General features: G+C 43.5%; 1 protein-coding gene across 4 annotated transcripts; it reads left to right on the top strand.

Moving 5' to 3' along the window:
- Positions 1 to 15,518: 15,518 nt before the first annotated feature.
- Positions 15,519 to 169,364, top strand: DLG5 (discs large MAGUK scaffold protein 5). 4 transcript variants are annotated; one of them, XM_043983415.1, is made up of 34 exons: positions 15,519 to 16,230; positions 77,581 to 77,649; positions 90,934 to 91,102; positions 93,731 to 93,874; positions 95,272 to 95,455; positions 105,555 to 105,814; positions 108,272 to 108,584; positions 112,333 to 112,563; positions 117,140 to 117,324; positions 118,894 to 119,019; positions 125,565 to 125,697; positions 127,518 to 127,645; positions 128,224 to 128,399; positions 131,738 to 131,841; positions 132,452 to 132,544; positions 135,167 to 136,201; positions 138,898 to 139,030; positions 140,997 to 141,141; positions 142,703 to 142,824; positions 143,873 to 143,962; positions 144,585 to 144,753; positions 147,860 to 147,937; positions 148,751 to 148,913; positions 149,885 to 150,018; positions 152,421 to 152,585; positions 153,993 to 154,176; positions 155,700 to 155,848; positions 156,478 to 156,648; positions 158,834 to 159,027; positions 161,674 to 161,817; positions 162,209 to 162,336; positions 164,064 to 164,173; positions 164,756 to 164,865; positions 167,295 to 169,364. In XM_043983415.1, exons 1-34 carry the CDS (start codon positions 15,903 to 15,905, stop codon positions 167,396 to 167,398), a joined length of 6,171 nt encoding a protein of 2,056 aa, XP_043839350.1. In that variant the 5' UTR covers positions 15,519 to 15,902; the 3' UTR covers positions 167,399 to 169,364. The 4 variants fall into 4 exon arrangements, with proteins under 4 accessions (XP_043839350.1, XP_043839352.1, XP_043839351.1 ...); XM_043983417.1 differs by lacking the exon at positions 112,333 to 112,563; XM_043983416.1 differs by lacking the exon at positions 147,860 to 147,937 and having other exon boundaries at positions 15,520 to 16,230.
- The last annotated feature ends 62,827 nt before the right edge of the window (positions 169,365 to 232,191 follow it).

Genomic DNA, 232,191 nt, shown 5'->3' with positions numbered 1-232,191 from the left:
TTTGTCTAGATGTGGTTCACAGAGAAGCATGAATAGATATCTCTAGAAACTCCTCTGCCTACCTCTTTTTTTTTTCTTTTGTTCGGGGCAGTGAGGGTTAAGTGACTTGCCCAGGGTCACACAGCTAGTAAGCGTCAAGTGTCTGAGGTCACATTTGAACTCAGGTCCTCCTGAATCCAGGGCCAGTGCAGCACCTAGCTGCCCTTACCTACCTCTTTCCAACAGAGACTTTGATTCTGCCAGCTATGGAGTATCATTATCTACCAACATGGAAAGGCTTAAGCCCTGGAGTATATATCTTTTCTGAATTTGCATTATCTCTCTTCTCTTATAAATCAATCCTGGGAATACTCTCTCCTGGTCTGGAAGGTGCAAAGGCTGAGTAGGGGAAGGGGGGATGGTAATGAGGGGAGGTCGGTTGGGAAAGTGAAAGAAAGCACTGGGTATTAGGAATGGATAGCAGAAGATGGGCACAAGGTTACCAGGTAATTAGGCTTTTAGGACTGTAGATTTTTGATTTCAAAAATTCAAGCAGGGGCAGCTAGATGGCGCAGTGGATAGAGCATTGGCCCTGGAGTCAGGAGTACCTGAGTTCAAATCCGGCCTCAGACACTTAACACTTACTAGCTGTGTGACCCTGGGCAAGTCACTTAATCCCAATTGCCTCACTGAAAAGAAAAAAAAAGAAAGAAAAAAATTCAAGCAGGTAGGCTCAAAGGACTTTGGGTAAGGTCTAGGTAAATAGGTAAGGAGGCCAGAATCTTTCAATAGAGTATTTTTGTTTGTTTTGTTTTGTTTTTGAGGGGCAATGGGGGTTAAGTGACTTGCCCAGGGTCACACAGCAAGGAAGTGTCAAGTGTCTGAGGCTGGATTTGAACTCAGGTCCTCCTGACTCCAGGGCAGGTGCTTTATCCACTGTGCCACCTAGCTGCCCCCTCAATAGAGTATTAAAGATCTGAGAATTTGTACTGAGTGCAAGAGTCCTATGGTAAAAGGCAAGTTTCCAAGGACTAAGTCTGAGAGAAGACCTGGGGAAATGACTGGGTCTCTGAACCTCAGAACCAGGGAAGGATTCTGGGATCTTTTAAATAAAGAAAAGAGAATACAGAAAGTTGGTAACACATCATCACCGCTTTCAATGAGCTTATGTTCTAGTTTGGAAGACAGATGTACTCCAGTGGAAAGGTTACTAACAATACCAGATGTTGTGCAGTTGGTACGAAACAAGTTTGGTTGTCTGAAATTTAGGAGATCAAATGAGATCACTGTGGGCTGAGTGGTTCAGGAAGTTTTTGTGTAGGAGGTGCGCTTTCAAGGACCAGAAGACTAGCCTAGGTGAAGTCGAGGGCAGAAGAACATTCCAAGCAGTGAAACAATGTGAACAAAAGCACAAACAGGAAAGCAGAAGGTATATTTTGGAGCTCATTGAAGGAAGTTATTGAATTGTCTTGCGCATGGGACTGATATGGTGAAAATGATACTTGGGAAATACTAACCTGGAAGGGATGTGCATGAAACATTGGAGTGGGAAGAGGAAGACCCCATTGCTTGTCAGAGATCTCAGGCATGGCTGAACTTAGGAGCAGGAGGCTGCCTGCCTATATGTGATTTGAGTGCTTTCTGAAGACCTCCCTAAACCCCAGAATATCTACTTTATTAGTCTGTGGCTGATTCCTAAATCCTCCACTGGATTGTTATTTCACTTGATTACAGTTCCAGCTGTAGTATTTGTTTATGGATTATTGTTAATATTTCATGTGTTTTCTGTATCCTTTATATGCTCTTATTAGGCCTTATTATCTTACTGGCTATAAAATGCTCCAATGGCATGCATCTCAAATAGCCTCTGACAACCAAAGCCCAACTCCTGGCCTTCTCGTGGCAGAACTGTTTCCACTAACAGGAGAAGGGGCGAAGGTGAGTCACTGGTGCCTTAAAACCAGTCTCACTTTGGGCAGGTGGGGCTCATTAGCCTTGGCAGGCAACCCCCCTAGGGGAAGGAAACCCTGATTTTAAACCTCTGCTGCCTTGTGGCTATACCCATATATGGGAAAGGCTTTGGGAGTTAACCCCGAGGAAAAATCAGGAGTTGGAGTCCCTTAGGCAGTTGGATGTTGGACATTACATCCCTCTGGCAACTCCTGTGGTGGCATTGGTGCCAAACTGTATTGGCTCTGCCTCTCTTTTGGATCCACCATTGTCACAGAGAGGGAAAACCTGCTGCACGGGCAACAGCTTGTTTTCCATATTGATCCGCCCAGGCCAGCGCCCTGGAGAGGACACTCTAGCTACTCCTCATGGTGTAGATACAACACGGGATGTGGCAGTTACCGGTTATAAGTCACTCAGGAGCTGCAGCTCCCACATTGGACTGCACAGCCACACTGTGGCCTGTGGCTCTTCAAGTCACTGATCTGTGGTTGTCCTTGACTGGTGGAGGCCTACTACTACTAGGCCTCTCCATCTGCAGTTTTTGTGAGATTTAATAAAGACTGTCCTATACCCAATATGCATTTATTAACTTGAGTGCTTGTTGGGAACTGAAGATTTTATAGAAACTAAAACAAGCTATGCATAAACTATGTTTGTAGATTTTTTTTCCTCTGGGGGTGGTGGGGAGTAGGGAGTCAATGAGCCAAAAGAGGTACAACTCTTTTTAGCACTTCCCCTGAGAGTGGACCTGGTCTATGTGATCCCAGAGCTTGAGGAGCCTTAGGCCCCATGTTACATCAACAAGTGATCATTAAGGCCTCTTCCACTTCCAAAACATTCTGGAATTTTATATCAGAATGTTGCCCGCATGTTGCCCTACCTACAGGATTTTGGGAAAATTAATCAATTTATCTGGATTGACTTGTAAAAATGGGCTTTTTCCTAACCCATTGTTTTAAAGCTTCCCAAATTGGCTTCTAGGCAGCACTCCTCCAAACACAAAGACAAAAAAAAATATTTGTTTAGAAGAAAAATATGGCTAGGCATGGCGACAACACACCTCTAAGCCAAACAGCCAGGGGTGCTCTTGAGCTCTGATCAGGTGTCCATACTAAGTCTAGCACCACCACGGTGAGCCCCTCAGGAAGTGGGGGAGGGGAAAGAAAGGGGAGAAGGGACACTAGGAGAGTGAACCCAACTCCCGTGTTTATCAGAGTGGGATCAGTCTATGAGTGGTCCCTGTGCTTCCAGCCTGGTAAAGATAAAATTAGTCTTAAAAAAAAAAAAACCCAACTACCAAAAAGGACACCCTCTTCACCCAGCTGAGTTCTTCCACTTAAGTTCTCCTCCAGGGTTTTTCTGGGGCATGGAAATGAAAGTGGAGCCCTCAAAGGTTATGACAGTGGAGTGCCAACTCCAGAAGATCCTACCAAGCTTTGATTTCATTTTAATTTTAAGCCCAATGACCTATTTTTTTTTTTTGTCATCTGAAGACGGAGAAGGTGGGGAACAAGGGGATGAATATTAGTTTGGGCCACAGCAGCTCAGAGAGACCATCTTGTTCAGAGGTTGTAACCTATCATCTGCAGTGACAGGGAGATCATCCCCATTGATGAAAGCATAGACCTCTGGACATTTGAAGTGAAAGGACATAAGGGTCAGGCATGGGAAGCTACCATTTGCCAAGATTAGACTGAAAGTTCGCTGCTGTGGGATTGGCTTTTGAGTTTAAATGTACCTTAAAAGTTATGTATAGGGGCAGCTAGGTGGCGCAGTGGATAGAGCACCGACCCTGGAGTCAGGAGTACCTGAGTTCAAATCCGACCTCAGACACTTAACACTTACTAGCTGTGTGACCCCGGGCAAGTCACTTAACCCCAGTTGCCTCACCCAAAAAAAAAAAAAGTTATGTATAACAGTATCAACAACATTATGTGTCGATCAACTGTGATAGACTTGATTCTTCTCAGCAATACAATGGTCCAAGATAGTTCCAAAGAACTCATGCTGGAAAACGATCACCAAATCCAGAAAAAAAAAAAAGAATCGTGGAATCTAGATGCAGATTGAACCATACTATTTCTATTGTTTTTGTTGTTGTTTTTCTTTTTGGGGGGTTTTCCTTTTTGCTTTGATTCTTCTTTCACGGCATGACTAATGCAGAAATATGTTTAATGTGATTGTAGGGGGCTGCTAGGTGGCGCAGTGGATAAAGCACCGGCCTGGATTCAGGAGAACCTGAGTTCAAATTTGACCTCAGACACTTGACATTTACTAGCTGTGTGACCCTGGGCAAGTAATTTAACCCTCATTGCCCTGTACACCCCCCCCCCCTAAAAAGTTTGTGTAATGTGATTGTATATATATAACCTATATTAGATTACTTGCTCTCTTGGGGAGGGGGAAGGGAGGGGTGGGAGGGAGAAAAATTTGAAACTAGAAATCTTATAAAAACAGATTTTGAAAACTATTTCTACATGTAACTAGAAAATAATGAAATACTTTTATGTAAAAAAAAAGTTATGTATAAACTACACTTTTATAAATCAAAACCTATATTCAATGTCCTGGGGGAGGCGCAGGGAGGGGATAGGGAATCTCACAATTTTCAGGCAGGCACCCTTTTGATAATAAGTTTTGTTATATAAACCATCACCCCTTTAATGTACCTTTTTGCTAAGTGTGGATTTCATTTTGACTTTGCTCCAATTTAATTTGTCAAACATACATAGAGCTGTGATAGGTACTGCGTAAAAGAGTATTAATACGTTTCAACAATAATAATGATACTGTTTCATTTATTATAGGATTATAGATGGAATCATTAAACCCAGCACCTGCCTTTTATAGATGATGAAACTGAGGGCCAAAGAGGTTAAATTACTTGCCTTGGGTCATGCAGGTGATGGTGGGATTTATTTTTGTTTGTTTGTTTGTGGAGCAATGAGGGTTAAATGACTTGCCCAGGGTCACACAGCTAGTAAGTGTCAAGTGTCTGAGGCCAGATTTGAACTGCACCACCTAGCTGCCCCCGATGGTGGGATTTAAACCCAAGTCCAATACTCCAAGGCCAACCATCTACAGAACTTTACAGAGATAAAAACAGATTCCTGAACTCATGAAGTTTAGGGTCTTGTGTTACTTCTGTAAAATGGAGGTGCTAGACTAGATCTCTACGATCCGTTGGTTCTAATGATTTCTATCTCTCCTATTTACACTTGCCTGTTATAGTTTCCTTACTCCTTCTCCCCAGGGGACTTTACATTTTAAACTTGAGCTCACACTGTTTTCTATTGAAATAATTTCAGGAGTCACACAGGAAGGAGTGGGAGGAGTATTTCAGATGTAGAAGCTCTTCCAAGCACTCCCTACTTATGCCTTTCCAAGAAATTGGCCCTGAATGCTAGATTACCAAATCAATTTACCAAGGCTGACAAAGAGGAAGCAAAGAAGTCTGTCTTTGTCGTTTAAACAAGTAGATCTCTCTCCTTGTCCTCTCCTGTCAAAACCCTGTCTTCCTTTAGAACTGACGTTGGGGAAAAGAGCTGATAAACATGGAGGCCACCTGGTGTGGTAGAAGTAGCCCTAGGGGCAGCTAGGTGGTGCAGTGGATAGAGCACTGGCCCTGGAGTCAGGAGTACCTGAGTTCAAATCTGGCCTCAGACACTTAACACACACTTACTAGCTGTGTAACCCTGGACAAGTCACTTAACCCCAATTCCCTCACTTTAAAAAAAAAAAAAAGAAGTAGCCCTGATCCTGGCACCAGAAGACTGAGGTTCAAATCCCAGCTCTGATACTTACAAACTGTGTGACCTTGGGCAAGTCATTTGCTGGGTTTTGGTTTCCACAGGTGTGTGTGGGGGGAATGTTGCACTAGAGGGTCCTTGAGGCCCCCTCCAGATCTTTGAGTCCATATTCAGAGTAAGATGAAAATGATAGTGTTCCCTCTAACAAAAGGGATTTTTATAAGGATTTTTGTTCAGTCATTTTTCAGTTGTGTCCAACTCTGTGACCCCATTTGGGGTTTTCTTGACAAAGATACTTGCCATTTCCTTCTTCAGCTCATTTTATAGATGAGGAACTGAGGCAAATAGGGTTAAATGACTTACCCAGGGTCACATAGCTATTAAAGTGTCTGAGGCTGGATTTGAACTCAGGAAGATGAGTCTTCCTGACTCCAGGCCCAGCCCTCTATCCATTGTCACCTAGCTGTCCTACAGTACTCTAACCAAAAGAAATAAACCGTGTGTGTGTGTGTGTGTGTGTGTGTGTGTGTGTGTGTGTGTGTGTGTGTGTGTTTGCTTGGAGCAAGAGAACCTTCCCTGACATCACAGGTGGTGTACATCAGACAGGGCTGCTCATGTTGCCTGGTTTTTGTTTTTTTGTTGTTTTTTTTTTCCAGGCAATTTAAGAGGAAAGGTGAGAAGGGGTTGATAAGGTCCCAAGGTCTTCAGTATGTCCTCTTACTTCTTGAAACTTTCCCTGACAAGCCCCTGTATGTGGCCTTTGCACTGTTGAGGTTCCCCAAAACTCTTTGTTATTTTGCTTTTCAATGCACTGTTGGCTCTTATGATATAAGCAAAGTGATACAGAAAGTATCTGGAGTGTGTATAGGTGTGTCTGCATGTAACCTTCCTTTTTAGGGCTGTCAGCCCCTCTCGGACAAGGACCACCTCTGCTTGTCTTTGTGCTTTTCAAAGCTCTGAGGGTGCAGAAGAAGCTCACAGAAGTGCTCCAGACTAGCCCAATTGGGACTTTTCCCACCCATCTTGGTCTGGGCTAGACCTGCCCCCTTGTAGAGTTTGATGTTAATGTTCAATGTTCAATATTAAGCTTCTTTCCTCCCTCCCTCCCTTCCTTCCTTCCTCCCTCCCTCTCTCTTTCTTTTTCTTCTTTCCTTCTTTATTCCATCCTCCCTCCCTTTCTTCCTTCCTTCCTCTCTCTTTCTTTGATTTTCCTTCCTTCCTTCCTCTTTCTTTGATTTTCCTTCCTTCCTTCCTTCCTTCCTTCCTTCCTTCCTTCCTTCCTTCCTTCCTTCCTTCCTTCCTTCCTTCCTTCCTTCCTTCCTTCCTTCCTTCTTTCTTTCTTTCTTTCTTTCTTTCTTTCTTTCTTTCTTTCTTTCTTTCTTTCTTTCTTTCTTTCTTTCTTTCATCTCCTGCATTGAGAAGTTAAATGATTTGCCCAGGGTTACACAGACAAGATGTGTCAGAAGCAAAATCAGAACCAGAATTTCCTGACTTTGAGACTAGCTTTCCACCTACTATGCCACCCTACCTCTCCCATTTTTAATTAAAGCTCTAAGGTTACTTCCATCTCTAAATCCCATTTTTCTTCATTCACACATGTACTGGCACATATTCATATGCACATATTTTATATACTCTCATTCACACTTATATTTGTAACACACAGCTACAAACATACACACACAAACCCATTCAGAGACACACATACTTCATGTACTATGCAGATTTCTTCTTCGACATGCATGGGAATTAGGCACATGAGGCAGGAACCTCAGAGGGATCAGTTTCTTCAGATGAGCAGCAGGATATCAAGTTATTTTTTGGAACATGTCCTAGGCTGTGAGTCCCCAGCAGACTACCTCTCTATATGGCGTTTCCAAGACATTGGCTAATTAGAGCTTCTGGTCACGGATAAATAACCAACCAAGAGCTTTTAAGCATGGAATTTTTTTCTGTATTGAAGTATTTTTGGGTTGTTGGGTTGATAATCTCATTGACATGGTATCCTCTTCAAAGATGCTCATTGAAACACATTTATTCCTTCATACACTGACTCTTTCTTGTCCCATAAATCTACCTCATAAGGAGTCCAGCCAAGAGCCTGAGGACCTTTCTCTAGATTGAGTCCTTAATCTATTTTTGTGTGTTATGGAAACTCTTGGCTGTTTGGTGAGACCTATGGACCCATTCTGAGAATAATGCTTTTAAAGGCATAAAGTAAAATGCATAATGGCTAGCATTTGTTATAGTGCTTTAAGGTTTACAAAGCACTTTACAAATATCTCATTTCATTCTCACATTTCATTCTTGGGAAGTGGGTGCTACTATCATTCCCAATTTACAGATTAGGAAACTGAGGTAAACAGAATTTAATGATTTGCCCAAGGTCACACAACTAGTAAATGTCTAATATTGAATATTAATTTATCTATCTATCTATCTATTTATTTATTTATTTTTTGGGGGCAATGGGGGTTAAGTGACTTGCCCAGGGTCACACAGCTAGTAAGTGTCAAGTGTCTGAGGCTGAATTTGAACTCAGGTACTCCTGAATCCAGGGCCGGTGCTTTACCCACTATCCACCTTGTTGCCTACATAACATATGTAATATATAGGAATACATATATATATATATATATACATATATATAGAATTATAAAGGAAACCCGCTTTTGATAACTAGAATATAGTTATCAAAGTAGTAAAAAAAAATAAGATTGTGGCATAGTAATACACCCAGCAGTTCTAATAACCATAGTAATTTTGAGGTAGTAATGAGCATAAACCATATTTCTTGTGTTTTGTATGTATCTATCAGAGTAAGTGCTTAGTCAATGTGTTATTTAATTGAATATTTCTATCTGTACCAACTATAATTTGATGGATAATTGATATATTGCTTGCCTTCTCATTGGGTGGAGGGGGGGGAGGGAGGGAGGGAATTTGGAACTTAAAATGTTTTAAAAATGAATGAATGGGGGCAGCTAGGTGGCTCAGTGGATAAAGCACTGGTCCTGAATTCAGGAAAACCTGAGTTCAAATCCAGCCTCAGACACTTGACACTTACTAGCTGTGTGACACTTAACCCTCATTGCCCTGCCCCCCCCAAATGAATGAATAAAACCAGCTGCAATGTGATATAAAAATATACATGATTTTGACTGGTGACAAAGGTGTTGCTAATATGGCTGTGGGTTGTTGCCTGCACTGGTAATGGGAGGGAAGACTAAATTTCAGTGAGAGGATAGTGAAATTACAGATGTAATTTTCCCCCATCCAAGTTCAAGAGCCACAGAAATCTACTCTTGGACCTTTTAGTTGAGAATCTCTGCTCAAGGTTGATTTGGACAGTAGAAGAAGAGTATGGGGACCATCCATTGATTATTCTTCATTTTTTGCTATGTGTTACCTCTTTTGGTTATGCATTGTTCTGATGTGTGCATAGCATGGTACCTCAGTAGCTAAGTATGTGTCAGGGGCAGTTAGGTGGTGAAATGGATAGAACACTTGGTCTAGAGTCAGGAAGATCTGAGTTCAAATACGACCTCAGTTACTCCCTAGTTATATGATCCTGGACAAGTCATGTAACCTCTCTGTGCCTCAGTTTCCTCATCTGTTAAATACATGTAAAAAAAAAAAGCCCCAACTCCAAGGGTTGTTGTAAGAATCACATAACACAATAATTGTAAAACCTTTGGCATCGCACCTGGCACATACTAGGTGTAGTTGTTTAGTCCTTTCAGTCCTGTCCGACTCTCCATGACCCCATTTGAGGTTTTCTTGGCAAAGATGCTAGAGTGGTTTGCCATTTCCTTCTCCAGCTCATTTTACAGACGAGGAGATTGAGGCAAACAGGGTTAAGTGACTTGTCCAAGGTCGCATAGCTAGTAAATGTCTGAGGCAAGATTTGAACTCAGGAAGTCTGGAGTCTTCCTGACTCCAGGCCTGATGCTCTGTACACTATGGTGCCACCTAGCTGCTCTTACTGTTTGCCCAGGTGCTACATAGATGTTAATTATTATTATATGCTTTTTTTGGATTAAACTGAATGGATGGCAGCCTACCCACTGATTCTCTTTCAAATCCTGCAACCTACTCTTGTCTACAAAGCACCTTTCCACTGCTTTTTGGTGACTCTCATCTTTAATTTTTTTCCCCCTCATGTTTAATTCTTCAGAGGCAGCAACTAGGGGGCCAGAGGGAGTGGGAAGACGGGAGCTCAAAACCCAGGTCAGATACTTCCCAGTGGGGTGACCCTGGAAAAGTCACTTTTCTCAGCCTCAGTGTCCTCACCTTTAAAATGGGAATAATAATAATAGCAATCTACTTCTCAGAGTTGTTGAGAGGATCATTTAAGATTATGTAAAATACTGGGGGCAGCTAGGTGGTGCAGTGGATAAAGCACTCATTGCCCACCCCCCCAAAAAAGATAATGTAAAATACTTTGCCACTTTAAAGTGTGATAAAAATGCTGGCTGAACTTTTTTCTTTTCTTTTTTTTTTTGGTGAGGCAATTGGGGTTAAGTGACTTGCCCAGGGTCACACAGCTATTAAGTGTTAAGTGTCTGAGGCCAGATTTGAACTCAGGTCCTCCTGACTCCAGGGCCTGTGCTCTATCCACTGCACCACCTTGCTGCCCCACTTTTTTCTTTTTTAAAGCATAGCATAGAAAGGGAAACCTGTGTTTAAGGGTAGGTTCCACCTCAGAGGACGTCTTCCAACTGGGTTCCCCTTCCCCATGCCTGAAAAGATTCACTCCTTGCTTCTGCTGAGTGCAGTTCAGTCACAATCAGCCAGGAAAAAAAGCAAACTGAGCCAGGATGTCCAACTGTGAAGCAGGACCTGTAGCCCTCTCTTTTGAAGTTGCCTGGGGCCTGGGGCCAGATGGGCTAGGGCTAGCTAGGGGCAGCCATGTGCAAGTTTTTGGAACAGACTGTTATTTACATGATTTGACGGGTTATGCTTTAACTGAGGATGGACTGAAGGAGACAGTCTGTGCTGTTATCTGAGGAGGGTCATGGAGTTTAATTGATGCCCTCTTGCAGGTAGGTAGTTTGCTATACCCCGATACTTATCTTATGCCAGACACTTAAAGCCCACTCCCTAAAGTCATAACCAGGTGCTATGACAACTTGGAGGCATTAAGGGTAAAGATCTCGCTGGGCAGAGGGTAGGGAGGATGGGAGTTTCATTTCTCTGATTCTGATTGAGGCTTCTTCTGTGGTGACTGTACAGGGGAAGGCTCTGAAATCAGGGGACCTGGGTTCAAAATCTAACTCTACCGCTTAATACCCATGAGACCTTAAGGCAAATCATGTAACCTCAGGGTCCCACAATGCCTCATCTGCAAAATGAAAGACTAGATGACCGAGGTCCCTTCCAGCCCCACATTTATGATCCTGTGACCTATTTTGGAAATCTACACTGTATTTAATCTCTTGATTGCCATAAACAGTGACACTCTTAACCTGGAGCACCAGGGCAGCAGGGACGTTTTTTGTTGCATGAATCCTTAAGCCTGGCAAAATGGATAGAGTGCTAAGCTTGGAGTCAGGGAGATCTGTGTTTAAAATCTTGCCTCTTACACTTAACTAGCTATGTGACCTTGGGCAAGTCACCTAACCTTCGTTGGTTTTAGTTTCTTCATGTATAAAGTGAGCTGGTTGAACTTGAGAGCCATCTGTTCAGAACCCTTACAGAGTTAAATCTATGATCTTCTCTTAGTCATGTCCAACTTCTTGCTACCCCCTTTGGGGTTTGCTTGGTAAAGATACTGGAATGGTTTGCCATTTCCTTCTCTGACCTGAGTTCAAATCGGCCACTAATTTACTCTGTGTCCTTAATGGGTCAGTTAACATTTCTGTCTCAGTTTTCCCATACCCTATTTTCTTTTCTGAAATCATCGTTCCTCAATCCAACAAACATCTGATTGACTGCTATTTGCAAGGCTTAGGGGGTAGGTTTTGGGGAGGATATTCTAAGTCAGCGGTCTGTGGTTTCACTGTCCATGTGGGAACTCCTTACACCAATCAGATAAACAGGTCAAGTTACAATCCTTTATTTTAGAGAAGTCTTAGGGGGCCCAGGGACTTGAATTGGGTGGTTCAGAATTACACAAGAATAAATGTCAGGGTCTGGATTTGAACCTAGATCTTCCTCACTCTCCTGGCACTCCACCTGCTTCCTTTGTGCAGGATCCCTCAAAGATTTTTTTTTTTTTTGGTGAGGCAATTGGGGTTAAGTGACTTGCCCAGGGTCATACAGCTAGTGTTAAGTGTCTGAGGCTGGATTTAAACTCGGGTCCTCCTGAATCCAGGGCCGGTGCTGTATCTACTGCACCACCTAGCTGCTCCCCCCCTTCAAAGATTTTAATGGTAACAGTGAGAGACTTCTCTCTTTTGGGGGGGGGCAATGAGGGTTGCGGTTGTGTGACTTGCCCAGGATCACACAGCTTGTAAGTATCAAATGTCTGAGGCCAGATATGAACTCGGGTTCTCCTTAATCCAGGGATGGTGCTTTATCCACTGTGCTATTTATCTGCCCTGAGGATTTTTTTTCAAGGCTGGATATTTTACTTGTGTGTGGAGTAGCAATGTGGTGTAGTGGGAAGAGCTTTAGGGTACAACTCATTTTAAACATGTGGAAACTGAGGCCCAGACAGATTAACTGATTTGTCTGAGGTCACATGGGTAGTGCATGGCAAACCTGGAATTGGACCTCAGGTTCTCTTTACGAAGCCTTGGGCTCTGGACCTTTGCCACAGCTGTGTGACTGGGTAATCAATCAACCAATCAATCAGCATTTATTAAGTGTCTACTATATACCAGACACAACCAGTGGCAACAAATATAAGGATGAAATTATTTGTTCTTAAGGAGTTAACATTTTGATGGGGAGACAAACTCTTTTGTATGTATATACAGCATCAATATAAAGAGAATAAATACAAGATAGTTTGAGAAGGAGGGGCACTAGGAGCAGGGGACATCCAGAAAGTCTTCAAGTTGAAGGTAGTGCTTCTCGAGGGCAGAGACTGTTTTTTGCCTCTTTTTGTATCCTTAGCACTTTGCACATTGCTTGGCACATAGTAGGTGCTTATTGATTGAATGAATGAAAAGTATATTCTGCTAGGTGGAGGTGAAGAGGGAATGTACTCCAGGTGTGTAGGATAGATAGCCAGTACAAAATTTTCTTGGAGGCTGGAGATGAAGTGCACTGTGTGAGGGACACTTAGAGGGTCAGTTTGCCTGGGTTATAGAGTGTGGGAGAGAGAACGTAGGAGGCTTGGAAGATTGGCTGGGTTTAGGTTATGCAGGGTTTTAAAAGCAAGTGTACACAGGGCTTCCTTATCTATGAGTAAAGTGAATAGCTAGTCATTCCTTAATTTATATTTTGCATACTGATTTTTTTAAAGTACATTTATAGCTGGCAGAGACTCAGGACACTGTAATCTAACCCTAACCCTCCATTTTATAGATTAGGAAACTGAGACTAATGTCACACAGATCCTAAGAAAGACAGGATTTTGACCCAGCTCTTGTGACGACTTTATTCTCTCTACCCCTCCCCCACGTACCCCCCCCGCCCCGCCCCCAGTATCCCACACAGCTTGTCAGGTTGGATTAAAGTAGGGAATACCAGAACACGTAGTTGGGGGGGACCTGGGGGGGGGGAAGAAAAAGGACTCGTGCTGAAGAGAGCCTTTCCCATGCTTCCAGGTGGGTTCTGTCTGCCAAGAGAATGAATGTGAGCATCTGACAGAGAGCATGCTTTCTTCTGCCACCTTCTGTCTCGGTGGCACCTGTGAAGACTGGGACCTAGCTCACTTGTCGATTCGATTCAGAAAGCCAAGTTCCTCCAAACTCCACCCCCACCCCTTGCCAAGGTTCCCCAGTAATCACAGTGTTGTAACCCCGGATCAAAAAAGAAGGGAAGGTCGATCCTCGCCCAAATTAAATCTAGGGTCTTAGTCTGGATGCAGAACCGTGTTCCACGACTGTTGGGAGGGTAGCAGTCACCAGAAGGGGGACCCTAATTCCCGGACAAGGGAGGAACAGGTGTGAAACCGCCAGAAATGAGCCGTGGGGGTGGGGAGGAGGACAGGAAAAGGCATCAGCTTGAAGCGAGACACAGATGTATCGCGGCCACTCGGTAACACATCCCTTTCCCTTTGTTCCTTCCGCCACAATCCAGCCAAACCTTCCAGTTTATTTACATAAATTCTTTCTCCACTTTCCCCTGTAAATGAGGAAAACTAGTCTGTCTTCCAGTAATGGAAGAGACTCATCACTCTGGAAGTGTTTTGTGCAGAAGAAGGCATTGATTTGAAACGAGAGGCTCTGTATTTGAATCCCGAGACTAGTACTTAACCTCCGACCTCGTTGCCTCCACGTAAAACGAGGGAGTTGGAATAAGAGACGATTGAAGGTCCCTTACAGTTTTGGGGTCCATGATCTTTCTCCTACCCCTAAATCCCTCCTTCCCACCTTCCCAGCCCCGCTGCGTCAGAACCCCAAAGCCTTTAGCCTATGGGACAACCTGATTCCCAGGACCTCCCCATTCAACAATTTCTAGAAGAGGGTCAGTTTCTCCTCTTCCGATTTTACGGAAGAGGCAAGATTGAGAAAGGGGCAGCAGGAGCGGCAATGAGTGGAAAGACTTGCTACCTATGGTTGAAGCTGAGGTAGGAATTTAGGTTGGGCTGACCAGACCACTTGTGGATTTCGGGTATAAGGGGGTCTTGCACTGAGAAGCAGGGGACGTTCTTCATTCTTTTTTGGAAAGAAGAGACTCGGGCTGAGGAATTTCTGGATTAGAAAACGTTTAGCACGTAGTAGGAGTTAATAAATGCGTATGGCCCTTCCCCTTCCCAAGCCCAGTTTCGGGAAAAGTTTGATTTGATTAGGTGGGGGGTGGAATGCTTGGATTCCTGGATGCAAGAGTGGCAAGGCTGAGTTCTAGGCTGAAGGGATGGGAGGACTGGTTTTGGGATGAGGGGTTGAGAGGCTGGTTTCTGGGATGAAGGGGTGGGCTGAAGCTCCAGGACTCTTTCACCCCTCCCTCCCCCACAGCCCTAATCCCAGGCGGAATCCCGGCGGGACAGAGTGCGGCGCCCCGCCTTTGGGGGCGGGCCGGGGGCGGGGAGGCGGGGACCCCTCCTTTCGCCCCCGTACCCCTCCTCCCTCTCTTGCTCCCCCTCCCCCTCTCGGGAGTCGGCGGCCCCGGCGCTCTAGGCGTGGAGTGAGTGACGGGCGGCGGGAGGAGAGCGCAAAGGAGGAGAGGAGGAGAGCAGGGGAGGAGAGCAGAAGAGAGGGGAGGGACCGAGCTAGCGGGAGGCGGCGGCGGCGGCGGGGACCAGGCCGGGCCATGGCGGAGCTGGAGGCGGCGGTGGCGGCGGCGGCCGGGGCCAGGGCCGGAGCCAGGGCCGGGACCAGGGCCGGGGCTGCGGTGGCCGCAGGGCCTCAGTGAGCGCAGCGGGGGGCTCGGGGGGAGCCATGCCCCGGGGGCAGCGCCGAGGCTGCTGCAGCCGGGCCCGGGGCTGAGCGACTGTCGGGGGGCTCGCGGACCTCGCCGCGCACACTTGGGCTTCTTCATCCCACATTAGGGGCTTCTGCCTTTGCTTTTGTGCTTCTTGGCGGGCACGGTCGGAGAAGGCGGAGGTGAGTGGAGTGGGGGGTGGGGGGGCATGCCCGTCTGGAGCCCGGCCTCGGGGCGCGCCCCGGCCACGGCCGCCGCCCGCACCTCCTCCTCCTCCTCCTCCTCCTCCTCCTTTTCCTCCTCCTCCTCCTCCTCCTCCTCCTCCTCCTCCTCCTCCTCCTCCAGCCCTGCTGCAGCAGCAGCAGCCAACATGGCTGCGCTCTTGAGCCCGGGAGGCGGCAGCCGCTGAGCCCTGAGCCCCTCTCCACGGCCCCCGGCTCCAGTCCATGGCCCCCTGGGAGCCCCGGCTCCCGTCACACTAGGGCTGCAGCTAAGTCGCCCGCCCGCCCGCCTGCCCGCTCGCCCGCCCGCCTGGGGGGCGCCGGGAGCAGCAGCGGCGGCAGCAGCAGCCGCCACCGCCGCCAAGAGGTCCTTCGCCCAGCCCCGGGCAAGAGGGGTTTTATTGCCGACTCCCGGATTAGGGGAGCGCTTGAAGCCCCCCTCCTATAACGCTCTCCTGGCCGAAGGAGGCCTCTGAGGGAGGGGGGCGCGTGGAGAAGCCCACGGGGGAAGCTCCTTGGAGCCATGGAGCCAAAGCACCGGGAGCTGCTTGCTCATTGTCAGCAGAGCCTGGCTCAGGCCATGACTGAGGTGGAAGCCGTCCTGGGGCTGCTGGAGGCGGCCGGAGCCCTGAGTGCCGGGGACCGAAGGCAGCTGGAAGAGGAGACGGCCGCGGCTGGAGGGGCCGGCGGCCCCGGGGCCAAGGCGGAGCTGCTGCTCAAACTGCTGCTCTCCAAGGAGCGAGACCACTTCCAGGACCTTCGGGTAGCCCTGGAGAAGACCCAGCCTCACCTGCTCCCCATCCTTTACCTGAACGGAGTGGCAGGGGCGCCTCAGCCCTCGGAGGGTGCAGGTGAGTGCAGGATTCTCTCCTGCTCTGGGTCCCTCACCCGTCATTTGGGGAACTACGCCAAAGACTTTCTTTGTAACCAGAACTAATCACCTTCCCCTTTCTGAGTTTAATTCTTGAGGTGCCACAGCCTGCATTGGACATGCCCTCTTCCTCCCCCTCTCTATATGGGGACCCTGCCCTTCTCGGGGTAGATGGGATACCTGAAGATTTGTCTTCTCTTTGAAGACCCAAACCTATCCTGCATGTGCCTGGGGAACAGTGCCGGGGAAGCCTCTAGGTGTGTGTGGGGCTGCCATTGACTGCCTAGAATCCCCATTTAGAATCCCTCTGAACTGGGGGAGACCTCAGGAGGCCATCTGGTCCTGCTTCCTGCTTTCACTATTGACAGTGGATGCTGGTTAAGCCTATTTTTAAAGCTCTTTAGGGAGTTCCCTTGGGAGCCCTTCTGTACTTTTCATTTGGATAGTAGAAGTAACTAAGTACTCCTAGGCCCTGGTTGGAATCCCAGCCACTTCTGCCCCGATGTTGCTTCTCTTCTTCTTCTTGACTTTTTCCTCTCTCCTGGCCTCCCAAGATCCAGTTCTAGAGATTAATCCCTAAGGGGGAATAACCCCTGGGGTAGGGGGCAATGATGATAAGAGTAAGAGGACTCTAGGAAGAGATGGAGTGAGAGAAGTTGAGGACATTGCATCCTATTGGGGGAAAACTGGGCAAGCTGCTGCTGGGGTTCAGCTCTGACCCTGCATGTGCTTCCCAGAGGAGAGGACTGGATGGAGGTTTTAAGTATTTCCTCCCTTCTCTTCTGGTGCTGCTGGTTCCCTTGGCATGTGTGAGATTTGCACTTGGGTGGGGGATGGCTAGGAATTTCTGAGCAGGGGTCCAGCAGGGGAGAGGGTTGTTTTGGGGGAATTTGCCTATTGAACGTTAACAGAAACATCTTTTAGAAGGGGAAGCAAATGAGTGGGAGGAGGCACTTGCCCAGAGGTATCCAAAAAGTGATAAAATCCTTGCCTTCTTCCCTTGAGTTGTTTAAATGGCACCTGTTACTGTTTAGCACTTGGGGCATGGCAGGGGAGGAGTGGATGCTACCTTTTTAAAGAGCCAGACCTTCTTTTTAGGAGAGAGCTGGGAGAAAGGCCTGAGAAATATGCCCTCGGTGGTTGTGGGGAAACAGATCCAGACCTGTTCATTTGGCCATTAAAAGCCTTGCTTATTAAGACAATCATTTTTATTAGGTGTTCTCCATAACAAGCCGGTGAGGTGTGCACTGGGCTCCTCATCCTTGTTTGGAAAGCCAGAGGAGACTGTGGTTCTAGTGCCTTGGGTATGTAGGAAGCTTGTTCCAGGTCTAGGGCTCTGATGGGTCTTCCTGTCTACTTCATGTTTTATAAAGTAGTTCTGCAGATGGGCTCGAGAGGCAACTTGGTGGAGGGGAGGGGAGGCTGGCCCTGCAGTTGGTCGGCTTCTGACCCTAGCAGATCTGGGCCCGGCTAACCCTGGGCACCTTGTTTCCCTGTTCAGTGCCTCAGGCAGCTCTCTAGAATGGTAATTACAGTTAGTTTCATTCCAGTTGTCGATCTTCTTTGTTGGAGGGAGTTTTTTTACTGGGAGTTCCCTACATCCATGAAATCTCAGGTCTGGCTAAAAACAGAATTGGGGGAGGAGTGGATGGGCTTTTGAAGATGCAAGAATACCAAAATTTGTCCTAATTATGTGATATTTTGTGTGTCAGGTGGTAGGTGAGGATTGGCCGCTGACCCTTTGGATTGATCAAAGTTAAACTTATGGGGAAAGGTGTTTTTAAGCTTAACTATTTTTCCCCCAAGAATATAAATTCATGTTTTTAAAGACTTTACCATTAATGATCATACTAGCTTGCCTTCATATTTGGGGCTTTGTTATGAGAGGGTGGGTGGTGGAATAGAGAGCCAGCCTTGGAGTTAGGAAGTAAGGAAACAAATATTTATTAAGCACCTACTATGTGTCAGGCACTGGGCTAAGCATTTTTCTTTTACAAATATTAATCTTATTTGACCCTCACAATAACTCAGGGAGGTAGGTGTTATCATTATCCCCATTTTATGGCTGAGTAAACTGAGGCAAACGAGTTAAATGACCCACCCACAGTCACATAACTAGTTAATAATAGTTGTCATTTATAGATCACTGACTATGTGCTAGGCACTGTGCTGAGTGCTTTACAAACATTATCTTATTTTATTCTCACAACAACCCTTGGAGGTAGGTGCTGTTATTACCCTCATTTTACAAATGGGGAAACCAAGACATAGAGGTTAAGTAACTTGCCCTGGGTTACACTGCTATGGAGTGTCTGAGGCCAGATTTGAACTCAGATATCCCTTACTCTGGGTCCACTGCTTTATCTATTGCATCACTTAGATTCCTCTGTTCAAGGGCCGACTCTAAAACATACTAATTGTGTGACTGTGGACAAGTCAGCCGACTTCTCAGTATGCCAGGCAGCTCTTTAATGATGTATTTACAGATAGTTACTTATCTGCATTGAGTTTCCAGACTGGGAGTGCCCCACATGGATGAAATCACAGGTCTGGATCAACTTGTTCAAGGTAGGTGGTGCAGGTGTTCTTCCCCTCCCGCCATTTTCCAATTAAGGAAATGGGGGTGGGAGGGAGTTAGGGAGCTTGTGACTTACCCAAAGCTGCAGGGTGCCCTTTTCACCAGGCTCTACTGACCCTCAGTTGTTGAGATTGTAGCCTTGATTTTCAAAGGAAGACATAGTGAAAAGAGTGTGGGGTTTGGAATCAGGAGACCTGGCTTCAAGACCTGCATCCGTTACTGGGCTCTGTGACCTTGGCCAAGTCAGAAGTTTCTAGATTTAGAGAGTTAAGAGACCACTTGAAGTCATCTTTGCAAGTCCTTTCCTTAGAAGTGAAGTGACTTGGCCAAGGTCACATAGAGGTCATGATTAGCAGAGAGGTAGTGTAGCCTAGGTCCTGTGATTCTTTTTTTTTTTTTTTTTTGCGGGACAATGGGGGTTAAGTGACTTGCCCAGGGTCACACAGCTAGTATGTGTCAAGTGTCTGAGGTCAGATTTGAATTCAGGTCCTCCTGAATCCAGGGCCGGTGCTCTATCCACTGTGCCACCTAGCTGCCCCGGTGCCTAGTTTAAAATTATTTTTCAAAATGCTTCATTTTTATGCGTTTTATGGGCTGCTGTGGCCCAATAATCCATTCCCTAGGGGCTGACATCTTGGTGATAAGCCCCTCCCCCCACCTTTCCCACAAGTTAATTCAGATGGTCCTGTTTGAGTGGTTGGGCTGGGCTCAAAGCCTTCCCAGTGTGGTTGAACTTGACAGAGTTCATGTGCCACTTGGGAGGACCCTGGGCTGTCTTCACGGGCACTGGGTGAGGCCTCTGTTAGATAAATGTCCCATTTGTTTTCTATGTCTTGGTTAAAGGTACCTCTAGGAGATAGAAGTTGATCCAGAGATAGTATGGGGTTACAATATTTATTCTTGAGAGTAAGAGTTCTTGTGTGTGTGTGTGTGTGTGTGTGTGAGAGAGAGAGAGAGAGAGAGAGAGAGAGAGAGAGAGAGAGAGAGAGAGAGAGAGAGAGAGGCAATTGGGGTTAAGTGACTTGCCCAGGGTCACACAGCTAGTAAATGTTGTGTCTGAGGCCAGATTTGAACTCAAGTCCTGTGCTCTATCCACTGTACCACCTAGCTGCCCCGAGAGTAAGAGTTCTTAACATTTTGTGTGCGTGTGTGTGTGTGTGTGTGTGTTCATGTGTGTACCTCATTGGCTTTTGGAAGCCCATCTTGGAGTGCCATTTTTAAGTGCACAAAATGAAATCCATAGGATCACAAAGGAAAACAAAGATTAAAGAAAGTAAATATAAATTTTTTCCCACTTGAGTTCATAGAGTCCTTGGATTTTTTTATTCATGAACCTCAGGCTAAGGATCCTGGCTCTAGAACAATGATTCCCATCCCATGTTGTGTAACATTACAGTATGAGTGTGGTGCACTGGAAAAAAATGCTGGTCAGGGAGTCAGGGGACCAGGACCCTAATCCAGGCTCATCTGTTCACTTCCTGTGTGACCTTGAGCAAATCTGTTTCAGTTTCCTTATTTGTGGCTTGAGAGAGCTGAACTAGATGATTTCTGTGATGGATAACTCTCCGGGTATTGAAGGGGATCTGCTCAAGCTTCCCACTTTCTCCCTAAAACCCCTAAATGTCAAGACTAAAAGAACAATCAAATGACATCCATAGTATTTTGGGGAGAGAGGGGAGGTGTGTTATAAAGTGAAACAACAGAAGGCATTTCATTTTGGAAAAGTCTGAGAATGAATATTTAAAGGTTTCCAAGGCACTCATTGATAATTGGCTATTAAGAAAACAGGATTATTAGCCCTTAGAGGTTTCTCAGCACCTTCATTTTACAGATGAAGTAAATAAGGCTCAGAGAGGTTGTCATTTGCTTAAGGTCACACAGATAAGCAAGTGACAGAGTTGGAATTTCCACTTGGGTCCTTTAAATACAAGTCCAATGATTTTCCCCACAATGTCATGATAGTGAAGTAAAATTGTTCTCCCCTCCAGTTTTTGTCTTCTTTATCTGCCTTTAGTGGCTACTAGAACCGGGCAAGTTAGCAATTGTCAGATTGTCTTTCATTGTCAAGATCTGCACCTTCAGACAGGGCCTTTTTTGTATACTGTACTGTCCTAGGTCCTCGAGGAGTTTTAAAGATGAGTACAACATGGTTCCCTATCCTCATCAACTTCATAGTAGGGTAGGGGGCAAGTCAGCTAAGTGGTCAAGTGGTTAGAGCACTGGGCTTGGAATCAGGAAGACTCTTCTTCCTGGGTTCAAATCTGGCTGCAGACACTTATTAGCTGTGTGACCCTGGGCAAGTCACTGAACCTTGTTTGCCTCAATTTCCTCATCTGTAAAACGAGCCGGCAAAGGAAATGGCAAACAACTCCAGTATCTTTGCCAAGAAAACCTCAAATGGTTCAGAAACGACTAAAACAACTCAACAACAGGGTAGGGGGCTATGACACACACACACACACAACAAACCCTAATCCAAAATGATCCTTAATAAGATGGGCCACAGTCCAAATGCTATATGAGGGTTGTTGCTCACCGGGGTAGATCATAGGATCAGGGAAACTTTCATGGAGGATGTGGTATTGGGGTTAAGTTGTAAAGGATGGCTGGGATTTCAATAGACAGAAATGGGGTGGAGAGGAGCATTCTAAGTATAGAAAGCAATGTGGATGAGAGCATACTGGAGGATGACACTAGCAATGGCAATAAATCCAGTTAGAATAGAGTCTACCATCCAAGTCTAAGGGAATAGTGTGATATAAGTCTAGGAAGCTAGAGATGCACCAGATTGTAGAGGGCTTTGAATACCTTTAATTTTGTGCAGTAGGCAAAGGAGGTCCATTGGAGGCTTTTGAGTGATGGATGCAGCATGAATGCATAAGGATTAATTGGGCAGTGGTGTTAATAATGAAATATTAGGAGGGAAAGACTAGAGGTAGAAAAGACTATGAAGGAGGTTATTGCTGTAGACCAAAAGGATGATAAAGAGGGCCTATACTGGAGCTGTGACAGTGAAAATAAAGAGGGGATGTATCAATGAGATATCAGTGAGTGGCCAAAAAGCATTTAATTGAGGCATGCGATTCATCCAGTTTCCCATATTCATCGTTTCATAAATTTAGAGCTTAGAAGAAACCTCAGGGATCATCTAGTTCGACCCCTCATTTTAAAGTTGAAGAAATATAGGCCCAGGAGATTAAGTGAGAATATCCAAGGTGGGATTTGATTGCAAATCCTTTGTCTCCAAATCTAATGCTCTTTTCATTGTGCCCTGCTGTACCTGGCACAAGACAGACACTTGAGAAATGCTTGTTGAATGAGTGACAGTGGGTAGACCTGTCCAGCTGGGGAGGAGTGTCTGTGTTTGGGGAGTGGTGGGAAGTAAGGTTAGACAGATGCTCTTAAATTGTAGAGAGGCTTCAATGCTGAGACTTCTGGACTTTTACTAGGATGAGCAACTACAAAGAACAATCTTTATTTAATAAAAATCCAGAACTTAAAAACACCAAACAGAATGAACATTTCTATATTCAAAGTAGAATAGAAAAAGAGCATTGTAATGACATTGCAAATTGCTTAAGTATAGTTTTTCATTTTAAGAGTATAACAAATTCAATATGCCACTTTTTTTTCTTTTTTCTTTTTTTGGGCAGGGCAATGGGTGATTAAATGATTTGCCCAGGGTCACACAGCTAGTAAGTGTCAAGTGTCTGAGCTGGATTTGAACTCAGGTCCTCCTGAATCCAGGGCTGGTGCTTTATCTACTGTGCCACCTAGCTGCCCCTCAATATACCACTTTCAAAGCTGTCTTGTTTGTGTTTCCTTCCCACCTTTCTTCTGTTTTTGCCTGTGCATTTAAAAGATGCTTCAGTGACTTCCCCCCACCTCTTTTTTTTGTTTGTTTGGCAGTCCTACTTCCAGCCCCTCTTCTACCTCCCCCTTTCTACCCTTAAAAAATGCAAAACAAAACAAAACTCAAAACTTATGACTTATGCCTAGTCAAGCAAAAGAAATTCTCACATTGGTAGTACCAGAAAATGTATGTCTTATTCTGTCAGATAAGTCTATCACCTCCTCTGTGAGGAGGTCTGTTGTGGTATTGAGCAGAGTTCTTAAGTCTTTCAAAGTTGTTTTTACAATATTGGTTCTGTTCACTTCATTCTGCATCAGTTCATGCAAGTCTTCCCAGGTTTCCCAGAAACATACTAAGATGGAATAATCTTGACATATGTGTACACGTATACATAAAGCTCCATCTATTTTTGCATGTAATGATGCACTTTTTTTTTTTTACAGCAGGACTCTTACTTTATTTTTGAGTTGCTGATTTTTCAGTTTCTCTGTTATCCTGGATCTTCTGCTTCTCTGTTTGTTTTTTTACTTCTCCTTGCCCCTGAACAATGAATAGTTGGGGGAATTTAATTCCACAAGCTAAATTTGCTAAATGCCCCTTCTTGTGCTAGGTTCTCCTGGGGAGAGATAAAAGTTTAGATGACATGCTCCCTTGCCCTTTTTAATCTTTCATTTTAGTGGAGGATTATGACACACCAGTAACTAATGTAAAATAGTATGCAATAATGGCATAAATAACCAAATAGTACATGAGGTCTGAGGGAGAGCAGGGAGAGAAGACAGACCTCCATTCAGTTACTCTTTTCTTTCTGCTTTGTAGTCTGGTTTAACAAGAAAGGTTTGGAGGCAGAAGTGGAAAATGAATGGCCAACATGAGGTCTCTGAATGACGTCTGGATTACATTTATCCACAGTGACCTGCCCCCCCAACCCCCACTTACTACCAGGGCAGACTGATTGTACTGAATGAATAGTGTGACCCTTAGCAAGCCAAAGTCCTCTTCACGTCATCCAGGAAAATAATCTACACAGAGCCAGTATGGGGTAAATTAATACTTAGCTGAGAGCTGTGGGAAGTTGGGGGAGGGGGATGGGGAAGGCTTGCTTGTCGCTCATGGACATACACTCACCTCTTTAGTTCTTCCAGCACCCTCCTGATGGAAGCAGGTGGAAAGTTATCAGTCACTTGCCTGGCAAGGACTGAGACTAGTAAGGTCAAATCCACTGGGGCTGGGTTCCAGGATTCATGTGGAGGCAGAACATTGCCTTTCAGATGGCTATGAGTGCTCTTGTCATAGCAGTGGGGTCTGAAATAGATGGCCCGAGAATTTGGAGTCTTAGGTTTTTGCTCTTGTTCTGCCATAAGCTCTGGTCTTGGGGAAGCTCTGACCTTGGGAAAACGATCTAAACTTTTCTGGCTTTTAATCTCCTTGTCTTTAAAACAGAGAGAGGGGATACCTGGCTTGACCCGATCTGGAAGGAACTTTGTGAGGACAGGCAAAAGATAGCTGACATAAAGGCGAGATACACAGCGTACAAAGGATGTAGGGGATTATGAGAGTGGCTGCTTTCCAAGCTGTTTGACTCTGTTACTGGTCTGCAGAACAGCCGGAGATGGGCCATTGGAGAGATCTATATCTCTGCCTGTTTCCTTGGGGTCTTGGGTAAAGTAGCTCTTGTCGGGCCATAGATTTAGAGCTAGATATCCCCTTAGAGGCCATTGACTGCTACCCCTTTATTTTAAGATCTAGAATTGACTTTGTAACTTATAATTCATATATAATTGAGAGGGTGTGTGACTTGTCCATAGACACATGAACATAAGTGAGAAGCAGAATTTGTTCTTAGGTGCTAGTCAGTCCAGCCAGTATGTTGAGGAAAGAAGGAAGAATTTATTAAGCATCTCCTATGTGCCAAGCATTGTGCTAAATATTACAAATATCTCATTTGATCCTCATAACAACCCTGGGAGGTATGTACTGTTATCCCCATTTTATGGCTGAGGAAAGTGAGTTAGAGGATAAATGATTTGCCCAGGAGCTCACTGCTAGTAAGTGTCTGGAGCTGAATTTGAATTTGGATCTTCCTGATGCCAGGCCCACTGTGTCACCTAGCAGCCCCCTACCACCTGAAGTAGTAGGAAGGGGGTAGTTAGACTCAGAAAGTTTGTAGTGTCCAGATTTGGGGAGTCAGTCATCCTATCGTATCTTGTACTGGTCAGACCATGTCTGAAATGGTGTATCCAGATATGGGTTACATTTTTGAACATTTTCAAATTAGAATGAGTTGAGGAGGCAATAAGGATAGTGAGAAAGCCAGAAACCATATTGTGTGATGATCATTTAAAATAACTGGGGGCAGAGAGGAGACCAAGGGATTGGGAGGAAATGAGATCTGCTCTCTTCAAATGCTTGAAGGACTCTTTGTTTGGAAGATGTGGGCGTGTTTTTTGTAGTTCCATAGGGAAGAATTGGGACCGTTGGGCAGAAGTCGCAGAGAGGCAGATTTTCCACTTGACATAAAGATGAACTTCCAAAAAATTCATTTAGCTTTGGAAATGTGAGGTGGTTAGGTTCCCATCACCATTCAGAGGCTGACTGCCTTTCTTTCTGGAATACAATCAAGGGGATTCCTGTATGGGATAGGTTAGACTAGTGGACCACTAAGATCAGGAGCAGGTAGCTGAGAGAGGCAGAGAAACTGGAAACGGGTCCATTTCTCTTTTAGCCATTTTTTATTGATTTCATTTAAAATATCTTCCTTTCCCAGAGGACCTATTCCTCCCAGAGAGCCATCCCTTATTGCAAAGAATATAAAAGGGGAAAAAGAAAAGAGTTCATTAAAACCTACCAACTCATTGACCATGACTGACCATAGACGATGTTCCACACCCATAGAGCCCTACATATGAAAGGAAGGGAGGAAGGTGGAGCCTTTATTACCTGGACAGTTTCCTCTTTGGTTGCTGCCTTAGTTTTGACTTCTTCAGGATGGAAGATGCTCTTTAAAATTTGCCAATGAATAAGTCAGGTTTATTTCCTGTTTCATCCCTTCAGTGACTTAATGATAAGGAATCTCTAACAAAGGCTCAGTCAGGTGAAGTTTTCTCATACAATGCTGGTGCTAGCATCTGACACTTGGTTTTGAGGTCCTTTAGTTGTCCATTCTTACCTGACTCAATATTTTGCAAGATTGGATTCTGGGGTGAGGAATAGGATGGATGACGTGCCTCGTAGGCTTCATCATGTGTTCCTTTTCCTTGACTTAGTTCAACACATTCAACATATCCTGAGGATATGTTCACACAGGGTTGGATACACAAGGTTCACATATTCAGCTAAATTCAATGTAGAACACCATGGCATGAATGACTACAGAGTGGGCAAGGGGTACCTTTTTATTTTTTTTCCTATTTTTTTTTTTCTTGTGACAAAGCTAAAGCTACCAAGGTTTAACTGTTCTGACTAGTGGTTCCTTAGACAGCACAAAGTTGAGGTGGCTTGAGTTACAAAGACTCTTGTCTCATTGGTTGTTTCTCTGTGTGTCCATCTATGTCTGTCTGTCTGTGTCTCTCCCCCCCTTCTCTCTTTTCTTCCCTCTTTCTCTCTCATTTCTCCCCCTTCTCCCCTCTTCCTCTCCCCCTTTCTCCCTCCTTTCCCCCTCATTCCTGCCTCTCTCCTTGTCTCTCTTTTTCTCTTTCTCTCCTTCTCCCCCTTCTTCCTTCCCATCTCTCTTTGTCTTTATCTTTGTTTCTCATTTGTTTGCTATAATTGTGTGTGTATGGGAGGAAGACTTTTATAAATTTGAGGAGGAAAACAAGTTTGGGATACCTTGGACAACCACAAGACAACCTTGACTCAGATGATTTCCTTAAAAAAGAAAAAAAAAGGTAGGGAGTGCAACAAATAATGCCTGGTGAAAGATTAGAGGTCAGGGGCCCTTTGTAGGTTTACCCAGTCCTGTTAGAAATGAGTAATCATAGCAGTGTGTATTTATGGGGTATTTTGAAGAAGGCACTTGACAAAGCTGATGGCAGCACCATGAAGTAGGTAGTGAAAGTATTATTGTTCTCATTTTATAGATGAAGAAACTGAGGCTCAGAAGTTAAGTGACTTGCCTGTGGTTGCAGCTGGGGTTCAAACTCTAGGTTGAGGGCTTTTTCCATTGTTTTCTCTCATCAAATGGGTGAATGTGAATATTCCAGTAATAGATGAACACCAGGGGTGGCCCCAGCAGGTTACTGTGTCCTAGTCATGTCAGGGCTCTGATACAAGGTAGATTGGTGGATAAGGATAAAGTTGTTGGACAGAAATGAATCATCTCTGGGTTTCATTTGTCCAGTCTTGCCTTGGGTCCCATCATAGTGCAAAACAGCAGTTCTGTTTTCAAATGGAAAATAACCTTTTCTTCGTACACTCTCTTTAAGTACTTTCTTTGAATCAGTATACACTTTTTTTTCTCTTCTGAATTATAGTCATTTAGTGACTAGGCCTTTGTTTTAGGAAAATCACTTTCGTACTTGAATGGAGGTTGGATTAGAGTGGAGAGAGACTTGAGGCAGGCAAACCCACTGGTAGGCTGTTTCAGGAGACCAGGTGTGGGGTGATGAGGGCTCTGCACTAAGGCGGTAGCAGTGTCAGTGGAGAGAGGAGGGGATGTAGGAGGGGTGTGGCACAGGTGAAATCAACAAGCCTTGGAAACAGCTTGGAAATGGTGAGGTAAGAGATAGTGACAAATCAAGGATGCCTCCTTCCTTGTGAGTCTGAGGGACCAGGAGGATGGTACTGCTCTCTGTAGTAATAGAGAAGAGGGTGAGGGCTTTAGGGGGAAAGATAATGAGTTCTCTTTTGGATATATTGAGTTTAATATGTTCACTGGACATGTAGTTTAAGAGGTCTAATAGACATCTTGTAAGATTGGAGGTCAGCAGAGAAATTGGGGCAGGAAAAGCGGAATTGAGAATCATCAGCCTAGAGATGGTAATGAAATCCATGGAAGCTGATAGGAGAAGAGAGGAGGCCCAGGACAAACCCATGAGAAACTCCTGTGCTTAGAGGGTGTGATCTGGAGGGGGATCCAGCAAAGGAGACAGAGAAAGAGCAGTCAGATAGGTAGGAGGAAAACCAGGAGAGACTGGGATCCCAAAAACCTGGAGAGAAGAGATTATTTTGGCATATAAGGGGCTGGGGGGATCCTTCTTTCTTCCTATCTTTGGTTTCCTTTGGCTATGTGCTCAGTATTGGGATGGTTAGGTTGGAGTATTGACACTTTAGTCACTTTTAAAATTCCTGATTGTTTTCTAGAATGGTTGGACACCTTTGCCAACATTACATTAGTTCTGCACTTCCTGTTTTTCTTCCAATATTGATTATTTCAATCTTTTATCATCATCTTTGCCAATTTGACAGGTATCAGGGTAATCCCTCAGAAGTTTTAATTTGCATTTCTCTTATAATTAATGATAGAGGTTTTTTTCATATATACATACATATACTATATATCCATATAAATACACTAAACACACTCACATACAGACACACATGACTGGGTCTCCCTTTCTCTCTCAGGCTGAAAGTACAGTGGTCACTATGACCATGCCTGATCTGATTGTTGATTGGCAAAGAGGTTTTGACCTAAGTTGTTTCCAACCTGGGCCAGTTTGCCCTTCCTTAGGCAGCTCCCCACTCCTCACTGGGGTTCACCATATTGGTGCTTGCTTAAGTCTGGAGGCCTGAAAAGCTTTTACTTAACTGTAGCTTACTGTTGAGTTTGAGGTCCACCAGACTCAGCCTCTTCTGGAGCAGGAAATTATAGGTATGTGTCAGCACACCTGGCCATATTATATGGCTGTTGATAGATTGTGTTTTTTTTTAAACTTTTCATATGCTTTGACTATTTGTAGATTGGTGAATGGTTTTTGGTCTTAGGTGTGTATTAGTTCTCTATACATAGTATATGTCAGACTTTTATCAGATGTTTGATGCAAAGGTTTCCTCTCTCTTCTCCTGCCTCTTCTTATTTTAGGAGCATTGATGTTGTTCCTGCAGAAAGCCTTAAAATTTTATATCATTGAAGTTGTCTGTTTCGTCTCTTGGGATCTTCTGTGCCCCTGGCTAGGAATTCTCCATCTAGACATAGTTTCAAAGTGGGAGATCCCTTCTTCTTTGCTCCTCTAATCTTTTGATGAGGTGATGTTTTCTATGTAGTTAGTTCACTCATACATTTATAGCTTATTGTGTTGTATTGTGTAAGAGACTGGTGTGTATCTGTTTTCTGCTAAACTACTTCCCCAGGTTTCCCTGGAGTTTTCATTAGATAGGAAGCCCTGCCATCAATCTCTGTGTTCTCAGATTTACTGGACACTTGGTGATTGACGATTTCCAAAATGAATTATCCCGTAAAGTGCCTAATGTTACTTGTGTATTAATCAATTAACTGATTTATTGGGTGACTTCCTATGAAGGGAAAAGTGCCTTTCTTGTCTTTTAGGAACTTATAAGACAGTGCACATAGCTGGTGCTTAATCAATAAGTGTTGATTGGTTGACTGTACGACTTTGTACAGAAAGGCTAACTAGTACAGGGTGGAATTTGGTCAGTGCTAAAGAAGTCTTAGGAGCAGTAAGTTCAGAGGTGGCAAGATCTTTACCCTATGTTCTATAGGAAGCTTTTCCCATCAGTCAATAAACATTTATTAAACACCTACTGAGTACCAAGTACTATGTGAAGTGCTGGGGATACAGAAAGAAGCAAGAGCTCAAGGAGCTCAAATTCTTTTTGGGGGGGCAGCTGAGGTAATGAGGGTTAAGTGACTTGCTCAGGATCATATAGTATCAAGTGTCTAAGGCTGGATTTGAACTCAAATCCTCCTGACTCAGGGCCAGTGTTCCATCCACTGTGCCACCTAGCTGCCCCTAAAGAGCTTACATTCTAATGGGGACAACAACAAGCAAACAAATATGAACAAATAAGTTATAGACAGGATAAAAAGCAAATAATTAAGAGAGGGAATGCAGAATTAAGAGGGGTTCCTTATGTTATTTCCTATTTATCCTATCTATAGCTTGTTTTACACATTTGTTGGCTCATTGTCTCCCCATTAGACTGTGAGCTCCTTGAGCGACTGTCTTTTGCTTCTTTCTGTATCCCTAGCCCTTGGCACAGTGCCTGGTATATAGTAGGTGCTTAATAAATATTTACTGACTAACTGATTCACTGACTTTGGATCATTTAGGATCATAGATTTAGAACCAGAAGGGAGCTCAAGCAGGAACTAGCCCAACCTCTCATTTGATAGGTGAGGAAGTAGAAGCAGAGTCAGAGTTTGAACCTGTGTCCTCTGGAGTGATCAGGTTGGCTTTGAGGGCTGGGTGGGATGAGGACATGTGGAGAGGGCATCCCATATGAGGAAGAGTTACCTAGGCAGGTGTGTGGATGGAGGACACCCAGATGCATCATTCTAGCTGGAGTGGGAGAGTTTAAGTCAAGGAGCTGGGGAGAGAACACACTCTGTGAAGATCAGGAGTTTATAAGAGTCATTTTGTCCCTCCTGGGATGTTTTTTGGAAACGTTTATCTTTCAAGTCCAGGAAAATAAGCTCAGGCCTAATGAGAATCAGGCAGCAGCCCCAAGGAGAGACTGAATGGGTTAGGCCTCTGCTTTCAGTCATTCCCTTTGTGGTTGGCCCTTCCCCGGAGCCGGCTTGGGGAGGGAGGGCTGAGTGGGACTCTTTGAGTGTATGAGTCTAGGCTTATGTTGGTCCTTGAGCCCAGGGGTACAGGAAACAGTAGCCAGAGATGGAGATAGTGGGAGGAGCTGTGACTGGATCATGAATTCTGTTTGGGGCCAATGTGGATTTCTTAGGCAGGAGCAAAATTTTTGCTTGCTCTTGATTTGTTTTTTTGTTTGTTTGTTTTGTTTTTAAATTTCAGATATTGGTGTTTCTTTCTGAGATTGCAATTGTGTCTCAAGTTCAAAATCATTGGCATTTAATGGGGCAGAAACTGATTCTGTGGTCACAGTAGCACTTGTCATCCACCCTGGTAGGCTCAGGGAGAAATCACATCTTGAGTGGTAAACTGCCTACCGTTCCTCCCGCACATTCACACAGGCAGGAGGAGTGGTGCCATCTTTATTAGAAGGAACTACTGATAATTCTTGGTTCTCCTTGTTCTTTTCTACCAAAATGACACTGTACATTGTTTTGCTCTGTCTAAGACGAGGTGGTCCAGCTCAGACGGATTGTTCACACGCACACAAATAGTGAGATCATTATGGTTTTCCCTGTTGAGGGCCCTTTTATATTCCCTGTGCAAGGAGGAACAATCTTTGGTTAAAGGAAACAGTGACTTGGTAGAGGAACAAGTGTTTTCAAAAATCTTAAAGAAGCATCAGAGTCAATGAAGATTACCTACTTCAGCACTTATTTTTTTACTTATTTTTCAAATGAAAATCTGTCCTCACTCCCTTCCCTATCTCTCCTTGCAATGAGAAAGCAAGAAAAACAACTCTGCCTTTTAAAAAAAATGTATTGTCAGCAAAACAAATTCCCACGTTGGCCAAGTCCAAAAAGAAAAAAAACACTCTCAACCTGTGCTCTGAATTCATTGCCCTCTCTGTCAGCAGGTGGGTGGTGTGTTTCATTGTGAGTCCTCTGGAATTGTGGTTGTCCATTGTGTGGGTCAGAGTTTCTAAAGTCTCTAAAAAGACAGTTGATAGAGTGCTGCTCCTGGAGTCAGGAAGGACCTGAGTTAAAATCCAGCCTCAGATATTTACTAGCACTGTCATCCTTGGCGAATCACTTAACCTCTGTTTCCTCAGTTTCCTCAGTTGCAAAATGGGCATAATAATAGCACCTACCTTTCGGTGAGGACTAAATGAGATATTTGTAAAAAGTACAAAATTGGAAAGCTTGTATAAACAAAAGTTGAGAACTATCTTTACATGTAACGGGAAAAAAAATACTTTATTATCTTTTTTTTTTTTTTTTTGCGGGGCAATGGGGGTTAAGTGACTTGCCCAGGGTCACACAGCTAGTAAATGTCAAGTGTCTGAGGCCGGATTTGAACTCAGGTCCTCCTGAATCCAGGGCTGGTGCTTTATCCACTGAGCTACCTAGCCGCCCCAAAAATACTTTATTATAAAAAAAAAAAGTACAGTGCCTGAAACATAGGAGGTGCTTAATAAGTGCTTATTCCCTTCCATTTTCAGAGTTCTTTGTCTTTATTTTTGTCAGCCAATAAACATCTATTAAACACTTGTATTTATTTTATACATATATGTGTATATATCCGTGTATGTGTGTGTGTGTGTGTGTGTGTGTGTTTGGGTTGTACACAGAATCAGAATTGGAAGGGGAATCATCAGCAAACTAGTTCAACCAGTAGATGACTGAGAATCTCCCTCTACTATCATCAACAGCCAAGTGCTGGTCCAACCTTGGTTTGAAGTACTCAAGTAAGGGAGCCATCTGCCTATAAGGCAGCTTTTACTTGGGGATGGCTTTCATCGTAAGGAAGCTTTTCTCTACCTCAAGCCTCAGTCTGTTTCTTTGTAACTTCTACCTCGTTCCTTGCTCCAGCTCCTAGCTCTTCCACACTTTATACCTTTAGATATTAGAAGACATCTGTCAGTTATGGCTACATTTCCCTCCCCTAGTGTTGTTTTCTCCAGGCTAAATATACCGTTTTCTTAAACTGATCTCCCTATGGTAGTGAACTCAAGACTCTTTACCATCCTCTTGTGGATGCTCTCCAGTTTATTAGGTATCCTTCTTAAAATATGGTACCCAGGAGGGATATGTCTAAGCCTGAGTACTGCACGACTTCTATCTCCCCAAGCCTAGATGTTCTCGTGGATCAAATGAGGTAAGATTTATAAGGCTCTTAGCAGAGTTCCTGGTCCATAATATATGCATAATAAATGCCTCTTCCCTTCCACTCCCCCTCCCCATTCCTTTTCCCCTTTCTCTTTTCCCTTTCCCCTTCCCCTTCTTACCTTAGAAGAGCATTGAAGAAACTTGACATCTGATCTGAATTCTGCTTCTAACTCCCTCCCCTCTGTATAACCTTTGGCACTTTACTTCTGTGAGATTGTTTCCTTAACTGTAAAATGGGGTCTCTGAGAGTCAAGGGAGATAATGACTTTAAAAGTACTTTAGTGGATAGAGCACTGGCCTTGGAGTCGGGAGTACCTGAGTTCAAATCCAGCCTCAGACACTTAACACTTGCTAGCTGTGTGACCCTGGGCAAGTCACTTAACCCCAATTGCCTCACTAAAAAAAAAAAAAAGTAAAAAAAAAAGTACTTTGCAAAAATCAAAACACTTATGAAGGGGAAAAAATTATTAATATAGACTAGGTCTTCTTAACCTTTTTGTGTGTGTGTATGTGTATGTCATAGTCCCCTTTGACAGCCTTTGGGACCTCTTCTCAGAAAATATTTTTAAATGCATAAAATAAAACATCTAGGATTACAAAAGAAATTGCTTATTTTGAAATTAAGGCTATAGACAAGAAGACATCACAGTTTAAGGGTGGGTCTGTTAATTAGAGCAATTTGAAAGTGATAAACGAATGCTATTTTGAGATATCTGCAATAACTAATTTAATATGAAAATGCCTTTGATTTCCATTGGTGATTATTACTAATCTTACTATGGTTTGTTGCCTACATTTATAATCGAAAGAAATGTAAAATTTTAGTTAGACATGAATGAAAATAGATAATTTTTTTCCCCATGCAAGTTTACAGATCATCTGAAATCTTTGCAAGGACCCCAGTTTAAGAACCCTGGGTATAGGACTCCTGTTTACTCTAAAAGGACTATAATGGAAAGAAGATGGCCAGGTGAAGACCAATTTGTCAGTCAACAGGCATTTATTAAGCCCAGTGCTAGGCACTGTGGATAAAAAGTAAGGTAAAAGACAGTCTGCCCTTGCAGCAGCTAGGTGGCGCAGTGGATAAAACACCTGCCCTGGATTCAGGAGGACCTGAGTTCAAATCCAACCTCACACACTTGACACTTACTAGCTGTGTGACCCTGGGCAAGTCACTTAACCCTCATTGCCCTGCCCCCCCCCCCCCAAAAAATGCTCTGCCCTCGAGGAGTTCTCAGTCCAGTTGGGGAGAGAATGTACAAACAACTCAATACAAACACTAAGATTAAGGGTGATGGAGGAGGGCTTCTTGTAGAAGGTGGGCTTTTAGATGCAGTGTGAAGGAAGCCAGGGAGCTTTCTTTCACTTTGGTACTTGGGCAAGTCATCTTTTCTTCAGAACATGCAAATTTTCCTTGTCAGCATCCCCATGGGGTGCTTAATTATTCTTTGAATTTTTTCCTTGAAAAATAATTATTGACATCTTTGTTCTCAAACTGCTTTCATTCCCAAATATATCCATCCCTTCTCCCTTATCGAGCAAAGACATCCGTTGTAACAAAGACTCAAAGAGAATGAAAGCGATTCAGTAAAACACATGAACCTTATCTGACAATTTACATGTTATTCCACAACTATATTCCCTCACATCTATGTAAAGAAGCCTTCCTTGAGTTTTAAGACAAATCAGAAATCTATTTCTCTGGGGAAAATTTTTATTTTAAAATGACTTTTGGGCTAATTGCAAATTGGAGTATTTAGATAGATACTTCTGTTTTTTTTTTTCTTTTTTTGGGAGGGAGAAAATTTAATAATAATACTTAACCTTTGTTTAGTGGTGTATGTTCTGCAATGTATTTTCAGGCCCATTTGATCCTGTGAAATTAGGAGAGCAGGGATGATTCTTTCCATTTGCTAGATGAGGAAATCGAGACCCAGAGAGGTTGAAGTGACCTGCCTGAATTTATTCACTGAAATCAGTGGCAGAAGTGGGACCAGAAACCAGGTCACTGTTAGAGCGGTGCTTATCCTGGAAAGTTCATTTCCTGGAGAGTGGTTTTCTTCCACAGAAGGAGCTTACTTCCAGGCTTCCTTGGCATCTTACCCACCTGGCTGGCCCCCATAGGTAGAGCTGAAATTCTGGATACTGGGGCCAGTATAGGAGAGAGAACATAATGTGGGTTCCTTTCTTTTACAGAAAGTAGGCTCTCAGTTTTTCTCATTTTGTTGTTTGTTTGTTTTTGGTGGGCCAATGAGGGTTAAGTGACTTGCCCAAGGTCACACAGCTAGTTAAGTATCAAGTGTCTAAGGCTGGATTTGAACTCAGGTCCTCCTGAATCCAGGGCCGGGGCTTTATCCATTGCACCACCTAGCTGTCCCAGTTTTTCTCATTTTGACAAAGACCAATCCAAACCAAACCAAATGAATGGAGAGGTATGACTGTCTCCAATCTCGCTGGTAGAGATGATAGAACCTTTTGCTAATTCCAGATGTGAGATTGTCCTGTCCACCTCACATGTAGCCTGGGCAGATGAGTGACAAAGCCTAAGAAGAGGGAGTTGGTAGTCATTTTTTTTCTCTTCTTTGAATCTGAGACTCTTTAAAATAAGGCTTTTGCTTCATTGCCTGATAGCTGATTTTAGCATCCACAGATTTGGAATTCTCTTGGATTACTATTTGCTGGGATCTTGGGACAATCAAAAGGCATTTATTAAATGGCTACCTACCATGTACCAGGTGCTGAGTATACAAAGACAGTGATAAAATGGGTCTCTGGCCTCAGGGAGCTTACAGTTTGACAGGGTAGGTAACATTTGCATAAATAAGTACACACAGCTACATACAAGTTAAATTGGGGGGGGGGTAGGGGTATTAGCTGTAAAAGAGATCAGGAAAAACTCCATGAAAAAGGGAGCCGTTTTCTATCCTCAGTTTCTTTATACTATAAAGGGAGATAATTGTAGTTGGCATTATCTATCTCACAGGAGTATCCTGATGGGTAACATTTTATAAACATATAAATTGCTCTATCAATGTGAACTTATTGTTAGTAAGTACCTATTAGTATCATCATGAAGAGCTGGACTACATGGAAGAGAGGTTGCTACTTGTGGTCTCTGATCTCATTTCTCTAATGAGAAGCCAGGTATAATGATCAGGGGTCCCTAAAATAGGGACAGCATTCGCGGTGCTGAGGAAGGAGCTCTGAATTTGGGGTCAGAGGACCAGGTTAAAATCCTACGTCAGCCCTTAATCTGAGTGTGATCTTGGGGGAAATCAGTTCACCTCTCTTATTTCCTCTTGTATAAAATGGAGGTGTGGCACTAGGTGACCCCTGAGGACCCTTCTGGGACCCTGGGTTGGTCTGAAGTCATGTTGGAATGTCACATTCGAATGCTCCTGTACTTGGAGCCCTGGGCAGGATTTCAAACTAGACTTTAGGGAGACTTCTGGGAGAATTCATTCGTGAAGGAAATGCAGACTATGACTCAGAAGTCAGGTAATGTTTCTTTGCAGGGGGTTTTCTTCTGCTCTCTTTTCTGCGTCTTTTCCTGGGTGTGCTTTAAGCCCTAGCACTTGGGTGAAGGGCATGTGAAGCCTGGCCTCTGAATTTTCTTTGTTGTCTTCCTTTTGCTCTCCTTTTCAAAACTATTTTTGTTCTTTGGCATCGCTTCAGAAGGCTGCTGAGCTGTATTGTTGAAAATAACCCAGAGTTGGCAGTGTTTGGGTTGAGAAGCCAGAGTGCTGCTTGATAAAGGGAGGGAACGCTGTCAGGTTTTTACGTCAAGAACGCTTCCGATGGCAACTCTTGGTGAAGTGTTGCTCTCCTAGGATGCACGGGCATCTTTTTGGCTCTGAGCACCCTTGGGGGAATGCAGACTTCTCCCTTGTCTTCTGGGACACAGAACCATGATGTGCAGGACTCATCTTGCCTTAAGAGATTCCCTTACTACGTGGTGTCTTGGGAAAAACAAACATTGGGTGCAGGATTTGGGAACCTGTGTTTGTAAACTGGATGGACCTCAAAGGATGGGCAGGATTGGTCAGAGATGGAAGGGGAGGGAAAGCACTTGAATCAATTAATCAATCAACAGAGTAAAAAGCATTTATTGAGCACCTAGTATGTGCTGGGACTATAAAGGCAAAAATGAAACTTCCTGCCTTCAAGAAGCTTTCATTCTAACTGGAGAGACAGGGTGGACATATGTGAGCTTCAGTTTTCTCATGTGGAGGAAGGTAAGGAGGGACAGAGATGGAGAGATGCATAGAAAAGAGAGAGACAGATACACAGAGATACACGCTGAGAAAGAAGAGTTGGGGGGAGAGACTAACAAACCGACACAGGGAGAGATATACACAAAGAAGAGAAAGGAGATGGACAGAGACACAGAGATAGACAGTGACAGACATAGGGAGATAAACATAGGGACAGGAGAGATAGACACATACACACAGAAGAGAAAGACAGACAATACACAGAGAAGAGACAGAAAGGCACACAGACACAGGGAAGAGAGAGGAGAGAGAGGGAGGAAGGAAGAGATAGATACAGAAGAGAGGGAGGGAGGGAGGGGAAAACAGACAGACAGACACAGAGATAGGAGAGAAAAAACATGCAAAATGAAGGAAGCTGTTCTAGGAGGAGCAGAAGAACAGGGAGTGCACTCTAGGCATGGGGCACTGCCCACTGTAAAGGTAGGGAGAGGAGAAATGGAGTAGGTCTGTAGGCTTTGTGCTCCATGCTCAGCATGTAATAGGAGCTCAATAAATGCTGACTGACTGTAGGGTACATAGAGGGAAGTAATATGCAAGAAGACTGGAAAGGTAGAGAGGGGCTGATTTGGGAAAAGCTTTAAATGCCAATTCTTTTCCATTCAGTGGGTACCAGAGGGCGGCTAGGGGATACAGTGGATAGAGTCCCGGGCCTGGAGTCAGAAAGGCTCATCTTCTAGAGTTCAAGTCTGGCCTCAGACACTTATTAGCTGTGTGACCCTGGGCAAGTCACTTAACCCTGTTTGCCTCAGTTTCCTCACTTGTAAAATGACCTGGAGAGAGAAATGGCAAAACCATCCCATTATCTTATTTATTTTATTTTATTTTGTGAGGCACTTGGGGTTAAGTGACTTGCCTAGGGTCACACAGCTAGTAAGTGTTAAGTGTCTGAGGCTAGATTTGAACTCAGGTCGTCCTGAATCCAGGGCTTGTGCTCTATCCACTGCACCACCTAGCTGCCCTACTATTCCATTATCTTTGCCATGAAAACCCCCAGTAGGGTCACAAAGAGTCAGACATGGCTGAAAAACGACCGAATAACACTATGTGCGGGGCACTGTGCTAGGAGCCAGAGATACAGAAAGAGGCAATAGACAGTTGGAGTTTCTGTTTCATCCTTGAAATTATAGGGAGCCACCAGAGCAGGAGTCTTTGGCCTTTTTTTGGTGGGTCATGAATCTCTTTGGCAGCCTTGTGAAGCCTAGGGACCAAGCCCTTTGCAGCATAATGTTGTCAAATGCATTAGAGAGGATGGTAAAAGAGACTAATTATATTGAAAGATAGTTGTCACAGTATTGGAAAAATAAGTTCGTGGGCCCCAGGTGAAGAACTCCTGGGCTTTCTTGAGTTTATGGAATAGGGGATAACCAGAGACTGGCCTGTGCTTTATGAATATCTCTGAGGTAGCAATTGGGAGGTTAGAGGTGGGACTGGGCCTGATATCCTTCAGGGTTATACCCTGCCCTTGGCTGCCTTAGAAACCATGCCCAAGGGGAGGCTCTTTCTTACTAAATTTTGGTTGATTTGAGTTGTTATAGCTTCCTGGGGTCCCCGTCCTTAAAAATAACTACAACAATAACAATAATAACTAACATATATCACTTTATCACTTTAAGGTTTGCAGAATACTTTATATATGTTACTTCATTTGAGCTTCACAGTAACCCTGTAAGGTAAGTACTATTATTACTCCCATTTTACAGATGAGGATACTGAGGCAAACAGAGCTTAAATGACTTGCCCAGGATCACACAACCAGTAAGTGTCAAGTGTCTGAGGCCAGATTTGAACTCAGGTCCTCCTGAATCCAGGGCCAGTGTTTTATCCACTGTGCCACCTAGCTGGCCCCGAATGATTATGTCTTATTTTATTTTTTTGTTTTTTGTTTTTTTGGCAGGGCAATGAGGGTTAAGTGACTTGTCCAGGATCACACAGCTAGTAAGTGTCAAGTGTCTGAGGCCAGATTTGAATTCAGGTCCTCCTGAATCCAGGGCTGGTGCTTTATCCACTGCACCACCTAGCTGCCCCTTTTCCTGGTATTTTGACACTTGATTTTGGCTTTGGCGCCACTCTACTCAAATGCTTGGAACCTGGGCCAGAGAAAACTATAACTTGCTTTGGACAATCTTTCTGGGAATATGGGGGTAGGGGTTTAGAAAAGCTGTAAGTGTCCCCCTTGCTTCCCCTGTCCCTTCCCCCTTCCTAGTTCATAGTAGGGGTCAGGAAATCTTCTCATGGCTAATCTAATGGACAGTTCAATTCAGTCTGGATTACTTCATGGTCTCACCCAAACCCTGTACCCCCTCCCCCCCTTACACACACACACACACACAGTGGGGGAGGGTTTGTGTATGTGTTTATGAACAAATACTTGTGAACAGGAAATCCAACCCAGACTAATAAACATTTATTGTCTACTCTGAGCCTAGCACTGGGATACAACAGGCAAGAGGAAAAAGATATTTCTTCCCTCTACTGGTATGAGTAAGTAGAGGAGTGGATATAGCATATAAACAGATAAGTAATAAAAATTTGTTGAGGGAAAGAGTAGTAGTAATTCAATTCAGTAAACATTTATGAAGCTCTCCTGTGTGCCAGGCACTATGCTAAGTCCTAGGGATATATATATCTATATATCTATATCTGTATATATCAGAAAAAGGGGCAGCCCCTACCCTTGGGGAGCTTACAATTTAGTGTGAACAAGAAGTGCTCTGAATCTAGCTTGAGATTTTTTTTTTGGTGAGGCAATTGGGGTTAAGTGACTTACCCAAGGTCACACAGTGTCAAGTGTCTGAGGTTAGATTTGAACTCAGGTCCTCCTGACTCCAGGGCCTGCTTTATCCACTGTGCCACCTAGCTGCCCCAAATGTACATCTAGCTAGAGAATCTTAAGCAGCAGAGAGGAGGAGGATGGTTGGGAGTGTATTAAACACTGAGACGGTCTGTGCAAAAGCTGGAAGGCAGGTGGGAGATGGAATACCACATTAGGGGTCCTTTTGGTTTAAATACCTTTACCCATGATTCTTAGTTCTGTCCTCTGGGCACAAGCTGGTCTAGTCCAGTCCCTCTGCATGTTAGCTCTTGGTTCGCTTAAAAAGTGCTTATTAAGCACTTCCTGTGTACTAGTACTGGAAATAGAAATTGAGTCAGCTCGCATTGATTTATTAAGCACATTCTGTATTCCTAGTATTGTGCCGGACTCAGATATGAACACTCCCCAATTCTCTCTCTTCTGGGAGCTTTAGTCTAGCCGGCTGAGACAACCAAATACAAAATAGAAAAAAGGAAATGTTCGGTGCGGGGAAGGTAGTAGAGGAAGGGGCATTTGGAGGGGCTTCCTGTAGGCAAGTCAGCCTCCTTGTGCCTCAGTTTCCTCATTTAAGATCGGGTCATAAGAATAGATGCATCTGAGGTCCCACCAACTCTAGATCTGTGATGCTATCATTGCCCTAGAAAGAGGAACTTGATCTGAGCTTAGAAGGAAGACGTAGAGGTCGGGGGGACTTCATTCCACTCGTGGGGCAGCCCGTGCAGGATCAGCCAGAAGGCCAGTGTGGCTGGACTGTAGAATGGAGAATGAGCCTGGAAAGGCAGGCTGGGACCAGGGCTTTTTGTCACTCTAGGGACAATGGAACTTATTGAGTGAGGGAGTGTTTGGTCAAAGATGCACTTGGGGAAACTCACTTTGGCAGCTCTATGGAGGATGTCTCTGGAGTGGGGAGAAACTCGGGGCAGGAAAACTAATGAGAAGGTTGTTACCATAATCTAGGAGAGAAATGTCGGGCTTGAAGTAGGTTGGTGTCCGTGTGACTACTGAGAGATGGAGGGTAGAAATGAGATGTGCAGATTTGCTAGCTCATTAGATTTGTGGGTAATTGTGAAACACTGAGGATAACATTGAAGGGAAAAGGTGGGAGATTGGACAGATGGAGGTACCCTTAATGGAAATAGGAGAGTTCAGAAGAAGGGCAGATTTGGGGAGAAAGATAATGAATTCTCTTTTGAACGTTGTTGGGTCTGAGATGACTATGACACATCCTGTTCAAAATGTCTAGTTGAGAATGTTGGACTGGAGCTCTGGGGAGAGATGAGGGCTGGATATATACTTCTGAGTCATCTGTAGAGATGGTAATTGGACCCTTGGGAGCCTATGAGGTCACTAAGTGAAAGTGTGGAGAGAGAAAGAGAGAGAGAAGAGAGCCCAGTACTGATCCTTGGGGTACACACAGAGTTAGAGAGTGTGATATGGGTGATGAGCTAACAAGGAAGACTGAGCAATTAGATACTCATAAAAACCCAGAGAAGAGAGGATCCAGGAGGAGAGGGGAGTCAAAAATAACATACTAGAGAAAGATTGAGAAAGAGAAGGGTGGAAAAAAAAGCCATGAGGTTTGGTACTTAATAGATTGTTGGTAACTTTGGAGTTTCAGTTAAGAAATTAATTTGGAAGCCAGATGGTAAAGGGTTGAGAAACAAGGGAGGGGAGAGGAAGTCCAAGCAAGGAGTATAGATAGCTTTGTCCAGGAGGGGTCTGAAAGGACAGCTTAAGTGAATGTTCGAAGTTGGGCGTCTAGTGAGCAGTTTTTTTTGTTTTTTGTTTGTTTTTTTTTTTTGGCGGGGCAATGAGGGTTAAGTGACTTGCTGAGGGTCACACAGCTAGTGTCAAGTGTCTGAGGCTGGATTTGAACTCAGGCCCTCCTGAATCCAAGGCCAGTGCTTTATCCACTGCACCACCTAGCTGCCCCCGCATTTTTTTTTTTTAAAGAATAGAGAAGACTTGAATTTGTTTGTGGGCAATAAGAAAGAAAACAGGTAGGGAGAGATTGAACACTACAGAGAAAAGGAGTGATCATTGAGGGGTCAGGGGTTAGCCTTGGTGAAAGGAGGACTGATGATGAAAGAATAGAGGAAAAGAGGAGATAGTAAGGGATGAAGTCCTTATATGTGATAGTAAAGAGAGCTGGAGGGAGCTCTCAAGAGAATGGCCTTTATTTTCTCACAGTAAGGTATGAGGTCAGGTCTTCAGCTGAGGTATGACATTAGGCAAGTCACTTTAACCCTGTTTCCTCTGTTTCCTCATCTATAAAAATGACCTGTGTGGGGGCAGCTAGGTGGCGCAGTAGATAAAGCACCGACCCTGGATTCAGGAGGACCTGAATTCAAGTGCGGCCTCAGATACTTGACACTTAATAGCTGTGTGACCCTGGGCAAGTCACTTAACCCCATAGCCCCGCCTTCCCCCCCCCCCCCAAAATGAGCTGGAGAAGGAAATGGAAAACCACTCTAGAATCTTTGCCAAGAAAACCCCAAAATGGGGTCACGGAGAGTTGGATACGACTGAAATGATTGAATAACAACAACCTCAGCTGAGAGGATTGGGGGAATGGGAGGTGCTAGAACTTGGAGAAGGTCAAAGTGAGGAATGAGATAGAGAATGAATTCGGGGAAGTAAGAAGATGAAATTAAGTAACATAAATATGTGGTGGACCCCAGCAGCATGGCTATGTGACTTCTTCCAGTTGTGTTAAATAGTGCATGAGTGAGGAGAAGTAGAGGAGACTGACGAAGGGAGGAAGGCACTTTTTAAGCTTTTGAACACTACTCTGTCAACATGAACCATTATGATTATGTAAATAGAAGTAATTGATCATATTGACACGTGCATACTTGGGAGATGTGTGATTTTATTGACATGGATGCTCTGGCTGCTGATTGACATGACTGTCCTCTGTCCCCTGTCATTTAATGAATCATAGATAGGGTGATTGATTTACAGCTGGAAAGAACCTTAAAGGTCATCAGTTCCAACCCCCTCATTTTACAGATGAGGAGAATGAAGACTTTCCCAGGGTCACACAGGGACCAGGGTGGGAATTTGAAGTCAAGTCTTCCAGCCTTTGACACTATGCTGTGGTGCCTTGTTGGTTTTATGGCTGAAAAAATTCATAATTATATGGCCCCACCTGGTGAACCTCTCTTACTTTAGCTCAGTTTGTCCTCAGGCAACAAAATTGCAGTCCATCCTGGGCCTGTTTCACCCATGGTAGGCTCTCCCAGAGGTTGCATTCCACGGTCAGCCCTAGAGGACCCAACCCAAGGTCACCTTTGTGCAACTCACTGCAAAACTTTAGAGTGAGACTGCAGTGGGGGGCATTGATGATGATGATGACGACAATGAAGGTGATGATAATAGCTGGCATTTGCATGATGCTTTAAGGTGTCCAAAGCATTTCCCTCATGCCAACTCTTTAAGGGAAGGTCATACAAATGTTATTTTTATTTTACAGATGAAAAAGAGGCTCATACAGGAGAAGGGAACTGTTCAAGGTCATATAGCCAGGACTCATTCAAACTTAGGAGTTGACTTCCAGTTCAGGGCTGTTTTCACAGATCTTGGATAAGGGTCTGAAAGTCAAGCTACATAGACAACCAACAATTATATAAGATCAAAAGCTATCCCTCAAAGACAAATGGTCAAAGGATAAGAATAAATATTTCTCAAATGAATTATTATAAATCATTAATAACCACCTGAAAAAATTCTCAATCTCTAATAATAAGAGGAGTGAAAAAACAACCCTGAGTCACACCTAGGAAATTGGCAGTGAAATAATGGAGACAGTGAGGAGGCAGGCACACCAGTGCATTGTTGGTGGAGCTGTGAATTGATACAATTGTTCTGGAAAACAATTTGGAATTACTAACAGAAAAGGACTGAAATATCTAAACTTTCTGAACCAGAAATTACACTACTAGGTATATACCTCTTAGAAGTAAGTGCCAAAAAGAAAGGCTCTACATAAAAATATAGACTTGGAAATGAAGTAGATTCCCATAGATTGGCTAAATGAATTGTGGTATGTGAATGTAGTAGAATAGTATTATGCCATAAGAAATATTAATATGATAAAATGATAATATGAAAGATGTGCACCCCTTCTCTCCCCATCCCCTGTAAGGGGACCATGGGTGTGGGATACTGCATGTGAGCATGGGAAAACTTATATAGGCTATATAAACTGGTGCAAAGTGAAGCAGAGCCAAGCAAATGACATATTCAGTGATTGCAACAATGTAAGTGAGAGAAAAACAGCATAAGATTAGAGGTCGAAAGTTATGAAATTATAAGGACCGATGTTGTTTTTCAGTCATTTCAATTATGTCTGACTCTTGGCAAAGATACTGGAGTGGTAGGTCATTTCCTTCTCTAGCTCATTTTACAGATGAGGAAACTGAGGTAAACAGGGTTAAGTGACTGCCAAAGGTCACTCAGCTAGTGTATGAGGCTAGATTTGAACTCAGGTCTTTCAGGTCTGGCACTCCATTGTGCTACCTAGATGCCCATTATAAGGACCAAGGCTGCAGAGTCAAGAAAGATGTGCACCCCTTCTCTCCCCATCCCCTGTAAGGGGACCATGGGTGTGGGATACTGCATGTAATATCAGACTTTTTTGACTTGTTTGGTTTTGCCACACTTTTTTTTTTCTTTTTTAGTACTTTATTTTCATGAATGGCCAATGGAAGGGGAAGCAGGGAGGAACATGGTGGGAGAGGTGATATCAAAACAAAACACTTTTATTATTTTACTGGTTAACAGTCATTTTCTCTCTCAACTACTTTAGCCCCACCTCAATTAAACTTAATTGTTTAATTAAAAGAAAAACCCTCCTAACAAATAGGCACACATTTCTAAGTTGACCATGTTTCAAAGAGTATGTGTAATTTGATATTTGAAGTCCATCTCTCTGTCAAGAGGATGGAGGCGTGCTTCATTGCCCATCCTCTGGAATCATATTTTGTCATTTCATCGAACAGATTTATAAAATCTGTCAAAGTTTTTCAGTTTCCTTATCGTGTTATTGTATAAATTGTTCTGCTAGCTTGGCTCATTTCACTCCACATCTGTTCAAAATTTATTTTGAAAAAAGTTTGCAAAGGCATTTAATTTAAGTACTTTATGTCTCTTGAGTACCCTGTGTCTTTCGGAGGTCTTGTTTTTCCTCCCGTCTGATATATACTTGCATCCCTTCTCTACCATGTAGTAGGTGATATCTCTGCCCTTATAGTCTAGTTGAAGAAAGAAGAAATGTATGAGCATAACTAGTCAAATCAAGTTTTTCAAAGACCCTGAGAGAGCCTGGGGACACGATGGGATCTTGTTAGGGTTTGGTTTTGTCTTATTTTCTTGTTTGTTCTTTTAAAAGAATGAAGAAGGCCTTCTTGAGTTTGTTTGTGGGTAATTGGGAAGAAATCCTTAGATAAGGGAGAGATTGAAGACTAGAAAGAAAGGGGTTGTGATGGAGGCATCCAGGTATTTGAGGAGTTTGTGACATGCTTACATTTTTTTTTATTGAGGGGATTTGGGTGGACAGGATTAAGTAGGGTGTCTGCTGGCAGGGGAGGAGCAAGTGGAGAGAAAAATAACCATTACCTCTGATAGTTCAGACCAGATTTAGTGTCTACTGAATTTAAATTTAAAGTATTCATTTAGATGAAAAGAGGACTGGTTAAATTTTACTCTACCTGAAACTTTAAGACTAATTACTCATTCTGGGGTTGGGCCAATACATGATTTTTTTTTCTCTTTTGTTGGGGGGTGTCTGTGGGGGAGGTAGTAATAGGGTCTAAGAGTTTTGCCCAGGATTAGTGAGAGATGAAGACTTGTTTGTTTCATATGTAAATGCCTCTGGAAATGGGGCATGTGTGAAGGCGCTGGGTGCCAAGGTTTCTTATGGGTCACAGCCTAGTTAGAGAGACATGTAGCATGTCTCTGAACCAGTGGTGGATGTAATTTAATTAGTTGGTTGTCACATACGTTGTCCTGAATGAAGTCGTCAACATAGTCTTCCCTCAGTTCCCCAGATGTGGCTCTTCAGACTGGTGGTATAAGCTGTGCTTGTGGGATTGAGGCTCTTCACTTTCATCCCCGTACTGGTCAGCAGGGTGATGTCTTTGAAAGAGTTAAGAGGTCTTAGTTCTCATCTGGCCCTCCCCACTGGGCAGTTGGGTGAGCTCTGTGCTCGAGTTTGCCCATGTCCGAAAGAGGGAGCCTGCCATAGTTAATTTTAACCCAGTGCCCACTGTGGAGGTTAACATTAGACACAATAGGTGAGAAGGACTTTGTGCAAGTATGAAAAGCTTTCACAAAGATAAGAATATAAATATCAAAAGCATCAAATATAGTCATTCAAAATCAGGCAAGTAAGAATCAGATGCAAAAAAACTCCATTCTCTCCCTACGGTCTACACCTGGCCAGCCATCTTCTGGAGCAAAGCTTCTTAAACTCTGGGTCGGAACTGAATGTCGGGGTCTTGAAAAATTTGGCAACAGTAAAAGGTTAAGAAGCTTTGTTATAGGGGGCAGCTAGGTGGTGCAGTGGATAAAGCACTGACCCTGGATTCAGGAGGACCTGAGTTCAAATTCAGCCTCAGACAATTTACACTTACTAGCTGTGTGACTTGGGCAAGTCACTTAACCTCATTGCCCCACCCGGGATCTCATAAACATTTATTGGGGGGTGGGGGCAAGTTTAAGAAGCCCTGTTCTGGAGGGTCAGAGTACAGATGGCTTGGTGCAGATCCAGTCAATAAAAAGTCGGTCAATAACTATTTATGAAACACCTACTATATATACCAGGCACTGGGTTAGGTACCTGGCCATAATACAAGAGACAAGAGCCGTAATCTAATGGCGGAGAATTCACCCTCACTTCTTGAATGATGATGACACAAAGCCCTGCTAATAGTGGGCATTCATACCCTATTTGTTTTTACTGTCCTTCCTTGATCTCTGCCCCATCCCTATCACTCCTGTGATCTCATCTGATCTCATTCACTTTGTTGTTTTTGTTTTTTTTTACAGGGCAATGGGGGTTAAGTGACTTGCCCAGGGTCACACAGCAAGTAAGTGTCAAGTGTCTGAGGCCGGATTTGAACTCAGGAACTCCTGAATCCAGGGCTGGTGCTTTATCCACTGCGCCACCTAGCTGCCCCCATTCACTTTGGTTTAATGAGTATTCATCTACCTTACTGGGGCTGGAAAGACAAAGCCAAAATAACTGTTGTCCTTAAAAAACTTCCCTTTTACTGGAGGAAATATAAAACAGGAAGCTGCTTGGCACTGTACAGAGGGCAGAGTTAGGAGTTAGACAACTAGCATTAATTAGGTGCCACTGTTTGCCAACTACTGGGCCGAGCACTGGGAATATGCAGAAAGGCAATGAACAGTCACCTTTCCTCTGGAGGTCACTTCTAATGAGGGAGAGGACATGCATACAACACACCAGATATGGACAGGAGATAAATTGGACCTGACCTCAGTAGGGGGAGGACTGAGAAAGGCTCTGGGTGGGGGCAAGTGGGGGAGAGGGGAAAGGGAGTGGGAATAAGCATTAATTAAGTGCCTTCCTTCCTGGTGCTGTGCTAAATTCTTTACAAATATGTGCTCATTTGATTGCAGAAGGTGAGACCTTATCTGGGAATTGGAGGTAGTGAGGAAAGCTTAGAGATGAGACCTGAGAAAATGCTCAAAGCTGGACGTGGAGCGTCCCTGTCCAGGAGCAGCCAGGAGGCTGGTATCACTGGGTTAGAGTATGTGGAGGGGGAATAAGGTGTAAGGAGACCAGACAAGTCCGAAGGCATCAGCATCTGATGGGCTTGGAAAGCCAGAGGATTTGGTATTTCATTCTGGAGGGAAGAGGGATCCACAGCAGTTAATTGACTAGAGTGGGATGAGGTGTTCAGACCTGCACTTTGGGGAGGTCAGTTTGACAGTTGAATGGAGGATAGATTGGATCGTGGAGAGACTCCAGTCAGGAAGACCCACCGTTGGCCATTGCAATGGTTCAGGCTTGAGGTGATGAGGGTTGGCATCAGGGTGGTGCCAGTGTTGGGGGAGAGAAGGGATGGGTATGACAGATGTTAAATAGATAAAATTATAGCACGTGACTGTTGAGTAGATGTGGGGCAGGGAGATTGAGCAATGGAGGATGATGCTTAGGCTTTGAGCCTGGGTGACCAGGTCTGTATAGTGGTGTCCTCAGCAGTGATAGGGAAGCTAGAAAGAGTCAGATTTGGGCTCACTTTAGCTCTTTTGTGAAATCTTGGGTAATGCACGTCTAAGCCTCCTTTTCCTTAGTCAAATGAGGCTGAAATCAGTGACCTCTGAAATTCCTTTCAGCTCTAAGTCTTTGATCCTATAGTTAATAGCATTTTTCTCTATGTATGTACATATAGCAGTACAAAATAATTTTAGTTTTAAACTTTTCTTTTATAGCTTTTATTTTTATATCACCTTCATTTCTGAATTACATTTCCAGAGAGCAGTTCCTTTTTCTCCCTCCTTTCTCCTCCCGTCACCTCTCCCCCCAAAAAGAAAAGAAAAGCCGTTTAGAAAAAACTAATCTAATCTAGGCATCTTCTGAAGCTGCTGTTATCTCCACAGTGCCACACCCATAGTTCCATACCTCTGTAAAGAAGGGAGAGAAGTACATTTTCTTCTCTTCTTCTGGGACAAGTTTGGTCATTATAATTACACAACCTTCAAGGTTTTCTCCCCCCCCCTTTTTTTTTTTCTTCTTCCAGGTTCTTATTTTCATTTCTCTCATAGGTGCTGATACAAAGTAATTTCAAAAAGGGGAGGGTGCTAGCCACCCGGAAGGATTAGGAAAAGTATCTTCATAGATTTTAGTAGGAGACTGTCCCTAAGAAGGGCTTTATGGAAAGCCAGGGGATTCTCTTAAGTTCCAGGGTGAGGAAGAAGGGCATTCCCTTTGTTTAGTATAAAGTCTTGTTCAGAGGCAGAGGTTGGGAATGAAAATACTCAGAGGGAAACTAGTAGGTCTCTTGAGTTGAAATGGGGAATGGAAGGAGGAGAATTTTGTGAAATGATGTTCATATTTGTACAGTCTTTTGTTTAAACATCCCTGGTAGATGATAGGCTTCTTGTGGGCAAGGACTCTCTTATATATGTATCTATATCTAGCACCTTCTGATTTCATTGAGGGTGAGGCTCTCTATCAAGGCAGAACTGAATTTTCTTTGCCATGTCTAGTCTTAGAGAGTTCCCTTGGGTACTGGGCCCAGGGGCACACAATTGGCATGTGGCAGAATAGAGACCAGCTCTTGATTCATTGTCTCTTGATGTCCCTGCCCCCCTTTACCCCTTCTTGGAGAAAGCCTCTCCCTCCTCTTCTCCAACTACTGACCTTCCTGGCTTTCTTTAAGTCCCTAATTAAAATCCCACCTACTAGGAACCTACCCCAACCCTTCTTAATTCCAATACTTTCCCTTTGTTAATTTTTTCCTTTTTATAGCTTGCTTTGTATATATCTGTCCCCCATTAGATTGTAAGCTCCTTGTGGGCAGGGATTGATTGTCTTTTGCCTCTTTTTGTATCTCTAGAGCCCAGCACAGTGCTAGGCTTCTTATATAACAATGATCTAGATTTACAACAAAGGAAAAATTGGCGAGAGGATTCACAGTATAATTTCTCATTAGCATAAGTGAATTTAGTGTGGTTGGAAGGACTGAAAGCTGTCAGACTAAATTTCAGTTCACTTGAAAGTCTCCAGAATTTAGGTATGAAGGGCAAATCTGTTAGGAATGAATGAGTGTGTTGTAGTTCATTGTATTCCCGGGGAAACATCCAGGTTAGACTTTTTTTTTAATTTTATTTTTTTGGTTAAGAGGGAAGGTGGGGAAATGCAACAAGCATTTATTTAGTGCCTACTGTGTTAAGCATTGAGGATATTCTAATTGAGGAAGACTACACAAAAAAGAGCTTAAAGGGTGGTGGGAAGGATGGAAGGTAGCCGGGAAGGGACTTGGTTTTGAAGTCCAGAAAGTCAGAAGCACAACTGGGAAGGGAATGAAGGTTGGCTGGAGAGAGCCTGCTTATATAGTCAGGCTTATGTTGTCCATATCTGAATTTTGAATTTACATTTTTGAGTTAGGAAGGGGGGGCAGAATTAGGAGAGCCCGTGTATGGAGCAGCACATTGGTGGACTTATTCCTTGCTGTCTGAACCATGAGTCGTAGTTATTGGGCACTGTTATGTATTCTGAGTATTATAAAGATAGAGATGAATAAGGAATAGTCCCTGACTGCAAAGAGTTCATAATCTGTTTGGAGAAATTCAGAATACATGCTGGGGAAACCATTTATGACACAGGCCAGTATATAAAATACTAATTCGTGTGATACAGACTAAAGATGCCAAAGGGCACTTGAGAGCAAGAGTCTTTGGAAAAGGCTTTTAGAAGTGTTGGAAATGGAACTGAGTCTGGTTGATGAGAGGAGTTTTTGATGAGTGTGTCGTGTCCAGGTTTCGCTCATTCATTCATTCATTCATTCATTCATTCATTCATTCATTCATCAAGAGTCTATGATCAGGGGCGGCTAGGTGGTGCAGTGGATAAAGCACCGGCCCTGAAGTCAGGAGTACCTGAGTTCAAATCCGGCCTCAGACACTTAACACTTACTACCCGTGTAACCTTGGGCAAGTCACTTAACCCCAATTGCCTCACTAAAAAAAAAAAAAAAAGAGTCTATGATCAGGGGGCAGCTAGGTGTCGCAGTGGATAAAGCACTAGCCCTGGAGTCAGGAGGACTTGAGTTCAAATCCAGTCTCAGACACTTGACACTTACTAGCTGTGTGACCCTGGACAAGTCACTTAACCCCAATTGCCCCACGTACCGAGACTAGCACTGGGGATACAAATAAAGCCCCTGCCCTCATGGAGTTTACAATCTAATGTGGGGCTAGGGGTACAACACATAAAAAACTGAAAAGGGTGGAGTGAAGTTCTACAGCCGGATAGGAGATGATGAAAGGTCTGCCCTGGGCCCACTTGGAGAATCTGGGAGGAGCTTTCCATGTCTACTTTCTACCCTCTCCAATCAGAGCTGGGGAGGGGCCCTAGAAACTGGAGTTACTTTAAGAAGTTGAATTTCGGAGTAGACTTGCTCTTGTCACCTTGGGAGGAGACCGAACTTAGGAGTCCTTACAGAGCTTCTGGTCTTGCATATTTGTATCAGGTTAGATGGTCTTTTATAGGTTAACCTTTTTGTCTTGTTGGAGTTTTCTTGTCTCTGAAATATCGGGATGCCACCTCTTAAAAAGGGAAAACATGACCTTGGCTCCTTGGCTGCGGCTGTCCCATGGCATAAGTTTAAGTAAAAAGGAGAAAGATATCCTTGGGCCAGTTGAAACAAAATACTGCTTTTCTTTGGCCAGTGGGACCCTGGTCTTGTGATGTCTATTCATTTTAGGGATTGGTTCAAGGTTAGAACCATTGTATTCTCTATGAAGTCAGAATGAAGTCCACCGGCAATCACTGAGCTCCCCTGAGCTTCCCCACTCTAGTGCTGAGGACACAAAGACAAAAATGAAATAGTCCTTGCCCTCAAAGGGCTGATGCTCTAAAAAAGAAACTATGTATATACATAAGTAGACCTAAAATATATGCAAATGTCATATTTATTGATTTTTTTTTTTACTGGATTCCTCTTTGCTCCAAGCTGTGAAACACTTTTTCTGGGTGTTTTTTTCTTTCCATTGTTTTAAGAACTTTTTGGGGGGAGGGGATCGGGGTGGTAGTGGTTCATAATCAGCCATGTATCCAATCGGAATCCTTCCCTGGATTTGGGGAGCAGTGGAAATCAAATAGAACACTAGTGGGGAACCGTTTCTGTTGTTGGACCATTTTGCTTCCTTCTACCACTTTTCCCACTCTGCTCTGCACGCCATTGGTCTGGCAGATGACCCGCTGGGGTTCTGTAACTCTACACCACCTGCGGAGGCCACGGGGAGCCTTTGTCACTACAGGGACAGAGCCAGGCTACTGGGCCAACTGGTTGAGCCACTGTGCCGGCAGGCAGGCGGGCGGGCACTGATGGGGAACAACAAGCCTTTGTTGTGTACATTGCTGGCCAAAGTGCACTGTCAGCAGGGGGGCTAGCACCCACTTGCCTGGCTGTAGGGAGGGATGGGATGGATGGGGGTGGACCTTGGGGTGTCAGGCTGAATAACCCTGGGATTTACTTGGTGGTGGGGGCCACCTAACCCTAACCAAATTTTCTTTTTCCCTACATGGCTGGTTATTTTTTGAAAGCTTGATCTTTTCATGAAAATGCCCATCTTAATAGCATTGGGAAAAACCAAACCAAACTAAGCCAACCCCTGAAAACTTCCGGGTTTGCCTGTTAGGACCTGGGCCTGGAGATGACTCAGGCTCCCAGGTGAAGATTGTTAATGGGGTAGAACTAACTGCCCCTGGGCCACCTTACAGGTTTGCTGCTTGATACTCGCTGATACAGAAGTTTCCCCCATGTTTGGGGGAAAACAAGCCATTTTTGTGTTTCCAGTGTTGAAGTCTGGGCCCTTTTCCTGTGCTTTGAAGTCCCTCCTGTTTCCCACAGTGCCATCCTTAAGGATCTGTTGGAGAACACAGAATGTGGAGCTTGCACCTCCCCTCCTTGATTCCTTCACTTGGAATGTCGTTAGTTTTCCATGCTGCAGTTTAAAAAAATTTTTTAATAAAAGTATTTTATGGGCCATCTAGGTGGTGCAGTGGATAGAGCACCGGCCCTGGAATCAGGAGTACCTGAGTTCAAATCCGGCCTCAGATGCTTAACACTTACTAGCTGTGTGACCCTGGGCGAGTCACTTAACCCCAGTTCCCTCACTTTAAAAAAAAAAAGTATTTTATTATTTTCCAGTTACATGCAGTTTCTTTTTTTGTGAAGGACTCATGAAATGCTGGTGCTACCTTTGGCAAATTGGTTGACTCATTGGACAGAGCACTGAATTAGCTGTGGTTTGATAAGGGTGGACAAGGAGGGAGACTTTGGAAGAAGTGACCAAGAAGTGACTGGAAACTGTCCTTGGAGGAGACTGGAAGACCTAAATTCAAATCCTCCCTGGGGCATTTCTTGGTTGTGTGACCCTGGGCCAGTCAAGTTATCTCGCACTCAAGTTTCCTCATTTGCAAAATAATAGTCTCTACCTTGAAGGGTTGTAGTGAGGATCTAATTCCATAATTTAAAAGTGCTTTGCAAACCTTAAAAGTTCTATGCAAATGCAACCCATTGCCCCATTTCTAAACTACCCCTCCCTACCCTGGGCAGTTTATTTTAAGGCAGTTATCTTGTCATTTCTGTGCCTCCTCTTCCAAAGTCTCCGCCCTCCTCCATCTCCTCCTTTCCTTCATCTTTATGAAAGTCACTGCTAATCTGCTTGTATATAAACTTCATCTGATTCCCTTTGCCAACTTTCTCTCCTTCCCAACCTTCTAGAGCCAGAGGCAATCTATCAGTAAAAGGAATAAAGATGATCTGACCCAGTGTGTCTATTATGTTGCTTAGTGTACTGTATCCCTCACCTCACTACATTGTGCCGCAGGCATACTTTGAACTAGCACTACTCCGGTAGAGAAGGTCAGAATTGAAGGACGGGGCAGGGGTGAAGATAAAGAGAGAACCCAGGATCTAGGAGTGTGTTTTGAAACAGATCCGGCAAAGAGAATCTCTCTTTGGCTGACCTTCTAGCTCATTTCTTCCTCCTTATGAACACATCTTATTTCCTTTATTTTCAGCTTGGGTTTTTTTTTTTTTGGTCCTCTTGTTCCCCTCCTCTTCCTTTGTTCCAGGCCCCTAGACGGAAAGCTGAGAAAATGAAAGAAAAAGTATAGGACTTGCAAGGCTTGCCCCTGAACCTAAAACAAAAGAAACCAAACAAAAAGTGTGCTTGCACAAAATCTTGTTTGACAGTTTTCACTTTGGAGACATAGGTCTGATGGGCTCTAGGAAATCTTACATATGTGTGTGCTTGTATGTATACATGTACACATTTGTCCTTACATGTATGCATGTGCACATCCACACACGCTTTGCTGGGCTGGCAGTGTAACTGTATCTAAAAGCATAACTGAGCATCTGCTAGCCAACCTGGGGCCCAGTTCGAGATCTTAATTTGGGGGATTAAAATAGCTTGCTTCTTGGCCACAGGCCTTTGCGTATGAAAACTTGTGAATACGCGCCCTACTTCAAGAGGCTGCTTGCCTGTTCCTCAAGATCCCTTCCTTATTTATCTGAAATTCGATGACATGGAATGAGCTTTGACAAACGGAGATTTTCTGGAGATGTTTTTTGTGGGACAATAGGCCCCTTCGGTCTTATTTCTGCCCTGTGATTCCTGTGTCTTGTCTGACCAGCTCTGGCCAGAGTTGGCTGTCTTTTTTTGTTCTGTTGCCAAAGGAGCTCTTGCTAATGGCCCATTTGCACAAGGTACTGGGCTCTGTACCACTTAAACCATCACCAGGCATTGATTTTGCATCTGTTCCAGGGGTTCTTAATCCAGGGTCCCTTGAACTTGTGTTCTTTAACATTTTGATAATTGTATTTCAGGATAAATGGTTTAGGTTGTTGTGATCTCATATGTTTTACTTGATGCATTTCCAAGCATGATGCTGAGAAAAGATCTGTGGGTTTCCCCACGTATTGGCTGAGGGGATCAGGTACAAGAAAGGTGAAGAATCCTTGGCTCAGTACATGCTGAGCAGTCTAGGTGCCAAAAGGGGGCACTGGGGAAGTAACCTCATCCCAGGCTTTAAAATGTTACATATACGGGGACAGCTAGGTGGCGCGGTGGATAAAGCACCGGCCCTGGATTCAGCAGGAGTACCTGAGTTCAACTCCAGCCTCAGATACTTGACACTTAATAGCTGTGTGACCCTGGGCAAGTCACATATTTTATGGTGTATATATCTACCAGAATGTTATCCCATCCTTTTCCCATCCATCTTTGTATTGACTTTACATGGTCTGATTGGGAAAATGCAGTTTTGCAAAATAGCTAGAAAATAAAAACATACTGTAATAAGGATTTACTAGGCATATTGGGGATACAAAGGCAAAATAAAAGCCATTGGGGGCAGCTAGATGGTACAATGGATAAAGCACCAGCCCTGGATTCAGGAGGACCTGGGTTCAAATTTGGCTTCAGACATTTTGACATTAATTAGCTGTGTGAACCTGGGCAAGTCACCTAGGCCTCGTTGCCCCATGCCACTCCCTAAAACAAAGATTAGAAAAAAAGGACCCTCATGTACAAAAATATTTGTAGCTGCTCTTTTTGTGGTGGCAAGGAATTGGAAATTGAGGGGATGCCCATCAACTGGGGAATGGCTGAACAAGTAGTGTTATATGAATGTAATGGAATACTATTGTGCTGTAAGAAACAATGAGCAGGCGGATTTCAGAGAAACCTGGAAGGACTGGCATGAATTGATGAGTGAGATGAGCAGAACCAGGAGAACATTGTACACAGTATTAACAACATTGTGTGTTGATCAACTGTAATATACTTGACTCTTCTCAGCAATACGATGGTCCAAGATAGTTCCAAGGGACTCATGATGGAAAATGCTCTCCAAATCCAGAAAGAAACAAAAACTATGGAATCTGGATGCAGATTGAACCATACTATCCCTTTTTTTTGGTTATTTTTCTTTTTTGAGGTTTTTCCTTTTTGCTCCGATTCTTCTAGCACAGCATGACTAATGCATGAATATGTTTGGTGTGATTATACATATATAACCTATATCAGATTGCTTGCTGTCTTGAGGAGGGGGGAGGGAGGGAGAAAAAATTGAAACCAGAAATCTTTTTAAAACAAACGTTGCAAACTGTTCATGTAACTGGAAAATAACAAAATACTTTAATGAAAATATTTAAAAATTTAAAAAAAGATGGAATAGGAAGACACACAAATACATGTAAACACATGCACACATATACACAAAGATGAGGCAGAACAAGACATTTTTTAAGGGCTCATTCAATAAATGTTTTCTGTGCTTGTTCAGAGAAGGCCATAACATTAACAACTCAGCATTCCCCCTTCCCTCCCCTTCCCCTCTTTCTATGCCTTGTTTGGTAAGCTTTGTGGCTGTAAATTGAAGGTGGTTGAGTTTTTTGTTGTTGTTTTGTAAGCTATACAGAGCAGTGCAATCTCTGTTTTTTGTCCTTTTTGGTTAAGGTCAGCTTTCTCTTGTGGGTGCTTGTGTTTGAAAGATAACCCACTTTCCTTTGTGACTGATGCAATACTTCCCTGATAGCCTAACCACAGTTCTTGTGGTTGACTGGAAAGGATTTGGAGAAACTATGCATGAGACCAGATTCCCTTTTTTTTTTTCTTTCTTTTTTTTCCTTATAATGGGTATCTTTTTGTTGCTAGGGGAAAATGGAAATGAGGACCTGCTTTCTCCACATCAGACTGTGGAATCGTTTATCATCTAGAAACGAATGCAAATCTAAGCTTTGCACGACTAGAGAGCCAGGCTTCCGTGACAGAATATCAGAAAGTCATGCCTTGCAGCCTTCCTCATTGGTTTCAGTAAAGAGGATTTGTAGGGGTTTAAAAATGTTCTTTGTTGAAGGCAAATAGCCTGGAGACTATGTGCTACAGTATGTAGTGTGATTACATCAATACAAAGATGTATGGAAAGAAGGGATGGGATAATATTTTCGTGGCTACATGACAGAACTGTACCTTTTGAAGCTTCTCATGTCTGCTGTGGGTGTGATAATGGATAAGACTGGTTACTACACTGGTTTTGAAGGCCCCTAAAATTAATAATTTTGTGTTGCTTTCTGTTTTTACATCACAGTCATTTCTGAGTCTATATTTCTCCCTCTCAAAAAAAAAATAGGGGGCGGCTAGGTGGCGCAGTGGATAAGCACCAGCCCTGGATTCAGGAGGACCTGAGTTCAAATCCGGCCTCAGACACTTGACACTTACTAGCTGTGTGACCCTGGGCAAGTCACTTAACCCCCATTGCCCCGCTCCCCCCCCCCCCCAAATCCATTGAACCTTCCTTTGGAAGACAAAAAAACTTAAGAAATTTAAGCAAAGCCTCTTGAACGGGACTAGGCCTGATATGACATGCAACATTCTGCATCTTAAGTTCCCCGCATCTCGAAGGAGGGAGGGGAAGTGCATTTCTTTCCAAGAGTGAGCTTTATGATTATATGACTTTGGCCTTTGGTTTTTTTTCTCTTTTGTTGACACGAATGTAGTCGTGTCTATTGTTTTTCTGCATCCTCTTAATTCATTCTGCTTCATTTCATAAAAATTTGAAGGTTTCTAAAGATAATATGTTCATGCAAATGTTCTCTCTTTAAGATGACAAATTACCTTCATACTTTGTTTACAGTTTTGAAATTTTATATCTTTTGTTTTTCTAGTTCACCTCATTTTCAAATATATCCCTTCCCGTTCCCCCTACCCACTTGTTGACAATTACTTGGTAATTATATGTTAGATGGTTACTATGTGCTAGATGCTAAGAGCATTTGGGATACAAAGAAAGGAAAAAACCCCGGGGCCCTTGCCCTCAGGGAGCTTACATTCTAATGGGGTTGACCACATGCAAGCAACCACATAAAAACCAAATATATCCCTTATAAGAGAGAATTTCAAAAGGTGGGACTGTTCAGTAGGACTAAGACATCTCTGTTATATGGTACAGCCTGCCAGTTTAGGCATGTACCTTCTAGTTTTCTACCTCTGAAAAGAAGGGAAAGAAGTGAATTTTCTTTTTTTTTTTCCCTCCTTGGAACCAAGCTTTGACCAGATACTTAGTTGCTTCTGTTTTACCTTTCCATCTGTAAACTTGGAGCTTTGGAGTGGAAGCCTCTCCCTGCTTGCTTCTAAAATGATTCCTTTTCTTGAAGTTCCAGGTAAATGTGCTCTAGTGGGTCAGTCCATCAAGGTGTAAAATCAAAATCTTCCTTCTTGGCACTTTCCCAAGTTAGGGGGAGTGTGTGTGGGGTCAGTCTTTTATCAGCCTCTTCCCACCATAAAGCTATCTGCTTTTGTACCAAGTTGTCCCTGGCCACAGAACTTCCTTCCTTGTGCTATGTTTCTCAGATTCCAATGAACAGGATAAACAGAAAATGTGTAATTCCTTATTTTTATTCCATTTAGGATCCTTTTTGTATGAGTTATTTAAAGGACATGAAAGAAAAATCAAGGAATACTGCTTTGGTGTATAAGTCAGTGACTTTTGGGGAGCACTGAAATGGTGAATTAAGAGTCAGGAGGGACCTTAGACATGATTTTTAGGCCTCCTGAGGCCCAGATGTCAAGTGTTTTGTGTAATGTTATGACTAATGGAAGAATGAATAAATATAAGTTAATACAAAGTAGTTAAATACAGGGCAGTTTGGGAAGGGAAGGCACTAGCAATTGGAAAGACTTCACTGAGAAGACTTGTGTCTTAATCCCCTTTGGCAGTCTAGGGAAACCAATGGATATTTTCAGATGCATTAATAGAAAGGAAACCAACTATATTGAAGTAAAATGATGAAAATGTTTACCAAAAAAGTTCATAGACCTCTGGTGAAGAACTAGATAGACAACAAGTCCTGTCTGTGCTGATGACCAAGCTTTGTGGCTCAGCTGATTATATTTGTACCAGTCATTTCAATTCAAAGAATTGCTTCGAGGGTAGCCCTTCCCTGGACTTGTGCAGATCTGGGGTAGAAGATGTGCATATTTCCTGCACGTAGTTTCTTTTTGGATTTCTTGGTCTTTTGATCTGGTGCCAACTCTTTGGTTTTATTGATAATAGGTATATGGGAGTTTGGGTGGGCCTGTCTCCTTCAGGCAGCCATCTGTGGGAAGTCCCAACTCCTTTATTTTGCCAATGAGACCCAGTAAGGTCACTCAGGGAGTAAGTGGATGCTATAGATTGGCCTCCCCTGTGCATTAATGTGTGTCCTCATATGATCATGAATTGGAGAATTGGAGGGGATATGAGAGGCCATTTCTAAGACCAAATGAGATCCTGTACAAAAAGAGCTTTGTTTACTTTTGGGTGGCTCTAACTGTTGGCAGCTGGGTGGCACCATGGTGGATAGAACTCTGGACTTGGAATCAAGAAGACTCATCTTCATGACTTCAAATCTGGTCTCAGACCCTTAGTATCTGGGTGACCCCAGGCAAGTCACTTAACTATTTTCTGCCTCAGTTTCTTCATCTGTAGAATGGGGATAATAATAGCACCTATATATCCCAGGGTTATAAAAATAAAATGAGATATTTGTAAAGGTCATCTTATTACTATTATTCCTTTCCTCTTTCCTCCCTAGGCTGGAGCCTGATTGTAAAGGACTTCAAATGATGAGTTTGTATTTTATCCAAAAGACAGGGAGGTGCTATTGAAGATTGATTTACTTTCTTTTTTTAGTAGGTGAATGTAGTGGTCACAGATGCGTTGTAGGAATATTAATTTGGCAGTTGTGTAGAGGATAGATTGGAGAGGGGAAAGACTGGAAGCAGGGAGAATAGCTAGGAAACTCTTGTGATAGTCTAGGAGAAGGAAGGGTGATTGGGCATGGACCATGAGAGGGATGGTGGCACAGTGGAAGAATGCCGAATTTGGGACTCAGAACCTGCATTTGAAACTTGACTATGTCACAACTTGTATGACTTTGGACAAGTCATTTAACATCTCTTTACTCCACGTTTTCTGTTTGTCAAATGAAGGGGTTGGGTTATCAGTCAATCAACAAGCACTTGTTAAGTACCCACTATATATCAATCGTTGGGCTAGTCTGGGGATAAAGACAAATATAAACAGTATCTTCCTTCACAGAGCTTGTATTCTCTTGGACCAGATGATTTCTAATGTCACTTCTGTTAGAATTCCATGATCTTTCCATCTTAGAGCAGTGGCCATGTGAAAAGTGGACATATTTCAAAAATATAATGGAAAGTTGAAAAGATTTGGCAGTTGATGGTATTGAACTTTTTTTTAATGACCTTTGGTCAGTTTTCAATGTTTTTGATGAGATGGCCAAAACCAGTGAAGATGGACGACTCTGTCTGTCTACCCGCTTAAGTTCCATTGCTCCACTCCCTTGGGCAAGCAGATGTCTGCAAATCTCTGTTAGGCACCAGTGACCACATTGGGAGTCTGTGAACTGGCTGCATCTGGTTTTGCTTTTGCTTCTGTAAATGTCCTTGAAGGTAACACTGACTTTCTATTTTTCACATACCCTTGTGGTTTTGCATGGTGAGGAGTGTTGGTATGTGGAAAAAATTTTTTTAAAGTAGCTATTTATTACTGACAAGCTTTGACTCCATCCACTTATTGGTTGAAGGCTATTGCAGTCCAGGAAAGTGAGTCCCAAAGGCTTGTCAGTGTTTTGAAAAAGATGCTGTCCAATAGCCTAGAAAGGTTGGGTCTATATTAACTTTTTTTTTTTTTTTTGGGGTGGGGCAGTGAAGGTTGAGTGACTTGCTCGGGCTCACACAGTAAGTGTCAAGTGTCTGAGGCTGGATTTGAACTCGGGTCCTCCTGAATCCAGGGCCAGTGCTTTATCCACTGCACCACCTAGCTGCCCCATATTAATGTTTCTAATGCTAAAAAGCAATTAAAAATTACATAAAGTTGTTTGCTTAGTTTTTTGGCCTAGGATGAGATTATCTCTACCCCCTTTGGGTTCTTTTACTGAATAGTCACTTTTTGGATTTTTCACTTTCCTAGTTTACTATTGACCAGTTGAATTTAGCTAAGGGCATTGTGAGCCCTTCGTTCAGTTAACTCTTCCTCTGCTGAACCCTGTTACCCTCATGAAATTGAGATTACTGGGAAATTGATGTTTGGAGATGATTAAGTCCAGTTTTTCTGGTAATGAGTGTCTTGGGAAAGATATGGATCACATTTTGTAATCTCTTCTCCATGCCATCAGAATTCTGAAATCTTGGATAGGTTCCCAAGCTGATGAGCTGAAGTCCTATAAACCCATTCTTGAACTTATTGCTTTTTAACTCAGTTGGATTTTTGCTGCAAGCATTTTCAGGGTATCTCTTTCTATATGTGGCCATGGATGGTGACGAGAAAGTAGAGGAGGGAAGAATGCTCAGATGCTGATCTTCTCATTAGACTTTGGGTACCATGTATTTTTTTTTAACTGATTTTCACATTCAATTCAATTAATTAATTTTTTTGGTGAGGCAATTGGGGTTAAGTGACTTGCCCAGGGTCACACAGCTAGTGAGTGTCAAGTGTCTGAGGCTGGATTTGAACTCAGATCCTCCTGAATTCAGGGCCTGTGCTCTATCCACTGTACCACCTAAGCTGCCCCAAGACTTACTTTTAAATTTGCATATCTCCAACGATCAGATTGGGTTTTTTTTTGGGGGGGGCAGGGCATGGGGATATGACTGTTGATAGCTTGGATGTCTTTCCTTTAGAACTGCCTGTTCATGTATGTCTTTTTTTTTTTTAGTGAGGCGGTTGGGGTTAAGTGACTTGCCCAGGGTCACACAGCTAGTAAGTGTTAAGTATCTGAGGCTGGAGTACCCAGGTCCTCCTGACTCCAGGGCCGGTGCTCTATCCACTGCGCCACCTAGCTGCCCCCTCATGTATGTCTTTTGACCATTCTTCAATTGGGGAATGGTTTTTGTAATTTTTGAATTAATTCCTTATACATCTTGGAAATGCAACATTTTTCCAGAGAAATTTGTGACAGATGTACCCTCTCCCCCCACACCAAGTTAACTGTTTCTTCATTGCTTCCTTTCTTCCTCTCTTCCTCCCTCCCTCCCTTCCTTCTTTCCTGATGGTAAACCTTTTAAATTTTACATAATTTAAATTGGCTATTTTATCTTTTGTGACCCTCTCTATCCCTAGTTTGGTCATGAGCTCTTCCTCTAGCCATAGATCTGAAAAGAATTGATGATTAAATTCAAGACATTCATATTGGAGTCATAAGATACTTATTATTCCCCTGCCACCTATTGATAGTCTTCTTCTACCTTGTTCTCTTCCACATACTCAACTGTCCAGTGACACTGACCTCCTTTATCTCCCCACTCTGGGCATTCTCCTGCCTGAAATTCTCTCCCTCCTTGTGTCCACCTCTTGGTTTCATTGTTTTTGTTGAAGTCTCAGTTAAAATCCCATGTTCTACGAGAAGTCTTTCCTGATCCCCCTTAATACTAGTGCTTTCCCTCTGAGATTATCTATCGTTCATCCTTTATATATCCTTTTGTGCATAGTTGTTTCCACATTGGTTCCTCTATTAGACCATGACATCCTTGTGAGCAGAATTGTTTTTGCTTTTCTTTGGATTCTTATTACTCTGTTCCTTGCACACCAGAGACACATAATGCTTGTTGACTTGACTAGTTGACTGGCTTATATTTTGTTATCTCCATATATCTCAGCAGCTATTCTTTTTTTGTGTGTGTAGGGCAATGGGGGTTAAATGACTTGCCCAAGGTCACACAGCTAGTAAGTGCCAAGTGTCTGAGGCCCGATTTGAACTCAGGAATTCCTGAATCCAGGGCCGGTGCTTTATCCACTGCACCACTATTCTAAAGTTTCCTGAATCATTCATGTCTTTTGTGATTCATTTTCTGGGCTGGATTGAGAGCCTGTGATGTTTGCACTGACTGGAAAGCTGATTTTTAATTTTAGTGTTGCTCAAGATGGCGAGTTTAGAAACTGTCTCATTTAAGACCTGAGATTCTTGTTTCCTATGTGACCTTTGACAAATCACCTAATTTCCTTGGACCTTACTTTCCTTTATCAGAACAATGTGGGGTAGAATGAGACAAAAGTACCTGCAGCCAAAAGAAGTGGATTTATTTATGTTATTTCAGAGGGGTGATTTAGAGCCTTCTCACACTGTGGATGTCGATGTGTAACTGAATGTAGGGGGTCACCAAAAATTTGGCTCCAGTAAAAGGTTATGTATACCTATTTTATATACCTATATACCTGGGGTCTAGTAAAAATTTCTTGGGTGAAAAGGGGTCCAGAGTGGAAAAAGTTTAAGAAGCCCTGATCTAGTTCATTCTCCTTATTTAATAGATGAGGACAGTAAGATCTACAGGGGTTAGGTAATTTGCTTAAGGTGACAAAGCTAATAATTAGTGAAAACTGGGATTCGAACCCAAGTCCTCTATCTTATTAGAAAAATTTCCCCTCTATTGAGGAAAAAAAATCTACTTTTGAACCTGGTGCTCTTCCTCTACCCTCCCCCCCCCCAATTAATCTGGAGGCTAATTAAATTAGCCTCTTTTGAGACACAGTATGGTGCCTCAATATTTTTCCATTGTGAATAGACTTTCCTGCTACGTAGCTCCCTTGCCCCAGCCCCTACCTCTTATGTAGTGGGAGGAGTCCCCGGCAGTTTGCTTTTAAAGCAAAGGGGCAGTCTTCTAGGTCTGTATTAATGTACCTGCCTTCCACTGAAGTCAGAGGCTATTCAATGAGGAGGAATCTGACTTTTGAGAAATAAGGACCCTTTCCAAAGGGTCGGTTTTACCCTGAGCTATCCCTGATCTCTGTGACTGAAATGGAGTACTAATGTACAGGAAAAGTGAGGCTTGTGTTCAAAGGAGAGTAGCCCTCCATAGCCATTGAAGAGTCAGTGCTGGAAGCATATGGCATTGGAGAAGAAAAGTCAGTATGTGAAAACTCCCAGCCCGGGAAAGACTAGGGACTAATTAGCCCCCAGATGACTGGGAATGGGGGAGGAGCACCAAGTTCAAAGGTTGGTGTTTTTTTTTTTTTTCCTCAATAGAAAGAAGAATTTTTGAATAAGAACTTCCAAAAATGAAATGAACATTCTGGTTAGCTCATTGGCACAGGAAGTTTCCAGGAGAGATAGAGGACCATATTTCAGAGTGGTCATAGAAGCAGGTAAACTTGTTCTGAGTGAGATGAAGATTCTCCTCAGTGAGGACTTTTTCTTTCTTTGTAAAAAAAATTTCTATTGCTGTCTTTTGTTTTGCCGTCACTTTCATTTCCAAATATGTCTCTCCCACCTCTTTTATACAGAGAGCCTTTTTTAATAGTAGAAGGACTGAAATTTAAGAATACTTAAATACAGCTTGGTCGAGGTGATGCAATGCCTTTTTTTTTTTTTATTCCTAAGGCAAAGAAAATAGAGACAGTAGGATAAACATTTTTGTTTCAAAGTAAAACTATAATATTTTTCCTCAGTTGATTGTCTTGTCCTTTTGCTAACAAACAATAAAGGAGAAAGAAGGAAAAAAAAGTTTGGAAAAACCAGCACACATCAGCCAACTCTGCCAATACATGTAACCTTCCATACCCTTAGTTGTCCTTTCCCCAAAGAAAGTGGGGATCGGTGTTTTCACATTCATTCAGGGCAGAGTTTGCTGCTTGTGATTACTGTTCAGTTCTAATTGTTTTGTGGTTCTTTCCATGGACATTGTGTTAAATTGTGTGTACTGATACTGTTATGTGTATCTTTGCATCAATTCATATTATATTAGTCTCCCTCTGTATCTCTGCATAGTGGATTTTTCTTCATAGTATTCATTTCTAATAATGCAGAAAGTCATTTCATTGATGTACCTCAGTTTACTTAGCAAATCATTCCCTAATTGTTGTACACCTGCATTACTATGAATGTTTTGATGTATATGGGACATTTCTGTCCCGTCTTTGATCTCTTAAAGGCATATACATAGCCCATTTTCTTGGAAGCCTTTTCTAGCAGTAGACAGACTCACTGGGGGTAGGGGGTGAAGGGGGTTGTTAAGTCATTAGCCTGGGGTAATGCTATTGGTAAATGATAGGGAGGGGGTTTCAACCTTCCTCCCTTCCCGAACAAGTCCTTTTCCCATTGTACCACTTTGCTTTCCTTACCAGACTAGGTGGGGGCAGCTAGGTGGCACAGTGGATTAGAGCACTGGCCCTGAAGTTGGGAGGACCTGAATTCAAATTTGACCTCAGACTCTTACTAGCTGTGTGACCTTGGGCAAGCCACTTAACCCCAATTACCTTAAACATCCTTGTCCATCTCCAGTTGTCCTGGTGTGTATCTTGCCACCGGACCCAGATGTCTCTGGAGGAGAGAGTGAGGCTGGTGACCTTGCGCAGCCCTCCCTCACTTAAATCCAATTCACAGCAAGTCATTTCATCACCCCGATGTCGTGGTCCTCTTTGAGAGTGAAGAACAAGCAACAGGATAAGTTCTTAGGGTCTTTTTCAACTCTGAGTTCTGTAGGACTACTATACTAACTCGTCTTTGTTCACTGGGTTATTCAAAAGACTTGAAGGAGAATATGATGCTGTCTCATTGAGCTTTCTACCAGCCCTGGCAAGTGCAGGTCTCCACGCAGTGGTGTCCCCATTTGCTGATGACGGACTTTAGCCGGTGGTTACTAGCCAGTGAGCGACTGAGGCATCCACCCTCTCTCTACCTCTAAATCCAGTACCCTTTAGGTGCTACTATGCTGCCTGTATTAATAGATGTAAAACTACTTCACTGCACATTAAGCAGCACACTCCTGTTTATAAAAGCCAAAGTGTCCTTTTTACCTTCTCTCATACTGTCTCCTTCTCTCTTTTCTTCTCTATTATGCCCAGAATGCCCCGCCTCCTTCCCCTATGCCTCTTCAAAGGGCTTTCGTTTTTCCCCTTCAGGTGCCACCTTCTTCGTGAGGGCTTTCCTGATAGCCCAGCTACCTACTAATTAGTGCCTTCCTCATGCCCCCATTACCCTTACCTTTACTTTGTGTATAGTTTCATTCTATTTAGATGGATTGATATTGTCACTCTCCCATCTCCACCCACCCAAGGGCAAGGAATATTTCATTTTGTATCCCCAGCATCTAGCTCATTGCCTGAGACATATCTTGCACTTAACAAATGCTTGCTTGGTAGTAGTGTACCCATTTTATAGATGCCATACACTGAGTCCCAGAGCAGTGAGTGGCTTTAACCACAGCACCAGTAATGGAATCAGTTAGACTAATTGCTGTCTAGGGGAGCTATTCGTTGTACTTCACTTTTTCTAGACTATTTCATTAATCCAATCCCCTGAAATAGCATGTTCATCCAGGGGACTTGACAGGTGGAGGGATGTCTGGTTCATCTCACCTTTCTCAGCCAGGTTGGTGTTGTTTTATTCCAGCTCTCTGATGTGACTGGTTTCCCATGGCTTGTTAAGAAGGGGAGTTGAAGGGGATCAGCAGCCTGTGTGATATATGAAGTGAAGGTAGTATATCAGGAGATTGTGAGCAACCCCGAATTTTGGACAGAATTGTAAAGCAGGTGGACAAAACACATCTTTGGCACCCTCTCCCATACTTTGTCAGGGCCCTGTTTCTTCCTGCCATGCCTTTTCCCTCTCCATCCACTCACGTGCACAGCCCCCTCCCCTGTCTCATTCTTGTCCTCTGCTGCCTGGCAGCTAATCCATGCCAGGGTGTTAATTACAGCATTAGCAGAAGTGACCCCTCCTAGCCACATTTGCATTTTGAAAAATTCCTGTGGGTTCCTTCCCTCCCATCCACAAAGAGTGAAATTATGCACATTCCGAATCAACAAACGTTTATGGTACACCTGCTCTCCGAGGCACAGTGACATCTGTTATTCCATGTGATCTTCATTAGTGTCATGAAGGTTTGGCAAGTTGCCTTCGCCTGGCCGCCAATCCCAGCTCTAGGCCTATTGTTTTCTAGGCACCAGACTTGCCTTCAAACAGGGCTAGATGACGGACGGAATCACAGCATTCACCATTGGGAGGGACTTTAGTAGCCAGGTCATTTAACCTATTACAACAGGGATACCAAGATCACTTGACGGTCAAGTGTTTCAGGGTTCCATGAAGACCTTCAGAGAGGGGGAGTCTGAGGCAGGCCCTTCCACCTGTGGGCAGCTCTCATTGCTGGGAAGTTTTACTTGATGTCAAGCCTAAATTTGCCTCTCTTCATCTTCTACCTGTCATTCCTGGCCTGTTTGACATGCTGCCTAAAGCAGAGAAGAATCTAATCCAGGGTTTCCTGACCTGGGTCTGTGGATGCCCAATGGACTTGTGGGTAGATCTGAGAGGGTCCATGAACTTGGATGGAAAAAGAAATTATATCTTTATTTTCCCTAACCTTCAACTGCAATTGATCATTTCCTTCAGTTATAAATGTAGGCAACAAACCTTATTCTGAGATGGGGTCCATAGGCTTCACCAGACTGTCAGAGGGGTGGAGGGTGGGGGGGTGGGGTCTATGACAAAAAAGATTAAGGGCCCTTGATTCAATCTCAGCCCTTCAGATAATTGAGTGCAACTTTATTACAACCCCCCTCCCCCAATTTTTGGATAGGGATTAGATTTTCTGAAAGTCTTAAAAAATACATCAATTCAATTACATAAGCATAAATTAGATGCCTATTGCATACCAGGCACTATATTAGGTCCAAGAGATATAAAGACAAACAATTAGGAAGTTTCCTTTTAAGAAAGTGATATTAAATGAAGGGGAAGCAATATGCACACAGGTAAGTTAATACAAAAAATATGCAAAGTATAAACAAACTTTTTTTCAGTGGGATTAGAACACTAACTAATGGAGGGCATGGAAATCAGGAAAGGCTTGAGCTGAGCCTTGAACAAGAGCTAGAGATTACAAGAATTGGAGTGTATTCCTGGATACAGGGAGACTGGACTTCAAATCTGGCCTCAGACACTACTAGTGGTGTGACTTTGGGCAAGTCACTTAACTCAGCCCAGTTTCCACATCTGTAAAATGGGAATTGTAGTAGTGGTAGTGGTAACATAGTAACAATAGTAACAATAGCACTTATCTTCCAGGATTGTTGTGAGAATCAAATGAGATTTTTGTATTATATTTCGTAAAGCACTTAGAATAGTGCCTGACACATAGAAGGTACTTAATGAATTCCTTCCTTCCTTTTTCCCTTCCCTCCTCTTTCCTCCTTCCTGCCCTGTTTCTATGGAGCTGTAGGTTTAAATCTCCCCAGTCCAGTTATATGCTCTGAGGCTTCAGGGGAGGCATTTAACCCCTCTATGTGGCTTCAGTGTCCTCATCTTTAAAATTGAGCTAATACTATTTGCTTTAAGATTTATTTCCCCGGGGTTGTCCTGAGGGGGGAATAAACTTATAAAGTGCTGTATAAATGTGAGTTGTTATTAAGCGTAGCTATAAACATCAGAGTGAAGAGACTGCCTGTGTGGAAGAGGTGTGGCTTTTTAAGGTCCCAGAATTTAGGGCCTTACTTGGGGGAGGAAGTATTTATAATGGAGGTGAAGCTAAGTATGTCATATCGTTCATCTCTGTGTGACCCTGAGCAAGTCACTGTACCAGATGACCCCGGAGCACCCTTCCATTTCTAAATCTCTCTCTTCACTTCTCTAGAACTCACTTTTGATCTTTGTCCACTGCCTAGATGACTTTTGAGGACCCTTCTCACAGTCAGCCTATGAACTCAAAGATGAGCCCCCTGTATTTGCTGCACAGTCTGAAGATTTTTATTGTTAAGGAGTTGGAGAGACTTTCACTTACTTTATAATATTCTGGGAGAGAATTATCCCAGTCATATTTGAGAGGAAAAAACCCAAGAACTTGATTTCAATGCCATGAGATTATTAATTGACCTTTTGTTTTTTGTTTTTTTGTTTTTGGAGAGGGTGTGTTTCTTTTGAAATCACTCCGGGGATGTTTCAAAGGAAAAAAATAACAGGTACACCCCATCTAATGTTTCTGTTCCAGGAACATGTGATAGGCAGGCTGGTTCCTAAGGAAGTGTTTGTGTGTGTGTAGTAAACAGTATGGCCCTGCTAGGCAGGATTGCTCAAGCCAATTTAGGTGTGAAGGATTTGGGTAGAGGGGTTTGAAAATATATCAGTGACCTTAATTCAAAAGCCCTTGGTTGGGATGGTGTTATGTAAGGTATGCCTGTGCTCCCTGACACTTTCTGCTTTTTAAATCCCTCTCTCCTAATTTTATTTCTCTTGCTTAAGGAGCTTAATTTTAAAAAGTAAAAGTTCTTTGTACATTATTTCCCCTTTGTCCACTTTACTCTCTTTACAGATGAGGCTATTTATTATTCCCTGAATTTTATGGTCCATCCCTTGACCCTTGGCCACTGCTTGTCCCTCAGGCCTAGAATGTATTCCTTCCTCATACCTGCTTCTGGAATCCTTATCTTTCTCCCAGGTTCAGCCCATAGGCCATTACCCAGGGGAAGCCTCTCCAGATAACACCAGATGCTCTTGTTCTCTCTTTCTCCTCAAATTATCTTGTTTTGTTGTTTAGTTTTTTCGGTCTAGTCTGACTCTTTATGACCCCATTTGGGGTTTTCTTGGCAGAGATACTGGAGTGGTTTGCCATTTCCTTCTCCAGCTCATTTTTACAGATAGGAAACTGAGGCAAACAAGGTTACATGACCTTCCTAGGGTCACGCAGCTAGTAAGTCTGAGGCTGGATTTTAACTCAGGAAGATGGGTGTCTTCCTGACTCCAGGATGTTTTTATCTCCACTGCATCACCTAGCTACTGAATTATCTGGTATTGTACAAAATACAAGACAGCACGGTGCCTTGGCCTCAAAGTCAGGAAGACCCCGGGGTTCAAGTCTCTTAGGACACACACTGCCTGTGTGACCCTCTTCACGTTCCCAGAAAGCTTTCTGAAAGTTGTAGCCAAGCTGAAGCAGTTCCTCACCTAAGAGTTCTGTCTTCCAATGAAATCCCAGGCTCAGGCCCCATCCCTATACAGATCATTTTAGTGTATGTTGTATCTCCCCTCAGGAGATTATTATTATTTTTTTAGGAGATTATTAATTAACTTCTTTAGGTCAGGGTCTGTTTATCATTTTGTTTTTGTGTCTCGGCCTAGTACAGTGCCCTGCTACGAATCAACCAGTCAACAAGCTTTTAAGAAGCAGCTACTGTGTGCATACAAAGGCAAAAGGGAGAGTTCTTGTCCTCAGAGAGCTTCTATTCTGTGAAGAAGAGGTGAAGACATAATGTGTTTATCAGTCAACAAGGATCTATTCAGTGTTTACTCTGGACCTTACTGAAGAAGCCTAATGGAGATAAAGCTAAACTGGGATAGTCAAGATCAATTCATGGACATTGGGGCAGCTAGGTGGCGCAGTGGATAGATCATCAGCCCTGGATTCAAGAGGACCTGAGTTCAAATCCAGTCTCAGACACTTGACACTTACTAGCTATGTGACTCTGGGCAAGCCACTTAACCCTCATTGCCCTACAAAAACAAAAACAAATTCAAGGATGTTGTCTCTGGAGCAGAAAGACAGGAGCAGCATCATGTAGAAGGTGACTCTGACACTGGGTCCTTGCCTTTCTTTGTGTCCCCAGTACCTCCCCAGTGCTTGGTATACTCCAAGCTCTTTATACATGCACGTTCTCTGATACTTCGAATTGAGCTTTGTAGGTAACCAGAAGTTCCAAGAGGAGAGAGGGCACTCTGGGTATCCAGAGACGGGAGATGGGGCCTTCCTTTGAGAAGCAGCAAGGGGGCCGGTCTGACTGGGTGGTAGATGGTTTGCAGGGGATAATATGCAGGAAAATAGGCAGGAAAAATGAGTCAGAAAAGGGTTGTGACAGACTTTGAATACCTGATAGAGGAGTTTGTATTTGCTCTCAGAGGTAATAGAGTGTCACTGGAATTTACTGAGCAGGAGAAATGGTGTGGTCAGGCTTGTGTTTTAGGAAGACCATTTTGGAAGCTTGGTGCAAGATGAGCTGAAATAAACTTGATTAGGAGAGTAGTTCAACAGAAAGGGACTCAACTACACAGGGTGTGGGGGTGAAAAAGCGGGGACATGTGTGAGAGGTGTTCAGGAGGCGCACGTAGCTGATTGGCTATGGGGGGCGAATGAGCATGAAGAGTCAAGGATGACACTGAGGGTGCCAGCCTTGCAAACCTGTTCCTGGAAAGATGGGTGGTGCCCTTGATTTAGCCTTTTAATAAACGTTTGTTGGCTTGTGCCACTTTAAAAGCTTCAAATGGGACTTTAAAGGGAACTGAAGGCATGGTAGATTCTTCCACAAACTCCTGCAGGGTCTTGACTAGCTTTACTTTGAGTGACACAGTGAGAGACAAAGAAAAGGTACCAGATGGATAAAATTACGCACAGCAGCTCTTTTTGTGGTGGCAAAAACCCCAAATGAATGCCCATCACTTGAGGAACGGCTGAATAATTTGTGGTATATGAAGGTGATGGAATGCTGCTGTGCTCTAAGAAATGATGATTTGAGAGATGTAGAAAGACTATTAAGAACTGATGAAGGGGGGCAGCTAGGTGGATAAAGCATTGACCCTAGATTCAGGAGGACCTGAATTCAAATCCAGTCTCAGACACTTGACACTAGCTCTGTGACCTTGGGCAAGTCACTTAACCCTCATTGCCCCACAAAAACAAAAATGGAACTAGGAGTTCAATTTATATAATAAAATGACACTGCAAAGATAAACAATTTTTAACGAAATCATAATCAGTACACTATCTGTGATTCCAAAGGATTGATGATGAAATATACTATAATACCTTCTAACAGGTGACAGTGGTAAGGTACAGAGTAAGACATTGATTTTTTTTTTTTTGTATGTAGCCAGTGTTTGTTTTGCTTGACTATTATCTTTTTGCTTGATTATATCTATTACAAGGAGTTTATTTTTCTTTTTCCTTTCTTTGACTTTGAATTTTATGGGAAATATCAATCAATAAACATTAAGTGGGTTTTTTTTTTTACCATGTTTCAGTCTCTGTGCTAAGTAAGAGCGATGGACATTTCTGTGAATTTAATGCGAGGTGTGCCCCCATTTTAAGAAAAGCCGTCACCCTGGTGAGTGATCATTAGCACTACACCACAATAGGATTCTGGCTTGCCCAGCCCTAGTTTATTTCAAATAGAATTTGATTGGCAACACTTCAGTTTTCATACAGCTTTTCAGAGGGAGTGAATGGTTCTGACTTGAAGAGGAACCTGATTTCTATCCATGGTTCAGATATTGCTGGGAGCCTTCTTTCCTCAAAGCTATCATCTCAGTGTCAAATCCTCAAGGATATTTCATTCTGTTCTAGATTTCTGTAGCCCCAGGTGATTTTTTTATTTGGGTGGGACAATGAGGGTTAAGTGACTTGCCCAGGGTCACACAGCTAGTGTCAAGTGTCTGAGACTGGATTTGAACTCATGTCATCCTGACTCCAGGGCCAGTGCTCTATTCACTGTGCCACCTAGCTGCCCCAAGTGTTATATTCTCCTTGAACCATTCATTTCCCTTTCTGTAAAATGGGGTTAATGCCTTCCTCACTCTTGGATGGAATGGCCACTTTCCAAGACTTAGCATTATGCCTAGCACAAAGTTGGCAATTCATATACGCACCTATGGTGGAGGGTGGGGGGTGGGGGGAAAGAAGAGAAGAAGGTGTCTGTTGGAGAGACCAAAAAAGGACCTGGAGAAATGCAGTGGTGATAATGTAGAGCCAAGTTGAGTTGGGTCCAGTGGTAGGTGAGGTTATCTGTTAAAACTCTCTGTTCATTACTGAAGTTTTCATCTAGACAGGGAGATCTTCACCTTTTTTTGTATGTCATGAAATGTTTTCTAAGTCCAGTGAAGTCTTTTGTCCACTTCTTGGAGTGATACTTTTGCATTAAAAGAAAATATAAAGAGTTACAAAGGAAACCAATTATGTTGAAACATAGTTATCAAAATGGTTAAAAAAAGTTTTCATGGAACCTAGGTTAAATTCTAGAGAGGAGATTGGATTTCTCAAGTGGGAGTAGCACATTTTATGATCTAGCTTCAGTTTAAATCTGTTATTGGTCAAATCATCATCATTTCATCCTTCAAGGCCTAATATAGATATCACTTAAGAGCTGGATCTTAGAGATCAAGTACAGCTCCCTCCTTTTACAGATGAGGAAAGGAGTCAGTTGAAATGAAATTATTTGCCCAAGGTCACCAATCTCACTCTCTCCTCCAGAGCTATCTTGGTCCAGCAAAATATACATCAAGACAACTGGAGATGGCCCTGGATGTTTTTTTTGTTGTTGTTGTTGTTTTTGTGTGTGTGTGTGGCAATTAGGGTTAAGTGATTTGCCCAGGGTCTCACAGCTAGTGTCAAGTGTCTGAAGCTGGATTTGAACTCGGGTCCTCCAGTATCCAGGACCAGTGCTTTATCCACTTCGACAACCTAGCTGCCCCCCAGCCCTGGATATTTCAGGCAATTGGGGTCAAGTGACTTGTTCAGAGTCACACAGCTAGTAAGTGTCTGAGGTGAGATTTGAACTTAGCTCCTTCTGACTCCAGGGCCAGTGCTTTATCTACTGCTCCACCTGTGAGCACTAGCAACTGAGGAAAAGGAAGAATGGATTTGGGGCTGGAAGTGACCTTAGAGATCATGTAGTCCAGGGACTTCTGTGTGGGGGTGGGCTGTGGTCCCTGTGGCTGCATCTGGTGGAGGGTATGATCCCTTTCTCAGAATCATGTTTTTGAATGTGTAAAATAAGACCCATAGGATTACAAAGGAAGTCTATCATATTGAAACATAATTATCTAAATATTTAAAAAAACCCGAAAAACTTTATCCCAGATTAGGAACCTTTCATATAGGATAGCTCCCCTATTTTACATGAGGAGACTAGGTCCAAGAGAGGCTTAAGTGGTTTGTCCAGGGTCACACATCTTAGTTAGAAGTATAGTTGGACTTGGTAATTCCCAAGTCCACCATAACTAGTTTGCGGGGTGTCATGGAACAGACAACATTGGACTAGAAGTTGGGGCACCCAGGTTCAATCAGTCAATCAATAAACATTTAATCATTGCATAACTTTGGGCAAATCATTCAACCTTCTAAAATGAACATTTGTTGACTTGGCTTTTTAGGTGTCAGATTCTTTATTTGTAAAATAAGGATGTGAAACTAAAACTCTTTGAGTTTTCCTTGGACTCTCATGTTCTGTGATTCTAAGCCTTCAGCCATATTGAGCTTTGCAGAGTCCTTTGTGTTAGTTCAAGCCTGAACAGTTTCCCATTTACTTGTCCTCTTTCTCTTTCATGTAGGTTAGTTTGACTCTTTCTTACTTCTGGACTGTAAGTAAGCATCTTGTAGGCATGTCTTACCTTTCCATGGCCTAGAGCTGATGGGATCGTTTTGGTCTGATAAGGGAAGTAGAGCCACTGGTGCTTTGGTGGAAAGAACACTGCATTTGGAATTACAGGACCGGTTGGATTCAAAACCCCTCTGTGATACTATCTGGGTGACCCCCGGGAAGTCACGTAATTTCTTAGTTTTCTTCATCTGTAAAATAAGAATGGTAAAATCTCCTGGGAGGATCATGTGAAAAAAAATTTGGTATATGTGAAGCACTTTACCTGACAAGGCTACGTAACTGTAATCCATTATTATTGCTGCTTTATCAGCGCTTTCAGGTTTATTCAGGAAGTTGCAGATCTACAGTGTCTTTTGGAAAGAGTCTTCTAAAGGCCCTTCTGGCTTGAAATCTATAATCTTTTAATTCTGTAGAACATTAGGACGCATGCATTCACTTGATGGCTGCTATCTACTTTGCTTCCAGTTGTTGTAGCAAAAAATGCTGTGCGTGTGGGATGTTTCCCTCTGTCTTTGACTTCTTTGGGGTATGTGCCTAGTCATGGTATTGTTGGGTCCAAGTTAGCTTCAGTGACTTTGTTCCAAATTACTTTCTAGAATGGTTAGCTCCGGGTCCCTCCACCAGTGAATCAAGTGTGCCTGTCCTCCCACAGCAGGAGCTTCTATGCCATATTAACTTGTTCACATAGGGTTCCTAGTGGTCTTGGAAATGGATTGGAAAGACACCTGAGATGGAAAAAAACCCCAGCTTCTAGTCCCTGCTCTTCCCTCGCCCTTGGCTTTTGGGATGCCCTGTGACTTAGGAGAAGGAGTGACTCTTTCTCTTCCCATCAGACCTGACCACAGGACTTCTAAGAAAAGATTAGCTCTAGAGAGACAGCATGACAGAACACACACATGGCCTCCCTGGGCTGCTGTTCTCTTGATGTCTAAGGCACTGGGACATTGCAAAAAACTGGGGCCTTTTTTCATCATTCTCTATCCCCCTCCCTCTTCCCTCAAAGGGACCCCAGCCAGAAGACTGACTTTGGCTGGTTCACAGAAATTTATCAGGACAAGGAATGGTCACTCTGCCCTTTGGCCTGGGGGAGTTGGAAGAGCTTCTAGGTCTGAGAATGGGGGGCAGTACAGTGGTTATAAATTGAATCAGCCCTCTCCAGAGGGAGGGAAGGAGGCGGGAGGTGAGAGAGGGGTACTTGCCAAGTTTAATGAACACTGGAGTGAGGGGAGGGGAAAGAAGTGTTTTGGAAAGCTTGAAAGAGGTGGTTTACTGAAAGATGGGTGCTTTGTGTGTGTGAATAATGAGGAAAGTAGCAAGTCATTTGAAAAGTGAAGTTCATAGCCAGGTTCTTATCATGCCTTCCAATTTGTGCAGGCAAAATTTTGTTCACTCCAGAAGATGTTTTTGTGTGGTGTTTATTTCCATTTTTCCAAGTTAGGAGACTTTGGCCAACCAGCCAGCAAATGAACTCTCTCTCCCCTCCATTCAAGTTATACAGTCTGACATTTTTGGAATCAGAAAGACCCAGGTTCAGATCCAGCTTCTAACACATATTGACTGTCCTGCTCTCTGATCCTGGATGACCATTCACCTAATCCCCTAGAGTTTCGGGGTTTGTGATCTGTAAAATGGTGATAATATACCTGTAATTTACCTCCTCCTTCAAGCTTGTACGAAGCTCCAGATTAGGTAACGGATGTATCTCATGCTCTGAAAACATGAATGCTGATGACTGTGTTGCTTGAGAAGGTTTCTTGTTACCCCATGAATGCTTTAGCTTCATGTTTTAAAAGTGCCACATGAGAGGGGGCAGCTAGGTGGTGCAGTGGATAGGGCACCGGCCCTGGAGTCAAATCCAGCCTCAGACACTTAACACTTACTAGCTGTGTGACCCGGGGCAAGTTACTTAACCCCAATTGCCTCACTAAAAAAAAAAAAAATGTGCCACATGAGAACAGATTCAGAAAAGAGAGATGGCAGAATTATTTTAACTTTTGCCTTCTGAACTGTTTCGCAGAATGGTGGCAACAGTCTTACCTTGAAGAAAAAAAAAATCTCATAAAGGTAGGAGCCTTTTCATACGGATGGGTTTGTGTAAATTGCAACTGTGGTAGAAAGTGCAGAGAAGGGAATTAAAAACCCATAGTACTGACCTAGAGTTCTTGAAGGTAGTTTGGTTTCTTTGGGGGGTTGGAGGTAAGTTTCATTTTTGACATGGATTTATGGTGTTTGAGTTCTGGAAATTACCTTAAGAGATCACCCGGGGCAATACTGTCATTGTAGGAAGGAGACAAGCATTTTTTTTTTTAATTTAATTTAATTTTATTATTTTTTTTTGCGGGGCAATGGGGGTTAAGTGACTTGCCCAGGGTCACACAGCTAGTAAGTGTCAAGTGTCTGAGGCTGGATTTGAACTCAGGTACTCCTGAATCCAGGGCCGGTGCTTTATCCACCGCGCCACCTAGCCACCCCAGACAAACATTTTTTAAAATGACTTCCATGTGCCAGACATGGTGCTAAGTGCTTTATAATAATAATAATTATTATTATTATTTTTTTGGTTGGGCAGTGAGGGTTAAGTGACTTGCCCAAGGTCACACAGCTAGTAAGTGTCAAGTGTCTCAAATTACTAATTTATTTGATTCTTAAAACAATCTCGTGAGAGCAGGTTGTTATTATCCCCATTTTGTAGATCAGGAAATTGAGGCAGACAGTGGTGAAAGTACTTGCCCAGGGTCACACAACAAGGAAATGTTGGAGGCAGGATTTGAACTCAAGTTCTCAGTATTCTAGGCCCAGCGCTCCATTCACTGTGCCACCTAGCTGCTAAAAGTAGTGGATCAAAGGTAGTGTACCAGTGTTTTATGAGGCATTCCATCTGCTGCACTTCCTAGCTCCCTTTAAACTATTGAGGAAATTGGCACTGAGAGGTTCTTATCCTGAAGTCTGTGAATTTGTTTTATTAACATTTTGATATATTTATATGACTGGTTTTCTTTGTAATCCTGTATTTTTCTTTTATGCATTTAAATAAGTTATTCTGAGGAGTCCATGGGTTTCACCAGACATTGCCCAAAGGAGTCCATGGCATAAAAATGGTTTTAAGCACCTCTGCTCTAAGAGGTGGCTTGATCTGTTGGAGGTTGGGTAACCTAATTACCAGAGCTGGTCATAGAACCTGGGTCTCTTATTTCCATTGTCCTCCACTGCACTTCCTCCCACCAGGAGCTGCCTGGCTTGCACCTGGGCAGAGATAGGCCATAGAGAGGACTGCAGGTTGGTCCTCTGGCAGAAGGAAGAACCTGGATGACTTAGAGCTGGCCCTTGGAGCTTTGGGACTGGATGAGATTGCTAAGGGATAGAATGTGGGGTGAGAAGAGGAGCCAGGACAGAGCCTTCCACATCAAGGGGATGGAAAAAGGAAGTAGAGCCTAGAGGGGAAGGGATGGACAGTGGGGGACGAATAATCAGGTTAATTCTTTGTCTGGTAGGGCAGCAGAAGAGAGTGTCTTCAGGAGGAAGGTATTGTTAAATATTGAAGGGTCAAGGAAGACTGAGCAAAGGACTCTAGGTTTCTTGATCACGATTAGGAGATTTGATTGGTGACCTTGGAAAGAGAGCAGCTCCAGGGGAATGCCGGGAATGGAAGCCAGATTTTGAGGGGTTAAAGATTAAGGAGGTGGTAAGCAGGTGGAAGCAGTGGCTATCTGCTCTGATTGGTTATACCCTAGTCAACTGATGAGGGAGGCAAAAAGCCAGCAGGAGGAGGAGGGACAAATTAGGGTTCTAATAATTTGTCTCCCCTTTCATTCCCAGGATCCACTTACAGTGTCTTGTCCATCATGCCCTCGGACTCAGAGAGCAGCAGTTCCCTCAGTAGTGTGGGTGAGTACCACTCTGCCAATGTGTCAGCCCTTCAGAAAGTGCCAGAGGTCTGTGCCAACAGCCTGCCTGTCAGGAAAGGTGCCTGGTGACTGTGGAGCCACAGGGGCTGATGCCCCTAGCCAGGGTGTAGTTCAGAGTTGACCTGGACTATTCTGATTCTTTCACTGCATTCTCATTTGGCGGAATTTTCTCCAATAAGCAATATGGGGTCATCCTATAGCAGGAGGAAGAGGAAACCTGGCTGTAATGTTAAAATAGAAGGTGATTGTCGGGGACAATGGATGTTTTTCCATACCACTGCCTTGTAGAGCCTGTAATTCTTCTCTGCAAGAAAGCCTGTCTGCACAAGCCAAAGGCCTTTTTCATAGAATCAAGGAGTTTCAGAGTTTCAAGTTTCTTGAGTGGCTGTCTAGGCCACCCCATATCTGAGAAGTAAACCCTCTTACAACATAACCAAGCGACAGTCCTTATTCTTTTGCTCGACCGTCTGGGAAGAAAGAAATTCACTATCTCCAGAAGTAGCCCATTGCATTTTTGGACAGCTTTAATTATTAGAAAGTTATTTCTTTCCTTTTTTTTTTGTTTTTTGTTTTTGTTTTTTTGTGGGGCAATTGGGGTTAAGTGACTGGCCCAGGGTCACACAGCTAGTAAGTGTCAAGTGTCTGAGGCTGGATTTGAACTCAGGTACTCCTGAATCCAGGGCCAGTGCTTTATCCACTGCGCCATCTAGCTGCCCCAGAAAGTTATTTCTTAACATTAAGCTCAGATTTGCTTCTTTGCCAATTTGCATTGCTCCTTGTTCTTCCCTCTGGGTTCAAGCAGAATGAGACTAATTCTCTTTCTCCTGTTCCCCCCTTCCCCCTTCCTTTTTTAAAGGATAGTCCTTTAAAATCTTCAGGAGCTAGATGGTGTATATGCCTATGATCCCTGCTACTGGGGAAAACGGAGGCTGGAGGATCTCTTGGGCGCTGGAGTTCTGAGCTATAGTGAGCTAAGCTCAAAAAGTGTCCATACTAAGTCTGGCATTAATATGGTGAGCTTTCCAAGAGCAAGGGCCTACCAGGGAAGAGCGAGTCATCGCAGTTTGAAGGTGGAGCTGGGTCCAAGCTCCCATATCCATCAGAGGGTGATGGGGCCCTTGAGTGGGTGAAATAGGGAGACCCAGTCTTAAAAATAAAAATTCAGAGACATCCAGCATCTCCTTTTCCCCTTTTAGGCTCAACATCTCTAGCAAAATATAAGGAATGAGATCAGGCTTTTAGCCCTTAGCCCTACAATCTAGAAACCAGTAATAGGATGAGACATTTAGAATTGGAAAGGAGTTCAACCACTTCATTTGTAGATGAGGAAACCATGGTTGTTGTTGTTTTTTTTAAATAGGGGCTGCATTGTTGTGGTATAATGATTTTGGTGGCTACTCTCTGCTAAAGACCCCCTTTCTAAAACCTAGACCAGATGATAGAACTGGCCTAGCAGGCAGGGCTAAGAATATAAAACATTCCAGGTGGGAACACTTGTGTTTTGGGGATACTGATTTCAGATGTCTTAGGAGGTGAGGTCAACCATCTTTCCACTTTATTTGATAAGCGGTAGCAACAGTGATGGGCAGTCACTATGGGTGCTTCTTTGAAGCCCTGTGATTAAGAGACATCTTTTCCTGTCCAGTGCCTTGGACCTCTCTAGACCCAGCTGCTGTGAATTGTAGACTGTCTACTTTTGTTGTTTTCCTTGGACTTATCTGCACATAAATTGTGCAGAAAGAGGACACAGTAATAGGGTCAGTCAGTGGCAAAATTGTGAACGGGACAGTGAACATAAGGTCATAGGTTCTGAGCTGGAAGGGACCCCAGAGGTCATCTAGTTGGCTTTTTAGATGAGCAAACTGAATACCAGAGATTAAATGATGTGCTCAAAGCCCCATGGAGGTCAAGGCTTGCATTTGGACACAGACAGTACACTATGGTGTGATAGAAAAAATGCTGGATTTAGATTCATAGGACCTGGGTTTGAATCCTGGTTTTGGGGGGTGGTGTGAGTAGGTAGGGAGGAGGAGACAAGTTTATACAGATTTACAATAAGTATATGTAGAATACAGACAGTAAGTATGTATAGAATAAACTTAAAAGAGAATAAATACAAATAAACACAAGGTAGTTGTGGGGGGCAGGGCACTGCTGGTTGGGGGAGGGAATCAGGAAAGGTTCCATGGAGGAAGGTGGTACTCAGCTGAATCTTGAACAAAGTGAGATTCTCTGAGGATTCAGCGACGGCTCTTTATATCATGTTCGCTGCTTCCCAGCAGGGCCCAAGCCTCACAATGTTACCCTGGTTCCTCCTTGGAGGGGTTGGGAAAAGTGAGCTCATTCTCTCTAAAGGGCAGGTACTTGATAACTTTTTCCTGCCCAAGAAGATTTAAATTGTAAAAGAGGAAAGGATGATGTTTAAGCCAAAAGAAAATCATCAGTAGCTTTTCATTGTTGGGTCTCAGCTGGTGATGGGTTTTTAAGGCAGGGGGCCTTTCTGGAACCCCTCCCATTTGAGCCTGTCGGTGAGGTGACTTTTCCACTTACGTCAGGAGCAGGAGGTAGAGCCAAGACTCATCCTTTTTTGCTGTCACGGGCAGATGGGAAGCAGAGCTCACTTGTGATTCGAGGAACAGCATGAGCTGCTACGTGACCAGATTTTGACACTGACTTGGAGAGAGTGTGAAAGCTTGTACACACACACACACACACACACACACACACACACACACACGCTGATTAAGCCTCTCCTACATTCATTCAGAGCCAGGTCTCAGTTGTGCTTCTTTTCATTTCTAAAATTTTATAATAAGCTGTTTTTTATGCCCTTGGGGAAGGGCTGGGTTACTTAACTTACCCCACTAATAGGGTATTCCTGCCGTGAAGGTTTAAAACAAAACTAAGATATATGTGTATGTCCCTACATACATGCATTCACGTACCTTCTTTCTTACAAATCCTACCTGAACTGAACTGAATGGCCAAACTATATCCTTTAGTAGATTCTGTTGAACAGCTGTGCCTTGACATTGAATTCCACTGGATACTTTTTCCTTGTTTTGTTTTTTTTTAAGTAAAATAAAACAATTTAAAAATTAATATCTTGGGGTTTTTTTACCCACCTACATTTCCCTATGTTCTCTTCCCAGAGAACCATCCTTTATAATAAAGAATAAAACCAGAAAAGCATTTTTGAAAGGCTTCCTCTGTGCTAGATGACAAAGGAAATAGTTTCTTCCCTCAATGGGGGTGGGCCGTGGATGCAAATGTCATAGTATTAAGAAAATTGAGGGGGCAGCTAGGTGGCGCAGTGGATAAAGTACCGGCCTTGGATTCAGGAGGACCCGAGTTCAAATCTGGCCTCAGACACTTGACACTTATTAGCTGTGTGACCCTGGGCAAGTCACTTAACCCTCGTTGCCTGGCAAAACAAACAAACAAACAAACAAAAAAGAAAAAGAGAATTGAGAAGGACAGAGCACTTATAACTTGGGAGATCTGGGAAGGCTTCCTGAAAGCAATAGTACCTGAGATGAAACTTAAGGGAAGAGAAGGATTCTGAGGCAGAGACGAAGAGGGAGTAGAAAGCCTTCCAAGTGCAGGGGACAGCTGGTGTAAATGTAGGACAGGTCATGAAGAATTTAGAGGACAGCTTGTAGTTCAGTTTGACTGAATGTAGAGTTAATGAAATGTGGACATGGCTAGACCAAGGCAGCATTTGTCTCCTTATTTATTTTTTAAAAATTTAATTTTATTCAATTCATGAAAATATTTTCTCTTTTACTTCTTCCCCATAGGGGGGAGAGGAGTGGAGAAGGGAAGAGAAAAAAAGAAAAACAACCTTTGTAACAAATGCATAATTGAGCCAAACATATCCTTTCTCTCTTTCTTTCTTTCTTTCTTTCTTTCTTTCTTTCTTTCTTTCTTTCTTTCTTTCTTTCTTTCTTTCTTTCTTTCAGTGAGGCAATTGGGGTTAAGTGACTTGCTCAGGATCACACAGCTAGTAAAGTGTCAAGTGCCTGAGGCTGGATTTGAACTCAGGTCCTCCTGAATCCAGGGCCAGTGCTTTATCCACTGCGCCACCTTGCTGCCCCCAAACCTATTCTTGCAATGGCCATGTCCAGAAGTGTCTGTCTTGTCCTGAGGAGATGATGAGTCGTATGTCTTTCATCATTGTTCTCCTGGAATCATGGCTGGTTGATCAGAGTTCTTAATCTTTCAAAGCTGTTTTTGTATTCTACAGTTTTCTTGTTAATTGATAAATTGTTTTCCTGGTCCAGCTTATTTGACTCTGCATCAGTTCACAGGAGTTTTCTTAGGTTTCTCAGAAATAGTTTTTCATAACATCTCTTAGGGCAGGCTCTTTATGTCTCAACCCTTAAAAAGGATTCTTTTGGGGGCAGCTAGGTGGCGCAGTGGATTAAGCACTGGCCCTGGATTCAGGAGTACCTGAGTTCAAATCCGGCCTCAGACACTTGACACTTAATAGCTGTGTGACCCTGGCCAAATCACTTAACCCTCATTGCCCTGCCCCGCCTCCCCCCACCGCTCCCAAAAGGAGGAGGAGGGATGCCTTTTGTGGAGAATATCAGGGTATAGGTGGATTAGGAGAAAGCTATATTGGGTGAACTTTTGAATCTAGTGAGGCTTTGGTTAAACAAATAAACTGATGCAGTCAAGTTAGGTTTAGTTACCCCTGAGCTAGACTAATGCGATGTCTTCCTGCCATTAACCTTTCACACACATGTTCATGTAATTTTCCTAACACAAATTTTGTGTCACTGCCTTTCTACAAATCCTCCCCTGGCTTCCTTTTGGCTATAAGATAATATGTAGGGGCAGCTAGGTGGCACAGTGGATAAAGCACCGGCCCTGGATTCAGGAGGACCTGAGTACAAATCCGACCTCAGACACTTAACACTTACTAGTTGTGTGACCCTGGGCAAGTCACTTAACCCCAATTGCCTCACCAAAAAAAATAAAAAAGATAAAATGTAAACAAGCATCTTGGCTTGGCCCTTAAGTCACTTCTCACCATTAGGCTCCATTGCTGCTGTCCCTTTGTGTCTATGTGCCCCCTGCATTTCCCTCCTAACTGATCTTGTCTTCTCCCCTTCTGCCTCCCAGTATCCTTGGACACTTCCTCTACAGAACTGTGACTTGCTGAAAACTCCCTTTTCCTTCCATGCCCAGATGAGTCACCATCTCTTCCATGAAGCCTCTCTGCCCTTCCTCATACTTGTTTTTAGGATTTTGTCTGGATCCTTCCTTTGCCAGCACCACCTTATGGGTGGTTTTATGCACTTAGGAAACATTCGAATAGATTTTGACTTGTGTCATGCTTACTTGTGACCTGTCTTTATCCCTATTTATGCATAATAAGATAAAGAGTCTTAGTCTTGGCCAATATGGAAAGTGCTTTTGTTTGTTGTTCAGCCGTGTCTGACTCTTCCTGACCCCATTTTGGATTTTCTTGGCAAAGATACCAGAGTGGTTTGCCATTTCCTTCTCTAGTTCATTTTACAGTTGAGGAAATTGAGGCAAACAGGGTGAAGTGACTTGCCCAGGGTCACACAGCTATTAAGGGGACAGGAACTGTGTTTATGCCTCAATGCCTAGAGGAACATCATGGTGTTGTGAGTCTTGGAGCAAGAAAGACCAGTGTTGAAATACTGACTCTGACGCATACTATCTACAATGGTTGACACTGAGAAAGTGAGATTCCTAAATAGATCTGAAAGATTAAAGTTGGAAAAGAGTTTAGAAGTTATAGTCTAGTCCCTCTGTTGTACACATTAAAAAATGGTGGCCCAGAGAAGTTATAGCACCTATTCAAGGCCACCCAGGTAGAAAAGGGCCACCTTAGGTCAGTCATTCCGACCACTAGCATTTATTGAGGTTGAATTTGAAGCCAAGTCCTAAGGCTTCAAACAAAGGCTGTTTCTACTGTTTCTTATCCCCTTTCTTTGAGGGGCATGCTCAGTATTAAGGAGTTCTGTACTACTTGGAATTTTTTTTTTGTCTGTGGCCTCTTCCGTTAGAATGTATGCCTCTTGTGGGCAGGGATTGCTTCTGTTATTTCTTTGTATCCTTAGTACTCAGCGTAGAAGCTGGAATGTCATAAAGGCTGCCTGGTTGGTAGATAAGTGTAATGTGTTAAATGTTGACATTGTCATCATTTCCACTCTACACATATTGAAAATCTAATTAAGTTCCTTCAATTTATTTCTGTTTCTGGAAAAGGGTCGGGTGTGATGGAAAAGAATAATTCTTGGGTAGCATTTGCCACAGGGCCGCTAGGTGGTGGAGTGGATAGGACACCAGGCCGAGAGTTAGGAAGATTCATATTCCAGAGTTCAAATCTGTCCTCAGACACTTACTGTGTGATCTTGGGCAGGTCACTTAACCCTGTTTGCCTCAGTTTCCTCATCTGTAAAATGAGCTGGAGGAGGAAATGGCAAACCACTCCAGTACCTCTGCCAAGAAAACCCCAAATGGGATCATGAAGCATCAGACATAACTGAAAAAGGAACGAACAACAAAAGCACTTTCCACATTGGCCATGCCTGTGACTGTATGTCTTGTTGTGCATCTTGAGTCTTCTATCATCAGATGGGGTAGTCAGGCAACAAACATTTTTTAAGTGATTTTTAAAGATTTTTATTATTATTGTTATTATTATTTTGGTTGGGCAATGAGGGTTAAGTGACTTGCCCAGGGTCATGCAGCTAATGTCAAGTGTCTGAAACCGGATTTGAACTCAGGTCCTCCTGAATCCAGGACTGGTGCTTTATCTACTGTGCCACCTAGCTTCCCCCTTTTTAAGTGATTATTATGAGAACTAAGCTGGGAACATAAAGAAAAGCAAAAAAAAAAATAGTCCCTTGCCCTCAGGGAGTTTACTAATGGGGCGGCACCTTGGAAATAACTAGGTACATATAAGATAAGCAGAGTAGATGAAGATGGTCTAAGAGAGAAAGCCTTAGCATCAGGAGTGGAGGTGGGAGGGAGTCTGGGAAAAGCTTCTCCAGAAGATGGGACTTGAGCACAGCATTCCAGTGACAGGAGGGGGGAAAGGGTGGGGGGAGAAACAGAGAGAGAGAGAATCTGCAGAGTCACAGAAAGAAGTTGGGACATCATATTGATCCAACAACTTGGAAGTAGCTCTGTGTAGCTGAATGGTAGAGTACCTGGAGGGGATGAAGGTGTGAGAAGCCAGTAGCTCTTGGCAAATCACCCATAAACTACTGACCTTAAGTATCCGGGGCATTGTCTATTGCTGTTGGCCACTCACCTATGTCTTTGGATTAGAGCAGGACTCCTTTAACTCCTTGTATTTATTAGAACAAAAATAGGTGCTTTGGGGCAGCTAGGTGGCACAGTGGATAAAGCACTGGCCTTGGATTCAGGAGGACCTGAGTTCAAATCCAGCCTCAGACACTTGACACTTAACTAGTTGTGTGACCCTGTGCAAGTCACTTAACCCTCATCGCCCCACGGGGCGGGGGGGCAGAATAGGTGCTTTGCATTCGGGAAAGTTCCTCTCCCCAGACTTGCAATCATCATGAGCACCAGGCCCACATCTCTGCTAAGTGGGGTGTCCAGTTGTCAAGACACTTCTTACTGAGGAAGTTTCTCAGGGCAAATTCAGAGTGGGGGGATGGGAAGGGAGGGACTGAGCATGGATATAGTACCTGTTGTATGCCAAGCTCTGTGCTAAGCACTTTTTTTGGGAAAAGTGGATTTAGAAAGGAAACTAGGGTGGCCTTCAGGCCTTTCTTTGGATAACCTCAGGCTGCTGCTGCTGCTGCTGCTCAGGGGTCATCTTGCTCCTTGGCCCTAGTCCTAGCTGTTCCCCAAGGGTTGTATCCTTCTGAGAACAATTGGGCTTAGACTTCAGCTGTCCCCCTGGGATGGAAAGAAGGAGAACTGGTTTCCAGGGTGACGACCTGCAGCCGGGCTCACCTGATATGGACTATTGTCACTCGCAGCAGGTGATGTGGATAAAGTGTTCCTTCATTTCCCTCCCCATGGAGCTGATTCCAGTAAGGAAGGAGGCAGAAAAGGAATCTGGGAAGATAACATTAATGGCCAGAAAATGATTCTTCTTTTTGCTGGGCAATGGGGGTTAAGTGACTTGTCCAGGGTCACACAGCTAGTAAGTGTCAAGTGTCTGAGGCCGGATTTGAACTCAGGTCTTCCTGAATCCGGGGCCGGTGCTTTATCCACCGCGCCACCTAGCTGCCCCAGAGATTGCATTCTAATATTAGTAAATCAGCAAGTATTTATTACATGCTCATCCCAATGGAGGAGACAGTAAGCATGCATGTACATGCGGCATAAGTTTAAATTGAATAAATTTGAATATGTACAAAGTAGTTAAGCATGAGGTAGTGTGGGAGGAAGGAAGAGTAGTAGGTTGGAAGAAAATAGGAAAAGCTTTATGCAGAAGATCATTCAGTCAATAAACACTAATGTACTATGGATACAAAGGGAAAGCTAGGTAGTATAGTAGATAGAACACCAGGCCCTGATTCAGGAAGACCTGAGTTCAGATCTGGCCCCAGACCCTCACTTAACTAGCTGTGTGACCTTGGGCAAGTTCCTTAAGCCTGTTTGCCACAGTTTCCTCATCTGTAAAAAGAAGGAAATGACAAAGCACTACAGTATCTTTGCCAAGGCAAAAGACTGTCCTTGTCCTCAAGGAACTTGCAGTCTAAATGGGGGAAGACCACACCAAAAAGGTGGTTGACCTGGAAGCTAACGATGGGGAAGAGAGAGTATCTATCTGCATGATTAAAAAAAAAGAGTGAAGCCGAGGCTGGTGGGAAATAAATTGTCTACAGTGGGCACCCTTTCTGAAAAGAGGATGTGGGAGGAGCTCTCCACTGTCCAGTTTTCACCCTCTCCAATCAGAGGGAAAGAGGGGCCCCTGGGGCAGGGGCTACCGATGAGTTTCAGGCTTGATGTGGACTTGCAGGATGACTGAAATTCCACTAGGCTCATTGCAAGTCTGGAGGAGTTCAGCCAGGTAGGAAATGATGAGACGGCTGCCTTGGGCTCCCTCCTTAAATGAAAGCTGGGTGCATCTTAAAGAGGAGGATTCTGGTAAGGAGACATAGTGCATTCCAAGCATGTGGGACAGCCAGTGCAGAGACAAGGAGGTGGTGGGCGATGGAATGTCACGTGTGCGGAACTGAGAGAAATCTCGTTTGGCTAGATTGCAGAGAGAAGGTGGGGGAAAATAATGCCCATTGAGGCTAGAAGCTAGGTTGGGGAGGAGACAGCACAGGTGGGGAGGCCAGGGAAGGCTGTTCTGTTCTGGGGAGTCCCAGGGATGATGAGTGGAACAATGGTCCTGTGTATCCTTTTCCACTCCTACTGACAATCTAGGGAGCTTCTTCTCTGATGAATGATTTGGGGGCTGGTTAGCCGTTCCTTGTAGAATTGTTTATCTAGAGACCCCCTTGATGGTGGAGGCAGCTCTAACTCCAGGTAGGGAACGAGAACCTTTATCTATTGGAATAGGTTGTCCCACATAAGCCAGCTTTTTGATCACATCTTTTCCTAGTAGCTTCAGGTCCTTTGTTGGGATGCTCTGTCTCTCTGATCCTTGGTCTTCTCATCCTCAAAATAATGGGGTTGGATTATGTCAATGGCCCCTAATCTATTTTTGTCTCCAAGAGGTGAAAAGATGTACTTTGTTGCTCCTGACCCTTTGGAACCAAGGTGTCATTGAGGCATGGAGATTAGGGGAAGATCAGAAGGATTGGCATGAGAAATTGGTAGCTGGGATCTCTTTCTGGCAGGGTCTGAACATAGGAACAGTATGGGCAAGGCTGAGCATGGGAGTGTGGATTAGAAACCAAGACTTGCCCATATCTTCACCTGTTCAGCACCTGTTCTGCTCCTGGGGCATGTTTCCTTTGCTTTTAGGAAGGTTGAGGGGATTTGGGGAAAGAATGAAACTGAATTCAGTAGCCTGGCAGCAACCTAGTCCTTGATAGGTCCATAGCCTGCGGCTCCCCAGTTGGGAATGAAACCTGAGCTAGTGTGAGGCTCCAACAGCCACTTGAGCTTCTGGCAAAATCTAGTTTGTCTGGGAAAGGCAGGCAAGTTACTGGAAGGCAGGTTGGATGATTTAGGGGAACAGAGCTGGAGCTTTGAGCCAGAGTGTGCTGAAACACATTGAGTTGGTAGAAGAGCCAAAAGGGTAATGGGTTTGCCTCACAACCTTTAGTAGTAAATTACTCCTCTCCTTGGATCAGAGTTTCTTCATTTGTAAAACGAAGGGGTTGGCCTGGGTGATGGCCAAAGTTCTCTCTAGCTCCGATATGCTCTCAGGGGGAGAAGGGATACTTTGGGATCCAGGAGACCCGGGTTTGAATCTCAGCTCCAGTACTTTGTAGAATAATGGACGGGTCACTTGACCACTCTGCAAGCTTCAGTTTCTTCATCCTTAAAATGGGAAAACACTAACAACTACCGCCACTACCACCAAGAATAACAACAACAACAATAATAGCATCACATTTCATGGGGCTGATGTGAGGAAAAGGTTTTATAAAGTTTAAAACAGTGTATAAATATGATTTAGGATGATTTCAGAGGGAATGCGATCCTTGAGTTACTTGCCCTGGTCCCCCCCCTCCCTGTCTGCTGCTTCATGTTGCCAAATGGGTTTTTTGTTTAGTTGTTTTCAGTTGTGCCTGACTCTTTGTGATGCCATTTGGGGTTTTCTTGGCAAAGATACTGGAGTGCTTTGCCATTTTCTTCTCCAGCCCATTTTGCAGATGAAGAAAGTGAGGCAAACAGTTAAGTGACTTGTCCAGGTCACATATCTAGTAAGTGTCTGAGGCCAGATTTGAACTCGTGAAGATGGGTCTTCCTGATTCTTTCTAAGCCCAGTGCTTTAACCTGCGACACCTCGCTGCCCCTTGTATTTGCTGAACTCTCTGCTAGTTGCTAAGTCTACAGACTTAGCCTAAATGCCACCTTCCACTACAAGCTTTTCCTGATCCCTTTAAAGGCTGTGCCCCCCCCCCACTTACCTTGATTTAACTACCTTGTATTTGCATTTTTTCTGTACATTCTTATTTGTGCTCACATCATCTACCCCAATAGAATGGACACTTCTCGAGAGCTAGGATTGGCTTCCTTTCTGTCTTTGTATCTGCAGTGCCCAATCTAGTTCCTGGAACGTTACAGGTGCTTAATAAATAAATAAATAAATAAATAAATGATGGTTGCCCAAAGAGCATGAGCTATCATCCCTTTCTGCAGGAAGCTTTCAGTCCTAGTGGGGGATTGAAAACTCAAGAACCTCAGGATCATTATGTGCTTGAAGGGGCTAGGTTAATTTCCAAATGGAGGAGTTGGTTTGTTGATCCTAGAAGTTCTTGGGAACCATTGTAATGGTTCATTGAGAAAGGGAGAGATGTGGTCAGACTTTGGCTGTGGAGGAAGGATTTGAGATAAGAGAAATTTGAGAGAGGGAGGCAGTGGCCCAGGAGAAAGGTGATGAGGGCCTTTAATTAGGGTGGAAGCTCTGTGAATGGGGAGTAGAGAATGGATGGGTGAAGTGCTCTTGAAGTAGGACTGGCAAGATTTGGCAGTTGGTTTGGAAGTGTGTGGGTAAGTAAATAAGAAGGGGCTTCTAGGTGGTGCACTGGATAAAGCACCAGCCCTGGAGTCAGGAGGACCTGAGTTCAAAATCTGGCCTCAGACATTGACACTTACTAGCTGTGTGATCCTGGGCAAGTCACTTAACCCTCATTGCCCCCGCAAAAAACAAACAAACCAGTGAATAAGAAGTTCAAGGGTGATAATATAGGTGTGACTGAAAGGATGACTTTGCCCTTGAAAGACAAAGGGACATTTAGAGGAGTAATGGGAAAGGAAATGAGTTTTGCTTTGGGTATGTTGTGTTTGAGATGCTTATGGGCCATCAATCTAAATGTTCACTTGGTATTACAGGATTGGATCTCAGCAGTACATTTGTTCAATAATGAGTGTTGTTAGGTATTTATTAAGCACCTGGGGTGTACGGGGTGTTAGGAGGACTAGCACGTCTGGTGTGAGGGCTTACTGAGCCCTTTTCAGGGGCATCTTTGGTGTCCACATGTCCCCCAACTCTCACCTGTGGCTCCAAGAAACTGTAGCATGTTTGGTGGCCACCCCCTGGTAAACCCATCTCAGCAGATGGGCTAAATCAGGTTGAGGGTAACCAACAAACCTAGGTGAGCTAGGGGCATGTCTTCCTTGAGCCTATGAAGACTTCCCTTGGCAGAGTGGGCAGATGAGAACAGTTTGTTCCAACAGCCACGAGGGCAGCTGAAGCAGGTGCTTGGTCAGGCATCAGAGATCCCAACATCATCCTGGGCCGTGGCCATTTCATCCTGACTCTTGTCCTAACACTGGACTTGAATGACTCAGGAAGAGAGGGTGAGGCTGACGATTTTGTGCCACTTTGTGCTCCTCTGCCTCACTCAGATCCAATTCACGTGCAAATCATCACCCCATGATACCATTTGTCCTCTTCAAAAACAAAGGAGGAGCAACAACATCAGGCACCCATTATCTGCCGGGCTTTGTGCTAAGTAAGCACCGAGAATACAAAGAAAGGGGGAAGTCCTGGCTATCTATGGGGAGACAAGAAAACTCTTTACTATATGTTTGTGTGTTATGTAGCCATGTGTTCCATATAATTATGTGGAGTTATATAGTTACGTGCAACCATGTATGTTGTGGATTGGATTATGTGAAATATGATAAAAAGAGCTATGTGCAAACAAGCTGCAGACAGGAGGATTTGGAGAGCATTCTGTGTAAACATTGTGATGAGTCGGTCTGAATTGTCCACAGGGCTGTAGAAAGGCTCTGTGGTCCCACAGGTTGGACTAGATGAACCCCAAGATCTCGTCCAGCTCTGGGAATCTGCACCCTGGCCCTTGAGGGAGGTGGGCCGGGCTGTCCTTTGTCATGATTGGGTGATGGAAAGAGGGGGTAGTCTAGACCAGTGAACAGCAGGTGAGGCTGGATTGAAAGGTGGATTTGGAGAGAGGAAGACGAGTTCTAATCCCTCTTGAGGCTGTGTGACTGAACAAAATCCTCATCTCTCTCAGGCTGTTCTTTCTGAATGTTGAATCGCCTCAGTGCCCACCTCACAGGGTTGTTATGAAGCTTAATGTTCGTAGGACTCTGCTGCTTCCAAGGCCTCTGTTAAGGCCGCAGTTCTTACGGTCATCTGCTTTCTCTCCAGGCACGACTGGAAAGGCGTCCTCTCCTCCACCCCCCGGCACCGAGAGCAGGCAGGCGAATGAGAAAGTGGAGACCCTTTTGATTCAGCTGAGGCTGATCACCCGAGAGAGGGACGAGCTGAGGAAGCGTCTGGCTCTGTCATCTCCTGGTTCGACTTTCGACGACTGCAGGTCAGATCTCCTGCCTGCTTTGCCATTCTTACTTCATTCATCCCATTCATTCATCAGGCATCTTTTGCCATTCTGACTTCATTCATTCAATTCACTCATTCAGCAGGCACCTTGTTGTTTTAACTTCATCAAGCATCTAGTAAATGCATGCAGTGTATGAAGCTCGGTGCTTGGTGTTAGAGACACAGAGATAAGCTTGAAACCCTCCTTCTCTTCTAGAGAAACTTAAATTTTCAGCCACAGTTCTCTAGTAATATCCTATAGAAATGATCCCTGAAAGAGAAAGTTAAATTTTACTGTTCCAGTGGTTTACCTGCATTCAGCTGGCTGCTGTGTAAAGCACAGAGGCTTTGTAATCTTAAATTACTAGGAGGTCCCTGTACACGGCGGATCCACAGCAAATGGATCAGTCATTCAGCGAACAAACGTTCATTCATCATCTACTATGTGCCAGGTATTTTGCGAGGTGATACAAAGGAAGGCAAAAATGGTGCCTGCTCTCCAGGAGCTTACGTTTTAATGAAGGAGGTAGCAGGTATATAGCTAGGTACAAATACATCAAGTATCTGCCCTACTACAGGACTGGGAATATGGAAATAGAAATCATTCTGAAAGAGCTCACATTCTAAAGGGAGAAACAATATGTATGTCTTTGAGTCTATACAGGCTGAGTCAAAACTCTTAATGTGGTGGGGTGTTTTTTTTGAGGGGGGCTGTTTTTTGTTTTTGTTTTTGTTTATTTGCAGGGCAGTGAGGGTTAAGTGACTTGCCCAGGGTCACACAGCTAATAAGTGTCAAGTGTCTGAGGCTGGATTTGAACTCAGGTACTCCTGACTCCAGGGCCAGTGCTCTACCCACTGCGCCATCTAGCTGCCCCCTTTAATGTGGTTTTGTAAGCCATTAAAACTATTAATGCTCATTTAGTAGCTTATGTCAGCTGTTAAAGCTTTAACTTGCACTAAGACTTTTGGGACACCCCGTATACAAAATAAATACAAAGTTTTGGGAGGGAAAGCGAGCGACAAAAGGTTCCTTGTCCTATCTAACTTAATCCTGGAGATCCAGTCTTATAGGGACTATAGGATTCAGGGTGGGAGGGAACAGGATCCTGAGCCTGTCTGAAATGCTGGTGGTTTTTTCTCAGAGATCATCTAGAGCAACATTCTTAGCCCAGAGAGGCAAAAGCAAAGCCAGGAGCTGAGATTCAGATTTGAATCCCAGGATCCCCAAGTTTATTGTCCTTTGCATCTCCCCGTACTTCCTCGAGGAAGAAGGGATGAGCAATTAGGGAAAATAGATCAATTTGGGGGGTAACTCAAGCACTTTGTCTTCAGGGGTGTCGCTAGGTGGTGTACTAGATAAGAGTGTTAGATTCAGAGTCGAGAAGACCCGAGTTTGAATCTTTACTCAGACACTTGATAGCTGTGCAACCCTGAGCAAGTCACTTAATTACTGCCTACCTCAGTTTCCTCATCTGCAAAATAGCCTTAATAATAGCATCTACCTTTCAGGGTTCTTATGAGGATCAAATGACATAGCATTTGTAAAGCACTTTGTAAACCATAAAGCTTTATTTTTATGTGCTGTTGTCATCATCATCGTGATTTGTTTTTGTTTTTTTTTTTTTAGTGAGGCAATTGGGGTTAAGTGACTTGCCCAGGGTCACACAGCTAGTAAGTGTTAAGTGTTTGAGGCCGGATTTGAACTCAGGTCCTCCTGACTCCAGGGCCGGTGCTCTATCCACTGCGCCATCTAGCTGCTCCTTGATTTGTTTTTAAATGATGTAGTCCTTGGCCTCCCTCAGTTTTGCTTTGTTTTGATACTTGTAAGAGTCTTTCTGGGCTTAACAAGCTAATATTGGAGTATTCCAAGTGTGGTGACCTACTGATTCTCAGCCTGTTTCCCCTTCAGGGAAGGAGAAACTTTCCCATCTGATGGACATTCAGTGGACTGGCCACTGCCTCTTCTCCAAGAGGAACCAGTCACCAAGGTCTTTGTTAAGCACTGACTTTGTGCTAGGTCTTGTGGTAGGCATGGTGGGGGATACAAGGGAAGAGGAAAACACTGTTTCTACCCTCAGGGGTTATATAGTCCAGTTAGGTAGAAGAGGCTGACACAAATTAAACAATTAGAGGACAATTTTTGTGCTTCAGTCATTTTTCAGTTGTGTCCGACTCTTCATGCTCCCTGGCCCTGGGGTTTTCTTGGCAAAGATACAGGAGTGGTTTGCCATTTCCTTCTGCAGCTCATTTTAAAGATGAGGAAACTGAGGCACACAGGGTTAAGCAAACTGCCCAGGGTCATGCAGCTAGTAAGTGTCTGAGGCTAGATTTGAACTCATGAAAATGAGTCTTCCTGACTCCAGGCCCAGTGCTCTATCCACTGCACCACGTAGCTGTCCTATGGATAATACAGGATGCTAAGTAATAAAGTGTTCAATTGTTGGTTTCTGGCTGGTACAGGGAGACATGAGAGTGGGCTGTAGTAGGAAGGGGAAGGAGATCATGGAAGAGAATAGACCTAGAATTGTCTGTCTTGTTTCTCACTGTTGGCCCAAGAGGGTTGGGTGCTCATTGCCTTGTCTTGGTTGAGCTAATTTGTTTAATTTTTTTTCTTCCTCTCGGGCAGGCCGTACCACAAGCTGAACCCTGACTATGAGAGGCTCAAGATTCAGTGTATGAGGGCTATGTCAGACCTGCAGTCACTGCAGAACCAGCACACCAAGACCCTGAAGAGGTGTGAGGAGGTCGCCAAAGAGGCCGACTTTTACCAGTAAGTGGTATCCAGTTAGAGCAGTCGTCTGTGACCTCCTTACTGCCAGATTGTTTTCACCTTTCAAAGTTTAAAAATTATTTCAAAAGTAAAAGCAGTTATTTCTTTCTCCTTCTCAGCCCCCTCCATGAAAAAAATCAAAACCAAAACATAACCCCTAAAACAAGTGTGCATAGTTAAGCAAAACAAATTCCCAGGGACCGTGCCCCCCCAATTTGAGTCTCATTCTTCACTTTGCATGCATCACCTCTCTTTCCAGAGGTGGGTAAGATGCTTCTCATCTGTCCTCTGAAGACATGGTTGATCCCTATGTTGAACAGAGTTCTTCAGGGTCTTCTTTCTCTACAATATTGTTGTTATTTATTTCCCTGCTCACTTTATTCTGCATTGGTTTATACAGGTCTTCCCATGTCTCTGAAACCATTCCATTCATCATTTCTTTTTTTCTTTTTTTGGTGAGGCAGTTGGGGTTAAGTGACTTGCCCAGGGTCACACAGCTAGTAAGTGTTAAGTGTCTGAGGTCGGATTTGAACTCAGGTCCTCCTGACTTCAGGGCCGGTGCTCTATCCACTACGCTACCTAGCTGCCCCTCCTTGGGTACTTTTTTAGAATACTGCTCTTGAAGTCAGAAGTCCAGGTATGGGTTCAGGTCTTGGCTCACTCACCAGCTATTTCTGTGTATATTTCTGGGCTTCAGTTTCTTTATCTCTCGAATGGGGATACCTACTGCCTACATTTCTCCTAGGCCTGTTTCGATGGTCAGATGAATAACAGACAGAGATATAGTTTGGCTCTCTAGTTTTCAAGCTGGCATGGACCATTTAGGGCATCTCTTTTGTCAAGTGAGGAAACTGAGACCCAACAGCTGCCCATGATCACATGATAGTAACTGGCAGAATAGAGGTTGCTTTCTGTGGCACCATAATGTTAGGGCATTTATCTGAGCCTTTGGAGACTCCTCAGCCCATGGATGCTCTCCCTTTTTGCAGAAGGGGAAACTAGGAGAATTCCCCTCCAGGATTTTGACCACATCCCCCCTTCTTCTCTGAGCACCCATCTGGTACTATCTTGTGGTATCAGCCCAGGGCTCAGGTCTTAAATAGTCTTGTCTCTGGAGGGGTGGGGCTCTTTGATTTCCTTAGGTGTCATTTGGCTGTTACACTTTGTTTGCACTTTGTAAGAAGTAAGGAACCTCTGTGAATTTGGTGGGTTTTATGTGCCCGGCTCATTTCTTGCTTCTGGTGACCTGACTTTGGCCCGTCTCTTGGAAGCCTCCGTCTGTGCTTAGCCTATCCTCAATCCCATCTAGGTGGGGACTGCTGAAGGGAGCCTTTTAGTGGGATCAGGGCTGCAGGGGACAGGGTGTTGTGTGGCTCAGTGTGAAGGGTCTCTTTCAGCACTCTGCACAACCGACTCCTGAGTGACCAGGCACAGCTGAAGGAGGATGTGGACACACTGAGGCGGGAGAATGGACAGTTGCTGCGGGAACGGAACCACCTGCAGCAGTCCTGTGAAGACATGAGACGTCTTCGAGAGGAGGACCAGAAGGAGATCAGTGACCTCCGGACCCAGCAGCAGCAGGTGGGCCCTGTGGATGGCGAGGGGGGAGGAGAGGGGAAGGTCAGGGAGGCCCTGGGCTGGAGTGGGTGCAGCACACCTGACTCGGGGCTCCCCGTCCTGCCTGGCCCACAGGCTTATCCTGAAGGTCAAACGACGCACTTGGGCAAAGCTCAGAGCATCTCCCCTCTGTCTGGTGTCCCCCCTGCGGCTGTTGTTGGCTCCAGCTCGGGTCTCAGCAGCTGCGGCCATGTTGACTTAAAGGTGGGAGTAGCGAGTGCTCCTTGGGGTCTGGGTTTGAAGCCTGGTCGTGTTATGTAGTCGGGGAGGCCTGAGAATCCAGAGGCCTGGGCATGTTCCCTGGCTGGCTCTGTCACAGGCTCTCCCTGTGATCTTGGCTTGGCTTCCTCCTGTAAGAGGGGCTCGGTCCACACCACGGGCTCTTAACCTTTTTGTGTCCTAGCCTCTTGTGGCTGTCTGGGGAAGCCTTCTCAGATGAGCTTTTGTTGTTGTTGTTGTTGTTCAGTATTTTATTATTTTCCAGCTACATATAAGGATAGTTTTCAACATTTGTTTTCATAGGATTTTCAGTTCCAAATTTTTCTCCCACCCTCCCTTCCCTCCCTCCTCCCCAAAACAGAAAGCAGTCTAATACAGGTTGTATAGGTGCAATAACACCAAAAATATTTCTGCATTAGTCATATTGTGACAGAAGAGTCAGAGCACAAAGGAGCATTTTTCTTTTTTGTTTTTTTTTTTGCAGGGCAATGGGGGTTAAGTGACTTGCCCAGGGTCACACAGCTAGTAAGTGTCAAGTGTCTGAGGCAGGATTTGAACTCAGGTCTTCTTGAATCCAGGGCTGGTACTTTATCCACTGGGCCACCTAGCTGCCCCCACAAGGGAGCATTTTTTTTTCTTTTCTTTTCTTTTTTTTTTAGTGAGGCAATTGGGGTTAAGTGACTTGCCCGGGGTCACATGGCTAGTAAGTGATATGTGTCTGAGGTCAGATTTGAACTCAGGTCCTTCTGAATCCAGGGTCGGTGCTCTATCCACTGCGCCACCTGGCCGCCCACAAGGGAGCATTTTTAATGCATAAAACAGGGTTACAAGGAAACCAGTCCTATTGGAGTAAAGAGGTGACATTTTTTCCTACATTAATTCATAGATTCTCCCCTTCAATCTATCCACAGAGAGTTGATATTGTTGCCCAGCTAAGAACCCCTGGTATAGATGATCTCCAAGGAAGGCCCCTTCTGACTGTGAATTCTGTCTCAGTTTGTGCAGGGAAGCTTCACCTCTCTCTGCCTCACTTTCTCTGTAAAAATGGGACCAGAACACTTATTTATATACATTATCAAAAAATCCATTGCCTGTTTCTCTCTCTCTCTCTCTCTCTCTCTCTCTCTTTGTCCCTCCCTCCCTTTCTTCTTTTTCCTTCCTTCTTTCCAATTGGCCTTTCCTATTTTGCCCAGGCTGGAAGTGCAGTGGTCATTCATGGCCCAATCCCACGGCTGATTAGCATAAAAAATTTGACCTTGTTTCTGACCTGGGCTGCTTTACCCCCCTCCTTTGGCATCCTGGTATCTTATCACCTTGGTACCGTACTTCATGTGGGCACTCCATCTGCTTTAGCCCTGAACGCAAGTGACCCAAGAGCAGGGATCACAGGTGTCTGCAGTCATGCTCTGCTGCCTATTTTCTTGAAATGAGGGCTTCTCTGTATTTAGCATCAGATCTGACCTCTCTCTCCCCCTCCCCCGACACAAGATTGCACATGGCAGAAACACCGAACCTCAGCATGGGCAGAGACCTCAGAAGCCATCTGGTCTAACGCTGTACCTGAATAGGAAGTGCCTACGAGGCTCCTGACAAGTGGTCATCTAACCTTGGCTTACAGACCTCATGGGGGGGTGGGGTGCAAATTGGGGAGGAAGCCTCGCCCCCCCTCCCCACCCCAGTCCATTCTTTTGGGTTTCTTCATAGGAAGGAGGGTACCTCAGAAGTCATCTGATTTAGCCCATACTTGATTCAGTTCCCTCTATGACAGCTATTCAGACCTCCTCATTTGTGCTGCATCCATTCTGCTGATGGTGCTTCCATTTTATAGTTGAAGTGACTGAGGTGTGCATGCAGTCTAAGCAGCCTGCTCAGTCACTCAGTGGGCCAGTGTGAGGCCAAATTAGACCTCTTGAACTCAGAATTTCCAAGGCTGTTAGTGACTATGTACATGCACAAGGAGGTGTCTGCCTAAAAGAAATCAAATGAACCCCATAATGTTTTCCAAGGTCTTTTTTCTGAGGCGTCCTGGGGGCATGTCAAGTGTGTCAGGTTCTAGGGACATTTTCTTGTCTTTGGAGGAGGAGGAAGAATGAGGAGCTTGGGAGAAGAGAAGAGTCGGAGGGAGGCAAGACTGAGTGTAAGGATGATACAGGCTAGGGGAAAAGGTGGGTAATGTTAGAAAACCTGATTTCCGGTTTTGGTTTTACAGTTAATTGCTTTGCTCCTTGGGGTCCATAGTTTTCCCCATTTGTGATATAGGATTGTAGATTGAAAGCTGCAGGGATCCTCAGTGGTCAGCTAGGGGAGTTTTGTCATTTTGCAAATGAAGTTTGTAGAGAAGTCAAATTTCTTGCCTGTGGTCATCTAGGGACAGCTGGGTGGCTCAGTGGACAGGGCACTTGGCCTGGAGTCAGGAAGACCTGAGTTAAAATCAGACACTTCCTAGCTGTGTGACCCTGGGCAAGTCACTTCACACTGTTTGCCTCAGTTTCCTCATTCATGAAACGAGCTGGAGAAGGAAATGGCAAATTACTCCTGTATCTTTGCCAAGAAAACCCCAAATGAGGTCAAGAAGAGTCGGACAGGACTGAAATGACTGAACAAAATGTGGTCATACAGGTATTAAGTGGAAGAGCCAAGACTTAAACTTGGCTCTGAATGTGTGACTCTATTATTATGAAACCTTTCCTGAATTTCCACCCCTGTCCTCACCCCCCTTTTAATTCTAGTGCTTTCCCTCTGTTGATTACCTCCACTTAATCCTATTTGTAGTTTATTTGTACATAGTTGTTGGCATGTTTTCTCCCCCATTAGACTGTAAGTTCCTTGAGGGAAGGCATTGTCTTTTGCCTTTTTTGTATCATCAGGGTTTAGTAGCGCACTGTCAGAGGCAATTAAATGTTTACTAACTGATTGGCTGAATTTTATAAGTGAGGAAACTGAGGTTCAGAGAAAGAAATTAGGTACTTTGTCCATGGGCATACAGCTCCTAAGTACCATAGGCATGATTTCAATTCAGTGAGATTCCAGATCCCCTGCAGTCAGTCAACAGTCAGCAAACATTTATTTAGCACTATTGTGTACCAAGCATTGTGCTTCGTGCTTTGGATGGAAAGGCAGCTCACAGAGGAGCTGGGTCTTCTTATCTCCACCAGCTCCCTTTCATGAGAATATTCGAAGTACTTGACCAGATTGTCATGAACAGTTACTCCGAGGTCATCTTGATCAACCACTTCATTTTTATTGTTGTTAACTTTATTGTTGTTAATTCATTTTTCTGTTGTGTCTGACTCTCCCCATTTGGGGTTTTCTTGGCAAAGGTACTGGAATGGTTTACCATTTCCTTCTCCAGCTCATTTTACATATGAGGAAACTGAGGCCAGTAGAGTTAAATAACTTGTCCACTACTAAGCCTGGCATTTTATTTACTGTGCCACCTGTGGCCCCCCACTTCATTTTTCCTTTTTTTTTTTTTTTTTTTTGGTGAGGCAATTGGGGTTAAGCGACTTGCCCAGGGTCACATAGCTAGTAAGTGTTAAGTGTCTGAGGGCAGATTTGAACTCAGGTCCTCCTGAATCCAGGGCCGGTGTTCTATCCACTGAGCCACCTAGCTTTCCCCCTTGCCCCCCCACTTCATTTTACAGATGAGGAAGTTAAGGGGTATGCCCTATGTCTATTAGACAGTAGGTGGAAAAGGTGGGATTTCAATCCAGGTTGTTCATCTTTCATCTTTGGACTCTAGAGCCGATGTTCTTTTCACTGTACCAACTACCTCCTTAGATCGAGAGAAGGAATATGTAAAAACTCTTAAGAACATGTAGACTGCTGTACTCTCAAGGACTGACAAGTGGGCTTTGTGTAGGTCTTCCCGAAACACCTTGTGGGTATAGGATTTTCATCCATCTTGATAATGAACTTGTAAATCCCCTTGACTTCTGAGGACAATCTTATTTTTCCTCTAGAATATTGTCTCTAGGTCAGGATCTTTGGCCCCAAACTACTCAGTACTGAGTGGTTAAATGCTGATACCTCTTTCAGCTGATTTAGGACTGAAAGGGACTTTGAGATCACCCAATCCTAAATTCTCCTGTTTTATACATGAAGAAACCCAAGCCCAGAAAGGAGAAGAAAGGATTCCTTTCCCCCAACCCTTCTCCCAAGCCTGTTTTTGGTGCCTACTTAGTTCTCATTCTTTTTTTCCCCCAGAGCCTATCTTACTCATTCCCCCCCCCCCCCAACCCTGCCCACCTTGGTTTTCCTGACCATTTCCCAAGTAATCTTTACCTTATTCTGCTCTGAGCCTGAAACATGACTTTTTCTCTCTTAAATCACCTGCCGCCCCTACCCACTATTCAAATAAGGTAGACTCTCCCAAACTTTGACAGCCTTCAAATTCTATGCATAGTAAAAATATTCTTTTATTTATTTATTTTTTTGGGTGAGGCAGTTGGGGTTAAGTGACTTGCCCAGGGTCACACTGCTAGTGTCAAGTGTCTGAGGTTGGATTTGAACTCAGATCCTCCTGAATCCAGGGCCGGTGCTCTATCCACTGCACTAGCTAGTTGCCCCATAAAAATACTTTTAAAAACCTCCTTTCCCAAGGTATAAAGGTGGATATTTGTGGCCTCTCTTTGGAGACTGTTGTAGCTTAAAAAATTTTTTTGGGGGTGGGGCGGGGAAGGGTATCTTGGCAATTTTATAAGCAGAAAGTACATCCTGCCCTTGTTTACCTCCTTTCTCTCTTCTGCTCCCTTCACAGAAAGCCGAGGACCCTCCTTCCACCTGACCTCTCTTCCCAGTTCCTTGTCCCTATCCTCTTCTTCTAATAAGAGACACTTAAAGGTTGTGGGGGGTGGGGAGGAGAAGAAAGGTTGGTGTTTGAATAAACTTTGCCTATTTATGTTGCCAGAGTCTATTCAGATAGAACAAAGCCATGTGGTGATTAATGCCCTTAAGATTCACAAGAAAAGGAGAGCTTAGCCGAGGTGAAAGAATTGGACCCAACAAACGACTTTCACACCAGAGGGTTTTCTCCTCTCTTGCCTGGGCCCTGTGGGGGCAGTGGGGTTCCTGCATTATGGGCACTCTCATTGAGCTTGGTGGAGCAGGTATTTGGCCCTACTTCCCTAGCTGTGCTAGGTGTTAGTGGCTCCCTCCTCCGAGGACCTTGGCCAGGCTGGTTCCCTGACAAGGCCCACAGGGGAAAGGTCAGCCTGGTTCCACAAGGGTGGTTTTGTTGCCTGGATCCTCCCACGGGCTTGTAAACTCCAAGAGGCCCTGGCTGGCTAAAGGGGGCTGTTTGCCTTGTGTGTTTGCGGGAGGGATTTACCCATCTCTCCTGCCGGCTGGATGATTTATGGGTTAGAGGAAATGTCACTGCTCTGGGTGTGACGCTTGAAAGGATTTGGTTTCGTGTCTGAAAAGCCAGACCGGTGGCCCATCCAGCTCCCCAGATTTTCAGCTAAGCTCTTCCATCTTATAAGGGTGTCAGGGGTGACTTCCGTCTCCTTGGTGGATTTTGCTGCTCTCGTTCTATTCAGAGCTGAGGTTAGCCTTGGATTCCCAGGGAGACACACAGGAGAAATCCTCCATTGACCTGGATCTAAACGACTTCACTGTCCTTCCCTTTGTCTTGTCTTTCAGTTTCCATTTTCTAAAAAGGTAGAAAATCCACAGGATTATAGATCCTGAGCAGAAGGGGACCTCGGAGCTCTCTGGTCCAGCCCCTTTTCACAGGTGTGGCAACCAAAGCCAGAGAGGTGAAGCCCAGGGTTATACAGATGGGTAAATATCAGAGGTAGGATTTGAAATCAGTGCCTCTGATTCCAGGGCTGATGTTTCTATTTCATAGGGTGATGCCCTATGTCCGCTAGGATCTAAGCTTATCAAGGGTGAGAATGGTTTCACTTGTACCTCTCAAGCATCTACCACACAGTGCTTGACACATAGCGTATGTCTAATTAATGCTTGTTGAATTGAATTGAATTCCTTGGGGAGCTTCTTCTTAGATCCCCATTTAAGCCAGTAGGAAACTGGATGGGCTGAATCCTTTTCTGGATGAATTCTCAGACGGTGACTGAGGCTTGCTTTGGTTAGCGTGGGGCTAAATGCCTGGTCTTGGCTGTTCCCTTGCCTCAGAAGAGGCTAAATCCTGGGGGAATCTCATTTCTTCAGAGTGCTGTGGCTTACGGCAATGGAAACCACTCTGAGTCTAGAGTTTGAGGACTTGGGGTTGAGTCTTGTCTCTGCCACTTAATACCCGTGAAAAATCAGGCAAATCACTTAGGATCTTATACATGGACGTAAATGGGAACTTGCATCTAGTCCAACACCATCATTTTTTTGCAGATAAGGAACCGAGGTTCAAGGATGTGAAGAGACTTGCCCACGAGTAAATGAGCATAGCCAGGACTCAAACTCGACTCCAAATTGAGCGCTCTTATGGCATATTACAGTTAGCGTCTCTTGGCTTCACTTTCCTTATCTGCAGGATGAAGAGGTTTGGCTTCATATGACCTCCAAGGTCCTTGACAGTACCAGCTCTGTTCCCTTGTGATTTCTCAATAAATTTGTTTGTTTGCTTTGCAGGGCAATGAGGGTTAAGTGACTTGCTCAGGGTCACACAGCTTTTTCCTCAATAACTTTTAAAAATTATTATTTATCTATATGTAACTAGAAAATAACAAAATGCTTTTATGATAAAAAAATTATGTTTGGATGGAGAAGATTTTACATGGTCCTACTCACAGGTTCCACCTTGTGGGCATCACCAGAATGACAACAGCTGCCTTTCTGGTATAATAAAGCATAGTTGATTAAAACTGCAAGGTCTTGGGATTTGCAGGATTCATTCAAAAATGGCATAAGGAATTCTCATTTAATGAACTGTAAAAAATTTCCTCCTTTGTGAATTTTCATAGCTTTAGAGACAGACTGAGATGAAACGGCATCCTGCTTTGTTGTCAGGCATCGAGGATACACGTCTAAGCAAGCAAGACGGTCTCTGCCTTTAAAGAGATTATATTCTAATAGGGAAAGACAAGGTGTAAGGGAGCAAGAGTTGGAAGAGGGGCTATGGCAGAGGAGAAGTGATATGACTTGTCAGTCCTTCAGACCGGTGTACTTTAAGGTGAAAGCTTACCAATAGGAGCCCAGATTTCAGGGATCAGGATCTGATCCTTGATGGGATGGGGAGGAGAAATTGAGGAGGCTGGAATGGAGGTAGCATGGCTTGGAGATGGCCAGGAAGCAAAATTTCTTTCTTTCTTTCTTTTTTTTTTTTTTAAATTTCATTGACTGATTGCCAGGAAGCAATTTTAAAGGTCATCCAATCTAACCACTTACTTTCACAGATGAGAGAACAGATGAGACCCAGAGGGCTGAGGGGTGGTTTCCCTAAGATCCCTCTGAGGTCATTATTGCGGTTTTACATGTGAGAAAACTGAGGCAGGCAGAAGTTGGGTCACCCAGCTAGTAAGTATCTGAGGCTGCATTGGAATTCCAGACTCCATGCTCTGAGCACTATAGCTCCACCCAGAGGCCTCTGGGAAGGGGACAAAAGCCTCTTAAGTAGCCAAAATGTTAACAGCATCAAGTATGTGAATCACAGGGCAGCCTCACTTTCTTTCCTTTCAGCCCTAGTGATTCTTGGCTTATTCATAGAATTAGCCCCCAGCAGATTAGAAGTAAGGAGAGGAGCTGGTGTGGGGCAGGTACACTGACAGGACTGAGAATTAACCGCTGTCAGCCTGAAGGTGGTGCCGGAGACTGACGCCTATAAAAATGAGATCTGGTTCAAAAGCCTCAGCTGCAGGGGGTCCTGTCAGTTATCATGGGGAGAAAAGTCCCACGTACCCCAAAAGCACTGAGGAATTCCTGGGCTGGAATTCTCAACCCTTCAGTCATTCTGTTGTTTACAGTACATTTTAGATAGATTCTGTCCACATTTTAAAAAATGTTTTGTAAACTTTAATTATTTGGGAATTCACCTACGTATGATAGATAACTTAGGTGTTTATATAGAGCTTTGTGGTTTGCACAGTATTTTACATATATTATTTGGTGTTTCCAGAAGTGTCTGATGAGGTAAGTAGAGGCAGGAACAGTGATGAGAGTGCTAGATTTGGAATTGGGAAGACCTGAGCTCAAATTTTGCCCCAGACATTTTCTAGCTGTATGACCAACCCTTGGCTAACTTCTGTCTGCCTCAGTTTCCTTAACCTTATTATGAGGATAATAATAGTGCTTACCTCAGTGGGTTGTTGTAGCTAGTAAGCTCTCCCCCTCCCTCCCACATACACACATATGTATATATGTGCTCTATGTTTATATGTAGTTCATATATAGCACTACAATATAAATATATAAACGTATATATGTGCTATATTTCTATGTAGTTCATATATATGATACTAGTATATACATGTATATGTCATATTTATGTAGTTCATATATATGACACTATAATATATACACGTATGTATGTGCTCTATATATGTAGTTCATATATAGCACTACAATATAATATATACATGTATATATGTGCTATATTTATATGTAGTTCATATATATGGCACTATAATATACACACATATAGATGCATATACATGGCACTATAAACCAAACAAAAAAAATTTCTTAAATACCTCCTACTTGCTGAGCCCTGTGTCAGTTCTTAGAGATATCTTTTGGGGGTGGGGGGCAATGAGGGTTAAGTGACTTGCCCAGGGCCACACAGCTAGTAAGTGTCAAGTGTCTGAGGCCAGATTTGAACTCAGGTCCTCCTGAATCCAGGGCCGGTGCTTTATCCACTGCACCACCTAGCTGCCCCCAATTATCCTTATTCTTAAGGAGCCTTCCATCCTGTCAGGTGATAAAAGCACATCTATAAGTATGTACAGACTCAATCTAAAGAGAATAAATGCAAATAAATAGAAAATAGTGAAATACCGTAGGTTAGGTAGTTGGGGAGGGAGGGCATTAGCCTTTGAGGGAATCACGAAAAGGCTTGGAGGAGAAGGTGGGGCCTGACTGACTTGAAAAAAGAAGGGAATTCTCTGAGATGGAGGTGAGGAGGCAATGAATTCTAGGCATGGTGCATACAAAACAGGAAAGGTACAGTTTGAACCCAGGTCTCCTTCACTTGAGTTTCCACTACTACTGCACCATGCCACTTCCCTGCTTCATTCTTTAATGACGCTGGATATTCAAGTCATTTCATATCATGTGTACTTGGAAGTCATAATAGGGTTTTTAAATTCTGTAATTGATATTTTTTAAAAAATCGTGTCCTGGGGGTGGCTAGGTGGTGCAGTGGATAGAGCACCGGCCCTGGAGTCAGGAGGACCTGAGTTCAAATCCGGCCTCAGATACTTAACACTTACTAGCTGTGTGACCCTGGGCAAGTCACTTAACCCCAGTTCCACACCAAAAAAAAAAAAATCATGTCCTGTCCTTCCTAAGATAAATGAGGTTGGAGTATTCTTCAAGGAGATCTCAGTAAGTCACTTAAATCGCTGAGGTGATTTCATGGGATGTAATAATGCGTAGATAACCCAAGGGCCTCTATAAATGACCAGAATGGTGGTGACTTTAGAGATCTAGCCCAGCCATTTTACAGATGAAAAAGTGGGGCTTTAAAAATGGCCTCCAATCCTTGGTTTTCCTGCCTACCATTAACACCAGTTTCCTTCTTTATTTAACACCGAGATGAGGGTTCTATTGCCTTAGACTGTAAGCCTCTTTGAGGGCAGGCAAACCCTTCTGTCCCTCACCTAGGAGAGGGTTAGCAGCCTTTCCCCTTTGGCCCCAGAGCCCTTGGTAAATGCGTCACTTGTGTTTTTAGGTCTTGAAGGAGAATGGGTCGTCGGAGATCCTCAACGCGCTGTATGATGCAGCTGTGGGGAAGCTGGAGGGGCTGAAGAAGGAATACGATGGGCTGAGAAAGCGGTATAGTGAGAAGGTTGCCAATCACAACAGCGACCTGAGCCGGCTGGAGCAGACGGAGGAAGAAAACAGGCGCCTGCAGAAGCAGGCTGACAGCCTGGTGAAGCAGAGAGACGCATCCCTCCACTTCCAGCAGCAGTGCTCCTTGTCTCTCCGGCGGTAGGGATCAGGGGCCCAGGGGGCAGCCAGAGGGGTCTGGGTGGTGGCCGGGAGCCCCAGGAGGCGGCCAGAGGGGTCTGGGTGGTGGCTGGGCCACCCCAGGGGGCGGCCAGAGGGGTCCAGGGGAGACAGGGTCTTCAGCTTGTGCCCAGAGAGGAGTCTCTGGGAAGGTCCGGTTGAGACGATCCGTCTGGGTGACATGGCCCATGCAGCCATGGGACTGTTGATGGACAAGGCTGATCCCGGCTTTCATCCCCGACCCCCTGAAGTCCATGGAATGTGATCCCATTTCCATCTTCTCACCATCCTGAAGAAGAAGGGCAGGGAAGGGATTTTTTTGTTTCCATGAAGGGTTGGGAGAATAAAGCTTAGAGACTTGAAGGGTCTTCCTCAGGATGATACAGCTGATGAGTCGGGGAGTGGGAACTAGCACCCACTTCTCCTGATTTCTGACCCAGGGCTCTTTCTGGGAGTCAATGGAGGCAACTGGGAGCTGTCCTGGTCAGTTTGGGAGCGGTCTTGGTGTCTGTAGAGCTGAAGGACATCTTAGAGGCCTTCTTTTTTACAGATTAGTAAACTGAGGCCCTCAGAGGTTAAGTGCCTTGTTCAGTTTCACACAACTAGTAACAGTCTGAGGTAGGATTTGAACCCAGGTCTGCCTGACTCAGCTCTGTCCGCAGTACTATTCTTCCCGCTCATGTTCTGTTGAGGGGATTACAAAGCCACAACCAAGGACCATCTGGACATTTCCTTTGTGGCCCTTTAAATGAAACTGAAGGGGGAAAAATTGTGTCCAGTGAGAATCCTATTCATACTGTGATTGAAGATTAGTGATATTTCCTTTGAGAAACCTGTAATGGTTATTATATGGGGACACATGAATGAGCTCTAATGAGCCACCTGTAGATAAAAAGCATTTTTCATGGTTGTTTCATGAATTATGAGGATGTGGGGCAAGGGAGGGTGTGTGCACAGAGAAAAGAGGCATTGAAGTGGTACAATGGGTAGAGCACAAGTCCTGGAGTCAGAGACTTTAGTTCAAATGCAGTCTCAGACAGTGTGACCCTGGGCAAGTCATTTTACCTCGAATTGCCTCCAGGCAATTCTCTAAGACTTTAATTTGTAGAAAGTTATCCACCCTGCATGTGAGTGAACTTCTGGTTTTAAGAATGGCTTTCTTTATAAAGCAAGTTATAGGGCAGCTAGGTGGCACAGTGTGGGTAGAGCGCCGGCCCTGGATTCAGGAGGACCTGAGTTCAAATCTGGCCTCAGACACAACACTAGCTGTGTGACCCTGGGCAAATCACTTAACCCTCATTGCCCTGTGCAAAAAAAGAAAAAAAAGCAAGTTATGTATCCCTCAAATTATTACCTTTGCAAATGCCTCTTAGCTGTTCTCAAGGTACTGTGCTCCATATATGGTCCATACTAGTAAAAGCTATAGTCCTTTTTCTCTAGAAACTTCTATTTTAAAACCAAAGTGTAAACTTTGTGATTGAAGGGTCCCTACTGTAGGGCTCCATCCCCCCGTCCCTGACTTAGTGTCTGCCAGATGTGTATCAAGACATTTCAGGGTGATGAGAGGGTGTGAGATAATGGAGAGAGCCCTGATCTTGGAGTTTAAATGTTTGGGTTCAAGACCCAGCATGGCCACTGACCTTCTGTGTGACCTTGAATGATGGGCATGGCTTTTCTGAGCTGTCATTTGCTTTGTCAGATGAGAGTAATGCTTCTTTCTCTCTGCCCTGTGGAATGGTTGTGATAAAAAATTCCTTGTAAACTGGATGTGTTACATAGATATTAAGTCTTCATCACTTCTAGTGCCTTCTAGGTTGATCTGTCTGGGGGTGGAACAGACCTGACCATCTGAATGGGAGCTCAGGTGGGGTTGATAGGTGGCGTGATTCTGGGCAAGTCACTTTTCTGACTCTGGGCTTCACTTCCCTTGTTTGTAAAATGAAGAGGTTGGGTTAGATGATTCTGAATTCCTTTGGGCTCCAAAATTCTGTCATCTGGGTGGGTGGTTAGGGGAAAAAAATGGCCTGGAGTTGGGGCCGCTAGATGGATAAAGCACCGGCCCTGGATTCAGGAGGACCTGAGTTCAAATCCAGCCTCAGACACTTGACACTTACTAGCTGTGTGACCCTGGGCAAGTTACTTAACCCTCATTACCCTGGGGGCGGGGGTGGGGGGAGGCCTGGAGCTCAGCTCTAGGGTAGAAGAAGTAGGATGTACCTTTCATCTGGCAAAGGACTGTGAAAAATGTCTCTTTTAGGGGCATTGATGCTCTCTGACTTTCTGGTTGGGGAATAGGGGAGTTTCATTTGAAACTTCATGCTTTGTTACTCAGTGGCATTGATGGGATTAAAAAAAAAGGCAGTGGGTTGAGGGACCAAATTGGCCATCTCTCCATGGACTTGGCCCCATTCATTGCCCCCCTTCCCTTTTTCCCTGTAGGTTTGAGACGATGCAGCAGGACCTGAACAAAGCAATGGTCCAGAATAAGGAGCTTCAGCGGGAAATGGAGCGCCTGCAGTCAGAGGTGACCCGGCTGAGGGCCATGCAGCTGAAGGCCCTGAAGGATGCGGAGAAGTACAAGGAGGAGCGGGACTCTGTCTTCAATGAGTATCAGCTCATCATGAGTGAGAGGGACCAGGTCATCAAGGAGCTGGACAAACTTCAGACGGAGCTAGAGCTTGCGGAGTCCAAGCTGAAGAACACCACCTCTGAGAAAAGGGTGGCCAGTGAAGAGATGGAGGCGCTGAGACAGGTAGACGGATGGGAGCTTCCCCTTCAGGGGGGCATGGGCTGCCCACTAGCAGAGGAGGGAGGGGAGCTGGTACAAAAGGCAAAACCCAAGTGGAGATGTTCCTTGGAAGTCCCGTCTTCAAGGCTTCTTTAGTGAAGGTAACCCAGGACTTACATTCTTTGAATTTCTGCAGCAGATGTTTATCACGACCACTTTGTTCGGTTCTCTCTGAGGATGATAGTGAGAGTATACACAGCACTTTAAAGTTTGCAGAACATTTTACAAATATCCCATTAGATCCTCACAACAACCCTGGGATATAGATGTTATGATTTTCCCCATTTTATAGATGAGGAAACTGAGGTGCCAGGGTCACATATTTAGTAAGTGTCTAAGGCTGGATTTCAGGTTTTTCTGACTTGAGGTTCAGCTTTTTATCTACTGTTCCCTTGCTGCCTCTCTAGGAGCTCGGAGTTAATGGGTTTGGGGTTCAGAGGATAGGGGAAGAGAATGAGAACGAATGGAGTTAGAGGCAGCAAGACAGTACTGGAAAGAGTGTTGGACCGGAATTGGGAGTCAAGAGACCTGGGTTCAAATTCCTCCTCTTCACCATCGAGCCTCAGTTTTCTCATATATAAAATAGACATAGTAATCCCTGGAGCACCTACCTGAGCAGGTTGTTGGAAATGTTAAAAGGAATGATGCATGCAAATTGTTCTGCAAACTTCAGCGCCCCATATATGTCCATTGTCATTATTATTTCCATCCTGAAGAGCCTCACAGTTTAGAGTGGTTGGGAAGGTCGTACTGTTTGTTGCATGAAGAGTTTTATGCCAAGATGCATTCAGATGATATCCGGACTCCATGAATACATATGCCCCTTAAGGAATGAGCCCTTTGGACTAAGTTTTCCCTTAACAGCTAATTCACAGAATCTTGGTTGAAACTGGTGCCACAGGCCACACTGGGAGATGCCACTGGAGGTGTCTCTCTGCTTAGATGGTTTCTACCCCACCCTCAGCCTCCGTCTCCTAAGACCTGCTAAAGTGTTAAGGAAGGAGGAAGAGGGCTACTAACCTCTGAAACTTGGCTCTTGCCCCTGGGGTGTAGATCGTTGAAAGTCAGGGCAGCCTGAGTGTAGTCCATGGTTGCCCATAGCAACCACCACCTCTAGGGTTAGGCTTCTGGGCATGGATTTTCTCTCCTTTCTCCCTTCACTGGAGCAGGGTTAGACTTTTTTCCAATTGAAGCTGCGTCATCCAAGATTTTTTTCTCTATAGCAATGTTTGATGACGGATGGGAGAAGAAACAGGAGGAAAGGGGATGGGAGGAAGGTCATGTGGCATATCTTTGCCCATAGTGCTTGACTCATTCATCTCCCACTGCCTGGCCTCCCTGTTTCATGAGTCTGGCTATCCACCGTGACATGCAGAAGTGACTTTGACCCACCATGCCTAGCCCTGCTGCGTCCCACATTACTTTAAGTGTTTGACCTTTCCCTGGTCTTCCAGGTATCCTCCAGTGAATGGCAGGGTGTGTTTTTTTTTTTCCCTTGTCTGAACTGTTCTCTGCCCGTATGTCTTTGCTCTTCTGCCAGTCTGTGTGTGTGTGTGTGTGTGTGTGTGTGCGCGCGTGCGTGCATGCGTGCGCGTGCGTGTGTGTGGAGTGGGTAGCAGGTGTGGACTTCAGGCTCTTGTGTTGTCAGTCACACGACGGGAAGCCAACATCAAACATCAAGTGCCGGTCCTATGTGGTAAATCATTGACACAATATGGCCATGATGGGAATGTCCTAATATTTGCACTTTCATCACAGTCTCTAAAAGGTGCAACTGGGGAATGGATTCACCCATTAAGGAGTAACTGCATTAGCATTTTAGATGAGGGCAGATCCTCCCCAGCTTGAGTGACATGGGCAGAGGGGGTGGGATCTGGGGGTGATTTCTGGAAGCTGCCCCTTTAGCAGCCCAGGGGGGTGCTCGGCTGTTTTGGCCTCTGGTCATCTGCCTCATGATTTTCTTTGACTGTTTTCTTAGGGGACAAAGGGCAGGAGTTATAATAAGAAGCATAAGTTTATGCAACTTGACCTTGCTCAAAATCAAACCATTTTTGTGCTTAGCTAGCACCTTGGGTTCCAGGTTGGTAGCTCCCTTAGTCTTGTCAGGGTGAGGAAAAATTCCCTTCCTTGCATCTAATTTCTCCCTCCCCCAAATCTACCTCCCAGGGAGGGGAGTAAGAGAGTTGGCAATTTTTTTCCCCCTCTGTTAAAAAAGCTATGCCACGGTCACAGCTGGGCTTCCCAAAATGCTCTTTCTTGGGGGTTATTGGAGTGATCAGTAGCTCCTTTCCTAACCTTCATTAATGCCTCTTGGAAGCAGGTCTTTGCTGCTATGAGGGAGCCGATGAGCCTAGACGGTGGATGGGTATGATTCTCTCCAGCCCTGGCTCCAAGGCTGCCTGCCTGTCTGTCAGCCTGGAGCTGTGTACAAGGCTTTTTTGGCCTTGGGGAAGGGTTGTTTTCATCTCACATCCCTTGTGGACACTTGGTTGGCATTTTCCTGACATTGCTTTTTTTTTTTTTTTTCCACCTGTGCTGAATGATTCTAAGTGGATGCCTGACCTATCTGGCTGGAGGCTGTATTTCCCTCCCAAGTGGAAAATACTACCCTGGGTTCCCTAGGGATTTTTGGAGGACCTCTTATCTTTGATGAAAACAGAACATACTTTCATCTACCTCAGTCCTTCATACTGCCAATGCTGGTCCATGAGAAGGCAAAGAGCAATCTCTGTATGTCTCTCTGTCCCCTTGTTTCTGCTTCTTCTATACCCCATTCCCCCTTTCTTCCTTCTTCTGGCCTAGTGCATCTGTTAGGGGGAGTAGTCAATAGGGACTGAACCAGGAGCAGCCTCCTGCATCAAACAGTCTTCCAGCCAGCTGAGAATTTTCACATGGAGTCCTCCACTTAAGTCCTGCTCCTTCCCTTGGCACCCTGCCGCCATATATAGGGATTCTGTAATGTCTTCCTCCTCTGGAATTGGGCATTAGGGTCAGTGTGATGACCCCTCAGCCACGTGTTATGGAGTTCTCTGAAGGTCATGGAGTGAGTGTAACCCATCAGCTGACTGGGTCCTGTCCTGGCTCACTGCACTTACTAGGAGAGAGTGACCGCCCAGGGCAGCTTGAATGCCACCTCTCTGAGGACATGGAAGGGCACCATGCCAACATCTGCTTGCACTTATTGGAAACAACCACCTCAGGTTTCTGACCCCCCCTGCACACATTTCTCCAGCCTTCATGTTCAGTGGAGAAATTGATTACAGAACGATGTTGGCACATACCTTCTTAAGGGTAGACATACCCAAGTATCAGCCCATGCTCTGAAAAAGAGAAGCATAGGACTTTAAGGACCAACAAACATGATTTTCCTGGTCATCAAATAGGACGTTTTAACAATTGTCCTGGGTCACCTCTTTGGCCATAGCTGCACTGCCCATTGCCGGGTGCCCAGGCCCTTCTGGATCACCTTGGCTGAGAATCAATGCCTAAGGCTGGCCCTTCCAAAGTTCTCCCGTGCCAGCTTGGGTTAACCCAGTTCTTACTTTCTGCCCTGGTTCCTGAGCAAAGCTTTGGGGCTTGTTCTTGATAGAATGGGAACTTCCTGTGTAGAAAGTACCTTTGGTGTGTCCTTGGCCAGAGGGAAGGTGACAAATTTACTTTTGTTCTCTTTCTTCAATGTGACCTGTGTGCCAACGATGGGCTCTTGTTTTAGGAGCTGAACTCAGCTCTGGTGGAAAGAGATCGGGCAGTCTGTGAGAGGAATGAGTTACTGGAAAAATACTGCTACGAGGTGAAGGACAAGGCGGAAGCCCAAAAAGAGCTTGATCAAGCTTGCAAAGATATAGAGGCAGTGAAGGAGGAAAGAGATGTGGCCAGGAAGGAGAGGACAGAAGCTATCATCCAGAGAGACCATCTGCTCAGGGAATATTACCAAGCTCGCCAGGTACTGACCACCTCCCCTAGGTGGATTCCTCCCCAGCCCCCACCTCCCTTTATGTAGCCTGGGGAGTGAACCGCACTCCTACCAGGAGCCAGAACTGTGCTTGGGAATTTGGGGGTGTGGCCCATGCCTGAGTTGGTCGGGGAGAAGAAAGCCTTCTCAGCTCTCCAGAGACCACCCACGTGAGCCCAGTGAGGGAGGCAAAGGGGATAGATGGATCATCATTGGGCAATCGGTGACCTTTAGTGATTGGCTTTTCTGGATTAGAATAGCTGGTCAACGAACATATGTTAAGTGTTTATTGTATGACCGATATCATGCTCAGTGCGGGGGCCAGGATGTCCGAATCACAGTCCTTACCCTTAAAGGACAATAGAAGAGACAAGATGCAGACACTTATACTCAGTGTGAGTGGGGGCCACTTGTGTGTGCAGACACACAGTGTGAATGGAAGGCAATCTCAGAGGAGAAGATGCTAGCAGAAGAGAGGGACTGGGAAAGGACTCCTGTACAAAGCAGGCCTTGAGTGGAGTCTTGAAGAGGGGAGCAAAGGTAAGAAGGGAAGTGTTACAAGCACAGGAGATGGCCAGGGGAAAGGCACGGCCTCAAGCTGGAGTGTTGGGTTCAACAACTGGTTTGTAGAGTGAGTGGAGAGGAAGGTGTGAGAAGAAAGACCTTATATTGGATCCTGGAGGTGGTAGGGAGCCACTAGGGTTTGAGAGTGAGAGTAACATGGTCAGATCTGTACTCTAGGAAAACCTAATTGGCATTCGAATAGAGGTTTGGAGCCATGAGAGAATGGATGTGGAGAGACGAACCAGAGGACTATGGCAGTAAGTCTTGAAATTCCACCCAACCAGGGTTGTGTGGTATTGCAAAATGTGCCCCTGCACTGGGGACTTAAGAAACCAGGGTGCTGGTCCTGACTTTGCCTCTGACTAGTTAGTGTTCCTTTGGGTTTTTCACCTCTAAGCCTCACTTTCCTCATCTGTCAAATGGAAGACGTTGGATTGAGATTCCTCTAAGCTCTGGAATTCTACGATCCCTTTTTTAGTTCCCAAATTTCTCTTCTCTTCCACATAAAGTAATTATAGTCGTTTGGGCATCTTTTTTTAGGTAGAGAGGCCTTTGCTGGGGTGGGGGTGGGGAGTCAATTAATTTAATCCCCTTCTACCCTCCCCAAACTCCTCCCCAGTGGTAGTCTATAGACGCTGGGCTGACCTTAGTATAATCTTGTGCTGTGTTATTCTGTGTTTGATAGCATCAGGGAGGAGAGAGGGAGAGGTGGGGGAAGGTATGAGAAAGAAAAAAAAGGTATTCTCTTCTCCAGTGAAGAGCTGAGCCTCAGTAGCTCCCCTTTGGGTTGGATTAGCGCCTGAGTCTGCTGAGGTTGATGAGGTAGGAAGCCTCCTCACTGGTTCCCGTGCTCCAAAGCTCTGTCTCTGTTGAATGTGGTCTCGCTCCACGCTATGCCATGTGCTTTTTTGTGCTTCAGGGTCAGAGTCTTTGTCCCTGTGCCTTTGGTGGAATTCTGTGTCAAGGCTGTCTTGGTGTCTGCTTTGCTCTTCTGGGGAGAAAAAGGAGGTTTGGGGTGAAAGGGGGACTCTGTTTATGTCAAATCTTGCCTTTGGGGAATGAATTGAATTTGTATTTCCAATTTCTGAGTCTCAGTTGCCAGAAAGAACATCAGGGAATAGGCAGGGGGAGAAAAGTATGCTAACCCATTTCGCTTCTACAGGAAATTGCTTTTTCTATCAGTCAGATGTTTGAATAAATATTTCATTGGTTGATTGGAAAAACCTCCCGCAGGTCTTTCAGAAGCATAGTGAGCTAGAACATTTCTCCCTCTGTTCTCTCTGGGTAACTGGGTGATGGGGTGGGGAGTTGGAAGCACAAATAGACAGATGGCGATTCTGTCATTTTCACGCTGTTTGCCTCTTGGAGGAGGTTCAGTGCCTATAGCCTTCCTGGCTATAGGGTATGGTGTTCATTTGGCTGGGTCTGGTTTTCAGCACTCTTTTAGAGAACCCCCAGGCTGCTCCATTAGATAAGCTAGCTAATGTGGGAGATGAGTGCTCTTGACATGCCTCCTGGTTTGGGGAAGTGAAGCATCTACGATCCTTTGAGATGATCCTAGCTATCCCTTTGTCACCCTGAGGCATGAGTTTCCAGAGTTTTTAGTAGGGGCAAGCCTGGGCTTTATTACAGCAATAAGGCAGAAGAATAGTTTGTTTTCACACTAAGATGAAAAACTGGCTTTGTTGACTCGTACAAAATGAAATTAATAGAATATTATAATCCTGTTTAGAATTGGAAGGGACCTTAGAGGTCGAGTCTAATTAGAACTAGAATTTGTAAGGTGGTAGAAGGTACCTTATTTTCCCCAGTTAATTTGAATTCTGTGACTTGTTGGTCATAAGCCGACTTTAAAACTCCCAAGGTCAGGAGTTTTGGAGATTTTAAGTGGGAGCAAAGGGGACTTCTTAACCCAGTAGTAATCTTTGTTGTAAAACTGCATGATGAAAGATCGCCGTTATTCTTCCACAGAAGGTTTCTCTTCTTACTTCACAAGAGATATCCAAAGTCTTTGAAAAGCTACCTTGCAGGCAACAGTCAAGAAGCCTTTACTAAGTGATCACTGTATGCCAAGTACTTTGCCACGCAATGGAAATACAAAAAAGAGACAAAAATAGCCCTGCCCTCAAGGAGCTTACATTTTAATGAGAGAGACAAACACGGAAATGAGATACAGAGTATGTTTTTTTGTTTTTTGTTTGTTGTTTGTTTTTGTTTTTTAGAGAGTATATAGAAGGTGATTTTTGAGTAAAGGCAAAGCAGCTGGGAGCAGGGGAAAGAGGGAGCATTGGGAAAGAGGTCCTAGAGAAAGCAGAACTTCGATGGAAGCCAAAGAAACAAATAAACACATGATAGGTCGTTGGAGGGGATGCTTTTACTTTTGATCTTTCCATTATTTATTCCCTGTCTTCTCTGGTGACTGATCTTACTTGGATTGGGCATTTTTTCTTAATGTATGCATTGGCGAGCCTAACCAGATCCCAGTAGCTAGGATGCGATGTGCTAAAACACCTTCCAAATTATTATATTGATTCCCTTTCCCTCAGGGGCTGGCTGTTTATGTGTGTGGCCAGTGCTATCTACCTAGTAAAATCGTAACACAATGAACCAAAGTCCAGGGGACTAGGTAACAACTTGTCTGACCGAGACAAGATTCAAAAAGATCTTGACAGGCTAGAACATTGGACCGGTTCCAATCAGATGAAATTCAGTAGTGATAAATGTAAAGTTTTTTGTTTAAGTTCAAAAAATCAGCTTTCCAAGTACAGGATGTACAAGGTATGGATTAAACAGCAGTCTGTCTGATAAAGATTTGTTATATAATTCAACCGTGTGATGTAATGGCCAAAAAAGCTGTTGTAGTCCTAGACCAAAATAAAAAAAGGCTTCACTTTCATTTTGTTTTTGTTTTTTTTTTTTTTTGTGAGGCAATTGGGGTTAAGTGACTTGCCCAGGGTCACACAGCTAGTAAGTGTTAAGTGTCTGAGGCCGGGTTTGAACTCGGGTCCTCCTGACTCCAGGGCCGGTGCTCTATCCACTGCGCCACCTAGCTGCCCCAGCTTCACTTTCAAGAATAAGGAGGTTATAGTCCCTTTGCACTCTGCACTTGTCAGACTACATCTGGAATGCTATGTTTGGTTCTGGACCCCACAGAGAAGAGGGCATCTAGGATAATGCATAGCACCTGGCACATAGTAATCACCTAATAAATATCTGCTGCTGCTGCATAGTTTTGAGTCTATGTAATAGAAGGACTGACTGAGGGAAATGGAGAAACTTAGTCTGTAGAATGAAGGTTCAGGGGAGGCGTGATTTCTGCATTCATATAGTTGAAGGACTGTCATGTGTAAAAGAATGGATTTGTTCTGTTTGGCCTCAGAGACTGGAACCATGGCTAAGGGTAGACGTTTCAGAGGCAAAATTAGGCTTGATATGAGGGAAAAAAATTACGATTATTAGTGTTGAAGAGTAGAGTGTCCCAGGAGGTAATGGGTTCCCCTTCCTCCTAGGAAGTCTGAGCTGAGGCTGCACACCTGTCTGACTTGTGTTGTAGGAATAGGAGTAGGAATTGGAGTAGGACTTCCTTTTGGGTATGTGTTTGCTTAGGGGGCAACTTGAATTCTCTTCCAGATTTGTGATTCTGTGATAAAATCAGATACAAGATAGAGTACTTGGAGAACCAATAGCCTTCAGGGTAGTCAGATGCTTCTGCTGAAGTAGGGTCCCTATGGACATCTGGGCATCTGCCCAGGTTGGGAAGAGTTATTGTCAGGCCCCATTCTATCATAGTTTAAACCATGATAGATGGATACATAGCATTGGATTGGAGGGGGCTGGTTGGGTCATCGTGGAATGTGGCGGGGATTGGTCACAGCCCTGGTGTTCTGTCCTTTGAGAAGATTCAGAGGGCCTTAGTTATATGCCTAGGGTCCAAGAGAGTGGAATTTAAAATTAGCATGCTCCGGTGTATCCATAAACCTCTCCAATCTGTCTGATCTCATAGATACAGGATTCGGCAACCCTGGACATTGAGAGAGCCAACAAAGAGATCGAAATGCTCCGGAAGCAGTATGAGGCCATGTCCCAGGAGCTCAAGGAAGCCACCCAAGAGGCAGAAGTGGCGAAATGTAGGAGAGATTGGGCCTTCCAGGAAAGAGACAAGATTGTGGCGGAGAGGGAGAGTATACGGTAATTTGGCACTCTAGGACCCAGGTGGTGACGGGCTCTCTCTTGGATATTTGTGGACCCCCACTCCCTCCAACATTTCCCTCAGGGCCCATCTCATACATCCTTTAATCAATGAGTAAACGATTGGTGTGAGGTGCTAGGCTAGGCGCCCCACTCGATGTATCAAATCCCATTTACTGAGTGCTCTTCCATCATAATCCATGTTATCTTGTATTTTCACCTACATTTCCCAATTTCATTTTCATCAGGTTCACTTGGGAGTTTGAAAGCTCCCATCTAGGCTCACCCTGTCCTTTGACCCTGGAGGCAACTGTTTTCCAGGGACAAGAAGGGATATACTTAGAGGCATGCAGTAAATGGGTGGACTGGAACCCAAGTATTTCGATGGACAAATAACTTGTCACTTAGGATTGTAGTCCAGTAACATTACTTAGATGCTCTGCAACTTTGGGCAGTCACTTTCTCTTCATCTGCAAAACAGAGACAGTAATAGCTGTACCCCCCTATCTATCTGTTTCACAGGAGTGTTATAAGCATTTGATGAGATAACAAATGTTAATGCACTTGGAAAATTCTCACAAACATGTGGTATTTTGTATTGGTTTGAGTCTTAGCTTTGCCCCCATGTTACCTTGGACAAGATTCTTCTCTGATCTTTTTTTTTAGGCAGTGTATAGTAGGTAGGGTGCTGAACTTGCAATGAGAAGGACCTGGGTTTGAATCTAGTTTCATATATCAACCTGGGTAAAGTCACTTAACCTCTTTCCTACCTCATTTTTCTATTCTATAAAATGGGGACAGAATGATATATTTCTTGTAGAATTTAAAAATTATCAGAGCTTCTTTTGTATTAATAAAAGTTCTTTTCTTTTCCCTATCCTTTCTCCAGTTTATTTATTTATTTATTTTTGGGTATGGCAATGGGGGTTAAGTGACTTGCCCAGGGTCACACAGCTAGTAAGTTTTAAGTGTCTGAGGCCACACTTGAACTCAGGTACTCCTGAATCCAGAGCCAGTGCTTTATCCACTGCACCATCTAACTCTCCCCTTTCCCCAGTTTAAAAAGAAAAGAAAAAAAGAAAAAGAAAAGCAACCCTTGTAACAAAGATGGAAAATTAAACAAAACAAATTCCCGCATTGGGCATCTCGTTCTGCATCTTGAGATCATCACTTTTCTGTCAGGATGTAGATAATGTGCCTTATTGGTCCTCTATGATCATACTTAGGAGGATTCTTGTGAGGTTTGAATGAAATAATTTATATGAAATAATTATAAATATTACACTGTTAGATGGATGTATTATTAATTATCATTCCTCTTCTTGAAAATGGGGAAAATAATATTTATGCTCCCTACTTCACCAATGGTTGTAAAGGTGAACAAGATAATGTGCAGAAAACATTTTGTCCACAAGCCAGTTGTATGTAAACATTAGCTGTTATCACTCCTTGTAAAGGGCAGCTTGGTGCCACCTAGCTGCCCACTGTTTTTACTCTTATATTACATTCTAGTGGTCAGCTGACTAGGATTCACCTTCTCTCATCTCTGTTTCTACTCTCTTCCCCCAGGACCTTGTGTGACAACCTCCGGCGTGAGAGGGACCGAGCAGTGAGTGACCTGGCTGAAGCCTTGCGCAACCTGGATGATATGAGGAAACAAAAGAATGATGCGGGCAGAGAGCTCAAGGAGCTGAAGTATGTGGCTCTCCAGAATTCCTCAGGCCCCTAGGGACTCACTGAAGTCTTTGGTTACTGATTTAACCACTGGACTAGAGGGCTGGATTTTCAGCACCTACCCTGGCTTGGTTTTCTGCTCTCAGAAAGGTCCCTTTTGCTTTGCCTTTGCCCCCTAATTCACAGGGCATATGGAAATGCTGGATTTCTACTTTTTTTTCTGAATGAATTAAATAAAAATGTATGGTATATAATTTCACCTGACATCAAAACATACTTTTACAATTCCAAAATTGACACCCTATCTTATTTTTTTCTGTTTAGGATTTTATTTTCCAAATTACATGTAAAATTTTGACATCAATTTTTTAAAACTTTGTGTTCTAACTTCTCTTCCTCCCTTCCCTCCTCCCCACCCTCAAGAACTCCAGCAATTTAATATAAGTTATACATGAGTGGTCATGGAAAACATCTCCACATTAGTTAGGTGTGAGGGAAAACAGAGAAAAACAAAACTTCAGATTAAGGAATTGTCCAAAAAAAAAAATGTTTCAATCTATTTTCACATACCATCAGTTCTTTCTCTGTAGAAGGATTGCGATTTTCATAAGCCCTTCAGAGTTATATTGGATCATTGCCTTGCTTCCCAGCAGATCATCTTACACTATTGCTGTTATTTTGTATACAGTAAATTTCGCTCTGCTTCAGTTTATGTAGATCTTTCCAGGTTTTTCTGATAGCATCCTGTTCATCATAACTTTTATATAGTACCTTAAACTTGACAAAGAATTTTCTTCATAAAAGCCCAGCAAAGTAGGTATCATCCGCACATTTTGCCATTATAGTCAATCATCATAACTATTTCCCTCCATCCTCTTCCCTTCCCATAATACTCTATTTTCTATCTTCTTTTATCTTATTCCTCCTCAAGTGTTTTGCTTTTGACTGCCCTTTTCCCTGCTCTGCCCTCCCTTCTTTCACCCTTCCCTCCTTATCCTCTTCCCCTCTTACTTTCCTGTTGGGTTAAATAGGTTACTCCTTCCAATTGGGTGTGTATGTTATTCCTTCCTTGAGCTCACTCTGATGAGATTAAGGTCTTTGAGCTAATACTGTGTTCTAAATTTTTCTTCCTCCCTCCTCAACCTTCCCTATGAAATCAAGCAATTCAATGTCATACATGTGCAGTTAGGCAGAACATCTTCAGCTTACTTCAAAGTTTTTTGCTTTTTACTGCTCGCTCCCCCAATCTGCCCTTCCCTCCTTCCCCTCTTCTCCCCCCTCCCCCCCATCTCCTTCCCCTCCCACTTTCCCTCAGGGCAAAAATAATTATTATACCCACTTGAGTATGTATATTATTCCCTCTTTGAGCCAATTCTCATGATAGTAAGGTTCACTCAATCCCCCACTCGTTCCCCCTCTTCCCCTCCCCTCCATAAGCTTTTTTCTTATTTCCTTCATGTGAGCTACCTCTCCCCGCCCCACCTCTCCCCTTCCCTCTTTGCCAGTGCATTCCTCCTACCCGTCATCCCTATTTTAAAGATGTCATCATGGGTTAGCTAGGTGGCACAGTGGACAAAGCACCAGCCCTGGACTCAGGAGGCCTGAGCCCAAATCCAGCCCCAAAGATAAGATACCCCACCCTGCTTGTCCCACAAAGAACAAGGATAAACCCAAAATAAATGCTTCAGAGATGTCATCCCTTCATATTCAGTTCAGACCTGTGTCCTCTATATAAGTGTATTCCTTTTAGCTGCCCTAATACTGAGAAAGTTCTTATGAGTTCAAAGTATTGTCTTCCCATGTAGGAATGTAAGCAGATTAATCTTTTAATATCCCTCATAATTTCTTTTTCCTCTTTACCTTTTTATGCTTCTCTAGAATGTTGTATTTGAAAGTCAAATTTTCTATTCAGTTCAGGTCTTTTCATCACAAGTGCCTGAAAGTCCTCTTTTTCATTGAATTCCCATTTTTTCCTCTGAAAGATTATAGTCAGTTTTGCTGGGTACGTGATTCTTGGCTGTAGTCCCAGTTCCTTTGCCCTCTGGAATATCATATTCCCTGCCCTCTGGTCTTTTAATGTAGATGCTGCTAGATCTTGTTTTATCCTTATTGGAGCTCCACAGTATTTGAATTCCTTTTTTCTAGCTGCTTGCAATATTTTCTCCTTGACCTGGGAGCTCTGGAGTTTGGCTATAATATTCCTGGAGGTTTTTATTTTGTGATCTCTTTCAGGAGATGATCAGTAGATTTCTTTCAATTTCTATTTTACCTTCTGCTTCTAGAATATCAGGGCAATTTTCCCTGACAATCTCTTAGAAGATGCTGTCTAAACCTTATTTTGGTCATGGTCTTCAGGTAGTCCCATGATTTTCAAATTATCTCTCCTGGATCGATTTTCCAGGTCAGCTGTTTTTCCAAGGAGATATTTCATATTGCCCTCTATTTTTTTATTCATTTGGATTTGCTTTATTGTGTTTTCGTTTCTCATAAAGTTACTAGCTTCCATGTGTTCAATCCTAGTTCTTAGGCAATGATTTTCTTCAGAGAGCGTTTTTATCTCTTTTTCCATTTGGCTTTTCAAGCTGTTGACTTTTTTCTCATGACTCTCCTGCATTGCTCTCATTTCTCTTTCCATTCTTTCCTCCACCTCTCTAAATCTTCCTTCTGTTTCTCCTATTTTCTCTTCAAAGTCCCATTTGAGCTCTTATATGGCCTGAGACCAATTCATATTTTTCTTGAGAGCTTTGGATGTAGGGGCCCTGAGGTTACTATTGTCCTCTGAGGGTACACCTTGATCTTCCTTGTCACTAAAGAAACTTTCTGTAGTTCTCAATTTTCTTTGCTTGCTCATCTTGCCATCTTTTACTTGACTTTTAACTCCCTCTTACAGTGCGGCCCCTACTTCCAAGCTACACGGTCCCAAGCTTCAGAGGGTCCCAAGTATTTCGGTTTGAGGGAGAGCAGGTTTTTCTCTCGCCTGTCCTGTTCTCTGGTCTGAAGATAACCTCAAGCCAACTTGCTAATTAACCAGCCAGCAGAACTTTGTGTGCTGTGGTGGTTTTTAGCTTCTGACAAGCCTGTGCCCCTCCCCGACCTGGGCCTTCCACTGTTCATGATTTCTTCCTGGTTCACTGCTGGGGTGGTTCAGCCAAACTCCTCCTTAGGTCCCGCAAACACCCCTGTATTTCCCCCCACCCCCTGCCAGCCGTTCAGCCCTCTCACCTGACCGTAAGCTTAGTTCCAGAAGACACTGGTGCCGCAGTTGATTTGGAGGCTTGGGTGTAAGTTCCTCTGGCGCAGCATGCCTGGGGTCTGTGTCTGCGAGATCGTGGGGTTGGATCCTCTGTTTAGGGAGCTAAGTCATACATATTTTTTTTTTCTTTTTCTTTTTTTTTCTTTTTTTTTTTTTTTTTAGTGAGGCAATTGGGGTTAAGTGACTTGCCCAGGGCCACACAGCTAGTAAGTGTTAAGTGTCTGAGGCCGGATTTGAACTCAGGTACTCCTGACTCCAGGGCCAGTGCTCTATCCACTGCGCCACCTAGCCGCCCCAAGTCATACATATTTTGAAAGAAAACTAACACTGAAGGTAGGACGTAGGGGGCAGAGGAATGGTATACTTGGGTGATTAGAGTGTTTAGGTGCAATAAGTACCCTATCAGGTCTAGGGATATGGGCTAGGGGAAGGCTTCATGGAGGAGAGAGGATTTTTCAGCTGATACTGATGGAAGACAATATGGTCAGATTCTGAGACTTAATCTTGGGGAATATGGGGGGAATCCCCCTTTTGCAAGCAGCATCATGGAGTATCCATAGTAACTCTTGGCCCTTCCCTTTCTTTGACCATTTGCTATTTCCATTGAATGGAATGGCATATGAGCAGGGACCATCTTCAGCCCCCAGGAGGGGAAAAAAGATGAAAAAGTAAAATATTTACAGAATTCTTAAAGTCAAGAACCTCACAATTTTTTCCTGTCCTGGGCTCTCAACTTGAGAGGCAGTTGTTGCCACTGTATTATTTAAAACTTTTGTAATTGTGAGTATCAAAAGAGCTTCTTGGCCTAGTGGGTAAAGAGCTGGGCTGGTATTAGAGACAGGATGCCTTGGGTTCTTCCCCTAACTCAGTGGCAGAGTGATCCTGGGCAAGTCATTGAAACCTTGGTCCCTTTAAGGTCACAGTTGCAGATGTTTTGTATGAATTCATATATATGTATATATAATGGGTATCATTGCTTGCCTTCTCAGTGGGTAAGGGAGGGAATTTGGAACTCAAAATAGGAAAATGAATCTGAATGATGATCTGAATAAGTAGAGACAATTTTTCCTCAGCTGGGAGACCCTTACATTGATAAAGTTACAGGACTGGGCAAAAAAAAAAGAAATAATCAAGAATGGATACCAGGCAAGGACAAAAAAATCTCAATTGAAGTGAGAAGCCAGGCTCGCAAGGCTTGTTGGAAGGGCCAGAGGGCCCATTCTTCTTTGGTATGGGCACCTGTGTTTTATTAGTCACACTTTTTTGGACAGAATTTTTCCTCGAATAAAAAAAAATGGGGGGCAGCTAGATGGTGCAGTAGATAAAGCACTGGCCCTGGATTCAGGAGGATCTGAGTTCAAATCCAGACTCAGATACTCGATGCTTACTAGCTATGTGACCCTGGGCAACCCTCATTGCCCTGTGCAAAAAAAAAGAAAGAAAGAAAGAAAAAGAATTTTAAAAATAGGTGAAAAATTTTTATCAAATGGAGGTTCTTGGATAAATAAATGAGTTCTTTGTGATGACACTTTTTAGAGACAGCATGTTGTAAAGTGGATGGAAATCTAGCTTAAACACCATAAAGAATCTTGGCCCAATAGCTGCCTCTGATATATTCAGGATATATGATTCTTGTGGCAAGTGACTTTCCTGTTAAGGTACAAGGAAGGGGGCGGCTAGGTGGTGCGGTGGATAAAGCACTGGCCCTGGATTCAGGAGTACCTGAGTTCAAATCTGGCCTCAGACACTTGACACTTACTAGCTGTGTGACCCTGGGCAAGTCACTTAACCCCCATTGCCCTAAAAAAAAAAAAAAAGAAAAAAAAGTTACAAGGAAGGTGCTGCTGACTTGCATTGGGAAAGGGAGTTTCCTTACCTAGGAATTCTGTACACTAGTGAATCACGACTCTAGTCCCTGTGCCTACCCCTAGTGTCTGGTTCTCTTCCCTCCCTATACTCCCAACTTTTGCTTGTGGAGAGTCTGCCTGCTCTGCCAAGCAGGAAACAATTTATATTATTGTAACCACCCTTCCAATCTATTAAAATAAGGTGTGTCCCACATTTCCTGATTTAACTGGAGAGAATGAAAGGTGTGAAAGGAGAAAGGAGAAAGAACTCGTTGACCCTCCAAAAAAACCAAAAACCAAACAAATACATATATATATATATATATTTTATAGATGTTTTGGTTTTTTACAGGTTTTTTTCCCTATATTTCTTCCCTCCCTTCTCCGAGAGAACCATCCCATATAACAAAGAATATTTTTTAAAAATATATTTTATTGATACCTTTTGTTTTTATATTACCTGAATTTCTCCCTATATCCCTCTTCTACTAGAGACCCATCCGCTATAACAGAATATTTTTTAGTAGGACCTACCTCACAGAATTTTTTTTTTTTTTTTTGTGAGACAGTTGGGGTTAAGTGACTTGCCCAGGATCATACAGTTAGTGTCAAGTGTCTGAGGCTGGATTTGAATTCGGGCCAGTGCTTTATCCACTGTGCCCCTTGGCTGCTCCCTCTTTTTCTCTTTAAAAAAAATATTCTGTTAGGGGCAGTTAGGTGGCACAGTGGATAAAGCACCGGCCCTGGATTCATGAGGACCTGAGTTCAAATCCAGCCTCAGACACTTGACACTTACTAGCTGTGTGTGACCCTGGGTAAATCACTTAACCCTCAGTGCCCTGGACCTGTTCCCCCCCCACCCCTGCCCCGGTCAAAAAAAAAAAAAAAGAAGAAAAAAAGTAAGAAGGAGGGCAAACCTCCTCCCCCAGCAAAACTAATTAATATATTTTAAAAGTCTGAAAATATATGCAATGCTCCATACTTAGGGACATTCTCCTGAAAAGGGGGAGAGGCATGTGTCTTCTGCTTAATCTTTATAATTTTGGAATGTTTGTTTTCTGTTGTTTTGTGATGCTTTTTATTTACCTCATTGCAGTCATTTAGTATATTGTTTTGTCGGCTCTGCTTTCTTCACTCAGTATCACTTGGTAAGTCTTCGAGTGCTTCTCTGTAGTCAGATTTGCCTTTTCTTAGAGTACAATAATAAATCCATCACATTCATGTACTGTAGCCACTTCTCCATTGATGGGTGTCTTCCTTGTTTCCAGTTCTTAGCTACCATAAAAAAATGTTGCTATTATTATTTGGGTATATATGGAGCCTTCCTTTTTTCCCTTTAGTTTTAATGGATGATTTTAGGCTTTTGAGATGCCTTGGGAGAACTTTCCTGTGGTTTGGCAATACAAGAGGCAGGAAGATTAAACTGGTTCCTGGGGACTCAGCTCTCAAATTCTCTCTTTCCATAGGGAAAAAATGGAGAACCAGCTGGAAAAGGAAGCCCGTTTCCGGCAGCTGATGGCTCATAGTTCCCATGATTCGGCCATTGACACGGATTCTATGGAGTGGGAAACAGAAATAGTAGAGTTTGAAAAGGACAGAGTAAGCTGACTTTAACTTTCTTTCTTCCCAGAAAGAGTCACCTGGGTGGTGCAGTAGGTAGAGTGCTGGGCCTGGAAACAGGAAGACCTAAGTTCAAATCCAGCCTGAGGCACTTTCTAGCTGTGGGACCCTTGACCTCTGTTGGCTCCAGTTTCTTCAACTGTGAAATAGGAATAATAGCAGCACTTACTTCCTGGGGTTGTTATGAGGATCAAAGGAGATAGTATTTGTAAAATGCTTTGCACATAATAAGTACTATATACAAATGCTTGTTTCCCTTCCCTCTCTTTGCCACAGGTTTGGGGTCTAGGTTAGGGGGATTTGGAGGCATCCTCTCAAGGAGATGTATCCAAGTCTTTGGCAATCATTTGGATTAGATATTCAGTCTTTCTTGATATAATTGATATCTTCCCCTGAAGGAGGGGAATACATTCAGTTTTTTTTTTTTTTTCTTATTAGGAATAAGGTTAATGGGGCAGCTAGGTGGCACAGTGGATAAAGCACCAACCTTGGATTCAGGGGGATCTGAGTTCAAATGTGGCCTCAGACACTTGACACTTATTAGCTGTGTGACCCTGGACAAGTCACTTAACCCCAATTGCCTCACCAAAAAAAAAAAAAAAAGGAATAAGGTGAATGGATTGTACTGGTGATTTAATTGATATAGGAACTCCCAGGTGAGGAAATTCCCTCTCCCAATATAGGTCATCCCCTTCTCTGCCACTTTTAGTTATAGGTTGTTACTTAGAGCAGAAAAAAGGGATCTCTGCAGCCTGGGCCTTCAGAAAACCACAAATTAACATTATCTATGTTGTATTGTATTTTTACTTATTTTGTTAAACATTTCTCTATTACAATTTGATCTGGTGCCCACTCTAGCTAAGAGTCCTAAACTGTTCAATGACTTACCCAAAGTCATACAGCCAGTGTTTGTCATTCAGGACTCAAACTCAGTTCTTCCTGGTTTTGAGGCTGGCTCTCTCCTTCCACCATACCTCAAATGCTTCTTTATTGGGATTGGTAGCAACAGCCTATGCAGTCTTCCTGGATATTTCACAGCCTCTGACATCTCTTGCTGAAGCTATTATAAAAGAAGAGGGCAGTTTGGAACAAATGTTAATAGATGAAATAATTGAACCATAAGAACATGTGGATAGAATATATGAGAGGGACAGAACTTTTCCCAAGTTTAAAAAAAAAAAAGATAAAAAAACTCGGTCAAGCCAGCAAAAGTTGTGTGGCCAAGTAAGAGCTGGTAAAGTGTAGTCTGCTAGGTCCTTTCTCTCTGTCTTCCCCATTCAAGCCCTAGTCCTCAAATAAATAAACGAGTTCCCTGTGCTGACCTGTTGTACAAACAGCTAGCTCACTGATGTTGAAGAGAAATAGAGATCCTCTATTTCTTGTACTGTATGGTTAAGTGAATCAGCCTTAGACACTCATTGATTTAGAGCTGAATGAGAACTGAGGTCACATAGTTCGTTTTTATAGATGAGGCTATTGAGACCCAGGGCTGTTTAATGACTCAAGTTCACACAGATAACGAGCAGCAGCAGAACTTACATTGGAGCCAGTGGTGACTCTCTCGTCTGTCCAGTGCCACCTCCCTTCCCTCAATTAATTGTTTCCAAAGCTGTGACTGAAGTGGCCTTGTTGAGTGGCAGGCACTGGGGGTGACTTTGCAACGTTGGGTGGGAACAGAGAGGAAGGAGGAGGAGGAGCATCTGCTCAGTGTGTGGGTTTGTGTTGGTGCAAACTCACCCTTTCCTAAGCTGTTTCTCTTGGCTGCTCCTTTTATTGTGCTCTATTGCGGTTTCGTATAGGAGGATATGGATTTGAAGGCACTTGGATTTGATGTGGCAGAAGGTGTGAATGAACCCTATCTCCCTGGGGACTGTGGCATTTTTGTCACTAAAGTCGACAAGGGAAGCATTGCAGATGGGCGATTAAGGTAATTGGAATGGGTTGGTCTGTGGTTTTGGGGGGAAATTAGGACAATGGGATGGGGTGGGATCGGGTGGGGGTGGGGGGAGAAGACCAGGGGTAGAAACACTAGAATCTTTGCCAAACTCAAGATTTCTGTCTTCAGTTTGGGTCCATGCTGAGCCAAAGAAGATGTACATAAATAAATCTCACAATCGTAGTGACTTCTAGAATCTATTTCTTCTTTCTGACCTATTCTCTTTTCTCAACAAAGCTGCAAAACTGTCTTTTTTTTCCTGAATGAGATGCATGGTCTCCATTACCTTCCTGTCAAATGCCTCCTCCCTTCTTCTCACTGCTTCTCTTGCCCAATTTTCCAGCAGACACTGGGGTGGGGCAAGGGTGGGCTGTGTCTGGCTCTTTCTTTTCCAATAGACAGGAGGATGGCATTGCTTACTGGGGGATGTGTAGCTCTTTCATAGAGGTTAAAACCTGCCTGAATGGGGGGGTGAGGGAGATGATGGGAACTCTTCCCTCCAGTGGGGGTGGAGAGAGATCTGCTTCACAGGCCTCGCTTGGTAATGACTTGGTGTTGCCCCTTGCCAGGGTAAATGATTGGCTGCTCAGAATCAATGACGTGGACCTCACCAACAAGGACAAGAAGCAGGTGGTCAAGGCTGTTCTCAGTGGTGGAGGGGTCATTAACATGGTGGTCCGGAGAAGGAAGTCTCTGGGAGGGAAAGTGATAACGCCGCTCCACATTAACCTGGCTGGACACAAAGGTAACAGGCCAGGGGCTTCAGCAGATGCCTTTTCAGAGTACTGGGGCTGATCTGTAATCTTGGAGACGGGAGAGGGGCTCTCTACCTGCACTTACTCAGAGCTGAGAACCACAGACCATCAGAAGCAGAACCCGATGTAGAGACTGTCTGGTTTGGGGCTCTTAACCTGGTGTCTGGGACCATGTTTGTTTTCTGTTTTTGTTTTTTAATTAAAATATTCTAATAACTTTTCAGCATAATTGGTCTCCTTTTTTATGCATATAAAAATGTTACTCTGAGAAGGGGTTCGTTGACTAGACTGATAACTCAACAAAAGGTTAAGAGCCCCTGAATTAGTCCAATCTCTGTCATTTTATCTTTTTGTTTTTGTTTTTGTTTTTGTTGTTTTTTGTTTTTAAACGGGGCAGTGGGGTTAAGTGACTTGCCCAGGGTCACACAGCTAGTAAGTGTCAAGTGTCTGAGGCCGGATTTGAACTCAGGAACTCCTGAATCCAGGGCCGGTGCTTTATCCACTGCGCCACCTAGCTGCCCCCATTTTATCTTTAAGAGACTTGTAGGTAACACAATTAAGAGAATTGTTTCACCTGGTGAGTTTCTAGCATTCATTTATAGACCAATAAACACAGTTGGCATGTTATTGGGTCAGAGTTGCCCAGTAATGCTTCACTTTATTGCAGGTAGGCTTTGGGGGTTTAGACATGAGTAAACTTAATCACCTGGTAGTTTAATTCGACCACGGGCAGACAACAGTCATTTGTTGGATGTTTACTATGTGCCATGCACTTCGTGCTACATGCTGGAGATGCAAATGAAAAGAAAAAAGACAGTCTCTGCCATCGAGGAGCTTATGTTGTAATGATCGAAGACAATGTATAAGGGAGTAGAAAAGTGGCATCAGTGTGGGAGGGTGGAGGTACCTGCTTGGGGGCAGAAGCACAGTTGAGAAGAGAATGAAGGTTGGTATTCCCAGAGCCTTGCTCAGTGCCTCACACACAGTAAGCCCTTAATCAGTCCTTGTTAAATGATTGAGAGGTAGAGTACTTAGGGTAGAATCGAACTAAAAGGGTAACTGTTCACTCTTGAACACCGTAATTGTAGTTAGCGTTAATTTGTAGCAGACTGAGTCAGTATATCCATGTGATTTCCTTCATTCAGTTGTCCTTAGCATCTTGAGTGGGAAGAGAGAAGTTAGATGTATGTGGTAGGGGTCATATAGCATTGGGCATCTGAAGTGTGGAGGCAGTGGTGGGGGTCAGGGGGAGGGGGAAGAGGAGCAAAAAAAAAAAAAAGAGGATAGAGTTGAGAAGGGAGGAAAGTAAGACAACAACAGACGTGATGAAGGAATGAGGACTTGGGGCAATGATCAAGGACCTGGAGATAAAGATGGAGATAGTGAGCGGGTCCAGGAGTGAGGCTCTTGGATCTGGTGTGGTCCTTGAAGGGTCATCAAACGACCAAAGATTTATAGCAGGGAAAAAAGAGACTGTGATTCAGGTGCTGATGTCCATTGAGAAAGGTGAGAAAGTCTCTTAGAGGAAAGGAAAATATACGAAAGACGGTTAAGAGAGAGTGTCCTGAATGTCAATGAATAGAGGTTTTTGAATAATAGTGGAGAAACCAAAGATCTGGACATTGCCAAAGAGAACATGGATCCCAGTGTCCCAAAATTAGAAGAGACGAGCTTTGAGACCATCTCTTTCAACCTGTACCTGCTGAGGTGAACACTGACTCCTTTTCCTGGCCTTTTGTATTGTGGAGGAAGCACAGGAATTGAGAAGAGGTCAATTGGGAGGAAGGTAAAGGCTATGGTGTCCTTAGGACATAGTCAGGTTCCTATTATTGCTAGGTGGTAGAAAGTACCAGGGAGGAAGAAATCCAAAAGTTTGACAATAAAGTCTGGGGATTCAGAAGAGGGTGGAAGAAGTCAAATAAGAATAGAGAGAAAATTAGGAATGTGAGTATGGACCATATATATATAGGTCTTAGAAGCCAGAGGTTGGGGAAGCCAGAGGTGAAAGAGGCAGATAGGTAGAGGGGGCAGGGCTTGCTACAGCTAGGCAGGAGCTCAGAGAATTAATTATCTATTAAAGAGTTTGGCTTCAGTCCTAAGGGTCAGTAAAGAGAACTCTGTCAGGAGCCACAGGTTCTTATTATCCCATGCCCTTGGGCCAGAGCAAGGCTTAGAATTGCTTGTAAATTTTACCATTTTAGGAGAGCAGATGAGGTAGGTGGATGGCTTTCCAATATGTGAAACACCGATAAGTGATAGTTAACGGGGAGAAGGAGGAGGAAGAAACCTTAGAATCACCAAGTAGCAAACAATTTGGGACCTTTTGCTACAGGGGCAACAGTGTTTGATAGCTGATATTTATAATTGTGGCCCTGATTCACTTATTAATGCAAAATTGAGTTGAAGCTTATTATGGTACTAAGAAAAATGCCTTGCGTTGGCATTGAAGTGCCTGTTGTCTTCAGGGCATTGAGAAAAAGCTACATTTATAGACAGGGCTCGATTCTAGCCCTGTCTTTGACAACATGCATGGCACCCTGGGCAAGTAAGTCTCTGAGTGCCCCAAGCAATTTTCTAAGCCTATAAGTTACAGGGACATTGCTGCTTGGCAGTTCCCTCAGTTCGTGAAAGCAAGTAATCATTTTAGAAACTTATCTGTCCAGTGAGAGACATGAGTGGATAGAGAACTGGACTTGGAGTCAGGAAGACCACGTTTTAGAGCTTTAGTGACCATGGGCAAGTCCCTCATCTCTCAATTCCCTAAGTGCTTTAAAGATTGAGTCAGGGCCAGCTAGGTGGCGAAGGCCTTGGAGTTGGGAGTACCTGAGTTCAAATCTGGCCTCAGACACTTAATACTTACTAGCTGTGTGACCCTGGGCAAGTCACTTAACCCCCATTGTCTCACTAAAAAAAAAAAAAAGATTGAGTCACAGTGGGGGTGGCAACCTGCATGAGTAGAGGTAGTTTTCTAGGAGTTTCCATTAGCAATTGAACAGCAGGCCCAGTTTCTGTCCCTGTCCTCGTCCCTTCTAGCCATTATATTTTAAAATCTTAAAATACTTCACAAAAGGCCAGTGACTGAAGATACAAACTTCAGTTACCTGAAATTTTCACTTAATTGGAACACCTCAGGCCTTGATAATAACTCTACTAAATTGAGATTTGGTGAGTGTGTGCTTGAATCATGCTTATTTTCTCTTGAATATCCCTTTAAAAAAATTGAACAAGGAAAGGTCAGCAGAGAGGGAGGGAAGGGTAGGACATCAGGCAAGGGTTGGGAATACTTGAGGGGCATCCTTGCAGTCTAGTTTTATTTTGTGGATTCCAGAGAGTGGCATCAGCCTGGAGAATGGCGTGTTTGCTGCTGCTGTTGTTCCCGGAAGCCCTGCTTCTAAAGAAGGATCCCTTACCGTGGGAGACAGGATTATTGCTGTAAGTCAAATTTACAAAGCCTGAGGGTTGTCTGCCATAAATGGACAATGTAATTACATCTGGGAAAGGAAAAACAACCCACTCACTGGGAACCTGTGCAACTTGAATATACTTACTGTTCCCTGCTAACTCCTCGCATATAAAGAAATAAGCATTAAAACAACTTCTCTCTGAGAATAAGCTGCCAAAGATATGAAATTTAGAGCTGACTTGCCCCACATGGGGATGAAAGTCTTGGTTTCCTACTTAATGGAGGGGTCAGCTGCATTACCTTTCTTGTGAGGGAGTAGTATGGCTGTAACTGTAAATGTGAACCTTCTCTACCTATATGTAAGGCATTCAACCTACATATAAGTTGTCCCATGTTCATTCTCACTGGTGGGGCTTTTTTCTGTCTTATGTCCCGTGTGCCCTGGGGATGGTCCATGGTGCCAGACCCAGAGAGTGCCCTTGGACAGCTTCCAGTCTAAAGCAGGATAGAGCATGCCTTCACACTAGCTGGTTTAACTGGGTGACCTCATAGTTCCGTGCTTGCTCCAGGTGAATATAGGGGGTTTCAAAGGATTCTCTTGTGGCCAGTCCTGAGGTCTCATTTCTCCCTCTCCCCCAGATTAATGGCATTGCACTAGATAACAAGTCTCTGACTGAATGTGAATCCCTTCTCCGGAACTGCCGGGATTCCTTGACCCTCTCACTAATGAAGGTAAAGAGCTATAAATGCAGGCTTCTCTTCTCTGGGTGTATGGGTAGAGGCAAAAGGGTATTCAGTGAGGCCAAAACAGGAATTGAACTTTGCTTATGTCTATTAGCACTACTACCTTTAAAAATCTTTCATTTTTCTTCTCTCGTTTATTCACTCAACAAACTTTTTAAAAATAGCATTTTATTTTTTCCAATTACATATAAAGACAAATCCATTAAATAAATTTGAATTCAAAATTTTCTCCCTCCCTCTCTCACCTCCCCCCTTCCTAAGATGGTAAGCAATTTGATACAGGTATCTGCAATGGTATAAACATTTCTATATCAGAGTCCCCACACTGTTACCTTCCTAGTTTGGGACCTTGTTATTTCTCATTTGCAATATTTAATTTTTATTTTTTTTTATTTTTTTGCGGGGCAATGAGGGTTAAGTGACTTGCCCAGGGTCACACAGCTAGTGTCAAGTGTCTGAGGCTGGATTTGAACTCAGGTCCTCCTGAATCTAAGGCCAGTGCTTTATCTACTACTGTACCACCTAGCTGCCCCTCATTTGCAATATTTTAATCATTTCCCAGTTATCTTCCTAATGTATAGGTCTGATGACATCGCTCTACCCCCGCCCCCCATAAAAAACCTTTAGCTGCTCACTATTACTCTTTTTTTTTTTTTTTTAGTGAGGCAATTGGGGTTAAGTGACTTGCCCAGGGTCACACAGCTAGTAAGTGTTAAGTGTCTGAGGCCATATTTGAACTCAGGTACTCCTGACTCCAGGGCCGGTGCTCTATCCACTGTGCCACCTAGCTGCCCCCTCACTATTACTCTTTATCTTGGCATTTTAATACCTTCCCAGTCTACATTCAGCCTGTCTTTCCAGCTTTATACATTTGAGCCAACTTGCATTTCTCACTGTTTTTGCCATCTCCTGAGCTTCAGTGCATTTCCACAGATTGTTCCCCATGCCTGGAATGCATTCCTTCTTTTCTGCTGGCCCGGCGAGTGCTGCCGCCGCCCCCCCCCCCCCCCCCCCCCATTGATCTCCCCAGGACAAAGTGTTCTTGATACCTTGTCTCAGTCTCTTTTTTGCCCAATCTCCTTCTACCTGGTATGTTTACCTATATGTCTTTTATATACCTCCCCCTCCTCGATAGTCTGTAAGCTACTTAGGAGTAGGGACTAGACCATTTTTTATATTTTTATTCTGAGTGCCTAGTCCAAGGCCTTGCACGTTGATGTTTGATAACTAAATTGAATTGAAGAGAAAATGTACCTCCCTCCCTTCTTTGCAGAGGTGGGAACTGTGGGTGTGGATAATTGCATATACTGTCAGATTTGACTGATGTATTGGTTAGGTTTTTTCTTTTCTTTTTAATAAAGTATTTTATTTATTTTTTTCTCATTACATGTAAAGATAGTTCTCCCCAAGCTTTCCAATTTCAGATTTTTCTCCCTCCCTCCCCCCCTCCCCTAGCCAGCAGGTAATCTGATATAGGTTTTATATAAATATAAAATAACATTAAACATATTTCTTCATTAGTCATGTTATAAGAGAAAAACCAGAGCAATGAGGAAAAACCTCAAAACAGAAAAACAACAACAACAGCACCAAAAACAAAAGAAATACTATGGTTCATTCAGCATCTATACTCCACAGTTCTCTTTCTATCATGAGCTCCCTGGAACTCTTCTGTACCATTGCATTGGTGAGAAGAATATAGTCCATCACCGTAGATCAACACACAGTGTTGATGATACTGTGTACAATGTTCTTCTGGTTTTGCTCATCTCACTCATCATCAGCCCACTCGAGACCCTCCAGGTTTCTCTGAACTCCTCCTGCTCATCGTTTCTTACAGCACAATAGTATTCTATTAGGTTAGGTTTTTTCAAACCATATATTTTTTATTTTTATTTTTTTTGAATGACCAATATTTTCTACTGTCTCCAGTCCTCTCCCTCCCCTCATCCCTTACCTGTGCCCTCCCTTATAATAATGACCTCTGACATCTAGGTCCATGATACCATAATCCTAAGAAAGAATAAAAGGAAAGGAAAAAAAGTTCATTAACTTAACCAGAATATTGGGAAAAAATCTGACATTGTATCCAGTGTTCTATTCTCGTAGCATTCTTCGAAGGAGCGTAGCAAGTTTGGGTTTGGGCATTCTAATTTCACAGCCTTTGGGTTTGATTGTTTTGTTGTGGTTCTTTATGTGTGTATTGTTGAAGTCAATTGTGTAGCTTTGTTTTCCCTGGTTCCTCTGACATCACTTTGCTCTTGTAACTTTTCCCATACTTCTTTGTAGTCATCATTTCCAGAAGCACAGTAATATTCCAGGATACTCTTGTATCACATTTGGGTATTCCCTGTCAATCAACATTTACTTTGTTTCCAGGTCTTTGCTGTCACAGTAATTCTTTTTGATTCTTTGTTATAAGGGATGGCTAGGGGTGGGGTGTGTGTGTGTGTGTGTGTATGTGAGAGAGAGAGAGAGAGAGAGAGAGAGTTGAATGCCTATAGCCCCCACTGCTTTCTTTGCCTGTGGAGTTGAGCAGACTGATTGTTCCTTGCTCCTTCATGATCTGAATGTTCGTTCTCTTTCCTCCCTGCCTTTGGGCCCTTGTAGGTGTTCCCTCAGAGCTCCTCGTGGAGCGGTCAGAATATTTTTGAGAATCTCAAGGACTCGGAGAAAGTGTTGAACTGTCGGCTCCATGCGTCCGAGGTCCAGGTTCAGAACAAACGAAACTTGACTCAGCACAACAGTTCCACACAGACGGACATTTTCCATTTGGAGAGCCTGGAGGACAAGAAGGATCCAAGCACCCCAGGAAGCGGTGGAGGTTCCTTCTGTGAGCACAAGCCCTTCCCCCGAGCACCCTTGCAGGTTGTTGACCCTCATCGGAGCTGCCACAGCGCCTCGGAGCACAGTCTTAGCTCCTTTAGCTCAGACCCTTATGGGGAGCGTGGGTATGGACTGGTGAATTTGGGCAGTCGGCGGATGCTGCCTCCCTTTGACACTGTCATTGGGGACTGTGTCCTGGTGGGAAACACGTTGGGAGAGGCAGGGTCAGGAATGAAACACAGTGGTGGGACCTGGCCCAAGGTTATGGTCAATGCCTCTTCAGCAGAGACAGAGAAATTCTCTGTCTATAAGAAACCAAAGCAGAGGAAGTCAATCTTTGATCCGGACACTTTCAAGCGCCCCCAGACACCTCCCAAAGTAGATTACCTCTCTCCAGGCCCTGCACCTGCTCATTCTCCCCAGCCCTCCAAGGCAGAAGGGCCCCCAACTCCTCCTACTCCTCCCAAGAGGAGTGACTCCATTAAGTTCAAACACAGACCACAAGATAGCTCTGGTTCAGAAACCACACTGGTACCCAGCTCTCCTTCCACCAGTCCGCCAGCCAGCCTTCCTTCTGCACCAGCCCCCCTGGGGCTCAAACAAGACTCCTCACCTCACAAGGGGAGGGGTCGCATTCCTGGGCACTACTACCGGGAAGAGGAAGGGGACTGTGCCCTCTTGCCTGGGAGGAAAGCCTGTGAAGAGGATGCCAATTTCCAGAGAGGGGATGAGGCAGATCTGAAGCGACCCCGGCCCAAATCAGCACCGATTCTTCGGCATAAACTCACCCCAGTAACCATTCCCAACCAGTCACTTCAGGTAAAGCCTGGCCATGGGTAGGGAGGGAATGTGGGTGGTGGAAGGTCAGGAGGTCTAGCATACTCAGTCGGGCAGTACTGGGGATTCAGGTTCTGGGGAGGGTGGTTACTATTTTTTTGACTTGGCCACCAGAGAATGGTGGACGTCGATGAACAAGCAGACCCTTTAAGTGATGTGGAATCCAGTGGTAGGATTTGGGCTCCTAGTTGGAGGACGGGGATATGATCTTTAGGTATAGTCATCTAACAACCCACCCCATGTTTGAGGTCATGGCCCATCGACATATTACCAGCTCCTTTGAAAATAGGAGTAGGGCATTCAGTGTGGTGTTGGCATGTTAAGGTGTAATCCTGGCAAAATGAACCTTTGCTCCTGGTTTTGTCCTACGAGACCTAGGAAGTGAATGGGGTGAGTGTGCAGTCAGTCGTCCACTTTGGTTGGTTCCAAATAAGGCACAATGCCTGAAGCTCTCAAGAAAGTGACTACATAGTTGACAGTAGGTCTGATGGTTCAGAAACATTTACTGAGCATTGTAATTCTGTAGTCACTGAGCAACTGTGATGTATGAGGGACAGAGAGCAAATACCAAGATGAAAGACACAATCCGTGCCTCTGGATGATCTCAAAATCCCTAGAGGAGTGAGAGGGTGAGCATTATTGCTGCATCCAGGGTGTTCCAAAAAGTCTTAGTGTGGCTTTGAAGCTTTTTCTTTTCTTTTTTTTTTTTTTTTGAAGCTTTCATAGCTTGAAAATGGCACAAAGATTTTTTGGAACACCCGATGTATTAATGGAAGGAAGTGATTAATTGTGTATGTCAGATAATTGGAGGATGTGGGCAGGCCCTTTGATGGGTTGGACAGAAAGAGACAAAATTCCCACACTCGAGTAGTTTATAGTCTTGTTGGGGAGTTAAAATGTTCATATGTGAAAAGAGGTCATGATAGGCTGGTATATACCACAGTGCCCAGAGGAGTAGAGACAAGAAGTGCTGTGGTTTGAGTGATGAAGGGTTAAGGGGAAAAACATTATTTTTTTGAGCCAGCATCTAACAAGATGAAACATTCAGAAGAAGCTCATGTTGTATTCTCATTTACATTTAACACAGTGCCTGGCCCATGGTAGGTGCTTAATGTTTCTTGACTGACTGACTGACCCAGTTGCATATGTTTGCATTATTGCTTGTTCCTTTCCCCTTCCTTCTTCTTCTCTCCCCTTTCTTTCTCCTCTTTATTTCCTGACTTTCTTCTTTTTTCCCCCTTTTTCTTTTCTTTCTTTCTTTCTTTTTTTTTGTGGGGCAATGAGGGTTAAGTGACTTGCCCAGGGTCACACAGCTAGTAAGTGTCAAGTGTCTGAGGCCGGATTTGAACTCAGGGCCGATGCTTTATCCACTGTGCCACCTAGCTGCACCCCCCCCCTTTTCCTCTTTCCTTCTACTCCTCCCTTCAATTTAACAAGAATTTATTAATCACCTACTATGTGCCAGGCACTGTGGATACAAAAACAAAAATGAAACTATTCCTGTCCTCAGGGGGCTTACAGTCTATTGAGGGGAAACAAATTTACATATATAATTGCTGATAAAAGTAATTTTTCTGGGGAGAGAAGTAGCAATCATGAAGGGGGGAGTCGGGGATCAAGAGTCTTTCTGTAGGAGGTCTTACTTTAGCGTAGCTTCAAAGGAAGCTACAGGTTCTAAGAGTTGAAGAGGAGGAGAGAACACATTCTCGATGTGGGGGATCAGAAGGAAGATCCTGCCCACTGTATAGGGAACAGCAAAGGTGGACAGTATAGTGCAGAAAGGAGAGCAAAGTGCAGTGAGCCTGGAAAGGTAGACTGAGGTCATTGTGAAAGGCTTGACAGTCAGACAGAGGAATTTGTATCTGATTCCAGAGTCGAGAAGGAGACACTGAAATGTCTCAAGGTGACATGGTCATGCTTATACTTTAGGAATACTGTTTTCTGGTTATGTGGAGGATGATCTTCTCACTTCCCCACCCCTCTCTTCTTCCCTGCCTTTTTCCCACTCCTCCTCCCTCTTTCTCTTCTCCTTTCTACCCCATCCTCCCTCCTCTTTCCCCTTTCCTTCCTTCCTTCTTATTTAATTTCTGTAAAGTCAGTTGTCACCTCTTCCATTTTGGGAAGTTGGGGTGGGGGGTCAGGAGGGGTCTGATTGCCCTATGTTCAAAATTACTTCTCCATAGACCTTCAACCCTAGGCAGGACTACTCAAGAAAGAATGAAGTTGAGCTATATTAGTCCATTTTTTCATCATATGTTCCCTGGTTTAAGACCTTACTTTCTGAAATCTTTCTCCAGTCCTGAAAACCAGACATACCCAGGTCTTTGGCCCCCTAGGAGTGAAGCTTGGGTGACCCATTTAGATAGCAAATGATTATAATTATGACCTAGATCAGAGCTCCAGTGTGGAATGCATTCTTCTGTGGGGCTGGGGGAAGACTACATTTTCTTTCTTTTTTTTTTTTTTGGTGAGGCAATTGGGGTTAAGTGACTTGCCCAGGGTCACACAGCTAGTAAGTATCAAGTGTCTGAGGCTGGATTTGAACTCAGGTCCTCCTGAATCCAGGGCCAGTGCTCTATCCACTGCGCCACCTAGCTGCCCCTGGAAGACTACATTTTCAAACTTCTGTTCTATCATTCCTTGGCTCCATTGGAATATCTTTTGTCTGTGGTTTGTAGGCACAGAAATACACTCCAGCCACGGAAGAACACTTCACCCCCGAGGTCCAGGAGTGGATCCCCTACTCCCCAAAGCGTTCTTCCAGGCACAGTGATGGCTTTGTCCCTATTTACTCTGGTGGAGTATCTGCAGGTGAGTTTTTACAAGATCCCAGGGTTTGGTAGGAAAGGACACCGTGTTCCAGGCACAGACAAAAAGAGAACATTATCCTTTTTTTAGTCATCAGCCTCCTTGAGATCTGCCCAGATGCCTGAAACGTAGTGTTCCCTTGTCCTTCAGATTCACTTCTGATTTTTGTGATTTTCTCTCTTTTTACAATATATTCACATCAACAGATTAGGCACCCAATATACAGAAGCAGAAGATTACCACTAGGGCTTAGTGTTGGATAAACTCAAAAGATCCCAGCTCTTGGGGCAAGAAGCCCTGGTCCAGGGGCTAGAAGGAAACTTCTGGATTTAATACAGTTTTCTCATCAGGCAAAAGCCAAATGATGAGCGCCTGCTACATTAGTGAAAGGCCCTCAGATAAATTAGCTCCCTTCCTCCATTTGGCTAATACAGTGCTGTGTGGATTTGAGGTAGCCCTAATAATTAGAGTTTCTAACCCTGTATAAACTGAGCTCTTGGAATAGGTTGGAGTAGATGCCCTCTTAAGTCCCATCCAATTTTGAGAGTCTCTGATTCCTCGTGAGATTTCAAATAACTAAATTCCTAATTAGGTTCTCTCTATCATGGCTTCTCTTGACTTTTTTTTTTTTGGTGGTGATGCAGTTGGGGTTAAGTGACTTGCCCAGGGTCACACAGCTAGTAAGTGTCAAGGGTCTGAGGCAGGATTTGAACTCAGGTACTCCTGAATCCAAGGCCAGTGCTCCATCTACTGCTCCATCTAGCTGCCCCTTCTCTTGACTTTTAAGGTCAATGAAGGGAAAGGGATCTTGGATAGTTTACCTGACTCTTAGAAGTAGACCCTTTTGGTCTTCACCTGAGAACTAAGCTATTAACCTTATGAAAAAATGCTCTAAATCTGTACTAATTAATCATGCAAATAACAGTAACCTCAAACCTATCAGACTGCCAATGACAGCTATTGGAAGGGCTTTGGGGAACAGGCACATATAGTGCTCTGTTGGTGCAGCCATTCTTGAAGGCAATCTAGAACTATGCCCAGATAGTTAGTCAGTAGAACATATCCTTTGACCCGGCCCTAGCACTTCTAGCCCTATACCCCAAAGAAACCGAAGAAAAAGGGAAAAGGAATTATGTAGAAAAATATACTAGTTCCTTTTGTGGCAGTCCAGAATTGGAAACTCTTGAGCCATCTTCCTAATGACTAAACAAATTGGAATGTCATTGTGCCATAAAAAATAATGAAATGAATAGTTTCAGAGGAAGACTGGGAAGACCTTTATGAACTGATGCAAGTGAAAGGTGCAGAACAAGAACATTTTATACAATTGTAACAATGATAATGAGAAAAAAAGCTTTGAAAGACTTAAAAACCCCGATCAATGCAAGGATAAATCACGATTCTAAAAGAAGGAAGATGAAGCATTCCACTCATGCTGTCAGAGAGGTGATGAGTTTAAAATGGAGTCTGAGGCAAGAGAACGAGGCTTTGTCTGGCTTTACCTCCTGAGAGCCCAAATCTTCCCTTGGAACTCTTCTCCCAGCAGAATTGGCCATAAGTCAGTAAAATAAAGATAGAGAGATGCAGGAGAGGCTCCCTTCTAGGGCTAGTTAAGACTGGCTTTGCCCCTGGAGTCAGGAATTACATTAAAATTAAAAATAATTAGTTAATGTCTGGGTCAAATCTACTCTTTTATATATATATATAAATCTACTCTTTTATATATATATATATAAAGTGTCTGAGGCTGGATTTGAACTTGGGTCTTCCTGAATCCAGGGTCGGTGCTTTATCCAATGCAGATAATGTTTATAAAGAATGTTTGCACCTTAAAAGTTATACAAATGTGAACCATTGCTGATGTTGTTGTATTACAACTATCACCATTACATTACCTAGAGAGCCTAGGTGGGTGTAAATGAAGAGGGAAGCTGTGGGCTAATGGTTTTTCTTCTGGCCCGTTTTCCAGGTACTGTTCCAAGGAATTTAGCCCCATGCCCTGCAGTGACTGCCATCATGAGGAACCCTATCTACACGGCCTGGAGCCATAGAGTTCACCCCAACAGCTGCCAGTCTGCTGCCAGCCAGATGCACCATCAGCACTTGCATCCCAGGTATGTACTTAGGAGGTCACAGGAGGGGCCCTTGACAGACGGAGACTTAAGGATCAGAGAGATCAAGACATGTTCCCACACAGAGCATAGTGATTGGTATATATAGTAGGTGCATAATAAATGTTTATTGGCTATTGATGTGTTCCTTGGTCTAAGATATGTGTCAGCCCTTTGCTTCCCAGCTGTCTGCTTCTCCTTGTAGCCACAGATGCATGGTATTGCCTCCGTCTATAAAGAGGTCCTTGCACTTTGGTACCATTTACATGTGTAGTGGACAGAATAGTGGCCTTGGAACCGGACAGGAAGCAAGCTGACTTCAGATCCTGCCTCTTGACCTTGCCTGCTGTGGGAACCTCTTGACGATTCCATGCCTAGTTTCACCGTGTCTAAAATAGTAATAATAATACTTGCAGTATCTACCTTTCAGGATGGTTACAAGGCTCAGAGGAGACAGTATTTATATATAAAGGGCTTTGAGCACCTTGTAATGTTATCTGCTGCCATTATTATTATTATTATTATCATCATCATCATCATCATCATCATCATCATCATCATTATTATTTTTTGTGTGTGTATGAGGCAATTGGGGTTAAGTGACTTGCCCAGGGTCACACAGCTAGTGAGTGTCAAATGTCTGAGATCAGATTTGAACTCCGGTCCTCCTGAATCCAGCGCTGGTGCTCCATCCACTGTGCCACCTACCTGCCCCCTGTCATCATTATTATTATCTGCTCTTCTAGCAGAATGGCCTGGGCAGACTAAAAAGAACAGGAAGGGGAGCCTGTCGTGAGGGGTAAGGGTTTTAGTAAACTCTTCTTCCAGGAGATCTCTGTGTTTGGAAGGTCTAGGAGCAAAGCCCACCTACCAGGGAAATCTCTGATTAAAGACTGACTGGGTCATGTGCTATTCTTCACTAGATCACCTCAAAGTCAGTATTGTATAATAGGGTGATAACACCAAGGTCTGTATGGATATGTTATACAAGCACTCTTGCCTGTGCTGGGCTTCTGATCCTGAGAATCCTGTGAGATAAGCGGAGCAATACGATCATTCTTGTTTGTGCAGTGAGGAAACTGAGGCTCAGGGAGGCCTCTTGTACTTGTGGACGTCACTTACAAGTTATTGACAAAAAACGTGTTCACTCCAGCTCAATTTTCCTTCCCCCTCTCCCCCCCAACCATATGTTAGGAACTCACTCTCTTGCTGCCTTAGGGAGGACTCTGTTAGGGGTCCATGACCATTAATACTTCATCTGTAGAGAGGGGCATTTAGGTGTTGCGGTGTGTGGAGTGCCAGGCGTAGAGTCAGAAAGACCAGAGTTCAAATCTGGGCCTTAGACACTTCGTAGCTGTGTGACCCTAGGCAAGTCACTCAACCCTGTTTGCCTCAATTTCCTCATCTGTAAAATGAGCTGGAGAAGGACATGACAAACCACTCCAGTATGTTTGCCAAGAAAACCCCAAATGGGGTCACAGAGTCAGACATGACTGTAACGACCGGACAACAACAAGCTTTGACCACTATCCTCAAGCACCTAACTGCTTTGTTTCTCATGCAGTGCACAACACCAGGGCCGCCTGAGCCTGGACCTTAGTCACAAGCACTCCAGCGACTACTCAGAGACCTCAAGGACAAGAACCTCTCACGGGTCCAACTCATTACCATCTAGTGCCCGACTCGGTAACCATATCTCCAAGTAGTTTTAAATTTTTGTCCCTAAGGTCTTAGTAAGAAGACTTCCCAGGAAACCTTGTAAATAAATGAACCAAATTTAACATCTTGTGCAGATTTTTGCCTTAGCTATTTTTTTTTATCTTTGTAAATCAAAACAAAATGACCTCAGTGGTATGTGGCTGCCTCTCAGAGCCGTTTGCCAATGTAGCAACAGAAATTACTTATGTCTGCAGTGCATTCAGATCTGTTGTGATTGTCCATACCCATAAAGCCAATCCAAGGATCAGTGTACAATTTGCAAGAAGCAGTGTCTCAGGGATCTCTCCCTAAGATTTTGGGTATTTCTGGGGCCTTTTACATCCCAGTGGAAATTTGTTTAAGATGGAGGTTGAAAGGGGCATGTCTGCTTCTGAGTAAAGCTTTGCTAAATTAAGTTTGCCTAGTGACATTTCACTTGTTTGGGGCATAGCCTGCCCTAGAGTACATAGAGAAGGAGTTACCCAGTTAAGCCTAAGAATGCTGTGCCCTAAAGTTGCTCGTTTGCATATGACCAGTTGTAGTTGAGTTACATGGGCAGAATTTGAGAAATTTTAGGTAAATAACTAGGGAAATATGGCTACTATACCTTTTTCTCTTTTATTGTGAGACAAATGTAATTTACCAGTCCATAGATGGAAGGTGAGAATTTGGTTACTAACCGCAAACTAAGGTGGGGTCATTCATAGAGAGGACCCAGCTTTTGAACTAAGAAAGGTTAGAAAACAGGACAGGTTAAAAAAAAAAAAGAAAAAAGAACCTATTTCAGAGACTGGTGTTTTGTTTGTTTGTTTGTTTTTGTTTTTAGTAATTGGATCATTTTGAGGGAATTGGCAGGGCCCAGATCAGACCTAGTCTGTAAGCTACAAATATGGTGTTCCTCTTTGGATGCTGACTTTCAGAGCAAGAGTGTGTGTTTCCTTGTGAACTAGTGTCTGGCACCATGCATGATAAGTTGTAAATGCTCAGGAAATGCTTGTTGAGTTGAATTGTGAAGCTTTGTGATTTTAAAAAACAGGATCTTCAAGTAACTTGCAATTTCGGACGGAACGCATCAAAATCCCACTAACACCAAGATATCCTCGATCTGTCATGGGCTCTGACAGAGGTAAGATGAGGATCCCTTTTCTTATTTTTCCTGGTTGCTTCATGTTATTCCCTGATTTTCATCTTCTGGGTTGGTTTCCTGATTTTTTTTTTTTTGGCGAGACAATTGGGGTTAAGTGACTTGCCCAGGGTCACACAGCTAGTAAGTGTTAAATGTCTGAGGCCAGATTTGAACTCAGGTCCTCCTGACTCCAGGGCCAGTGCTCTATCCACTGCACCACCTAGCTGCCCCCATGTTTCCTGATTTTTTTTAACTGTTGTTGGACAACTGTTTATTGACACTTGGGTTGGGATGAGGAGGAGATGCAAAAAAAAGAGGAGACAGCTTTTATTCTCAAAGAGCTTACTGTCTAGTTGTAGGGCCAATGACTTGCTCTAAGGATATTGCTTGAAACAATAGCTAATGGTAACAAGCAATGTAAGATTAAAAATTGTCCTGTGTAGTGCATATCATCTAGGAGCCCATTGGAAAAAAAAAAGATACCCCGAAGACAGTGTAGCTGATGAAGGTTTTTTGAGGCTGTATGTCTTGACTGATGGAGTTATTAGCCCTCAGCCACTAATTCCTATGAGCATAAAAGAAATATTCCATCCATCTCTCTTCTTTCTCCCTCTCTCTGCAGGTTCGTTGTCACATTCTGAATGCAGTAGCCCTAGCCTGATCACTCCTCCCCAGTCACCCCTGAACCTAGAAACCTCATCTTTCGCCAGTAGCCAGTCCCAGAGCTCACTCTCCACACTGCCCAGGATTGCTATCAGCCCAGCATCAATAGGGGAGCGAAGGAAGGACAGGTGAGTGTGGCCGTTGCTGTTTGTTTGAGAATCAAGTGAAGAACATGATCTAATTGTCAAGCAAGACTGGGAACAGTTTTTTCTTCTGTTGCTTAGCCCAAGGCTGGTTTGCTGTTAGAACAATCAGTCAGCAAATATTAATTAAGCATTTGTTATGCATGTAAGTATTGTTTTTACATGTTGTGGGAGGTGTGGTAGAAGGCAGTTTTAGGGTGTGGTTTTTTTGTTTTTGTTTTTAGTGAGGCAATTGGGGTCAAGTGACTTGTCCAGGGTCACACAGCTAGTAAGTGTTAAGTGTCTGAGGCCGGATTTGAACTCAGGTACTCCTGACTCCAGGGCCGGTGCTCTATCCTCTGCACCACCTAGCTGCCCCATGGGTGTGTTTTTAAGGGAGCTTGCTGTACTTAAAAAACAACCGAACTGCAGTTATAGTATCACAGATTTAGAGCTAGCAGAGCCATAGAGTCTTCTAGTCCAGCCCCTCTCATTTTATAGATGAGGAAACTGAAGCCCTTGCCCAAGGTCACACCGATAGAAAGTAGCAAAGCTGGGATTTGAACCCAGGTCCCGAGACTCCAAGTTCAGCACTCTGCATTGTGCCCTGTGGAATAGGAGAGTGCACTGTGAGAGAGAAGTGTGGCCCTCACTAAGATGAAGTCTTTGTCTCCCGAGCTCTCCGCTATTAGCCGAATCTTCTTTGTCTCATTTATTTCCATGCTTAATCCTAGCACCATTCTTTAGAATGTTAGAAAGTAGCGTCTCTAGGAACTTTGAAATCAGTTATTCCTGTTCCTGCCGTAGCACAAGCCCTTTGGACGGGACTCTGATTTGAGGGCAGACATCCCTCTTGGAGCAGAATCCAGTCCCTTCTTTGCTGACCTTTTTGGCCCTTCCCGTCACTGGACAGTTAGAAAGTGTACTTTGTTAGTGGAGACTAGGTCTTCCCATCTCTTGCTCAGGCCCCATGAGTCTAGTCACTCTGATCTCCAAGCTGTGACCTGCTCTGTTTCTGCCTTGGGCTGGCCTGGAGGTCCTGTCCATTCCCCATTTCATATTTATTTTTTTTTTTAGTGAGGCAGTTGGGGTTAAGTGACTTGCCCAGGGTCACACAGCTAGCAAGTGTTAAGTGTCTGAGGCCGGATTTGAACTTAGGTTCTCCTGACTCCAGGGCCGGTGCTTTATCCACTGCGCCACCTAGCTGCCCCCTCCATTTAATATTAATGTCACCATATTCATGTCAGACTTTATGCAGACACCAGGTTGAACTAAGAGCTCCTGATCCTAAGAGATCCACTAGCCTTCAGCCTTTCCAGTAGCTTGGTTGTTTTTGGCTATAGTGGATTGTTAAATCACTCTTATAAAAATCTCAGGTAGACTTTAAAGCTCTTTTAATGCTAATCAGATGTTCTGATCTTGCATATGCCCTCTCTATTTCCTGTTGTTTATCCAAACAGGAACTCACAAGATTGTTTTAAGAAAATTTTGGATCAGGAGTGGGATCCTAGAAATGATTAGATTAGATTATAAGCTCTTTGAGGGTAAGGCCTGTCTTTTGCCTTCTCTTAGCACAGTGCCCCATATAGTAGCCCCTTAAAAAATATTTATTATTACTTGATTCAAAAAGCGTTTTAGGGGCAGCTAGATGGCTCAGTGGATAGATCACCAGCCCTGGAGTTAGGAGGACCTGAGTTCAAATCCGGCCTCAGACACTTAATGCTTACTAGCTGTGTGACCCTGAGCAAGTCACTTAACCCCAATTGGCTCAACAACAACAAAAAAAAGGCGTTTTATAATTGAAAGAGCTCTGGACTGACTGGGAGTTTGGAGACCTAGATTTTGTCAGTAAATAGCTGTGTGATCTTGGGCAAATTATTTGCCTTTTCTGAGCTTCATTTTTCTAGGCTATAAAATAGAGATTGGGTGAGTAGGTAGGTGGATAATGGGGTATTAAATCAGGTTCCTCCCAGATCTAAATTTCTACGATTCCATGATTTTGTGTTCAGATATGTGGTACTAATTTAATGTGTCGTAGAAATTTGAAGGGCAGATAGGTGGAACAATGGATAGAGTACAGAGCTTGGAGTCAGGAAGACTCATCTTCCTGAGTTCAAATCTGACCTCATACACTTACTAGCTGGGTGACCCTAGGAAAGTCATTTCACCCTGTTTGCCTCAGTTTCCTCATTTGTAAAATGAGCTGGAGAATGAAATGGCCAGCCACTCCAGTATCTTTGCCAAGAAAACCTCACATGTGGTCATGAAGAATCTTGAGATGGGACTGAAAAACACCCATAAGAAATTCAGATATTGGTTGGAATACTTGGTAAAGATTTCTTGGAGGAGCTGATACTTAATGCTTAAGTATTATGCTTAGCTTCTTAAACTGTGGGTTGAGACCCCTTGTGGGGTCATGTAACTGAATGGAGTGGGGGGGGGGTCGTGAAAAATTTGGCAACAGTAAAAGGTTATAGTATACCTATTTTCTATACCTATATACCTGGGGTTGTGTAAAAATTTCTCGGGGGGAAAAGGGATTGCAAGTGGGAAAAGTTTAAGAAGTTCTGATCTAGATAAGTAAAGATGGGATAGAGAAAGACTTTTAAGATGACTAATCAATCAGTCAATAAGCATAAGTGCTTGCTATCTGCCTAGGAACTGGGGTAATGGAATAAATTTCAAAGAATGGAACAAATCCCTCTGTGTAAGGACTTTATAGTCCAGTGGAGAAGACTAGTGCCAGGAAGTCAACCATGTATGATAAGCTTAGCCTTGGGAAGGAGAAAGGAGGAGAGTGGTTTGTCACCCAACTGAACTGATCAAAGGATTGTTAGAGTCAGTGCAGTGAGCGTGGTGTGAAGAGCTGTTCTGGGGGGTCAGATACCTGAAATATGGACGCCATGGTGTCTGAGCTCAGGGGGTCCCAAAATTGGTGGTTAGAAGAGAAATGGGAGATGGCATAAAGTATAAATGTCACACTGTGGAAAAACAGCAGATCTTGGTTGTCTCCTCCTCCTCCTCCTCTACTTCCTGTTACATTTCTCAGTGTCTGTTGTTTTGTGTCTGAGTTTTTCTTCTCCTTCTCTCCTGAATCTTCTGCCCCTTCCAGATATCTGTACCGTAATAGATCTTTTCTGAGACTTCCTGTGGCTCCCAGGGCTAGGTTCTCCTCCCTAAGGAGTCTGAGGTTGGCCTGACTGACATAAGGTTCTCCTTCTCCAGCAGTATTGTGCACTTCTCCTTGTGCCTGTTTGACACGTTTGGATAATTTCCCCAGGGAGCGTTTGCATGGTAATTGGGATGCTACCATGCAAAACCGCTCTGGTATTTTTTTTTTTTTGGTAATTATTTCTAATGGCTTGGGTTTGCAATGGCTCAATTCCTATGATTGATTTGCATCACCCTGTGTAGTTGGCAAATATAAAAATGAACCCCCCTGTATTGCCTCCCCAGGATTGACCTCATCCTGAAAGTTATCCTGTTTTTCTAGAGTTTTATATTCCCTCCCCTATCCCAGCTTCCAAACATTTATAAACTATATGGGTCAGGAACGCTTCCAAATTATGGTTTGTAAATCACATATTATATAAGGCAACTACTTACATATATAATATGGACCGTCACATTCTTTCCTTCTGGTAGAGTTTACAGTTTGTGTTGATCATTCTTTTTTGTTGTGTTCTCAGCCTTTAAGACTGTGTACTTGGTTTCTGTGGGGTGGTGCCATTTCTGTTTTTCCCCCTTGCATGAGGTTTCAGGAATGTGTACCATCTGTTATAAAAGGGACAGTCATTCCATTTCCATTCACTATGGTTGTCATCCGTTTCCTAAATATTTCTTTGATCTTCCTTGAAAGGGGATGCCATGCTGTCTGATCTTTTCTTTGTAGCCCGTTGCACGTCTGTTTTGTGTCTGTCTTTAATCTGTGATTAAGCACCACTCTGTCCAAGGTGGCCTTTAGGGCAAGAGCCTACTTAGAAGTGTTTCTTTTTTGGAAAAGGCCTTACATGGAGGAACCTCGCCATGTCAAAGTGCAAAAGGGTTCAGAGCCACTTGGGATTTCCATAGTGAGTGGGGAAAATGGCGGAATCTTCGTTTCGAAAGTAACCGGAGGAAGCATTGCTCACCAAGCTGGACTAGAGTATGGAGATCAGTTACTGGAGGTAAGAATTGACCTCTCCTGAGGACGGGGGGCGGGGGGGGGGGAACGGGGACGGGGGTCTCCTCATTTTGTAAATGTTTTTTCTAATGACCTGGAAATGAAATCACCCTTTGCCACAGTGATGATCAAAGCCCTTGTATTTGTAGAGTCTCCACAGGGGCCAAATAGGTCTCTCCACGGATGAGATTCTTCCCTGTGGTTTATGTTCGTGGAATATGAGCTAGAAACAATATCTATTCCAACCCCCTTATTTGATAGCTAAGGAAAGGCCCAGGTGAGTGAAGTGATCGTCCCAAAGTCATATAGGAAATGAACATCAGAGGCAAGATTTGAACCCAGGTCCTTTGACTGCAAAGCTCTTCCCATTGTACCTTACTGCCTCCTTGTGGTCCCTGGTGGTGTGACTAGGTCTGTTCCATCTCTGGCCTTGGCAGGACATGCTGGGGGTTGTGATCTTCTGACCTAACTTTTAAAATCCCAAGGTCTCCTTTGTACCATGTTGGGGTGTTAGGTGAGGTGTCCAGCAAAGATCACAAAATACCTTTTGGAGACACTGAGGATACTTAGACTGAAGAGAAGACCCGAGGGGCTCTTTGGAGCTATTGAGTGTTTGAAGGAATGTCGTGTGGAGGAGGGCTTCATTTTGCTCTCTTAGAATCTAGAGCAATGGGGCTGAAGATCTAAAGGGGCCAATTGAGGCCTGGTGTCCGTAGAAATTTTCTCTTTCTTAAGAGCTGCACAGGAGTGGATTGTTCTCTCTCAGGAGGCAGCGGCTTCCTCCTCCATGGAAGTCAAGCCATTGGTCTCGAATTCCTTTTCTGTAGGTGCTGGACTATAGGGAGCCACCTCTCAGATTCTGTGGTCCCAGAACAGCTTTGATATCTTTTAAAATTATTTGACCTTCCAGCTCTCCCAGGACTTGTCATGATCTTCCCAGTTTCCCCACCACAATCTGTCTGTTTTCTCTTTCAGTTCAATGGCATTAACTTGAGAAATGCGACAGAGCAACAGGCGAGGCTGATCATCGGTCAGCAGTGTGACACCATCACTATCCTGGCCCAGTATAACCCACACATGTATCAGCTTGGTAACCACTCCCGGTCCAGGTAAGGGTGTCTCCCTCTTAGAGATGGGCCACCGCTCTGATGGCGGTGAGACTGAGGCCAGGGAAGTGTGCCATTGAGAAAGGAGAAAGACAGCATGGTTTAGTGGATAGAAGGGAGGAAAGGGAAGGGAAGGAACAAGCATTTGTAGAATACCTACTCTCTGTCAGATCCTGCACCGAGTACTTTACAAATATTATCTTATTTCATCGTCACAACAACCTTGGGAGGTAGGTGCTATCATTACCCTCATTTTACAGTTGAGAGAATTGAAGCAAAAAGAGGTTAAGTGACTTGTCCAAGGTCACATCACACAGCTAGTAAGTATCTGAGGCCAGATTTGAACTCGGGTCTTCCTGACTCCAGGGACATTGTTCTATTCATTTGGCCACCTAGAGGCATTGGACTTGTAATGGGGAAGCTCTAGGATCAGAATCCTGCCTTTTTTTTTTTTTTTGGGTGAGGCAATTGGGGTTAAGTGACTTGCCGAGGGTCACACAGCTAGTAAGTGTTAAGTGTCTGAGACCAGATTTGAACTCAGGTACTCCTGACTCCAGGGCCGGTACTCTATCCACTGCGCCACCTAGCTGCCCCAGAATCCTGCCTTTCTTACTTGCTGACTGTTGGATCCTTGAGTCACTTGGCTAGCCTCTTTTTGACTCAGTTTCATTATCTGTAAAATGACAGGGTTGGATCCTATGACCTTTTTTTGTTTTTGTTTTTTTTTGCGGGGCAATGGGGGTTACGTGATTTGCCCAGGGTCACGCAGCTAGTAAGTGTCAAGTGTCTGAGTCCAGATTTGAACTCAGGTCCTCCTGAATCCAGGGTGGGTGCTTTATCCACTGCGCCACCTAGCTGCCCCGATCCTATGACCTCTTATGAGCTTTCAGCTCTGATTCAGTGATCTTATGGTTTGGTGTGACTTGTTCATTGAATAGATTAAAAGTGCCTCTTGTCACTTGACTTAATGATTCTACCTGTTGACTAAAGCCCTGTCCTTGGGAGGAGAGGGAGGAAAACAATCCCAGGTTTAGAGCTGAAAGGAACCTCAGAGGTTATCTTCTCCATCCTCTTCATTTTACAGATGAGGAAATTGAGGCTTAGTTTAAGTGACTTTACTTGGGGTCACAAAGGGAGCAAGTATCAGAAGTTGAATTTGAAGCCACGTCTTCCTGACCCCATCTGCTGCACCGTTCTTAGGATTTTCTTCCTTTTTAGATTTAGAAGCCCCTGGCTGGTTGGTTATTCCTGCCTCAGAAGCCCCATTCTTGGGGCCCAGTGACTGGGGAATATAGTCATGGGACCTGCTTGAATTCTCGGGCCATATAAAGTGAATGGCCTCCTGTTACTTAGTCATCGAATAGGTGTTTATTGGGTATATTTTCTGTGTGAAGTCCTGTGCCTAGGATAGGCCCAATGTGGTTACAAGAGAAAGTTTGATTTGGTACCCTTGAAAGTAGGAGGAGAAAGTGAGAGAGGAGGAGAGAGGGAAGGGTCATTTATTCTTGGTACAGGATTTTGCTCTAGGGCAGATAAGGATTGTTGTCTTAATTCTCTGTCATAACTTAAATTTCTTTCTCCCCTTAAAAGAAAAGCCCCCCCCCCCCCTAGAAAAATTAAAAACTCAGTATTGGAAGAGACCTCAGGGGTCATGTTGTTCGATTTGTATCTGGACACTAATAATGTCCCCTTGTAACCTTTATGAACAATAAGCACACAGTCATTCGACCCTCTATTGGAGGGTAGCTCATTCCACTTTGGGGTGCCTCTAATTATTGGTAAGAATTTCTCCATGTCCCCAAACCGTCCTCTCTGACAGCTGTGGCTCCTGGTTCTTCTTTCTAGGACCAAGCTAAACTTGTCTAATTGTTCTTCTTTGTGACAGTCTTCTCCAGGCTAAACAGAACCAGCTCCTTCCATCGGTCTTTGCGCGACACATTTTCTAGGTCCTTCACCATGCTCCTGCTTGCCTTTCTCAAAATATAGTGCCCTTGGGGGCAGTGGATAGAGCACTGGCCCTGGAGTCAGGAGGACCTGAGTTCAAATCCGGCCTCAGACACTTAACACTTACTAGCTGTGTGACCCTGGGCAAGTCACTTAACCCCGATTGCCTCACTAAAAACAAAAAACAACAAACAAAAAAATAGTGCCCAGAAGAAATAGCAGTGCCCTATATGTGGCCTGACCGGGACAGAATACAGGGCCACTATTACGTCCCTTATTTTGAAAACTCTGCTTCTTTTTATGCAAAAACCTTGACAGTGTTAGCTTTGGGGGCTGTCATATCACACTGTTGAGTCATGGCCAGTGGTGCAGATCTGAGCTGTGGTGCTTGGGGTGTGGGTCAGTGAAGGCGGTGGTGAGAAATGTATTCTGCCCCAACATTTTTCTTTTTCTTTCTGTAGCTCTCGACTGGACCCTGTGAGCTCTCATTCAAATCCACAGGGCAGTGGGTCTGCCACTCCAGACAGCCATTCCATCATTGACACCGTGAGTGAGCAGGATGAGGGGACCATAACACCAACATCCAAGCAGACCACACCCACCACCAGCCCTCGCAATTCCATCAGGTCAGCCACTGGTACCCCCTTATCCACAGATCCCCTCTCTTTGCCTTGAAGGTGACTCTAGATAATCAGACCATTTCTGGGCAAGGTGCTTGTTCTTGCTGATGCAGAATTTCAAATGGATTTGAGCAAGGAGGCAGCTGCACACACCAAACAATTAGTATCACACCGAAGGCCAAGATTTAGGTGACATGAACCTGGTTTTCAGGTATGCACTATAACCCCCGCCTTCATTTGGACCCCCATTTTCATCTCACGCAGAGCACAATCAGTTCTTACTTATCTGTGGGTTTTTTTTTTTTTTGAGTATTGGCCTTTGAACCCCATCCTGGGCCTGCCCTCAAACCCATCGACCTTCCCAAGCTGGGGGTGGGGCGGGTGGGGGCCGGGGGGTGTGGTTGAGCAGGTTCACATGTGGTTTATACTGAGCCAAAATAACTAGGGTGTGACAACACTGCCTCCCAGTGGACAAGCCAGTCTACAGCTTCATAATGTGTGTACTCAGTTAAACCAGGAAAACTCCTGATATTCTCACTACCATACGGGGTATGATAGGACAAAACGGCCAGGTGAGGGGAAAAGGTGAGGTGCACTCTGGGAGGGTTATCTTCCCCTCCCCACTTTACCTTTGCTCACTGACAAAATTATATATGAATGCATTGAGGAGAGGTCTAATATCTTCAAAGGTTGTCTTCCATTACATTAGTGTGGTCCTGGCCCTGTGTCTACTTGCTTCATTCCACATATGTCCATACCAGTCATCCCAAGCTTCTCCGTCTTGGTTTTTACGGTGCTGTCATATTCCACTCCATTAATGTAGCAGAATATGTTCAGCAGTTTCCCATCAATGGGTACCTACTTTCTTTCCATTTCTTTGCTGCCACAAAAAAGGGATGTAGCAGATATTTTCTAAGTGGGCATTCTCTCCTCTTCCTGCCACATCGTACCTCTGAGCTGGGTTCTTTTGATGCTAGCTGTTGTTTCCTTGAGGAAGCTTTTTAATAATTGCTTAAGTAGAATATAATTAGGAATCTAAATGTGTGACAAAAAAGAAAGTATGAGACACACTTCAAGGCCAAATAGACAATATTTTTTAGATCATCTCCCGACTGTTTTCTTTCTGTCTTAGTGAGATATCCAGTCATAGCTAAACCAAGGTAGCTTTTGGAATAGAAGTCCTGGTGTCACAGCCTTAGATCTCTGAGGTAGAGGGCACCTCCACAGGTAATCTGTTTCAGCCTCTTCTTTCAGACGGGTGAGGGTTTTCGAGAAGAGGACACTCAAGCCTGCTTCTTTACCTTTCACCTCAAAGATCCAGGACTCTTGGTGCCATGGCTAGAAACCCACTTCTCTTTTGACAAAGGGTCTGTGTGGGTGATGGGGAGCTGATTAACTCTTCTTCCTCCAAAGGGTCCTGGCTGATGCCAACAAGAGAACTCCAGAACCTCGAGTTGTCATCATCAAAAAGTCTCAGGTGGAACTCGGCGTGCAGATATGTGGCGGGAACCTGCATGGGGTGTTTGTGGCAGACGTGGAGGATGGTAGTCCTGCCTGTGGCCCTGAGGGGTTGGTGCCGGGAGACCTTATACTTGAGGTGAGGACTTGAGCTAATTGAGTGAACAATTTCTCTCCCATGGGAACCACTTAGGGTCTAGGCTTCTCTGCTCCTAGGGAGCATGCCCAATCTCATGAGGAAAACATGGTCCCTGTCACTTGCAGTTCAAATACCACCCTCTCAAGGCCCCACCCTGCTAGTGTGGCCTTCCTAAAATTGCGTTGTGTCTGCTTTGTATATGTTTTGTCCATGTTGTGTCCCCTAATTGAATGTAGCTTCCTTGAGGGCAGGGTTCATCTTTGATTTTTGCATCCCCGAAGCTTAGCATAGTGCCTGGCACATAGTAGGTGCTTAAAAAAAATAATTGATTGGTTCACTGGGATTCGCCCCAATCTAACAGGAAGGACATACTTCCCCAATTTGAGGAGCACCTAGCCTGATAAGTGTGGGTGGGTTAATAGGATAGGGGAAATGTTAAGGACATAGAAATGGACACAGGAAACGTGAGAAGGTGGAGGTACCAGCTTTGGAAACATCCAGTTCTTCGGAGAGGCCATGTGGGATGTAGAGAGGCGGCCGGTTCTATTCACTTCTTTTTTTTGTGGGGCACTGGGGGGTTAAGTGACTTGCCCAGGGTCACACAGCTAGTTAAGTGTCAAGTGTCTGAGGCTGGATTTGAACTCAGGTACTCCTGAATCCAGGGCCAGTGCTTTATCCACTGCGCCACCTAGCTGCCCCCAGTTCTACTCACTTCTGTTCTATTCATAAGTGTTTGTTAAGCACCTACTGTGTGCTAGGAACGGGAGTGCAAAGACAAAGCCGAGAAGATTCCTGCTCTCCAGGAGGTTTATTCTACTTCAGGGAATCTTCTCTGGGATAGCCATGGTGGGGGTGGGGGGTGGTGTGGATGGAGGGTGTCAGCCAAAGATACTCAGAGGAAGAGACCAGAAGAGGCCTGGGAAGTTTACAGTGGAAGGACCTGCCATCTAGGGACAGGGTAGGCAGATTCTCTCTGTTTCTGCCTCTCTTCTCTCTTGCTCCTGTTCTCTTTCTCCTTAGTCCTCTCTTTTCCTCTTTCCTTTCATCTCTTTTGTTAGTCTTTCTCCTCTCTTTCTCTTTATTCTCTCTCCCTTCCTTTTTCCTTCTTTTTCTTCCTTTCTCCTGAGTCTTCTCTTTTCCTCTCTCCTTTCATCTCTTTTGTTAGTCTTTCTCCTCTCTTTCTCTTTATTCTCTCTTCCTTTTTCCTTCTTTTTCTTGATTTCTCCTCAGTTTTCTCTTTCCTTTCCTTCCTGTTTTTCTCTTTTCCATTATCTTCTTTCTTCCTCTATTCCTTTCTCTTGTCCATCTTTCTCTGTCTCTCTCTGTTCTCCCCTTCTTCTCCCCAACCCCTTCCTCTCACCCCCTGCCCACCCCTGTCTCTCTTTCTCTCACCTTGTGTCTCTCCTCTTGCCTCTCTTCTCTGTCTTTCTCTCATCTCTCTTTCTCTCCCTGGACTGTGCCTTCCTGGCCCTGAGCACTGTGGCTCTCCTCATCCTCAGTCCTCCTCTCCTCTCCCTTGTCAGTATGGTTCTGTGGACATGAGGAATAAAACAGCGGAGGAAGCCTACCTGGAGATGTTGAAACCTGGGGAGAACATTCGTGTGAAGGTGCAGTATCGCCTGGAAGATTTCAACAAGGTCAAGGACATTCCAGGCGATGGATTCTACATTAGGTACTGCATTAAGCTGCCCCCGCCCCCAGTTGTCTTTTGGCTAGGGGCTGGAGTACAGCCTGTCTGCTCAGCATCTCCCCTCAGGGGTGGGCATAAGGATGCGTTTAAATTCATATTTAGACCTTTTCTCCCTAGTGGCAAGACAAAGCTTCTCAGTTGTTGAAGAAACAAGGCAGAATATACCCTATTTTGGACCTAAGGTCTGAGAGGCTTAGGAGGGAATTGCCTGAATTCTCCTTTGTGCCTATATCTCTGTTATCAGCCCCTTGCACTGAGGTTTGATGATTTCCTATACAAGAGAACATTGTGAAACGGGGCTTCAGAACATATAGTTACAACCCCATGGCAGATCCTTTCTGAGCAGGGAGGCACATTCCCTGCTTTTGGCTGCCCTTGGGCTGGTCAGCAAGAGACAGTTTGTGCCCTTGGGGAGCTCCTGACCTCATAGGGAAGTTTGGAGGGGGGTCTCAGGCCCTTTGGGAAGCATAGCACCCCGTTCTGGAGGTGCCTCTTTGGATCTAACACAAGGAGGTGTGAGGTAACATAGCTTTTGGGCACCGAATATGAAAGAATGTCTCTCAGACAGTAAAAGAAAGACAGCTCCTGACCCTTCTCTCCCTCTGGGCCAGGGCTCTGTATGACCGGCTGGCCGAAGTGGATCAGGATCTGAGCTTCAAGAAGGACGACATCCTCTATATCGACGACACCCTCCCCCAGGGTACCTTTGGCTGTTGGATGGCCTGGCAACTGGATGAGAATGCACAGAAGCTGGAAAGAGGCCAGATCCCCAGCAAATACATGTGAGAGCCGTTTGGGCCCATAACCCCCCAGGGGCAGAGAGGAGGGAGAAGGGGGTGTAGAGATGGGAGAGAATAGGTTGTCATGGGAGAGGAGAGTCCCTGGATCTCATCCTCCTGGAAGGTATAGGATAATGTATTTTACAAGGAGGTTTTTTTTTTCTTAACTGGATCAGTGATTTTTATTTGCATAGGATATAGGAAACTCCTTCTACTACTAATGCAGATAGACACCTTTTTTTTGTATTTGTTTTTGTTTTTTAGTGAGGCAATTGGGGTTAAGTGACTTGCCCAGGATCACACAACTAGTAAGTGTTAAGTGTCTGAGGCTGGATTTGAACTCAGGTCCTCCTGACTCCAGGGCTGGTGCTCTATCCACTGCGCCATCTAGCTGCCCCTAGACACCTTTTTTGTATCTAATAAACCTTGTTGCCCAGTGACCCTGTGGGGGTCACACAGCCAGCATGTATCAGAGGTAAGACTAGACCTTGGAGGCACCTCTCTGTCTTTTCCAAGATGGGACCTCAAGAGTATTAGCATCAGAAAACACAATAGAAGGTGGACTGTTGTAGGGTCAAACTCACATAGAAAAGAGGGCCCCTAACCAAACATAAGGTCCCTTACAGGCTTTGTCTTGACTTAGAAAAACACATATGAATGTGATCTAGGTTCTATTGTGTTTTTATTTATTCAGTGAATGATTGCCCCCTTAGATTTGTTGTTGTTGTTGTTTTGTGGGGCAATGGGGGTTAAGTGACTTGCCCAGGGTCACACAGCTAGTAAGTGTTAAGTGTCTGAGGCCGGATTTGAACTCAGGTCCTCCTGACTCCAGGGCCGGTGCTCTATCCATTGCGCTACCTAGCTGCCCCCCCCTTAGATTTTAATCTGGATCGTTGCGCTGTCTGTAGGAGTGTTGTCCAGCTGTGTCTGACACCTCTGCTCTGGAGGATGTGATTATTGATTAGAGTATGGAGGGAAAAGACAGGAAGAAGTGAAGATGACTTCAGATGGATGAGCCAAGGAAGGGAAGCAAAAGAGCCAATAGCGAATCTACTTTCTTTGCCCCATTCTTGGGCTTCCCATTACTGCAATGTGTGAATAGACGCTGTCCCTTTTCGACCTGTCAAATGCTTAAATATAACGGCCTGCAGGGATTCCAAACTGAGATTCTATATAATACGGTAGAAGACCAGTAACCAAAGCACAGTACTTTTATTAACCCAGTTATAGAACTTGGGTCCCAATCCTCTTAGCTGTGAGCCCTTGGAAAAGTAAAGACCATTTATATGGTGCATTAAGGTTCATAATGGACTGTACATATGTGATTTCATTGGATCCTCAGAAGAACCCTGGGAGGGTAAGTGCTATTAATATCCCTGTTTAACAGATAAAGAAACCGAGGCTGAGAGGTTCAGTGATTTATCTAGGGTAACACATCTAGTAAAATATCTGAGGCGGGAGGAACTCCCACCTTCCTCATTCCCAAGTCCAGTCCTCTCTCCACTTCTCAGCTTAGCTGACTCTATAAGACTCAGTTTCTATATCTGTCATAAAGTCAGTGACATACTTACATTCATAGAATTTTTGTGATGCTGAAATGAGCTACGAAGCACTTTGTAAACTGTCAAGAGCTGTGTGAATTAAGCTGCTATTATTTATTACTCTTCCCCAGGGGGTTGGCCACCAGATGATTTTTAAATTATTTTTTGACCACAGGAACTCATGAAGCCTTTTCTTAGGACCCGGAGGGGTTGCGATCCATGTCTGTGCAGCTAGTGCCCACACTGAGTAAATAACAAACTGTTTAAAATAGTCTCATTATCCTTATAACATAACTTGTTTAGGCATGTATCTGGCTATAATACTGGTCAATTAATGCCCCTCTGAAAACATAATTGCATATGGTGAAACTTAGATTGCTACCAGACAGCTTGCTTCTAAGGCATGTGTTTGACTCCCCATACCAATGGCCTGAAAGCAATGGTACCTTTGTCTAACAGAATGGATGGAGGAAGAGAGCAGCTTTAGGTGGACATACCTAGCTTTAAGGCATCTGTTGTTGATGGAAGTCCTGGCTCTCATGACTGACTGCTCTGCTATTAACCTTGGACCTTGGGTGGCACTAGGCTCGATGCCCCTCGAGTTTCCTGCCCACACTGACATTAGGTCCTCCCTTTTCTTACTGTAGGATGGACCAGGAGGTCTCCAGGAGACACAGCATGTCTGAAGTCAAAGACGAAAACAACTCAAAGACGTTGTCAGCCGCCGCACGGAGGTCTTTCTTCCGAAGAAAACAGAAACATAAACGTAACGGCTCTAAGGATAGTAAAGACTTGCTGGCTCTGGACACCGTCAGCACGGACTCCATTCCCTTCCTGGAAGGCAAGTGGCTTTGGTGGCCTTAGGGGGGCTGGCGATCATTTCCAGGCTAAGCTGTAGGCTCTTCGGTCATCGCTGTTTGACCCCATAAGCATTGATTAAACGCCACTTTTGGTGGCACATTCATTCCCAAGGCCCTCCAAAGGCCTGGTTCTCAGCTCTCATTGGAACAACTTGTGTTGATTGGTTTTAATCAGTCATAGTTTTCAAACAGGTGTCTTCCTGCCATATTTTTCAAGCAAGGGGTGGGGTCTTCCTGCCCCTCCCCACCTTAAGCTGTATCTGGTACTTTCTTGGTTTTTTTATGTGCCATAGTCCTCATTCTCTAGAGAGGTCCTGTGTATTTCTTTTTTCTTTTCTTTTCTTTTCTTTTCTTTTCTTTTCTTTTCTTTTCTTTTCTTTTCTTTTCTTTTCTTTTCTTTTCTTTTCTTTTCTTTTCTTTTCTTTTCTTTTCTTTTCTTTTCTTTTCTTTTCTTTTCTTTTCTTTTTTTAAGTGAGGCAATTGGGGTTAAGTGACTTGCCTAGGGTCACACAGCTAGGAAGTGTTAAGTGTCTGAGGCCGGATTTGAACTCAGGTCCTCCTGACTCCAGGGCCGGTGCTCTATCCACTGTGCCACCTAGCTGTCCCCTGGTCCTGTGTATTTCATGTGGTGTGTGATAGCCAGACTCCAGGGCAGAATGAGGGTGATGGATAGGAGGTCGGAATGACATAAGTGATCTTTCTGAGCAGGTAACAGTAGGAAAAGTTAGGGTTGACACTGTTCTCCCCACTCCCTCATGAAAGAATTTCTGTAAAGTGGATCATAGCCCTTTCACTGACATGTATCAGTTCAGATAACTATATGTGTTGTCAGCCATTGGGGACTAGCCGTGGTTAATTGTGTGTGTGTGTGCGTGTGTGAAGGTTTTATTTTCCAGCCCATTCCATCCAAGAAGTAGAAATTGAGTATTGCCCAATAGCTAATAAAGGCTTGTTGACTTCATTCCTAATAGTCCAATGATATGAATTCCAAGGGAGGCGTGAGACTGTAGGCCTTCCACAGTCTGGTCCCAGTGGAACTTTCTAGTCTTATCTACTCATATTTCTAAACATAGCTGCCCTCCTTGGCCAGGCCAAATTGCTCATCATTCCCACAAATGAGTACTCTGCTTTTGTGAGAGGTGATGGAAAGAGCACCAGATTTGGAATCAGGAGACCTGGGTTAGAATCTTGGCTCTGAAACTAGCCACTTATTTTCTGGGTGACACCCCACCAATCCTGCCACACTGATAGTCATTCTATCTCTCTGGGCCTCAGGTTATTTATCTAAAAAATGAAGGCTGCAGGGGTAGCTAGTTGGCATAGTGGATAGAGCAATAGCCCTGGAGTCAGGAGGACCTGAGTTCAAATATGGCCTCAGACACTTGACACTTACTAGCTGTATGACCCTGGGCAAGTCACTTAACCCCAATTGCCTCACCAAAAAAAAAAAAAAATGAAGGCTGCAATGTAGATGATATCTAAAATCTCTTTCAGCTCTAAATTCTATGATCTAGTGCATTTAATTAATGCTTGTGCGCTGACTGTTGCCTGATCTTGTGGTCCAGAGTAAATCACTAAAGTTTTCTGTGACTCAGTTTCTTCTTCTAAAAAATAGGGCTAATAATATTTGGATTACCTTCTTTTATAGGTCTCTTGTAGGGAATACACTTTGTGCACCTTTAGGTGAATAGTTGTTGTGCTTTTTTATTTTTAAACCCTTCTCTACTATTTCTCATAGGCAACTAGGTGGCACAGAGAATAGACAGGAAGACCTGAGTTCAAATTCAGCTCCAGACACTTACTAGCTGTATGACCCTGGGGAAAGTCACTTCACCCTGTTTGCCTCATGTGTAAAATGAGCTGGAGAAGGAAATGCAAACCGCTTCAGTATCTTGCCAAGAGAAACCCAAATGGGATCATCCAGCATCCGGCAGATGCTACTAAAAAAGAACTGAACAACAGCACAATTTTTCATGCCCCCTCTATTTGATACTTCCTTCTTCGGTCCCTTCACTCACATGAAACCTTCCCTTAGCCTTTTTAGCCCACGACAGTCTCTTTTGTATTCCTAGCACCTCACATAGGACACTTTTTTTTTTTGGCTGGGCAATGAGGGTTAAGTGACTTGCCCAGGGTCACACAGCTAGTGAAGAGGATGTGGGGGGGGGGTCTGTAAACTTGTTCAAACACAATTTTTTTTTTTTTGCAGGGCAATGAAGGTTAAGTAACTTGCCCAGCTAGTAAGTGTCAAGTGTCTGAGGCCGGATTTGAACTCAGGTACTCCTGACTCAAGGGCTGGTGCTTTATCCACTGCACCACCTAGCTGCCCCTTAACAGTCTCTCTATTTTTTATTTTTTATTTTATTTTTTTTTAGTGAGGCAATTGGGGTTAAGTGACTTGCCCAGGGTCACACAGCTAGTAAGTGACAACAGTCTCTTTTATAAGATCATAGACTTTGATCTAGAAAGAACCTCATCTAAGGAGCTCATCTAATCTGACGGCTCGTCTTCCTTAGTCTTCTCTTCCTTTCTGGAAAACTAAAAGATGAGTTCTGGTCAAAGTTAAGGGTTGAACCATTCTTTCCTCTCTAAAGCCCCCTGCTCATCTCTTGATTTTTATTTTTCAGATTCAGTCAGCTTGGCTTATCAGCGGGTGCAGAAGGTGGATTGCACTTCTCCAAGGCCTGTATTGATCCTAGGGCCTTTACTTGATGCTGTGAAGGACATGTTGGTGAAGGAGGCTCCTGGGAAATTTTGCAGATGTCCTCTGGGTAAGTGGGCCTCTTGGGAAGACAGAGCACCTTATTTAGCCAATGTCGGCACCCACAATAGTATCTGTAAGAATACTCGTACTGTGTCTCATTCTTCCTACAGCATCTCATTTGGGATAACAAGTTACCATTAGAAATAACAATTAATTTTACTCAGAAAAAACTATGCGATTAATAGATGGTTTGGGGGAAAATTTATTGGAAGATGTCAGAAAACCAAGCAGTATCTAATATAGAAAAGAGAGAAGACTTCAGGCTACCTTAAAGTATAGGAAGGGTTGTGACCCACAGCCAGTTTACCAGAACAAGAAGTCATTCTGAGTAGTATTGAGAGGGATTTAGGGTAGCTCCAAGGAAATAGGTACATTCACATCTTTGTTTTGTCTTTCAGAGGTGATGAAGGCCTCCCAACAGGCCATTGAGCGAGGGGTCAAAGATTGTCTGTTCATTGACTATAAAAGGAGAAGCGGCCATTTTGACGTGACTACTGTAGCATCAATAAAGGAGATAACAGAGAAGGTGCGGCTCTACAGGATATCCCTTCCTTGATTTGTAGATGTTGTGGAGCCAGAGAGAGCCCAACAAGTAGGAGTGGTCAGCCCAGGATGCCCTGAAATATTTCTCTGTGATGTTCTTTCCCATTCTCTCTTCTTAGGAGTCAGTCCTATTTTTTAATTTTAGGGTCTTGTTCATTTGTTTTTGTTTGTTTTTCTCCTGCCACGGAGTCTACTGTCCTTTTGTTTTGCCTGGTGCTCTAACCCTATTATTTTTCTGCTTTCCAAGACTCACCCCTCAAACAATCAGTAGGGTAGTTTGACACAATTCAGTCTTGAGAGTTGACAAGACTTCAGTGTTAGCTCTGAATTTTCCTCCGGCTATGTATGTAACCTTGCATGTTTTACTAAATCCCTATCAACCATCAGTCATTTAGAATTTTCAATAATTTTGTTTTTATACCACCTATGTTTCTGAATAGCTTCCCTTTCTCCCTATCAATCGATCAGTATTTACCATCACTTTTTAACAAAGGTTAAAAAAGGGTTGAGGGAACAATCCACTAAAACTAGCCAATACATCAAGTTATATTATATGCAAATTGCACGTGCATAGTTCCTCCCCTTCTGAAGGAACGGAGGGAAATGCCTTATGTCTTTTTAAAATTGGGGCCAACCTTAGACATCATTTCCCAGCATTCAGTTTTATTGGTTTAGCAGTTGTGCTTTCCATTTACATGGTGGGGTGTGTGTGTGTGTGTGTGTGTGTGTGTGTGTGTGTGTGTGTGTGGTCATTGACAAAATTTGTCAGAACTTTCCATGATCCTGGGCAAAGACGGGAAACTGCTACTGGGGAAAGATGAAGCTTCTTAGCTCCATTCTGCTGTGGGTGTTCCAAAAGAGAAGAGACAATTGACAACACAATACTCGCATATATAAGTTTCCCTGGTTATGCTTACTTCACTTTGCATCAGTTCATTTAAGTTCCCCATGTTTCTCTGTGTTGGTCAGCCATCACTGCTTACAGCGCAGTAATATTCTACGACATTCATGTACCGCAGACTTCCCCAATTGATGAACATCTACTTTGTTTCCAGTTAGTTGCTATTATTATTTTCTTTTTAGTAGCACAACATATACTGAATATTGGACTGGATTGGGAGTTCAGAGAATCCGGGTTTTAGTCCCATCTCCGCCTTTAACTTACCTTACCCCAAAGCATGTAGTATCCCTGAACCTCAGTTTCCTCTTCTTTTTAAAGCAGGGAGGGTTGATGATACAATTCCCTGCTTTGGCAGAAATAATTTATTTATTTATTTATTTTTTGGTGAGGTAACACTCAGTATCTCTGAATTCATAGGTACATAGGGTAAATTCAGGCCACTTGGATCTCACCTCTCTGGTCAGGCAGCTGGTGGCGCCATGACACAAGCTTTGCCTTGATTAGTTTCTCAAAGTTTGTAATTTATTGTTTGTAGAAGCCTCATTGTACTTCCCTAATGACCATTAGGTACTTGTGTGTTAATTATAGAGCAAGGGAGATTGCTGTGAAGCTGGTGGGGGGTAACATCATGAAAACCTTAAAGAATTCCTTACAGTAGAATTGGGTCCGAAGACCCAATGGTCTTCGGGTTGGCTATGGGTTGGCTTCCTTAGAAAAGATGAAATGTGTATTAAAAGACCTTGTGCACCTCTGTCTGCCGATTCTGCCCAGATGTTGTACTGATGATGGTGCGCTGGTTGTTTCCTTAGGACTGCCATTGTCTCCTGGACATTGGTCCGCATGCCATTGAGCGGCTCCATAGCATCCATATCTACCCCATTGTCATCTTTATCCGCTACAAGAATGCTAAGCAGATCAAGTAAGTGCCTCTGGGGTGGAGGCTTCTGGGTCTCTATCAGAGCAGGTCAAGGGGTTGTGCTGAAGCCATTGTTCCCCACTGGTTAAGAGATGGGCTTGGTGCATTGGAGCATTGGGCTGGGGGCAAGGGGCCTGGGGCCTGGTCTAAGTTTGGTTACTAAGTTGCTGGGTCAGGGTGGGACTTATATAGGTGTTAGTTACATGACTTCACTTTCCTTTAGTGTTTTCATCTATAAAATGATGGAATTAGATGTAGATGCTGTCTAAGGGACCTTTCAGCGCTAATGTTCCCAGACCCTACCTTCCTTACCCTCATGATTCCAGCAGAGTCATCATGCACATGTACATATTTTACATTTTTTCCATTGCAAAGATGATTTCTGGTGCATTCTCCCCCTCCTCCCCCCTTCTGGCAGTAGGGTCAGATTATTCCTTTACAAGAATGTCCAGCAGGGGGCCCCCTTCACCATGGTTCCCCATTTCCCATGTATTCTTCCCGTGGCCCTGGACAAAAAAAGGGTAACAGTGGCGTTGGGGAGAAGTGAGGCCTCTCAGCCTAATCCTGCTGCGGGTGTTCCAACAGAGAACAGAGAGATCCCATCTTCCTGAGGGACAAAGTCACCCAGAGACATTCCAAAGAACAATTTGAGACGGCTCAGAAGATAGAACAGGAGTACAGCAAGTATTTCACAGGTGAGAGAGACATTCTTTGACATTAATGGTCTAGGCTAGGAAGCTGACGTCTCATCTGTTTTCTTTTGCAAAAGTAATTGGGTTGGGGTGGGGGTGGCATGGAAGCAACAGTTTTGGAGAATTCGAGGTTTGCTGGCAACATCAGGCTCAGTATTTGGGAGAATTCCACCAGATCACATTTTTCTTTTTCATAGCCCACCCCGCCTCAGAAAAACAGAGCCCTTGGCTGCATGCTCAAGCAAAACAAATTGCCACAGTCTCATTCTGCATATTCTTTTCAACTTTTTTTTTTCCCCCCAGACATTGGGGATTAAGTGACTTGCCCACAGTCACACAGCTAGTAAGTGTCAAGTGTCTGAGGCCTGATTTGAACTCAGGTCCTCCTGAATCCAGGGCCAGTGCTTTATCTACTTCACCACCTAGCTGCCCCCTTTTCAACTTCATTAAAAATTATGCAAGAGCCTAGGCTAAGGATACAAAACCAAAATACTCCCTGTCCTCAAGGAGGCTACATTCTCCTGTGGACACTCATGTTTGGATATTTAAAATAGGAACTTTTTAAGTCCCACATTTCTAACATGTCCATGTACCCATTAAACAGGGGGGAAATTCCCAAGGAGCCGATGGCTCGATTCTGTGACCAGTAATAGAACGCATGCTTTCACAGAGAGCTATAATATCCATAATAACAGATAACTGGTGCTTTCAGCATCAGAGGGCAGGAATGTTGGTTGCTGTCCCACATGGGTCTTTGAGGAAAGTCTGAGCTAGACATTTTTCATTCACCTTGTTAAAAGCCCAAGGCCCTGTTTTTCCTGCTGATGAGTTAGTTACTCTCAGGTTTCCAAATCATTCTGAAAATCTGAGGCAAAGTTGCCAGGAGAGGACCCGAATTATGGTGTGGGGCTTGGGGGTTGGGATTAGGGGTCAGTTGTCGGTTTTAATCAGCTCTCCAGGAGTTCTGGTCTGCCAGGAAGGGGAGCGGTGTCTTGATAAAGTTGAGCTTTGTTTTCCTATCTTTAGCATCTCACTTCCTACGAAAGCATTTGCCCCATTTTAACCCTCAGCTACAGAGATTGTACAATACTCAGCCATTACAGATGTGTAATGTTAGATACACTTACAGATGAGGTCACTGTGTTATTAGTTCTACTTAATTGTTTTGTTACAGGAAGCCACTCGCAAAGTGAGAGTAATCTGTTAGTGCTCAAGATGGAAAAACAAAACACATCAGTAGTGGTTTTTTTTTCCCAAAGAAAGAAAGAAAAAAAGATACTTAGCCACTTGGATTGACATTTCTTTTCACTTTCCCCAGGATTCTGACTAGTAATCGACAATCATGACAGACACTCCAGAGCCCTTGTCTGAAATTTCAAGATTCCACTGATTGTAAGGTTGGGCAAATCCAGCTTTACTTAGGTGGTGTCTCCTTTAAGAGTAGATTTTTCAGGTTTTAGAAAAAATTAATTCCTGACATTTTCCTAGTTATTGAAGCGATGAAATGCCAGTGTCTTTGAAAACCTGTTAGAAACCTGAAATTCCACATCTGTTGGTCATTTCAGCATCCTATTATGTGAAACTATTTAAAATGAGCAAAATATATTTTATAAAAGTTAGGATGCTAAAATGAATATATAAAACATATGCAAGAAACCATTTTAAATAAGGAGCAATATCTATTTTACAATAGTTGTACTTGATATATTTTTATTTTAATAAACTAAAAATAAATAATTTAAATGTTTATATTGTTATATAATGGTGATTGATCTATTTTTCCATCTCAGCTCCACCTTCTTGATACCATCAGGAAAAGGGCTCAGAAATAACTAAAAATGGGCAGCAGAGAGGCAGAGAATGAAGGAAAAAGGACGAGCCTGCTAAATAGAGCTTTTTAAACTAGGTTTGGGTGATCAGTGCTTTGCACCAGAGCATGGAAGTTTAGAGGGTGCTGATAGCACTTCTATAGCAGACAGAAACGATGGAGCTGTTAGTACCTCATTATCAAGGAACAATTAATTAAAATAGATAGTTACTACTTGGCCTACTTCCAGAGTTGAACCCTTCTGTGTGTTCTTCTCTCCCATTTAGAAAGTGATTACCTTGAGAACAGGGGCTGGTTGGCATTTTATTTCTATCTTTAGTGCTCAAGGATTGCCACACAATAATACTGTTTCATTCCTTCTTCCTTCCCTCTCTTTTTTTCTCCAAAGTCCAAGATCCTCCTCTCTCACTTCTTCCCCCTCCCCCCCCCCCCAAATTAGCTCAGCTTAAAAAGGTTATCTTGGGGCTGCCTTTGATGCTTAACTGCCCAGGTGTCTCATCTTTACTCATTCTTCTTTTGAGATTTTTCATTTACTACCTGGACAGCTGATCTTGCAATAACAGAGAACTGACCCTTTTCCCTGTTGCATCTTTGTGTTCTCCAGGTATTATCCAGGGCGGAGCCCTTGGGAACATTTGCACTCAGATCTTGACGACTGTTGATGAAGAACAAAACAAAGTCCTGTGGATTCCAGCTTGCCCACTATAGACAGACATTTTGCTGTGAAGTGCAGAATATATTCTCCCAGTGTAGATAGGTGGCCAGACTTTAAATATTATATATATTCAGACAGTTCTTCATGAAGGGGATTGAGACACTAACATGGATAACCAAAAGCACCTGCTTAAGTGGCTGAATGAGACTGAAGCCTTGGCCGGCGGAACTCATTTCTCTCTCATTTGTGCATTTATTTTCAGAGAGAGAGAGAGAGAGAGAGAGAGAGAGAGAGACTGACTGACTTTCTAGCATGATGGGGGTACAAAGTAGACCAGCCTTTTTTCTTTTTTTTTAGCCAGCAGATTATCAATGCTGCAGAAAGAACCTTCTAGATTCACAAGTTTACAAACCTTTTCTAAGTATTTGGTTGTTTATGTTTACTTGAATGTCCTTGTGTCGTTGTGGCCCGTTGTCTTCTTGGTTCCTTTCTCCCACCGTCCTCATCTCTTACTCTTGCATTCCTCTTCTTCATCCTGACTTTTTCTGTGCCTCTTCTGAGTGAAGCCACACTTTGGAATAGAAGGGAGAGGGTTCTCTGAGGTGGGGGGAAAGGGAGGGGTTGGACTGTGTTTTCATACTGGAGTCATTGGGAGTGTGGCCAGGGAAGGGGTTGGGGGAATCTGATGGGCTTTGGAAACCTTTGGAAATTCTCCTGGGAGCTCTGGAATCAAATCTCAGAGAGTTTTGCAGGGAGATCCTGTTGTCTAGTTTGGGGGGGGCGGGGAGCAGAATCAATGCCGTTTTAGGACATGTATTTGGCAGTGGAAAGGCCTTTCTCCTGTACTTTGAAGTTATTTTAAATTCCTCTGGTTGAAATTGCTTCTTTCCTCTCTCCTCTCCCCCACTCTACCTACATAGATTTTATATTTAAAGACATTAATATGATCTGATCATTCTGAACTTGATTTGTTAAGTCATAAAATAATCAATTTGGTTTTGGGGACTGATGGTAGTGGGAGGAGGGAAGAAAGCAAGGCAGTAAACTCGGTCCAGTGCATGCTGTTCTGTCATTTTAAAAAGTCTGTAAATATCAATAGCTTTTACTGGTGCAATTTTGCAGGATAATTCTTCTGCTTTGTTCTTCAGTGTGTATAGCAGTCACATAATCGTGTTTTGTTTTGTTTAGAAAAATTTGATATGAAAATGGTCACAGTTTTGGGCTTTGGATCAAAACTTTGGTAGCGTTCACACTGTCTGGAATCAGAAAATAAAAACCAAGGGTTTTTTTTAATGTTGTTTGCACCACCCAGTCACTCTGTGTACCCAGCTCTGTGATAAAGCAGCATCTTGGATTTGCTTTTGCACTTCGAAAGCTCGGGTGGGCCCTGGAAGAAGATTGCATCTCCCTCCTCCATCAACTATTCATTCTCTTTGTAGGTACTGTCCTCTTTTTGGTTTATTCCAGTTTAATTTGAGGAGGCTTTATGGACTGTTCCTAACATTTCATTTTTTCTAGCAAGAAGTCTTTAAAAAAATTTTTTTTTAGTTCTAGACTACAGATTGTAGCTTTGTGTTTGCGTTTTAAAAATAAAAAATAAAAAAGGGATTTTTTTTTCCTTGCACAGTTCCTCAAAAGAAAGAACTATATCAGTCCTGAATTTTGTTCCTTGTTTTACAGGTACATGTTTTCTAGCTCAAACTACTTAAGAAAAACAAAAATATTAAAATATTTTTTAAAATTAAAAAAATAAAAAGCAAACAAACCACAACTGTAGATTATGTCTTGATGCATTACCTAAATGAAATAGCTTCCATATTGAGGGGTAGCAGGGTTTTTGTTTGTTTTTTTTGGTGTTTTGTTTTTTCATCCCCTGAGTTGAGGATAGAGTTGGACTTTGGTACGATTAAAACAGGTACTGTTCTGACCAGGATTTTCTGTACTAAAAAAAAAATGTCACTTTGTATAAAAAAAAAAAAAAACCAAAAAAGTTAAAGAAACTGATTAGTATGATTAATAAAGGTCAATTTCTGTAACTTGTGTTTCAGTGTTCTTTATTGGCTTTTGCTCTGTTACTTCCCTCATTTACCTCCTTTTCTTCTGAGTCAAATTGTTGATTTTTGTGAAATGGGGGATTGGTCCAATAGAAAGACCTCACTGGCTCTGAACTGTATCAAGGCACTCCTTTTATTGATTGATTCCCTCTGTCACTTTTTTTTTTTTTTTTGGTGAGGCAATTGGGGTTAAATGAATTGCCCAGGATCACACAGCTAATAAGTGTCAGGTGTCTGAGGCCAGACTCGAAATCAGGTCCTCCTGACTCCAGGGCCAGTGCTCTATCCACTGAATCACTTAGCTGCTCTCCCTCTGTCACTTTCTATAGACACAATTCAAATTTTTTCTCTTCTCCTTCAAGCTTCCCACATCTCCCCCTTTGTCCTCTTTCAGCTGAGGAACTTACCTCTTAAAAATCGAGACGTTCAATGTGAGCTCCTTCTGTTCTCTTCATCTGACAACCCCCTGACATTATCTCTCACTCCTCCTTTTTCCCATTTCTGACAACAGGGTAGCCTTTCTCCTTGCTAAGGTCCATTTGTGTACATGTGCGCTTGGTCTCATCTGTCATCTGCAGCAAATTGCAACCTCAGTCATCCCTTCTCTCTCATTATCATTTTCTCTCTATCTCCTGGTTCCTTCCCTCCTGTCTTCAGGCTTCCTAGATCCAACCGTCCCCTCACACTGCTGTCTTTTATCTCTCCTCCCTTTCTCAGCCAAACTTCTGGGGAGAAAGCTGTTTTCACATACTCTCCTCACACCTCAGCTCTTTGCAACCTGTCTTTCCCATTAGAATATGAGCTTCTGAGAGAAGAATTTCCCCCCTTTGTTTTTGACTCCAGGGCTTAACCCAGTGTCTGGCACACAGTTGGCTCTTAAATGCTTGTTGACTGACGACACTTAACTGATACTGCTTTCTCCAAAGTTATCAATGATCTCTTACTTGCCAAATCTGAGAGTGTTTTCTCCCTTCTCAATTTCTCGCTGTTGACTACTTTCTTCTGGATGTTCTTGCCTGGTCTCTCCTGGTTCTCCTAACTATCCGATTGCTCTCTCTCAGTCTTTTTTTGCATCCATGTCAGCACTTTTGCCACAGTGGGTATACCCCGAGTCTCTGAGACCTGAGCCCTCTTCATTCTTCATATAAACTGTCTCAGTAATTTCTTCAGTTTCCATGGGTTTAACTACCTTCTCTTTGCAGATAACACACGCATGTAGGCACATAACATAGCTTGAGCCTCTTTCCTTGAACTTCGGCTCTGCATTGCTAGTTGCTTACTGGATATTTCAAACTCAGTGTCTGAAAGATGACTCAAACACAATGAAAAGAACTGTCAAAAACCTTCCTCTTCCAGTTTTCCTTATTCTGTCATGGGCATCACCATTCTTTGAGTCTCCCAGGTTCATAACCTGGGCATTATCTTTTGACTCCCCCTTCTTCCTCATTCCATACATTTAATTAGATGCTATTTTCTACCTTCATCTCTAGCATCTGACCTCTCTGCCAGAAGAGGTACCACCTTAGTTCAGTTCCTCATCACCTTTCACCTAGATTATTGTAACCGCCTCTGTCTCTCGGCACACCATTCCATCCTACACACTGCTGCCGCCAAAGCCATTTTTATTAAGCCCAGCTCTGGCTGCATCACTTCCCTGTCCACTCAGCTTCAGTGGTTCCGTTTCTTATATGATCAAATGTGAACTCTTCTGCTTAGCCTTGAAAGCCCTATTCAACCTCACCCTAATTATCTTTCTGGCCTCTTTGTCCATTATTCCTCCTCCTGTATCTTTTTTTTTTTCCTTTTCCTTTTTCTTCTTCTTTTTTTTTTTTTTTGCAGGGCAATGGGGGTTAAGTGACTTGCCCAGGGTCACACAGCTAGTAAGTGTCAAGTGTCTGAGGCTGGATTTGAACTCAGGTACTCCTGAATCCTGGGCCGGTGCTTTATCCACTGCACCACCTAGCTGCCCCACCTCCTGGATCTTTTAACCAAACTGGATTTCCTTTTCATTTTAGCTTATCTTATTTTTCAAGTAATCTATATATTTTTAAAAATCAATCTGTTCCTCCCACTCTTTCACAACAAAACTAACAAATCATTGTCCTTTCTTGACCTCTTTGCAGCTTTTGACATGGCTGATCACCCTCTTCTTCTTGATATACTCTCTTTTGGTGACACTTCCCTCTCCTGATTCCTTTTCTCACTTCTCAGTTTTCCTGGATCTGCAGCCAGGTCACTGTCTTGAACCCTCTTCTCTCTATACTGTTTCACTCGGAGAGCTCATCAGTTCCCTTGGATTCAGTTTTCATCTCTGCTACTGCTTCCTGGATCCACTTACCCATCACTAACCTTTCTTTCTGACCTCCATTCTCACATCTCCAGTTGCACACTGGATATCTCAGACTGGACACACACAGTTTACTAACTTTCTGAGCATGGTTCCAAATTGCTTTTTAGGTAGCCTTTTTTTTTTTTGCCGGACAATGAGGGTTTAGTGACTTGCCCAATGTCACATAGCTAGTACGAGTCAAGTGTCTGAGGCCGGATTTGAACTCAGGTACTCCTGAAATCCAGGGCCGGTGCTTTATCCACTATGCCACCTAGCTGCATCCCCCCCCCACCCCCAATTGCTTTTTAGAATGGTTCGACTGGAACCTATGCACAGCTCCTCTGGCAGTGCACTAGTGTGCCTGTTTTCCTGAAGTTTCACCAACATTTGTTATCTCTGCCAGTCTGATAGGCACGAGGTGGAACTTGACAGTTGCTTTAATTTGTATCTCTCTATCAGGGATTTAAAGCATTTTTTCATATGTTTGTTAATAGGTTGGATTTCTTTTAAAACTGCCTGTCACCAAACTAGATTTCAGTCTCTTCCACATACACGACACCATCTCCCACCCTTATGCTATGGCGCTTATGCCTGGAATGCTCTCCTCACCCTTTGGTCAAGGAATCTCTCTACAAGTTCCACCTTCTACAGGAAGCCTCCTTCCCAAGTGCTAGTATTCTTCTCGTGAGCCTTTTAACTCCTAATTTTTATTTATTCTCTTTATATTCTGCACATACTTACCTAGATCTATGCTGTCTCATCATTAGTAATGTAAGCTTCTAGTGAATGGGGATTGTCAATCTTTTAAAAAAAATTTTTTTTTTTTAGATTTCCAGCCAAACCTTTAGCACAGTGCTTGGCACACAGTCTCTCTCTTTTTTTAAAATTAATTATTATTATTTTTTTTTAGTGAGGCAATTGGGGTAAGTGACTTGCCCAGGGTCACACAACTAGTAAGTGTTAAGTGTCTGAGGCCAGATTTGAACTCAGGTACTCCTGATTCCAGGGCCGGTGCTCTATCCATTGCACTACCTAGCTGCCCCTCACACCGTCACTTCCATCTCAAAGTACAAAGAATGAAACAATTCCCAGAACTTAGTCTAATGGGGGAAAGAACAAGTACACAGATAAAAATATACAGCTTAAATATAACATAAATAAATGCAAATCTGTACCAAGCAGTTAAATACCAGGTCATCTGGGAGAGATGGCACTAACATTTGGGGGTATCAAGGATGACTTCATGCAGAAGATGGGGCTTTGAGCTCTGTTGAGAAGTTTTATCATTTACCCGAAGGCAAGTTGGTTCTGTGGCCTGGACTCCAGCTGCAGGCTCCTTGCAATATTCTACACTCTTTTTTTTTTCTTTTTTTTTTTAGTGAGGCAATTGGGGTTAAGTGACTTGCCCAGGGTCACACAGCTAGTAAGTGTTAAGTGTCTGAGGCCGGATTTGAACTCAGGTACTCCTGACTCCAGGGTCGGTGCTCTATCCACTGCTCCATCTAGCTGTCCCAATATTCTATGCTCTTGCTAAAGTCTCAGAGGCATGATTGGCTCTGTTCTCTCCCCTGCCTTGACATTTAATTAGTGACCAAGCCCTGCTCTTTCTTCTAATTGTCCATTTTATAGGTCCACTGACATCCACTTGGTTCAGTCCATATCTGGACTTCATTTTGTAGGAGCTTACTAACAGTGTGGTAATAGGAGAAACTGCTGGATCTTTAGTCAAAAGATCTGGATTTGAATCTTAACTTTGCCATTTATTATCTGGATGATCTTGTCTCTGACCCTCTTTTTTCTTTGAGGCCTGTTTCCTCATTTCTAAAATAAAGGGGGTGAGCTAAATGTCCTCCATATTTCTTGCAGCTTCAAATCTATGATCCTAATTGCCTTCTGCATTCAACTAGATATATCTTCCTAAAATTCAGCTTGAATGAAAACACTCCCCTGTTTAGAAACGTTGGGAGGGTTACCATTGCATAGAATTGTAGGCTACAAAGGGGACTTGGGCTTAGTTTCATAAATAGAGGGCAAGTCACTACTCTTGGTGCAAGGTGGTTCAAAGATGACATAAGACATAGGAACTGTCCTCTGGGAACTCATAATCTAGTGAGCACAAAATATAGAGGAAACATGAGGGATTAACTGCTGGCTGGGGATATTGGCGAAGGCTTCATGGAGGAACCTTAATAACATCCATCGTTTAATCTAATGCTATTTTGCAGATGGTGAAACATGTCCTGGGAAGGAGAAGCAAAGTCTAAACAGGCATTCAATACCTTCCTTAGTCTGGCCCTAAATCTACCTCCTGTTATTCTTGCCCAACATAAATCTTTTGTTCTTTAGCTAAAGTGGTTTTTTACCACCTTTTTTTGGTTAAAATTTTTTTTTTTAATTTTGTGGGGCAATGAGGGTTGAGTGACTTGTCCAGGGTCACACAGCTAGTAGGTGTCAAGTGTCCGAGGCTGGATTTGAACTTGGATCCTCCTGAATCCAGGGCTGGTGCTTTATCCACTGTGCCACCTAGCTGCCCTTGACCACCTGGGTTTGTTTTTTTGTTTTTGTTTTTTTGCAGGGCAATGAGGGTTAAGTGACTTGCCCAGGGTCACACAGCTAGTAAGTGTCAAGTGTTTGAGTCTGGATTTTAACTCAGGTCCTCCTGAATCCAGGGCTGGTGCTTTATCCACTGCACCACCTAGCTGCCCGGACCACCTGTTTTCAACTTGTGTTGTGTATTTCTTCCCAGAGTTCCCTTCCCTTTCTGCTCTGCCTACCCAAGCCTTCTTGGGTAGACCTCAGAGATTATTTCCTTGGAACTTTAGATTGTTTTAGGTAACACTCAGCTAGTCTTCCCATACAGCCTGGTGGCTGGTTGGTAGTTTGGTAGGGTTTCAACATGTTTCTGTTTTCTCCCTCAATTCAATTAAACAGGCACAGTGCATACCTACTATGTGCTAGGTACTATGTTAGGCACCTGAGCTACAAATAAAAAGGAAGCCATCCCTGCGTCCGAGGAACTTATGCTCTACTTATGTTCTAAGGAAAACGGATTATATATATATATATATATTTTTTTTTTCTATTTTATTTTTTTTAGCAGGGCAATGAGGGTTAAGTGACTTGCCCAGGGTCACACAGCTAGTAAGTGTCAAGTGTCTGAGGCTGGATTTGAACTCAGGTCCTCCTGAATCCAGGGCTAGTGCTTTATCCACTGCACCACCTAGCTGCCCCCGAAAACGGATTATATTCAAACAGTTAATGAAAACATTAAAAAAAAAGTTCATAGACCCTGGTTAAGACCTTTGGACTGGCTGCATATACATACACATAATTTCGTATGTATATATGCATAAATATATGTACATAAAATAGTTTCATATGTATGTTCACAAATATGTGTGTATATACATAGAATTTCATAAATATTTATATGACTATATATAATTCCATATATATACACAAATATCTACTTTCATATATACATATATACACAAATACATATATACTCACAAGTATATAACCCCATATGCATATATACACAAATATATACACACAATTTCATATGTACACCTATGCAGGAATATATATTTCACATGCATATGCACATATATAATATTTTGTGTGTATGAAGATTAAATTATAGCGACGTTTTCATAAATGTAATAAAATCCTATGTACATTTTTTCTTCTTGGCTTTGGGAAACTCTGAAGCAGCAAAAGACTGAGCCCCTCCTCCTGGCCTCATGGTGCTGAAGCTCAGAGGTAGATTTTCAGGTTTATTTAAAGTTTTCCTCACCCTGGGTGGGACGTGATTGGCAGGAGACAGACTTTCAAGTTGCTGGGACTCAGAGTCTGGGGAATCTGCTGATTCCCAGGGCTGCAGGCCTGGCCTTGACCACGGAGAAAGTGGGTGGTGATTCCTCAGCCCAAGCTGCTGAGCAGCTGTAGGGTTTTCAAAGGGCAAACTAGGGAAGGGCTGAAGAGCAGATTCTGACCGAGTCTACTCCTCATGGCTGTTTTTTCCAGTAGGTCCTCGAGTGTTCTCTGCTCTTTTAGGAAGCCTGCTTGGACGCAGGTTTTAAATAAAACATCTAATAACAATGCCTCAGATTCCACTGAATGTTCACATTGGAAAGGACCCTAGAAGTCACGATGTTTGACCTTCTTGTTTTATAGAAAAGGAAATAGTAGCCCAAAGTAGGGGTAATTTGACTTGGCCAAGCCCACAAAGCTATTTCATGGAAAAATCTGGGAATAAAACCTTGGTCCCCCTCATTTCCAGTCCAGTTTATTTTTTTAACTTCATGGATTTCTCAGGCAACTTATTTTTAGAGAAGAGAGACACAGCAGACCTCCCAGTGAAGAAAGGAAGGGTTATTTCTGTCCCTTATGCCACAGGTTTGGAAACTGAGGCAGAGAGGTTAAATAAATCTCATTTAGTATGAATGAATGAATGGAAAAGCATTTATTAACCTCCTGCTTTGTGTCAGGCATTGAGAAGCAAAGACAAAAGCAAAGACAATTGCAGATTTCAAGCAGCAAATGGGGCACAGGGGACATCTCACACTGGGCATTGGAGAGTGGTGGCCATGCAGGAGCTTCATAGTTCTGAAGGTTACAGGAATATTATAGAGGTGGTGAGTAGGACCAAAGAGGCGTCTCCTTTTCAGAATAAGAACACAGTTGATTTGGTCATGGTTACAGTATCAGAGAGGGTAGAAGGGAGGGTATGATGGGCAATGCTGCTTTGATCTTTGTTTTTTTTTTTGGGGGGGGGGGGAAGGCAATTGGGGTTAAGTGACTTGCCCAGGGTCACACAGCTAGTAAGTGTTGTGTCTGAGGTCGGATTTGAACTCAGGTCCTCCTGAATCCAGGGCCATGCTCTATCCACTGCGCCACCTAGCTGCCCCACTGCTTTGATCTTTGACTCCTTTCTCATTGTTCCCCAACATCTGCCTTCCATCTCCCTTCTTTGCCTTGCTTAGTCTAGAACTTAGGAGCACTTACTCCCCAACCAGGATGGGGAAGGTCCTTAAATCCATGCCATATATGAGGATTAATGGAAGGAGCTGGGGAGGCTGGCCTGCAGAAGAGAAGGCTCAGAGAGAAAGAACAGGTTAGCTCTCTGAGTGTTTGAAGTCCTGGCTGAGAAGGGGTTACAATTGTTTCACATGGTCTCAGAGGGCAGAACCAGGAACAGTGGGTAGAAATCTCAAAGGGATGTAAGCAAGGGAAAACTTCCTAATAATCACAGCTGACCCATAGTGGAAAGTCTTCCCTGGGAGGTAGTGGATTCCTCCTGATTGGAGATCTTCAGGTGTGGTAGGTAGCAGAAGAAGCCTCCTTTCCTTCCTCCCTTCCTCCCTTGCTCCCTTCCTTCCTTCCTTCCTTCCTTCCTTCCTTCCTTCCTTCCTTCCTTCCTTCCTTCCTTCCTTCCTTCCTTCCTTCCTTCCTTCCTTCCTTCCTTCCTTCCTTCCTTCCTCCCTCCCTCTATCCCTCCCTCCCTTCCTTTCTTCTTTCCTTCCTTCCTTCTTTTGTGTGGAGGCAATGAGGGTTAAGTGACTTTCCCAGGGTCACACAGCTATTAAGTGTCTGAGGCTGGATTTGAACTCAGGTCCTCCTGAATCCAGGACCAGTGTGCTACCTATGCCTCGAATCCTGCTGGAATGCTTTCTCACCGTAGCTTGCTTCTCTGGGTTCTACTTGTCTGGATCAAGCTGTCCCTTCTTTTGAAAGAACCGGCCCATTGTGAGCTCTTCTTCCCTCATCCCCTAGAATGATTTTCTCCAGCCCTGATTTCCTCTACTGTTTGCGGTGCCCCAACCCTCTGCTATCTGCTGCTGTAACTTGACCGCTTCCTATTGGAGTCCCTCTGTCTCCCCAAGGAGATGATAGTGTCCTTAAGAATAGGACCGACAGCAGCTAGGTAGTGCAGTGGATAAAGCACTAGCCCTGGATTCAGGAGGGCCTGAGTTCAAATCCAGCCTCAGACACTTCACACTTACTAGCTGTATGACTCTAGGCAAGTCACTTAACCCTCATTGCCCTGCAAAATAATAATAATGATAATAATAATAAAAAATTTAGGGGGCAGCTAGGTGGCACAGTGGATAGAGCACCAGCCCTGGATTCAGGAGTACCTGAGTTCAAATCCAACCTTGGACACTTAACATTTACTAGCTGTGTGACCCTGGGCAAGTCACTTAACCCCAATTGCCTCACTAAAAAAAAAAAAAAAGAATAGGACCAATGTCTTGTACCTATGTCTCTGTGTATCTATGTCTCATATAGACCTATGTGTCTATATGAGCCAGACACAGCTTATACGCACACTTAGTAAATACTTGTTGAATGAAAGAATGAATATACTTTGTTGCCAGAAGCCGATGACATTTGGATCATCTACTCCAATCCCTTCATTTTATACATGAGGAAACTGAGGCCCACTGAGAGGATATTACTTGCCTTAAGGTCACCCAGGCAGTAAATGGGAGAGGCAGGATTTGAATACAGGTCTTCTGCCTCACAAACTTATCATCATCATCGTCCTCCTTATGGCTAGTGTTTATATGGCACTTACCATGTGCCAGGCACTGTACTAAATATTTTACAGTTGTTATCTCACTTGATCCTCACAACGACCCTGGAAGGTAGCTATCATCACACCCATTTTATAGATGGGGAAATAGGCAAACAGAGGCTAAGTGCCTCACATAGGGTCACATAGCTAGTGTCTAAGGCCAGACTCATGTCTTTCTGATCCACTATACCCCCTAGATGTCCCCTCTCTTCATGTTACCGCAGCCTTGGATTTGGTTCCCTCTGCTCTGTGCTCTGTTCCGCTCCCCACCCCCTCTTCCCTGTGCGTGTTTTTCTACTGCAGTTGCTGCGGTTTCAATACAAATGAAGAATGTTACTGGTAAGAAGAACCTGCTGAGAGATAGAGGTCATTAACCTTGACTTCGTCAGAGCTTGGAGTATTAACAGACTATTCCCTGCTACCCCACAGCCCGGCCCTGTAGCTCAGTGGGCATCACGTGGCAGGCTTAGATGCTACCATCCCCAGAGAATGAGGGGCTCAGAATAACTAGTAAACACACATTTCCAAGAAGTTTTCCTAATGAGGAAGGCCCTGCTTCAGGAGGGCAGATGCCAGGCTTCCTCACCCTGCGCTGTACCTCTGGCCCTTGGCACTTTACACCTCTGTGGGTGGTGGCTCTGGGGGGGGGCGGGATTAAGGACTGAAACAGAAAAGGTCATCTCCCAAGGTCAGACATCAGAGGACTGTTTTGGGGGTTTCTTCAAGTTTTAAGATGATGAAAGAAAGGATTGTTTTGGTCCTAGGACTCTGTGATCCATCTTCAAGAGGTGAGGTAGCCATGAAGAGATGGAGGGTATGGGGGTCTATGGTCTCACAAATTGCTCAGATCCGAGGGGGAAGAGTCTCCTGCCTTCTCTCCAGCTATCAGCCTGTCCTCTGAAGGAGGAGGCTTTTCCGCCAGTGTCCTGAAGGTATGTGCAAAAGCAGACATGTTTCCCCTGAGTTTGCTGGGTTGGGCTGCAGGGGCCTGGACAGTGCCAAGTACAGGCTGTGGAGCAGAAATCTCCCTTGTTGACCAAGGCTCTGGCTTAGGACCAACTCATCCTTATTTGGCGAAGGGGCTCCACTGGAGCTGGGGCAATAACAACACTCCCACCCACCGAGCCGGGATCCAGCCTGGGAGCCGACCCGGGCCTCCTGGCCTGCGTCAGGCACTCTGTGCGAAGGTATGACTTAAAAAGGAGAGGCTGCCTGGTCTGCTTTCAGGAAAGAAAAAAAAGGCTCGCAGAGAATCGCTCTTTTAGAAGCAGAAGCAGACGTCATCCTCCAGATGGAAGGGGTGAGCTCACACCTCACAGATGGAGGCTCAAGCCCAGCTAAACACCTGGGGATGCCCTGCCAATTGTGTCTTCCAAAAAAATGGGTGTTTCTGAGCCTTATTCTCCTTTAAAGCACTTTCCCCCGGCAAAAGCCTTCTGTATTTGCTCATGAGCTACCCCTCCTTTGGTAAACCGTGTCCATTCCAGGGACCAGGAGGCTTTTATTATTTTGGGGCTCAAGAAGGATGCCTTATTTTCTTATGTCTTCTTAGAAGCACTACTTTGGTTAATAGTTGGGGTAGCGGGGGCGGCTAGGTGGCGCAGTGGATAAAGCACCGGCCCTGGATTCAGGAGTACCTGAGTTCAAATCCGGCCTCAGACACTTGACACTTACTAGCTGTGTGACCCTGGGCAAGTCACTTAACCTCCATTGCCCCGCCCCCCCCAAAAAAATAGTTGGGGTAGCTAGGTGGCACAGTGAATAGAATACTGGACATGGAGTAGGGAGACCTGAGTTCAAATCTAAGCTCAGACACTTACTATCAGTGTGACCTCGGGAAAGCCACTTCACCCTGTTTGCCTCAGTTTCCTCATCTGTAAATTGAGCTGGAGAAAGAAGTGGCAAACCACTCTGGTATCTTTGCCAAGAAGACCCCAGATGGGATCAAGAAGAGTTGGACACAACAATATCATCCTGACTTTAAAGCTGACTCTGTCCTTCCAATCCTGGATTTTTAATAGTCAGCAGTGGAGAACAATGGTCTAGAGTAGCCAGAGCTGTCATCTTTTTTTTTTTTTTTTTCGGGGCAATGAGGCTTAAGTGATTTGCCCAGGGTCACACAGCTAGTAAGTGTCAAGTGTCTGAGACTGGATTTGAACTCAAGTACTCCTGAATCCAGGTCTAGTGCTTTATCCACTGTGCCACCTAGCTGCCCCCCAGAGCTGTAATCTTGAAGGCAGCTGCTTCTAGATGGAGTTATTCTCCCATACCACCGAATTTACCTTCTTGTATATATTTAGCTTAAGGTTTTATAATTTTTTTTGGCCTTAGGAATTACATCAGCCGATGGGCAGGGAGGGGAATCCCAGAAGGGAGGTCAACTTGGTATGGAAAATATGTGGGATGAGCCATGTCATCATCTGTAGATGCTTAAGAGGTGGCTATCTTTGTAAGACTGTTTAATGGGAGGGGAATATCTCCAGCATTAAGTGCTGCAGGTGGGCAAGGAGAGTTACATGCTTGGCAGAGTTTGTGGTAATTTATTTTTGCCTATCCCCAGCACTTAGCACAATGCCTGGCACATAGTTGCGTCTTCATAAATGCTTGTTGACTTGATAATGAACACATTTCCTAAGTCTTTTTTTTCCAGGGCAATGAGGGTTAAGTGACTTGCCCAGGGTCACAAAACTAGTAAATGTCAAGTGGCCATTCAGTGAGAATGCTACAGAATGAGCTTTTGACGTGTTTATTTCCTCAGATCATCTCAAAGGATGTTTTAATCATTTAGCATGATAGACACATACCATTCTCTCTTCTACCCTCTCATTTCCCCCAAATAATGAAGATAGTTTATAAAACCTTTACTTTAGCATACTTGCAGGAAATAGAAAGGATGGATATCCTGCCTACTTGGTTTTTTTTTGGTTTTGTTTTGTTTTGTTTTGTTTTTTGCGGGGCAATAGGGGTTAAGTGACTTGCCCAGGGTCACATAGCTAGTAAGTGTCAAGTGTCTGAGGCCAGATTTGAACTCAGGTCCTCCTGACTCCAGGGCCGGTGCTTTATCCACTGCACCACCTAGCTACCTCCCCCTGCCTACTTGTTATAAAAAAGGCCACAGTGCCCATAGAGCCAGTTAACATCTGAAACTGGGACCCTTGACCCCTAAGTCCAGGGCACTTTTCCCCCAAGCTGTGTTGCCATGGAGAACAGCTTGCTGGCCCTTTTGTGAAATCTCCCACCACAGAAGAAATCATACATACCTATTGGACACTTAATGTCGGTCAATTCGGACTTGAACCTAGGTCTTCTGGCTTTGAAGAAAACTCTGCCATCCTTCCCTTGATAGCACAGGTGAGTTTCTTTCTTTTTTTTTTTTGTGAGGCAATTGGGGTTAAGTGACTTGGCCAGGGTCACATAGCTAGTAAGTGTTAAGTGTCTGAGGTTGGATTTTGAACCCAGGTCCTCCTGAATCCAGGGCCGGTGCTCTATCCACTGCACCACCTAGCTGCCCCCACAGGTGAGTTTCAATAACAGTATATGCATGACGGTACATTTATAGACTGGAAACCATCAACATAAATTCTAGGATGGGGCAGGACTGGATAGACATAAGGAAAAGAGAGAAAATCTGGAGGTCAAGGTTGATCACAAGCTAATTTGAGTCCTCAATATTTGGCCATTGGGAAAAAGGGCATTTGGGATCCTGGGATGCACTTGCATTAGCAGGTGGAAGAGCCTGGAAGTCACTCTTTTGTTAGGATATTATTTTTTTGTTTTTGTTTTTTTGGTTAGGATATTCTTAAACCAAGTCTGATGGGGAAATAAGTTCCTGATACTCTGATGTTTTTCCAGGATAGGAAGTACTCAGCATCAGGGACGGGTTGTAGATGGCCTTACTTGGACGATAGAGTGTCCTTGAAGCAAGGATGGAAGAATTGGTGTTGTCTAGCTCAGGACTTCTTAAACTTTTCCCACTCATGACCCCTTTTCACCTGAGAAATTTTTATGGGACCCTGGGCATATACGTATATACAATAGGTATATAAATCAAACATTCACGCCCACATTCAGTTATGCAGCCCCATAGAGCATCCCGACCCACAGTTTAAGAAGCTTTGGTCGAGCTTATAGTTATAATTCTTAATGGCAGCTTCCTGAAAGAGTCCCATGGATAGCTCACAATCATCCAAGTGCTAGGCTTTTATGGCCCATTGAGGACCACAGATAATGCTTAGCCTGGGGGAATAAAAAGGACTTAGTGAGGATGTGATAACAGTTTTCAAGTATTGGAAGGACTGACATGACAAGGAGGAAAAAGATTTATTCTGAGCAGCTCTGGAGGACCTGGGAGGTAGTTTTTTGGTTCAGTATAAGAGATTATTTATAATATATATTTATATTTATTATTGTTGTTGTTATTGTTATTTTAACAAGTAGAGATACCCAACCTAGGAATGGCTGCTTTTAAAAGTAATATCATGCCATTGTTGGGTGATACACACACACACACACACACACACACACACACACACTATTTTTTTGGCAGGGCAATGAGGGTTAAGTGACTTGCCTAGGGTCACATAGCTAGCTAGTAAGTGTCAAGTGTCTCAGGTCAGATTTGAACTCTGGTCCTCCTGAATCCAGGGCCAGTGCTTTATCCAATGTGCCACCTGGCTGTGTTTGCTATTTTCTAAAAAGGCTAGGCAATCGGTTACAATTATAGGCTGTAGAACTTAAATCACCAAGTCTAACCCTTTCATTTTATAGATAAAGAGCCCAAGGTCCGAAGAGATGGTCTGATCTTTTCTGAGATCACACAACTAGTAAGTGATAAGAGCCAGGAGTACTCGGATCTTCTGAATCCTCCTTTATTTACCCCCTTTTCCAACACAGCCTGCTGCCAACTTGTAAAGGATGCTATTGAAGGTATTCCTGCATTGAGGGGTTGAGGTGTGTGTGGGGGGGTCAAGGAAATCACCTAGGTGACTGCTGGGGGCCCATCCCATGCTAGGATGCTATGACACGATCCATAGCACAGTCTGAACTGGACATGAAACCGACCAGACCGGAACTGTGAAAGTCATGCCCCAAAAGGCCTTCTCCCTCCTCCTTTCCCCCTGACTACATTTCACAAAGGGACGAAAGGACCTGGCCTAGGATTTGGGACATCTTCTTGTGACTGTGGCATCACACAGGGCTACTGAGACTACAGTCCTGCTCTTCATCTCTCCATAGACAAAAGCTGGGGTACTGCTTGGAGCCCCGGTCTGGAGAGAGGCACTCGTGTTCTTCTGAGCAGAGTGAGATAAAATATAACCTTTCCCCTGTCTCCCACCTCCCAGCTCCGAGTGCTCAGGGAATGAACTGCTCATTAGAGAGCCAGACTGCTGGATTTTCATATCACTATGGCATGGATTTGCTAGTTTACTAGTATAAAAATGGATCAGTATGAGGATACAGGGCATTTACAATAACACTAGCTATTCCATTTGGATGGAATCAGTTAATGATGTAGGTGATTTTCTCTTTTCTTCAATGTACTGATTTAGCAGGTGGCCTTTTAAAAGCAGATGCCATTACATGTGGTTAAGCTTGGGACAAGCGGGTTTTCTAGACTTCCCTTAATGAGGGAGCAATGTTTAGTGACTTCACCACTCCATGCCCAAGCCAGCTTGAGATGTGGAATGGGAAACAGGAAACAGATAATTGAAGGATCTACAGATAAGTAGGAAGTCACCTTTCCTTTCTTTGTATTCCCTGTGCTTACCTCAGTGCCTGGTATACAGTAGGTGATTAATAAATGCTTATTGACTCAACTTGATTCCCCTACCCCCCCCCCCCCCCATTTTCCTTAACTTCTTGCCCTACTAAAAGTTCTAGCGGAGCTGCTACCAAGGAAACAGGTTTCTGGTCTCAGTTCCATCTCTTTCATATCTCCTAGAGAATGGATTAATCAAATTTTTTTTTTTTTTAGTGAGGCAATTGGGGTTAAGTGACTTGCCCAGGGTCACACAGCTAGTATGTGTTAAGTGTCTGAGGCCAGATTTGAACTCAGGTCCTCCTGACTCCAGGGCCGGTGCTCCATCCACTGTGCCACCTAGCTGCCCCCCCTGTAATATTTGTAAATTGTTTAGCACAGTGTCAGGCACATAGTAAGTGCTACAGAAATGCTATTATTGTTGTCATTGTCATTGTTATTATTATTTCCCCTAACAGATTCCCTCACCCAGTGTTGGGTTTTTTGTTTGTTTGTTTGTTTTTAAAAGAAGCAATAAATGCTTTTAGTTGGGAGCATGAGAACGCTCTCCGCTCTCTGGAACCCTCTGGGCAGGAGTTGTTCTAGGTAGTGTAATGATTGGAATGACGCCACCTACTGGAGACTTGCTGTGGAGAGCTCCACCATGAGGAAAATGCCTCAGAGGCATTGTGGCTTTTCCTTGGTGTCAGGAAATGACGTTTGCTCATGGGTGCTGTCTATCAAGTCTACCAGCCAATCAACTGGAGGAGCCTCCTATGGTCTGGGAGGAGACAGGAAGGAGGAAAGGGAGCCTGCGCAGGGAGCGCTGGCCCTTTTGGCTTCCAGACTTGATGGTGGTGGCGGCAGAGGACTTCACAGGAGATTTGAGGAAAGATAGGAATGCCAGGCTGTTAGAATTCTGTTCTCAATCTTTTTCTTTCTATTTTCCAATAAACCCTTAAAAACCTAAACTCGTTTTATCAGTGATTTTTAGTCAGTTTCCCCCAAACTGGGGGAACACATTAGAATCCACATTTAGAATCTTAAATTACACAGTAGGAGTTTTCTAAACAACTGAAGGTTTATTTCCTCTAATCACCAGTGATTAGTAAAAAAAAAAATTAAATTCTGTAAGATGAAAATATTTCTAAAAGGCATTTTGTATTTCCCTGTCTTCTACATCATCGTCTTATGAATGTCACTTAGTCCCTTCTGGGTGACAGGGCTACTAGGATGAACATCAGTTATTGTGTTTAGCTGTAATAATGTGATACTCTAAAGCACTATTAAGATATTCCCGACTTTTTGGCCTTGCTCTGAATAGTCTCAGGGGAGAGTCATAGAGCGAGGAAGATGGTGGTTCAGTGGATAGAGCAGAGGGCCTGGAGTCAGGAAGACCAGAATTCAAATCCAGTCTCAGACACCTCCTAGTTGTATGACCCTGGGCAAGTCACTTAATCTCTGCCTGACAAAATGGATCCATTGGAGAAGGAAATGGCAAACCACTCCAGTATCTTTGCCAACAAAACTCCAAATAGGGTTACAAAGGGTCAGACATGACTGAAAAATGACTGAACCACAACAGGGCCATAGGGACGGGCACATGAAGTGAGGGGGCCAAGCAGGATCCACAAACCTGGGGAAATGGCCCAGCCTTTCACCACATAACTTTCCTAATAAAAAAAGAAAACAAACCCCCCAAATTTCAATAACTTACGGCTGTCATATGAATCAATCACTCTTTGCTGATATCTCCCACCACTTCTTTGTGGGAATCCTGTTCTTTAGTCTGAATCCTTCCTGTCCTCTGAACATACTTTTTAATATTTAGACTTGCTTTTGAACGTCTCCCTCCCTATATAAATACCTTCCTACCTTCAAATCACCTACCAAAGTACTACCCGTCTTTCAAGATCTAAACAAGGTCAATCAAGGAACAAAGGACTTGCAGGGAAAGACCACGGGTAGGCAGGAATCCAAACAGCAAAGTATAAGTTCTATTTGCAATTCTGGGACAGATTAATTCTGAAAACCCTTCCCGAGGGGACTTATTTTCTATTTGTATCCCAAGCAATTAACACTATGTTTTGTTTATAGTAAGCACTTGATAAATGTTTTTTCATTGATTGAAAGATCATGACACAGCATTCTGCTGGGTCATCCAAATCTTACCCTCTTAAATGCAAATGAAAAACTGTTTCTCCTTTGTCCTGAATCTTTACCCTTTCAGTCAGCACTAGTCCTCGCCCAGTCCCACTACACCCCAGTTCATCCATTGCCTGTCTACAGATTCATCACTTTCTTTTCTTTTTTCTTTTTTTCTCTTTCTTTGTTTCTTTGTTTCTTTGTGGGGCAATGAGGGTTAAGTGACTTGCCCAGGGTCACACAGCTAGTGAGTGTCAAGTGTCTGAGGCCGGATTTGAAGTCAGGTCCTCCCGAATCCCTTTAGATGACAACTCCTCAGTAGGAGAATACAGCAGAGTCCTTCTGCCTCAGACCATTCTTCCTTCAAAGTCAATAGAATCTGTTTGTTGTTCCCCCATCCTCGATGTTGTCACCTACCGACCTGTGTGGAGCTCGTTCTCCTAACTTTTTTGATAACATTAATGCTTGGATCACTAATTTTCTTCACCCTTTGCTTTGCCATTGTCAGCTGTCAATGTCTGACAACCATCTCACAATCTGACCACACAAATTCTCAAACTCAATTTTAATGATTTCTACTCCACTTCAGCCTCACCCTGACCTGAGCCTTAGACTTCACCATCTCTTAGATGGACATATTCATAGAACTAGAGCATCTCAGAGCTGGGAGGGGCCTCAGAGGTCATCTGATCCCCAGCTTCTTGAACTATGGGTCACATAACTGAATGTGGGAATTAAGAAAAATTTGACAACAGAAAAAGGTTATGGATACCCATTTTATATACCTGTATATCCAGGATCATTTAAAAATTTCTCAGGTGAAAAGGGGTCATGAGTGTAAAAATTTAAGAAGCCCTCATCTAGTCTAACCCATTTGTGAACCAGAATCCTTTCTGTGTCATTTCTAAGAAATGGTCATCCAGTCTTTGCTTGAAGATTCAAATGAGGGGAGACCAATCATCACCCAAGGGAAAAGAAGAGAAGGGAAGAAGCGAGGGACTTTTTTTTTTTTAAACAAATATTTTCTCATTTGATCCAACACAACGCATACAACTTTGGGATCGCTCTAGTGGTCAGATAGGTTTTCCTGACATCAAATATAAATCTACCCTTTCTGCAACTTTTACCTAGTGTTCTTAGTTCTGTCCTTTGGGGTCAAATAGAAAAAAAAGTCCGTTCCCTTTTCCACGTGATGGGCCATACTTTAGAACAGCTAGCATATCCCTCCTAAGTTTTCTCAGGCTAAACTTCCCAGTTTCTGGGACATTGACCAGATTGGGAGCCTTGAGATCCCATTCTCAGACCATGCCCACCCACGGCTGTTTGGTATGAGCAAGTGGTGGGAATACAATCATGGGTGGTTGTCCTGCTTACACCATTCCTTTCCTTTTTGCTTCTGTCTTCCCTGGTAGGAGTTAAAATGTGATGCAGAGAAAGAGCTATTGCCTTAAGTATTTATTGGCTGGTTTTAATTCCTTGGTGAAACCTCCCCCAAGTCAATGAACTGCTGCTCTGAAGGTCTCAGAAGATCCCCTGCTGTCTGACACACTTCACTCCTACTCCAGGCCTGCTGAGTGTCCCTGGAGAAGGTCAAGAAATTGAGCTGATTTCTCTCACTATAAATTCATCATCCTTAACCTCAGCTGCGCCCCAGTTGGTGCATAAAACGCTCTCCCTGCTTTGCTCCATTTCTCAATCTCCCCTGGGATGGTGCCAAACCTCCCCTTTTCTGCTTTTGCCACCAATCATACCCCAACCCCAAATTCCTTATACTTACAACAAATGATCTAGCTTCCTACCTTACTTTGAAGCCATAGATTTGGGGCTGGAAGGTTCTTTAGAGACCATCTGGTCTAACCCTCTCATTTAACAGATGAAGAAACTCGGAAGAGGCTCAGAGAGGATAATGACTTGCCCAGGGTCACACAACTGTTAAATATCAGTCTTTAAGTATCAGAACCCAAATCTTGCTGTCTCCAGGTTTAACACCCTGTGCATCGATGCCATTGTTGCCCATCCTCCATCAGAAGAAGAGATAGTCCTGCTATTCACTAAAAATAATCCCTTAACCCATGTCTTTTTTGTGGGGCAATGAGGGTTAAGTGACTTGCCCAGGGTCACACAGCGAGTAAGTGTCTGAGGTCAGATTTGAACTCAGGTTCTCGTGAATCCAGGGCCAGTGCATTATCCAATGCACCACCCAGCTGCCCCAACCCTTCAGGTTTTAGACAACAGAAAGGCAGGGTGGCACCATGCAAAGAACACAGATTTGGAGTCAGAGGGACCCGACGTCTTCCTCAGTCTTGTATCTTCACCTCTTCCTCAGACTATCAGAATGAACGGTGGGTGCTCAATGAATGAGTGAGTGAACGATAGGCTCTTTGCTATTTCTACTTTTTGGGCAGAGTTTCAGGTCATTCGCCACCTGTGGCCTCCTTCCTCTCAGGTAGTCTGGGCTTAGTCAACCCTCCCTGTGACATCACACCCAGCCCCCTGTCATCCCTGTCTTGCACTTCCTGAAGCTTGATGAATTGAACTGGGATGAAATTAGGATCCCAATGGAGCCTTCTGGGAGCCCTTTCCTGCCACATGAATTCTTTCTCTGTTTCCTCTGGACCACTTTCAATGCTAGGTCATGGACTAAGGATGCTGGGTGCTCTGGGCTGAAGAAAGTTTGTGATTGAACATGAGGAGTTTGAAGAGGTAAAATTAATTGACTTTATTTCACTTTTTACTCCTCCACCCACCTCCAAAAAAAATTCTGCTGACCCACGGCAAAAGCACATCTTGCTTCGATTTACAGTGACAGAAATTATCAGGGCTGATTAAATTTTCCACTTGAACCTCCCAAAGACCTTCCACTCCTACTCTTCCCAATTTTGAGATACTACTTGACACATACATTTCTGTGGCACAAGTCTGGGACCTGTCACAATCCTGCTGAGAACTGGCCCAAGGGAATGGAGAGAGTGGCCCTTACTGAAGGTCATCTTTGACTGTAATCAGTTTTAGAACCCAGGAAAAACTTCACAAAATGTGTTTAGAGAATAACTGAATTTTTTAAAAAGTCAAAATCATTTTAAGTAAGTTAGAAATCTGGTGGCATGAGGCTCTGTGGGGAGGGAACCCTCCTAAAACATTGTGAGGTGCATGGTTGGGTAGACCCAATGCCTGAGAGGAAAGGGTTGAGCAGGTAGTGTGTCTGAATTGGGGGAGGGAATTTCCTCATATGGGAGTTTTCTATACAAGTGAAATAATAGACCCATTCTCTACCCCTTAAAAGCCACGAAACATCTCAATGAAGAAATGCACAAGGACGTCCTAACCATCTGGGAATTGAGAAGGTTCTTATCTCAAGGCGATGATGACCTGTAGGCAATTGGCAGAATATCATTTCCTCTTGTTGGTTGGTCTGGTTATCTTTGGAGTCCTGATCTGCAGATGCCTGATGTGTGTGTGTGATTGCTTGATTCACCCCAATGCTAAGAGGATTTCAGTGATACACCCCTAAGCTGTCCTTGCAAAACTGGGCAATACAACCAACCAAGTTGCTCAGACACATGAATGGAATCATGGAATTTGGAACTGGAAAAGGCCTAGTCTCAATCCTTTCATTTTACACAGGGGAAAACTAAGATCCACAGAAATGAAGAAATTTCATATTGTCACACCTGACAGTCTGAAGGCCTCCAGGAAGAAGAAACATGTCATCTCCCGAGGGGTCCTACTCCGCTTTGGGGCAGTTCTAGCTCTTGTCCAAGGTCATGTGGTTTAGAAATTACAAATGTTAGTATTTGAACCTGGGTCCTCTGAATCTAAATCTAGTGCTTTCTGGGGCTTTGTAAATAGGCAGGAGTGAGATTTAAAGAGAAAGAAAAGCAAAGAACTATGTCTCAAAGAATAGGTGCCCATTAATTGGGCTGAATAAATTATGCTAAATAAATGTAATGGAATATCATTGGACCATAAGAAATGACAAAAGAGATGATTTCAGAGAATCTGGGTAGTATGAACTGATGCAAAGTAAAATAAGCAGAATCAAGAGTCATTTATGAAAAGATAACAACATGGTAAAGAAAAACAACTTTGAAAGACTTAAGAACTCTGATTCATTGCATTAATGAACCTATGATGAAGCATGTCACCTGTCTCCTAACAAAGAAGCAATAGACCCAAGGTACAGAGACTGACTTTTTTTTGGACATAGTCAATGTGTGGATTCTTTTTGCTTGACTCTGCATATTTTTTATGTTTTTTTCTTTTGATTTCTAATTGGTAGAGGGGATGGGGGTGGATACAGGAGGGATACAGAGGATACAGGAGGGTACAGATAGTTAACAATAATAATGCCTGAAAAGAGGGCCATTGGATATTTTTAAAAAATTCACAGAAAGGAACAGAAAAGAGTTCAGAAGTGTATACAAACAAGGTAGTTTTGAAAGTAGTGAGTGGGATTTAGTTAGTATATACTTTAAAAACTTTTATTGAATTTTTTTACATTGCCTAAATTTTTCCATGTCTAGTCCCCTCTTCCCTCCTATATTATATACTTTGCTACTACTACTACTTTACTACAACTGCTGCTGCTACTACTTCACTATTACTTCTGCTTCTACTACTTCTACTTTACAACTACCTCTGCTGCTAGTACTAATTCTACTACTATTATATCTTTTGATACTGCTACTACAAGTATTGCTGCTGCTTCTACTACTACTTTACAGGACTACTGCTTTACAACTAACTACTTCTGCTGTTGCTACTATTAGTCAACTACTTCTACTACTGCTGCTGCTACTTTACCACAACTACTACTACTTTTGCTATTACTGCTTTACTACTGGGAATACTACTATTTTGGAGGTTAGAGAATATCTGATCATTTTGTATTGCATTAACTGATAAGTATTTTCAAAAGACTAATGAAATCTCGCTTGTATTAATAACTAATTATTGGATGAGGACCAGATTTTTCCTTCTTTTTTACTTCCTTACCCAGAAATCAACCAGTTTGGGGAATCTCTCTCAAAGACTTAGTCAGATTAAAGATCCAAACTGACAGCAAAAGAAATTCTAAGTTTAGGCTAGTGAATGGATTCTTGCTAATTGTGTTTACTCAGGTCTAGGAAAATTTGATTTTTCCCTTTTGTCATGTAATTTCCTTTTTTTTTTTTTTCCTTTTGGGGAAATGAAGGTTAAGTGACTTGCCCAGTTTCACACAGCTAGTGTCAAGTGTCTGAGTCTGGATTTGAACTCAGGTCCTCCTGAATCCAGGGCTAGTGCTTTATCCACTTCGCCACCTAGCTGCCCCTTTTGTCATTTCCTTTTGTCATGGTGATATGGAAATTGATAAGTCTTTTTGACCAAGACATAGGTGATCCAAATCACATACCCTGAAGACCCTTATTTTAATATAGGCCACCACCCATTATAATATTCATTCTCTTGTATTACTTGTTGACCAATCAGAGTTGATTTTCATCCTCTGATTTTCAACATAACTTATAAATATCAACAGTTCAATAGGTTTGGCCTTTTGGCTACTGAGGGAACCAATGAGCCTGTTTTTTGCTGACTGCTTTCTAGATGTAGTCAATAAAATTGATTTTAATTACTCAGAAACTCTGTCACTTGGAACTTTTTAAAACATCACACCACCATGAAAATAATTTTGGCTTATGTACTATTATTAGTTGGTGAGGATAAAAAGTAGAGAAATTCTATGAAAAACTTGAGAAAATGAAGTAAATACATGTATACCTAGTTTCTCAGTGTTTTCAATACATAGATTGGGAGAAGTTAAAGATGGAGAAAAATCTATGGGAAAATGGTTCAGGACAAAGGAATAAGAAAGATCAAGGACTTGTAGACCACAAAGGAGACTTATGTCTTTATATAGTCAATAGTCAATAGTCAATAAACATTTATTAAGTATCTCCTATATTCCAGGCACTGTGCTAAGTGTTGGGGGGTACAAATAAAAAGAAAACCCCTGCCTTCATGGATCTTACAGTCTAATAGGAGATAGAATAGAAAAAAGGAGAGGAAGAGGGGAAGGAGACTCCAGAGGGTTCACTCAGCTTAGGTGCATGATGTTGATAGGGTTAAATCCAAGCAGGACAGCTGATGGGAAATGAAGGTTAGCTGGAAATTTTTGACCTTTCTATAAAGGGAGGCTTTGGGAGGAGTTTATTGATTTGCCCTCCACCCCTTCAATTACAGGGGAGAATCAACTGAGGGCGCTGAGGAGGTTTTGAGAATCAAAACTGAATCAGTCTTCATGATTTCAAGTGATAAGCTTATCCTGTGGGAAGCATGTTATGGAACCACACAGAGAAGCCAATGGGAAAATGGCACTTTGAGAAAAAAATTGTTAGTTATTAGCTATGGAACCTAGTTGATAAGCATTTATTGAGTGCCTGCTATCTACTAGCCACTTAGCTTAGCTGGGGATACAAGAAAGGTAAAAACAGGCTCTGCTTTCAAGGAGCTCAGGCTACATGGGAGGACAATAGGCAAACACTCATCTGCAAACTTTGTACATGAAAAACTGGAGCTGATCCTCTAATGGATAACACCAACACTAAGGGAGATGGGTAAAGTCTTCTTGTAGAAGATGAGACTTTAGCTGGGACTTAAAGGGAGGTAAAAAAGTCATGAAGAGGGAGAGAATCCCATGCATGGGGAACAGCCAATGAAAACACATAGAGTTCAAACATGGGGTATTGTGGGAGGAATAGCAAGGAAGCCAATGTCACTAGAACACAAAATCCATGGAGGGGTGAGTAAGGTATAAGAAGACTAGGAAAGAGCCAGGCGATAAAGGACATTTAAAGTGAAAGGATTTTATGCTTAATCCTGGAGTGAGCCACTGGAATTTATTGAATCAAATGACAGGGCAACATGGGCAGACCTGTCCTTTAGAAAGATCACTTTGGCTGCTGAGTGCTGGCTGGCCTGGAGTGGGGAGAGCACTCAGGATGGGACACTAACCATCAGGCTATCTTAGTAGGTGCTGAGGGCTTGCATCATGGTGGTTGTACTAACAGAGGTAAAAGGAGAGTGTATAAAAGAAAGGTAGAATTGACAAAGCTCAGCAACAGATTGGATGTGAGGGGGAGAGATAGAGAGAAGAAAGGGAGATAGAGAGGGAGAGGGAGGGAGAGAGAAGGCAAGGATGACACATAGATTATGAGTGTCTGGCTGACTAGGAGGATGGTGATACCCTCAAGAATAAATGTAAGTTTGGAAGTGAGGAGTGTTTTGGGGATAAGATGATGAGTTCAGTTTTGGACACGTCAAGTTTAAGATATCTATGGGACATTCAATTTGAGATGTCCAATAGGAAATTGGTGATAGAGATTGGAGGTCAGGAGAAAGGTTAGGGCTGGATAAATACATCTGCAGATTATTGGCATAGAGCAGTATATCAGACGTGTCTTAAAACAGATGGATGTATACTCACTTAAAGTATTTGCAACTGTGTTGGGAAAAACTCATTTCAGATGAAAGAAATATTAGTGTTGAAGAGGATTTCTCATCAGGAGCTTCTCTTTGTGAATGGTATTGTGCTGCTTGTATCAAGCCCCAGAACATGAGAGAACTTCCTCAAGAAGATCTTTAGCCATTTGAAAGGAGTTTAGTCTGACCATTCACACAAGAAAGGTTAAGTGGATGAAGAATACTTATGACTTTGATAATGGCATGGATTTGGAACTATAGAGCTTGTGTATCACCATCACCATCACCAGCACCACTACCAGCAGCAGCAGCAGCACCACCACCATCACCACCACCACTACCAGCAGCAGCAGCAGCACCACCACCACCATCACCACCACCAGCACCACTACAATCACTGTCACTGTCACTGTCACTATCATCTATCATCTATCATCTATCCATGCATTTATATATCTATGTATCTATCTGATACATAACATAGTTGGGCAACAAATTAGTCTTGAAGCTGCCCATGAGGCAGTTGGATTACCTTTGGGAAATTACAAAGCTTCCCATGAAAATAAAAGTCCATATTTTTTAAAACTATAATTCTGTGGTTGCACTGGAAAATGGAATACCATACTCTCCAAATAATTAAAAATGAATATCAAGGGCAGCTAGGTGACACACTGGATAAAGCACCGGCCCTGGATTCAGGAGGACCTGAATTCAAGTCCAGCCTCAGACACTTGACACTTACTAGCTGTGTGACCCTGGGCAAGTCACTTAACCCTCATTGCTGCACAAAAAAACCCCAAATGAATATCATATCAAGGGCAATAGCAAGGTCTATGGTGGGAGCCAGTGAGGAACTTCATAAATGGACAGAAGTAAAAGTCATTCAAGAAATGTGTGCTAGGAAGAGAGGATTGGCCAGTCATGTCACGAGGGAGAGGGATGACAGGTAGGCCACCAGAGAGTTCCACTTGTGCTTGACAGTGTCAGAAGAAGGTGAGGTGGGCAGGCTTCTGTATTTTGGGTGCCCCTTCTATCCCCTCAACATATGGAACTTATAGGAGGATATGAACAAGGGTCACATGGGATTGGGGGACAGGTATGTACAGCAATCTTTATCACTGGAGGGAACTCCCCAAACAGTAATATATGAGCTCCATTTCAGTATGTGAGTATTTCTTTTTTTTTCTTTTTTTTTTGGTGAGGCAATTGGGGTTAAGTGACTTGCCCAGGGTCACACAGCTAGTAAGTGTCAAGTGTCTGAGGCTGGATTTGAACTCAGGTCCTCCTGAATCCAGGGCCAGTGCTCTATCCACTGCGCCACCTAGCTGCCCCGAGTATTTCTTTTTTAAGGTTAGATACCCATGGGCTAGACTGGTTGATCAGGAGTATTTCCTCTTACTGCAACTGAGCCCACCACTGGCTTCCTGATGACTGTATCACTTTAGCTCCAGTGGCTATCTGGGATTCACCTACCTGAAAATGAACTCCTGGAGGCCCCTTAGCTTTTAGAGTTTAAAAACACCAGCTTTTCATCATAGTTCCCCACTATTCTGGTTGCCTAGGCAACCCTGAAATATGTTCCCTTTAGCCTTACTCATTACAGGCACAAAAGCTTCCCCAGATGTATTCTTAAATTGTATCAATTACAGAATGAAAGATGGAGCAAATTACCCAGAAGTTTTCCATACACACAAAATCTGTGGGATGGATTAGGAAGATGTGTTCTTCCCCGCCCCTCCCCATTCTGATTGTTCTATCCTCATCTCCTGATTCCGAGCTAATCATCGTTTGGAGAGAACCAACCCATTCCAATCCAACAAGCCTTTGTTGAGCACCCACTGTATATAAGGTAAGAAGTATCTTGGAGTAGGAGGATGGAGGAATCTGTCTCTCACTCATACTGGCTGTATGGCCTTGGGCAAGTCATAACCTCTCATTACCCAAACAATTAAGATCATAGGTTGCACAACAGTTTCCAACTTGCATTGGTACAGCACATTTCTTCACAGGGCACTCCACACACTGATGAAATTGCAGGTTAAGGACAGCAACAAAATATATGATATTATACTAGGCACTGAGGACACAAAGTTAAAAGAAAAAACAAATCCTTGACCCAAAGGAAAGGCATTGAGAACCTCTGTTTGCTGGGTTTAGGGGAGGCTATCATAGAATCATAGAGGCAGGGCCAAGTTAAGTCAGTAAGTCAACAGATATTTATTAACTGTTTATTATATGCCAGGCACCATGTTAAGTATTAGAGATACAAATGAAAATGAAAAGTATAACAATGCCTATCCAAACACATCAGAGAAGGGTGAAAGTCCTGGGTTCAAATCCCCAGCTGTGTAAGCTTGGATGAGTGATTTAACCTGCCTTTGCATGATTTATCTCCTGCATTGTAAGGTGTAGGAAATCCCAGTCAGGAGTTCTCTGAGAGATTGAGAAAAGACAGAATGATGACAGTAAGTTCCTATGAATTCACATGTATAGACAGCTAAGCAGTGTAGTGGATAGAGCCCAAGTTTGAACTCTGCTTCAGTCAGGTCTTAGGCAAGTCACTTAACCATTCTGTGCCTCGGTTTCCCCATTTGCAAAATGACGATAATAATAGTCCCTACCTCCCAAGGAGGTTGTAAAGATCAAACAAGATAACATATATAAAATGCTCTGCACACAGCAGCAGCTACGTAAATCTGAAAAACAGCACAGCACATATCTGTGAGACACGTTGTTTATTCTGTCTACAGAAGGTATGTTTGCTTATTTGTTGTCCTGAGTCATGCTGCATATTTTGTTGGAACTAAATAAAGATAAAAATAACCAGTCTTGGCAGTGACCATATGGGCTCCCAGATGCCTCCCTGTCATTCCCCTCTCGGCTGTATGTCGAGTACCACTGCGCTAACCAGTCTGATGCAACAGAAAGCTCTGGTGTAGATTCTGCTTGAGAGAGGCTCTGGGGCCCATTGTGTCTCAGGGTGAGCTGTGCATGTAGCCTGTTCCCTTGCATCAAGGGGTTGCTTGGGGGTGTGGATTCCAGGAAGATAACCTGTCCTTTCCCTTTTCAGTTTCCTTTTATTTGGCATCTTCCATTAGAATGTTAACTCGGTGAGGGCAGAAACTGTCTTTATTTTTGCTTATATTTTGCCATTTTTTCAAATCCATTTTAATTTTATTTTCAGCTCTAAATTCTTGTCCTCTCCTTTTGCCTATCCACCGAGAAGTCAAGAAAAACAACCCATTATAAACATGTACGTTTATTTTTGCATGTATTTGTAGTTCCAGAGTTCAACAAGTGCTTTTTGACTAAAGAAAAATAACTTTCATTTATGTCACACTATGCTTACAGAGCATTTTATAGACATCATCTTACTTGATCCTTGTGGCAGTTCAATGAGGTTGATCTTAAATGTATTATCTCTATTTCATAGATGAGCAAGCTGAGACTCAGAGATTAAGTGACTTACCCAAGGTCACACAATCAGTGAGTGGCACTGATCATAAAACCCTACTTTAGAACTGGAATAAACCATCAAGGCCAACTCATTCATTTTGGGGTGGGGGTGGGGCAATGATGGTTAAGTGACTTGCCCAGGGTCACACAGCTAGTGTCAAGTGTCTGAGGTCGGATTTGAACTCAGATCCTCCTGAATCCAGGGCCCGTGCTTTATCCACTGCACCACCTAGCGGCCCCCGTCTCCAACACTGAGAAGTGGTCATTCTGTTTCTGCTTGTAGTTTTCAGTTGTATTATCCTGTTGCACTATCAATGAATCAATCAACATTTATTAAGCGCCTAAATGAAGCTAGGTGGTGCAGTGGATAGAGCACTGTTCTTGAAATCAGGAAAATTCATCTTCATGTATTCATATCTGGCTTTAGACACTTGCTGTGTGACCCTGGGCAAGTCACTTACCCTGTTTGCCTCAGTTTCTTTATCTGTAAAATGAGCTGGAGAAGGAAATGGCAAACTACTCCAGTGTCTTTGCCAAGAAAATCCCAAATGGGGTCATGAAGAGTTGGACCCAATTGAAACAACTGAACAGCAATTATGTGCCAGGCATGGTTACCAGTGGAGATACAAAAAGAGGCAAAAGACAGTTCCTGCCTTCAATGTGTAAAAAATTAATAATTAACTATATCTAACCTGGAAAATTTATATAATTGGACTTATGAAAAATTATGATTATATGAAAAATGATAGGTTTAGAAAAATTGTAATTGGACCATAAGTCCCTTCATGGTCACCATTCAGATGTAAAAATATTTTTGATAACTAGGGCTAATTTTGGGGGGACTGATCTATGGAAGGCTAATCTGGGGACTGTTGACTATTTGGCTATCTGACTTCGTTTAATTTAATTTGGGCCGTTTATAAAGTTCCACCACACTGCTCCACTCCCAAATTGATAAGCAAAATATTAAGAAGCGTCTTAACTAAATAATCAAAGCAGAGTTTATTTATGAGATACTATTTAAATTAAGAATACAGGGAAATAAAATGTACAACCTGACTGCATTGCGGTGCATCTCTTTCCACTGTGTCTCTTTCCCACCTGCTGCACTTCAAACTTTTTGAATACAATAAGGGCATTAGCCTTCTCTTGCCTCAGGGCAGTCACTTGCTCAGCTACTTTCTTCAAACTCCTCTTAATCTTCACTTTCTCCAACTTGTACCCTGTGCTGACCGGCTCTCCGCTGCCTCCTGTCCGTCCTCTGCCTCCTTTGCTGCCCCTCTAATCTTGTCCACCTCTCTTAATCTTGTCCGCTGGCCTTTCCTCCTTGCTCCTAGTCCTGTGTTACTGTTTGTCTCATCCCTCCTGACAGATCCCCCTGATAAATTTTGGAAAATTATAATTAGGCCGTAAATCCCTTCTCATCTTCTCCTGTGTCCTTGCAGCCCCGTCTCTAGTCTGCTGCGCTACAACCTTTCTAATCTCACTAGCTGCCTCTTGACGTCTTCTCTGCCCTCTGTCAGCAGCCCCCGTTCCTTCTCAGCCCCGTCTCTCCTTTTCCGAACCAAACCGAACCCTCTTGCTGTCTAACTCCCAGGTCTATATATACCTTTTTTATGTCCACTCAAATCTCGGGGCTTCCTGCACCCATACACCAAGCTAATCCGCTAGTCCGGGCTGCGGCTGGTGGGGGGTGTGTGTGTGTGTGTGTGCTCGAGCAGCTCGTGCCTCAGCACAGGCTATCCAGGATCTCTCGGATAGCTCCACTCAGGTCAGAGGGGGCTGGGGGCTTTTTCCCCCCAGCTGTCTGACCTGGTTTCTTGTACAGCCCACGGGGCTTTCTGGCTCAGCTGAAGCAGAGAGGGAAGGGGAAGAGACCCTGAGGGCCTAAGGCTTTCCAATCTCAGCCCAAAGGAAGGGTCCCCAAATCAAAATAAATTTCCACAAATGGGAAAGGCTACATTCAAACAAATACACACACACACATATGCACACATATGTATACATACACATACGAATACACATATATACATACACACATATATATGTATATATAAATATAAGTCAAGCCATATGGAGGATAAATAGGAAATGATCAACAGAGGGAAAGCACTAGACTTAAGAGGACTTGGAGAAGGCTTCCAGCAAAAGAGGGGGTTTTCATTGAGACTTAAAGGAAGCCAGGGAGGTCAGTAGTTAGAGTACAGGAAGGAACATTCCAGGCATTGGGGGACAGCCAGAGAGAATGGCTGGAGCCTATTCTCCTAGGTTGTCCACTCCTTTTTGGGGATGGTTGTAATTAATAGGAACTTTCTCCTTATGTTTGGTTCTAGAATGGCTTCATAACTGCCTTAATGTCTACTATATGCTCTTCTCTAATGTAGCTATTTTTTGTTTAGTCATTTTTTTTTTTGCAGGGCAATGAGGGTTAAGTGACTTGCCCAGGGTCACACAGCTAGTAAGTGTCAAGTGTCTGAGGTCAGATTTGAACTCAGGTCCTCCTGAATCCAGGGCCAGTGCTTTATCCACTGCACCACCTAGCTGCCCTCTTGTTTTTGAGTCTTTAGCATCACAAGATCACAAATCTAGAGCTGAAAAGGGATCTTCGAGGCCATCTGGTCAAACCCGTTCATTTTACAGTGTTTATTCTGCATTACCATGAAATCAAGCCCCCTTATGGTAAGAGAAGCATGCTGAATGCTCCCAAACCCTGGTCTCATCATTGGATGGGCTTGTAGCCCTCTTTCCAAAGGAGTTTCCAAAGGAGCAAAGGAAGATTGGAAATGGTAATGTGCTGCTGAGGGCAGAATTAACGTTAATAACTATGTGACGTTAGGACAGTCACTTAAACCATTCTGAGCTTTAATTCCCTAACTCTTAAAAAAACTCAACTCTCTTGTATTCTTTGCTCATTTTATCCCCATGTATCATCTGGTGGCTGAATTAAAATTCATGAGCAACAGACATTGGTGACGGGAAGGTTTGGACAGAACAGCTTGCTGCTGGGTTGTGAACAGTTTTACAAATAAGTCCTCATCACAGTAATTTGGGCCAGATGCAGGAGTGATGAAATGGGCAGGCGGCTGCCTGACCACAGACTAATGCTTTCCTGAGCTGATGGGGATGTGGGGAGGGCTCCTGAGCTAACCTCACCAGCTTTCCTGGAAAATCCTAGACAGGGAGGTCTGTGTTTGGGGAGAAGGATGGGCAAGGAGGGAGAATAATCAAGAGGGGCTTGAAGGGCCAGGGGTCTCTCAGCTGGTGTGGAGATTGTGTTCCTGGCAGTACAATTTCATTAGTTTATTCATGCTTCCTTCCAGAGAGAAGGGATTTGCATTTGGTGAGAGGGAGAAAGAGAAAGGGAGAGAGAGAGAGAGAGAGAGAGAGAGAGAGAGAGAGAGAGAGAGAGAGAGAGAGAGAGAGAGGAGAGAGACCGAGAGACCGAGAGAGAGAGAGAGAAAGACAGAGAAAGAGACAGAGGCAGAGAGAGAGACAGAGAGATACCGAGGCAGACAGAGGTAGAGAGAGACAGAGACAGAGAGAGAAAGACACAGAAAGAGAAAGACACAGAAAGAGACAGAGGCAGACACACACAGACAGAGAGAGACACAGAGACAGAGTGACAGAGAGACAGAGACAGAGAGAGACAGAGACCGGGAGAGACAGAGACAGAGACAGAAAGACAGGCAGAGAGAGAGAGAGAGAGTGCGAATGAGAATGTCCCTTTAATAATAACCATGTGGCTTCCATGAGTCTCTGGCAGGAAACCATCAAAAACCTCATGTGTCAGCTGTCTACACACCTTATGTGTAGGCTATTTTTGTGGGCATTTCTGGCCCATCCAGGAGCAAAGTGGCTGGATTTAGAGAGAACCATACTAGATTGGGGGAGATTAGGGAGAGGTACTTCCTGCTTCTGTGTATTACTGTTTATTTTTTTGTGTTTTTATTTCTCTTTGTGACTCTGGCTTTATGTCTCTCTTTTCTCTCAGCTTTTCTCTTTATGTCTCTTTTCCATTGTGTCTCCATTTCTCACTGCCTATCTTTAAGTCTGCATCCCTCAGTGTCCATCAGTGGTGTGTGTGTGTGTGTGTGTGCGCGTGTGAGCCTCTCCCATCATTTCCTTTGTTTATATCCCTCCCCTCCCTATCTCCTTCAATCCTAATTTCTGGTTCTGTTTCACCTCCTGTCTCCCTCAAGCCAAACTCAGTCTGTCTGTGACTCTGAGGAAGATCCTTAATTTGGTTTTGCCCTTCCCCACCATCACTCCCTCTGCTTTGTTTCCCTAGACTTCTTTTTCTTCTCTCCATGTGATATGTGTCTTATTGCCCCATCAGAACATCACCCAGCGTTTAAGCATCCCATTCCCTGGTCTTCCCTAACAGGTGGTATAAATGAAGGAAGGCTAGGAAAGGACAGTGGGTATTTGGTAGATGTTACTCCTGAGTGATACTGGTAGAAGGAACAGAATTTGTGAATAGAGGATAAGATGATGGACCTGCTTAAGGGTATTTGAACCCTGCTCCTGCTGGCTTTTAGGTTTGCTTTCATAGCCTATTGCTCTTCTTGGGAGAAAAGGTTAATAATGCAAATTAACCTCTTTTAGAGGTGTGTGTATATGGGGGGGGTGGACTTGGGACTTTACTGCTATGTGGAAGTCCTGATAGGGAAATTCTCTCTATGAAGCTGGATACCTGCTCTGCAACTTAGAGCCTTAGATAATTCCCTGGGGGCTTTGAGGGGTTGAGTGAATTTCCCAAGGTCACACAGTCAATATGAGTCAGGGACTGCACTTGAGCCTAGGTCTTCTTGAGGATGGCTTTTAAATATATACATATAGGGGCAGCTAGATGGCGCAGTGGATAGAGCACCGGCCCTGGATTCAGGAGTACCTGAGTTCAAATCCGGCCTCAGACACTTAACACTTGCTAGCTGTGTGACCTTGAGCAAGTCACTTAACCCCAATTGCCTTACTAAAAAAAAAAAAGTATTAAAAAAAATAAATATATACATATATTTAAATTATTAATAAATCCACATATATGTATGTATAAGTGTTATTAACTTAAATATATTTAAATAGAAACATATTTGTGTACATACATATGCAGATGTGTACATATATTTATTTTGGACTTAACAAATACCAACCAAAGTGAACATTTCCATATACACAGTATAATAGAAAAAGATGACTTCACATAAAACTGAAAATCTCTGATGTACAGTTTGCTCCCCCTTTTTTGTATGTAATAAATTCAGTATGTAATTGTAAAAGATGTCCTGTTTGTGATTCTTTTTGGTATTCCTTCTATTTTCTTCTATACATAAAAAATACTTCATTGGCCCTCTTCTCTTCTCCTTCTGTCTCTGTCTCTTTGGAAACTCTTTTCCTATTCCTCTTTTCCTTCCCCAACTCCTCCTCCCCATCTGGAAAAAAGAAATAAACAGAATCTTGGTACCAAATATACATAGTCAAAGAAAACAAATGAGCACATTGGCTATGTCTGAAAATTATGCCTCAGTCTACAAACTTGAGTCCATCATTTCTCTGCCAGTAGAAAGATATCTTGCTTCATTACCAGTCTGCTGGAATTGTATGTGTTCATTTCTCTGTTCAGAGTTCTGAGTCTTTCAGAGGTTTTTTTAAAAATGTTACAATGTTATGGTATACATTATTCTCCTGGTTCTGCTCATGTCACCATGCATTAGTTCATATTAGTCTTCCCAGGTTTCTCTGAGCAGAGATGCTGGGACAATCAGCATCTTTGCCCATTATATCATGCAGTTTAGGGGTAGCTAGGTGTCGCAGTAGATAGAGCACTGACCCTGAAGTTGGGAGGACCTGAATTAAAATCTGACCTCAGACACTTACTAGTTGTGTGACCTTGGGAAATTGCCCAATTGCCTTAAACATCAGGGGCCATCTCAGTTCATCCTGGTGTATATCTTGCCACTGGACCCAAAAGGTTCTGGAGGAGAAAATGAGATGGTGACTTTGCACAGCCCTCTTTCACTTAAAGCCAATTCGCTTCAAGTCATGACATCTGTCTTGGTCCTCTTTGAGAATGAAGGACAAGGGGAAGCTAGGTGTCACAGTGGATAGAGCACCAGCCCTCAGCTCAAGAGGATCTGAGTTCAAATCTGACCTCAGACACTTGACACTAGCTGCATGACCCTGAGCAAGTCACTTAACCCCAATTACCTCACACACACACACACAAAAGAAAGAGAATGAAGGACAAACAACATGCAGTTTACTAGAAACCCATTTGACAGAATCTCAGAATTAGAAGGGACTTTAGAGACCATTTACTCCACTTCATGCTTGACCAAAAATATACCCAGCAGCATTAATCAATAAATCACCAAGGCTTTATTAAGCACCTGCCATGTGCCAGACACTGTGCTATGTTCTGGGACTACAAAGGCAAAAAGAAATAATCCCTGTCCCCAAGAAGCTTACGTTCTGCTGGGGGAAGACAATATATAAATATTAAAATGAGCAAAACAGATATAAGGCAAGTACTTTTGGAGGGAGGAAGGAGGTAATAGTAGCTAGAGAGGAATCAGGAAAGGCTTCATATAGAAGGTGTCTGATTAGGGTTTTGAAGAAAACATGTGGTTTTAAAAGGTGGGGGTGAGAAGGAATCTGGAAAAATTCCAGATACAGAACACAGTCCAAGGAGATAGAATATAGGGTGATGTGTGGGAGGTACATAGTCAGTACTTAATAAATGCTGACCAATGAATAGGAGGAACAGCAAGAAGGTCAGTTTGATTGGACTGCAGAAGATAAGGAGAAAAATAAAGGAAAAACAGGCTTAAAGAGAAAACTTGAATACAAATCTGAAATAGTTGAATGCAAGTTGATTTTCAGAGGCTCATTTAGAAGGTGGGATAACATTCAGACACTGAACACCACCCCTGAACCTTGCTACAATTCAAAGGGTACTTTTCAAGTGTCATTTTAGTGATACCAATGTTCATTTGCCTGATAGTAAACACATGGACTTTGGCCAACTGAACACCCTGTTCTTGGTTTTGAGAAGGGATAAAAAGTCCCTGTAGCACTGCAGACTTTGTTCAGATGTGGGTGATGTGCCAAGCCATGTTGCTTGGCAATCATCATGGGCTGTGTCTCCTTCACTACCTTTTACCTCCTGGAACAGTTAGAGGAAGTTGAATGTCTGTCCCCTCACAACCTCTCTCTTGCTTTTACAGATGATACTTCACAACAAGTGACTGTCTAACCTGCGCTTATAGACTTCAAGTCAGGAAATCACACCACTTCCTAAGGCATTGAAGCTCTAGGATTTAGAATGTTTTTCCTTATGTCAAGCCATAATATGCCTTTCTTTGGTTTCCACCCATTTCATCCTGTAGACTCTGGGGCCTTCCATCTGTCCTTTGGTTGTGCCCTTGGGAACTCTGGGCCTTTCCACCTACCTTGCAGCAGAACTCTCCTCAGCATATTGTCTTCCCGGTTTAGAGTGTCAGCTCCCTGAGTGTTTTCTTTTTCTTTTGTATCCCTAGTTCTTAGAACAGTGCTTGGCACATAGTTTTAAGACCTTGATGATTTTTCTTTCATTGCTTCCAGTTCTGCCCTTTGGAGTCAGTCTGACTAGACTAATCCTTCCACATGACTGTGCTTTAAATATCTGAAAGGAAGCATTCTCTTCTATATTTGGCTAAATATTTCTAATTCCTTCAGCTGATCTTCACATGGAATACTATCGATGCCCTTGGCCACTCTGGTCATTGTCCTCAAGATGCTCTCCAGCTTGTTAAAATTATTTCTAAAATACAGTGACCAGGAATAACATACTACTCTTCATGTGGTCTGGTCATGGCAGAGCATAAGAGTTCTCTTCCCTCTTGTGTTCTGGACACTACATCTCAATTTTCCTTTTTTTGACTACCATGTTTAACTCATGAATTTAACTCATCAAGCTCCTAGTCCACTAAAATACTCAATTCTTTTTTTCATATTAACTGTGTTTAACTATGTCTTTCCCATCATGAAGATTTTCCCACTCTGACTCTAACTTGATGGCACAAAGATGAACTAAACATTGTCCTCACTAGTATCATGGAAAAATTTTAGGGGAACAACAAGAGCCTAGGTGGGCAGGACAAAGTCCCTGTTGGGCAGAAAGCCCGAGAGTCCTGTGAAGATCATCTTTTATCTGGAAGCTAGGTGGTGAAGTAGATACCTCTGACCTTGAAGTCAAGAATGTCTGAGTTTGAACCCAACCTCAGACACTAGCTGGGCTGGACAAGTTACTTAACTTCTGTCTTCCTCAGTTTTCTCATCTGTTAAATATGCATAATAATAGCATTTATCTTCCAGGGTTATTATGAGAATTAAATGAGATAATATATGGAAATCTCTTTGCAAACCTTAAGGTGCTATATAAATGGGAATTATTGTTAGTATCTTTTACCTTTGAAATTGATTTTTAGAGGTCAGGTGTGAAACTTTACATTAGTCTCACCTAAGGGAGGCAGGTGACCACCTTTGATCACAGGCTGATACAGTGGAAAGAATAATGGATTTGGAGATAGGAGACCTGAGTTGGAATCTTGGCTCAATTACATACTAATTACGGGACCTCAGAAAGCAGTTTAATCTCTGTGGGCCTCAGTTTCTTCATCTGTAAAATGAAAGAGTTGGACTAAGCTCTTTCATCCTAATTTTCCTCTGATTTCATTTGGTCCACTGATCTAGGCTATTGAAAATTTTTGGATCCCGACTATAATCCCATAGATTGATTAGAGTGAATGAATGAATGAAAAAAAAAATTGTTAAGCACTCACCATATGTCAAGCATTGTGCTAAGTTTAATTTATATAGTAGCATTTTGAGTCTGTGGGACTGTAAGCTTCATTAAGGAAAATGGGGCTTATTGGAATGTCAGGGTGCTGTCTGTAGAACCAAGTTTGCTTTCTTCCAAGGGTAGTTCAAATTGCAGGGTGGTATTTTGTGCCCAGAGGATTTTAGAGCCCTGGGGAAAGTGGGAAAGGAAGGATAATTGTTTTTAATTGCTTGAGGCTATTAGGAGTCCCTTAGGTAATATCTGCATTTGTTGATGAATTTCTGGAGTCCTTTTTGTGTTTTGTATTTTCTTTGGGATAAAATAAAGGCTGTTCTATACTTGATATATGCATTATTACCCTGGGTGCTTGTACTGCATCCCTTTACTCACATATGTGGAGAACAAGTTGTTCAGTCATTCATTCCTGTTTGACTCTGCAATCTCCCCCCCTTCCCACCAGAACCTTCTATCCTCCACCATCTCCTAAAGTTTACCCAAGTTCATGTTCATTCTCTTCATGACTCCATCTATCCATCTCTTCCTTTGCCATTCCCTTCTCCTTTTGCCTTCAATCTTTCCCAACATCACGGTCCTTTCCAATGAGTCCTTGTCTTCTATTTAAGCTTCAGCTTTAGTAGTTGACATTCTAGTTGTAACGACTGGAATGACGCCACCTGCTGGAGACTTACTGTAGAAAAGCTCCGCCATGAGGAGAGGGCCTCTGAGGGCAGGACCATGTGGTTTTCTTTGGCATCAGGAAGTGATGTTGGCTTGTGGGAGGAGGAAGGGGGAGGCTGGCGCGCTGGCTGACTCTCTTTCCTGAAGACTCTGGTGGAGAAGGGAGCTAGAAATGTGCTCTCCCTTTAATAAATAGATTAATCTAGGCCTTTCTCTCTCTCTTTACCAAATTCTTATTCTCCTTGATAAATGCTTAAAAGTCTAACTCTTGCTAAAGCTTATAATTTATTGGCGACCACTCATTAGATATTTTAGACAGTATAGCTAGAATTTTAACCCCTTACACAGTGAATAGTCTGGATTAATTTCTTCAAATACTGACTGATTTTATCTCTTTGCTGTCCAAAGGACTCTCAAAAGTCTTTTCCAGCACCACAATTCAAAAGCATTGATTTTGTGGCACTCAGCTTTCCTTATAGTCCAACTTTCACAGCCATACGTTGCTACTGGAAAAACCAAAGCTTTGACCATAGGGACCTTTGTGGACAAGGTGATGTCTCAGTTTTTCAGTGTGTTGTACAGATTTGCCATAGCTTTCCTTACAAGGAGTAAGAGTCTTTTAATTTCATAGCTATAGTCATCATCTGAACTGATCTTTGTGTGTGTGTGTGTGTGTGTGTGTGTGTGTGTGTGTGTGTGTGTGGCAATTGGGGTTAAGTGACTTGCCCAGGGTCACACAGCTAGTAAGTGTTAAGTGTCTGAGGCCAGATTTGAACTCGGGTACTCCCGAATCCAGGGTGGGTGCTCTATCCACTGCGCCATCCAGCTGCCCCTGAACTGATCTTTGAGCCTTGGAATATAAAATCTGATGCTGCTTCCATTTCGTCCCCCTCTATTTTCCAGGAAATGATGGAACCAGTTGCCAAGATCTTAGTTTTTTTATGTTATACTTCAAGCCAGCTTTTACACCTTCCTTTTTCACCATGATCAAGAGGCTTCTTAATTCCGTTTCACTTTTTCACATCAGAGTGGTATTATATGCATATCTGATATTGTTGATATTTCTTCTGGCAACTTTAGTTCTGACTTTTGATTAGTCTGCCATTTTGAATGATGTACTCTGCATGTAAGTTAAATAAATAAGGTGACAATATACAGCCTTGTCATATTCCTTTTCCAATTTTTAACCAATTCGTTGTTCCAGGTTCAGTTCTAACTGTTGCTTCTTTACCCACATACAAATTTCTCAGGAGACGGTAAGATGATTTGGTACTCCCATCTCTTTGAGGACTTGCCACATTTTGTTGTAATCCACACAATTAAAGGCTTTAGTGTACTCAATGAAGCAGAAGTAGATGTTTTCTGGAACTTCCTTACTTTCTCCAGAATCCAGAAAATGTTGGCAATTTGGTCTCTAGTTCCTCTGCCTCTTCAAAAACCAGCCTGCCCTTCTGGTAATTTTCAGTTCACATAATTGCTGAAGCCTACCTTGCAGAATCTTAAGCATAAACTTGCTGGTGTGAGATGAGCACAATTGTTTGGTAACTTGAACATTTCCTTGGCATTGCCCTTCTTTAGTATTTTTTTTTTTTTTGCACAGCAATGAGGGTTAAGTGACTTGCCTAGGGTCACATAGCTAGGAAGTGTCAAGTGTCTGAGGCTGGATTTGAACTCAGGTCCTCCTGAATCCAGGGTGGGTGCTTTATCCACTTCACCACCTAGCTGCACCCCCCCTTCTTTAGTATTGGGATGTAAACTGATCTTTTTTTCAATCCAATGGTCAGAGCTGTTTTCCAAATTTGCTCATATATTGGGTATAGCACTTTGATAGAATCTGGAGAATAAGACATAATCTGTATTCCAAGATTTCTCAGGGTAAAATCTGGGTGGGGGGTTGATATAAGTTAAAGAAGAAATTATGATTTGGGGAGCGGTCTCCCTTCCTTTCCATGTAAACTCAGAGTTTGAGGCTTTGGACCATCAGTTACATAAACTCTCTGAGCTTTAGTTTCTGAAAGCTTTAAATTGAAGGGGTTAGATTAGATGACTGCTAATATTCTTTTCAGTTTTAAATCTGTGATCCTCTTTAAAACCTTCCCTGACAATAAAGCCCCACAGTGATCACTTCCTGAGTTGAACTCCTATAGTGTAGCTAATCTCTTAGCATAATACAATGATCACGTTTTTTTATGCCGCCTTGTTTTTTGGTTGTCTATAGTCCATAATTCATTAATTATATATTGTCCAGTTTATTCATTGTGCTTTGTGTTTATCCCTTTTCTCCCTAACTGCATTGTAAGCTTCTTGTAGAAGAAGCTGTGTCCTAGGCATTTCCAACTCACCCCAAAGTACCTGAGATAGTACTGAGAGCATCAGGGCTTAATTTATACTCTTTAGATGATCATAGATTTGTACTATGAGAAAGAAGGGATTGAAGGAGGCTGGCCAGTACCACCACTAAGCAGGGGGGGGGGGCACCAGATGGTAGCCTAGTCCATTGGTGCCCCGCCTAGGTTCGCAGTTTAGGCAGGAATGTTGGTCCTGTGGTGACTCTTCAAAGTATTCCCAGACCCCTTCCCTTGTGGAACAACAGGTTTTAAGGGCTGTCTTGTTGGTAGAGAGAGATGGGAAATTTCTGCAGACAGTGGGAGAAAAAAGGGCAATTGAGCTGTAGGGATTGCACCCAAATCTGTGATAAATGTTTATAGTATCTGAGGTCAGGCTTGTCTGCTTTCCTCATCAGTGGACATGGCAGGAGAGAGGGCGAAGTTAGCATAGACCTTGTTTGTATTCACTGAGAAGTGATGGGTTAGGTCATAGCTGTTTTTCTGAGTCCTTTGGTCCATAAATAATAATGATAGCTAGCATTTGTGTAACACTTTGCCTGTCACAAAGAACTTTACTCTCTCTGTCCCTCTGTCTCTCTTTCTCTCTCTTTCTGTCTCTGTCTCTCTCCCCATCTCTGTCTTTCTATCTCTCTATCTCTGTCTCTCTCTTTCTATCTTAATCCCACCCTGTCTTTCTCTGTCCCTCTGTCTCTCTCTCCTTGTCTTTGATTCTCCCTTATCATAGATTTTCATTTAATAAAAAAGTTTACTTGATGCCTTTTGTTTTTTATGTCACAATCATTTCTAGATGTAATGTTCCCTCCACAATGAGTACTCCCTCTGTGACAGAGAGAAAACCATTATGTAAAACCAGCAGTCTGACAGCATATGCCACATTCTATATACCCACAGTCATATGTCTTTCCAGACAACATCTCCTGATGCTCAAACCAACCTTTAGGGGGTAGATGACACAAGTATTATTACCATTTTCCAGATGAAGAAGAGAAAAAGCATGGGACAGTGGATCAGAAGGCTGTCCTTGGAGTCAGAAAATTTAGGTCCAAATCCTACTTTTGGCAGACATTAGCTGTATGGGCAAGACGCTTAACCTCACAGTGCTCAAGACAATTCTCTAACACTTTGACTTATGGATAAGTTGGTAAGCTGTATGAGTAGAGATAATTTCTGCCCTGGAAGTTGCCTACATTGATGAATGTAGGGGCCAAATTTAATTGCGTGGCTTGCCGTAATATTGGGGTTCAGAAAATAATGAGGGACCTCTAGGTTCAAAGCTTCCTCTCCTCCAAACTACCCCTTTTAGTTATTTCTCCCAGGCCAATAAGAAAGGAGCCTAACAGCCTCTGTTCCACAAACAAATCAGGTTTTATTAATGAGTATAAAATACACAGCAAAGGTGAAATTAATAAAGTCAAGGACAAGGGAATAGAGAAAAAGAAAAATGGATAATCCCACTAACTCTAAGAAAAGCCTATACCATCCCCAAACTCACTTCCAGCTCAGCTAATTCAAAGAGCCAGACTTGTTTTATTAACTCACCACCTGGGGTCTGTAGCTTCAATAGGAGACAGCTGTGCAGCCAGCTCCAACAGGAAAAGCCCACCGGAAAGCCCACAGGAAAACTGACTGGAAAAGGAGCCCACAGGACAAACCGACAGGAAAAAAGAGAGCTCCCCATAGTGAGCATTCCTTTTTCTACTTTTACTCTTCCTCCCCCAAAAGGGGAGGTCCTTCAAGCTGGATCAGAGAGTGGTTCTCCTACTGACATCAGCAGCATACAGCACTCAGGCCAGGTCAGGTGTGGCCCATATCCAACCATCCCTAGTCAGTTTCCCAAACAGTACTAGGTTTGTTCAGGTGGGACCCCTAGGCGTCTGCCAAATTCCATTATTTTACCACAGGAAACTGAGGCTAAGGGAGGTTAAGTGACTTACTCAGGGTCATACAACTTGTAAACTGAATTTGAACTTAGGTCTTCTTGATAGCTAGCTGTCATCCTGGCAAGAAGAGGAGAGGTGTCAGTAGTGGTCTTGGAAAGCTCCAGGACCTAGCCCTTGCTGGGACTCCAGGGTCTCTGTGTCAGGATAGCATCCAAAGTAAGGCCACTATGGATATTTTATAGGGAAGAGGATGGTCCTGTTCAGGCAGGTCTGGTTGAATGAGTGAGTAATGGATGGATTTGCTTAGTATGTGCCTGACATTGTGCTAAACTCTGGGAATACAAATAAGGGCAAAAATATGTCCTGTCCTTAAGAAGCTTATGGTTCAATATGGGAAGATGATACATGTGGGGAGGAAGAGATGAAAAGGGGGGAAGGTGGTTGAGGAAATGGTTTGGCCCTGACGAGTAGGTGGGATGGTGGCTCTGGTTCAGGTACTAAGGGGACAAGAAGAGCTCATTTGAAAGTAGATGGAGCGCATATATCTTACTGCACTAAGGTGATACTGTGATCATGGAGCTGGCCTCAGGTGCAGTCGGAGGAAATATCCTTGATTAACCAATCTGGGATCTACTATCTGTGTGAGCATCTCTTAATCTAATAGGACCTTTTTCCTTATCTGTAAAATGGACCAATGGAAAATACCCCCAATAACTACCTTATAGAGCTGTTGTGAGATCAAAGGAGATGGTTTCTATAAAGAGATTTGCCAACCTTGAGATTGTTGTCCATTATCACTGTTATTATACAAAGTAAGAGTCAGAGGATCCGAGTTCACATCTCACCTCTGACATTACCTGTGCGACCTTAGGCAAGTCACCTGTCCTCCTGAGGTCTCAGTGCTCATATTTATAACATGAGGGCGTTGGACTAGATGGCTTCAAGATCAATGATCCTTTGTCATCATTCAATAGGTCGTCCTTCACATTTGGTAGGTTAAGACACCCCTTGATGTTAGTTTTAACCAGATTTGACTCGAATTAGGGGCACCACACTTAGTATATGCTTTTCCTTTCCTCACTCCCTCCCCTGAACCCAACCCTAAACACTACAAACAGAAGCCCACAGCCCACATCCCAGGAGGTTTTTGGACACAGAAACCACAGGTTAGGGGAATCAGAGATGAGCCTATTACAATGTATCTATGAATCACTGCAAAATGTGTTTGGAGCAAACGAATGAAGCCATTCTGTTTTCCTCTGAGTTCGGCTTTGACTTGCCAGGCAAGGCTGATCATATTTTCCAGGAGGATTGCCTGGGGTGGGGAGAATTCTCCAGCTTGCTTGCTGAGTCCTCCCTGAATCTGATTCTTCCCCTCAGACACAAACCCAGTGTGTGGGGAGGGGCCCACGCACAAAGCTCTCAGTCCAGTGACAAACAGCCTGGTTCCCGAAACCCTGAGATTTTTGATTTACTCAAACCCACTGGGATGCCGAGGCTCAGGGTCTCTTTCTTCCTGTCAGCTTGGTAAAGTGCCTGGTAGTCCATTTCTCAGTAGAGCTGGCAGAGTGGTGAATTACAATAACAGAGATTCTTAATCTTGAGTGTCCAGCCCAGGGAGCTAATCCTCTGAGTGGCTGTGTCCCAGACAAAAGGGAAGGAAGATGGATTATGATCACCTAGTGCTGCTGCAAAGTTGCTGGATTAACTACCTTGAAAATAGGCCAGGGGAATGGAGATCAGAGTAAGAAAAGGGAGGGAAGAATTAAAAAACAACCAAGAAACTACATTTCAGGCAAACATTAAACTACAGCCACAGTGAAAGGAGTGGCTTTCTCTGGTCCCACATTAATCCTTATGAGGTTATAGGATTTAAAGCTGTAAAGAACCATAGAGAATCATCTGGTTCAACTGCTTTATTTTACAATTGAGAAAACTGAGGCTCAAAGTGGAGGTTTGCAAAGTGCTTTCTTTAAATAATCTCATTTGTTCTTCACAACAACTCTAAGTTATTAGGAGCATTACCCCTTTGTTGTTGTTGTGGAGTCATTTCAGTTGTGTCTGACTCTCTATGACCCCATCTGGGGTTCCCTTGGCAAAGATACGGCAGTGGTTTGCCATTTCCTTCTTTAGATAATTTTATAGATGAGGAAATGGAGGCAAACAGGGTTAAGTTACTTGCCCAGGGTCACACAGCTAAGTAGGTATCTGAGACTGGATTTGAACTCACAAAGATGAGTCTTCCTGTTTCCTAGCCCAGAGCTCTATCCAGTCTTCCACCATTCTACAGATGAGGAAAATCAGCCTTAGATGAAGTTGTACTCACACAGGTTATGAATATCAGAGGTGGGGTTGGAACATAGGTCTTTTTGATTTAAGTTCAGACTTCTAACAGCTAAAGCAGGAGGTTTTCTGAGAAAGGAGGCTACATAAAGATGCTTTTTAAAACTTGAAGCTGTGTAAATGTGTTCCTGAGAAAGATCACATTCCAGTAAGTTGCAGAGCCAGGATTTGAATTTCAGATTTCAAAACTGCTGCTCTTGCTATTAGATATACCATACTAGCTCTTCTTTCAACCCTTTCCACAATGCTCTGCACATAGTAGGTGCTTGATAAGCATTTCGTAATTGAATTGAATTCCATAGCAATCATTAGTCTGTCCAGGCAAACAAGGGGGGATTTTCTCTTCCTACTCCATCTCTTCACCCCATGGAGGGGGAGTTCAACTGCCAAGGTAGGAAAGGAACAGGTGTGATTCCCAAGCTAGGTTAGTATAGTAGTGGTTCTGCCCATGCCTAGGCTGTATGCATTGAGGCCAGATCTGTGGAGGTGACATTGGTCCTGCTGATGATAAGGGAGAAAGGAGGGGTAGAGGCAGAGACTTTGATTGCTGCAGTGAGGCAGCATGGAGGTGAAAGTCTTGAGTGTCTCTCCAATTATTGTCCATGTGCTTTACTGATGCTGCAACCCTACATCAAAGTAGGGAGGAGAGCTTGTAATGTGCATTTTTGTTCAGGGAGTCATGTGTATCTGTGGTAACATTGACTTGCTGGAATCCTGGAATCCTGACCCAGTGAGCACAATGGGTTCAGCCCAAGTGGGTGACTGTCAGAAGCAACAGAGACTTGTTTTGCCATTGTGAAACTCGGAGTATGACAGGTGCGATTAGTGCAGAGCTCTGTGAAAATCCCGACAAGCCCCTTTCATTCATTCTACAAGCATTTTCTGAGTTCATCACCCTATGTTATACATTATAGCTCTTCCAAGTGTCCAGGTGCAAAACTACAACACTTTTTTTTTTGGTGAGGCAATTGGGGTTAAGTGACTTGCTCAGAGTCACACAACTAGTAAGTGTTAAGTGTCTGAGGCCGGATTTGAACTCAGGTACTACTGACTCCAGGGTTGGTGCTTTATCCACTGCTCCATCTAGCTGCCCCTGTGCCACCTAGCTGCCCCAACTACAACACTTTTAAAGAACCAGATGCTACAGAAACTCCTGGCTTACCATAATTCCAAAGATAAAGCTCCTAGACTTCATCCCAGCTTCACTGGGAAGGACACTAGAAAAAAAATTCCCAGACCACGATAGCTAAGGACTTCCAGATCCTGACCCTAACCCACTTATCTAAGTTTATTTCATATTATTATTCAACATACAGGCTCTTTTATAGTCAGACCATTTTCTTCACTGTCCGCTTCAGCTAGGTGGTCAGTAGATAGAGTATTTGGGGAGATAAGAAACCCACAAGTAACTACAATACAAGATGATGTTTTGGAAGGAGGCTCTAGTTGAACTGGGTCTTAATAAATGGGGAGGGTTTGGAGATGCTGCAATGGGCAATATATGAATTAATCAATAAGCATTTATTAATTGCCTACTATATGTCAGGCTCTATGGTAGTATGGAGATGATAAGAAAAATATTCCCCGCTGTTATGAAGTTTAAATTCTATTGGATGAGACAACATGTATAAGTACAAGTAGATACACAATACATGCAAAATAAGGTAGGAGGGTAGGAGGGCATAGCAGGATACCATCTGGATAGATGGATGTATGTGAACAAAGGGACTGAGGATAGGGTATAAGACATTATCAGTAGGATATGAATAAGTAGTCTAGTTTGGCTGGATTGTAGGGTGTCAGCACCACGGCCAGGGGTGGTGCCAAAATTTGGATTTAGCTTAGCCAACACCATGGTTCAGGAAAGAGCTATAATAGGCCACAGCTGGAATGTGTTGCATAGCTATGTGTGTGTGTGTGTGTGTGTGTGTGTGTGTGTGTGTGTGAGAGAGAGAGAGAGAGAGAGAGAGAGAGAGAGAGAGAGAGAGAGAGAGAGAGATTTAAAGGAGAACAGTGTCGTCTTCTAATAGTCATTAGAATGGCTACTCTCATGGAATGTTTTGCTAGATTCAGCTATTTGTGGAGGATAATTCAGACCAAATCTTTGGAAGCATGGGTAAGATATAGCTGTATTGCTTGGGATCCCTTGGAGACTTGCCTGATATGAGAGTGTTTCTCCTGGTACACTTCTGCAAGGGTAGACAGGAGAGTTGTGTTTTGTTTCTGCATTTTCCTCATCCTTTGGCATCTGTGTGATGTGAGCCATGCTTGGTACCTCCCTGGTGTCCGAGGAGTGGAATATGTGGGGAGGTCAGTCAATCTTCCAGTACAACTTTGAATATGATGATAAGACTTTTCTGCCATAGACTGTCACACCTCTTTGATAGCAAATATCTGAGATTTTACCCTATCAACATCACAGGTACCATGGAGACAAGCTGAGATGGAGCCTATGACTACATTATGGGGACAGAAGTGTAAATCTCATTCAAAGGAATGGAATAGATCAAAGAGCTCATGGTATTCTTAAGAAGATACACTCAAATGAGGAAACCCACACATTACAGGGAGAAAGGATTATGGAAAGCATTTGGGTAAGGATCAATCGAGGGAAAAACAGAAATGACATTTTCATGAGAGTATAAGATAGACCACTTGGGAAAAGGAAGAAATGAGTGAGGAGTTTGGGAAAATGGATCCTAAAATTGGCGTGGAGCTAAAATTGGCATGGTAGTTAGAGGGCATCTACGAGTGTTTTCCCTTTGCTGAATGTCAGGCACCTGCCCATTTATCTATCCATGGCATATTGTAATTACCAATGGAAACCTCCCTACCTTTTAACCTTTTTTAATGGGTATGTGTGTGTGTGTCTAACAATGCACCCTTCCCTCACTCAGCCTCAGTGTCAAAGAAATAAGGGGGCAGGAGCGAGTCTTGATACAATTGCTGAGGTAGCTTTCTTTTGGGTTGGACCTGATTTGTCCTCACAAAAGACATCTTTAGACCCAGGCCTTAGACCTGGCATAGAGTTTGGAGTTCAAAATGTATGATTTTGTCTCCAATCTTAATTAAATGTTAAAGAGCAGACTGTAGAGGGGCAGCTGGGTGGAACAGGGGATAAAGCACTGGCCCTGGATTCAAGAGGACCTGAGTTCAGATCTGGCCCCAGACACTTGACACTTACTAACTGTGTGACCCTAGGCAAGTCACTTCACCCTCATTGCCCTACCAAAAAAAAGAAAGAAAAAGAAAAAAAGAAAAAGTTAAGAGCAGATTGTAGAGATGATAGCAAGAAAAAATAATAATGTGTGTCCTAACCAGGTAAGAAGAAGTGAGAAGGTTTAAAAAAAAAACCCAGAGATTAGTCTTCCAAGGGCTTTCCCTTTACTCATTCCCCTCTTGGTGGGCAGAGTAGCAGTCAGTAATTCAGTTCTTTATTTTCCCTTTGGGTACTTTCTGGTGGACAGGTAGGCAACAGGCAGCAGTGATGACCTGGGGGGATATAGGAGGATCCAGACCCAGCTTTCCTTTCCAACTTCCCCTTCCTTCCCTCCTTGGTTTGGTGCCAAGAAACCTGGTGGCCTTGTGTTGAGGTAGGACCAAGTGGGCCCTGGAAGGATACCTAAATTTACCCTCTTTCCAGGAGTGCTTGCATACTGTGCATTCTAGGATTACTGTTAGGAATTATATCATCAATTTATAGAATTTGTTTTGGATGGATTTGCATGTTTGTACTGAGCTAGAGTACTCCTAAATTATACATATTTACCAGGCTTCTTTGGATAGCACTTGCCTCTTGATTCAGGCTAAATTGTCTGTTTATTTAGTGGTGTTTGGTCAGTTAAACATCCTGTTGTCCCCTGCTCAAAAATCCCAAATTGTGAAGGGGAGGGAGGTCTTAACAGAAAAGCAAAGTAGCTGATAATCTTTTTAACTTGTTTTGTTGATAATTTCATTTTTTTGGAGAGTAGAAGTGACAAAAGAACTGCTATTCTGGTACTAATTCTGAGTAATGGGAAAGAAAGTGGAAATGATGAAATCTTGAGAGGAAGTAACATTCCATTTTAGAATTCTTGATAGAGAAGAAAAAAAGAAACTGGCTGAGTTATGACATGCACTCTTGATTTTTAGAGAGTAGATTTCAAAGACTTTAGAGTACAGAAAAGGAATAAGCCTAAAATTAAATAAGGAGAAGTCTGTCTAAGAAAGATGAGAAGATCTCAAGGATGAAACAATTTTTATTGATTTGTTTTTGTTTCTATATCACCTAAATTTCCCTGTGTAACTAACTTTTCCCTATATCCTTCGACTCCTTATATAAAGTATGGAGAAAAAATGAAAGAGAAAAAAATTTGTAAAATTAAACAACATATCAAAAAATCTGATGTTATATGCAATATCCCACACCCATCCCCCCTCCACCCCCACCCCCCTTATGCAAGAGAGGAGGGTAAGGCATCTCTTCCTGTCTTCTTTAGGGCTAAATGTGATCATAACAATTTCACATCATTCGGCTTTGACTGTTTTGTTGTTATTTTTATTCATATTGTTGTAGTCATGTTTATTGCTTTCCTGGTTCTATTTACCTCATTTTGCATCACATAAGTTCACATAAGTCTTTATGTGTCATTTTTCATAGTACAGTAATATTCTATTACATTCATGTACCACAATTTATTTAGCCATTCTCCAATCAATGAACATTGATTGACTTTGTTTTTAGGTCTTTGCTACCACAAAAGTGCTGCTATAAATGTTTTGGTGCACAAAGGGGCCTTTTTGTCATCAAGAATTAAATTCTAAGGATGCAAATAAATTATTCTGATGGGGAAGAAAAAAGGGAAGTCTTTAAAGACAGAGGACTCAACAAAACTCAAATGAGATAAAAAAAAATACATAGAAGATAGAAATAACAGGATGCATTCCAAAGAATGTAACAATCCCAGGAGATGTGTAAAGAATGCTTAAGCTGAGAATTAGCAGAGGTTGGCAATGAGCTATGAAGAAAACAAAAGTTATTATGTTAAAGATAAAAGGAAGATCAAAGAGGAAATAGGATTAACCACTACTTGGGGCAGATGATGTCGATGGATGATGGAGAAAAGGCAAAACTACTCAACCCTCAACCTCCCCACTTTTTTCTCTTCTAAAAAATTATCTTCATTTTGAAAAGGGTAAAATAAATATGAATAAGAGGGAGCAGAAAGGAAAAATAAATGAGGAGATGATAAGAGAGCATGTAACTGTCCTTGATGAGTTTGAGCCATTCAAGTCAGACAAACTGCATGCAAGAATCAAAGAACTGGTAAATGTGACCATTTGAGATCCAAGACAATCCCAAAGGAGTAATGATGAAGCATATTATCCACCTCCAAAGAAAGGACTGATATTTGTTGAATACAGACTGAAGGATGGTATTTTCCACTTTCTTTCATTTTTTCTTTTACTCAAGTTTTCTTGTACAAAATGACTAATATGGTAATGTCTTACATAATTGCACATGTATAACCCACATCTGATTGCTTACCACCTTAGGGAGGGGGGTGAGGGAAGGAAGGAGGGATAAAATTTGGAACTCCAAACTATAAATAAAAATGTTTATTATTCAAAAAATAAAAATAATTTTTAAAAAAAAATGTGGGGGCAGCTAGGTGGCGCAGTGGATAGAGCACCGGCCCTGGAGTCAGGAGTACCTGAGTTCAAATCCAGCCTCAGACACTTAATACTTCTTAGCTGTGTGGCCCTGGGCAAGTCACTTAACCCCAATTGTCTCACTAAAATTAAAAAAAAAAAATAAATAATTTTTAGGGGCAGCTAGGTGGCGCAGTGGATAGAGCACCGGCCCTGGAATCAGGAATACCTGAGTTCAAATCCGGCCTCAGACACTTAACACTTACCAGCTGTGTGACTCTGGGCAAGTCACTTAACCCCATTGCCTCAAAAAAAAAAAAAAAAAGAAAGAAAGAAATTGTTGAGGTCACCACGTGAGAGAATATAGAGAAAAAAAAATGTGACCATTTGAACACAGCTAGGTGTCTTTGAAAATTTGTGGAGCATGAGAGAGGTACTGCAGGATTGGAAATTAGCAAGTATAGTTTTCAAGAAAAGGGAAGAAGATGGAGCCTGAAAGCTCTAGACTGAATTTTGGAAAAATTCTAGAGTATCATTAAAGGAAAGATTTGGCAACATTTTGAAAAGTGCAATGGTCCTGAATTTGGCACATGCTCAGATCACCCAAATAGCATCAAGGTGAAAGATGCTGGTGACCTTCTGGGAGCCTGGAGGATTGGAATACACACATATGGATATTCTGCAGTGTCCATCCACATGGTTGGGATCAACTGTTTTTCCACTGACTGCATTGCCAGGACAGTCAGCGTCTTTAACACCTTCCTGATTCAGCAACAGGGTGGCTTTTTTTTCTGCCTTCTATATGAGAGTGGAAGACTCAATCATATCAAGCAGAAAGTTGAAAGGACCCTTCCCTCACTCACCCTTAGAAATGGGCCTGGGTTTTGGCTTTTTTCTTTTCTTGTCTGTTCTAGGTGCAGGGAATGGAATCTCCAATCTCCCTGAGGAGCTCGAACAATAGGCAACTGGGAGTCTTGGAATCCAGCCTAGATGTGGGCAGCAATGCTCACATTTGAACTAGGAAGGAGCGGACACTGCCGGCTTTCGATTTGAACTTGGGGAGACTAATGCTATGTAGCAAGCAAGCTCAACTGTGAGCCTAATCTTCACCTCCTCATTCTCTTTATAGACTCTGTGTGTATGTGTGTATGTGTGTATGTGTTTATGCTCTGACTTTATCTTTGAAAAAAGGACCCCTTTGTAAAAGCTAATCTGGTGGTCAGGAATTAAACTGAACTGAAGTATTCGGGCCAGAGTAACCATGTTACAAAAGAAAGTGGTGATCAGTAAGAGCCAGCATGGATTCACCAAGAACAGGTTACACGATCAGTGTTAGATAAATTGGACTAAAGGGGGAATCATTCTCTATTTTAAAAAGGGCACAAAGTATTAGGGGGAAGGATTGATTGATTTTCAGAAAGAACTGCTGGTAAAACTGGAAAGAAGTCTGGTAGAGATTAGGTTCAAACTAGCTTATTTTTTTGGCGAGGCAATTGGGGTTAAGTGACTTGCCCAGGGTCACACAGCTAGTAAGTGTCAAGTGTCTGGGGCTGGATTTGAACTCAGGTACTCCTGATTCCAGGTCCGGTGCTCTATCCACTGTACCACCTAGCTCCCCTCCTTCCCAAACCAGCTTCTTATACCATATGCCATAACAACTCATTCAGTACTGTCACAGAGGAGTGCTACAATGATTACAACAGATTTTTTTTAGACTGTGTCATTCTGCCCCACAGATAGCTTGCCATTCTCTAGAGAATGTCATCCATTTGCTATAGTTTCACATGCAGATTGTATCTGATAAGTAACTCAGAGTTTTTTAAAATAAGTTTCATTGATGACTTTTGTTTCCCATCAGTCATCTCTGGATAAAGATTCTGCCTCCCCCCTCCTTCATATTCTCTAGCACTGAGGCTTTCCTTGTACCAGAACAAACAAACAAAAACCCAAGCAATGAGGCAAAACGGTCTATTTATTGACTGTACTTGAAAACATATACAGTGTTATGTACTCCTAGGCTGCCCCATCCCCTCAACTCTGCCAAGAGGAAGGAGGTGTATTTATTTTATCTGTTTTCCAGGACCGAGATTGGTCATTACAGTTCCTCAGAGTTTGACTTCCTTTTCGTCTTGTTTTCTTTATTGTGGTCATAATGTTCTTCTGGTTCTCCTCCCTCCTCACCCTCAGGCTACTGTCATTTCTAGTCAGACCCCAGCATGTATCAAGCAGCTAGGCAGTGCAGTGGATAGCTCACTTTAACTGCAGTCAGGAAGACCTGAGTTCAAATTGGACCTCAGATATTTAGCTGTGTGAATCTGAGCAACTCACAACCTTTATCTACCTCAATTTCCTCATCTTTAAAATGGGGAAACACTAGCATCTACTTCCCAAGGTTGTTGTGAGGACCAAATGAGTTAATATTTGAAAGGAGTTTTACAAACCTCAAAGCACTCTGTAAATATATTTTCCTTCCTTCTTTCTTTCTTTCTTTCTTTCTTTCTTTCTTTCTTTCTTTCTTTCTTTCTTTCTTTCTTTCTTTCTTTCTTTCTTTCTTTCTTTCTTTCTTCCTTCCTTCCTTCCTTCCTTCCTTCCTTCCTTCCTTCCTTCCTTCCTTTCTTTCTTTCTTTCTTTCTTTCTTTCTTTCTTTCTTTCTTTCTTTCTTCTTTCTTTCTTTCTTTCTTTCTTTCTTTCTTTCTTTCTTTCTTTCTTTCTTTCTTTCTTTCTTTCTTTCTTTCTTTCTTTCTTTCTTTCTTTCTTTCTTTCTTTCTTTCTTTCTTTCTTTCTTTCTTTCTTTCTCTTTTTTGGTGGGGCAATGAGGATTAAGTGACTTGCCAGGGTCACACAGCTAGTATGTGTCAAGTGTCTGAGGCCAGATTTGAACTTGGGTCCTTCTGAATCCAGGACCTGTGCTTTTTCTTCTGCACCACCTAGCTGTCCCCATATAAATATTATAATGATTATCAGCATCATCCATGTGACACCAAAGTGGTAGGGACCCCTGAAAGAGAGATAGGTGGCAGCATGTGATGGTCATGTCATCCCATTGCCACCACTTTGGCCATCACCTCCCCTCAGAATCCACGGAGATAGCAAAGGACCTTGAGCCAAGAGCCCCAGAATTAGCCACATTCTATTCCACCACCCCTCCTCTCTTCTCCCTCCCTCTTGGTTTCCAACTCAGCCCCTGCAGCCATTATCAAGGAGAGCAATGCCTGCAGAGATATACCTTCAGAAACTGCCCATGCAGGTATTATCAGCACCCTCCCACATTTCCTCAACAGCTACACCAAAGAGTTCTTGCCACCAAGATCCTTGTCATTGTCAAATGGTTCAATGAGGAAATGACAACAAAGGAGGTATATTATCAAGTGTCTCAGGGCTATACACTAAGATCTGGGATTTTGCCTCTGTCCTGAGGTTGCCTTCTCCTGTGGGTGTTGTCTCCTCCTATTAGAAGGTGAGCTTATTAAAAGCAGAGAAATTGTCTTGCTTTTCTGTTTGTATCCCTACAGTGGTTGGCATATGGAAAGTGCCTAATAGATACATTATCAATTCATTGACTCTGCTTCAGTTCTCACAAGTCTCCTCATGTTTCTCTGAATTCCTCAGATTTATAGTATCATAAAATCACAAATCTAGGACTGATCAGAGGCCATCTCATGAGGAAACAGGGTGGCTAAATGACTTTCCCAAGGTCCTACAGATAATAAGTAGTTGAGGTGAAATTTGAACTGAGTTCCTACGACTTAAAGTTCAGTACTTTCCCCACTGTATCATTTGCTTCTCTCTTTTTTTTTTTTACTTCAACATACATTACATTCATTTGATAATATTTGTAAAGTATCTGGCAGACATTAAAGTGCTGTTACAGAAATTGTTGTTATACCTGGCACATAGTAGGTGCTTAATAAGTGCTGATTTATTGACTGGGATCTAGAGTTTACAAGCACATTTCTGGGAGGACTTCAACAAACAGGGATTCAATCACTGCTCACTTACACCTAATAATCTATTTCCTTTGATTCTTTCCATGAAATAGTGAAAACATAACTTCTGCTTGGTCCCACCTCCTCCCACCAGCCATCTTCACTGAGCTAACACATTCTGGATCCAATTCACTGGAAGCTCTGGCAAATTCAACATGCATATGAAACAGACCCATTGTTTGTAGTAAATTTGGGGATCCAAAGGCCAACATTTGAATTTCCTATGCCAGGAATAAGATGCATTGAAGCAAATACATGAGGCAGTGTGATATAGTGGACAGAGTATTGGATTTGGAGCCAGCAAGAACAGGGTTCAGATCCCACCTGAGACTCTTACTGCATGTATGACTCAGAGCAAGTCCCATTTCTGGGCTTTGTTTCACCAATGTAAAATGAAAGAGTTTGGCTTAATGGCCTCTAAGGTCCCTTCCAGTTCTAAAGTTATAATCCGATGATTCATACTTATGAAGAAATAACCAGATAGAGCAAAACAAGATGGAGAATAGTGGCAAAAAATGTTCAGAGGGTCAAAGTAGACCACAAGTTAAATCATGGCTGACCATCTTAATCCAGAATGACACTGCTGCATTTCCATAGTTTGCTCTTCATTATGTTGAATTTGCATTGACTTTGTCACTTTTTTTTTTGGTGCGGCAGTGAGGGTTAAGTGACTCGCTCAGGGTCACACAGCTAGTGTCAAGTGTCTGAGGCTGGATTTGAGCTCAGGTCCTCTTGAATCCAGGGCAAGTACTTATCCACTGCACCACATAGCTTCTCCAAATTTGCATTAACTTTGGAGGAATTCTTGACAAACATGACTGGTTTTTGATTAAGAAGTGAACTTTGCAGAGCAGAAGTCCCTGGATGAGCTGCTGTAGACTCATGGCAACTTCTTTAGCAATTTTGAGCCTTTTTGAGTCAGTGGACCCTATTTGAATTGTTTGTAATTATGTGACCAACTCTGAAACAATCCTTGGGCTGAGTCCCAGGATCCCAATGAGGAAGTCCTCAAGAAGGCTCTGCAGACTTTGATGATGAGAGTGGCAATGTTGACACTATCACCTTCAGAAGGATTGGTCCTCTCTCCTCCCTATCTTCCCTACCTTGGCAGGAAGGTCTTCTCCTTCTAAGCTTGACTTCAACATCAAAGTCCATAGAGAGATCACAGGGAATTTTACAGCAGTGGGTGGGAGCAGGAGTTTCTTCCCCAGTTGGAAGAAACATTACATTACCCTGGAGTTGGAGAAGGGGGAAAGTCTTAGGAGAGAAGGGGACTTGGTGAGGCAATTGGGGTTAAGTGACTTGCCCAGGGTCACCCAGCTAGTAAGTGTTAAGTGTCTGAGGCTGGATTTGAACTCAGGTCCTCCTGAATCCAGGGCCGGTGCATTATCCACTGTGCCACCTAGCTGCCCCTGGTTATTTTTCATCATGGTGTATGCTGGTCCAGTTCTTTGTTCAAGTGATGTTGTATGGAAATCTCATGTGACTTTAGGTCAGAAAGCAGGGGAATCCTTGATTAGAAGAATACCTAGTGCCTAGTGAACTTTGGCTCACAGCAAAGATAAGGAGTCAGTAAAGTTTATCTTTGATGTTCTGAGACTCTTCTTTCTTTGTCTTTCTCCTTGTGAAGAGGATGTGGGGGTCTGTAAACTTGTTCAAACACATTTTTTTTTTTGTAGGGCAATGAAGGTTAAGTAATTTGCCCAGCTAGTAAGTGTCAAGTGTCTGAGACCAGATTTGAACTCAGGCCCTCCTGAATCCAGGGCTGGTGCTTTATCCACTGTACCACCTAGCTGCCCCCCTTAATAACTATTACAATGTAATTAGTTTTCCTTATAAATCTATGTGTGTGTGTGGTTTTTTTTTTTTTGGTTTGTTTATTTTTTGGTGAGACAATTGGGGTTAAGTGACTTGCCCAGGGTCACACAGCTAGTAAGTGTTGAATATCTGAGGCTGGATTTGAGGAGGCCTCAGGTCCTCCTGACTCCAGGGCCAGTACTCTATCGACTGTGCCATCTAGCTGCCCCTAAGTCTATGTGTTTTATTTTATGCATTTAAAGACATTGTTTTTAAACAGACTGGCTTCACAAGTCTGCCAAAGGGATCCATCTTGCAAAAAGAATCTCTGTCCTAGGGAGATAACTAGTCACCCTCCTTTTTACCCCTCTATCAAAAACTGCTCTTTCTTTGGAAAGTTTGCATTTTCATAGAAGACATAACCTTTCTCTGAATTAAGTAAAAGCAAGCAGGACCACTTTGCAAGGTACAAAGTGAACTTACAGACTTAAAAGAAGAGCATCTTGATGTAATAAATCTCTAAATTTCCACACACAATCCTCTTTTTCTGTTTTACAATTTATATGAAAATGCCCATTTTGCTTGGTGTTTGTTCAGAATAAAATGAATATGAAAAAGAGTAAATTCAAAAGGATAAAGCTCTCATGGTAGAATTTCATGCACCAGGCAACAAAATGGAGGAGATATTTTGGAGAATAGTGGGTGAGGTCCTTCTGGTATCTCTAAAACAATTCCATGTATATGACAACCTACTTTTTTTTTTTTTACCTATTTGTAAAGTCAATCTTTCCTAGCTTGCCCATTGCCACCTTTGCCAATCTGTGCCTTGATTAGATTCATTAATACAAAATTCCAGTACTCAACAGTATTTTTTGTTTGTTTGTTTTGTGGGGCAATGAAGATTAAGTGACTTGCCCAGGGTCACACAGCTAGTAAGTGTCAAGTGTCTGAGGCCGGATTTGAACTCAGGTTCTCCTGAATCCAGGGCCGGTGCTTTATCCAATGCTCCACCTAGCTGCCCCTACCCAACAGTATTTTCATAAGACTTGAAACCTCCTGGCATATAACCCTCAAGTCTGGATTTCCTATGCTTTTGAAACACTCTCACCCTACCTTATGGCCCTTCCCAACTAAAGAAAGCAGCATCTAAGTCCTACTGATAGGAGGAATGACATGAGCCAAAGGATCTGTATCAGAGAAAGGGATAGTTTATGGAGGATGAAAGTCATTGCTCTCCATGGTGACAGCCCTGAGTGTCTTGGATTCATGCTGGTTGTTTCCCCAATATAGAAAGATGGGGATCATTTCCTTCCAGATTCTCTGAGAAATCACAGTGGTTGATGGATGAATCTTGGTGGCTTCCATCTGCTGATAAAAATGACAAACTAAAGCCATGGGTCTTAGCACTCATCTAGTCCAAGGTTCTGTTTTGTGGATCACAATAGTAATAGCTAGCATTTATGTACCACTAAGTTTTGAAAAGCACTTTACAAATATCATCTAATTTTATCCTCACAACAACCCTGGGAGTTAGGTGTTATTATTATCCTCATTTTACTGATGAGGAAAGTAAGGCAGACAAAGGTTAAGCAATTTGCCTAGAGTGTTGCAGCTAGCAAATGTCTGTGGCTGGATTTGAACTTAGGTCTTCCAGACTCCAGGTCTAACACTCTATTCACTGTACCACCTACTTGCTGGGCCTGGAGTCTGGAAGAGTTAATTTCAAATCTGTCCTCAGACACAACTAGTTATATGACTCTGGGCAAGTTGCCTAACTTGAGTTTGCCTCAGTTTCCTCTTTGGTTAAGTGGCGATAATAATAGCAAATATTGTGAAGATAAAATGGGATAATATTTGTATTTAGCACAATGCCTGGAACACAGTAGGTGCTATATAAACATTAGCTATTTTCATTATTGTCTGCTTGGGTAAGGAAACTGAGTTAAGGAGGTAGAGTTACTTGACCAAAGTAGCAGAAGTGGAATATAAATTCATGTTTTCTGACTAAGTTCAGCATCCTCTCTTTCCCCATCCCCATGACACATGTTGCCTTTTCTGAGGCTCTCAGGAAAAAAAGCCAATGATTTAACAGCTACAAACTGTGGGTGAAAAATCTCCCAGAGTGAATCATAATTTGGTAGAAAGATAATTGAATTTTGGGTCAGGATATCTGGTCTCTAGTTCCAGCTTAGTCACCAGTTAGCTCTGAGTCTTTGGGTCTGTTTATTTATCAAATGGAAAGTCTTGGGAAGTTCAGTCTGGAATTTCTTGGCAAGTGAACCATCTCCTTCTAGCCACCTGCAATCTTTGTTCATCCTCTTACAAGTTCTGAAGTTTTGTGTCTATGTTTCTGAGTTAGTTAAATGTGGTAATTCTCCCTGCTGGGGTCTTATGGACACTGTTTATCCACATTTTGTCCTCTAGGGGGATACTTCAGATTATCTGGGAAGGTGTATGATTCCCTGAAATATTCTGTTCAGTCTTTTTGCTTCATCACACTTTTCTGGAAGACCAATGATTCTTAGATTTCCTCACTCAGTTCTTCTTTCAAGGTCTATTGCACTGGTTTATAGAGGTACCACTTGTTCTTCTACACTTGCTATTTTTGACTATTTTCTAATCTTTTCTTTTTACAGCTTTGTGTTTTTGAGTTTTATCTCTTCTATTACCTTTCTTAGGGTGTTCATTGATTTCTTTTGGCAGGGCAGTGAGGGTTAAGTGACTTGCCCAGGGTCACACAGCTAGTAAGTGTCAAGTGTCTGAGGCCGGATTTGAACTCAGGTTCTTCCGAATCCAGGTCCAGTGCCTTATCCACAGCACCACCTAGCTGCCCACTTTTTTCCTTCCTTCCTTCCTTCCTTCCTTCCTTCCTTCCTTCCTTCCTTCCTTCCTTCCTTCCTTCCTTCCTTCCTTCCTTCCTTCCTTCCTTCCTTCCTTCCTTCCTTCCTTCCTTCCTTCCTTTCTTCCTTCCTTCCTTCCTTCTTTCTCCTTTCTTTCTTTCTTTCTTTCTTTCTTTCTTTCTTTCTTTCTTTCTTTCTTTCTTTCTTTCTTTCTTTCTTTCTTTCTTTCTTTCTTTCTTTCTTTCTTTCTTTCTTTCTTTCTTTCTTTCTTTCTTTCTTTCTTTTCTTTCTGGCAATTGCAGTTAAGGGAGTTGCCCACTGTCACACAGCTAGTAAGTGTCAGTCTGGATTTGAACTCAGGTCCTCCTGATTCCAGGGCCGGTGCTCTATCCCTGTGCCATATAGTTGCCCCAAATTAAACTTAAAAGTGTGTTGTGGGGGCAGCTAGGTGGCGCAGTGGATAGAGCACCGACCCTGGATTCAGGAGGACCTGAGTTCAAATCCAGCCTCAGACACTTAACAATTACTAGCTGTGTGACCCTGGGCAAGTCACTTAACCCCAATTGCCTCACACACACACACACAAAAATAGTGTGTTGTGCATGCATCCCCCCCTCCCCCCGCCCCAGGACAGCCACTTGTTAAACATTTAACCTTCAGTCCCCTAGATTGAATTCCTGCATGGCTGACACCCTTTCAATCTGGTTGAGATAGGTAAACTCAGTCTTTAAAAAAATAAACAAACAAGCCAAAAAAAAAAAAAAAAACCCCAAGCAAACAAATCCTTGTTGATTAATTGGCCCCATCTTGCTACTGGGGCTCCTTAGAGCACATATGTCTTTAATCTATGGACATTCTCCCATGTTTTGAGACTCTAGATGTTGCCTGTGTGAGTCAGGGTTAGCTCCTGTGAGCTGTTGTAATGGTGCAGGGGATGTGGCCCCCATTTCACACCTATTCAAGTTTGCACTCATCAATCAAGAGAAATACATTTAGTCCAGGATCAGTGCAGTTTGGGCTGGTACCCTGGCTGTGCTGAAATTGAGTCCTGGAAAGGGGGTGGGGAGAAAGCAACCTGGTGCAGTACAAGTTATCCTTCAGGTCCTGGGCTTGATCAGAAAAGCAGAGGTAGGCCTAGGTGGACTTCCAAGCTCCACTGAGGAGATAGGTGTATGTTGAGGATACTGCCAGATGGGTGGCTTGGGAGGGTGATGGTCTCTTAGAGTCTAAAAGCCTGTGACTTTTTAATGTGCTCATGGATCCAGAGCTAGAAGGGACCTCAGAAGCCTTCCAGGCCAACCCCCTCATTTGGCAGATGGGGAAAGATCAGCTCAAGGATGGTTCAAGCAACTTGCTCCAGGTCACCCAGGTACAGAAGTGAGTTCTGAACTCAGGTACTCTGACTGAGAGCCAGGACAAAGATCGCCATGATCTGCTGCAGTCAGTCAGGGTGTGAGCTTACAGATAACAGAGGGAATATTTTGCAGTTGTGCTGTTGACAACCAGAATATCAACAGGGCCCAGGGTTCATTCTCACAGCTCATCTGTCATGCGTCATGGGATGCCTGGGGATGCAGGCCCAAAGGAGTCTACCATCAGACAAACTGAACATTAGCGGCCGGCCGAGCTATCATTCATCAAATACCTGTCTGGTCTCGAGGAGGGAACAAGGCTGGACTGATGAAGGAGAAGAATGTGTTTTCCAGAGATAGATAATATTAGGTTAGAGAGGGTTTTCAAAGCCAGAAGGAGGAGACAGATTTTCTATTCTTTTTAAGCAAGCAGAACAAAACCAAAATTCAGTAGCCAAGAACACTTACTAAGTGCTGGAAATCAATAACACACATATATCTTCTGTTAGCTCAGAATTGTGTTTTCAGGTGTGGAATAATGCCTGCCCCAGGGATCCAGGAGACATTTTTGGGGATGGGGATCTGTTCTGGTCACTACAACCCCAGATGAGTGTTTTAGTTGGGAAGCATTTCAACACTGATGGATGGGCATACCAAGGCCATGATCTCATTTGTATTAGTCATCTTTCTGGAGACCATGTCAAAGCCTCCATGCATTCAGGCTAATAATCGGCATGGTGGCAAAAGACCTGCCTTAAGAACTTCAGAAAAGACTCCATGGGTCAATCATTTGGGTAGCCTCACCTACTCAGTATGCTCTGCAATAGAGATTAAGGGATGACCGATGGAGGACACATGGGAGTTTCCTAAGGCAATCACAACTTCTAAATTTAGATGATATGCCTCAGATGTGAATATTCAGACTAGAAGGGACCTTCAATTACAGGGCAGAAAATTGAGGCTTAAACTGAGGATGTGGTTTATTCAAGGTCATTCTGAGAGTCCATGTCAGAACTGGGACTAGTACTCTGGTTTTCTGACCCCCAGTCCCAGAACATTTATACCCCACCATGCTGCCTTCTCAGCTTGTCATAATAACGCATCAGAGCTAATGAAAATCTCCTCAAACTTTTCTTGAATTCCGTTCTATTTTTTAGTCTGTGCCACTTCATTTTAGATGTTGTCCTTGGGTAAAGTTTGGACGATTCCTTGTTCAGGTTGTTGAGGAGTGGAGATAGAAATTGGATTAGATGACCTCTCGAGATCCCTTCCAATTTTGATATTCTGTGATCCAGCAAGGCTGTTTTTCCTACCCGTTGTTAAAAGTACTTGCTAGATTCTCTTGTGCTGAACTTAATGTGTATGCTTTTCAAGGAACAAATGAACAGCCTTCATGTGAATGTGCCATGCACCCTTACCTCCACAGGCCCCCACAAGAAAATGAAGTATATCTACTTTTCCAGCCAAGACAATTATTACAATAGTGGATAGATTCAATGCTCCTACTTGCTCTCATTGGGTATTTTCCGTGTTCAATTGTGCTGATCTACACTTTCCACCAGATAAAGTGGAGGGACTCCACTGAGAGGAGAGATGTGTGTTTTAGGGTTCAGAGGCCAAGTTGGAGACTCTTACTGATCAGACACAATTATTTTACATCGTATGCAGGTCATGTTAGCTGCACTTTAAAGTCCTTGGAAGGAAAAGAGTAATTGATAAATTCATGAGTTAGGTCTCTGTTTACATTTTTATTGGCAAGGCCAAGCACTTTTGGCTTTAAGTCACATGTTTCACTTTAATTAAAGTTGTGAGTACCTTTGAGCCAATGACATGGCTTTGGATTTCTAGAGGTCTCATGGAATTGCACATCTTGCATTTCATCTGCCGGGGTGGGGGGGGGGAAGACTATTTTTTTCTTTTCTGACACCTATAATCAAGATGCAAAAGATCTTGCTTATAAGAATAAATGGTCGAGGGCAGCTAGGTGGCACAGTGGATAAAGCACTGGCACTGGCTTCAGCAGGACCTGAGTTCAAATCTGACCTCAGACCCTTGACACTTACTAGCTATATGACCCTGGGCAAGTCACTTAACCATCATTGCCCTGCCCCCAAAAAGAAACAAAGAAAAAAGAATAGGAGCAGCTAGATGGCGCAGTGGATAGAGCACTGGCCCTGGATTCAGGAGTACCTGAGTTCAAATCCGGCCTCAGACACTTACCACTTACTAGCTGTGTGACCCTGGGCAAGTCACTTAACCCCAATTACCTCACCAAAAAACCCCAAAATGACAAAAACAAAAACAGCATTAGAAAAAAGAATAAATGGTCACCTTTCATAACAGAAGTATAAACAGGGCACTGATGATTTTTCAAATGGCTTTCCCCTGCTGTAGACACAAACTAATGTTCCCTCTTGAGCTATGACAGTGTGAATGTCATTTATCAAAGGAGTTGGATAGGTGCAAGGGTCAGGGGGAGAGCACATTGGCACCGAATGGGTGCAAGGACAAAGGACTCAAAGCAGGCTGTGCCTGCTTGGATGGATGCCTGAATGTGACTTTAGCACTGCCCTTCTGGATGGCAATGACTAACCCAGTGAACTGATGAAGAAGGGTTATCTTTTATGCCTGCCATGCCAAAGTCTTGCATGGTTGACCTTGGCCAAGTGACCCAACTTCTTTTGGTCTGTTTCTCCACCTGTAGAATGGGGATAATGATTCCTTACTTTCTCCACAGGGTAAAATCAAGGGTAGAATCAATGAGAGACAGCTTGGCCAAGGGCAGGGGTTCTTAAATCGGGGTCTATGAAAAAGTTACATCTGTATTTTCACTATCCTCTAACTGAAATTGTGAAGGGGTCCATAGGTGGTACCAGATTAAACTGTCAGAGGGGTGCTTGAGGGGAAGAGAATGAACATTTATTAAGTGCCTACTATGTGCCAGGCTCTTTGCTAAGTAATGGGGATCTATAACGAACAGGGCAAAAGAGAGTCCCTGCCCTCACTGTTTTGACTGATGTCTTCCCCTGTTGCCAGATCACAGCATGAAGGTCACTTTGGTCCCTGGAAGGCCACCCCAGTGAGGCATAAGCTTTAAGCATGAGCTCAGTGGCATTCGTCATCTAAGTGCCAGTATAAACTAAGTTCATAGAGGCTCATCACCACATGGCTGTTAGGTCACCAAGGGTTGTTTTGATTTGTTGCTGTTTTGATTTCCATGCAGGAGCTCCTGAAGACTGTTTATTAAGGCACAGAGGGGTTGCAATCTGAGTTAGCAGAGGCAGTGCCCTTGCTGATGAAGTCATGAGCCTGGTGAAGGCAAAATGTTCTCTCTGTTTCCTTCAGTATCAGGGCAGATTGGCAACTCTGTAATCTGTAAAGTTAGAGAACTGTCTGGAGGTATTGCGGAGG

Source organism: Dromiciops gliroides, chromosome 2 (genome assembly GCF_019393635.1).
Source record: "Dromiciops gliroides isolate mDroGli1 chromosome 2, mDroGli1.pri, whole genome shotgun sequence".
NCBI lineage: Eukaryota > Metazoa > Chordata > Mammalia > Microbiotheria > Microbiotheriidae > Dromiciops > Dromiciops gliroides.
Note: the sequence above shows the minus strand (reverse complement) of the source record. Positions and strands in the feature narration are given on the sequence as shown.

Excerpts from the sequence above, each read along its gene's own strand:
- DLG5 (XM_043983415.1), top strand. The coding sequence starts at position 15,903 with ATGGAGCCAAAGCACCGGGAGCTGCTTGCTCATTGTCAGCAGAGCCTG. Across the intron at positions 148,914-149,884 it reads ATGGAGATCAGTTACTGGAG|TTCAATGGCATTAACTTGAG; the intron begins GTAAGAATTGAC and ends TTTCTCTTTCAG. Across the intron at positions 150,019-152,420 it reads GGTAACCACTCCCGGTCCAG|CTCTCGACTGGACCCTGTGA; the intron begins GTAAGGGTGTCT and ends TTCTTTCTGTAG.